Here is a 216120-nt window from a genome sequence, read left to right as displayed (position 1 = left end):
CAGCGTGCGTCCCGAGATACTTCCCTACCCGTCTGTCCGAGGCCAGGCTTTGTCCCACCAGCTGCAGCCAGCGGCCTCAGGACGGAGGAGGCATAGATAAGACTGCAGAGCCCCACTTCCCATGACCTGGAGGAAAAGCTTTGTTTGCTGGAGGGAGACCTCAAAAAAAAAAAAAAAAAAAAAATTAGGGCATTAACATCATCCCGCCCCCAAACTTTGCTTTCCATTAAATGTTAATAATTTAAGGTGGAATTTCTCTCACTCTGGAGACGAAAGTGCCAAATGGTTGTCCTAACAGTGTTGGCGGTGGTGTGTGCACATCATTCTCAAGGCTTTGTGGGCAGACGACCCCGGGCTGGTGAGCTGCTCTCCAGCACCACCGCAGGTGGAGGCCCCCTGGGTATGTGTGTGTGTGGGAGTGGCCATGTTGAGGTTACATTATGGGTGCAGGTGCTGTCTAGGGAGAGGCTGTATGACCAGCCCGCACTAGGTGCTGAGATCAGGGTCTGCATGTTAGGGAACAGGGTAAGGGACAGCCTCACTTGAAGGATCCACCTGTCCCGGTTCTTGTAACCTGGAAGTGCCTTCCTGCCTCCAGCCCCGCTGAGCTTCGGAGTGCCCCTGTATCCACCCCCGCAGGATTCCAAGTCCTGGGAACTGGGCGAGAGGAATCCTTTCCTGCCTGCACTGGGGAGAGGAGGGGTGAAAACGGGATATCCCTTCCTCCACAGCGTGCCAGTTAATGCTGAGGAGCAGGGCAGGAGGACGTACTGGGGAAGCCGGGTTCTCCACCAAAAAGAGGGATGCCAGCATCACGGCTGAAATTGGCCGGGGCCACACTCCAAGCATTTTGGGTCATTTTCAGCTTGGGCGCGAAAGGGGTCAGGCATAGATGACCTGGGCTCAGACCCGATGACACCCAACTGCCCCCCCACCCCGCAACTCCTGAACCCACTTTTGAGGAAATAAATAAATAAACCCCACTATCTCCAAAAATTTATCTTTAATGAAAAGAATTCGTTTGTCCAAGTTCTATTTCCAAAGCCGAGGCGATTGCCCCGCTGGGGCAATGAGCGCATCATTCCCGACGCTTCTCCCACTCCAGCCGCGGCTGGAGGAGACTCAGCCCATGGGTCGGTCTGGAGGGGCTGGCGGGAGGGGTCGGTTTATTTGGGATTTAGGGGTCGGTTTAGGCTTGCTTAGGGCATACTGGTGGGGGAGGATGGGTTAGAATCAATTCAAAACGAGTTAGCAAGCGCAGTCCGCCGGCATCTTCTTTCTCCCGGACTTTCTGCGGCTCGGGCCGAGGGCGAGCTCCCCGGACCACATTTGGGCCGCGCCGCGGCGTGCCAGCTTCGTTCCCGGCCGAAATTTGAAAAAGGGAAAAACGACGCTATCGCCTGGAGGACCCCGCCAGCCAGGACTGGTCACCCGCAGAGGAGGAGGAGAACGAGGACGACGACGAGGGGAGGAGGATGGCGGCGCTGGTGACAGGGACCGGTGTCCCTCCTTCGCGCGCCTGGCCAGGGCCGCGATCCTCGCGCTGGGTCCAGCCAGCCGCCACCCCGAGGAGTCTCGCCCGCGTTGAGCTCGGTCCCTGCGGCTCCCGCCCCTGTCGTGCCCGGAGCTCAGCCACAGATGTCCAGCCACAATTCTCGGTTGGCCGCAGACTCGTACAAGAATTGCGTTTGGACAATCAGTGGCGAAGCCCCTGAGTTCAGGGCCCCGGTCTCCTGCGGGGTTCCGCCTCGCTCCTTAAAAGCGCCGGACCAGATCTCCGGAGATTCGCGGACCTCGCAGATGCTCGGCAGTCGCGGCCCATCCCGCGGTAAGGTGGACGAGCAAGCACGCGGATCCCGACCCTGCGTGGGGATCCCGGTCGCTCCTGGCGCGTGTCTCCTTCGATCGCGGCCCGGGGTCCCTAGAGTAGCCCGCGTTGGGTCTCTACGCCGCCCCAGGTCGGAGGACTCTCCTCTGTCAGTCCCGGGGAACCCCCGACTCCCCTCTCCCCGCCCCCAGCCTGGGCTCCCTGGGTTCGCCGGGAATCCGGAAAACAGGGACCCGAGGCCGGGTCGCGTTTCTGAACCCGGGGTCCGGGCTGCTGGACTCGTGGGTCTCCCGCCCCCGCCCAGCCCCGCGCACGCACCGGCTCGGGCGCTCTCCGCTTCCCTGTGGCTGAGTCGCGGCCGGGGCGCCGGCGGTAGCAGTGGCGGCAGTGGCTGGGACGGCGGGGAGCGCTGGAATGCGCCGCCGGGTCACCTGCAGCGCCCGGGGAGCCGGGCTGGGAGCCGGCGAGCTGGCGAGGCGCAGGGCTGAGCCCGAGCGGGCGCCTCTGGCGGCTCGGGGCCGGGGCGGGCTTTTAGTGGGCCGCTCCAACAATACGGGCCTGGCGCGGAGAAAGGGGCTCGGCTGCAATTGGTACTGGATTTGAATAACGCCACGGGGCCATCAATGGTCATTGTGTCGGCGGGTAATGAATCTCCGCTGTCTCTCGGGCTGGCCAGGCAGCTGCAACCTGCGCTCAGGCAGCTCTTAAAGACATAGCGTGCCCCTCCCCGGGGGCCGCCCCCCCTGCACCGGCCGGACCCCTCGCCCTCCCACCCCCACCCAACATCCTAGACTCCCAGTGTCCCGCCAGCTCCTTCGCCTGAACCCTTTGCACATCGCCCCCTCCCTCCTCTTGGGCCAGGCACCCGCATCTCGGCCCTGCACTCCCATGGACCCAACTTAGGCCCCTGGCCTTGGATGAGCTCCCCAGGAGAGCCCAGGGGACTCCAGAATCTTTTAAGGCTCAACTCTGGCCTTCCATCTGCATCTAAACCTGAGGCCTCTGGAGCCTTCCTGCCTTAAGCTCCTTCCCCAGGGGCTTCTAGCTGGAGGGTGAGGGGGACCGGTCTAGAGGTCAGGGTCACCCCCTTAAAAGGCTGTGCTGCAGGATAAGGGAGGAGGGGATGCAGTCCCAACCCCCAGGCTGAAGATGCCATCTCGAGAGACCGCACTCCCACTAGGGATCTGGAGACTGCCCTCTCTGCGGCCAAGGACAAGGGCTTATTCCCAGGATACCTCCTGCAGGCTCCTGGATGCCTCAGCTCTAGCAGGGTTGTGGGGATGGGGGTGGAGGAGCAGGAGGGTGTGAGAGGGGCATGGAATCTGTTCATTCTTGTCATTGTCTCTTCCACTGGACAGCCACACTGGTCCAGGAGGGCAGGGGCTCTGTCTAGGTCTGGTATGCCCCCACCCCACCCCAGCCCACCCCAGCCCACCCCAGCCGGGTCTGGCACAAAGAAGGTTCTCAGTCTACTGGGAGATACAGACCCAATTCCTCACCTGCAGAGCTCACTCAGCCTATCTTTCCCAGTGAATCTCACACCCTGGAGGGGACTTCGTGGCCGTTCTTCCCATGCATTCTGCTCTCCATTTACCCCAGGGTTCCCCAGGCACCCCAAGTGTCCCTGCCCATGCCCTGAAATCCTCTCCTCTCCCCACAGTCTGTGGGCCACCGCCACGTGCCCCACTGAACTGTGATTATTGCTTGATCTGTTTTCCTCCCTGGGACGGGAAGTGGGTCTTACTGATGATCTTTGTGCGTCCAGAGCCTAGTACAGTGCCCTCCCCCCAACCCATCGTTGAAAAGCCATTGCTGACTTAAAAACGAGCCACGTGAACTTCTTGGAGTTTCTTATGGAAGTTGAAAAAATAAGGCTTCTGGGGAGTATACTTGAAGTCAAGGTTTTATAGAGAGGGAATCCCAGCTAACCAGGTCCTAACTCCTGTGAATGCTCCATCTGCTAAAAATAATAACAATAACTGTGACAAGTACTGTAAGTACGAAGCACTAAGCGTCTTAAAAGTAGGAGCCTTTTGACTCCTCACAACAACCCTGGGAAGTAGGCACTGTTATCAGCCCCATTTTACAGATGAAGAAACCGAGATTGGTGGCAGTTAAGTCCCTAGTCCCCAGCTGGAAGGTGATGGAGCCAGAGTTGGAACCCACCGCACACTACAGATTCCCAGCCTTTACGTGGCAGATATGGAGGGGGACTGGCGTAAATGCGCACTCCAAACGGTGAAACCCAGGAGGCATCCCGTGTCTGTTTATAAATTATAATCCAGTTCCAGCCCCACCCCAGCCTGGCAGAAACACAGCCTTGACAGAGAGGACGAGAGTGGTCTCTGCACGAGTGGGTCGGGAGGAAGGCTTCTCCGTGTATGTGAGAGCTACTTAAAGCCATCAGCCCCCGGCAGAAAAGGGTCAGTTCCCCTCACCCTCATCCTCAGGGAAACTGAGGTGCCTAGAAGGGTCCTCCTGCTAGTCACTGAACAGATATTATAGCATGCCTACTGTGTGCTAGTCGGGGACTCGGCATGGGCAGATGTCCCCAAAGGAGATGCACAACAGAGCACCAGGGAAGGAGAGCCGCCCCGAGGAGCTGCCAGCAAGGTGAAGGCGGGTGGAGCGCCGAGGCGAGCACTGTTCCAGGAGGAGGGAAGGGCACCTCCAAAGCTAACACGCAAAAAACGACTTGGTGAGTTTTGGGAAGGAAGGAGATTTGGCGTGGCTGGAGCACGAAGGGGAAGTGGAGTTGGAGCTGGGGTTGACCCCACCGAGCCCTGTAGGACACTGGAAGGATTTGTGATTTTACCCTAAACGCAGTGGGGATCCTGAGAGGTTTGAGAAGTTCCAATTTACATGTTTAAAGGTGTGCTGGCCCTGGAGTGTAGCAAATGGGAGGTGGGGGGGCGGGATAGGGGCAAGCTGGTCAGCGACGGAGACCAGTTAGGCTACTGCTGGTTTGCAGGTGAGAGCTGCTGGGGGGACCTGGACTTAGGTGATGGCAGAGCAGAGTCCCCAGCTGTGTTTTTGACAGTCTTGTTACTAATGAGTAACATTTAGTGAGCACCTGTGGTGTACTGTCTGTACGCTGGAGCCTGAGGGGAGGGGGAAGGAAAGATGAACAGAGTCTGATGTTGCCTGTCCAGAAGTATCCATCCAGTGGACCAGTGGACAGACAGACACACAGCAAAAGGAGCCAGCCCCAGTGAAAGGAGCGGAGCCAGGGGAAAACCCTTTAACTGAAGCATTAGCAAAATTCTCTGGGATTATAGAAGACTGAGTGATTCATTCCAACGGGGAGGATATGGGAAAACAGCTGGGAGAGGCAGCATTGCCTCGGGCTTCCAGGCGTGTGAATTCCAGTAGACTGAACCTTAGTTATTGCCTCTGTGAAATGGGGCCATCATGCCGGTCCTGTGTCCCTAGAGATGATTATTAGATGCTCGTGGTGTTGGGAAGGTCCAAACATGCCTTACATTTGCTTGCAGTCAGGTTTTATCATTATCTTCCAACATATACAGACACATATATACACGTTCAGGCTCAGGCATGCACTCAACTCTTCCTAGCCTCTGCTCTCTCCCTTCTCCCTTGTTAAGAAAGACCAGCTCTCAGGAAGAAGGTGGTAAAGTCTCCCACACTGCCAGTTAGGCATGCTGTTCCTACCAGGACTGGCATCTGACCAGGAACTAGTCCAAACACTGCCCGGCACAAAGGATATGCTCAGTAATTGTCTGTTGAATGAATGAATGAATGCTGTATAGGAGTCATAATTCAATGAATGGGTGGATGGATAGACGGATGAAAAAGCAGACATTGGGACAGCTGAATAGAAGAGAAAATGAATAAAGAATTGACTGTGGGTGCCTAACGTAGCCACTCAGATGAGGTTCTAGGTATGGAGCTGGACGCATCGCTGTGAGGTGCTCACTAAAGGGGGCTTCCTTCATGCTGCAGCCTCGATTCTGTGCTTCAGAGGCAGCCTCATGACCAAAGCTTAGCAGGCAGGTGCACAGGAAACAGCTGTGGCAACAAGGTCGGTCAGGCTGCATCTCTGATCCAGATATATCCAACCCCGGAGTCCTGTCCCCAAACGCTCCGTTCATCCAGTTTTCACCGTGGCCCAGGAGAGAGGAAAGAGCCCTGCTATGACTCAGTGTGTCTCCCCAGGCCAGGCCCCTTGCCTGCTTGTGGCTCCCACTGCCCCCATCCGTGCAGAGTTCTCTAAGAGCAGCCAGTGCTCTTACATGGTGACGAGCTGAGCAACCTGCCGTGGAAATGAATTGACAACCTGGTACATCCCCAGTCTCAGAAGATGACAAAGCCAGGCCACTGACCCCACTCAGAGGGGATCCTAAGAACCCCTACACCCTGCATAGTATATTTCCGTTTACAAAAGATGTTCCTCTCCATGAGATGAGTGAAGGAAGGGCAGGGAAGCCTTCCTCCCCAACCTGGGATGCTTCATCCCATCATGCTGTGCTATTGTCTTTATTACACGTATCCCTCTCTGAAAGCCTGATATTTACCCACTGTCGAATTTGTCTCTCCACTAGAATGTAAGCCCTCCGTGGACAGGGATCATGTCCTATTCATTGCTACATCCCCAGCACCTAGAAGAATGCCAGACCCTTAGAAGGTGCTAACTTTTATTAAATGCCTGGGTAAAGGGATAGATAGATGGGCGGATGCATGGGTCATTGTAATCCAGTTCAAAACGGCCATATATTAAGTCCTGGGCACTGGGCTAAGCACTTCTCATGGATTATGACAGCTTTGTGAGGAACGCTGTTACTGTTCCCATTGTACAGACCAAGAACCCGAGGCCCAGAGAGAGGAATTGACTGCCCCCAGGTGCAGAGCCCAGGTTATTTATATTTTTTTTTAATTTTTGGCTGTGTTGGGTCTTTGTTGCTGCACGCGGGCTTTCTCTAGTTGTGGCGAGAGGGGGCTACTCTTCGTTGCAGTATGTGGGCTTCTCATTGCGGTGGCTTCTCGTTGCAGAGCACGGGCTCTGGGCATGCGGGCTTCAGTAGTTGCAGCACGTGGGCTCAGTAGTTGCAACGCGCGGGCTCCAGGAGAGCCCAGGTTTTACATCCAAGTCTGTCTATCAGCAAAGGCCATGTTCGTACCCAAGCCACCATCTGACACATCTATTTTCCCAGCACCCGGTGATGTTGGAGCCATGGGAAGTTAAGAACTGGGACTCAGACATATTGTCTGATTCCAGTTATGGAAATATTCAGAATAGGTAAATCTATAGAAACAGAAAGCAAAAAATGGTAGCTTAGGGATGAAGGGAGGAGACGTTTGGGGGGAACAGGGAGTGAAAACTAATGGGTATGGGGTTTCTTTTGGGGGTGATGTAAAGGTTCGAAAGTTGATTGTGGCGATGGTTGTGCAACTCTGGATACACTAAAAACCATTAGATTGTACATTTTAAATGGGCGAATTGTATGGTTTGTGGATTACATCTCAGTAAAACTGGTATTAAGAAAATGGTCGGGGCTCAAGAATCTCACCTCTGCCGCTTACCTGCGAGGCACATCACATCGCATCTCGTAAAATGGGGAAAATAAACGTCTCATGGGGTTAATGTAAGCACTAACTAAGAGAATACATGTTACTATCCTCATTTTATCGAAGCGGAGCCTTAGGCCCAAAAAAGGGAAGTGACTTGGCCTAGGATGCACAGCTGGTGGGTGACAGGTGAGGGGCTCTGGCACCGCTGCTTCTTCTAGCATGATGTAGACTGGGTCAACATTTGTGCACCCACCCAGCCCACCACCACCACTCCCTTCCATCTTCCCCCTTCTCTTGGGCTCTGAGGCCCTGTCTCCCCGCTGCCCATGCCCATGAGCAGACTGAGGTAGCGGGATTCCCCCAGAGCACAAGACGCCCTCTCCCCCAGCCCCTACCCTGCTCCCCTCCTGGAGCCATGATGCTGTCTTGCCTTTGCTTGTAATAAAGAAAATATCTCAGCTACCCTTCCACAGTTGCTTGGCAACCCCAAAGGGGGGTGGGGGGAGCAAAGGGGAGGAGGAAAGGGGGAGAACTCTGGAGCCAATCTGGAGACAAAGAGTAGGATTTGGGTGACATGGAGCCTGTTCTTAGTGCTAACCTGGCCTGGCCGGGGCGACGGGTGGGGGCAGGGGGCTTCCTCTCACCCCACTGTCTCACACCAATAAATATGGATTAGGGAAATGGGCAGAGTTTTTCCCACGGGCCTGAAAGACCACATCTGACCTTTCTACCCCCTTTATGTACCAACATGACAGTCAGAGAGAGCAAAGAGCAGGACCCCCTGAGATGCCTCCCCCGTGGCCTTCTGACTTGGGGAAACTTTTCACCCTCCTCCTTCCCCAGGCCCCAGACCAGGTCACAGCCCCGCCTGGGCCCAGGTCCCAGAGACAGGAGGAGGCTGCTCTTCAGGGGCCAGTCAGGAGCTCCCAGCCTCAACGGCACAGAGCCCAGGCGGGCGGCCCTGGGGCAGCCTGTAAAGGTGCTCCCTGCCTCCCGTGCCAGCCCCCTGCCCCGTGGCTCGGGCTCTGTGCCCCCCGTCCCGCCCACCTCTGCCTGGGCTCCCTGCATTAGGAGCCCTGCTCTCCCCACTGGCCCTCCTACAGCCCTGTCCCTCTTCCTCGTCTTTCCTGACCTCACTTCACACCCCTCTTCCCCCACCACCCTCGTTTCCATTTGGTTTCCCTCTTTTCCTCTTCTCCAGGGTGGGCCCCCCTGCCGTCGTCCCCCCCAAACCAGGAAGCTCTTGAGGCTGAGATTCCTGAAGTGAAGATGGCAGAAGGGGTTGCAAAGGCGGGAGGGTGGGGTGGTGATCTCTCTCCCTGGTGCCCCGGCTCCCTGGCCACTGGCCCGGGGTGGAAAAAGGCCTCTCTGAATGGAGTCAGTGTGGAGACAGGAAAAGCAAACACCTCAGCCTGGGCTGTACTGGCCTGCTGGGGCGGGGGGCAGGATGGGGCAGGGGACTGGGCTCGTCTCAACCTCGCCCCGTCAACCCTCCCCTGGTTCCCGAGGGCCCATGGCTTCCTGGACCCTCAGCCCACAGTGTCCAGAAAAGGAGTGGGTTTAGGGACTGGGGACAAGCCCTCCAGGAGACAACTTCGCCCCAATCTTTCCCTGCCCCCCTGCCCAACCCCCAGCCAGTGCCCTTCCTGCCCAGCAGATGCCAGGAAAATCTGTGCCCAGGAAGGGCGGGCTAGCACCTGAGGGCCTGCCTGACCAGCCCTTCTCAGCAGCGGGAACTGGGTAGGGAAGTCACCAGAGATGGCCCCAGCAGTGCCATCCATCCACCTCCCGGGCCGAGGGGACCCCAAGATGCTCTGCCCAGGTGAGTGCTCCTCTGGCCCCACAGCCGGGCAGTGAGGGAGCGGGAGGCTTTGTCGGGGCTCCCTATGCGTCCCCAGAAATCTGTGACATTTTCTGTCGGACTGTCTCACCCTCTGTCTGCGGTGCGTGTGGCACTTGTAGTTTGGTGAGAGGAACCAAAAGGATGATTAGAAGAGCTGGAGGTGATATGGGGATGAAGGGAGACAGAAGGGGCTGGAGTCTGTGGAGCGGGACTTCTAGATTCCAAGCCAACCTTTTGCTTAAGACCTATGGAATCACAGAGGCTCCTGTGATGGTCTCCTTTGAACACTTTGGATCCTAAAAGACTTTTGGAATGAGCTCAGAGAGGGGTAGCAACTCATCCTGGGTGACACAGCGAGTTGGTGGAACTGGAACTCAAACCCACCAGGCCCCCTTATGACGCCAAGGGCAGTACTGTTTGTGCTCTGGGCGCTGTGCTCGGCCACCTTGCCTTCGCCCTCCACATACAGTTTGGTCCCTCTGGCTTTCAGGGGCAGTTGGGGGAGGGCAGACTCTGGATAGCACCTCCCAGGGCATCCTTCCCTTTCTATCCTCTCTCCAGGCACCATGCCCAGGGCCAAGCAACCCCTGCCCAGGCATCAGAGAAGCCACAATCTCTTCTGATGAGAAGGCATGGTTTGGCCTCGACCTTACAGATCCCAGAGAATGTGGCCCCCTTAGATCTCAGGGTCTAACTGTAGTCCCTTATGCTGTAATCAAAGCCCAACCACTCCTTGGAAAGCAAGGCCAACAGCTGACTGCCTGCTACAGGGTCCCCAAAGTGCCCACCTTGAGGTGCCCTGGCCATGGCACCTTCCTGAATAGAAACAGGCAGCCCTCACTGAGTCAGATGCTGTTCTAAGGCCTTGCATATACTTCGCTGAATGGTCTCCTCACTCCTAAAAGGTGGGTTCAGTTTTACAGATTGGAAAACTGAGGCACAGAAAGTAGAAGTAACTGTCCGTGGACCCACTGCCAGGAAAAGTCAGAGCTGGCATTCGAACTCACAGCCTGGCTCCAGTGCCCTGAGCCCTTAAATGTTCTCCTATCCTGCCTCTAATTCCTAGGAGGTCTCCACTAGAGGTCATTGTGTCCAGTCCCCGCATCTGGGTGTCTGCCCAGGCCAACCTCTGCTCACAGACAAGAATCATTCTAGTTTTTAAGGGCACCTGCTCCAAGGGTGGAGTTCCCCCTGGGGGTAATCAGACATTTATTTATTCATAGCCTTCTGGCTGGGAGGACAGGCCTTCCCACCCAGGACTCAGCAGGGTCCAGCTGCCTCGTTGCCCCTCTCTCCTTCCCACTGCAGTATAATCTATAATCAGAAGAGAACCAGCCTTGCCTCATGTCTCGGCTCCATAACCTCCAAGCTGTGTGTCCCTGGACAAGTGACTCAACTTCTCTGAGCCTCAGTTATCAACTGTAAACTAGGGTTAATGGTACACCCGCTTTGTGCGGTTGGTGAGGATTAAATGACAAAAGCGGATGAAAAACTCTACTTTCAGGAATCATGTCTGTAGTTTGTTACTAGAAAAGTTTCTCTGAACGTGTAGAGCACCGGAAACCTCTAGGAGGAGGCACAGCATTCTCTCCTGAGTGTGAAACCTGCTCTTGGTGTTGCTTCTGCAGCTGCCATTTGCCATTGATAATCGCTCTTCTCTTGGGAGAGTAAGAGGCAGAGGATGCTGCCTGAGTGTTCGCCATCGTTAAAAAAAAGAAAAAAAAGAAAGAGGAAAAGAAAAAGTGGGGGTGGGGGGGAGGTGGCTTAAGGCAGAAAGGGGTCAGTGATCACAGTGCCTGGCACCTGTGAAGTACCCAGAATGAAGTGGTAAATCCTCTCATCATCATCATCATCATCGTCGTCACTGAGACCCTTTTGCCTGCAGGATCGGAGCCTCTTGCTTTCAGCCTTATCGTTTAGCCTCCTCGTTACAGAGAGAGAAACTGGGGCCCAGAGTGGGGAAGGGCTTTCTCAGCAGAAAAGCTCTCAGGTCCCCTCATTCCCTGTTGGATCCCCTGTCTCTCCTCCTTCACTCCTTCCACCTCGAGTCCTGCCCTGGCTTTCCGTGCCCAGGGCCGGGCCCTGGCCCCCAGTCCTGCCCAGGCAGTGCCCAGGAGAGAAGCGAGCAGCGGTTGGAAGAGTAGACGCAGAGGCCCTGCGCGTTCTCAGCCCTGGCTCTTTGTCTGTCGCTTTGTGATGGTAAGTGCTGCTCCTAAATCAGTTCTGTGACACTGTTATTGTTGCCCAGGGCGCAAAGAGTCTAAACTTTTCCCCTGAGGTCAAGAATGTGGCCGGTCCCCAAGCCGCCCGGAGCAGGGGCCTGGGTGTCTGGGGGTGGGGCTGGGGCCTCACCCCGAGCTGGGGCGAGATGTTGGGGGGAGGGGGTCAGCGGGAACAAAACGCTTTGAAATGCCTCCTCTCCATCACTGCCAACATTGTCCGCTGCCCACGGGGGGCCTGGCACCGCCTTGCCGGGGCTCCGGCCCCCAGCCCTGGCCAGACCCGGCCCGGCATCTGAAAATGGACAGAAGGTTATTGTCCCTCCTCGCAGCCCTTTGTCTGCCCCAGTTCCAGATGTCTAGGCTGGGACCAGGGAGCTGACCCATGGTGGGCAGGGGGGAGGGGACAAAGGGGGAGAGCACGGGTCACTGCGTCCTGAGGGGTCATTCCCAGACCCTGAGATCCCACCCAGCCACAGCCCAGTCACCTTCTGGGCCATCTCAGCCCTGGGATTGTCCCTGTTCCCTTGTCTCTCCTCCCCTTCCCGGCAGACCAGGTTCCGGGCTCAGGAAGAGTTAAGGGCACTTTGGGATTCCCGGTGCTCTACCCCGCTAACTGTGTAATCTGGATAAGCTGTGCCCCTTCTCGCAGCCTTTGCTCTCGCGTGGGTATCACTGGACCAGGGTGCATTCATTCACAAGAAATGACAGAGCCCTCCTATGTGCCCGCTCCGTGCTGGGCATGGGGGCGCACAATGGTGGGTGGGCCACTCAGATCCTTCCGGATTGTCGTTTATAGTCGTGATAGTAAAGGGGCAACATTTCCCACCGACTCTGTGTCAGGTACCTGCTAACCGCTTTACTTGCATTATCTCATCCTTTTCACAACAAAATCAAGGACGCGGTAGATATTGTTCTTCTATCCATTTTCTAACTTTGGATACTGAGATTCCGAGAGGTAAAGTCCCTTGCCCAAAACTAGGCTGCCAGGAAGCAGCAGAGCTGGGATCTTAGCCCAGGCTGACCGCCGCCACCGAGAGGAATGATCCACTAATAAATACTTGGAAGGTGCTGAGCGCAGAGCCTGGCACTGCTCCGGACTCAGCCCACGGAGTGGGTGGTGGTGGTAATTCCACCCGTGAGCTTCCCATTTCACACATGGTGCTACTGAGGCCCAGATCAGAGAGAGAGAAGCTCGGGGAAACTTAAATAGCAACACCAACTGGGATTCCAGGACCACTAGGGTCGGCCAGAGAGAGGCAGGCAGCCCGGTTTTGGTTTCAAACCCCAGTTCCGAGTAGGCTTGGGCAAGTGGTGATTTAGCTTCACCATGCCTCCATTTTCTCATCTATAAGATGAAGATATTCCCTACTTCACAGGGTTGTTGTGAAAACTAAGTTAGGTAATACATTTCAAGCACTTAGCACAATGCCTGGCACACAGCAGACAGTTAATGATAGCTATTACTGTTATTATTCTGAATGGGGTAACATCTATACTTTTGAACCTTCCTCTCACCTGGGGTCACCTGAGGACAAGGCTCTGTTGAGAGGAGGGAGGGGCTGCGGGTTAGCAGTTACTGAGTGGGGGTGGGGATAGCAATGCTTGGTCTGCTTGGGGGTTGCTAGAAGTGTTGCTACACGATACTCCTGCAGGTCAGAGGAAGGCAGAAGGGGTCAGGCTGGGAGGGGAAGGGGCTGCCTGGCCCCAGAGGAGTTAACAGCTCCTGGGCCCTGGCCCAGCGGGACTGCCACGATTTTAGCAGAGGAGCCAGGGCTGCTTCCTGATGGGCAAAACAGCTGGCTGCACGAGGAAAACAGCTGGCCTGGACCCAGCCTCCTGAGGACAGAGGCAGATTCTCAGAGGAGGACAGCTCCACATCTGGGCTCCTGGGAGAGGAGGGCATGGCCAAGAGCGAGAGGGTGGTCCTTTGGGGGTGGGGTGGGCATTGGGTGGGACCCTGGAAGATGAGGGGGCATGGGCAGATTCCTCGACCAGAGACCAAGATATGCTATGTCTAAGCGGAGTGGTGACTCCATCTGGAATTTGGGGGTCTCAGTCTCCCCTCAAATAGGAAAGATGAGGGGCAGGGGAGCAGATGGGAGGCAAGACTTTGGCGTTCAGCCCTGGGTCCGCTTGGAACCGGGCTTGGAACTTCATGTAGGAGGGAGCCTACTGGGGCTCCTGGACCCCCATCTGCCGAGCTGCACTAGGACCAGGAGCAGGGTGTGGGCTCCTGCTCTGGCCAGGATCCTGGGCTCCCTTGGCCACAAAGCAGGACAGGGGCCCAGAGAGCCCCCAACCCAGGAGACGTGAAGCTCGCAGCTGGTAAGAGCTCCATCTGTGCATCCCCTCTGCTGTAGGCCCCCCGTTCCCATCCTGCTTGGCTGCCAGGCTGTGAGGATCCGCAACCCTGGGGCTCTGTGTGGGCCCTGGGGTACTTTTAGGCTGCCCCCACCCATTGGCAGGGAAACAGCACCTGAGACCTCGCGTTAGGTTGGGCAGGGAAGGCGGAGGGTTAATGGGGGTGTGACCAGCGTCCACTGGACCACAGCCACCTGCCAGGGCTCCTGACCCCCAAGCCCCACAGGCCAGACACCCCTAATTTCTCTCTGACCTAGGGGGTTCCTCTAGCCCACCTTCCTAACCTCCAGGAAGAGGAGGTTAGCCTTCACCTTGGGTGTGCCATCCTCAGCGCCCCTCTCCCTGATGAAGGTCACTCTTCAGGGTCCTTGCCTGCAGGCAGACCTTGGAGCTGAGGCTCCCAGAGGGGAGAAGAAGGGTGCCGGGGAGGGGGACAATTCTTCTAGGGTCTCTGTTTCCGGAAGCCAGGGTGGAGCCTGAGGCACTGGCGCCACCACCTGGCTTTGGCCAGAACTACAATGGCTGAGGGACGGGAGTGAAGATGCTGTGGGGAGGGGAATCCAGAGCCCAACTATGTGTTGGTCCAGGGTGGTCTGGGTCCTATTCAGCCAGATGGACCCAAAACAATCATTTTCGGGGTCCTAGGTGACCCCTAGAATGAGTCCTTAGGCCCATAGAATAGCAGCTTCAAACTTGAGCTGGCATCAAAATCACCTGAAAGGCTTGTTGGTTTAACCTCCACTCCCAGAGTTTGATTCAGTAGATATGGGGAGGGGCTTAGCAGTCTGCATTTCTAACAATTTCCAGGTGACGCTGCTGCTGGCTCTGGTCCAGGGACCATGTTTTGAGAACCACTGCTTTAGAATTTCGGCGGGTTTGGCGCAATATTACCTTTGCAGAGTACGCCATATTATTATATGTGAAGGCAAAAAAATGAGTGTAAGTAGGAGCACAGGGGCTTGGTCAGCCCACCCTAGTCAGTAACCCCATAATATTTCTTTTTTTAAATTAATTTTTATTGGAGTATTGTTGATTTACAATGTTGTTAGTTTCTGCTGTGCCGCAAAGTGATTCAGCTATACATATATATATATATATCCACTCTTTTTTAGATTCTGTTCCCATATAGGTCATTACAGAGCACTGAGTGGAGTTCCCTGTGCCATACAGTAGGTTCTTATGACCTCATCATGTTTCTATTGAGAGCCCACCCAGTGCCCGGCTGGCCCTGCTCTAGGGCTGGTATAAAATGGTGAAGGCGGTGGATGGGTCCCTGCCTCAGAACTCACAGCTGGGCAGGCGTGGCACGTGATCTTTCCACTTGCGAGTCTAAAAGGCAGCTCAAAATGAGGTCCAACGCAGAACCTGATTTCACATTCTACCTGCTGCTTCTCAGGTCTTCCCCATTCAGAACGTATCCCACCACCCAGCCCACTTCAAACCCTGTGAGTCATCCTGACTCCTCGCTCCATCTCTCACATCTAATCCCATAAGGCTGTGGGAAATCTCACAATCTTTTTTTTTCCTAATTTATTTATTTATTTATTTATTTTTGGCTGTGTTGGGTCTTCGTTGCTGCGTGCAGACCTTCTCTAGTTGCAGTGAGCAGGAGCTACTCTTCATTGCGTTGCATGGGCTTCTCATTGCCGTGGCTTCTCTTTGTTGCGGAGCACAGGCTCTAGGCACGTGGGCTCAGTAGTTGAGACTCGCGGGCTCTAGAGCACAGGCTCAGTAGTTGTGGCGCACGGGCTTAGTTGCTCCGTGGCATGTGGGATTTTCCCGGACCAGGGCTCGAACCCGTGTCCCCTGCATTGGCAGGCAGATTCTTAACCACTGCACCACCAGGGAAGTCCCCAGAGTGATCTTTTTAAGAGGAATCCTGTCACTCCTCTGCTTACCCCCTCCAGTGTCTTCCTGTTGCACTTTTCAAAAGAACCCAAAATCCTGCCATAGTTTTAAGGCCCTAAGTGGTCCTCACCTCTTACCACACTCCCCTTGCTCACTTTGCTCCAGCTACCCTGGCCTCCTTGCTTGTTCCCGCCTGTTCCCTCCATCTGGAACACTTTTCCCCAGATCTGCTCTTGGCTGGCTCCCCTTTGCTCTGAAATGTCTTCACTGACCCCTCTATTCAATGTTGCCTCCCACCCTCAGCTACTCTCTGTTCTCATTACCTTGTTTTATTTTGTTCATAGCATTTACTGTTCTTCGAAGTTATCTATTAATTTATCAGTTTGCTTGTTTCCTGTCTGTCTTCCCTCATCAGAATGTGAGCACCTTAGGAACAGAGACTGTCTGTACCTCTGTATCCCCAGTACCTAGAATTCTTCCTGCACATAGCATGTGCTCAATAAATATTTGCTGAATGAATGGGATTATATAGGATTCCCTGTAGGAGTAGGTCCCCCTGACATGACATCAGGGAAGGCTTTCCAGAGGGCCTGTAGAAGTTGGCCCAGTTCAAGCAGAGGAATTAAAAAAAAAAAAAAGGATGTGGGAAGGTCTTCAAGCACGAAGTGTTCTGGAAACTGTACATAGTCCAATTTGGCTGGAGCAGGAGATAGGGGAGGGGAGGTCAGAGGAGTTGGAGAAGCAGCAGACAGGCCACGAAGGGCCTCCTTGTCCCTTGAGGGGTTTGAGCTCTATGCTGAGGGCAATGGCAGCCCCCAAAGGGTGTAACACCATGCAGTTGAGAAAGCACCACTGTGTGAAGAACAGTTTCCAGGGAGAAAGCCTCGGGCGCGGGGGTGAGTACTGGCAGGTGCTGTAGCCCAGGTGAGTGGTGCTGAGCCGCACAAGTGGCCACGTGCAGGAGACATTGAGGTGGTCTAGCCAGGATGAGGAGTGGGCTGAGAGAGAGGCACTTGTCATCAGCTTGAGGGAGGCCACCGGAGTGGGAGCAGGTTTGGGGGAAAGACTGGGGTTCTGTTTTAGACAGATGGCATGTGGGTCCAGGTGAGAAGCAGAGACACATGTCAGTTTTGCAGAAAGAGGGAGTGGTCCATGAGGTCAGCTGCTGGAGGGAGCCCTCTTGGATGAGGGGCCAGGAGGATGCCGGTCTTGACGGGAGCAGTTTGGCTGGAGCAGCCTTGGTGTGTGTCAATCAGCGAATGAAGATGAGGAAGTGAGACCGGGAGCAAAGCACAGGCAGGCAGCTTACTGTATTCATATATTTAAAAAAAATATTTATTTGGCTGCACCAGGTCTTAGCTGCGGCATGTGGGATCTTCGTTGCAGCATGCAGGATCTTTTGTTGCGGCATGAGGGATTTTAGTTGTGGCATGTGGGATTTAGTTCCCTGACCAGAGATCAAACCAGGGCCCCCTGCATTAGGAGCATGGAGTCTTAACCACTGGACCACCAGGGAAGTCCCTGTATTCACATTTTAAGTTGGGGGAGGTTTAAGTCCTTTGGAATGTTGAAGGAAGGATCGAAGAGACGAAGAGACGGATGTTGGTGATCCAGGAAGGGCAAGAGAATGGCTTTTGGAGTCCAAGGATGGTTCTGTTATGAGGAAGAGGTGCCTCTTCCATGGTAATAGGCCGTGAGAGCAGAGGCCAGCTTGGTCGCAGGGCGTGGAAGGTTTGGAGGCTGGAAATAAGAGTTCTCAGGTGATGGCTTCTCTTTTTCCAAAGAAGGCAGGAAGATTTTCACTGGGGGAGAGGGAGTGGAGTGAGAGCTTCAGAAGACCCGGGCGTGTGAAATGCCGCAGAGGAGCGGGGGCAGCAGCGCAGGGAAGCTGGATTGTTGGGCTCAGTGAGAGTCCAGTGGAGAGTGGAGATCAGGAGTGTGTGGCAGTCCTTACGTGCCCCAAAGCAAGATGGCTGTAGGGTTTTTTCAGGCAGGAATGATGGGAGAACCCTGGGGCAAGGGAGTCAGTGACAGGCTAGACCACTGGGTGGACTGGGGAGGGAGAGAGGTGAAGATGGGAGGGGTCAGTGCATTGGGAGGAGGACGACGACTGAGGTGAGAGAAGAATCTGGAAGCCCCATGACTAATAGCATGGGCAGAGGCTCTGGGATGATCCTGGGATGGGTGAGGTGGGGGATATTGCTTTGGTATCCCCAGGACTTCCCTGGCGGTCCAGTGGTTGAGCCTCCACGCTTCCACTTCAGGGGGCACAGGTTCAATCCCTGGTCAGGGAACGAAGATCCTGCATGTTGCTCAGCATGACAAAAAAAAAAAAAAGGGGGATCCCCTTTCTGGGGCCGGGAGTGCCTTCCAGCAGAGGCAGCCGTGCAAGGGAAGGGACTCATTATTTCCCCAGGATGCTTCAGGGGGCCTCAGGCCTTCCATTGCAGGGCACTGGCTGTGAAGCAGCCCCACCCGGAAGCTGTTGGAGGCTTTGGAGCTGGGCTGGAGACCAGGACTCTGGGGTCTGATGCCTCCACATGCTGCCCTATCACCAGGCTGTTACTTGCTGGGCCCCCACCCCTTTTCTTGCAGTGGAGATAGTGTGCACAGGCTTAGCCCCCCTCCCTGACCCTGGGAAGAACCTGAAGGGAGACCCAAAGGTGCCATAGGAGAGTAGGTTCCCATGGGTGAGGGGCTGAATGGAAGGAGAGGCTGGCTTCTCCAGTTCTGTCTTCCAGCCCCAGGAACTCTTCCCGCCTGCCAGGCCCCATGCATAGAATTAAGTGCATTCACGCTCTCAAGGAATCCTTGCAAACCCTCCTAGGTGGGTGCTGTTAGCAGCCCTTCTACCCAGGAGGCCCTGAGGCTCCGGGAAAGCGGCCTGCCTGAGGTTGGTGGTAGAGAGGAGCTAGAACCCATACTGGTGCCTCCAGACCCCTCCCCTCCCCTGCCCTAAGAGAGTCTGGGGACCCTCTTCCATCTCAGCAGGGGCCTTAGGACCCCGACTCTGACCAGACACAGGAGTCACCCTGCTTTGGAGGGGGCTGGGTCACCATGAGAGGCTGAGTGGTGCCCCATGTTCTACACTCAATCTAAGAGTAGGCCTTGCTCTCCTAAAGGGCCGGTGCTGGCGACGGAGGCGAGGACGATGACGCGCTGGGGACGCCAGGCTCGGACCGCGGCGGGATGACGTCTGCAGGTCAGGGGGACTCCCTCCCCGCCCCTCAAGCCGGTCTTTCTGTCCGCCCACGCGTCGGCTGGCTGGTCTGAGAAGTTCCGTCTGGGCTCGCCAGAGGGCGCCCGGGGGTGGTGGAGCGGGCTGGAGCGGGGGAACCCGGAAAGGCCGCGGCCCAGTGGGTCCCGTCCCACGGGGTCTGCGGCTCAGGTCAGAGGGTCAGATGGATGGCCAGGGAATCCGGATTCAGGGGCGCTCAGTGGAGCCGGATTCTGGCGATTGCACGCCCAGGGATTCGTAGTCGAGCATTCTGAGATGCCCGGGCGGCTCGGATGCCGTCCTCCACGACCCTCCAGCAGGGAGGGAGCTGCTCCTGGATCGCGTCCGGGGCGGGTGTCCGGGCCCTGGCCTTGCGATGCCCCTGGTCGAGGAGAGGACACTTGAGAATCCAAGAATAGGGGTTGGGAGTGGGAGTCCACTCTTTGGGAGGTGCGCCCCCCACAACCCCTTCCGGGCCCGCCTCGGCCCCAGGCCCCGCCCCGGCCGGGACGCACCGCACCGCCCACTACCCTCGGCTGGGCTGGGAGCCCCGGGGGCCGCCGCAGCCGCCAGAGCGCCCGCCATGCTCGCTACCCCCGCCGCCCCGCTGCTCCAGCTGCTGCTCCTGCTGGGGCCGCGGCTCGAGGCTGCGGGCGTCGCAGAGCCGCCGCTGCCCGCCGTGGTCCTTGCCATCCTGGCCCGCAATGCCGAGCACTCTCTGCCCCACTACCTGGGCGCTCTGGAGCGACTGGACTACCCCCGGGCCAGGCTGGCCCTCTGGTGAGAGAGACCCGGGCATCGGCATCCACCGGGCATCTATCCCCCAACCCCACGGACAGTCCGGGCTCCAGATGGCCCCATCTGCTCGCTGCCCAGACACCACCCAGACAGGCCCCTCCCTCGCAGATAGGCCCTCCGCAACCCGTGTCCCTGGACAGGACCCCTTATCCCCCTGGCCCTGCAGACTGACCTCTGAGGCCTTAGGTTGACAGAGGGACACCATTCCCTAATTCTGGCCCCTATTCCTCCTCTTGGGACCTCCTCTGGGTGTAAGTTGGGCCCAGTCCCTCTTGCCCTAGCCCTCAGAGCTGAAACTGAACCCGTGGGACCTGTGGTTGGCCTGATTTGGAGCGGAGCAGACAGGAGTAGCTGGCGTCCCCTGGGGCCCGATGTGGCACAGACCAGCAGGCCTCCGGGTTCCTGGGGAGCCCGTTAGGGTGCTGTCAGCCCTGGGCTCCATGCTGCCCTATGGGGGATTCACACCCGTTCCCCCTTCCCCTGGGCTGGTTTCAGCCTCTCTCAGGAGAGGGGCTGGGTCCTGCGGCCAAGGGCAAAGCCCCCTTCCTGCAGTCTCTCCCCCTAGGCGTCCCCGCAGGGCACTGGAATCAGAGGCCACAGTCTGTAGAAACCAGAGCGGGGAGGAGTCCCAAGCTGAGGTTGGGGATAAACTGAGAGAAATGACCAAACTACCCTCCCTCCCCAACACACCAAAGTTGGGCTGGGGTTGGAGCCAGTGGCCTGGGGAGGCTGCCCACAATTACCAGTTTGGGAGTTAGTTAGTTCCCACCCATAGAAGACTTGACACGTAGTTAATGTTCACTTCTGGGGAATTGACTTAAAGGGGCAGTATCACCTAAAACCTGGGCTCTTGGCTAAGCCCCCTGCACCCCCCTCTGTCATGAGAGCCCCTTCAGAGAGGCTACTCGTGGTGGCAACGGAGCTCGGGCCCATCAGCATTTCTCAGGGACGCTCAGAGTGTGGTTTGGTCGTTATTACAACTATCTGGTGGAGGGAAGCAGCAGCTCCTCTGTCCAGTCCTGACTCAGAGAGGGGAGGGGGCTGACCTGTGGTCAAACAGCAGGGAAGGAAGGTAACCAGAGAATGTGGCAGGTATGTTTCTCAAAGTTGAGGTACTTTTCATCCTTCAAAATGCATTCAAGTTCTGTCATCTCAGCCCCTGAGCATGCCAGGACAGCTGAAAGTTACAGGGAGAAAGTGAAGCCCAGAGAGGGTCAGAACCTGCCTGAGGTCACACAGTGGATCACAGACCTATGATTAGGACCTGGCTTCCTGCCTTCCTCTGGAGCACACCTGCCTCCTCTGCTCCCAGGAGAGGCCAGCCCTGCAAGTGTTGGTGCTCCGGGGGTCAAGGCTGCCTCGGGGTTTGGTCCTTTGGTGGCTGTGCCTCCTCACCCTTCTTCCTCCTGTGTCCTCAGGTGTGCCACAGACCACAACGTGGACAACACCACAGAGATGCTGCAGGAGTGGCTGGCTGCTGTGGGCGATGACTATGCCGCTGTGGTCTGGAGGCCTGAGGGGGAGCCCAGGTGGTGACCTGAGGGGAACGTTCTGGGGAAGATGGACAACAGCTGCAGCCCAGAGAAGGAAAGGGACAACCCCGAGCCACAGCCTCCAGACCAGGGCTCTGTCCACTGCCCTGCAGAGAGGGACACCACATGCACCTACCGCATGGGAACGTCTCATCGTTTTACCCTCTCAGGTCCTACCCAGACGAAGAGGGCCCTAAGCACTGGACCAAAGAACGGCACCAGTTTCTGATGGAGCTGAAACAGGAAGCCCTGACCTTTGCCAGGGACTGGGGGGCCGACTATATCCTGGTAAGAAAGCCTGGCCTACAATTGGGCTTCCCACAGGTGGTGGCACCTGTCCTTGACAGAAACCTTGGTGTGACTTAACCACCTGTAGGCTGGCTCCTTCAGCTAGCAACGTGGGTCAGAACCCAGATCAGATATTGAGCTTGGATCCCTATGCTTGAGTTCAGACTTGGTACTAAACCTGGATCCCTGAGTCAGAGCTCAGGGTATATACTGAGACTCGATCCCTGGGCTAGAGCCCAGGGTATAAACTGAGCCTAGTTCCCTGGACTAGAGCTCAGAGTAGGTCTTTGGATTTACTTCCTAAAACTTCAGATAAAGTTCTTAGATCAGCAACTCGGGTATAATTTCTGGACCCAATCCCCGAGCCAGTGCCCCAGACTAGATTCTTGGTCCAGAAACGGATCTACTGGTTTATAGGTTAGACCTCTCTGAGGGAACCCCATTGGATCCTGGGAGACTTTCTGGGTTTCTGGAAATCTGGAGGGATCCCACTCAGTGAATCCTTGGGGGACTGCAGCCCAGACAAGGCTGGGGCCTGTGACATCCCCCTCCGCACAGTTTGCAGACACGGACAACATTCTGACCAACAGCCAGACACTGCGGCTTCTGATCAAGCAGCGGCTGCCTGTGGTGGCCCCGATGCTGGACTCTCAGACCTACTACTCCAATTTCTGGTGTGGGATCACCCCCCAGGTAAGGCCGGGTTCGGGGGCCTCAGGAGGCTTGAGGTCTGAGAGGAGGGACGTGGAGAGACTGAAGGCCTTAGGGTCTGTGGGCCCTGGCAGGGGAGCAGTGTGCTGGGGACGGAGGGGCGCCCTCTCACAGCCCGGAGCCACCCCTTCCCCAGGGCTACTACCGCCGCACAGCCGACTACTTCCCTACCAAGAACCGCCAGCGCCGGGGCTGCTTCCGTGTCCCCATGGTCCACTCCACCTTCCTGGTATCCCTGCGGGCGGAGGGGACAGAACAGCTTGGCTTCTACCCCCCTCACCCCAACTATACCTGGCCCTTCGACGACATCATCATCTTCGCCTACGCCTGTCAGGCTGCTGGTGAGGACAGCTCTCCTTGAGCCTTTCTCCCAGGCCTCTAGGCCTTTGCACATGCTATTCCCTCTGCTTGGCGTGCTCTTCCCCACTCTGCAATTCATCTTTTTAATTCCTGTGTGTCCTCCAGGTCGTAGGCTTTCTTGGGCCCACTGCCCCGGTAGGTTAGATGTCCTTCTGGCCGTCCCCACCATGGCCCTTTCACGTATTCCTTCATTAGGCAAATATTTATGGGACACCTACCAGGTGCCAGGCACTGGGGAGACAGTGGTGAGTAAAATCAGGCAGTCTCTGACCTCCTGGATCCTCCAGTCCAGTCAGTCAAAGGATCACACAAATCAATGTCCAATCACAGTGACCGGAAGAAGAGCTTTTTGATTATAGGTGTTTTGGGAGCTTAGACTAGAGTTAACCTGTCAGGGAAGGCTTCCTGGAGGATGTAAACTTTGGGGCTGAGATCTAAAATATGGGCAGACATTAACAAGGTAGACAGAGCAGGACAGAGCATTTTAAGCAATGGGACCAGCAGGTGCAAAGGTCCTGTGGTGGCAGGGGATACAAGAAGGCAGGCAGCTGGAGCACAGTAAGCAAAGGGGGCATGGTGCAGGCTGAGGCAGGAAAGGTAGACAGGGGCCAGCTTGTGTGGACCTGATGGGCAAGCATCTGGTCTTTAGCCTGTGGATGTCGGGCAGCCATCAGAGGATCACGTGATTGGATCTGAACACTAGAAAATATCATTCTGTTGTCGGTGGTTATTTTTAAGATGGAGGTTACTAGAAAGTGTTTGGGTTTGGAGAATTCCCTGGCGGTCCGGTGGTTAGGACTCTGTGCTTTCTCTGCTGAGGACTCAGGTTTGATCCCTGGTCAGGGAAGGAAGATCCCGCAAGCTGTGTAGCGCAGCCAGAAAAAAAAGTGTTTGGGTTTGGATGGGATAAACCCAGTTCTGAGGAAGAGTCGAAGTTGAGAGTGAGACAGAGATACTGCTGTTGGAATAAAGATCTTGAGAAGGCTACAGAGAATGTATTTCATGGTGTGCACTCACGGGGGGCAAGGACATGAAGGCTGTCTAGTGGGTGGAGAACTCTGCTCGCGGTCAAGGTGAATTAGAAGTGATGATTTAGTCAAGAAGCGTTGCACTTGGGCAAGCAGTGTGTGAGAAGTGTCCAGGGAGAAGAGAGTGTCATCTTTTTTGTGTGTGTGCATGAGGTACTAGCAACATCTGCAGTGCAGAGATGCAGGAAGAAAAAAGATCAAGCGCAGAGAGAGTGAAGGTGAAACAATACATGGACAAAAAAATGAGAAGAAGCAAAGGTATTTCCTTTTTTTTTGGCCACACCGGGCGGCTTGTGGGATCTCAGTTCCTCAACCAGAGATTGAACCCAGGCTCAGAATCCTAATCACTAGGCCACCAGGGAATCCCCTATTTCCTTATATTTTCATTCTTACCTCTACTTTGAGTATCAGCTGCTCTTTATTGGTCAGCGGTTTGTAGGAATTTCGTGAACAGGGGTTCTGTCTCCATCATTCGTGCTTCCACCACCTGCACTGGGCCAGGCTCTGTGCTCAATGCTGGGCCTGGGGTTAACTTTTTAGTAGATACCATGTGCCTGCCCTGGAGGACTCACAGTCTATAGAAGACAAAGGCTAAATATATAATTATAATAAAGATGATAAACATTGAAGGAATAAAAAAGGCCACTCTGGTTGCCAGGTGGAGGACAGCATGGTGGGGGCAGGCGAGGGGGTGGGGTTAAGTGTAGGGATCCGGGCAAGAGGTGATGGTGCTGGATTGGCGAGGGGGGTTGGGCAGAGGTGGGAAAGATTTAGGGGGTGGAGCAACGCCCGGTGGCATCAGGTGGCTGTAGCCAGGTGTGAGTTTGCCTGCTCCTTCCTCACCTTGATCCCCCGAGGGCAAGGACTGTCTGTCTTTCTCACCACCAGCAGCCAGCTGGTGCTCTAGATGCGTCTATCGCGTGAATAAACCATTTCGGCAGGAAGATCCCTTAGATATTGTTTGAGCCAAGCCGTTTCTCCCTCCAAGCCCAGGTGGGGACGCCGGGTTCCAGACAGGACTCACGTGGTGGGTCACTGGCAGGACTGGGCCTAGGACCTCCCATCTGGGTTCTGAGAGCCCCACCCTGCACTCCAGTGCTCACTCGGCCTCTCTCCGCAGGGGTCTCGGCCCACGTGTGCAACGAGCACCGTTATGGGTACATGAACGTGCCTGTGAAATCCCACCAGGGGCTGGAGGATGAGAGAGTCAACTTCATCCACCTGATCTTGGAAGCGCTGGGTGAGGGCTGTGAGCCGGTGTGTCCCCCCTCCCCACCGCTGGGGTTGAAGCCTCTCCCCAACTCATTCCCTGACTCTGGGCAAGTCCCTTTTCCCGCTGGGCCTCAGTCTGCCCATCCGTACAATGGAGGCAGGTGGATTCTGTGATCTCCTGCTGGGTATTCTGCCAGGGGGCAGGAACGAGGGGGGCTAGGACTCCAGGGCTGCCGCTGACTAGAGCCAGTAGGGACTCATGATGGGGGGGTGCTTTCCTCTGCAGTGGATGGGCCCCCCATGTGGGCCTCAGCTCATGTGTCCCGGCCCCCAAAGAGGCCCAGCAAGATGGGGTTTGATGAGGTAAGTCTTCCGGGCCTGCAGGATTGGGGCCAGGAGGTGGGTGGGCTCTCCCCTCCCCCTGCACCCACTCCCCTGCCTCCCCTCCTCTTCCAGGTGTTTGTCATCAGCCTGGCCCGCCGGCCCAACCGCCGAGAGCGCATGCTGAGTTCGCTCTGGGAGATGGAGATCTCTGGGCGTTTGGTGGATGCCGTGGACGGCCGGTGAGGCTTCCTGGGTGGGGACAGGACCCTGGGCAGCCGGTGGGGACCGGGTGGTCCATCACAGCTCCATGGGGGTGGGAAAAGCAGACAGTGAGCTGAATGAGTTTGCCGTTCTAGGAGGTATTCAAACAGGGCCTGAGTAATTCTGTCTCGGGGAGTCCCAGGGCAGACAGAACAGGACAGGGTGCCCTCCCTCAGCCCACCTGAGGGAGGAGAGTACAGTGGTTAAGGCCCAGGGTCTGGAGCTTCTGGGCGTGGTCACCAGCTGCGTGACCTCCATCTCTCAGCCCTACTGTGTAAACGGCGAGTAACTGCCTTCCTCTTAGGGACTTGTAAGGGTTCAGTGAAGGTTTAGCCAGGGCCTGAAATGTAGTAAGTATCCCAAAGGTTAATAATGTCTTCATTACGGTTATCAGGGTTATTCTTTTCCATCCTGAACTTAGGTCCCTGATGGGCGGGGCGGGGGTGGGAGCAGGCCAGTCGTGTTCCCCCAGCAACCAGGGGTCACACGGCCCCACATGCCCACTGCTGTTTGCTGCATACGCCCCGGCCCTGTGGACTGCAGGATGTCCATCCTTCGCTTGGGCCGCTGCCTAAGAAGTATCTGCCGCGTTCCCCGCATTCATCCTGGGGTGTGTCCCCCTCAGACTGCTGCCCCCTCCCCTTAGGATCCCCCCCCGCCCGAGGTGGCAGTGGCTTTCCAGGTCCAGTCACTGATGGCTTCAGGCCACACGAAGCAGTAACAAGACTGAAGCCTCCTTCCAACCAGACTCCAGTGTGACTGTCCCCAACTTGCACAGGCCAGTTCCCCCTGGACAGGTCCCTGGCGGGCACCCCTGACCCCCTTATACCATCTGCCTCAGGACACTCAACAGCAGTGTCATGAGGAGCCTCGGCGTGGACCTGCTTCCCGGCTACCAGGACCCCTACTCGGGCCGCACACTGACCAAGGGCGAGGTGGGCTGCTTCCTCAGCCACTACTCCATCTGGGAGGAGGTGAGGACCCCCATCCACTGCTCTGTACCAGCACTCGTGTGACCGGGGGTGACCGAGCACACTAACAATGACCCGGCCAGCAGCTTTCAGCCTCCTAAGGGCCCAGCCCTATACCTTATTCACCCTGCGGTCTCCACTGAGCACCTGCTGTGTGCTAGGAGAACTTCTGCTCTGAGAACACAGAGGTGAACAAGAAGAATGCAGCCGGTCCTTCCTGGGGCAAAGGGACCAGAGCAAGGAGCAGAAATCAAGAAAGAACTAAGCTTGCCACGGAGCGGGGATATACAGGCTGTTCAAGAGTGCGGACTGGCCCGGCCTCCTGGCCTCCTGTGGGGTCAGGGTGGGCCTCGCCATTGAGGGGCAGGGAGAGGAGGCTTCTCAGCAGAGGAAGGCAGTGCGTGCACAGGCCCTGGGGCTGAAGGAGTTGGGTGTGTTCTGTGTGCGAAGAAGAAAGGCCTAGGGCTTGGCCAAGCAGCCTCAGCCCAGGGCTGGGGTGTGAGTGCCTGGGAGAGGTCACTGCCTGGACACGGCAGGAGAGGACCCGGGCCTGGCCCTCCAAGGGGCGCCCCCTCCAGGAGGTGGAGCACAGACTCACTCCTTGTTTTTATTTTCTACTGTAGCAGAAATATGGGCGTGTGAGCTTATATTTCTGCTTTTCTGCTACCTCTGAACAGATTGAAGGATGATGTACATTTCACCACTTACTGAGCTGATCTCATGCTCTTTTCACATTTCCAACAGTTACAAAAAGTATTTATTCTCAGGGATGTGTGGGGCTAGGGCCTTCCTCCACCCCCCCAGCCCCCCACCCCCCAGCCTAGCTTCCTCGAGGAAAGCCCAAGAGGCGGAAGTGAGGAGCCAGGCCCTGGAGTCCAGCAGATGTGGTTCAGATCCCAGTTCTGCCACTTCCTGGCTGTGTGTCCTTGGACGAGTGGGTTCATCTCCCTGTGTCTCTATCTCCTTGCCGCAGTACGGGGACATCGTGCCTCCTGAGGGTCCCTGGAGATGAGCACTGTGGCCCCAGTGCTCAGTGACTGCAGCAAGGGTTCTGATTGCCATTGTGATCTGCTTGGAGAGCAAGACTACCCTCTGGACCCATCTTCCATCGGGAGAAACCACTCAGAGACGGGTCCCCTTCCCCAAAGGTCACATAGCGCAAGGGCAGGGCTCACAGGCCCCCTTACTTTGCCGGCCTGATTCAGGGCCAGGGGTGGAGGGAAGAAGGGAGCCCCCCCCCCCACCCCGCCCAGCCTTTAGCAGCTGAGTGACGCAGCCAGGGCTGAGCATTTGGCCTGTAACTGAGGCTAGGAGTGTCTGTCAGAGTCAGTCAGGTGGGAGGGGTCTAAAGAGCCTCCCCCACCGTGTACCACAGGTGGTTGCCCGGGGCCTGGCCCAGGTCGTGGTGTTTGAGGACGACGTGCGTTTTGAAAGCAATTTCAAGATGCGGCTGGAGTGGCTGATGAAGGAGGTGGAGGCGGAGAAACTTCCTTGGGACCTGATGTAGGCAGCCTGTGCCCCCAGGGGCCAGGGAGAGGGGTGGGCCTCCAGGGGTCTGCTTCCTCCTGAGGGGTCCTGGGACATCTACAGTGACTCCTGGGACCCCTGGTGTCACCTGCAGCTACCTCGGCCGGAAGCAGGTGAACCCTGAGGAGGAGGCAGCCGTGGAGGGGCTGCCGCACCTGGTGGTAGCTGGCTACTCATACTGGACACTGGCGTACGTCCTGAGCCTGGCTGGCGCCCGCAAGCTGCTGGCCTCCCAGCCCCTGCGCCGAATGCTGCCCGTGGATGAGTTCCTGCCCATCATGTTTGACCAGCACCCCAAGTGAGCCTCAGATGGGGGTAGGGCAGGGTCAGCCTGTCTCGAGAGCCCACCTCAGCAAGTAGTAAGTCCCCTCACTGGGCAGGTGGAGAGACTGAGGCTGGCAGGGCTGAGTCACTTTTCTGGTCACCAAGGAATAGCCCAGCTTAGCCTTGGAGTCAGACCAATCTATGTGTGAATTCTGTGATGCCCTGTGGTTTTCAGTCAAGCGATTTTCCTGTTCTGTGCCTCAGTTTCCCCATCTGGAAAATGGGGATAAGAGAAATCCTGCCTCAGGATTAGATGGGGAGGGCGGTCAGGTGCTCTGGGGGTGAGGTGCCTGGCTCTGGGCTGACATGGGTCTGGGTGGAGGGGCCTACCCCAGCCCCCCTGAGCCAGCCTCCCACCTCTTAGTGAGCAGTACAAGGCACACTTCTGGCCGCGGGACCTGCGGGCCTTCTCAGCCCGGCCCCTGCTCGCTGCTCCCACCCACTACGCGGGGGACGCTGAGTGGCTCAGCGACACAGAGACGTCCTCGCCCTGGGACGATGACAGCGGCCGCCTCGTCAGCTGGAGTGGCTCTTATAAGACCCTGCGGGACCCCCGCCAGGACCTGGCCGGCAGCAGTGGGCACAGCCTCCATCCCCACCCCCAGGATGAGCTCTAGGTGGGCCTTGGTTTTCTCTCGCCTTCAACGACTGACTCTGTGTTTGGGTCTCCCTTTCCTCTTCTCAGCTGTCTTCTCTCTCTCCCTCTCTCTGTCTCGGGCTTTCTGTCTCTCTGTCTCTGTTTGTATCTTTGACTGTGTCTGCATTTCTCTGTCCACCTCTAACTCCCTCTCTCTCGCTCTCTTTCTCTCTGCCCATCTCTATCTCTTTGTGTCTCTCACTATCTCTGTATCTGTTTCTGTCTCTGTCTCTCATTGTCCAACTCTAGTTCTTTCTACTTCTCTCCTCTTACCTCTCTTGTCCCACCAGGTCAGGGTGGTGACTCCAGAGAAGTACCAGGGAATAGGCCATAGCTGTCCAGGGAGCAGAGCAAGAGCCGCCACCAGGAACCATAGACCCAGTAGAGACCTGGCTTCCACCTTGGGCATGGCCACTCTGCCCTCTGGACTCGTCTTCCATTGGGAGAAACCACTCAGAGACGGGTCACCTTCCCCAAAGGTCACGTAGCACAAGGGCAGGGCTCGCAGGCCCTCTTACTTTGCCAGCCTGATTCCGGGCCTGGGGTGGAGGGAAGAAGGGAGGGCCCCCAGCCTTCAGTTTCAAGCTGGGCGGACACAGGAGCCCTGCCCCCAGCTGAGGACCCAGCTGCTGGGGCCCCTCTGCCACCTTCTACCTCCACCTCAGTTCCCTATCCAGCTTGACACATGGGTCTCACCTGCCACCCTCTTCCCTGGCCAGTGGGAAGTGCAGGGAGGTGGGAGGAGGACCCAGCACACAGTAGGCCCTCAATAAAAGCTGGCTGGTATTGCACTTTATACTTTTTAACTCATGGTTGAGCCTCTTTGCGTGTCCTGAGGGCTGGGAGGGAGGTGTTCCTGATCTGTGAATGAGCAGGTGGAGAGACAGAGGGGGAGGGCAGCCTAGAGAAGGAGTCAGGCGATCGACCTGGCATCACGTCCTCAGTCTGCTCATTGGTATAGTGGAGGTGGGAGGAGAAGTATCTCACGGGCCAGGTGGGTATAAAGTAGCCAGGCCTGGAGCCCAGCCCACAGTGAGTGCTTACCCACTGCGGCTGTCGTGGTCATCACTGGCCTCACCTTGCTGGCCAGGGTGGGCCCAGGCCAGACCGAGGGCTGCTGAGGCCTCCTTGCCTTTGGATCTTCACTTGTGCAGTTGGAACCCCTCCCCTGGAAGTGGCTGGGGAGATCCAGGGCTCCCCTCCTGCCCTAACTAGTGTGGCAGCCAGAGGGCGCAAGGTGGCAGAACCTGGACCTTGTGGGCCAGGGCGCCCTCTGCTGGTTTGGGGCCAGCAATGGGAAGGGAGCCTGGGGCATTTGGAATCTGCCCCCTGTGCTCTGGGTTACTTGCAGCAGCTTCACCTTCTAATGCTCTCCTGCTTGGGAACTGCCGGCCTTCCTCTCTCCCCACCCCTGGAAGGCCCAGCAACTGTCTCCACTGCCTGCGCTCAGGCAGCCGGAGGGGATGGGGAGGCGACTCCTTGTCTTGCCCGTAGCTGCTGTGGCTCCACCAGCGCAGGACCTGCCATCTCCAGGTTTCCTCCTTCAGAGGAGCCCCTCCCCCATGCAGCCTCTTGACTTGGTCTTGTAAGCCCCTGGGTCCTGGCAGAGTCAGTCAGGCACCCCCTGGGGCTGGGCTTTCCCTCCTTCCGTACCAGGGATGAGGTCCTGCTGGCCTGGCTTTGGTTCCAGAGCTTGGCATGGCTCTGAGAAGGACTTTGGGCCAGAGCTGTGGAATTGGTGCTTTGTTCATTCCAAGACCAAAAGCCATTGATTCTGGATGGCTATGACCTTGAGTAAGTCACTTCTCCCTTCCAGGCTCCAGGTGTCCCTTTCATTCATTAAAATGAACATTTATTGAGCACCCTCTATGGGCCATGTTTAGATACTAGGGATACAGCGGTGAATAAAACTGTCCCTCAAAAATCCCTGACCTCATAGAGCTGATATTCTAGTGAGGGAGACAGACAAAAACAGAGAAGCAAATATTGGAGGTTGTTAAGTCCTACAGAACAAAACGAGGGAGGAAATATCAAGTATGAGCTGAGAAGTTAACACATGAACAAAGACTTGAAGGAAGTGAGGGGACAAGCTCTGGGGATATGGGAAAGAAGACCATTCTAGGCCAAGGGGGCAGCATATGCAAAGGTCCTGAGGCAGGAACAGGACTGGCAGGTTCAAAAGACAGGGAAGATGCCACTGTGGCTGGAGCAGAACAAGCAAGGAGGAGCCAAGTTCTGGAGGTGAGGGAGCCAAGGTCAGGGCCAGAGCACGGAGGGCCTTGGAGGTCATTTTGGCTTTTACTCTGAGACAGGGAGCCCCTGGAGGGTTTGAGGCAGACAAATGACACAATTTAATTTTTATTTTAACATGATTACCCTGGCTGCTGTAATGAACTGTAGTTGGATCCAGGGTAGCAGTAGGTAGATGGGTTAGGAACCCATTGTAATAATCCAGGTGAGACATGATGGTGCCCCAGACCAGGGTGTTAACAGTGGGGTCGGTGAGAGGCAGCAGCAGAATTTCAGGAGGAGACACTGATACGCCACCGCTGGGAGCTGCTCCCTGCGCTGCCTAGCAATGGTCAACCCCTCTGTGTTCTTCCACATTGTCAGCGAGCCCTTGGGCTGCATCTCCTTCAGGCTGTTTGCAGACAAAGTTCCAAAGACAGCAGAAAACTTGCGTGCTCTGAGCACTGGGGAGAAAGGATTTGGTTATGAGGGTCCTCCTTTCACAGAAGTATTCTGGGATTTATGTGCCAGGGTGGTGCCATCATGGCACTGGTGGCATCCAGCTACAATGAGAAATTTGATGATGAGAATTTCACCCTGAAACACACAGGTCCTGGCACCTTGTCCGTGGCAAATGCTGGACCCAACACAAGTGGTTCCCAGGTTCTCATCTGCACTGTCAAGACTGAGTGGCCGGACGGCAGGTGTGTGGTCTTTGGCAAGGTAGAAAAGGTCATGAACGGGGTGGCAGCCGTGGACCACTCTGGATCCAGCAATGGCAAGACCAGCAAGAAGCTCACCATTGCTGTCTGTGGACAAATCTAGTAAATCTGACTCGTGCCTTATCTTAAACAGCCCATTCCTTCCGTAGCTCAGTAGAGCATCCCTCACCCTCATCTGCTTGTGACATCCTATAATCTTTGTGCTTTTGCTGCAGTGCTTTGGGTTTCACATTTTCCATTCCCCGCTCCAAGTCTAGCTGAATTGCAGAGTTAAGTTTATGATTATGAAATAAAAGCTAAACAACAACAGAGAGAGAGACCTAGACAGATTGAGGATAATGTCAAAGTTTTGGACCCAAATTACTAGAAGAATGGAACTGCCATCAACAGAAATGGAGAAAACTACAGAGTGTGGGGCAGGGGACTGGCTTGGGGCGGGTCAGGAGATCATTTTCAGATGTGCTACATTTGAGATTCAGGTGCAGGTGTCAATGAGTTAGATACACGAGCCTGGGATTCAGGGGTCGGGTCTGGGCTGGAGAAAGAAGCTTGGCATCCCCTGTCCTGACCCAGAAGTCCTGGCCCCAAACCACACACTCCACCACCTGTTACCTGGGGAGCTGGTTGAAATGCAGATTCCTGCCCCCTCCTAATTCTCCTGCCCAGGGTTCTGATTCAGTAGGTTGTGGGTGAGGCCTGTTTTTGAACAAAACTATCGCAGGTGATCCTGAGAAGCTGACAGGTTTGGGAACTGTAGCTGAATCTACATATGGTAAAATTTACTTTGATTTTTTTTTGGAATGAATGATTCTTTAAATTCTATAGTGCTTTACAATTTTCAAAAGTTTCACACACATGATTTCATATAATTCCATAATAACCCTGTTTTCCCCCTAACCCTCTACTGCACCTCCCCCTTCCCTGTCCCCACTGGTAACCCCTAGTTTGTTCTCTGTATCTAGGAGTGTGTTTCTTTTTTTTTTTTAATTATGGACATTTATTTTATTTTATTTTTTTATGTTGGGGGTAGGAGTTTATTAATTTACTTATTTATTTTTGCTGTGTTGTGTCTTCGTTTCTGTGTGAGGGCTTTCTCTAGTTGCGGCGAGCGGGGGCCACTCTTCATTCTTTTCTGTTTTATTCACCAGATTGTTTTTTTTTTTTTTTTTTAGATCCCATATATAAGTGATATCATACAGTATTTGTCTTTCTCTGTACTTTGATGATTTTTGACAGATGTAAAGTCATGCCACCAGTACTACAGTGAAGATATGGAATATATACATCCCCCCAAAAAGTTCTCCTCTGCCTCTCTGCAGTCGATTCCCTTTTCCCACCCCAGTCCCTGGAAACCACTGATCTGTTTGCCTTTTCCAAACTGTCACCTGGATGGAATCATGTAGTACCTGGCCTTTTGTGTCTGTCTTCTTTTATCCAGTATGTTTTATTTGGAAGTTTTATACAAAACTGAGCTTTAACGTCTTCCCTAATATTTTATACCACAGTTTCTAATCCTAATATATATTATGAAGAATGAAGTATGAAATTTTCATCAAGACTTCCAAACGTCCCACAATACCCACCAGACTACTTAGATGCTGTGTAAATATTTTGGTTTTCTGTGGGTGCCCTGCTCTGAAAAAAGGCTGGGAAGTCTTTCTCCAAGGCATACCCACTGCTTGGGGAAGGCACGGGGAACTGTGAGAAAGTGAGAGTGGGGATGGGTCGGGGCAAGAACCAGGTCTCCTTCTCACTCCTGCTGGACCACTTCTAATCTGCTCTTCCCCCCACCCCGCTACTGCCACAACAGTGTGCAAACCAAGAGACAAGGGGCTTTGCTATGAGTAAATGGCAGCTTTTGGGCATTGGCTGTTTGCCAACTGTTTCGCCTGCTTGGAGAGCTCTTTCTTTCCTTCCAGTTTCTTAGCCGAATTGTAAATGCTGGAGAATCCCTGGCGGTCCAGTGGTTAGGACTCCGCACTTTCATTGCTGAGGGCCCTTGTTCAATCCCTGGTGGGGGAACTAAGATCCCTTAAACAGCAAGGCGGCCAAAAAAAAAAAAAAAAAATGAAGGGATACTGGAGAAGAGCCCTCCCTGCAAACCTACTAGTCACAGCGTAGGCCCTGCGGGCAGAGAAAACTGTCTTGAGTTGTCTCAGCCCCTTCTAGCTCTATGACCATGGGCAAGTGTCCTGACCTCTCTCGAGACTCAGTTTTCTGCTCTGTAAAATGGGATTACACTCAAGCCGACCTCACCGGATGTTGTGAGGATCCATTGAGCTAATGCAGGTGAGCGCGGTGCCTGGCACAGAGGGAGTGCTGCACTGAGGGTCACTGGTATCACAGGGACCCTCTAGACGATGACCGTGAATCAGGATGGACTTGGGTGGTCTGCCTGAGTCAGAGGAAAAAGTGGGGCAGGGAGAAGGAGGGTGTCTCTGTAAACAGGTAATCGAATTTCCAATTTCACCTCTGCCACTTAATTATCTGTACCCCTTGAGCCAGGTCCTTCTCCTCTCTGTAAAATGTGTTTCCTTCATTAAAATGAAGGGGCATGACCAGATTTGCCCTCCAAGGTCACTCCCAGATGGTCCGGGAAGTGGTTCTCAAACTTTAGAGTCCAAACTTTACAGTGCATCCGAATCACCTGGAGAACTTGTTAAAACACAGATTGCTGCTCCCCCCGCCCCCCAGTTTCTGATTCAGTAAGTCTGGGGTGGAGCCTAAACAATGTGTATTTCTAACAAGTTCCCTGGTGATGCTGATGTTGCTGGTACAGGGACCCCACTTTGAGAACCGCTGCTTTGGGCCACCGTAGAACCTGGACTCTCTTCTCCACTGAGTCCAGCATCCATCCAATCTCAGAGGCCCAGGGTCAGTGAGGGGCTGGTTAAAGGTCCAAGAGGAGCCAATCCTTGATAGGGCCTGGGAGAATTTTCTCTCCCTACTCCACCCAGGACTTGAAATCTCTCAAGTCACCTGAAAGAAAAAGCTAGACCCTGTTTGGAGCACGGATTCCTTCTCCCCAGGGTTATGCTGTGGCCATTGCATCAGGGCCCTGGAGGAAGTGCTCTAAGATGGAAACAACCGGTAATCAGGCCCTAGGGCAAATGGAGAGGCTGCTTCAGAGCCTAAGGACTCCGGCCATCCCCCTGCCAGGAGCTGCACGCAGGGCTGGGGTCCAGCGCTGGAGCTAACAACTCCTCCTTCACCTGTGTTTATTTCCAACGAACAAGAAAAGCCCAGGTTCATTGTTGAAATTTAGAGAAACAGAAAGAGGAAACTAAAATCGTTAGTGTTAACATTCTGAGATAGTGTCTTCCGGTTAAAAATTTTAAAAAAAATTTAAAAAATTAAAAAAAATCTTTTATTACTTAAGCTGGGTGGCTGGGTGGTGCTCCATTAGTGTTTATTTTATTGTTATTAATATTATGATTATTTTTGGCCGCACCGTGCAGCATGCAGGAATCCTACTTCCCTGACCAGGGATGGAACCCATGCCCCATGCAGTAGAAGCACAGAGTCCTAACCACTGGACCGCCAGGGAAGTCCCGATTTTATTACACATCTTTAAATGGAACATATGCATTATGTTTCGGTTGAATTGTGTCCCCCAAAAGTTAATATGTTGAAGTCCTAACACCAGTACCTCAGAATGCAACTTTATTTGGAAATAGATTTGTTATAGTTGTAATTAGTTAGGATGAGGTCATACTGGAGAAGTATGGGTCCCTAATATCCACTACAGCTGTTATCCTTATAAAAAGGGGAAATTTGGATGCAGACACACACATGTGGAGAAGGCCATTGGTAAACTGGAGTTCCGCTACCAAGGAACTACCAAAAGCTAGGACCAAGGCCTGGACCAGATCCTTCCCAAGCACCTTCAGAGGGAGCATGACCCTGCCAACACCTTGACCTCAGACTCCTGGCCTCCAGAACTGTTTAGTTCTGTTTAGTTTCTGTTGTTTCATTCACCCAGTTTGTGGTACTTTGTCAAGGCAGCCCTAGGAAACTAATACACATTACATACCCTCTTTTGTTCACAGTTTTATTTTTTATTTCATTTATTTATTTTTCAATTTTTGGCCGCCTCTCACGATATGAGGGATCTTAGTTACCCAACCAGGGATCGAACCCATACCCTGTGCAGTGGAAGCGCAGAGTCTTAACCACTGGACCACCGGGGAAGTCCCTGTTCACAGTTTTAAAAAGAGGATATATAAGTGTAATACAAGAAACACCCATGTATCCTCCACCCTAAATTTGTAGTTTTTTTCTCTGTGAATATATATCTACATCATCATGGTCGACTTACAGCTTTGCACCTTGCCTTTTACTTTTCTCAGCTATATGTTTTGGAAACCTTTCCACATTCAACAATTGATCTGTATTATTATCTATTTTATTTTTTTTTTTTTGGCTGCATTGGGTCTTCATTGTGGTGCGCGGACTTCTTACTGTGGTGGCTTCTCTTGTTACGGAGCACGGGCTCTAGACGCGTAGGCTTCAGTAGTTGCAGCACGCAGCCTCACTAGTTGTGGCCCGCAGGCTCTAGAGTGTAGGCTCAGCAGTTGTGGTGCACGGGCTTAGTTGCTCCGCGGCATGTGGGATCTTACCGGACCAGGGCTCGAACCCGTGTCCCCTGCATTGGCAGGCGGATTCTGAACCACTGCGCCACCAGGGAAGTCCGGTTACATCAATTTTTAAACCTACCAGCAATGTGTGAGACTGCTTATTTCCCAATGTCCTCATCAGTGCTAGGTAGTGCTCTTAAAAAAAAAAGTGGCCAGTGCTGGCCAGGCTTGGAGTGGCTTGAATTCAGAAAACACGGTCCAGCAATCCAAAGTGATATCAGGGAATTCCCTGGCGGCACAGTGGTTAGGACTCCATGCTTCCACTGCAGGGGGCACGGGTTTGATCCCTGGTCAGGGAACTAGATCTCACAACTAAAAGATCCTGCATGCTGCAAAGAAGATCCCGCAAGCCGCAACTAAGGCTCGGCGCAGCCAAATAAATAATATATTTTTTAAAATTCCTGTTCTCTTTCCAATCGCACGTCCTTCCTGCAAGCCGCTTGATGCAGCCAAAACAAAAAACAAAACAAAAAAACCCCACAAAAAACAAAGTGATATCAGAATAACTCAAGTTCTTTACCTGCATTTCTCAAACACCACAAAAGGGGCAGATAACAGACCACAGCTATGCTTTAAAAATCCCTCTTCTCTGGGACTTCCCTGGTGGTCCAGTGGTTAAGACTCTGAGCTCCCAATGCAGGGGGCCCGGGTTCGATCCCTGGTCAGGGAACTAGATCTCACAACTAGAAGATCCTGCATGCTGCACAGAAGATCCTGCAAGCCGCAACTAAGACTCGGCGCAGACAAATAAATAAATAATTAATTAATATTTAAAGAAAAAATCCTGTTCTCTTTCCCATCGCATGTCCTTCACCCACTACAGGTGTCCCTGTGCCCCTGTCTTCAGCACCCCTTCCTCCCTGTTGCCTGTCTCTAAGATTTTCCCCCTCCTCCTTCCTGTCACTCGCTTCCAGTGTATGCATGTGTGTGTATGTGTGTGTGTGTTGAGGGTGGTGACCTCTCAGTCCTGTCCATTCTCAGATTCTCCATCACAAAAGCCCCGAAGAACTGCACTGGCAGAGAAAAACCCTCCTCAGATGGTGGGTAGGGGACAAAACCACAGAGGCAAAATCCTTCAGTGGGTGGGGAGGGGAAAGCTTTAATCATTTCATCTGGTCACGTCAGAGGGGTTGGCTGTGTACTCCTTGAAGACCGAGTGGGATGTGTTGGTTTGGTGTCCCTCACCCTGGGCTTAGCACACAGTAGGGACTTAATAAATGTTGGTTCATTGAATGTGGGAGCACTGAGAAATGATCAACAACTCTGCGTTGGGGCTGGCAAGAGATGTTTTACAGAGATGTTTGACCTAGGCCCGCCTGGAAACAAGAAGGTTATCTTGGGCAGCAAAAATGACATCACTTCTTCTGAAGGCGGGGTGGGGGGGGTGGGGGGGGTGGATAAGGTGGGGGAAGGTGGGATAAGGTGGGGGAAGGTGGGAGAAGGTGGAGAGAATTCCACTGGATGAATTTATGTTTCTCTATGAAAAAGGAGAGTTGTCATATGGGATGGGGAAGAGGCAAAGATTCGGAAAAGCCAACGTGGCGGGCTTCCCTGGTGGCGCAGTGGTTAAGAATCCTTCTGGCAATGAAGCGGACACGGGTTCGAGCCCTGGTCCGGGAAGATCCCACATGCCGCAGAGCAACTAAGCCCGTGCGCCACAACTACTGAGCCTGCGCTCTACAACCCACGAGCCACAACTACTGAAGCCTTTGCGCCTCGAGCCCGTGCTCCGCAACAAGAGAAGCCACTGCAATGAGAAGCCCACGCACCACAACGAAGAGCAGCCCCCACTCACCGCAGAGAAAGCCCGCACACAGCAACAAAGACCCAACTCAGCCAAAAATACATAAATAAATAGATAGATAGATAAATAAAAAGCCAACGTGGGGAGGCGGAGGGGGTCCAGGGATAAATTAAACCACTGCTGGGCAGTGGTGAGGGCTCAGCTGAGGGTGGAGGAAATGATTTGTGCATTTGATCTTTGCAGAGACTCAAGTGGTTGGATTACAATAAGGATTGGGGATCCATCATTTCTTCAACAGGGAGAAAATGAACGGGGCAAGGGAGTGGAGGGCTCCCTAACACTGAGGAATGAACGCCATAAGCATTAGACAGTAGGCGGGAAGGCAAAAGAATGAGTTCTGTTTGGAGAGGGGGGAGCTGGAACTTAAGATTTCAGGTGGACCAGTTGTGTGACCCTGGGAGTACATGGCTGAGGTGGAGAGAAGGTCATGGAGGTGAGGATGTCAAGGAACTGAGGCCAGGATGGCCCTGAGGACATTAAAGTCTCCCAGAATCCAGGGCGGCTGCGTGAGTCACGTGACAGCCCCCCATGATTGGCTGACAGTGAAGCATAGTTGAGAAGATGGAGACTCAGCGAGAACTTCAACGGAGTAGGTGTGTACACACAGCAGCATACAGTGTGCAGGAGGGCAGTGAGGAGCAAGGGGAACGCGGACCCTTCCTCCCCCCTGGACAAAGACAGGCGATGTGGGAGGGGGAGAGAGTCTGGGTGGTGTGCAGAAGCGGGCTCCATCTCTGCACCAACAGGGGAGGAGAGACAGGGCTGTATTTCCAGAAGCAGCGCGCAGCTCCGGACAGTAACATGTTTCCTGACCCCTGAGCCCAGTGGCCTAATATGAATCAGAGGGAGTAGCCTAGAAGTTGGGCGCTCCTCTGAGTTAGGGGAACCGATGAGGGCTGAAGGCAGGGTAAAGATGGCGGAGGGGGTAAAGCTCGTCTTGACCGGCGAGGCAAGCCCGGGCCAGGCCCGTCAGTGGCGTCGCGCGTCTCCCTGGCGACGCTACGCGTGGCCCGGAAGGGGGTGGAGCTTCTGGTGGGGCGGGGCATCTCTGTGACGCCAGGGGCTGGGCCTAAATGGCGACACCCGAGAGGCTCCCGGGGGGGTTTGAACTGGCCAATGGGCGACCTGCGGACCGGTTGTCGGAAAAGGAGGAGAGAGCGGGGAGGAGTCGCTGCCAGAGCTGGGTTGAATCCGCCGCGGCGTCTCCATAGCAAGACCCTGGTCTCCGACTTCAACGACTTCACAAGGAGGCGTTTCTGGGCGCAGCCGTGTCGCTCCTGGTGAGAGGCCGCCGGCAGGCGGGAGCCAGGGCGCTCCGGGGCGTCCCGCGGCCGCCGCCGGGCCTGGTCCCCACGGGCGGGGTGGCCCCCGCCGAGCTCGCCGGGTCCCGCTGCCCCCCCCCGGGCCGCCCCCGCCGGCACCCTCCGGCGCGCTCGTCCAGTTCCCGTCAGAATCTCGCCCCCCCGCCCCGCCCACCGGCGCGGGCCTTCTCCTCCTCCCGCTAACGGGCGGGCCTTTCCTCACCTGACCACCGGCAGGGTTCTGCTCCCTCCGGGCTTCGGCCTTCTCTCTATGGGCAGAAACTGGTCCCCTCCTGCCCGCTGGTGGGTGGTCGTCCCTTCTTTCCGCCGACAGAGACAGGCCCCGCGCCCTCTTGCCCGCTGGTGGGCGTCGCCCCGTCCGCCTCGCCCTCCCTGAGGGCCTCGGCCCGGCAGTTATTTGCCGGCTCCTCGTAGGCAGCGCAGTCCCCGGGGACCGCCTCCGGGCCGCCCTACCCCGTTGGGTGGGTTCACCTGTCCAGCGGGCCTCCCGGTTCTCCCGCCGCGCTCCCTTCACGACCCGATATCGAACCCGCTCTAACTCGGATACTAAATCTCAGCGGCCGCTGCTTCGCCCTGGAGGATTTTCCCTTTGCCGTCGGGGCACCCACTCGCTGCTTAGCGCCCCTTTCCCCCTGCAGCCTCCGCTCCTTCCTCCTTCAAATACTATTGGTCTTCTCGGGTGTCTATTTTGCCGGGAACGCTCTTCTCCTAGGAGACAGTTGCCCTGGCTCCGCCCCGAATATCCCTCCCGCTGCCTACGCCGGTTCCGGCCCTTTGGGGCCCACTTGGAGCCTAGCGGTTCTCTCCCGCCCGCTTCGCACGCGAGCCAGCATCTCAGGTTTCCCCCCCTGGTGGCCACCCACCTTCCCTCCCGCTTGGGGCCTGGGTGTGGTGGTCCTTTACTTCGAAGTTCCGCCCCCTGGCCCTCCCTGGGGAGGGGAGCTCTCACCGCCCCGCCCACCGGGTCGCTCAGCCTCTCCTATCTCCCCCCACTTTGGCAGGACAGTCAGTTGCTGTGCGACTTGGACAGCAGAGGAGCACCTCCCAAGTTTTCATCCAACTGTCACCCCCAAAGCTTACACTCTCCTCCCCTCAGGACGTTTGATGCCCGGCCCCTGAGATTCTCACTGACACGCCCCTCTGGGTCCCCTTGAGCAGAGCCTGCTGACCCAATTGCCCATCTTTGCGGCTTTGATGCCTAACCATGTCTGCGTCATCCTCAGGCGGCTCCCCCAGGTACTGCCATTGTGGGGGGCGCCTCCGCCATAGGGCAGGGAAAAGTGGGCAGGGGCTCCCAGGCCAGGCTCACTGGAGGATCCTCTTTTCAGCTCTCTGTTCTGTGTACTGAAAGCCTGGACCAAAACATTTAAAAATAATTTTTAAGAGGAAAGAGGAAAATGCACGCATGTAATCCCAGTTCTGCCTCCCTCTGGCCCTCCCTCCTCAGGTGCCCCAGTTCCTGGTAGCAAATAGGATCACCATCGTTGTCATTGGAGTACTAGGTTCAGATCCTTTTTGAAAGAAGGTTAGGTGTAAATAAATAACAACAACGTAAGAGGTGGACGCGGCAGTTAGTCAGATGTTGGTGGAATCCAGGTAGTTTGATGGAAAACCCGCCGAGGGTGAGAGCTTTCCCAAATCTATTGGCTTCAAGTAAACAGAAATGTTCTAAGTGAGGAGGGAAAAAAAAAACCCACCTGCACAGATTTGGTATTCCTTGGCTAAATGATTAGTAGGACTCAAAAATTTTTTTTCTTTTATATCAAGGTGTGATATACATACAGCAAAATGTATGCTAAAGTGCTAAAGAATTTTTATGTTGCATTATTTTTTCCAAAATAATGGAGGGCGAGGGCAAGGTCATATTTTGGGGGCTGTCGTCAGGCAGTGGGATGGATCAAATGTACTTTCCAGGTCCCTTCCCATCCTGGAATTCTTGGATTGACTGCTGCCAGATTTTGGAGATTAAACTTTTGCTTTATTTGCAAATTTGGTGATGGGGCTGTTTATGTATAAGATGAATTACACGTGATGTTAAAAAAAAAATCCATAAAAGCAAAAATAACCCTGCCTCTTAGGTGCTTAAAGGGTAGCAAATGGAATATTTTGGGAAATGGTCATTTTTCATCCTCTTATTTGAATATTTAACTATTAATTTTATGAAACTGAGTCACAGAGACTTTGTTCCTGAGCTTATGCCTCTGTCTTTTCGTGGCAGTCATTCACTGAGCATTGCTCCAGCCAGTGTCCTGGGCACTTTCGCCCTTGGCCAGACTAGCATGTTGGCTGTTGCCCACATGCTGCCTGCTTTTTTTGTCTCCTGACAGACAGGATGACAGCTGGGCTTTTCAGTAAAAGGTCACAATACGTGTGATGCGATGGCAGGTTAAAAGGCCAGCCCTGCGAATGCCCATCACCCCCTGCTTCCATCCCCCTGCCAGGCACACCATGAGAGCTTGGTGCTTGTGTACAGGGAGCCAAATGATTCCACACTGGTTCTCCTAGCCGTGGACTCGTTAGACACCATATGTAGTATATAACTTCGGGAGATCTAAGAAATAGAAGAGCTCTAGTTTTCTGCTTATAATCTGCTTCTTGTGCCTGGGTACAGGTTTCCATCGTGTGAGAAGAACAGAGTAACGAGTCTCAAGCAGAAAAAGGTCTTGAGGACACCTTGTGGCTCACCCAGTGTGACTGTGACGGTAGGTGGCATGCGCGCGGAGCAGCCCCGTGGTCTGTGGCCCCGCCAGAAGAAACGCTTCTGCTGGCAGCCCGGTGGCCAGGTGCTCTGTTAAGTGCCTTCGTGCATAGCCTGCTGATTGATTGGATTTGGTTTTGCCTGTGGCAGGGCTGCCGGGTGTGAGGAGGTTGTGTTAACCTAATCCTTCCAGACAAACTTCAAAAATCTGAAAACAGAATTTCCAAAAAAAAAGACAAGAAGGAAAAAAGAAAAAAGTAAAAAAAAAAAAAAAAAAAAAAAAAAATAATGGGGATTGACAGGAGCTGGTGGTAGGCGAGGTCGGCGAGGGGTATGTGTTCAGCCCTGCTTAAGTGGCCTTTAGAATCCATACAACCTTCTCATCTCGGCATTTCCTCCAGCTTTCTGTCTTCACCGTCCTTTATCTACCTGCTGCTTGAAGTATTTTGCACCGTAACTGTTCTGTGCATGTCCCGTGCTAATCCGCATGCCCCATTCAGATTCCGGTGTAGGAGGACTCACCTTTCCATCTGTGCTGTGCTGAATGAGGAGGAGCTGTGCATTCCCGCAGGCTCGGAAAGAGATGCAGCTCTGAGGACCCCGGGGCCTGGGTTTGGGCTCTTTTGTAGAACTTGTGGGTCTCACAGACCCTTCTCTTGAACGGACCTGTGTCTCCCGGGTGGTCTACAGCTGGGATCTCTGCAGGAGCCTGCTGAATGGCACGCCTGCCTTGCTTCCTGCCCGCATGCCAGTAGCGCTGGTTGCTGTCCTGCTCGCTTGGTGGCTAGGCTTTCAGTGGCCCCCAGAGGCTGTGAGCTCGGTTTTTCACGCCCAGTTTACTCATCCACAGATCAACCTTTTTTGTGTTGTCCTCCCCCACCTGCCAGAAGCGAACCATGAAGGACCGCTCTTCAACTCCCCCCTTACATGTTCACGTGGATGAGAACACCCCTGTCCATGTCCACATAAAAAAACTCCCGAAAGCATCAACGACCAACAGCCAGGTAGGAGCATGCCAGGGGGGCAAGGCCAAGGCTGTGGAGCAAGGCGACACCTCCCAGCTGGGCCTCCTCACACTTCTAACTCCAGAGATTTGAGAGACAGACACATTCGCTTTCAGAGCTCAGTTGCCTGGTTGGAAGGTAGGACGGTCACCTGGAAGTGGCAGCAGTAGCCTTAGTCAGAAGCGGCTCCCCAGCAGAGTTGGAAGCGGATGCCACCAGAGTGATGCCATGGCCAGCTGCGTGGGGAAGTGACCCTGGGTTTGTCCCTTTCCACAGAAATCTCATAAGCGCGGAATGAAAGGGGACACCGTGAATGTGCGGCGGAGTGTCCGGGTGAAAACCAAGGTACCTTGGATGCCCCCTGGAAAATCATCCACCCGGCATGTGGGATGCAAGTGGGAGGTAGGCTCATTCTCGTTCAGGCTTTTCTTCTCCAACTGGTCAGGTTCTAGCAGGCCTCACACTCTGTATGGCTCAGGGTCGGCGGGAGCTCTCAGAGACATCCCAGTAGGTCCCGCTTACTGAGCGCCTTGCTAAACCCTGAAAGTATGGGAATCTTCTTGAGTCCTGCCAACACTGCAATGTGGTAGGTCCCGCTCTCCCAAGGTGCAGATGAGGAAACCAAGGCTCAGAGAGGTGAAGTCTCACAGAGAGAGTAGCAGAGGTGGAGTTAGGACTCAGGGGTGGGTGTCTCATTCTATAGGCGGTACTCGTAGGCTCTCTGATTTGTATGTGAGGAGCTACATGTCTTGCCCCACGTAACTTTGCTAGTGCCGAAGCATAATTTTAAAATATATACCAGAACGTACATATCAAAGAAAGCATCTTCACTTTTACGGTCACCCCCATAAGAGACTGTGCACGTATTCCATAGACGTCATCAAAACCACTGGAATAATCTCCTGAGGAATAACTGCCTTCCGTGTGAGTTGCCAAGGTTCCAAGAGAACTGTTGTCTTTTTTTAGCCACACCTCAAAACGTTTTGCTTGTCCATCTATCCATCCGTGCAGTCATTCATGCATTTCTTGCGACACTGCTGCACACTGGGGTTACAGCTGCAAACTGGCAGCTGTGCCTTCCTTACGCTTACGTTCTAGTCAATTGCAGTGAAGAAACTCATTGACAAGACAAGGCCTGTGACTGTGTTTTAGACAAAGATCTTATTATTGAGACAAGTAAAGGGCTTGAAACTACAGTTGGCCCTCTGTATCCGTGGGTTCCACATCTGTGGATTCAACCAACCACAGATTTAAGAAAAAAAAAAAAATCCATAAAGTTCCAAAAAGCAAAACTTGAATTTGCTGTGTGCTAGCAACTACTGACAAAGCATTTACATTGAATTAGGTATTATAAATAATCTAGAGCTAATTTAAAGTATACAAGAGGAGGTGCCTAGGTTATGTGCAAATATTACACCATTTTATACAAGGGACTTGAGCATCCTTTGATTTTGATATCCATGAGGGTCCTGGAACCAATCCCTGTGGAGACCAAGGGATGACTATACCTTAAGATGATGATGCCTGATATATATATATATATATATTTTTTTTTTTTTTTTTTTTTTTTTTTGCGGTACGCGGGCCTCTCACTGCTGTGGCCTCTCCCGTTGTGGAGCACAGGCTCCGGACGCGCAGGCCCAGCGGCCATGGCTCACGGGCCCAGCCGCTCCGCGGCATGTGGGATCTTCCCGAACCGGGGCACAAACCCGTGTCCCCTGCATCGGCAGGCGGACTCTCAACCACTGTGCCACCAGGGAAGCCCCTCATCTATTTTGAAAGATTCTCTTTCTGAGAGCTTATTACTTTTAAAATTAGAAATAATAGTAATCACTCTGAAGTTTAGAGTCATACTTCACTCTCTTGCCTCTCTGATTTACCATGTTATCCCTAAGAGACAAAGGGAGTTTGGTATTCTAGGGAATAAATGAAAAGTGTTCTGACACATCTCTCTATATAAAGTGCAAGGAAGACTGGAATTAAAATGCTTTTTAGATTTTTTTTACTATGTGTACCTCACTAATAATCAGTGAAATGTAAATTAGAAACAACTACATTTTAGATAAAACAAGCTATCATTTTTATTGAATGGAAAAAAGTTGAAAAGATTATGAATACCTTGTGTTGACAAGCATATGGGAGGTATCAACGAATCTTTTTTAGATGGTTTTTTGTGTGTGTTTTTTTTTTTTGGCCGCGCAGCGTGGCATGTGGGATCTTAATTCCCCAACCAGGGATCGAACCTGTGCCCCCTGCAGTGGAAGCACAGAGTCTTAACCACTGGACCACCAGGGAAGTCCCTGGACAGTTTTTTGTTGTTGTTGTTTTTTAATATATATTTTTAAATTTATCTGTTTTATTTATTTATTTTTGGTTGCATTGGATCTTCGTTGCGGTACACGGGCTTCTCATTGCAGTGGCTTCTCTTGTTGCAGATCACGGGCTGTAGGCACATGGACTTCAGTAGTTGTGGTGCACGGGTTTCAGTAGTTGTGGCTCGCGGGCTCTAGAGCACAGGCTCAGTAGTTGTAGCGCACAGGCTTCGTTGCTCCGCAGCATGTGGGATCTTCCTGGACCAGGGCTCGAACCCATGTCCCCTGCATTGGCAGGCGGATTCTTAACCACTGCGCCACCAGGGAAGCCCCCCGGACAGTTTTGAGTGGATTGTGAAACCGATTCAGCCGTTCTGGAGGCAGTTTGGCAGCATCCATCCAAACATGGATTCTATAGTTCTACACTTGGGAATTGATGCTAAAAGTACAGGGATCTGTGTGTGTATCAGGATGTTTACTAAAGCATTGTTTGCAATAGAGAAAAATTAGAAGCAACCTAAATGTCTGTCAGGAGGGTATTGGTTAAATTATGATGCATCCGTACAACGGAATGCCATGCAGCCACTAGAAGATTGAGGTAGATATTTCTACATGATAATGAAGCACCAAGTGGCACAGCATGGAGAGTTTGGCCCTATTTGTGCAGGAAAGTGCATCTGTGTGTCCATGTGTGTATGGATATGTTTATATGTGCAAACCTGTTTTGGGGAGGAAATATAAGAAGTGGTAAGCAGTGATTACCTCTGGGGTGGGAGGCTTTAATGCTTTATCTTTTCATGGTTTGCTTGAATTTCTTTATAACAAACATACTATATTTTACTTAAAATGCTTTTTTTCTTTTCTTTTTTTTTTAATGAAGAGACTTAGTAGTTCTCAAATTATATATCAAAGTCATGCCGCTATGGAAATGGACTTCCCGTTGACATGGGTTGCTAGGACTATGGTCCTCCCTGGAAAGCTCAGTGCCCCGTCCAGTCCTGGGGCCACAGAATCCTAGAAATGGAGGGGCCCAGAGATGTGACTTACCATCTCTCAAGCAGTAGCTGTCTTTCATGCTGTCCTCTTGGTTCAGCTCCTTTCCATTTTTCAGTGGCCTTCCATGTTCCTGGGAGGCCCCAGCCTGCCCTTACCATTATGGACAAGAGAGAAAAGACCACAGGAGGAAGAGTTTGTGGTGGAGCTGGACATGGACCCCGGAAGCTGCTATGTGCTTGTGGGGATTCATGTTTCTTTTCTTTCTTTTTAAATTAATTAATTAATTAACTTTTGGCTGTGTTGGGTCTTCGTTGCTAAATGCGGGCTTTCTCTAGTTGTGGCGAGCGGGGGCTACTCTTCGTTGCGGTGCATGGGCTTCTCATTGCGGTGACTTCTCTTGTTGCGGAGCACAGGCTTTAGGCACGTGGGCTCAGTAGTTGTGGCGCACGGGCTTAGTTGCTCCGCGGCATGTGGGATCTTCCTGGAGCAGAGCTCGAACCCGTGTCCCCTGCATTGGCAGGTGGATTCTTAACCACTGCGCCACCAGGAAAGTCCCCGTGTTTCATTTTTAAAACCCCTCCTGGTACACAAGATAAGATCTTTGGGAGAAAGCAGGTCTGGGTTTTTTCTCTACCCTATTACTAATTAAGTCATCTATTTTTATGACAGAAAGCTGAAAATACAGAAAACTAGACAATCACTGTAATTCTACTACTCTGATCTGGCTGCTATTAAGTTTTAAAACCTTTTCATTGGAAAGTGCAGGATAGTACATGCATCAGAAGCATGTTGATGAATTTTTACAAAGACCCAGCTCAAGAAACAACATCACCAGTCCTGTTCTTGTCACTGCCACCCTAAAACTATTAATATTGCAGTACATTTATTATCACTTTTTCCCATGCGGAGTTTTTTTTTCAAATTGTAATCATACTGTCTATACATTTTCCTATTGTCTTTCTTTTATATATTAAAATAACTCTTTTTCTTATAAAAGTAATGCACAGTCATTGTTGAAAATTAGAAAAAATTAGAAAATCTAAATCAGCACAAGGAAGAAAGTAAAAACCACCTGTAATTCCACCACCCTGAGAAGAGACCCATGTAACTTCTAGGTGCAAGACTTCTGGATCTTTTCTTGTGAATAGACGTGTTCTTTTGATTTTTGTAACAATGGGATTATATTTTACTTATTGTTGTAATGTTCTTTTTTCCACATATTTTGACTATATTTATATCGCACATTATTTTTTAAGGCATTATTCCATTGTGTGTACATTTGTGTACTGTTAGTATTTAACGAATACTATCTTGCTGTACATTTATCTATACCCTAGCCTTGAATTTAAATATTAATTCACATTCTTAGATATTCTTGATAAATTCCTCAAAAATAGAATTGCTGGGACAAAGGGCACATACCTTTTTTAAATTGCACCCTATGAGTCCTACTTGTTTGACATAACAGTTTACACCCATATAAAACACTTCCTTTGGGAGGGGGAAGGATAAGCTGGGACAAAGTGAGAGAGTGGCATGGACTTATATATACTACTGAATGTAAAATAGATAGCTAGTGGGAAGCAGCCGCATAGCACAGGGAGATCAGCTCAGTGCTTTGTGACCACCTAGAGGGGTGGGATGGAGAGGGTGGGAGGGAGACGCAAGAGGCAGGAGATATGGGGATATATGTACATGTATAGCTGATTCACTTTGTTGTAAAGCAGAAACTAACACACCATGGTAAAGCAATTATACTGCAATAAAGATGTTAAAAAAATTTAAAAAATAAAACACTTCCTTTTATTCCTGATAGCCATCATTTTTCCCTGGAAATTAGCACAGAAGTTTAGCCACCTCAGCTTATGAGAAGGAAAAAACGGTGCAAACAATGAGAAATAGCAATTACTTAATACAATGGAATAAATGTATAGAATGAGAGAGTCAAATTCAATATATCAAAATCCCATGGAGGGACTTACCTGGTGGTGCAGTGGATAAGACTCTGCACTGTCAATGCAGGGGGCCTCGGTTCGATCCCTGGTCAGGGAACTAGATGCCACATGCATGCCGCAACTAAGAGTTCACATGCCACAACTCAGGAGCCTGTGAGCTGCAACTCAGGAGCCTGCCTGCCACAACTAAGGAGCCCGCCTGCTGCACCTAAGACCCGGTGCAACCAAATAAATAAGTTAATTAATTAAAAGACAGTTAAAAAAACAACAACAAAAAACATGGAAACACTCGCCCCCAGATTAGAATATCTTTTTGAAGTCTTGAAAGTATTATATAGCTTTGCATAAACTTCTCTGAGGGACACATGCATTTTAAAAAATATTTTTTTATGCTGATGTATTTAGGTAAATATTTTCCAGAAATACCATTTTAACCCTAAATAATTCAGTATGCATTTCTAATAACATTTTCTCCATAACCAAAATAACAGTGATTAGTCCTAAAAACTTCACTTCATTTTTTTTTAAACTTAATTTCTTAATCATGTAACATCTGGTTAATATTTAAATCTCTCCACTTGTCCTTAAAATACCTGTTATAGAAGATTTGTTTGCCTTTGCAACTATCCACAGTATTCAGTGTATTCATACAATATACAATGTATACCATATCCAATGTATTCATATTCATTTAAAAGACTTTTGACATATTTCATGTCTACCCTAGGTGTATGAAAATATTTACTGCCCCCAACTTTTGCCAACTTTGGGAATCACAGTTTTTGCCAATTTGTTATATCCTTCATTTTAAACTTGACACTGGGGATGTCCCTGGTGGTGCAGTGGCTAAGAATCGACCTGCCAATTCAGGGGACATGGGTTTGAGCCCCGGTCTGGGAAGATCCCACATGCTGCAGAGCAACTAAGCCCGTGCGCCACAACTACTGAGCCTGCACTCTAGAGCCCGCGAGCCACAGCTACTGAGCCCGTGTGCCGCAATTGCTGAAGCCCACGCGCCTAGAACCCGTGCTCCGCAACAAGAGAAGCCACCGCAATGAGAAGCCCACGCACCGCAATGAAGAGTAGCCACGGGCTGTAGGCGTGCGGGCTTCAGTAGTTGTGTAACACACGCTTTTTATTTCTATGTTAGAAGAGCTTCAGAAACAACATTTAAACAAGGGTAGGGGGCTTCCCTGGTGGCACAGTGGTTGAGGGTCCGCCCGATGCAGGGGACACGGGTTTGTGCCCCAGTCCGGGAGGATCCCACATGCCGCGGAGTGGCTGGGCCCGTGAGCCGTGGCCACTGAGCCTGCGCATCCGGAGCCTGTGCTCCGCGGCAGGAGAGCCCACGGCAGTGAAAGGCCCACGTACCGCAAAAAAAAAAAAAAACAAGGGTAGGTAATGAGGCAGTGTTCCACCAAGAAGGTCGGTGTGCCCTTCCCCTTGGGGTCTCTGTGGTTTTGCCCTGTAGCAGTTTTAGCTCTTCCTGCTCAGCAGACAGCCAGGGATGGTGGGACCAATGGTTGCAGTTCTGCCTTATGACTTCATGTGTCTCTCCCTCCTCTACATCAGAATCCACCTCACTGCCTGGAGATCACACCACCATCTTCAGAAAAGCTGGTCTCAGTGATGCGGTTAAGTGAACTCTCTACTGAAGATGATGACTCGGGTCACTGTAAAATGAACCGTTATGATAAGAAGATTGACAGTCTAATGAACACGGTTGGTTATCTCAAGTCTGAGGTGAGGGAGGTAGGGGGCTGGGCTGGCCGGTGTCCCGAGGACACTTGGGACTGCCAGGTGAGTTCCTGGTGGACACCTCCTACCTGCTGCCTCTGCAGGCCTCCCAGGGTTTCAGGTGCCCCTGGGGAGGTAGTCGGGGCAACCTGGGATCCCTTTCCATCAAGCACTTAGCCCAGGCCTGGCCCTGACCTTGCCTGGTGCTCTGTATGGATGGCCTGGTTTGATTTTTTACTACAGTAAACGAAGCCGGTGATATTATTGTCCCTGTCTTGGAGATGAAGTGACTGGGACACTGGGGCCTCTGTTTTCCATTTTATACAAAAGTTAAAAAAAAAAAAAAAAAGAAAACAATGCCCCAAACAGGCAGAGGAAGTTTGTCCCCAGTTGCTGGGCTATGTCTTTGGGTGGGATGTGGCAATGAAATTGGAAACAACCCGGAAGTCCAAACAACCCGGAAGTCCAACTAATAAGTTGGTGGAGCTGCCGTGGAATCCTCGTTGCGGCTGCTGACGGGGCCTGTGTCTTTAGTCCTCCCCTGCGACTGAGGCCCAGGGCCCTCTTGGAGAACCTGCGGCTGGTGGTTGCCTGGCAACAGGCCTGCCTTTCTCCACAGCCCGAGGGGCAGGGGCCTTTTTGTGACATCTCTCCTCCCGTGGAGTGCCAGCTGAACAACCGTTTGTATCCTGGCTCTGTCCCCAACCAGAAAGTCACTCAGGCTCCCTTTGCTCCCTTTCCTCAGTGACGAGGAAATGAGAGGAATCATGTCTGTCCAGAGTCTTTGTGACGATTGACTGAGCTTGCGCCCAAAGGACCTCAGTAGTATGGAGCGCTCAATCGGAGGTGCCCCTCGCTTTGTCCAAAGCAGCGGGCCTTGAGATGCGGTGGAGAGGAGCTCCTCCCCTCAGTGGCCCCTGCCTGCATGCCCCTGCACAGGTCAAGATGCAGAAGGGAGAGCGCCAGATGGCCAAAAGATTCCTGGAGGAACGCAAGGAGGAGCTGGAGGAGGTGGCCCAAGAGCTGGCCGAGACCGAGCACGAGAACACAGTGCTGCGGCACAGCATCGAGCGCATCAAGGAGGAGAAGGACTTCACCATGTAAGGCGGCGCTGCCCTGGGTACCTTCCCTCTTGCGGGAGCACCAGCCTAGCCCGGGTTGCAGTGTTCAACAGAGTCACTAACGCACTCATGATTCCCGGTCAGGGAAGAGGGCCCCGCAGAGTTCCGGGGGGAGGGCATCAGGGAGGCCTTTCTGGAAACATCGGGAGTCCGGCAGGATGGCCAGGTGCTAGGCAGGTGAGTGCGGGGGAGGAAAACACACCAGGTAGCAGGAACATCTTGCAGGAAGGCCCCAGGGCGGGAGGAGTTTGCAACTAAGAAATGAAAAGCGGGGCAGAGCAAGGGGAGAGGGTGGGCCGAGGGGAAGGGGGGCCACGGAGGTTGGCAGGGGCCGGCTCTTGGTGGCCACTTCAGGGTGTTTGCATCGAGGGCGGTTGGGAGCCACAGAAGGGTTTTCGAAGCAGGAAGTGGTGTGACCAGACTTGGCTCCAATGGGGAGAGTGGAGGGGAGGGCTCAAAAGCGGATCTGAAGATGGTAGTTAGGTGGCCATGGCAGTGGCTGGGGAACGAGGTGACACTGATTTCTGTCTGAGAGACAGACAGGTGGCATAATGTCCCCCGGTGTGGAGGCCCTGCTCTGGTGACCAGGTGTCCTTCCAGAAGGCCACTCGGGCCAGAAGGGCCATCCCTGCCCCCTCCCCCACTGTTCCCTGACCAGGAGATGAGCCTCGCAGGGCATTGTGAGGTGAGCGTCGGAGCTCCGGGTGGGCAGGGGCCTGGGAGGGCTCACAGAGCCCTGTTCTTTCTGGGCCCAGGCTTCAGAAGAAACACCTCCAGCAGGAGAAGGAGTGCCTCATGTCCAAGCTGATGGAGGCTGAAATGGATGGGGCTGCTGCGGCCAAACAAGTCATGGCCCTGAAGGATACCATCGGGAAACTGAAGACGGTAGGTGGCCAGCCCAACCACCCAGTGCCGGGGCCGGGCCCAGAGCGGGGGCAGCTGCACACCGTGGCGGGGTCTTTACGCAGTCGTCATGCTGACTTTATGACATCTTCAGGCCAGGGCAGGGCACACTTAACTCCTCGGCCCCCACCCCTCTTCTCACTCCTGGGCCCTGACCTTCGAGGCTGACCTTTGGTAGCCAGGGCCTCTGAGATGTCATCGTGGGTCTCCTGGGATCACAGTGAGTCAAGGCACGTGTCTGATTCCTGCCAGTATCAGCCACCAAATGTTGTCGTCCAGGAAGCGCACCTCGTCCAAGAAGCCCACCCTAACTGCACTCGCCCACACTGAACTCTCCCGCCCGTTTCCCCACCTGGTGTTCTCAGCAGGCTCGGAACCTGCCCATCCTTCCAGGTCTGCCTCCTCCGGGAAGCCTGCCTTTGCCCAGCTCTTCTTGCCCGGGCTGCCTGGCACCAATACCTCTTAAGCTCCCCATGGGGACTCCCTGTGCCAGCTCTTCCCTTCTCCACCCGTGCCTGGCAAGACTGCCTGCTGTCTTCCAGGAGAAACAAATGACCTGCACGGACATCAACACCCTAACGAGGCAGAAGGAACTTCTCCTGCAGAAGCTGAGCACATTTGAGGAGACCAACCGCACCCTCCGAGAACTGCTGAGGGAACAGCACTGCAAAGAGGTGAGCTGCAGTCCTAGCCGCACCCCTACCCAGTGCTCACTCGGAGCCCTGGCCCTGTAGCACCGCAGGCTCCTGTCTGTAAAAAGAAAATATTCTTGGTGCCTGCCTGACTTGAGGGGGCCATAGAAAGATTTGCTGAAATCATTCATATGAAATGCTGGGCATCTGGTAGACGAGTGCTGTCTTCGTTGTTGAAGTGGGCCTGGTGGCACAGGAAGGACCTTGAAAGTCAGAAGAGCAGTGGAGAGTCAGGCAGGGGTTCAGCCCATCCCAGGGGTCATGCGACAAAGCGGGGAGAAGACCAGACCTGAGTTTTGGTGAAGCAGGCGGCTTAATGGCTGGCGGACACATTGTATGGTATCACTTTGTTTTCTTAAAAGGTGGTCTCTGAAATATATTTTATGTTAGCAAATGACTCTGAAAAGACTGACAGTATAAACAGCTCTCTTCCTGTTTGGTTCAAAACCAAAGGGATACCGAGAGTCTCAAAATGCCCATGCTGGGACTTCCCTGGCGGTCTAGTGGTTAGGACTCGGCGCTTCCACTGCCGTGGGCGTGGGTTCGATCCCTGGTTGAGGAACTAAGATCCTGCAAGCCTCGAGATGCAGCCAAAAAAAAAAAACAGCCCGTCCTGATGAGATATTTTTTTTAGTTTAACTTTTTTAAAAAAACAGTGTCAACTTCCTTTGTTTGTAGTTTAAAAATTAATATTTAAAATAAGTAAAAGTGTACCCACTATCCAGCTTTCCAAACAAAACCTTGTCCACATGGTTAAATCCCTCTTGGTGTCTCCTTTGGCAGTAACCTCATCTTCCCACCAGAGGGAAACTTTATCTGGAATCTGAGAGTTTTTCACTTATATATGTATCCCTAAGCAACATATAGTATTGTTTAGCATGTTTTCAAACTTTACATAAATGATATTGTTCCATATGTTTTCTTCTGAGTTGGCTTTTTTCAATCAATGTTTCTATGAGATCCGTCTATTTTTATCCTTGAAGCCTAAGGTAGTTCATTTTCACTGCTCTATTCCATTTTATGACAATACCACAACTTATTTACCCACTCTTCTGTTGATGGAGACAATTTTTGGTTGTTTGCTTTTACAAGTGTTACTTTGCGCATTCGTCTGTACTATCCTGGTGTACTTGAGGGTTTCCAGAGTATATTTCTATGAACGTTACTAGTTATAGCTAAATTATTCTCTTAAAATAGTTTTATCTGTTTCATTTCCAGCTCAGTGTTCATGGGTGGGTGATTTTTACCTCTCTGGGCTTCAGTTTTCCCACCTATAAAATGGGAATAGTATCTTCCATGTGGGGTTGTGAGGGACTTAGAAGTGATGTGTGGATGAGGACTGTGCGTACTCCTGGCATGCAGTGGGTACTTGGTAAATGGTGGCTGTCGCTGCTGTTTGTCCTGGGACTGGGGGCGGTGTGGGGGGGGGGCGGGGCTTCAGAAAACGTCTTCCTACCAGTTTTTTCCCTTTTCGCCTTCTTAGCTCCTACAATCCCGGAATCCCAGAATCTCCAGTTGGAGGTGAAGGGTCAGCTAATTTAAACTCCACCGCAGCAGGCATTCCAGGTTCTGTACAGGCTCTCGCCTCCTCCCGCCCATGTGGCCCTCCCGACCACAGCCCCGCTGCGGTGCTTACTGGGGAGTACTCAGTGTGCTGGGGGAATGCTCTGGCTCTGGAGTCCTTTGGCTTAGCGCCCAGCTCTGCCATCTCTGGCTGTGTGATCTCAGGCAGCTCACCTCACTTCTCCCAGCCTCGATCTCCTCGTCTGTGAAATGGGGGTGGTGATAGTGCCTGGCTCCTTAGAGTGGGGGATTTGGTGAGATGGTGTGTTAGTTTGTGTAGAGTCCCCCAGAGGCTCAGAGGGCATGGCCTGTTGGGGCAGTGAGAATAGCTTCAGGCTCTGGGGCCCTGGCCTAGGTTTTCGTCCTACGTTCTTTGCCTCCTCTTGTTGCTAGAGAACCCATAATGCTGTCTTCCTCCAGTTCCTAGGTTCCTGGGAAACTTTGGGACCAGGGAGCCCTTTTCTCTTAGCCTGCGAAGGTGACCTGTGGGACTGAAAGGGAAAGGGGGGTGAGATTTCTTCTAGGGACACTTTATTTAGGTGACTGGGAAGAATAGAGACAGTTCAAAGACACAGCCCTGTGCGAGAGTGGGCAAAGGTGTGAGCAGGCAGTCTGGGGAAGAGGAAGCTTAAATGGCTAATAAGCATATGCATAAATAGGGAAATGCAAACTAAAACAGGAGGATTCATGCTGGCAAGACTGGCAACAGGCAGAGGCTGGCTACTGCCCGGCGTTCTCACGTCCTGTTTGTGTGCGTCAGTGCAGGCATTTTGCAGGGCATGTCACCTGCCACAAATCACAGATCTTCGGGCCCAGCCATTCTTACTCTTTGTATCAATCCTGGAGAGACACTTAGTATGTGCCCAACATGTCCACTGCTGCCGTGTTTACAGCTGCAAAGCCTGGGAACCACCTTATTGCCCAAAGGTTACGGGGAGAAGTTAAAAAATGCCACGGCATATTAGAGACAGAAAGCAGATTAGGGTTGGGGATTTCCCTGGCGGTCCAGTGGTTAGGACTCAGCACTTTCACTGCTGGAGCCTGGGTTCTATCCCTGGTCCCGGAACTAAGATCCTGCAAGCCATGTGGTGCGCCTGCCCCCTAAAAAAGAAAGCAGATTAGGGGTTTGGGGGAGCTGGGGGGAGGGGAAAATGGAGACTGACGGCTTGACAGGTGCAGGTTTCCTTTTAGGGTGATGGAAAAATTCTGGAACTAGATGGTAATACTGGTTACACGATATTGGAAATGTACCATATGCCACTGAATTTTACACTTAAAATGAAAAAGTTTGTTATATTTTACCACAATTAAAAAAATCATAATGTAATATACCACAAACCATTGAATTATACATTTCAAATTGGTGACTTGTATCTGAATTTATATCTCAATAAAACTGTGGTTAAAAAATCCAGTTGTGACACAAAAATACAGTATGATACCATTTTGGTAAAATTACACATTAATCCCTTCTCACCCCTCATCCCCCAAAAGATACTTCTCTAGGTGTAGCTACGTATAAATGCATAGAGAAAGGATGGGCAGGACAGTCCGAACTCATAACAGCAGGGCTGGATTTGGAGGTAGGGATGAGGGGGACTTTATCGGTTTTCATTAAATATTTTATAATGAGAATATAATTTACTACTTCTATCATTAGAAGTATAATTTTTAGAAAAGGAACAGGACCTAGAGGATGTAGACATCTCAGTTTATTGCTTAATGAGTTGGCTTTCCCTGCCTTCCCTTGAAGGATTCCGAAAAGTTGATGGAGCAACAAGGAACGTTATTGAAACGGCTGGCAGAGGCGGACTCCGAGAAAGCGGTAACACACAGCTCTCCCTGCCTGCTCCAGGGGGTATAGGCGACGGCGTAGAGGTGCTGAGTGGCGGCAAGAGGGCTGGAGCCCCGCTCTGACTTTTCTTTGGGTCTTAGTTTCATGATCTGTGAAATCATGAAACACATATCCCCGTCCCTCCTGCCCCACCGGGCTTGTCTAGTCAATCACTCGAGAGCTTGAACCACCAAGCTGGACATCAGCATGAGGGATGGTGTTGACAGTGATGGATTTGTAAATCATCAGAGTGTTCCCTGAATTTCCTTATTTGTATTATGGTACAGACTTGTTGACTCAACAATTCCAATCCTCCCAAGGAATCTCTCCCAAGGCAGCATGTTCCAAAGTCTGTTGCATAGAACCCTGAGTTCCTCAAGGTGTTAATGGGTACAAGAAACAAAAGGGGGGTTGATCCATGGCCAAATAAATTTGGGGAACTGCTGCCCAGCCTGAATGACAAGTTAAACCAGCTGCTTAACTACAATACCTCTTGGAGCCTTTGATGTATTAATGCCTGTTGGGAGTCTCCAAGAGAAAGAAAGAAATAGAGACCATGGTTCCCGAGGTTTGGCCCTTGGCCCTCGGTGCCTGGCCGAACATCGCTGTAGGGGATTCAGCGGTCATGGCGATAATGCCTAAACCTGCATTCCCAGCTGAAGAGCCTTATCAAATTATGATACATCCGTAAATTGAAATGTTAAGGTGCTTTTTCAAAAGACATAGAAGATTTAGTCACACTATGGTAAATGTGGTTATAGTGCAAAATAGGTATCTGACTTTTTAATGTGTGCTAACAATGGTGATCTCTGGGTGGGGGATTATGGGGCTTCCTTAGTGTTTTGTGTGTCTGTGTTTCAGTGTGTCCCACAACTAGCATTATTTTAAATTGTTGTAAAAAATTGTGATACAGATGTTGGGTGCTTCCTGCTAGGGTCTCTGTGTGACTTGGGCCAATGTATTTGGGACTTGGGCCTAGTGGCCAGGCACTCACAGGAGTGTTTGTCCTCCCTGGGCGGGGCCTCCTCACCCTTCGCAGGGAGCTCAGACAGTGTGTGTGTGCCCTCTCCAGCGCCTGCTATTACTGCTGCAAGACAAAGACAAGGAGGTGGAAGAGCTCCTCCAGGAAATACAATGTGAGAAGGTACCGTCCCCAGCAGTTGCTCCTCTATATGGGCCAGCAGAGCTTAGTGGGTAGAGTGCGCTCTGGAACAGGAGAGCTGGGTTCAAACCCCGGCTCTGCCACTTTCTCTGTCTCTCCAAAGGCTCAAGCGAAGACAGCATCTGAGCTTTCGAAGTCCATGGAGACCATGCGTGGGCATTTGCAGGCACAGCTTCGGTGCAAAGAGGCAGAGAACAGTCGCCTGTGCACGCAGATCAAGGTACCTGCCAGCCCGACAGGTGGGGAAGGGAGGGGGCGGGGCCTGGCAGTCGAAGGGCAGTGGCCTGGCCAAGGCTCTCACACTCAGGAAGGCTTTGCCCTAAAGGTGTACAGGGCCGCTGTTGCCAAAGCACTCTGAGCCAGTGGCAAGAGCAGTGGACCCTGAGGGTCTTGGGTGCCCTTCCCAGCAGTGACCAATTGGGTGCCATGCCCCTGAGCCAATCACTTAATCCCTTAGGCCTTCAGTTCTCGTAACTACCCATGGGGTAGGGGGTGGGCTCCAATGCAGCTTGCATCTTTGAGCCAGGGACCTGCTGAGGTCACAGCTCTGCTGAGGGACTGAGGAATATCTCTGACCACTATGTTGAGTTCAAGGAAGGATTCCAGAAGAGCTCTGTCTTCACACTAAGACCCCAGTGGGTTCAGCAATGGGAGGGGTGCTATGGAGAGCTGGGAAGGGCCTTCACCTCTGCTCTGCACTGGGGGAGCTTTATGCCTCCACACAGTTGACCTGATTTCTCTCTCCCTCATTCCTTCTTTTTGCTCGTCCCCTCTCACCTCTACTCTCTGCCTTGCCCTTTCCCGGCCTTCCTTGTCTCTCTCCTCCGACTCTCCCTCATCCTTGTCCCTCTCCCCGCACCTGCTCCCGGGCCGTCCTCTCCCAGAATCTGGAGCGCAGCGGAAACCAGCATAAGGCGGAAGTGGAGGCCATCATGGAGCAGCTGAAGGAACTGAAGCAGAAGGGAGAACGAGACAAAGAGTCGTTGAAGAGGGCCATCCGAGCCCAGAAAGAACGAGCTGAGAAGAGTGAGGAGTACGCTGAGCAGCTGCACGTGCAGCTTGCTGACAAGGTAGCAGGCCTCCCCGAGAAGGGCTGGCCGACGGCGAAGGGTCGGGGGTGGGCTGGCTGCCAGCGGATGGCTGCTTTGAGCAGGGAGAGGTGAAAAGCTGAGTAGAGGTGGCCGGGCGGGTGGGCGAACGGAGAGGAAGATGGCAGTGGAAAAGGGTGAATGAGCTGGGAGGACTGCTGGCTGCTGGATGGAGGGAGAGGCGGGGGGGGGGCAGTAAATGGGTAAAAGGATGACGATGGGGGTGGGCAGCTGGCTGGAGACAAGTGGAGGGTTTGTGGGACATTTTAACCACATCCATATTGTGGGTGGGAATGACGGTTAAGGAAGGATTTGCAGTCAGGGCGCGTGGGATGCTGGAAACTCAAAAGCAACAGCTGGGCTCCCGCTTCACTCTCAGTGCTTCTAGGAAGGAATTGCAGGAGTGAGGTTGAAGTTATCAGGGTGAGGGGTGACCTGGGGTGACTCCTAGCTCGCTTGGCTTCAGCGGTGACACCAGGCTGATGGGCCCTTCTGTCCCATGTTCCCAGGATCTTTATGTTGCTGAAGCTTTATCCACTCTGGAATCATGGAGGAGCCGCTACAACCAAGTTGTGAAAGACAAGGGGGACCTCGAGCTGGAAATTATTGTTCTGAACGAGTACGTCTGTGTTAGGAGAGGGCGTGTGGGCCGATGGGAGGAGGGGGTGTGCCAGTGCACGGCGCCAGGCAACCCGCGACAGCTCACGTCGCTCACACGGCTGCCATCTGGTCTCCTCTGGTCAGGGGCTGCATCGGACTGAGCTGTGGGCGGCCCTGGGGTGGGCCTTCTGGTTGGACCCTGGGTCCTGGCACCAGCCCCCGCCCCAGCATCCTGCCCCCCGGCAGGCACTATGCAGGGGCCTTCTCTGCTCACACCTGGGCTTGAGCTGGGCCCCAGTCTGCACGGCATGGGAAATGGGCACAGGCACACTGGTATCCTCCTTCCTGTCCTTGGGGCACAGGGCAGCTGGTAATCCCTCTGTCTTCTCTCAGTCGTTTTGTCCACCAGTCAGTAGGTCAGAGGTATGGCCTGGAAGTAGGGGGCAAAAGTGGCCTCAAGTTGAAGGTGACTGAACTCATACCTTTCTTGCCACTGTTGAACTGTCAACAGTGACCATTCTCAGTGTCAGCTATAGTCATGTGATCATTCATTTAAAGATACTTATCGAGCATCTACTATATAACAGGCTATGTGTTGGCCTTGAAGGTTACAGCAGTAAAAAAAACAAATGCATTGGACTTCCCTGGTGGCACAGTGGTTATGAATCCACCTGCCAATGCAGGGGACATGGGTTCGAGCCCTGGTCCGGGAAGATCCCGCATGCCGTGGAGCAACTAAACCCATGTGCCACAACTACTGAGCCTGCGCTCTAGAGCCCACGAGCCACAGCTACTGAGCCCGCGTGCCGCAACTACTGAAGCCCGCTCGCCTAGAGCCCGTGCTCCGCAACAAGAGAAGCCACTGCAATGAGAAGCCTGCGCACCTCGACAAAGAGTAGCCCCCACTCGCCACAACTAGAGAAAGCCCGTGTGCAGCAACGAAGACCCAACGCAGCCAAAAATAAATAAATGAAATAAATTAATTAAAAAAATTAAACACTAAAAAATAAAGTTGAGTAGGAGTTTGCCAGTAAACCAATACGAGGCGTTTGCTTGGGCCTAGTCAGTACTCACTAAATATTTGCTGAGTGGTGAACTGTAATTTATCAATACTGAAAACATACACTGTGCAAAGGTTCTGCAGTATCAGGTGGGTCTACAGTCAAGAGCCCCAGTGCTCTTCTCCTCAGTCTCTATTCTTGGATTATAGCCCTGCTGAGGGCCTGCGGGTAGGGGAAGGGAGCAAGGGAAGCTTGTGCCTTGTTATTGCTCATGGCACCTGCCCTCGACTCGGGGAAACAGAACCCCAGTGGAATATGTGTCTGAGGGAGACGGGTGCCTGGGGTTATCCCTGACCACTGGGCCTGCGAGTTCTGTCCTAACTTCAGTTCCTAACGGGTTAAGAGATCCAGGGGGTGCCGTGGGGAGCTGGGGAGGGACTGTGTCTCTGGCCCTTGTCTTCAGGGAGTGTCTCAGCCTCACAGGAGGATCACAACAGAGAAGGCTTCTTGGAGGGGGTGGTATGAGAGACAAACCTTAAAAGGCTGTTAATATGAAGTGGGATACCTGGGAATGCCACAGGCGACAGTGGCAGGGCAGCTGCTCCTCGGGGTGGAGACTGGGGAGCAGGCAGGGTGCCAAGAAGAGAGAACATGGGTGACCTGGGTAGGAACACTTGGCCCTACTCCATACCAAGTCCAGGGCTGCTCACAACCTGTGGAATTGATTCTGTCTGCTTTCACTTTGTGACCTTCCAGCCGGGTGACAGATCTTGTAAACCAACAACAAACCTTGGAGGAGAAGATGCGGGAAGACCGGGACAGCCTGGTGGAGAGACTACACCGGCAGACTGCCGAGTACTCCGCATTCAAGCTAGAGAATGAGAGGCTGAAGGTCGGTAGTGAGAGCCGGGACCAGGACGGTTGGGTGGAGAGCAGAGGCTGATGGTACTCCTGGTTGGGCCCCAGAGATGACCACCCTTCAGAGGGCCTGGAGGCAGCAGCGTGATAAGAGGGCTTGTTCTGGAGTCGGAAAGACCTGGATTCAAGTCCTGACTCTGCCTCTTAGAGCTGCAGGACCTGAACGGGACGTTTCCTCCTGTGTTGCTGCAGTTTCCTCAGCGGGAGGAAATGAGGTCCTCGTGAGAAGGTGGTGATGCATGTGAAGTGCTTAGCATGACAGTCAGCCCCTGCATGTGAGATGGACCTGACTTTGAGGTTAACATTGACTCTTCTGGGGCACTACTGGGCCCCTTCACATGCATTAATTCTCACTTTAGCCTCCCGATAGTGTAACTATTATCTCTACTTTACAGAATAAGGAAACTGAAGCTTAGAGTTTAAGTTTCTTGCCAAGCTTTTGCCCTTGGAAGCGTTGGAGTTGGGATTTGAACCTCAGTCTGACCCTGGGGCTCTAACCACTAGCTCTTAACCACTCCCTCTACACCCTCCCAGCACACCGAGGGCGAGAGGCAACCGAAAAGAGGTAGATGTTGCAGAGCCAGGTTGGATCTTGGTTTTTAGTTGATCTGGGCAATAACATCTAGATCTATTTATTTATTTATTACTGATTTTTTTTAAGTAAAATTGATTTTAAGGAAGTATAATACAGAAAGGTACACAAAATGAATGTAACTTTGTCCATCAGTCACCCTGATTGAACCTTAAAGCCAGCACCCCGGTGACCTTGCCTAGTTACAGACACCCCCTGCCAAGGGCACGGTTATCCTGACTTCTGTCACCGCAGATTAGTTTGCCTGGTTTTGAACTTTGTGCCTGGCCTTTATGGCTTTTACTCAGCATTATGTTTGTGGAAGTTACCCATGTCATGTGTGGCAGTTCATCATTCTCAGTGCAGTGCAGTGTATGAATGCACCACGATGTGTTTATCCATTTTACTGTCGGTGGACATTTGGGTTGTAGAACGTCTTTGTACCTCTTTTGGTGCATATATTTGGTGTATTTTTACAGTTTCTATACCTTGAAGTATAATAGAAATGCCAAGTCATCAGGCGGTGTACACAAATTCAGCTGTGGTAGATGTCAACAAATAGTAAAGCAGTTGTACAGATTTCCACTCCCATCAGGGATATGTGAGATAATACTTGGTATTGTCCATCTTCTTCATTTTAGCCACTCTGGTGGAAGGATAATAGTATCTCATTTGTTGTAGTGCAATTGTTGGATAAATGACAGATAAGCCCCGTGTCTAACAATTAGCTGCGGTATTGGTTGCAGTATGGTATGTCTGTGTGGTGAAACACAGTGTGACTGTTCAAAATGATTGTAGAAGTGTATTTTCCTAGCTGTTATCATTACAAAGATAAAATATGCTCATAGTGAAAGTTGAAAACATCACAGAAACGTTATATAGAAGTGAAGGTCCCTGTTACCGTAGATGTGTATTTTTCCAGTTTTTTCCCCTGATACTCACATACACATTCAAACACATGCACATCCATTCATCCAGCCATTATTCTGCAGCTCGCTTTTCTCCTTCAACCATATTCCGTGGATATCTTTTTAGATTTTTTTTTTTTTTGCTTTATCTCTTTCTTTTAAATGATTGGTTGTTATTTTTTTGAGATACCGTGATTTATTTTGTCCTATCTGCTAAGGTGAGCATTTGGGTTGTAGGAGAACATTCATTGATGAGAGAAGTAGTTCCCAACTTACTTGTTAATTGAAAAAGTTGGTTGCAAGGCAGTAAGTATATCATAATCCCATTCTTATTGGAAAAAATAAAATAGCTACACGGTTATCAATATATAGCCATATAATAAGGCATCATGATTCATTTTTCTTGGTTTTATCTCCCTTTTCTTTAGTGATAATGTAGTGCTCTTTTTTTTTGTTTGGCAAGCCGCAAGGCTTGTGGGATCTTAGTTCCCTAACCAGGGATTGGACCCGGGCCCCTGGCAGTGAAAGTGCTGAACTGAGTCCTAACCACTGAACCGCCAGGGAATTCCCCCATAATGTACTGCTTTTTGTAATTAGAACAAAAAACACAGGAGTCTCTTATTTGCATCTGTATTCACTTGAGTTGGTCTTATCAGGAATCCTGCCCTGATGCCTCTCTGAGGAAAACTGCTGGCGTGGGTTTGAGTAGGTGGGGCTTCCCTTTGCTGGCCCCTCGGAGTAGGAGCTGGGGTTGGGATGGCCACCTGCCCCGGAACCTTCCCACTGGTGACCAACGAGCCATCCCTTCTAGGCTAGCTTCACCCCGATGGAGGAGAAACTCAACCAGGCGCACGTCGAGGTTCAGCAACTGAAGGCATCGGTTAAGAACTACGAGGGAATGATTGACAACTATAAGAGTCAGGTAGGCCTCTCAGGTGCCAAGCCTGCCAGGGCAGCGCCTCCCAGGAGGCTGGGATGGAGACTCACCATAAGGCCTCTCCTGGGAAGGTGTTTTTCACCAAAACTTGGCTCTGCCCAAGATGTCCCGATGCTTTCTTGGTCCCCAGGTGATGAAGACCAGACTGGAGGCTGATGAAGTGGCTGCCCAGCTGGAACGCTGTGACAAAGAGAACAAGATCCTTAAAGATGAGATGAACAAAGAGATTGAAACGGTATTGCTCCCCTTCCTCGCCCTCTTCCCCTACCCAGTCCCATGTCTGTCGGTCTGTCCGTCTTGTTTGTCATTGGCCCTTTCCGATGTGGATGACAGAGATTCATGAAGGTTCTTATTGCTGGGCTGGTCCACTCTACTGTGTACGTACTCTCTCCTTCCTCGTCTCATCTCTTCCTTCTCTCCTGCTTCCTCATTATCCCTCTGTCTCATCCTGATTACCTTCTTTCTTCACTTTCCTTAAAAAAAATTTCCCCTGCTTGGAACATCCAAGTGGATTCAAATCCACAGATCTGTCAGGCCTTAGCTGTGCCTATTTCATCCTGTGTGGTGTCTTTATTTTGTGCCAACCGAAAGTGTTCCTCCTGTCCCCTTCCCCAAAGAGCCTTATTCTTCTAGAGATGACTTGTCTCTCTAGAAGCAAAGGGGTCATCTTAATAGTAACCTTGGAGATGGATTGAGTCCAGGCTCAGCCATTAACTTGTTGCATAACCTTGGGCAAGTCACTGCCTCTCTCTAGTCCTCAGGCTCCTCGTTAATACAAGGATGTACTAAGCCCAGATAGGCCGTAGCTTTCCCTCTGACCTAGAGCATTGTGATTGCCTTCCCAGGGGCTTTGAGGTTAGACTAGACTTGAATCCTGCCTCTGCCAATTTGTAGCTGAGTGACCACGGGCAAATGATCCTTTGATCCTCAGCGTCCTTATATGGGGATAACGGCACCTACTTAATAGGTTGTTGTATGAATTTAATGAGTAATGCCTGGGTCCTGGAGTTTGCTACATGGTTGCCATTATTCTTCAATGACTGAAGGAGTGGCAGGCTCAAGTGGCCAGTCAGGGCCAAGTGTGTCCCCCCAGAGAACAGCTGGACACCCTCAGTGGCCTGCAGGGAGGCCGCACTTCTGCCCGTGGATCTTTCAGGATCCTTTCTGGGGACTGAGGGCGGCCCTGCCCTAAATCCAAAGCACTCTGCCTGGCCTCTTCAACAGCCAGGCCCTTCCCAACGGTGGGCCCCTCTCTCCCACTCCAGGCGCGGAGGCAGTTCCAGTCCCAGCTGGCTGACCTGCAGCAGCTGCCTGATATTCTCAAGATCACGGAGGCTAAGCTGGCAGAGTGCCAAGACCAGCTGCAGGGCTATGAGAGGAAGAACATCGACCTCACAGCTATCATATCAGACCTGCGCAGCCGGGTAAGGGACTGGCAGAAAGGTTCCCACGAACTAGCCCGAGCAGGGGCCCGCTTACCAAGATGAGCTGCACGCCCCCCGGCCCCCAGGGAGGACCACTTCCTTTTTCTTGGCTGCCGCTTTCTCAGAGGAGTGAGCTATCATCAGTGCTGTGAAATAAAAGTCTGGTGTGCCAAATGCCTTGTGTTTGCACAATGTGATTGTAGTTATAGGAGCCGCCACTCGACTGGAGCTGCCGGGCCCTCCTGCTCTTGCCCCTCCCCAAGGGTTCCAAGTCTCCGCCAGCCTCTGCCCTTCCCGCTCCGCTGCTGCCCTCAGCCATGCGCCACCAGCAGACACCAAGCCATAGGTTTTCTTTTTTTCCATCTTTCTCTTGCTTTAGCTGCCTTTCCGTAGTCTTAACAGACCCCTTGCCTGAGCTAGGGGTCCTGAAAGAGGACTTCCTTTCTACCAGAAGCAGTCTGCCTCTGGGTTACTGGAACCAAGCCTACAGTGTCTAAGAAATGCTATGCCTCTCGTCTGCACTGTGACCTTGGGCAAGACCCTTCCCCTCTCTTAACCTGCTTCCTTGTAGTACCAGTGAAAGTAGCTACCATTGTTTGAGCACGTGCTCGGTGCTCCAGCATTCCCTCATTGAATTCTCCCGGGAACTTTGTAAGGGGTCTTATTTTCCCCATTTTACAGAAAGCAGCCCAGGGCATAGAGGGGAGAAGTCATTGCCTGAGGTCACAGAGCTAATACTTGTCAACAGGGATTGGAACCCAGCCAGCTCTGTCTGGTTCCCAAGCCCAGGTTCTCAGCACTCTCAAATCACCAGGCTTCTCTTGAACCTGAGCATTCTCAGGGCCTTTCAGGCCCAGACGTCTGAGGCTTCTGCAGAAAGCAGCCTTCTGGATAACTTCTCAAACTTGCCAGCCTGAAGGACTCAGTAGATTTCCTGTGGCCTTGCCTGCATTTGTCCCCATTTAAGAAGAATGAACTCAGCGGTCCCAACTACATCCTCGGTAAAGCTCCGTGGTGTGTCATGTGGGCCAGTTAGGCCTGCCGTCTGCTTCTGCCTTCTCGCGTCCGCCCAGATCCCACTGACTGGCCTCTCCTGATCAAGGAAGTGTCGTCGTGGCTCTTCAGGATCGAAGCTGGCTTCTCTCGGCGCAGGAAAGCCTTCAATCTCGGGGGTCGGGCCTAACCTGTCCCCGCTCTCCCCTCTCCTCCAGGTTGTGCGTTGAGACTCAGATGCCTGCTGAGGGCAGTGTGCCTCTCTCCTGGGTGTGGATGACAGGTCACAGGGAGAAGGGAGGGCTGTACCGGGAAGTTCTTTCGTAAACCAGTCTGTGTTCCTGTCATTTTAGATCGAACATCAGGGGGACAAGCTGGAGATGGCAAGAGAGAAACATCAGGCTTCCCAGAAGGAAAATAAACAGCTGAGTCTGAAGGTGGATGAACTGGAGAGGTTAGAGGCACTTGGTCCCATCTCTGTCCTCTTCCTAGGACCTGAGACTTTCAGCCACTTAGCTGCTTTGGGCCTAGTGTGCAGAAGCGTTTGAGAGACTCAAGGCCCTGGAAGGTACTAGGCAGACCTTAGAGGAAAAGCTGCTTCCATTGCAGTGGTAGGCGTTGTGGGAGAGAGGAAGGCGTTCTCCGGCCAGGGGGGACGCTCCATAGCAGTGTGATCAAGGTCAGACCATCCATAGGCATCACCTATCAGAAAGGCACGCTTCGTCCAAGCAAACGGGCAGGGCCAGGATGCTGCGGTGGGGGCCTCCCCCCATTCTGCTCTTTGCTCCCGATCGTCCTTCCCAAGACCTTTCTGATCTGTTCTTCCCTGTTCCTCACGGACTGTTGGAAGCAGTCGGGTAAAGAGGACACGTTTTGGAATCAGAAGCTCTGGGCCTTGGTCCCAACTTGGCCACTTAACCTGCATTGTGATCTTGAGCAAGTCATTTCACCCTCTGAACCTCAGTTTACTCACCTTGAGAAAGGGACCAAGGTAGGGATAACAACCCAGCTCATGGGATTATTGTGAGTCCTCCATGAGATAATCCTCAAAGGGCTTAGCATACTACCCGGCATGCAAAAATGTGCCATATAGGTTAGTATATACGAGTTGATATTTTAGATGTGAGGAAACTGAGCTCAGGGAGAGGTTAAGTGACTTGCCCAAGGTCACATAGCTGGTACTTGGCAAAGCTGCGACTTAGACTGTCTTCCTCCAGGGCTTTTAGCATCTGTAAAATGAGGGCTGGAGCCTCAGTTTTCAGAGGTGAAAGGCTTGGGGTCCCAGGAGGCTGTAACTGGCCCAGGTGGCTCACACAGCCTGCTAGCAGAGACTTAAAGCAGGTGGTCTGCCCTGGGCTCCACCTCTACTCTGCTGGCCTCGAAGGTGTAGCTGGATTCAGCAGGACTTGCAGAGCTCCTTAAATTGCAAGGTGCCCTGGAAGTGCAGCGAGGACCATGTGTACACATGGGATGGTCACTGCTGCCCCATGGCTGGTCATGTATGATGTTGAGTGGCGCAGCTGAAGTCCCTTTGCTGAGGGAGGCAACAGTGAACAGAAGAAGTTAAGCACGTAGGTTTCGGTGACAGATGTGCTAGCTGTGCTGGCCTCAGCCAATGACTTCACCTGTCTTCGGCTCAGTTTCTTCATCTGTAAAGTGGGAATCATGATGGAACCCACCTGCCTGAGCCGCAAGTTGCCGTATTACACGTGATGACATACAGACTTAGCACAGCCGCGGTCAGTCTGTGCTTCTCCCACACTTCGTCCAGCTCCTTGCCGCCTTGCTGCTCAGCAGATTTCTTTGGTTTATTCCTGTTGTTCCTTGGAGATTCTTGGTGTGATGAGAACCCCAGCCCGGGGTGGCTGGCAGCCCCCAGCTGTGTGGAACCCGACAGGCAGGGGGACGAGCAGGATCTGATTGAATGCTTTCACCTAGGAAACTGGAGGCGACCAGTGCCCAGAATATCGAGTTCCTACAGGTGATTGCCAAGAGGGAGGAGGCAATCCACCAGTCCCAGCTGCGACTAGAGGAGAAAACCCGGGAATGTGGGACCCTGGCGAGGCAGTTGGAGAGCGCCATTGAAGATGCCAGGAGGCAGGTCAGTCTCAATTCCATTACTAAACTATCTCTGTGTCTTTGGACAAATCGCCTAACCTCTCTGAGCCTATCTCTCCATCTGAGAAATGGGCACATAGAAGTAGTACCTGCCTCATGAAATCATCATAAGGATCAAGTGAGCAATTATCGTAAAGGACTTGGCACTTTATTCACAACCACTCCTTTGATTGCTGCCTGAGTGGGCATCAGACAGGTGTACCACGTCTTAGGTGATGACTCATGGAGTGTTGGCAAAGGGCAGGTAAAGTGGGGTTACAGAAGTTGTCCCCATAGTTTGCTCCTGCCCTGAGGCTCCAGAGAATTGTCCACAGCGAGACCAGTTAGTGGGAGCGGCCCAGCCTTCTCTTTACCAGGTGTTCCCCATGCCAGGTAAGCCAGCCCCACCTCTGTGCCTTTCTGGCAGGTGGAACAAACCAAGGAGCACGCAGCCTCCAAGGAGCGAGCAGCCCAGAACAAAATCCTGGACCTTGAGGCCCAGCTGAGCAGGACCAAGACTGAACTCAACCAGCTCCGGCGGAGCCGGGACGATGTGAGTCGGGCTGGGGGTGGGAGGACGGGGTAGGAGCAGACAAGAAGGGAGTGGGTTGAGATCTGAGCTTCCTGGCGCCTGCAGGGCAAGGTGTCCTGTTATTTTTATGAATATGACATGGTTTTATTTTTCTCGCATCACTTTCCCATCCCTTCAGGATATCCCAGGCCAACCCCCTTTTTTATTAACAGTTTTGTTAAGACAGCATTTACCGTAAAATTCCCTCATTCAAATTGCACAATTCAGTGGTTCTGAGTATATTCAGTGTTGTGCCATTATCACCACAATCCAGGTTTAGAATATTTTCAGAAAGAAAATTACCTGTTAGTAGCCACTCCCATTCCCCTGCCCCCAACCCCTGGCAACCACTAATAAAGTCTCTGTCCCTATGGGTTTGTCTGTTCTGGATGTCACACACACTTGGCCCCGGCCCCGTTCCTCCTCTTAGGCTGACCGCCGCTACCAGAGCCGCCTGCAAGACCTGAAAGACCGCCTGGAGCAGTCAGAGAGCACCAACCGCAGCATGCAGAACTACGTCCAGTTTCTGAAGTCATCCTATGCCAACGTGTTTGGGGATGGCCCCTACACTTCCTACCTAACGAGCTCTCCCATCCGCTCCCGGTCTCCTCCTGCCTAAGGCAGCCACTCTTGGGCTAGGAGCTCGGATGGATGCCGTGGGAACTGAGGCTTTGCTAAGCCATACCCAGAAAGCCTGTTGGTTTTCCTCTCTCGTCCTGTGATGAAGTATGTTCAGGGTCTTGTCTTAGCTACTAGCTCCAGAGAAGTGCCTGAAGCAGCAGGGGATGAAGCAGAACCCACTTCGTTCTCTCCTCTCTGACAGCATCGCCTGACGGAAGTTTTTAATTACCCTGACAGGCCTTAAAGTTACTACTATTAGGGTCAGATTGTAACTCACCGTGACTTTGCTCATTCCTTTCCCAAGAGAATGTTTGGACTGGACTTGCCCTCCAGTTCCCTTACAGCTCTCTTCTTTTTAGGACTGTCTCTTGGGTTTTCCCTGACCTGAACCAGCAGGAGCTGTTCGCCAGAGGTCCTCACCGCTCCTCATGTTCACTTGCTGTTTCCCTTATTTCACGGGTACGGTGTTTTCCCCAAGGTGCTCCCCTCCCAAGCCCAGTGGAAACCTCTCATGGCCAAGTTTCCTCAAGGCCACTTGCCCTCACGCACTTGCCAATAGGCACTCGAGGGCTTATGTCCAGTTTGCCTTGTAAAAGTACAATCCCAATCTCATTGATTTTTCTCTTTGCCAGGTTTGTATCTGTGGAATGCATTTATTCTTGAAACATGTATGTTGTTTTACAAAAAGCTTTTATAATCAGTATTTAAGTCTCCATCGGATGATTTCCTTTACCCGCCCCAGCCCTCTTCTAAAAATGATTCAGTAAAATGCTGCAGGAGAGCCAGTAAACGTTTTTAAAGGGCTTGGTGCATGAGACTCCTCATTTCATTTTGGCCAGGCTGGCTCTTTCTCCTTTGCGTGCTTTCACTTACAATCCCGTGAAAGGCCTGGAGGAGACACACTGAAGGGCACTGCTCAGTGTGTGAGGGCAGCCTACTTTAGCTGTTAGGAGGAAGATGGGATGTGTATGTATTACTATTTTTTTAATGTTAATTGTTTTCTGAATGATAAGGTTATGGGCTATTTTTGTTCTCTTCACATTTTCCTGTATTTAAAAGAAAAAAAATTCTTCAGAGAGAAGAGAACAAATTTGGTGTACTATGCTGGTACTGACCTCTGGGAGATCCAGTCTGGTCCTCTCTCAGCCACTCTAACCCAAGTCCAAGAGTTCCCCCATGTCCTCAAAAGCAATGGCTCCCACCCAGGCATCTGGATTCCACTACCAGAACCGCCCCCACCCCCCCATCCCCCCGTTTTGGAGACATGCATAGTTTCCAGCTTTTAATGTTTTGGGTTTTTTTGTTTGTTTGTTTTGTTTTTAATTTTATTTCCAGCTTTTAATTTTGCCAAGGAAGGTCACTGAAATCACTACTACCAGCTACCACTGCCACAAAACCAAGCCTGTTTTCACACCCTTAACATAAATGGACTTGAACTTTCATCCAATGTATGAAAGCTCTTCCTAAGAAAAAACAGTCGGCAAACTTACACCAGTGTGCATTCATTTCTGTATAGTTTGTCATTTCATTAGTTTGCCAAACTAATGAAAACCTCCTCAGTGCAGGGTTCTGCTATTTGTAATGATGGTGCGGGAAACACCTCTTTTCCGGTCCATTGCTGGGATTCTCCCAAGAGCATTCTATTTTTCTTCGTAAAATGTTGTATTCCAGAAAGTCCAGAGAGTTTGTGGGAAATGTTTATATTGCTTCAAACTCGAGAGTTTTCCTTTCTGCCTCAGACTGAGATCCCATGAAATGGGCAAAAGGGTCAAAAGTTAAAGGGTCCTAGTTAAAGCTGGCCTCAGGCAATGGTGAACATTTCATTTACTGAGATATAATTCACATAAAATTCACTCTTTTAAAGTGTATAATTCAGTGGCTTTTAGTATATTCAAAGTTGTGTGACCACCACCTTTAGCTAATTCTCGAACATTGTCATCACACCCCAGTGGAACCCATACCATTAGCAGCTGCTCCCCATTCCCCTCCCCCCAGCCCCTGGCAACCACTAATAGTCTGTTTCTCTGGCTTTGTCACTCTGGACATTTCACATAAATCATATCATATTGTGACTGGCTTCTTTCACTCAGCACGATGTTTTCAAGGTTCATGTCGTAGCGTGCATTTGTACTTCATTTTTATGGCCCAATAATATCACATTGTGTGGATACACCATATTTTATTGACTCATTGGTTGACGAACACACGTGTTTCCATTTTTTGGCTGTTACAAGTAATTCAATATTCTACCAGTTTTTTGTGGACACATTTCTTTTGCGTATATATTTAGTAGAACTGCTGGGTTAATGGTAACTTTTTTGGCCGCAGGCAGGCGGGATCTTAATTCCCCGACCAGGGATGGAACCCGCGCACCCTGCAGTAGAAGCGCACGAGTCTTAACCACTGCCAGGGAAGTCCCTCTTTAACCTTTTGATGAACTGCCAGACTGTCTTCCACAGGAGTTGACCCATTTTGGAGTCCCACTGGCAGCGTATGTATGAGGGTTCCAATTTCTCCACATGCTCATCAATACCTGTTCAGTTTTCTGCAACCTGGAAGGCCCAGCCTTCTGAAGCCCCCAGGTCGGAGGTCCCTGCAGGGGAGCGAGCCTCGGGCCAAGCCCTGTGCGCAGGCGCGTTGGTGGGCGGGCTCAGTGCCAGAGGCGGGGCCATGCAGCCGTTAGGGGCGGGGTTGAACTGCGTCGCTACGTCTGCGCCCCGGAAGCGGAAGCGAGCACCTGTTTCCGGTCGGCTGATTCGAGGACTCGTTTTGTCTCAAGCGGCGCCCCTGGAGAACTGTAGCGGGGCAGGCCATGCCTTCCGAGGGTCGCTGCTGGGAGACCCTGCAGGCGCTGCGCAGGTCTGACAAAGGTCGCATTTGCTACCACCGCGATTGGCTGTTGCGGGGCGAGGTGAGCAGTGGCCCCAAAGGGGGCGGTGGTCCTTCCTGCCCCTCGTCACAGGACTCTGCTCTTCCCTAGCCCTTGTCATGTCCTGCGCCAGAGAACCGGTGCGTTCTTGTAACAGCCCGGGTTTGCTTTTTGACTCCGTGTGTGCACCACCGTCCCTCGCCTATTCTAGCCTTCCGTGGCTCCCCTTCAGACGTGCTCTTTGAAGGCTTCATTGCTCCCCGCAGCTGGCGTTAGGTGCCTGCGCCTATGCTGTCAAAGCAATCCTGGCCTCTCAGGGTCAGTTAGTTTACTGCGCGTCTCTTGTGTTAGGAGATACAGATTTAGTGGTGAACGGTTAACAAGACCTAACCTATTGCTGCCAGTGAAATGACCAAACTTTTAGACGACGTTGGACGGACCTAGGAACTTTAATGGGGGCGTGGTCACTGCATCTAAGATTCGCAAAGCCCTGTACTAGACCACGCAGGTGGGGGAATATAGAGAGGGTTAAGGCATAACTCCTCTTCCCGAGTTGCTGGTAATCTAGCTACAGGTATGATGTCTTGTCTCTTCAGACTTAAATGTGAAACACTTCTAAAGCATTTATGTCTTTGACGGTTTTAAAGAATACATACGTTACATTCTATAGGATGAATTCCAGCCTGAATCTGTATGGTGTAGACTCAGGTTATGCATTCTTAGCAGGACTACCACAGAAATGATGCTGTGTCCTCAGTAAGTCACATCAGTCACACATAGATGCTTCAGCCCATCCCAACACTGGTGATGCTCACCTTGATCACTTGGTTACAACGGTAACTTCCAGATATTTCCACGTAAAATTCACTTAAAGTTCATCATTTTCCCTTTTGTAACTTCTTAGTATTTTGTTGGGAGGTAGTCCAAGGTTACACAAAAATATTTTTTTCTTATCAAACCTCCACCGTTAGCATTTATTGGTGATTTCTTCCTGAATCAGTCTTTTCTGTGATGTAGACGAATGGTGTTTCTTTATAGCTACCATTCCTACGTTTGTTAGCTGGCATTCTACTGTAAGGAAGAGCTTTCTTTTCTCTTCCGTTTAATTATTCATATCAGAATCCTCATGGGTTCCTTCTGTTTAATTGTTTATTATCAGTATCCTCATGGGTTCCTATTTTATTCAGTGAGTTGTGATCCACTACTTGTAACCTTGTGTGTGTATATTTGCCAGTTTATGTCTTTGGCTCATTTTTCTATTGGGGTTTTGCCAATATTTTATAAGTTCTTTAGGTATTAAGGATAATAATATTCCTTTATCTGTGATATATATTTCATCTTTTTTTCTAGTTTGTCAGTTGAAATTACTTTCTCCGTTGATGGTGTTTTTTATGGGTATGGGTTTATTTTTTAGATTTGAAACTTTGTTCCTGGAATTTATTTTGGCGTAAAGAAAGAGTAAAAAGTTGTCTCAAATTCAACATCCTTTCATGATAAAAACTCTTCCCAAAGTGAGTAGAGAGGGAACATATCTCAACATAATAAAAGCTACTTTTATTATGGGACAAATAAAGCTACTTTTATTGTGGGACAGACCCACAGCCAACACAATACTCAGTGGTGGTGAAAAGCTGAAAGCCTTCCTGCTAAAATCTGGAGCAAGACAAGGATGCCCCCTCTCACCACTCCTAATCTAATATAGAATTGGAAGTCCTAGTCACAGCAGTCAGACAAGGGAAATAAATAGAAAGGTATCCAAATCAGAAGGGAAGGGGTAAAATTGTTATTATATGCAGATTACATGGTACTATCTATAGAAAACCCTAAAGACTCCACAGAAAAACTACTAGAACTGATAAATAAATTTAGCAAGGTAGCAGGATATGAGATTAACATACAGAAATCTGTTGCATTTCTTTACACTAACAATGAAATATCAGAAAGGGAAAGTTTAAAAAAAAAAAAACCTTTTAAAGTCACATCCCCCCCGCAAAAAAAGAAACCTTAGAAATAAACCTGACCAAGGAGGTGAAAGACTTATATTCTGAGAACTGTAAAACACTGATAGAGGAAAGGAAATTGAAGATGATTCAAAGAAATGGAAAGATATCCCATGCTCTTGGATTGGAAAAATCAATATTATTAAAATAGCCATACTACCCAAAGCAATCTACAGGTTTATTGCAATCCCTATCAAATTACCCATGACATTTTTCACAGAACTAGAACAAGTAATCCTAAAACTTATATACAAGCACAAAAGACCCAGAATTGCCAAAGTAATCCTAAGGAAAAAGAACAAAACTGAAGGCATAACCCTCCCAGACTTTAGACAATACAACAAAGCTACAGTAATTAAAACAGCATGGTATTGGGACAAAAACAGACATGGATCAATGAAACAGAATAGAGGGACCATAAATAAACCCACACACCTACAGTCAATTAATCTTCAACAAAGCAGGCAAGAATATACAATGGAGAAAGGACAGTCTCTTCAGAAGGGTGTTGGGAAAGTTGGACAACTGCACATGAATCAATGAAGTTAGAACACTTCCTCACAGCATACACAAAAATAAATTCAAAATGGCTTAAAGACTTAAATATAAGACATGACACCATAAAACTCCTGAGGAAAACATAAGCAGAACATTCTCTGACATAAATCATAGCAGTGTTTTCTTAGTCTTCCAAGGCAATAGAAATAAAGGAAAAATAAACAAATGGGACCTAATCAAACTTACAAACTTTTGCACAGCAAAGGAAACCATAAACAAAATAAAGACAACCTACAGACTGGGAGAAAATATTTGTAAACGATGAAACCGACAAAGGCTTAATTTCCAAAATATACATGCAGCTTGTACAACTCAATAACAAAAACAAACAACCCATTCCAAAAATGAGCAGAAGACATTTCTCGAAAGAAGACGTACAGATGGCCAATAGGCACATGAAAAGATGCTCAACATCGCTAATTATCAGAGAAATGCAAATCAGAACTACACTGAGGTACCACCTCACGCTGGTCAGTATGGCCATCATTAAAAAGTCTACAAATAATAAATGCTGCAGAGGATGTGGAGAAAAGGGAAGCCTCATACACTGCGCCCTAGTGTATGAGGCTTCCCTTTTGAAAAGATATATGCACCCCGATGTTGTTAGTAGCACTATTTACAATAGCCAAGACATGGAAGCAACCTAAATATCCATTGACAGATGAAGAGATAAAGAAGATGTGGTATATGTATACAATGGACTACTACTCAGCCATAAAAAGAATGAAATAATGCCATTTGCAGCAACATGGATGGACCTAGACATTATCAGACTAAGTGAAGTAAGCCAGAAAGAGAAAGACAGATACCATATGATATCACAAGTGGAATCTAAAATATGATCCAAATGAACATTTTTTTTTTTTTTTGGCTGCATTGGGTCTTCATTGCTGCGCGTGGGCTTTCTCTAGTTGCGGTGAGTGGGGGCTACTGTTCATTGTGGTGTGCGGGCTTCTCATTGCGGTGGCTCCTCTTGTTACGGAGCACGGGCTCTAGGCACACGGGCTTCAGTAGTTGTGGCACACAGGCTCATTAATTGTGGCTTGGGGGCTCTAGAGCACAGACTCAGTAGTTGTGGCGCATGGGCTCTAGGTGCGTGGGCTTCAGTAGTTGTGGCTCACAGGCTCTAGAGTGCAGACTCAGTAGTTGTGGTGCACGGGCTTAGTTGCTCCGCAGCATGTGGGATCTTCTGGACCAGGGATCAAACCCATGTGCCCTGCATTGGCAGGGGGCTTCTTAACCACTGCACCACAAGGGAAGTCCCTAGTAAGCACTTTTCTATGCCTATTTTTTATTTGCTTATTTTCATTTTAAAAGGTATAACATGTTCATTTAGAAGTTAAATACAGAAAATTAGAACAAGTAGAAATATGTCACTGATCACCCAAGCTTAACTTCTGGTATATTTCTGTCAAATTTGTTAGGGTATTTATTTGTATTTATTTTGTATCATTGTAGACATAGTTATTTATACTCTTGTTTTTTCACTTAAAATTGAATCTTGGGGGAGGAGGAAATGGAGCAAGGTCGTCAAAAAATAGAAACTTCCAGTTATAAGATAGATAAGTACTAGGGATGTAGTATACAACTTGACGACTGTTAGCTAACACAGCTATACAATATATAGGAAATTTAAGAGAGTACCTGCTGAGAGTCTCATCACAAGAAGAAATTTTTTTTCCTTTTTTCTTTCTTTTGATTATATCTATATGAGAAGATGGATGTTGTTAGCTGAACCTATTTAATCATTTTACAATATATATAAATCAAACCATCGTGTTTAGGCCTTAAAATTTTACAGTGGTGTTTGTCAATTATTTTTCAATAAAACTGGAAAAATTTGAACCTTACATAGGATTCACAATTGGCATTTTTAAATGACTAATATTCACTGAGTGTGTATACCATAGTTTACTTCAAAATTCCTTTCATGTTCTTTTCTGTTACAACGTTTTAGATTGATTTCAAATCTGCTTTTTTTTTTTTTTGCGGTACGCGGGCCTCTCACTGCTGTGGCCTCTCCCGTTGCGGAGCGCAGGCTCCGGACGCGCAGGCTCAGTGGCCATGGCTCATGGGCCCAGCCGCTCCGCGGCATGTGGGATACTCCCGGACCGGGGCACAAACCCATGTCCCCTGCATCGGCAGGCGGACTCTCAACCACTGCGCCACCAGGGAAGCCTCAAATCTGCTTTAATGACCATCTTTGTGCATTGTTCCTTTTTCTGTAGTTAGGGTTATTTAGTCTGATACTCTAAAAGGATAATAGTCAAGGTCATTATCAAGCAGCTACTGTACTTTCTCTTCATCTCTGATTGTTAATACAGTTACTTTGGGTCTTTGGTATGTATGTATGTATATATTTATTTAGGCCTTCTTAGATTTTCAGTAAAGCATATAGTGGATTATAAGGACAAAATTATATTTGATTGCTTAGATCAGTTGACATCAAGTTGAGCTTAACCTTCTTCTTCCCTCTAGGATGTTTTAGAAGAATGTATGTCTCTTCCCAAGCTGTCTTCTTACTCTGGATGGGTAGTAGATCATGTCCTACCCAATATGCAAGAGAACCCACCTCCCTCTGAGACTTCAACATCCCCTAGATCTACTTCAGCCCTCGGCCAACCTTCATTTGTTCCCAAATCTCCTGTCAGAGACCCTGCCTTCTCACCAGCCTCCTCAGCAACACCAGATGGAACCAAGGTAAGGCTTTTGATCAGTTTAAGACAAAAGACAATGGTGGCTGCAAAGTTGAAGTGTTTAACATTGTCATACTACAGCGACCTTACTCTGGAGAAAATAATGGTTGCTTCTTCGAATTCTTGTAGCTGTTTGTAGCGACAGTGTTTTCCACATCACCCAGCCTTCTCTTTATGAAGACCCAGAGAGAGAAATTCCTCTCTATTCTTAGTACCAAGAACAGTAATTAATTTCATGAGCAAGTGGATTTTTTTCTCATGAGCATTGCATCTGTTTAACTCAACAAGGTCTCCCTTTTTGTTGTTGGCTGCTGGAAAGCTTAGAGTAAATTTTATACTTGCTCTTAGATTTACATACCTTATTTTTGCTTCTGGATGAGTTTTTACCTTCTTTCTGGCTCTATTTTGTTCCTGCCTTTGTTTCTCCCACTTAAAACAGTTAAATTGTTGCTGGGGCTCTGCTCTTCTCTTTTCTCTTCTCTTCTCTTTCTTTGTATCTCTAGACATATTTATTTATTTATGGCTGCATTGGGTCTTAGTTGCTGCACATGGGTTTTCTCTAGTTGCAACGAGCGGGGGCTACTCTTCGTTGCGGTGTGCAGGCTTCTCATTGCAGTGGCTTCTCTTGTTGCGGAGCATAGGCTCTAGGCATGCGGGCTTCAGTAGTTGTGGCTTGCAGGCTCTAGAGCGCAGGCTCAGTAGTTGTGGTGCACAGGCTTAGTTGCTCCGTGGCATGTGGGATCATCTGGACCAGGGCTCAAACCCATGTCCCCTGCACCAGCAGGCGGATTCTTAACCACTGCACCACCAGGGAAGTCCTGTTGTTATGTTTTATGTTCCTTTATAAGATGCATTAAATCCTTTCTGGATCAAAGTAAGGTATAACAAGTAGTATAACAAGAGTTAATAGAAAAAAAGTCTTTTAAACTTCTGAGCACTATTGTGCTTTTTCTTTTTTTTTTTTAATTATTTATTTATTTATTTATTTTTGTCTGCGTTGAGTCTTTGTTTCTGTGCGAGGGCCTTCTCTAGTTGTGGCAAGCGGGGGCCACTCTTCATCGCGGTGCGCGGGTCTCTCGCTATCGCGGCCTCTCTTGTTGCGGAGCACAGGCTCCAGACACGCAGGCTCAGTAGTTGTGGCTCACGGGCTTAGTTGCTCCGCAGCATGTGGGATCTTCCCAGACCAGGGCTCGAAGGACAGGACAGGCCCAGACAGGACAGGCTGTGTCCCCTGAATTAGCAGGCAGATTCTCAATCACTGTGCCACCAGGGAAGCCCAAAACTTCTAAGCACTATTGTGCTTTTTCAAGTTTTAGATTTTTGTGCCAGCAAAATAAGACTAGGCAACTCTTTAGAAAGGTAGAGATTACATTTTTCACGTTTAGCTTCCAAAAGACAAAGTTCTTTGTTCTTTTTGTTCATACTCACTGCAGACTTTTGTTTACTGAAAATATATTATCAATTCAACAAAAGGAAGAAGTTAAATCTCCCTGTGGTTTCATCATTCAGTCATCAGTTACTTCTTTCCACTTTCACATGGCTGCATCCTTGTACCTTGGCATAATTAAATTGTATGTGCACGTTCATGTTCTGCTTTTCCTTCCTAACATGAACTATTTGAATTATTTGTTCACGTTATTTCCACCTTTGTAAATGTCTACTTAGAGGATATGTAGTATCCTGTAATTTATTAAACTGCTCCTTTATTATTAGGCATTTATATTTTTCCATTTCATTGCTTTTAAAGATATTACACTGAGAAACTTTCTGCAGAGAGATCTTTCCGTTTTTAATCTTAAAATATGTCTTCTGGCTAATATCTTAAAATAAATGCCCAAATGATTTGACTGGCGTCAAAGATAAAAGGGTATGAACATTTTTAAAAAATTTTAAACCTTTTTTAAATTGTAAAATATTCATGACATAAAATTTACCATTTAACCATTTTTTAGAGTACAATTCAGTGGCATTAAGTACATTTATAGTGTTGTGTAATCGTCACCACTATCCATCTCCAGAACTTTTTCATCACCCAAAACTAAAAACACTACATTCATTAATCAATAACTCCAGGACTTTCCTGGTGGTGCAGTGGTTAAGAATCTGCCTGCCGAGGCAGGGGACGCGGGTTCGATCCCTGGTGTGGGAAGATCCTACATGCCATGGAGCAGCTAAGCCTGTGTGCCACAACTACTGAGCCTGCTCTCTAGAGCCTGCGAGCCACAACTACTGAGACCGCGAGCCACAACTGCTGAGCCTACATGCCACAGCTACTGAAGCCCGCGCGCCATGCTCCACAACAAGAGAAGCCACCGCAATGAGAAGCCCGTGTGCCACAACGAAGAGTAGCCCCCGCTCACCACAACTAGAGAAAGGCTGCGTGCAGCAATGAAGACCCAACGCAGCCATAAATAAATAAATAAATAACTCCTTATTTCCCCCTACCCCCAGTCCCTAGCAACCACCATTCTACTTTCCGTCTCTGTGAATTTGACCGTTTTAGGTACTTCGTATAAGTGGGATCATGTAATATTTGTCATTTTGTGACTGGTTTATTTCACTTAGCATAATGTCTTCAAGGTTCATCCATGCTGTCACATGTGTCAGAATTTCCTTCCTTTTAAGGCTGAATAATACTCCACTGTGTGTACCATGTTTTGTTTATTCATTCATCTGTCACTGGACGTTTAGCTTGCTTCCACCTTTTGGCTGTTGGTGACTAGTGCTGCTCTGAATACGCATGTACATGTATTAGTTTGAGTACCTGTTTTCAGTTCTTGGGGTTTGTACCCAGAAGTAGAATTGAGGAATCATATGGTAATTCTATGTTTAAATTCTTGAGGAACCATCATATTGTTTTCCACAGCAGCTGTATCATTTTACATTCCTACTAGCAATGCACAAGGTTTCAGTTTCTCCACACCTTTGCTAACGTTTGTTATTTGCTGGGTTGTTTTTGTCTGTTTGTTTGTTTTTATTTTGTTTTGTTTTACAAAAGCCATCCTAGTGGGCATGAAGTGTATCATTGTGGTTTTGATTTGCATTTCCCTAAATGATTAGTGATGTTGAGCATATTTTCATGTGCTTATTAGCCATTTGTATATCTTCTTTAGAGAAATGTCTTTGCAAGAGTTGTTCACAATAAGAAAGAATTTATTGTACAGTAAATAATAATCCTAAAAAATAATACAGGACAGAGATGATTATTCATATTATGAAAGACTGCATGATTACATACATAAAAAGTTTACTTTTTAGTTTATATTTCACACTTCATCTTTTAAAATATTAGTCTTTAAAAAATATTTCTAGCAATTGAGCATCATAGACACAAAAATGAACTTTAGCCTAAACTTTACAACTTACATAAAAATTAACTCAAAATGATCATGGACTTAAATGTAAAACTATAAGACTTTTAGGGAAAAAAAAAAAAAAACGTAATCAGAACCTAGGACTAGGTGAAGAGTTTTTAGATTTGACACTAAAAACTTAATCGGGCTTCCCTGGTGGCGCAGTGGTTGACAGCCCGCCTGCCGATGCAGAGGATGCGGGTTTGTGCCCCGGTCCGGGAGGATCCCACGTGCCGCGGAGCAGATGGGCCTGTGAGCCATGGCCGCTGAGTCTGCGCGTCCGGAGCCTGTGCTCCGTGGCGGGAGAGGCCACAACAGTGAGGGGCCCGCGTACCGCAAAAAAAAAAAAAACAAAAAACAACTTAATCCATAGAAGGAAAAATTAATAAATTGGACCTCATCAAATGAAAAGCGTGGCTCAGTGAATGACCTTGTGAAGAGGATGATCAGACAAGCTACTGACTGGGAGAAAGTAGTTGCAAACGACCTATCTGACAAAGGTTTATGTATCTAGAATATATTTAAAATCTATATCGAGAATATATATTTAGAATATATTTTTAAAACTCAAAGGTTAAACAAAAACTTTCTAATCTTCAGTTAGAAAATGAGCAAAAGATATGAACAGACATTTCACCTAAGACAATATATAGACAATATAAGTACATGAGAAGATGTTCACAGTCATTAGCCATTAAAGAAATGCAAATTAAAACCAGGACGAAGTAGCACTACACACCTATCAGAACACCACCAAACGCTGACAATGATGTGGAGAATCTGGATCACTCGTGTATTTTGGGTGGAAATGTGGAACGGCACAGGCGCTCTAGGAAACAGTTTGGCAGTTTCTTATAAAACTAATAGGTACTTAACTGTATGACCTAGCAGTTGCATTCTTGGGCATTTTTCCCAGAGAAATCAAAACTTACATTTACGTAAAAATCTGTATACCAGTGATCATAGGAGCTTTATTTAGTATATCCCCAAGCTGGAAACAGTGAAATGTCTTTCAACAGATGAATGGTTAAACAAACTGGTACATCTCTATCATGGAATACGACTGGCAATAAAAAGGAACAAGTCCTTGATAATATGCAACAACTTAGGATCTCAGAGGCATTACACGAAGTGAAAAAAGCCAATCTCAAAAGGTTATGTGCTGTATGGTTCCATTTATTTAACGTTCTTGAAATGCTATCATTATAGAGATGGAGAACAGATTAGCAATATAAAGGTGTGGCAGAAGGAAGCTTCATGGTGGTGGAACAGTTCTGTACTTTGTGATGGTGGTTACACATGTGATAAAATTGCATAAAACTATACACGTACCCAAATGAATTCCTGTAAAACCTGGTGAAATCTGAATAAGTTCTGTGGCTCGTACCGTCAATTTACTGTTTCCAACTTCCTGTAAATTATAATTATTTCAAAATTAAAAAAAAAATTTAAGTTTCTATGAGCAGCTTCTTAGAGGCAGCAGTTCCTAGTCCTGATCCTGCCAATAGTGTGGCATGCCCTCAGGCAGGCGTCTTTCCCTCCTTAGGCCTCAGTTTCTTCATCTGTAAATTCCGTAATTCTTAAGGTTTAAGTAAAGTTTTGGGTGGCTTTATATAATGAATTGTATCATTTACAAATTTTTGATGTTTAGGTAACAGAAACCCAGTTTAAACTAGCTTAAGCAAAACAAGGGAGTCAGGGGAGAAATTAATTAGCTCATATAACCAGGAAATCTAGGAGTGCATTTCGAATCAATTAGATCTAGAGGATCTGTTTTCTGCTTGTCTGTCCTTGATACTATTTCTCACTTGATTCAGTGACTCAGACCCAGGGCTTTGCTTCTCCATTTCTCAGTTCTGTCTAACTCGTCTTGGTTTCATCTTTCAGATAGACTGGCAGGATGTCTCTTGGTAGCCCTAGACACATATCTTCTTAGCTTAGCATCCCCAGAATAAGAGAAAACCATCCCAAATAGCTCCATCAGGAAAATTCAGGATGGACTCTGGCTTAGCTTAGGTCATAAGCCTCATTCCTGAAGTAGATACTGGGTACTGGGTACAGGGGGATAGAATACTTTGATTGCCAGGCTGGTCACATGCTTAGTGACCCCTGACACTAGGGGGCGTGGAAGAATCGGGGATGTGGGCTGGGGTTTCTCCATCCAAACCAACCCAGCAAAAACGGACACTTATTAGAAGAAATAGGGAAAATGTGCTGGACAAATCAAAACAAACGAGCAAGCAAAAAAAAAAAAAAAAAAAAACCACAAAAAAACTGTACAAAGCAAAAACATCCACTTTATTAAGGAAACCAATTAGAATAAGGTCAATATCATGAAAAGCACACTGGTTCTAACATATATTGTTTTGTTGTTGTTACTGGTTGTTCATAAGTAAGGATGTGATTTTTGTTCAGATTGAATAACACCAACTTTACCATCTTAAAAGCTTAATTTTTCCATCTTCTGTCTGTATAGGACAAATACGAGTCTCAGCATACAGAACCTATGGTACTTCAGTCCTCCCAAGGGATCAAAGTGGAAGGCTGCATCCGAATGTATGAGCTGCTGCACAGAATGAAAGGAGAAGTAAGTAACCCTTGAAGTAAGACAGGCCTGACCCTAGGGAGCCACGTTTAAATGCAGTTCCTCAGGGATTATGAATGTCCACCATGTACTAATAATCATCGTGCCCCACCTACTAGTAGCTCTGATTGAGCTGGGGAGATAGCATAACATAGCAATCAAGAGTAAGCTCTCTAAAGTCAAATCTGGTTTCAAATCCTACCTCTTCTATTTTACATGTGACTTTGGGAAAATTACCTGGGCTTTCCTGGCTTCCATTTACTTCTCCAAAATTTGAAGATGATCTTTGTTGTCAGATAAGGTTATACTGAGAAGATTGACCTTAACAGCCTCTTGAAAAAAGAATAGCACTATTTTAATTAGTCTATTTGACTTTATTCTTTTTATTAGAAAAACAATGCATGTTTTGTAAAACTTTTTCAAATTTTTATTTATTTATTTTTGGCTGTGTTGGGTCTTTGTTGCTGCGCGCAGGCTTTTTCTAGTTGCGGTGAGTGCGGGCTACTCTTCGTTGTGGTGCTCAGGCTTCTTATGGTGGTGGCTTCTCTTGTTGTGGAGCACGGGCTCTAGGCACGTGGGCTTCAGTAGTTGTGGCTCGCGGGCTCTAGAGCACAGGCTCAGTAGTTGTAGTGCACGGGCTTAGTTGCTCCACAGCATGTGGGAATCTTCCTGGGCCAGGGCTTGAACCCGTGTCTCCAGCATTGGCAGGCGGATTCTTAACCACTGTGCCACCAGGGAAGTCCCAGTAAAACTTTTTAAAGAGTACATGAGTTTATAAATTTAAAGTCTTCTAGCATCTACCCTCATTCATTTATTCATGGAATCACCAAATACTTATTGAGCACTTTTGTTCTAGGCCTAGATAAAATAGTGAACAGGGAATTCCCTGGCGGTCCAGTGGTTAGGACTCCACGCTTTCAATGCTGATGGCCCGGGTTCAGTCCCTGGTTGGAGAACTAAGATCCCATAAGCTGCGTGGCACAGCCAAAAGAAAAAAAAAACAGTGAACAGAGTAGACGCAATCCATGTCCTCATGGAGTTTATATGCTGGAGGGAGAAACATAGAACCAAGGTTCTAAAATATAGTTAGAAGACTATTATAATCTGAGTGAGAGACAGCAACAGTCATTGAAGCATTCACTTTGACACTGGATAAAAAAGGATGAAAGTTGCTTAGACTTTCATCTAAAGTCTAAGGGGAGCAGGTATCAATGGAGATAGTGAGGGAGAGAAAGACAGTTTCTTCTTGAGTTTTCTCAGCTCTCTTCTTTCAGTCATCACTTCTGCATGGACTTTCTGTCCTCCAGATGCGAGTAGAAAGGTTTTCCTTGCTGATAATCTTCCTCATGTGCTCTCTGTTGTTGAGTCTTTTTTTTTCTTCCCAACTTTTAATTAAACAGTCTCAGAGGAGAGGAGATATATATTTGTGTTCAATTTGCCGCCTTCTACTGGAAGTTTTCTTTTTCTTCTTGTAAATTTATTTATTTATTTATGGCTGAGTTGGGTCTTTGTTGCTGTGCACAGGCCCTCCCTAGTTGCAGCGAGTAGGGGCCACTCCTCGCTGCGGTGCACAGGCTTCTTATTGCAGTGGCCTCTCTTGTTGCAGAGTACGGGCTCTAGGTGTGCAGGTTTCAGTAGCTGAGGCTCGTGGGCTCTAGAGCGCAGCAGCAGCCGTGGCGCACGGGCTTCATTGCTCCACGGCATGTGGTATCTTCCTGGACCAGGGCTCGAACCTGTGTCCCCTTCATTGGCAGGCGGATTCTTAACCACTTTGCCACCAGGGAAGCCCTACTGGAAGTTTTAAAATAACTTTTAAAATACAATAGCCTAGGGCTTCCCTGGTGGCGCAGTGGTTGAGAGTCCGCCTGCCGATGCAGGGGACGCGGGTTCGTGCCCCGGTCTGGGAGGATCCCACATGCCGCGGAGCGGCTGGGCCCGTGAGCCATGGCCGCTGAGCCTGCGCGTCCGGAGCCTGTCCTCCGCAACGGGAGAGGCCACAACAGTGAGAGGCCCGCGTAACGCATAAAAAAAAAAAAAAAAAAAAAAAAAAAAAATACAATAGCCTAGGGCTTCCCTGGTGGCGCAGTGGTTGAAAGTCCGCCTGCCGATGCAGGGGACACAGGTTCGTGCCCCGGTTCGGGAAGATCCCACATGCCGCGGAGCGGCTAGGCCCGTGAGCCATGGCCGCTGAGCCTGCACGTCCAGAGCCTGTGCTCCACAACGGGAAAAGCCACAACAGTGAGAGGCCCGTGTACCGCAAAAAAAACCCAAAAACAATAGCCTAATATCTTAACAATATATATTAACATATCACCATGCCAGTGTATACAGCATGTCATCTTCCTTAAAGGCTGCAGAGTATTTTCTAGTATGACCTACTGTAATATGTTTAACTATTTCCCTGTTAATTTAAATTGTTTCAAATTTATTACCATTATCAACAAGGATGCTCATTATCAATGAGCATCCTTGTACATATATCTATTTTTTTTAATAAATTTATTTATTTTATTTATTTTTGGCTGCGTTGGGTCTTTGTTGTGGCACGCGGGCTTTTCATTGCAGTGGCTTCTCTTGTTGCAGAGCATGTACTCTAGGCATGGAGGCTTCAGTAGTTGTGGCACGTGAGCTCAGTAGTTGTGGCGCACGGGCTTAGTTGTTCCGTGGCATGTGGGAAGTCCCCTTGTACATATATCTTTGCACACATATGCAAGTATTTCCTCAGGACAAAGTCCTAAAATGGAATGAGTGTCAAAGGATATATACACTTTAAAATTTGATAGTTAAAATGTCAAATTGCTCTTAAAAACCAAATGAGAGGGCTTCCCTGGTGGCACAGTGGTTAAGAATCCGCCTGCCAATGCAGGGGACATGGATTCGAGCCCTGGTCCAGGAAGATCCCACAGGCCGTGGAGCAACCAAGCCCGTGCACCACAACTACTGAGCCTGTGCTGTAGAGCCTGCGTGCCACAACTACTGAAGCCTGAGCACCTAGAGCCCGTGCTCCCCTCAACAAGAGAAGCCACTGCAATGAGAAGCCCGCAAACTGCAACGAAGAGTAGCCCCCACTCGCAGCAACTAGAGAAAACCTGCACGCAGCGATGAAGACCCAATGCAGCCATAAATAAATAAATAAATAAATTTATTTTTAAAAAAAACAAATGAGAGTACTCTCGTGAATAATAAATGGAATACCTGGTACCCTTAGGTATAAAGGAATGGGACTTTCCTAAGTGACGGTGGAGGAAAAGACTCTAGGCAGAGATAATAACTTGAGGGAAGGAGTGAGATAGGAGTGTGCATAGCATATTTATGGAATTAGAGTAAGGATTTCTTTAGATTACCCTGAAGCTCTCATAAGAATACACAGGATGGAAATTCCCTGGTGGTCCAGTGGTTACTGGACTCCATGCTTTCACTGACGAGGGCCCAGGTTCGATCTCCAGTCAGGGAACTAAGATCCCACAAGGTGTAGAGTGTGGCCAAAACAGAAAAAGAGTACAGTAAGCTTAAGGATGGAAGCTTAAAAGTGCAGGGCTATTTGATACTATGTTGGTGAATACCCGTCCATTCTTAGCTTATACTGGAGTGACATAAACCATATGGGGCAAATTGGAAAAGCTTTCCACAACAGCTGAGTTTAAAGATCAACCCAAAGCAGAGAGGTGACTCAAGCAAAGGTTCCAAGAAGTAGGCAGATGATTCCATGCCCCGAAGTATCTTTGATGGAGTTAAGGGCTGATGGGAGGGCAGCCCATGGGGTAGATGAGCAGGGTGTAATGGAGCTGCAGAGAGCTGGTTTTGATCCTTTGCAGGAGGGCTTGAGGCAGTGGCAGGAGGAGCAGGAGAGGCAGGCGCGGGCCCTCTCTGAGATGGCATCTGAGCAGCTGAAGCGCTTTGATGAGCGGAAGGAACTGAAGCATCATAAAGAATTCCAGGACTTACGGGAAGTGATGGAGAAGAGGTGAGTTCCCTGAATTACAACGGGAATGTCGGCGTGGTCCACCGGAACTCTTTCCCTACATAAAACCCAAAGGGAAGGAGTTGAACTTCTTCTGAGTCCTTAAGTATCAAAATAAAATAGCCAGAGAAACTTATAACCTAGAAAAATGACCAGCCTTGGAAAGATGAGCAGTGCAACACAAAGAGAGGAGGCTTTTAGGAGAGGTAAAACAATTTTAGGAAGCATCCCTGACTCTTCCTCCCTCCATTTTTCATTCAGCTCCAGAGAAGCCCTGGGGCAGCAAGAGAAGCTGAAAGCTGAGCATCATCACAGGGCGAAGGTCAGAGCTTGGGAGAGTCCGTGTGGGTGTTCAGTGTCTGAGTGACGTGCCCGAGGAGTCGGGTTCCAGCACAGTCACAGAGGACCTGGCCCCTGTCATGCCACTGTGTGGCTGACTTGGGGCAGTCCTTTTGTCGCTCTGGGCCTCTCTGTGCAAATATGTAGCCCACACAGGACTGGAAGAATGTAGACAGAGAAGGCCCAGGAGCCCTTAATTTGACCGCCCTTCCTGTAGATTCTCAACCTGAAGCTGCGGGAGGCAGAGCAGCAGCGCCTGAAGCATGTGGAGCGGGAGCGGCTCCGGAAGGAAGAAGGCCAGATCCGCCTGCGGAACCTCTACGCGCTGCAGGAGGAGGTGCTGCACCTCAGCCAGCAGCTGGACGCCGCCGACCAGCGCAGAGACCTGCCCAGGGTCGACCTGTCTGCCTTCCGGACCCGAGGCAATCAGCTGTGCGGCCTCATCTCGGGGATCATCCGGGCCACTTCTGAGGTGAGGGGACTTCATGAAGACTCTGTCTTTGAAATGAAGAACATTGAAAGCAAAACTGTTTTGTGATTTAAAAATAATGCCTGCTTATTACCGCTTGTCATCCTCTTACCTAGAGATAACCACTGTTAGTGCTTTATATTTCTTTTTTGCGTGTGTGTGTGTGTGTGTGTGTGTGTGTGTGTGTGTGTGTGTGTGATCTCACCCTAAATTGGGCTAATATAGATATAATTTCTTATCTTAGGTTAAAAAAAAATTTGTTTCTTCCAACTGCAAAATACTATAGTTCATTCATTAATATAAACTGAACACCTTCTATGCTTATGATAAAAATTAAAACCTTACAGAAATGTATATTGCTTTTTTTCATTTCATATGGTATTTGATATCATTTCATTTGATATGGTATTTTGAACACGTAGTTACTGTAGTCATTGCAGTGTTAAAACCTGCAAGTATTGCCTTGACACATAATAGGTATTCAATAAATATTTGATGAACAGATGAAATCGGATACTTCCAACATGTAACCATACCAAAATTTATTGAAAAAGCATGCCTATTGGTGAATATTTAAGTTTCTGTGTTTTCACTATCGTGAGTAACACTGCAGTGATATCACTTTGTGTACGTCTTATCTGTATTTTTGATTATTTCTTTGAGGTAAATTCCTACAAATGGAATTACTTGGTCAAAGAACTTGAAGGTTTTGTTTTGTTTGTTTGTTTGTTTGGTTGCACCCGGTCTTAGTTGCGGCCCGCCAGCTCTTTAGTTGCAGCACATGGGCTCCTTAGTTGCAGTTCGCTGGCTCCTTAGTTGTGGCATGCATGTGGGATCTCGTTCACAACCAGGAATCGAACCTGGGCCCCCTGCATTGGGAGTACAGAGTCTTATCCACTGAACCACCAGGGAAGTCCCAACTTTAAGGTTCTTGATTTGCATCCTAAAGTTGTACCAGTTCACGCTTCTATGAATTGTATGTTCTTTTTTTTCTTTAACTTTTATTTTCCTTTTTTTAAATTTTTGGCCACGCTGCACAGCTTGCAGGATCTTATTTTAATTCCCCGACCAGGGATGGAATCCACACCCTCGGCAGTGAAAGCATGGTGTCCTAACCACTGGAGCGCCAGGGAATTCCTAAATTCTATGTTCTTTGCCCTTTGTTCATATCTCTACCAGTTTGTGTTTTGAAAAATCAACTTACGTGAGTTCTAAATGTTAAGAACCTTAAGCATTTATCATATTTGAGGCAGAAATTTATAGTTTATAGTTACCTTTCAATTCTCTTTTTGGCTTTTGTTTACCATTCTTTTTGTAAAATTTCAAACCTACACGGAAGTGGAGAGAACAGCATGATGTACCTTTTGGCACCCATTCCCCAGCTCCCTCAAGAATCTGCACATGGCAGTCTCATTTCATCTATGCTGCCACCTGCACCCCTTCCTCCAGATGGTTTTACAGTAAATCTCAAACATACTACTTCATCTGGAAAATAATTTAGTATGTATCTCTAAAAGATATAACTCTCTATTACATAACCAAAACACTAATATCATACCTAAAAACCTAATAATTCATTTTATATGATCAGATATCTAGCCAGTGTTCAAATTTCTCCAGCTGTCTCAATAATTTTTTTTTTTTTTACAATTGGTTGGAAAATTAACATCCATACAAAGTTCAGCTTTTTGGTTTGCTGTGTCTTACTTCAGTCTTTTAATCTTAAGACTCCCTTATCTCTCTCTTTTTTCTTGCTATTGTTGAAGAATCTGGATCATTTGTTCTATAAAATTTCCTACATTCTGGAAAATTTCAAGGCAATTGCTAACCCTAACCCTTGGATTTTTTTTTTTGTAATGTCTGAAACATTTATATTAACATATTTCCATACAAATAACCCAAAGAAAGTTTAGTATTAGTTGTTTTTCTTTTTTTACTGCAGGTTCTTATTAGTCATCAATTTTATACACATCAGTGTATACATGTCAGTCCCAATCGCCCAATTCAGCACACCACCATCCCCACCCCACCACGGTTTTCCCCCCTTGGTGTCCACATGTTTGTTCTCTACATCTGTGTCTCAACTTCTGCCTTGCAAACTGGTTCATCTGTACCATTTTTCTATGGTTCCACATACATGCGTTAATATACGATATTTGTTTTTCTCTTTCTGACTTACTTCACTCTGTATGACAGTCTCTAGATCCATCCACGTCTCAACAAATGACTCGTTCCTTTATATGGCTGATTAATTTTCCATTGTATATATGTACCACATCTTTATCCATTCATCTGTCAGTGGGCATTTAGGTTGCTTCCATGACCTGGCTATTGTAAATAGTGCTGCAGTGAACATTGGGGTGCATGTGGCTTTTTGAATTATGGTTTTCTCTGGGTATATGCCCAGTAGTGGGATTGCTGGATCATATGGTAATTCTATTTTCAGTTTTATAAGGAACCTCCATACTGTTCTCCATAGTGGATGTATCAATTTACAGTCCCACCAACAGTGCAAGAGGGTTCCCTTTTCTCCACACCCTCTCCAGCATCTGTTGTTTGTAGATTTTCTGATGATGCCCATTCTAACTGGTGTGAGCTGATACCTTATTGTACTTTTGATTTGCATTTCTCTAATAATTAGTGATGTTGAGCAGCTTTTCATGTGCTTCTTGGCCATCTGTATGTCTTCTTTGGAGAAATGGCTATTTAGGTCTTCTGCCCATTTTTGGATTGGGTTGTTTGTTTCTTTAATATTTAAACAGCTGCATGAGCTGTTTATATATTTCAGAGATTAATCCTTTGTCCATTGATTCATTTGCAAATATTTTCTCCCATTCTGAGGGTTGTCTTTTCGTCTTGTTTATGGTTTCCTTTGCTGTGCAAAAGCTTTTAAGTTTCATTAGGTCCCATTTTTTTTTTTTTTTAATTTCCATTACTCTAGGAGGTGGATCAAAAAAGATCTTGCTGTGATTTATGTCAGAGTGTTCTTCCTATGTTTTCCTCTAAGAGTTTTATAGTGTCCGGTCTTACATTTAGGTCTCGAATCTATTTTGAGTTTATTTTTTGTGTATGGTGTTAGGTAGTGTTCTAATTTCATTCTTTTACATGTAGCTGTCCAGTTTTCCCAGCACCATTTATTGAAGAGACTGTCTTTTCTCCATTGTATATCTTTGCCTCCTTTGTCATAGATGAGTTAGCCATAGGCGCGTGGGTTTATCTCTGGGCTTTCTATCTTGTTCCTTTGATCTATGTTTCTGTTTTTGTGCCAGTAGCATATTGTCTTGATTACTGTAGCTTTGTAGTATAGTCTGTAGTCAGGGAGTCTGATTCTTCCAGCTCCGTTTTTTCCCCTCAAGACTGCTTTGGTTATTTGGGGTCTTTTGTGTCTCCGTACAAATTTTAAGATGATTTGTTCTAGTTCCGTTAAAAAATACCATTGGTAATTTGATAAGGATTGTACTAAATCTGTAGATTGCTTTGGGTAGTATAGTCATCTTCACAATATTAATTCTTCCAATCTAAGAACATGGTATATCTCTCCGTCTGTCGGTATCATCTTTGATTTCTTTCATCAGCGTCTTATAGTTTTCTGCATACAGGTCTTTTGTCTCCCTAGGTAGGCTTATTCCTAGGTATTTTATTCTTTTTGTTTCAGTGGTAAATGGGAGTGTTTCCATAATTTCTCTTTCATCATTAGTGTATAGGAATGCAAGAGATTTCTGTGCATTAATTTTGTATCCTGCAACTTTACCAAATTCATTGATTAGCTCTAGTAGTTTTCTGGTGGCATTTTTAGGATTCTCTATGTATAGTATCATGTCATCTGCAGACAGTGACAGTTTTACTTCTTCTTTTCCAATTTGTATTCCTTTTATTTCTTTTTCTTCTCTGATTGCCGTGGTTAGGACTTCCAAAACTATGTTGAATCATAGTGGTGAGAGTGGACATCCTTGTCTCGTTCCTGATCTTAGAGGAAATGCTTTCAGTTTTTCACCATTGAGAATGATGTTTGCTGTGGGTTTGTCGTCTATGGCCTTTATTATGTTGAGCTAGCTTCCCTCTATGCCCACTTTCTGGAGAGTTTTTATCATAAATGGATGTTGAATTTTGTCAAAAGCTTTTTCTGCATCTATTGAGATGATCATATGGTTTGTATTCTTCAATTTGTTAATATGGTGTATCACATTGATTGATTTGCGTATATTGAAGAATCCTTGCATCCCTGGGATAAATCCCACTTGATCATGGTGTATGATCCTTTTAATGTGTTGTTGGATTCTGTTTGCTAGTGTTTTGTTGAGGATTTTCGCATCTATATTCATGAGTGATATTGGTCTGTAATTTTCTTTTTTTGTAGTATCTTTGTCTGGTTTTCGTATCAGGGTGATGGTGGCCTCATAGAATGAGTTTGGGAGTGTTCCTTTCTCTGCAATTTTTTGGAAGAGTTTGAGAAGGATGGGTGTTAGCTCTTCTCTAAATGTTTGATAGAATTCATCTGTGAAGCCATATGGTCCTGAACTTTTGTTTGTTGGAAGATTTTTAATCACAGTTTCAATTTCATTACTTGTGATTGGTCTGTTCATATTTTCTGTTTCTTCCTGGTTCAGTCTTGGAAGGCTATACCTTTCTAAGAATTTGTCCATTTCTTCCAGGTTGTCCATTTCATTGGCTTAGAGTTGCTTGTAGTAGTCTCTTAGGATGCTTTTTATTTTTGCGGTGTCTGTTGTAACTTCTCCTTTTTCATTTCTAATTGTATTGATTTGAGTCCTCTCCCTCTTTTTCTTGATGAGTCTGGCTAATGGTTTATCAATTTTGTTTATCTTCTGAGAACCAGCTTTTAGGTTTTTTTTGTTGTTGTTTTTTGTGGTACGCGGGCCTCTCACTGTTGTGGCCTCTCCCGTTGCGGAGCACAGGCTCCGGACGCGCAGGCTCAGCGGCCATGGCTCATGGGCCCAGCCACTCCGCGGCATGTGGGATCTTCCCGGACCGGGGCACGAACCTGTATCCCCTGCATCGGCAGGCGGACTCTCAACCACTGCGCCACCAGGGAAGCCTCAGCTTTTAGTTTTATTGATCTTTGCTATTGTTTTCTTTGTTTCTATTTTATTTATTTCTGCTCTGATCTTTATGATTTCTTTCCTTCTGCTAACTTTGGGTTTTGTTTGTTCTTCTTTCTCTAGTTCCTTTAGGTGTAAGGTTAGATTATTTATTTGAGATTTTTCTTGTTTCTTGAGTTAGGCTTGTATAGCTATAAACTTCCCTCTTAGAACTGCTTTTGCTGCATCCCATAGGTTTTGGATCATCATGTTTTCATTGTCATCTGTCTCTAGGTATTTTTTGATTTCCTCTTTGATTTTTTCAATGGTCTCTTGGTTATTTAGTAACGTATTGTTTAGCCTCCATGTGTTTGTACTTTTTATGGTTTTTTCCCTGTAATTCATTTCTAATCTCATAGTGTTGTGGTCAGAAAAGATGCTTGATGTGATTTCAATTTTCTTAAATTTACTGAGGCTTGATTTGTGACCCGAGATGTGATCTATCCTGGAGAATGTTCAGTGCACACTTGAGAAGAAAGTGTAATCTGCTGTTTTTGGATGCAATGTCCTATAAATATCAATTAAATCTATCTGGTCTATTGTGTCATTTAATGCTTCTGTTTCCTTATTATTTCACTTTGAATGATCTGTCCATTGGTGTAAGTGAGGTGTTAAAGTCCCCCACTATTATTGTGTTACTGTCGATTTCCTCTTTTATAGCTGTTAGCAGCTGCCTTATGTATTGAGGTGCTTCTATGTTGGGTGCATATATATTTATAATTGTTATATCTTCTTCTTGGATTGATCCCTTGATCATTATGTAGTGTCCTTCCTTGTCTCTTGTAACATTCTTTATTTTAAAGTCTATTTTATCTGATATGAGTATAGCTACTCCAGCTTTCTTTTGGTTTCCATTTGCATGGAATACCTTTTTCCATCCCCTCACTTTCAGTCTGTATGTGTCCCTAGGTCTGAAGTGGGTCTCTTGTAGACAGCATATATATGGGTCTTGTTTTTGTATCCATTCAGCAAGCCTATGTCTTTTGGTTGGAGCATTTAATCCATTCACATTTAAGGTAATTATCGATATATATGTTCCTGTGACCATTTTCTTATTGTTTTGGGTTTGTTTTTGTAAGTCCTTTTCTTCTCTTGTGTTTCCCACTTAGAGAAGTTCCTTTAGCATTTGTTGTAGAGCTGGTTTGGTGGTGCTGAATTCTCTTAGCTTTCACTTGTCTGTAAAGCTTTTGATTTCTCCATCAAATCTGAATGAGATCCTTGCTGGGTAGAGTAATCTTGGTTGTAGGTTCTTCCCTTTCATCACTTTAAGTGTATCATGCCACTCCCTTCTGGCTTGTAGAGTTTCTGCTGAGAAATTGGCTGTTAACCTTATGGGAGTTCCCTTGTACGTTATTTTTCATTTTTCCCTTGCTGCTTTCAATAATTTTTCTTCGTCTTTAATTTTTGCAAATTTGATTACTATGTGTCTCGGCGTGTTTCTCCTTGGGTTTATCCTGTATGGGACTCGCTGTGCTTCCTGGACTTGGGTGGCTATTTCCTTTCCCATGTTAGGGAAGTTTTTGACTATAATCTCTTCAAATATTTCCTCAGGTCATTTCTCCCTCTCTTCTCCTTCTGGGACCCCTATAATGCGAATGTTGTTGCGTTTAATGTTGTCCCAGAGGTCTCTTAGGCCATCTTCATTTCTCTGCATTCTTTATTCTGTTCCGCAGCAGTGAATTCCACCATTCTGTCTTCCAGGTCAGTTATCCTTTCTTCTGCCTCAGTTATTCTGCTATTGATTCCTTCTGGTGTAGTTTTCATTTCAGTTATTGTATTGTTCATCTCTGTTTGTTTGTTCTTTAATTCTGCTAGGTCTTTGTTAAACATTTCTTGCACCTTCTCGATCTTTGCCTCCATTCTTTTTCCGAGGTCCTGGATCATCTTCACTATCATTATTCTGAATTCTTCTTTCTGGAAGGTTGCATATCTCCACTTCATTTAGTTGTTTTTCTGGGGTTTTATCTCGTTCCTTCATCTGGTACATAGCCCTCTGCCTTTTCATCTTGTCCATCTTTCTGTGAATGTGGTTTTTGTTCCACAGGCTGCAGGATTGTAGTTCTTCTTGCTTCTCCCCTTGGATGTATTTTATAAATTTATTTCTGGCTGCATTGGGTCTTCGTTGCTGCACATGGGCTTTCTCTAGTTGTGGCGAGCAGGCTTCTCATTGCAGTGGCTTCTCTTGTTGCAGAGCACAGGCTCTAGGCACACAGGCTCAGTAGTTGTGGCTCGCGGGCTCTAGAGTGCAGGCTCAGAAGTTGTGGCGCATGGGCTTGGTTGCTGTGTGGCATATGGGTTCTTCCCACACCAGAGCTTGAACCCATGTCCCTTGCATTGGCAGGCAGATTCTTAACCACTGCACCACTAAGGAAGTCCCTAATATGTTCTTTTATTCCCTGTATTAACTGTGAATTTGTAACTTTCTCTAGGGCAGTGCTAAGAGAATTTTCTGTGATGATGGAAATGTTCCGTATCTGTGCTATTCAATACAGCAGCCAATGGCAACATGTGGTTATTGAGCACTTGAAATGTGACCAGTGTGACTGAAGAACTGAATTTTAACTTTTAAAAAGTTTTTAATTAACTTAAATGTAAAGAGCCTTATGTGGCTACCTTACTGCACAGTGCAGTCTAGAGGCTTGATCAGGTTCAGATTTGAATTTTTTCCCCCCTGCAACAGTACTTCATAGTTGGGAGTGTGTATTTGTTACTGTATCACACCGGGAGGTGTAGAGTATCTGATGGTCTTTCCATATGTGATGTTAAGATCAACCAGTGGCTTCAGATATCGTCAGGCTTATCTCCCATTTTAAAGATTCCTCTGAGCCTTTAGCTAATGATGTAGTAGACATTGCTGATCATTACTTATATCTATTATTTCAATAGGGGTGGTAAATTTTGAGTTTTTCTAATGCTATCATTTTTCTACATTTATTAGCTAGAATTCTACTACAAAGAAGAAAATTTCCCCGTAAACTATTTATCTTGAAGGGTAGTCTATATAGGGAAGGAAGGATAAATGATTGATTCTTTCCCTTTATCCGTTTTCAGAGTGTTGAGTTGCTTTTTTAGTATTCTCCCACAATGACTTGAGGTTCTCTTCTTTTTTTTTTAACTATCATTAAGAACATACGAATTTTATATACTTGAAGTATAATATGTTTCAGTCTGTTATAGATTCATTGTTGTTCAAATTGTCCAGTGGGAACACCTCCACATTGGCTCCTCTGTCCTTTGGACATGGCCCCAGTAGTACTTGTTGCAGCAGAAAGCAGGCAAGCTGTTTCTACCTCATCTTGAACATTTTCTTCTCCAGAGCTAGAATCGGGCATTTCTTCACAAAGCCTTATTACTTGTTAATGGGTAAAGGTATTAGAAAACACAGATTAGTTACTAGGATTTGTCATTGTTTTTAGGCCTTTTCAATGGATCAAACTAGGAAGTGTGTGTTTTTTTTTTTTAGGTGAAAATGCATCATTAATTAATGCTGACCTTTTCCATTTGAGTGTAGTAAAGGGTTACAGCATTTATTTAACTTCTTTACTTTTATGCATGTATCATTTTTATCCCATATTGAAAATCTCAGTTTCTAAATTAATGAACATTACTTACTTACCTTACCCTACTGTGTACAGTAAAATATAGGTGTGTATATATGTACTATATATGTGTAATTTCATAACATGTAATCTCAAAATAATAATACCAATGCTAACAATATGATTGCTGATCACAGTTTAAGATTTGCAGTTCTTGGGCTTCCCTGGTGGTACAATGACTAAGGCTTTGTGCTCCCAATGCAGGGGGCCTGGGCTCGATCCGTGGTCAGGGAACTAGGTCCTACATGCCGCAGCTAAAGATCCTGCATGCCGCAACTAAGACCAGGAGCAGCCAAATAAAGAAATAAATATTGAAAAAAAGATTTGCAGTTCTTGGACTCTCCTGACAGTCCAGTGGTTAAGACTCCCCCTTCCAGTGCAGGGGGTGCAGGTTCGACCCCTGGTCAGAGAGCTAAGATCCCACATGCCTTGCGGCCAAAAAACCAAAGCATAAATAACAGAAGCAATATTGTAACAAAGGCTTTGTAATAAAGACTGTGAAAATGGTCCACGTCAAAAAAATCTTTAAAAAAAAAAAAGATTTGCAGTTCTTTTTGCCTATAGCTATATACCACTAAGGGATATATGATTAAATTACTGTTTCATTTCACTTGAAATAATTCTCCTGAGACTTCCCCGGTGGTACAGTGGTTAAGAATCCACCTGCCAATGAAGGGGACACAGGTTCTATCCCTGGTTCAGGAAGATCCCATATGCCGTGGAGCAACTGAGCCTGTGTGCCACAACTACTGAGCCTGCACTCTAGAGCCCATGAGCCACAACTACTGAAGCCCACGTGCCTAGAGCCCACGCTCCACAACAAGAGAAGCCACCACAATGAGAAGCCCGCGCACTGCAAGGAAGAGTAGCCCCCACTCGCCACAACTAGAGAAAGCCCGAGAGCAGCAACGAAGACCCAACACAGACAAAAATAAATAAATAAATAAGTTTATTAAAAAAGAAAGAAAGAAAGAATTCTTACTGTTAAGCCACCAACTTGATAAACAGTTGGGTTCTTTGTTTCATATTTGCTTTTGATTTTTAAGAGTTTTTTCCAACTGGATTTAATTTTATTTTATACTTATTGAAAACATTTACATGATTCCAGAGTCAGAACTACAAAACAAGGTATATTTGGAGAAGTCTGGCTTTCTTCTCATTTGCTTCCACCCTGTTCTTGTCCTGTCTGCCAGTGATTGTTTCTGTTAGCGTATGGGTGTTGTATCTTTTCTTTAAAAACAAAAGCAGGGGGCTTCCCTGTGGAGCAGTGGTTAAAAATCCGCCTGCCAATGCAAGGGACGTGGGTTGGAGCCCTGGTCCGGGAAGATCCCACATGCCACAGAGCAACTAAGCCCATGCGCCACAACTACTGAGCCTGCGCTCTAGAGTCCATGTGCCACAACTACTGAGACCACGTGCCACAACTACTGAAGCCTGTGAACCTAGAGCCCGTGCTCCGCAACAAGAGAAGCCACTGCAGTGAGAAGCCCGCACACTGCAACGAAGAGTTAGCCCCCGCTCACCGCATCTAGAGAAAGCCTGCGTGCAGCAGCAAAGATCCAACACAGCGAAAAATAAATGAATAAATAAATTTATTAAAAAACAAAAACAAAACAAATACATGGAATTCCCTGGTGGTCTAGTGGTTGGGACTCCACGCTTCCATCACGGGGGGCACGGGTTCAATCCCTGGTTGGTGAACTAAGATCCCACAAGCCAAAAAAAAAAAAGCATAAATATACATATATATGGGGTGGGGTGTGTGTGTGTGTGTGTGTGTGTGTGTGTGTGTGTGTGTGTGTGTATCCCTTCCCAGATAAAAGATAACTTGCTATAGGCACTGTTCTGGACCCTGCTTTTTTGCACTTAATTTATCTTGGAGATCACTGCTTTGAAACATGTAGTTTTCTTCATTTCTTTATGTAACTGCATGGCACTCTGTTCTGTTGCAACCATAGTTTATGACATTTTTTTAAGGTCTTTATCTTTTTTTTATAAATTTATTTTTTATTTTTATTTATTCTTGGCTGTGTTGGGTCTTTGTTGCTGCATGCGGGCTTTCTCTAGTTGCAGCGAATAGGGGCTACTCTTCATTGCAGTGTGTGGGCTTCTAATTGTGGTGGCTTCTGTTGTTGCAGAGCATGGGCTCTAGGTGCACGGGCTTCAGTAGTTGTGGCGCACGGACTTAGTTGCTCCACAGCATGTGGGATCTTCCCAGACCAGGGCTTGAACCTGTGTCCCCTGTGTTGACAGGCGGATTCTTAACCACTGCGCCCCCAGGGAAGCCCTTATGACATTTTTTTTTAATATTTTATTTATTTATTTATTTATTTATTTATTTTTGGCTGTGTTGGGTCTTCGTTTCTGTGCGTGGGCTTTCTCTAGTTGCAGTGACTGGGGGCCTTTATGATATTTTTCTTTTTTTTTTTTTGCGGTACGCGGGCCTCTCACTGTTGTGGCCTCTCCCGTTGCGGAGCACAGGCTCCGGACGTGCAGGCTCAGCGGCCATGGCTCACGGGCCCAGCCGCTCCGCGGCATGTGGGATCTTCCCGGACCGGGGCACGAACCCGTGTCCCCTGCATCGGCAGGCGGACTCTCAACCACTGCGCCACCAGGGAAGCCCTTATGACATTTTTGATATAAGAATGCTTTGGGTTTTTTCCCCTCACTTAATCCACCTGGAATTTATTTGATGGTTGGTGGGAGATAAAGACCTTTATGCTGTAAAATATTCACACTATTTTACTACCACTTTCCCTCCTGATTTGTAAATATCTCTTATCACGCTAAATAGTATCCTAGGAGCTCTTTCTCAGTTTTGGTTTTTTTTACTTTTTATTTTATATTGGAGTAGAGTTGATTAACAATGTTGTGTTAGCTTCAGGTGTACAGCAAAGTGATTCAGTTATACATATACATGTATCTATTCAGTATTTTTTTCTGTTTCCTTGATGTGTTTTTATTCTTATATCAGGATCATTATAATTTAATTGATATAGCTTTTTTTTTTTTTTTTGATATAGCTTTATAATACATTTTAATACCTAAAAGACAAAACTTACCATGAATATCCTGTAGAATTTTTTTGTTGCTGTTGTTTTACTATCTGGAACAAGTTGGTTTAATATAAGAATTCAGGGACTTCCCTGGTGGCGCAGTGGTTAAGGATCTGCCTGCTAATGCAGGGGACACAGGTTCGAGCCCTGGTCCGGGAAGATCCCACATTCTGTGGAGCAACTAAGCCAGTGCGCCACAACTACTGAGCCTGCGCTCTAGAGCCTGCGAGGCACAACTACTGAGCCCATGTGCCACAACTACTGAAGCCCACACACCTAGAGCCCATTCTCTGCAACAAGAGAAGCCACCGCAATGAGAAGCCACCGCAATAAGAAACCCGCGCACCACAACAAAGAGTAGCCCCCACTCACTGCAACTAGAGAAAGCCCGCACTCAGCACCAAAGACCCAACTCAGCCAAAATAAATTAAAAAAATAAAATAAGAATTCAACATTGTAAATCAGCTATACTCCAATAAAATTTAATTTTAAAAAAAATAAATGAAAAATAAAAATAAAATAACAGGACTTCTCAGACAAAGGCAAATATATCACTAATATGTGAAATCTAAAAAATGATACAAATGAAGTTATTTACAAAAGCAGAAACAGACTCACAGACTTCAAAAACAAACTTATGGTTAGCAAAGGGGAAAGGTGGGGGAAGGGCTAAATTAGGAGTTTGGGATTAACATATACACACTACTATATATAAAATAGATAACCAACAAGGACCTACTGTATAACACAGGAAACTCTACTCAATATTCTGTAGTAACCTATATGGGAAAAGAATCTGAAAAAGAATGGATATATGTATATGTACAACCGAATCACTTTGCTGTACAACTGATGCTAACACAACATTGTACTTCAATATACTCTAATATAAAATAAAGATTTTTAAAAGTGAAAAAAGAGGACTTAATTCATGATGCATATACACCTGAAATTAATATAATATTGTATGTCAGTTATACTTCAGCCAAAAAAATTTTTTAATAAAAAATAAGAGATCTTGTTGTTTTAAGTATATTGCAAATATCGTAACATTTTATTGTTTCCACTGTTGCTTTTTTTTTTGAGGTATAATTGACAACATTATGTTAGTTTCAGGTGTACAACCCTGATTCAGTATTTATAAACACTGCAAAGTGATCACAATAAGTCCAGTTATCTTCTGTCACCATAGAAACTAGGAAACATTTTGTTTTTCTTGTGATGAGAACTTTTAAGATTTACTCTCTTAGCACCTTTCAAATATACAACACAGTAGAGGCCTTGCTGATTTAACAGGCAAAACTATGAAACATGTTGATAGGACAGAACATAGAAAATGGTGCAGAGCTTCTCAATTCATTTTAAAATCCTGAGTGAAATTCTGACAAAATAGCACACTAAAAGAAATGTGCATGTTCGTTGGACTTGTATGTGAGCCCATTTATGAGCAGATGTTCTTAATAAAAGATAAAGAACTCAAATTTGTCAGTGACTTAAAGGAATAATGCACTATAACCAAAGAGGTGTCATTCTAAGAAAATGTAAAGCTGGTTCAGTTTTTATCTAGACTATTGCCACAAGCTTTTAAAAATTTATTCCGGGGGGCTTCCCTGGTGGCGCAGTGGTTGGGAGTCTGCCTGCCGATGCAGGGGACATGGGTTCGTGCCCCGGTCCGGGAGGATCCCGCGTGTCGTGGAGTGGCTGGGCCCGTGGGCCATGGCCGCTGGGCCTGCGCGTCCGGAGCCTGTGCTCCGCAGCGGGAGAGCCCACAGCAGTGGGGGGCCCGCATACCGCAAAAAAAAAAAAAAAAAAAAGAAAAATTTATTCCGGGCTTCCCTGATGGCACAGTGGTTAAGAATCCGCCTGCCAATGTAGGGGACACAGGTTCGAGCCCTGGTCCAGGAAGATCCCACATGCCGTGGAGCAACTAAGCCCATGCGCCACAACTGCTGAGCGTGTGCTCTAGAGCCCGGGAGCCACAACTACTGAGCCCACGTGCCACAACTACTGAAGCCTGCGCGCCTAGAGCCCGTGCTCCACAACAAGAGAAGCCACTGCAATGAGAAGCCCGCGCACCACAAGGAATATTAGCCCCCGCTCACTACAACTAGAGAAAGCCCACGCGCAGCAACGAAGACCCAGCGCAGCCAAAAAATAAATAATTAAATGAAATAAAATAAAAAAAAGAATTGGCTACCATCTTTTAAAAAAAAAAAAAAGTTATTCCAGCCAGGGTTGGTGAGAGCATTGAAAAATCTCTCTGTCGATCCTGTGGATGTGATGGTAAATCGGTATTACCTTTAAGAGAACAGGAAAGCAGTAGGTATCAACGTGTTGAATGTGGGTACTCCACTGGCACAATTCCATTTTAGAAATTTGTGGACTTGTGTGAGGTATGATTCAGCACCTCAGGTACCTAGGAAATAACCACTAAGCTCTGCCTCTGTCGCTGTGACAGAACGGCTTTCCCACAGCAGAGGAGCAAGCTGTGGCTGAGAGAGCGCTGCAGGAAATGCGGGACCTCCTTGTGAACTTGCAGCAGGAAATCGCCAGGGCCTGTGAGGACAGGAGGAGGCAGGATGAAGAGGAGGCCCAGGTAAACCGGCAAGAGTCACAGGTGCAGCAGGGGCCAGAGGTCCGCAAAGAGCCCCCAGCTTCCAGGCAGGGCCCAGGAGGGAAGCTGAATGAAGGTAGGTCTCGGTGTGGAAATGGTCCTTCAACTTGATGTGTAAAAGTTTCAGAATGGGAAAAGAAACAAGAACGTGTTTTGAATATTATATTTAAGCTACAGGACAATTTACCAGAACTTTTAAATAATGTAAAATTCAGTACTTTCAGTGAATTAAATTTAGTTTTTGTTGATGTGAAGCCTCACGTCAGATTCCAGCATTTGCCGTGAGGACTTGAAATTCTGTATAATTCTAGTAGATGTATTATTCCAAATATTGCTGATACTGAGTATTTTAAATAAGTATGTATAGAATATATGTTTATTGAATACACAAGAGCATCGATATAGCATAGTGGTTCAGAACGCTGCCTTTGGAGCCAGATCAGTGGGAATCTAGTTTTTGTACTTCCTGGCAACGTGACTTTTGCAAGTTACCTAACCTTTCCATGACTGTTTCCTAATCTGTAACATGAAGATAATAATAGAATCTACCTCATAGGATTACTATGACAGTGAAAGCAGTTAATCCATATATAAGGTGATTAGAACAGTACCTGGCTCATATTAAATGTTAAGAAATTCTCCTATTATGAAAGCCTTTCTGTCATCCCTCAGACCTCCAGGTGAAGGTACAAGATAGTACAATGCAGTGGTACCAGCAGCTGCAGGAGGCCTCCAGTCAGTGTGTGTTGGCCTTTGAGGGACTGAGCAACAGCAAAGACAGTCAGGTAGGAGGGATGGGAGTTGGGAATTCTCTGGGCCGCATGGTGCCGCCCACAGCCTCCTGTCCCAGAGGAATGTAGCTAGCGTGTCACATTCCCTAACCCTAAGGGCGTCTACTCAGCTCTTCAGAACACTGTCTGCCTTCTCACTGCTCTGTTCTGACAGGCCAAAAAGATCAAGATGGACCTCCAGAAGGCTGCCACCATTCCAGTGAGCCAGATCTCCACCATTGCAGGTTGGTCAGAGGAATTAAGAACATGGCCCTTCACTACATTGTACAAGTATTTTTTGAGATTCCAAATCCACTTATCTGTAAGGTTCTTATAAATAGAATGTGTTTCAACAAATGTTGACAGTTGGATTAGGTATATAAGCTATATGCATATAGCTTACTCTCCTTTGTTTTCTTTCAACATGTAGAAGGAAATCATTATGTGTTGACACATTAAAAAAAAATAAGCTATATATTAATAGTAAGTTATTGGGGACTTCCCTGGTGGTGCAGTGGTTAAGAATCTGCCCGCCAGGGGCTTCCCTGGTGGTGCAGTGGTTAAGAATCTGCCTGCCAATGCAGGGGACATGGGTTCGAGCCCTGGCCGGGGAAGATCCCACATGCCGCGGAGCAGCTAAGCCCGTGCGCCACAACTACTGAGCCTGCGCTCAAGAGCCCGCAAGCCACAACTACTGAGCACACGTGCCACAACTACTGAAGCCTGCGTGCCTAGAGCCCATGCTCCACAACAAGAGAAGCCACCGCAATGAGAAGCCCTTGCACCGCAACGAAAAGTAGCCCCCGCTTGCCGCAAATAGAGAAAGCCTGCGTGCAGCAACGAAGACCCAACACAGCCAAAAATAAAAACAAACTAATTAATTTAAAAAAAAAGAATCCGCCTGCCAATGCAGGGGACACGGGTTTAATCCCTGGTCCAGGAAGATCCCACATGCTGCAGAGTAACAAAGCCTGTGCACCACAACCGCTGAGCCTGTGTGCTGCAACTACTGAAGCCCGCATGCCTAGAGCCCGTGCTCCACAAGAGAAGCCACCACAATGAGAAGCCTGTGCACTGCAACAAAGAGTAATCCCCACTCGCTGCAACTAAAGAAAGCCCGTGCACAGCAATGAAGACCCTAGGCAGCTAAAAAGAAAAAAAAGTGAATTGTTTAGGAAGGCTCTTACCTAAAGTTAGAAGTTATTGCAGAAAGCACCCCTAAGAGAACCTAGGATGTGACTTGTATTCTTTGCTTTTTGTCCTACAACATTAGCTTTTCCAGACTCGAAGCCTGCTTGTTAACACTTGAGAATGCTTTCCTTTTCTCTCCAGAGACTGAGATTTAGAGAGGAAGAACCAGACAGGAGAAAGACCCCTTTTTCCTATTCTTCAGAAACAGAGGTTCATTTTCACAGAGCTCAGATGTGGAAGCCTCCACAGTACAGACTGTGCTGCGCAGTGGCTGGGGAGCACATGCAGCAGGCAAGCTGCTCTGACTTAGCCTGGGTCCCAGTTCCCTTGAGTAACTTGTTGCCCAGAAAGCATAAGCAGTTGCAGTTCCTGCCCTTGAGAGGCTACATGACAAAACTTCCATATCACGTGGCTGCCTGGAATTCATTCTGGAACAGGGCAAGGTCAAATAAGTAAACACGTATCACTTTCTAGAATTGAAAGTGCCATTTCCTTTGATAGTCAAGGCAACAGGGGCGAGGTTGACTGAACAGCCGTTCCACACCTTCGCTGCTCTCCTCAGGCTCATCCTCAGGTCTTTACCCCTCAGTTGACCGCAGGCAGCCCTGCCTCCTCCTTCATCAGGAAAATTTGAGACGCCAGGTGTGAGATCCTCAGATGCACCCCCTTCCACCGACACACAGCTGTATTTACCTCTTCGTCTCCTGCTTCAAAAGGTGCGCTACCCTTCCAGCCCACACTTAGCCTTCTGCCTAAGCCTTGAACGAGGCTCTCGGGAGCCTTATTCTTATCCCCTCCCATCTCCTTCAAGAGAGATCGCTCCTGTTTTCTGCAAAATTACTCCCTTTTACAGGCTCCCTTCCCTTTAAACATGCCTGTCACTCACATTCTAAAATCTGTTTCTTTTGATTCTGTGTCTTCTCAGTATTTTCTAATTTTCTTGTTGCCTTTTGGTTAATTAATTTATTTTTGGCTGCATTGGGTCTTCGTTGCTATGTGTAGGCTTTCTCTAGTTGCAGCAAGCTATTCTTGGTTGTGGTGCATGGGCTTCTCATTGTGGTGGCTTCTCTTGTAGAGCATGGGCTCTAGGCACACGGGCTTCAGTAGTTGTGGCTCATGGGCTCAGTAGTTGCGGTGCACAGGCTTAGTTGCTCCACAGCATGCGGGATCTTCACGGACCAGGGCTCGAACCCATGTCCCCTGCATTGGCAGGCAGATTCTCAACCACTGCACTACCAGGGAAGTCCCCATGTTGCCTTTTGGTACCGTTGATTATTCCCTCCATCACCTCTACTCCTCTGGCTTCCGCAGCATCATTAATTTCCAGCTTCTCCTCCTCCCTCTCTTTCTCCTTTGTGGGTTCCTCAGTCTCCTGCCCCCACATCAGTGGTAAGTGTGTCCTCAGGGATGTGCTTCTACCCCGAAGTTCTTCTCATTCTAAAGAACCCCCATGGTGTCAGACTTGACCTCTGCACACATGACACTCAGATCGGTCTCTGGGTCATTCCTTTCCTTTGAGCTTCAGGTTCCCTCGCTCCAGCTAGCCGAGGGGCAGCTCTGCCTAGATGCCCCTCAGCTTTGTCAGGTTTAGAATGTTCCGATGTGAACTCATCATTTTCCTCTTGCCTGCCTTTTCTCCTGTTCGCTCTAAGTAATCAATAGCACCTTATCTACTCGGTCACCTTAGTTGAAACCTGCGAGTCATCCCCCTGACTGCTTCTTCTAGTTCATTCTCTATATCTGATTAGACTCTAGTTTTGCCATTCTTCATTTTCCTGCCTATTCCATTCCATTCCATATGTCCCTTTGTCTCCATCATTATTGTAAGCACTTTAAGAGCTTACAGCCCAGTCAGACACGAACATTTTCTAGAGTTAGTGCCCAGTAAATGTTGAATGACTGAGAGAGAGGTGACCTAATTGCTGCCTCTTGAAAGGTGGGTGTCCGTGAGTAGTTAGATTCGGAGCAGAATTTAAAGAAGGATATGGTGCCGTTGTGACATATGGGATGTGGGAGGCCATATCAGGCATAGGGTTGGGACCTGATTTTCCTAACTGGAGAGCCACGGGGAGAGGGGCCGGCTGGGGATTTGGCCAATGGAGCCCTTTGAAACCGTCAGTCAAGGAATAGTAGGGTATGACTTAGCAGGAAGGTGAGCTGAGTAAATTTGTGTGGAAATGTACATATTTTAATATCTCAGTAAGGTTACAGTCTCTGTTTCTGTTTTTCTGGGATGATTAGCCTTGAGATTTCTGTGATATCTCATTATTTAATTCTTGGTTTCTTCCTGCTTCTCTTACTTCCTAAGAAATGTGCTGCCACTCTCCCCCCCGCCTTTTTTTTTTTTTTTTTTTTTGCGGTACGCGGGCCTCTCACTGTTGTGGCCTTTCCCATTGCGGAGCGCAGGCTCAGCGGCCATGGCTCACGGGCCCAGCCACTCCGTGGCATGTGGGATCTTCCCGGACTGGGGCACGAACCCGTGTCCCCTGCATCGGCAGGCGGACTCTCAACCACTGTGCCACCAGGGAAGCCCTCTCCCCTTTTTTAATGGAACTGAATCAGTGGTTTGGGGAGGATTTTTTTTTTTTTTTTTTTTGCGGTACGCGGGCCTCTCACTGTTGTGGCCTCTCCCATTGCAGAGCACAGGCTCCGGACGCACAGGCTCAGCGGCCATGGCTCACGGGCCCAGCCGCTCCGCACCATGTGGGATCTTCCCGGACCAGGACACGAACCCGTGTCGCCTGCATCGGCAGGCGGACTCCCAACCACTGCGCCACCAGGGAAGCCCTCTGAGATTTTTAAATATTAAAGTGATTAGGAATTTGGCAGGGTATTTCTAAACTGGAGATGCTGTATTTGTTCAAACATTGATTTTAAATAATGGAAACTAATTCAGATCTGCTTAAGCAAAAAAAAAAAAAAAAGAAAGAAAAGTAAAAAGAAAGGAAAGAAAAAGTGGGTGGGGTAGGGGGGTTTGTTCTAAAGATAAAGCAGTTTCGGGACTTCCCTGGTGGTCCAGTGGGTAAGACAGTGTGCTCCCAATGCTGGGGGACTGGGTTCGATCCCTGGTTGGGGAACTAGATCCCGCATGTATGCCACAACTAAGAGTCTGCATGCTGAAACTAAGAAGTCCGCACGCCGTAACTAAAGAAAAGATCCTGTGTGCCACAAGGAAGATCCCATGTGCAGCAACTAAGACCCGACGCAGCCTAAATAGATAGATAGATAGCAGTTTCACAGAACCTATGGCAGGAATGGAGCTGGATCTCAGGAGCCAGAAATTTTAGGACCCTTTTCTCTCTCCTCTTGGCTTCCCTCTGTCCACCTCCATTCTAATTTTGTAGACTGCTGTTCTTTGGTCCACATAGCAGGGCCAGAGCCCCACTGCTTACATGTGTACATGTCACAGGAGTGGCCACTTCAAGGAATCGACTCTGTCAGCTGGCTGATCAGCTCAGCGTGACTAGTCCTAATCTAACTAGCCAGTGTGGAAGATGGGGCACACAGGATCTGTAATACAAATGTAGCTTCTGTGTTGCTGAGGATAGAGGAAGGCAGGTCGAAGAGAAGGGGGGAATCACTGTGAGTTGGGGAAGATCCTTTAGAAGGTTTTCCCTAGAGTTGCAAATGACTTCTCTAGGGACCAGCCACACCCGTGGCATCTGTAACAATTCAACACCTATTTCTATACTGCTGTTCATCTCTCGGCTGTGTCAGTTTCAGAATTAGTTGACTCTGCAAATAAGGAATTCCTTCGAAATAGTACCGCGCTTTGTGTACTTTCTCATCCCCCACATCATGGATTTGATTGTCATACATTTTTCCGCATCTGTATTTTGGCTTTAGGCGTTGACCTTCTGTAGGGCTGCACAGCTGGGTTTGTATAGAGGATTTGTTACTGCAGTGATGAAAAAAATAGATTGACTGCAGTTGTATCTTTTCGCTAACTTTGTCTTTCATACCCAGGCTCAAAGCTGAAGGAGATCTTTGACAAGATCCACAGCTTACTCTCTGGAAAACCCGTTCAGTCTGGTGGGCGCTCTGTGTCTGTCACACTTAACCCACAGGGCCTGGACTTTGTCCAGTACAAACTGGCAGAGAAATTTGTGGTGAGGAACCTTGTTGCCAAAGGTATGGGAAGAAGAGGCTGGTGCACAACCTTTAAACCTTTCTCAAGTATTAACTTAAAATCACCCCTTGTCTGTGCTCCCAGAAACAAGGGGAGGAGGAAGTGGCCTCCCATCATGAAGCAGCGTTCCCCATCGCAGTCGTGGCATCCGGGATCTGGGAGCTCCACCCCAGAGTGGGGGACCTCATCCTTGCTCATCTGCACAAGAAGTGTCCTTACTCTGTTCCTTTCTATCCAGCTTTCAAAGAGGGAATGGCTTTGGAAGATTATCAGAGGTGAAGTTGTTTTTCTCCTTACTTACTATCCCTAGAGTGATGAATGAAATAGAAATAGAACTGGGATTTGTTTCCTCTCCTCAGAACATCTCTTATGTACCTTGAACATTCTATCAGAGAATACAGTATCTTTCAAACTGTCTTCGAAAGACTTATTGTCTTGCAAACTGGATGGCTTTAGAACACTGGATTTAGAATCCAGGGGTCTTAGAATTTTATCCCTGCTTTGTCTTTTAATAGATTTGCAAAAATGGGGAAATCATTTAATCTCTTTAAACATTATTTTCATGATTTGTAAATGGGGGTAATGATATCCATTACCTCCTGGGAGTTTACCTCTCAGGGTTTATATGATGCACAGATTTGATAATAGATGTGAGTAGCATGTAAAAATGTATTAATAATAATGCTAAATGTAGTAATAATATAGTTACTTTTAGCCATAAAAAGTAATTGGTCACCCTCACTTTGGCCTTGTCACATTGAATATTTTCTTCCCACATAGGATGCTTGGCTACAAAGTGATGGATTGCAGAGTAGAACAGCAAGACAGCTTTCTAAAACGCATGTCCGGGATGATCCGTCTCTATGCTGCCATCATCCAGCTCCGGTGGCCGTACGGAAACCGACAAGAGGTAGTAGAAGCGGCTTAGTATCGATAATGAGAGGTTGGACCAGAGTCCACGTTAGTGTATCTTACCTGCAGGAAATACTGACCTTTCAGAGAGGCAGTCCAGTCACATGATAAGTTAAAGACTATTGCTGCTTCATAGGTACTCTTCAGAGAAGTTGATGTTGATTATTAGGAAACTTTTGGATCATCAGAGTCATTTGTTCAGAGACTAATTGGTGCCTTAGAGGCCATCTAGGTCACATACCTTTACTTCACAGATGGACAGACGGAGGCTTAGCAAGCTGTAGTGATACACACTTGTCAATGACAGAGCCACGGCTGGGGGCCAGGGCTTTGACCTGCCAGCCCAGTTCTTTTTTCAAGGAATGGAGATCAGAGGGTTGGAGAAGTTGATGGACTTGGAAACCTAAAGAGAAAGGAATATAGGTTGATTGAATCCAAGAAGTTCTTATTGTGCACCTGCTATGTCCCAGGTTCTGTGCTAAAGATACCAAGAATAATAAATAAAATGTCTATGAGAGTAACTGTGGAATCCCTGAAACTGAAGCTGACAGCCCTGTGTTGCAGGGATGCTGTGAAGAATGTGTGGATACCAGTGTCTGCAGTATTTAAAAACAGAGTTTGTTTGGCTTGTGTTGTTTCTGCCCTGTGGCAGCTGCTTAGGTTAGCTGATCTGGGGGTTCATGTCCTGTTGATAATGGCTGGTTGATAATGGTGGAAATTTAGATCTCTGCATAAAATGAGATTAAACAGTGACCGACTCTCTCCTCCCAGATTCACCCTCATGGCTTAAATCATGGCTGGCGCTGGTTGGCACAGATCTTAAACATGGAGCCCCTGTCAGATGTGACAGCCACCCTCCTCTTTGATTTCTTGGAGGTACGTAATACAGCTATCACACGAGAGAGAGCCAGTGGTTGAAGCAGCCTTGGGCCACTGTGTGACGTGACTGGGAAAGGAATATGGAGATAGAGACTAATGGGCATTTCCTGGCAGTCCAGTGGTTACAACTCCGTGCTTTCACTGCGAAGGCGCAGTTTCAGTCCCTGGTCAGGGAACTAAGATCCCACATGCTGCATAGCCAAAAAATTTAAAAAATACATAAATATATATACAACAAAAGATGTTCCTTTTACCTTTATCACTTAGGAAATTACAAGGATTTTAGGAGCTAAAATAAAAAAGAAATAGAGACTTAACGGTGAACAGCATTAGCGTCCACTATCATAAATTTTTTCCTGATCCCCAAGACAAAGCTAGCTTTTGATTTTTCTTCCCAGTGTACTTTCCTTCACTGTGTGGTTGTCTTCTTGTTCTAAAGAACAGAAAACTATACATCCCAGTACAAGTGAAAAGGAATTTGTTTTAGGGATATAGAAGTGACTCACTCCAGAATCAAGGGTAGGATGTGCGGTTGAATCTCATCAGGGCCTGGAACCAGGAACTGGAATGTCACCAGGTACCAACGCAGCCTCCCCCTGGGACCACGTGTCTTCCATGTCTGCTCTTCCTGCAGGTTGCCTCCTTCTTGCTCTATAAGCCAACTTTCTGAAGTTTTCTGTGCGTAGTGGAGAAGATGCCATCCTGGGCTATATCCCTCAGCCTCAGTGTGGTCACCCAGTGTAATGGGACTAATGTCCCACCATTGTGATTGCTGATTCCCAGGAGAGAAAATAGGATTAACCAGCTTGGGTCACAGATTACCAGTCGTCTAGGAGGCTCCGTATAGTCCTCTCTGCCCATTAGGGACCCCACTACAGGGAAAGGGTAGGGTTTCTGTGGAAAGGAGACAGTTCTTAAAGAATAAAGGCTTGGGGCACATGCCATAACAAATCTGGGACCATTTGGCCTATAACGCTAACAGTTTCTAGTCACCTTAAAGCTCCTGAAGTCACAATATGGGAAGTATGTCAAACCTTTAGAATCAATAGTAAGTTAAGGGGTTTTTTTGTTTGGTTGGTTTCTTTTGAATTTTATTTTTTCTATTTTTTTTTTTTTTTTTTTTTTTTTTTTTTTTTTTTTTTTATGCGTTACGCGGGCCTCTCACCGTTGTGGCCTCTCCCGCCGCGGAGGACAGGCTCCGGACGCGCAGGCCCAGCGGCCATGGCCCACGGGCCCAGCCGCTCCGCGGCACGCGGGATCCTCCCAGACCGGGGCACGAACCCGCGTCCCCTGCATCGGCAGGCGGACTCTCAACCACTGCGCCACCAGGGAAGCCCTATTTTATCTATTTTTTATACAGCAGGTTCTTATTAGTTATCCCTTTTATACATATAAATGTATATATGTCAATCCCAATCTCCCAATTCATCCCACCACCACCACCCCCAGCCACTTGCCCCCCTTGATGTCCATATGTTTGTTCTCTGTATCTGTGTCTCCACTTCTGCCCTGCATACAGGTTCACCTGTACCGTTTTTCCAGATTCCACATATATGTGTCAATATACGATATCTGTTTTTCTCTTTCTGCCTTACTTCACTCTGTATGACAGTCTCTAGATCCATCCACGTCTCTACAAATGACCCAGTTTCGTTCCTTTTTATGGCTGAGTAATATTCCATTGTATATATGTACCACATCTTCTTTATCCATTCATCTGTCAATGGGCATTTAGGTTGCTTCCATGACCTGGCTATTGTAAATAGTGCTGCAATGAACATTGGGTTGCATGTGTCTTTTTTTTTTTTTTTTTTTCCCGTACGTGGGCCTCTCACTGTTATGGCCTCTCCCATTGCGGAGCACAGGCTCCGGACGCACAGGCTCAGCGGCCATGGCTCACGGGCCTAGCTGCTCTGCAGCATGTGGGATCTTCCCAGACCGGAGCATGAACCTGTGTCCCCTGCATTGGCAGGCTGACTCTCAACCACTGCGCCACCAGGGAAGCCCACATGTGTCTTTTTGAATTATGGTTTTCTCTGGGTATATGCCCAGTAGTGGGATTGCTAGGTCATATGGTAATTCTATTTTTAGTTTTTTAAGGAACCTCCATACTGTTCTCCACAATGGCTGTATCAATTTACATTCCCACCAACAGTGCAAGAGGGTTCCCTTTTCTTCACACCCTCTCCAGCATTTGTTGTTTGTAGATTTTCTGATGATGCCCATTCTAATTGCTGTGAGGTGATACCTCATTGTAGTTTTGATTTGCATTTCTCTAATAATTAGTGATGTTGAGCAGCTTTTCATGTGCTTCTTGGCCATCTGCATGTCTTCTTTGGAGAAATGTCTATTTAGGTCTTCTGCCCATTTTTGGATTGGGTTGTTTGTTTTTTTAATATTGAGCTGCATGAGCTTTTTATATACTTTGGAGATTAATCCTTTGTCTGCTGATTCGTTTGCAAATATTTTCTCCCATTCTGAGGGTTGTCTTTTCATCTTGTTTGTAGTTTGCTTTGCAAAAGCTTTTAAGTTTCACTGGGTCCCATTTGTTTATTTTTGTTTTTATTTCCGTTACTCTAGGAGGTGGATCAAAAAAGATCTTGCTGTGATTTATGTCAAAGAGTGTTCTTCCTATGTTTTCCTTTAAGAGTTTTATAGTGTCTGGTCTTACATTTAGGTCTTGAATCCATTTTGAGTTTATTTTTGTGTATGGTGTTAGGGAGTGTTCTCATTTCCTTCTTTTACATGTAGCTGTCCAGTTTTCCCAGCACCACTTATTGAAGAGACTGTCTTTTCTCCATTGCATATCCTTGCCTCCTTTGTCATAGATTAGTTGACCATAGGTGCGTGGATTTATCTCTGGGCTTTGTATCCTGTTCCATAGAATCAATAGTAAATTAAGTTTGATTCATGTTTTCTGAAACACCTGGCTACCTGGCAGTCTGGTTAAATGGAGGTATTACCGTATATGAGAAATGCTTCAGAAGAAAGCTGGATTTTAATTCCCTTGCTTAGCTGGCTAAGTGGCATTGTGGTTGAAATTCTTGATAGGCACAAAAGGAAAAGGTCTGATTGTCCTTTATGGATCTCTCATATGAGTGTGAATTTTCATTCTCTGCTCTGACAGTGCCCACCTTCCCCTCTAGGTGTGTGGGAATGCCCTCATGAAGCAGTACCAGGTCCAGTTCTGGAAGATGATACTTCTCATCAAAGAGGACTACTTCCCCAGGTATTAGACTTGTTGAGTAGACACCAGGGGATTTGGTAGGTGAAAACTTACGACGTCAGATACCGTGGCTGCTGTTACATGCTGTTTCTGACTCAGTTAAGCACCTGTGTTAAGTGTAACATCTGCTCCCATCCATCTCTTCTTTGTTATTTGAATAAACACTTCTGAAGTCTCTCTTAAATATTGTTGACTAAATAAAAAAAACAAATTAGGAAGATCTTGGATTCAGATACCTGACGTTTTTTAAACTCTCTTCTTTTCTAAACTCACCCAGTTTAGAAATATGGGATGGTGATTACATGCAGTCATGAATGAAACCAAGGAGGCAAAAACTCCCTCAGTAAATCAGCTGGTGAAACTGATTGGTCAGCCAGTTTGCTTGGCTCTGTTGTGGCTTTAACCTTAAAGGACCCTCTCATTCCTCTCAACTCACAGGCCTTGCAAAGTGGGGAAAGGCATTGGCAGCACCCATCCCACCTGATCACAAAGACCGTGGAAAGGAACAGTGCTCTCTTTTCCTTTATCCACTTATTTGAAAAAAATAAGGGGACTTCCCTGGTGGTCCAGTGGTTAAGACTCCATGCTTCCACTGCAGGGGCGTGAAAAAAGAAAAAAGAAAAGAAAAGAAAAAAATGTTGAGACCATTTAGTAGAGTGACAGCATCCAGTCTAGAAGACATGTCTGTGAGTCATTTGATCTGCCCCTTCCTCCAGATCAGCAGGTCTCTTAACTCCTCCAAAAGATAAGTGTGAGTCATAGGTGTGACTCACCTGTCTTCTTTCTCTCCCTGTAGGATTGAAGCCATCACCAGCTCAGGACAGATGGGTTCCTTCATACGCCTCAAGCAGTTCTTGGAGGTAAGATGCCCTTAGACCAGCACATCCCAGACTGTTGTCGGCCTCCAGTGTACCTGTGTCTGACATGTCTTGCACATCCAGACTCTGACTGTGGTCTCTTCCTCTTGATTTTTCCCAACCCTACTGTTTTGTCCATCCACCCCTCTTCACCTTAAGGGCTGCTATTTCATCGTCTTCCTATGCGTCATTGTCCATACTGCCCGTGGGGAAAAGCTCTCCTAAGAGATGAATAAAATATATGTAGTGAATCTTATCTCACTGATACACTTTTTGCATGTTGGCCAAGGTTCTTTTCTCAGTCTCAGGTCTAGGGAACAGGTATGTGTGGTCACTTTTCTCCACGAAAACAGACTACAGTTTGAGCCAGACTCCTCTCCTTTTTCCAAGTGCCAAAAAACTTTACGTTTTGGTATGTCTGCCAAGACAGCCAACTGACTTCCAGTTTCCAGTAGCCCAGTTGGGGAAATTGCAGTAGTGAAAGGTGAGGCCAGGCTGTGGGAGATGAAAGTGGGACAGACATTAACAACACCCTGGCATTTGTCCTCCACTGCAATTCATGCAGAAGGAGAAGTCTTATAGACAACCTTTTTTTTTTTCCAATTAATTTTTATTGGAGTATAGTTGATTTACAATGTTATGTTAGTTTCTGCTGTATAGCACAGTGAATCGGTTATACATAAACATATATCCACTCTCTTTTAGATTCTTTTCCCATGTACGTCATTGCAGAGTATTGAGTAGTTCCCTGTGCTGTACAGTAGGTCCTTATTAGTTATCTGTTTTATACGGAGTAGTGTGTATATGTCAGTCCCAATCACCCAATTTATCCCTCCCCCCACCCCGTAACTATAAGTTTGTTTTCTACATCTGTGACTCTATTTCTGTTTTGTAAAGAAGTTCATTGGTACTATTTTTTTTAGATTCCATATATAAGCGATATTACATTTGTCTTTCTCTGACTTACTTCAGTCAGTATGACAGTCTCTAGGTCCATCCACATTGCTGCAAATGGCATTATTTTGGGTTTTTTATGGCTGAGTAATATTCCATTGTATATATATATATGTACTATATCCATAGGACTTACTTCCTCTTGCTGTCCCTCAAAGTTTCTTCCAAACTTTAAGTGTTGGAAGCAGTGTTATCAGAGAGTCATTCTGTTTTCCTTGTCTTTCCCTGACCAGAAATGTTTGCAGCACAAGGAGATTCCTGTCCCCAAGGGCTTTCTGACTTCCTCCTTCTGGCGTTCCTGATGTTACTCCATCGCCCACCATCACCATTTTGTTGCAAAGGGACAATAATAAAGCAACTGAAGACAGCTGTATTTGGGAGAAGTCATGTCAATATGTGTTTTGTGTACTTGTACCTTGTCACTAGGAGAGCAGATTTTCATGGGTCACAGATCTAAGAGGTCCTTTAGTAGATGTGATGACTCCTTAAAGGGGTCCGCATGGCAGAGTAAGCAGAATTGGCCTTTCTCATTTTTGCAAAAAATTTGAAAATAAATTATGAGAAGAGTTTAGCACTTGATCTCACCCTTGATTTCCTTTGTCTCTAGTATCTTTCAGAAGGTAGGTTAATACCTTGACCATTTCACTCTGAGCTGAAGTGGCTTTCACTCCACCACCACACCCCAGCCCCTCCCCGCATGCTGCCCCCATTCAGTATAATTCCCAGGAGGAGCAAAGACTCAAGGTCACCTTTAAAGTAGCAGTTAATAGATGAGGCCCAAACCCTCACATGCAGGACTGGGTTATGTTTGTTTTGCCTTAGTCAGCTTGTGAAGTAATTATAAATTCAGAAGAAATGCCTGGTGTAGACATGGGCTAAGTCAGTCCCAGACTGCATCGGAGGTAGCTTAGTGTCTGGGATTAGGACTGTTAACACATGTTATATTGAACCAGGAAGCACTGTTTGTCCTCTTACTTTGGAATTTGGTTCCTGGATGAGTCAGCATGCGTGAACCAAACTTTGTTTTTCAATATGAATTAAGATGGGCTGAGATGGAGCTTGCAACATTGTACATGAGCTGAGCATCCATAAGCAATGAGTCAGGGGTTTAATAAAGATGTTGGGGAAGAATTGAGAACTGCCTTACAATTTTTTTACATGTTCTGAGTAATGAATGATGATAGATTTGCCTGACTAAAGCCACTACAAAAATCCAGAGTCTGGCTGTACAGATAAGAGTTGAGATTTGCTTTATGGAAAGACTCATTCTCTTGGATCTATTCCTCTGTAGTAAATGTTGTATGTGGGGTTGTGTTTCTTGTGGAGGATTCTCTGGTAATCTTGAGTCGCTCGAAGTGACCCATTCTGTGAATTATTGACCGTAGTGCCAAAAGATAAGTAATAAAGCTTGATTTTTAAAAACCGCTTGCTGGTATCTAGTCTGTTCAGTATGATCAACTTCCTGTACCTGGAGCTGTGTAAATCATAAGGGGCATGGTGGTGCCCGAGTCTAGGTATAGAGTGGTGTGTTTTTCTCTTTATTGTCTTCTTGACCTTCACCTTGGGAAAACTGGTTTTTTTCTGTCATTTCTTTTGTGGAATTATGTACCAATAACTGACCCTGTTTTATCTACCAGATGGGAAAGAATTAAAGTCTTTTGATGTGGACACAATGGAATGAACACTGGGGAAGGAGTCTAGAGACTTGGGTTCAATTCACTTTTTTTTTTTTTCACATCTTCAATGGAATATAAATGCTTTACAATGTTGTGTTTCTGCTGTACAGTAAAGTGAATCAGCTGTATGTATACATATATCCCATATCCCCTCCCTCTTGAGCCTCCCTCCCGCCCTCCCTATCCCATCCCTCTAGGTCATCACAGAGCATCGAGTTGATCTCCTTGTGCTATGCAGCAGCTTCCCACTAGCCATCCATTTCACATTTGGTAGTGTATATATGTCAGTGCTACTCTCTTACTTCATCCCAGCTTCCCCTTCCCCCCCCCCCGTGCCCTCAAGTCCATTCTCTACGTCTGCGTCTTTATTCCTGCCCTACCACTAGGTTCATCAGTACTGCTTTTTTAAATTCCATATATATGTGTTAGCATACAGTATTTGTTTTTCTCTTTCTGACTTACTTTACTCTGTATGACAGATTCTAGGTCCATCCACCTCACTACAAATAACTCAGTATTTTTCCTTTTTATGGCTGAGTAATATTCCATTGTATATATGTGCTACATCTTCTTTATCCATTCATCTGTTGGTGGACATTTAGCTTGCTTCCATGTCCTGGCTTTTGTAAATAGTGTTGCAGTGAACATTGTGGTACATGACTCTTTTTAAATTATGGTTTTCTCAGGGTATATGCCCAGTAGTGGGATTGCTGGGTCATATGGTAGTTCTATTTTAGGTTTTTTTTGGTTTTTTTTTTGCAGTACGTGGGCCTCTCACTGTTGTGGCCTCTCCCGTTGCGGAGCACAGGCTCTGGACACGCAGGCTCAGCAGCCATGGCTCACGGGCCCAGCCGTTCCGCGGCATGTGGGATCCTCCTAGACCAGGGCACGAACCCGTGTCCCCTGCATCGGCAGGCGGACTCTCAACCACTGCGCCACCAGGGAAGCCCCTATTTTAGTTTTTTAAGGAAACTCCATACTGTTCTCCATAGTGGCTGTATCAATTTACATTCCCACCAACAGTGCAGGAGGGTTCCCTTTTCTCCACACCCTCTCCAGCATTTATTGTTCCTAGAGTTTTTGAGATGGCCATTCTGTCTGGTGTGAGATGATATCTCATTGTAGTTTTTTTGATTTGCATTTCTCTGATGATTAGTGATGTTGAGCATCCTTTCATGTGTTTGTTGGCAGTCTGTATGTCTTTGGAGAAATGTCTGTTTAGGTCTTCTGCCCATTTTTGGATTGGGTTGTTTGTTTTTGTGATATTGAGCTACACGAGCTGCTTGTAAATTTTGGAGATTAATCCTTTGTCATTTGCTTCATTTGAAAACATTTTCTCCCATTCTGAGGGTTGTCTTTTCGTCTTGTTTATGTTTTCCTTTGCTGTGCAAAAGCTTTGAAGTTTCATTAGGTCCCATTTGTTTATTTTTATTTCCATTTCTCTAGGAGGTGGGTCAGAAAGGATCTTGCTGTGATGTATGTCATAGAGTGTTCTGCCTATGTTTCCCTCTAAGAGTTTTATAGCGTCTGGCCTTTACATTTAGGTCTTTAATCCATTTTGAGTTTATTTTTGTGTATGGTGTTAAGGAGTGTTCTAATTTCATTCTTTTACATGTAGCTGTCCATTTTTCCCAGCACCACTTATTGAAGAGGCTGTCTTTTTTCCATTGTATTTTCTTGCCTCCTTTGTCAAAGATAAGGTGACCATATGTGCGTGGGTTTATCTCTGGGCTTTCTGTCCTGTTCCATTGATCTATATTTCTGTTTTTGTGCCAGTACTGTATTGTCTTGATTACTGTAGCTTTGTAGTATAGTCTGAAGTCAGAGCCTGATTCCTCCAGCTCCATTTTTCTTTCTTAAGATTGCTTTGGCTATTCAGGGTCTTTTGTGTTTCCATACAGATTGTAAAATTTCTTGTTCTAGTTCTGTGAAAAATGCCATTGGTAATTTGATAGGATTTGCATTGAACCTGTAGATTGCTTTGGGTAGTATAGTCATTTTCACAATATTGATTCTTCTAATCCAGGAGCATGGTATATGTCTCCATCTGTTTATGTTATCTTTGATTTCTTTCATCAGTGTTTTATAGTTTTCTGAGTACAGGCCTTTTGCCTCCTTAGGTAGGTTTATTCCTAGATATTTTATTCTTTTTGTTGTGATGGTAAATAGGATTGTTTCCTTAATTTCTCTTTCTGATCTTTCATTGTTAGTGTATAGGAATGCCAGAGATTTCTGTGCATTAGTTTTGTATCCTGCAACCTTACCAAATTCATCGATTAGTTATAGTAGTTTTCTGGTGGCATCTTTCAGATTTTCAATTCACTTTTAGGTTTGTGACCTTGAATGGGTCATCCACTCTCTGAACCTCAGTATCCCCACCTGTGAAACACAAGAATTGGACCAGTCACCAGATGAGTAGTTTTCAAATTGTGCTCAGTAGCGGTGCCTTAGGGCAGAGCTTCCCTGCTGTGTGTCGTAGCATACTGATCTCTGTAGCCCATGGGGCCCATGGCCCTTTGCACTTCCTCTCTCTACCTGTGCTTTACAAATGGCATTTTCTGTGCATCATGACGGAACAACTTGGGAAGCACTGGGTGCTTGGTTGTTGAGTGGATGGGGCTCAGCTGTATAGTCAGTCAGCATATGGAGGCTTTGTGCAAATTTTTAAAAGGCTTCCCTTCCTACTACTGCCATCTGCTGGAAAGCTGTTCTATTAATAACTATGAAAGTGGAACCAGGAGGTGAGCAGTGCCTCTTACTGGAGTTAAGCAGCTCACATTTGCACAGCCTTTAATAGGACTTAATGGGCCTGCATGGAACGCTGGGATTCTCTCTGCCACAGCATTTTTGCTTTATGTGCTGTATATATTGGAGTTCTTTGTAACATTATATATGGGAAAGTTCTGCCAAAAATGAAATATAAAAAAAAATCACTGGACAAGATGATCTCTAAGGTCTCCTCCACTTTGAATTTGTACCACTCCATAACAGACACCTCTTACAATATTTGAATCTTCCTTCTCTAGACATGTTTAACAGTCTTGCACGTGTCATTTAAAGCTTGGTATTCCTATTGGGTTCTTGATGGTAAACCAAGAAAGGAGAGCATCACAGAGGCCAGGTTTTCAATACTCACTGATAGCGTTGCCTCCAGAGGTAGAGATTGTCGGCCGATAGCAGTGACTCCTGGTGGATGGTAGCGTCAGATTTCTAAGAGTAGAATACCAAGGACTGCATTTGCCTTTAAATTCAAGCGCTCACTTGCCTGCTTGCCTCCTTTTAAGTTTGACCTCATTTCTTAGGCTGAGTGCCCATATTTTTGTCTTATCATGGTCCTACATCATTTATTTATTTATTTATTTATTTATGGCTGCGTTGGGTCTTTGTTGATGCGCGTGGGCTTTCTGTAGTTGCAACGAACGGGGGGCTACTCTTTGTTGTCATGCGTGGGCTTCTCACTGCAGTGGCTTCTCTTGTTGCAGAGCATGGGCTTCAGTAGTTGTGGCTCACAGGCTCTAGAGCGCAGGCTCAGTAGTTGTGGCGCATGGGCTTAGTTGCTCCGCAGCATGTGGGATCTTCTCAGACCAGGGCTCGAACCCGTGTCCCCTGCATTGACAGGCGGATTCTCAACCACTGCGCCACCAGGGAAATCCTGTTCTACATCATTTTAAAGCAAATTTGATGATGAATTGGAAGTTCCAATGGGAGAGAAACCCAACACATCCCTTGGATAGAAGAATGGAGTTGTTCTGGAGTTTTCTCACCCACGTGCTAGGAGCTTTCCCCCACTCTCAAGCTTCCTGTGGTGACAGCAGTGACGTAATTAAGTTTGAATGTCTTCTATCTCAGTGCCAGGGAAAAAGAGCTCCAGAGCTTCCCACAGGTGCCTTATCAGGCTTGGCCATTCACTTCCCTTTTCTCTGTGCCATTAATGAATCCCTGATATTAGGTCCTGTGGACCTGCAGAAACCAGATGAAAGCTATGGTCTCCCAGCTGTGTGATGGATTTCCAGAAACACCCATTATAGAGGAATTTATAATATCATCTAGTTCACAGCCAGGCTCCATTTATTTTAAATATCAGTCTACACAGATGATGTAGTCAAGAAACATTTTTCTTTTAGCTCCTTCAGGATGTTTACACTAAATGTAGTACATGATGCTGGATTGGAACCTGGTCCAGGAAAAAAAAGATCATTCTGTGTGTTTGTCTTGTAAAGGATGTTGGGACAATTAGCAAAACTTGAATAAGGTCTGTATGTTAGATAGCAGTATTATGTCAACATTAATTTCCTGACTTTGATCACTGTATTGTGGTTATAAGAATAAAAGTACTTGTTCTTAAAGTACTTAGGGGTGACTGGGCATGACGTCTGCAACTTATTCTCAAATGATTCAGGGGGAAAATATCTACACGTGTGTGTATATGTGTAAGTATATACCATCAGAATAATGGAGCAAATGTGGTCAATTGTTAACAAATTGGGGAATCTGGTTGAAGGGTGTATGGGATTTCTTTCTATTACTCTTGTAATTTTTTACAAATTTGAAATTATTTCAAAATTAAAAGATAATCCTCTTCCCCACTTAAAAAGAAAAACAAACAACAGCAACAAAATCAGGCCTACAATTCTGATGAGGTGACAAATTCAAGCTCTAGAACCTAGAACCCTGCAAACAGGACGGTGATGCCAAAGGTGACCTTGAAGCCATCAACCTGTAGCAGGGGTGGAAAGTTGACTCTAAACAGGTTTTGCTGGGACTTCCCTGGTGGCGCAGTGGTTGGGAATCCACCTGCCAATGCAGGAGACACGGGTTCGAGCCCTGGCCCGGGAAGATCCCACATGCTGCGGAGCAACTAAGCCCATGCGCCACAACTACTGAGCCTGAGCTCTAGAGCCCGCGAGCCACAACTACTGCGCCCACGTGCCACAACTACTGAAGCCTGTGTGCCTAGAGCCCATGCTCCACAACAAGAGAAGCCACCGCAATGAGAAGCCTGCGCACCGCAAGGAAGAGTAGCCCCCACTCACCGCAACTAAAGAAAAAAGCCTGTGTACAGCAATGAAGACCCAAAACAGACAAAAATAAATAAACATATTAAGAAAAAAGAGAATCCTCTCCCCCACTTAAAAACAAACAACAACAACAAAATCAGGCCTACAATTCTGATGAGGTGACACATTCAAGCTCTAGAACCTACAACCATGAAAACAGGATGGTGATGCCAAAGGTGACCTTGAAGCCATCAACCTGTAGCAGGGATGGAAAGTTGACTCTAAACAGGTTTTGCTGGACTTCCCTGGTGGTCCAGTGGTTAAGAATCCACCTTCAATGCAGGGGATGCAGGTTCAATCCCTGGTCGGGGAACTAAGATCCCACATGCCACAGGGCAACTAAGCCCACGTGCCGCAGCTACTGAGCTCACACACTCTGGAGCCTGCGCGCCACAACAAAAGTTCCCGCATGCCGCATCAAAGATCCTGTGTGCCGCAACTAAGACCCGATGCAGCCAAATAAATAAATAAGTAAATGTTTAAAAAACAGGTTTTGCAAAATGCTTCCTACTTAAAGTGAAGTAGGTGACTGGGGGGTAGAATTTTAATTCAATGTAGAACGAGATTTACAAACTTGGAGTGCTTGATGGTTTGAACTAAAAGTTACCATAGTGCAGAAGAAAGCTCCATTTCATCTAGGTCAGCTTTGTCCAGGAAGTTTTTCTGCAGGAACCTAAAAAAGAGTTCAGCAAAGAAGTTTGGCAGCTACTGTGTTAAAGGTAAACTAGTGAAGTCCTATATGAAATAAGAATGGCAGGATGTTGATAATTGTGGAAGCTGGGTGGTGAACCGATGGAGGTTCACCGTACTATTCCATTTTCTAGGTTTATCTTTGAAATCTTCCATAATAAAATGTTTAGATTATAAAGAAAAGAAAAAGGACTTTTCTTGCAGGACATTTTGGTGCCTTAACTATGATACTTTGAGTTAACCTCCAATAGTTCATATTGTTTCCCAAACTTACCACGGAACTCTTGAGCTTCTCTTGGGACTAGTATTTCTGAGAATATACTTTTTGAAATGCTTTAGTTGGAGGTTAGGATGGTCAAGAAAGTATCTTGAGATAGTACTTCATCCAGATACTTAAAACTATCTGTAAATTTTTTAAAAGGAGATAAAAAAGTCCAAAAAGCCTTTTATTCTAGGTACCCACTGTGAACATCTCTTTAATCATCTCTGTGCATATATACATGGATATACAAATATAGCTCTTAAGTAAATAGCTCTTAATTAACTGACTGCCATTGTTCAGTAACATCTTAGATATTTTTCAAGTCAATCAGTATGAACTATATCACCAATATAGTCTTGAATTAATGAATCTTAATTAACCATTTTTCAGTTGGTGACTAGCTGCTTCTAATTTTTTTTTACAATTATTAACATTCTTAAATATATTTTCTACCTTCTTAGGTTGTATTCCTAAATATAACGTTGTGTCAAATGGCATGCAAATTTCATATGCTGATCCATATCGCCAAACTGCTCTTCCAGAAAGGTTCTACTTACATAAACTCAAAATGGGTAAGATTTGTCAGAAATGAGGAGTGGGTGTTGGGAAAGAAGGACATTCTAATTTAGGGGGAAAGTATGAGCAAAAGCATGAAGTTGGAAGAATAAATAACCTGTTTAGGAAGTGGCTAAGCTCAGGTCTAGAGAAGAGCAGTAGGAAATAATGCTGTGGAAAGTTTGTGTAGGCTCCGGAATCTCTATTAAAATAGTGTGGGTGGGGACTTCCTTGGTGGCACAGTGGTTAAGAAACCGCCTGCCAATGCAGGGGACATGGGTTCGAGCCCTGGTCAAGGAAGATCCCACATGCCGAGGAGTAACTAAGCCCATGCACCACAACTACTGAGCCTGCACTCTAGAGCCCGCAAGCCACAACTACTGAGCCCACGTGCCACAACTACTGAAGCCTGCATGCCTAGAGCCCGTGCTCCGCAACAAGAGAAGCCACTGCAATGAGAAGCCCACGCACCGCAATGAAGTGTAGCCCCTGCTCGCCACAACTAGAGAAAGCCCACGTGCAGCAAAGGAAGAACCAACACAGACAAAAATAAATTAATTAAATAAATTAAAATACTTATATAAAAAATAATAATAGGGCTTCCCTGGTGGCGCAGGGGTTGGGAGTCCGCCTGCCGATGCAGGGGACATGGGTTTGTGCCCTGGTCCGGGAAGATCCCACATGCCGCGGAGCGGCTGGGCCCGTGAGCCATGGCTGCTGAGCCTGTGCGTCCAGAGCCTGTGCTCTGCAATGGGAGAGGCCACAACAGTGAGAGGCCCGCATACTGCAATAAATAAATAAATAAAATAATAATAATAAAATAAAATCGTTTGGGTGATTCGGTAGGCAGTGGGAAGCTACTAGAGTTGTATTTGTTTATTTATGGCTGCATTAGGTCTTCATTGCTGCACGGGCTTTCTCTAGTTGCAGCGAGCGGGGGCTACTCTTGGCTGCGGTGCGTGGGCTTCTCATTGTGGTGGCTTCTCTTGTTGCAAAGCATGGGCTCTAGGCGTGGGGGCTCCAGTAGTTGTGGCACGTGGGCTTCAGTAGTTATGGCTCACAGGCTCAGTCGTTGTGGTGCACGGACTTAGTTGCTCCGCAGCATGTGGGATCTTCCTGGACCAGGTGTCGAACCCGTGTCGCCTGCGTTGGCAGGCAGATTCTTAACCACTGCGCCACCAGGGAAGTCCGCTACTAGAATTTTTTGAGAAGGTTTCACATGGTTTATGAAACTGATTCTGCGTGTTCGGGATGAATAGGAAGGAGAGAGACTGATGGGGCTTAAAAGGTGGTCCCGTGAGAGTACATACGGGAAATAAGCCAGCTGGATTAGGAAGATGTGCCAGGGGAGTGAGGGGCTCCCCTCTTTGCTGTCACTTACAGTCCTGTTAGGCAAACCAGCCTGTTAAGTCCATGCTCCCAGCAGCTATCAGGCCTCTTCTCTAATGTGGCCCCTGATTTCAGCGGCAGTCATTGTAAAGTAATGTAACATTTACAGTTTAAAATTTAACATAAAATTTACAGTTTAAACCATTTTTTAGTGTACAGTTAGTTGTCTGGCATCAAGCACACTCACACTGTTGTGTTAACCATCAACACCATCCATCTCCAGAACTTTCTCATCTTGCAAAACTGCCACTCTGTACCCCTTAAAGACTGGCTCCCCAGTTTCCTGTCCCCACAGGCCCTGGCAACCCCAGCTCCACTTTCTCTCTGTGAATATGACTGTTCTAGGGTTCTCCTGTAAGTGGAATCATACAATATTTGTCCTTTTGTGTCTGGTTTATTCCACTTAGCAGAATGTCTTCAAGGTTCTTGTGGTCACTGTGTTGAAGGTCTGTGCTCTTCCTTGCCAGCTCTGACGCTGCAGAATCTCATCTGGGAAGAAGTACAGCACACCTGCCAGGGTGACTTCCCAATCGGCTCCCTTCTTGCGGGGCAGATAAAAGAGTGGTGCTTGCCTGTTAACTTTCGTGTGTGTGTGTGTGTGTGTGTGTGTGTGTGTGTGCACGTGCTTGTGTGTTAGAGACAGAAAGAGAGAGATTCTCCCAGGGAACGTGGGCAAGTAAATTGCCATGGCCAGAGTATGTGAAAACATCATTACAGTTAGTTTCCCAATGGTTGACCTCTCGAATGACTCGTAAAGGTATGGGGACTACCTAAATGCCTAAGCTTAGGATAGGGCACATATCAAACCTTCCTAGAACTGCTAGAATAGAAAAAGGAGCTTGGGGGAGTTCCCTGGTGGCCTAGTGATTAGGATTCCAGGCTTTCACTGCCGTGGCCCAGGTTCAGTCCCTGGTCAGGGAACTGAGATCCCACAAGCCGCAAGGCACAGCCAAAAACAGAAAAAAAAAAAAGGAGCTCGGAATTCAGTCCTAACTGTACCCCCACCTTTGCAAGAGGCTGGGATGGACATGATTAGATTGGTTACAGAGCTGCTATGCTACCCTTTTTTGTTTTTGTTTTTGTTCTGAATGAGCGGCTCTCAGAAAACAAAGAAAGCCAGTGTCTCCTTCATCATCTCCTTCCCCACACCTAGCAGAGTGTCAGGCATATGGTGAAATTGGTGGGAGGTGAGGTAGGCAGACAGTAGAACACAGGAAGAAGGGCTTTCTAAATGTCTCATTTCCAGTGCCAAATGCGGACGGGGTGGGTGACTGGTTGGGCACTACACAGGTCTGGAGGCAGTGGGTTTTGGCCGCGTCTCAGATCAGACAAAGGATCGACAAATAAGACTTACATTTCTGTATCAATACAGAAGCTGTCTCTAAGATCTCAAATCTGTTTTGCGCCTGGTAAAAGCAAAACCCCCATTTCACTAGGAGGCCAGATTGATATAAAAGAAAAATCCTTCCTTTTTGCATCTTCTGTCCACAGCCTTGAGCCCCGTTCTTTGCTGGAGCAGACGGTCTTGGAAATTTTGGAGAGCTATGATTGTGTTAGCCATTTTGTACCCAGAACTGAGTATTTGGTTAAACATTTTGCTGCTACCCACTGGAGAAGACGCCATCAGCTGTTCCCCGTAATGCACACCCCAGGCAGGAGTTACCCGGTCCTGTTTTCTCTACATGGAGGATTGCAGGAAATGTCTCTCAGCTCCTATGTCTTTCCTCCAGATTCTGTAAAGCCGCTTCTGGGGTGTGGCCACTCCTTTTCTTTTCTCTGCACTCTGGTAGAGTAAGGGAATGGGGGGGGGGCGTTCCTCATTATCAGGGCTCCAGCCAGAGCAGCTCAGAAACCCGATTACAGATCCCAGGCACAGGGAAGAAGCCAAACTACTGAAGACCAAGAAGCTCAGGGCTGGGCCGGGGCCCAAGTCCTGGTGCAGTGCCTAGTGCCTTTATATTTATTTAAAGGGGAGAGTGCTTGGTAACCAGGAGGCTGAGGCCTTCCTGAGCTGCAGAGCTCCTGGTCTGCCTGACTGCACAGGAATGACCTGGATGCTACTCTATGGCTGTCGCCCAGCTGTCATGGGGGTGGGGAAAGGGCGCCCTACTTGAGGGCTTCTAGCTACAGAGCCAGGCCCTTAAACTGCTAAGACTATAAGGAACAGAAATTCCAGAAATCCTCTGTTTTTCTTTTCTCAGCATTCCAGCATCCACCATCACAATGCCTCCCTTTCCTATGGTAAGGCAGTATAGCACACTGTTTAAAAGAAGGTTCTGACTGCCCGGATTCAAATCCTTGCTTTTCCTCTTGCTAGCTGCCTGACCCAGGGCAAGAGACCTAGCTTCCATGTCAGGGCTCCTTTGTAAAATGAGGAAATAATACCTAAATCATAAAATTATTGCAAAAAGATTTTTTAAAAAGGTAACACACATAGCATAGTGCTTGGTACATAAGGAAAGGTCAATTAATAATGGCGAGAAGAATCAATGTCTCATTTATAAAATACAATTAGTGCATCCTATTCCATTGCTGAGCTGTCGAAAGCTTTTGATGTAAGAATATAAGAAATTATTAACTCTTCAAATCTCGGAATGACAGACATAAACACCAAATTAGTCGGCTTTATTTTTTATGATCGGATTTGGCCTTTTCTTACCACCTTCTCAAACCCGGAGCCCCAAATCATCCTCGGTTTCTTGACCCTAACTCCCACCAGAGAAGGCTGACTTGGGGCCCCGGCACCAGCCTTCTCCTAGGGAAGGGGGGAAGGAGGAAGAGAAACACACGGGTGATCTCACCCTTTGGGACTGGATGTTTTTCCGGCTGGGACGCGCAGCATCCCCAGCCAGACTGCGGCGATGGCCCTGCCCCGCCCTTCGCTGCAGTCCTGGAAGGGCTCCCAGGGGCGGAGGGGTGGGCTGCCGAAGATTCTCTGCAGGGCGGGGAGGGGCAGGATTGGAGGATGCCAGCTGCGGGGAGGGCGGTGCGGCTGGAGCATCTCTGCCCGCCTGGGCGGACGCTGCGACTCCACTGCACCATCAACCCCCACCCCTGGCGCGCGCGCTATTCCTTCCCCACCCTGCCGCGTCCCTCCCGGGGCTCGACTCTTCCGCCGCATCGCCGCTTCGGCTCCTTCCGGGAGTTCTCGGCCCTTTCCGCCGGGTGATCGGGCAGCGAGCAGGCGGGAGCTCCGCCCCCTTTGGTTGGCCGGCGCTCGCCCCCGCCCCTCGCGCCGCGCTGCGGCGCTTCCCCCGAGCTCGCGACCGCCCGCCGCCGGAACGCGCGTGGCCGCCTATAAAAGAGGCGGGGCGCGCGCGTCGCCGCCACTACCCGCTGCGGAGCGAAGAGGGAGGAACGGAGGTCGCTGAGCCCCGTCGGTTCCTCCAGCACCCCCGGCCCGACGCACCCACTGCCCCCACCCCCAGGAGCCGGTGAGAGGGGGAGCGGGCGAACTCAGGGCGGGAGCGAGGCCCGAGGGCGGCCGACCCCTGGGCGGGGAGCCGGACGGCCCCTGGGGCAGGGCGGGGCCAGCGCGCGGACAGGTGAGCCCGGCCGGCCTCGCCGTTCCCTCAGTCGGGCGGGGAACCGGGCGAGCCGGCCGCGACCGGCTTGTGGTGCGTGGGCTGCGGAGGAGCTGCCGGGCCGAGCCTGGGCGCCGGCCGCTGGAATGTCATTGACTGGGCGGAGGGGGCGGCGAGGCCGCCGCGTCCTTCCCCGCAGCCCAGCCTGGCTGCGGCCCCGCCCTGCACCATCCGGCTGCGGCAGGTGGGGCGGGGGCTTCCTGGTCCGGATCGTTTCTCCAACCCCCCTCTCCGCAGAGCGCGCTCCCCCCACCGCCCCCAATCCCTTCCCTCAGTGGGGAGCGACTTGTGCAGCTCCTTTTCTCACATCCCCACCAGCAATGCCGGCCCTTGAAGGAGAAAAATCCGGGAGTAAAGGGCTCTTTGACCTTAATTTCATCCTGTGTGGCGGTTCTTGGCCTTCTCTGGACGGAGAGGTCCAAGACCGGCCATCTCCGTTTCTTATCTGTAATAAACATATTTTTCTTACCCAACTGTGATTTGCTTGTAAATAGCAGGTAGATGCGGCGCTTGCTTTGTATGAGACCCAAACCAAATAACTTAATAGCTTAGAGTTCTTTTTTTTTTTTCTTGCCCCGAGACCGGGTCTTTCGAGTCAAGGACATAAGTATTATTTGTCAAAAATTTTACAGCCATGCCGGTGTTGAATGATAGAGCAGCCTTTTGTTTGAAAGCAGTCCCTGCGAATTTCATTAGATGCTTCCCAAAGAAAATTGCTTTTAAAAGTCTCTGAGGGACTGGGTTAAAATGTATTTTAAACAAAGGGCTTGTCAAGGTTAAGGGTTGAATATGTTTTAAATTAAAAGCTTGAATAGCTCAGGAAGCTGGGTTGAGATGATGCTTGAACTGGCCAACACCTTGTCAAATCTCTTTTGTATAATAGATCCTAAACTATGCAGGCCCTTTGTTCTGTCTTCATCATGGCATATTAGAAAAACTTAGCATGATGGCTGTTAGGGAAGAAGAGAAGAGAGACCATATGAAATATTTTCAGAATGTGTTGAGAAATTGCGTCGTCATAGCAATTGGACTTAACTAAAACAGAATGTGTCAAAGATGGAAGGGTGGGAGTGTCTGCAGCCAGGAAACAGAAAACCTGAAGAAAAGCAGTGGGAACACTCAGCTGTATGAAGCCATCGAGCCAAGGTTCCAACTCATCAGACTAGTCATGTATTTTCCCTTTTGTCTGCAGCTAATGTCAGCTTTTGAAAGGTCACATTGAAGTCCGAGTTTTAAAAATGTGCTGCAGGAAAATAAAAACGTGCTGCAGTAAGGGCCTCTGTGCAGGAAATTAACAGTAAGCCTTTTTTAGTAACTGGGCCAATATTACTCAAAGGGACCCTCAAAGTGTGTTAGCTGTTATCCAGGGACCTAGATGGAGAGCCGAGACTCAGAAGGTGGATTTGCTCTCTGCTGGACAGGTGTGAGGCAGACCTGCAGTAAACGGTCAGCTGGGGAACATTCTCCGATATGCTTTTGGTCTTTGGCAGGGCGTTTGTAGGAATTGAGTAATTAGCAACCTGATACGTCACAGGCTCACAATATGAGCTTGTCAAGCAATCTCATGAACAGGTTTAGGTGGGGAGAGCTGTTTTTAAGTATATCTTTTGGTTCCCTGGGTTAGACTTTCCTCTGCTCTTCCTTTACCCGCCTTCTTCCCTTGGGCGCGGGGGCGGCGGTGGGGGGGGGGGGCGGCTGCAGATGCTGAGAAGTGGGTGTCGGGAGTAGTCCACAGTCCTGTCATTGCTGAACCTGCACTAAGGACAGTGGGCACAAATCCGGCCTTGTAATCAATCCTCCGTGGGCTACGCGAGGACTCTGCTAGTCGTGCGGTGGGTCTGCTGCAGCCCATCAGCTGTGGTCGGAGTAGGTAGAAGAATGCAGCACCCTGATGGCAAATGCCGACTCCAGGAATGCAGAGGAGGCCCACAGAACTGATCGCTTGGGGCCAGTGGGCAGAAGCAGCTGCGCTTGTACTTCCCTTCCACCGCTTTTGCATACTCCTCTTGTATGGGTTTTGAACAGGAAATAGTATTTTGTGAAGGAAGTGTCCCAGTAAACTAGGCCCAAGGTCGATCTTTGTAGCTTGAGCTCGTTCTTGTTTCTGATGACTTCACGAAATTATGCTATTTTATTACTGAATGGAAGGGGGTACAGAAATCATCTAATACTGGGAATCTCAGCTAATGTATCGGAATGTGGGTTGGGGGAGTGCACGTCTAGAAAAGGGATATTTAGTATTATTCAGGATTATTTGAAAATTGGGAAACTGAGACCCAGAAGAGGGTATGACGTGGCCAAGGCAGCGCATCTGCTCAGACCAGAGAACCTTGGTTCTTTCTGCATTTTCAATTCCTGGTTTAGAAGCTCTGTAGAATGAGAAGGGCACTGGGAAAATAGCTGAAATTTGATTTTTACCTGTATTCATATATTTTTAAAGACCTGTTGTCTTCATTGTGAAATTATCGTGTTCAGTTTGCCCTTAGAAGCTTGTTACCTTGCTCTTCGCCCTCCCTCTTCAGACGCCACATTCCTCCATCATGCTGTCATCATTTCGTAAACGCAGAGTCCAGGTATTTGACCAGCATGCGGGAAGTGTGTTACCTTTTCGGTTTTGCCTGGCTTGCAGTGAAGACACATATGTGTCAAAGAGGTTGAATGATCCAAAGAGAGGGGGAAGAAACCCCTCCTGCATGACCTGTTAAGCAAATTGGTTAGGGTTTGGGCTTTTATTTGTTTTCTTTGGTGTTACATGAACAAAAGTCTTAGTAGCTTTATTCTAAAATTTCCAAAGCCTTTGTTTTTTTACCTTCCTCTCTTTAAGGCATGAATATATTAATTTCTTATCACCCTACTGGTGTCTGCATGTACTGTTTGCTAATTTTTTTGATTGATGGTTACTTGGTTCTTAAAAACCAAGGGAGTAAACACATTATCTTAGATATTTAGAAAAAGTAGTCTGAAAACATGTAAAAATAGTGTTTTTCAATTTGACAAATATTGTAAACTTGGGTTTGTTTCCTGTTTCCATTGATTTACGTTTTTTTGCCACAATCCTTATAATGAAATGGAACTTGGATTTTCTTGTTTATAAAAAAGCTCACTACCCATGTTTTTATTTGTGTACAGTTTTTACGTGTTTGCTAAATTGGACCTTTTTCAGAAAGAAAAATGCTTAAAATTAATGTCTTGATATCCCATAAGCAGAAGCATAAGCTCTGCAAATTTCTAGTGATTATGGGTGATAAATCCGAGGCAAGCCCTTTTATAAGTCAGACTGGTTAATTGTTTAAACAAGGTTTATAAAAATGGGCACGTTATACCTTTTTCCTGTTTTGAATCGCAGTAACAATATTTTGCACTTAAACACCTCTCATCTGGATTTTACAGGTTATAAAAGGTAAGTAGCAGCAAGGTAGTGTTTGGGAGGCATTCAGGAGTAAGTTTTCTCAACCTTGCTTGGCGTTTCTGGATTTTGATGCAGTGCAGTATGAATCTTTTGCTTCTTTAAGCTAAATCCCTGCTCACCTCCGCAGAATCCTGCTAACAAGTTGAAATGAATTAATCAATTTGAAGGCTGATGTGCAGATCTACAATCCTGATTGGAATGCGGTTTAAGCAAAAATATTTCTGTTTTTTCCATGGTTAAAATTCTTAATTTATATATCATTTACCTCTTGCTTACCCTCAGGTCTACCACTGAAATCTGCAGCCGAGCTGGTTTTGACTTAATTCACTTAATCTGAGAATCAGTTGGCATCAGATTTTATGGTGCTCACCATTTCTTTGGTGCTTTGTTCTCGGGGAGCCCTTCCGCATCCGTGGATGTAGTTCTCCTGCTTTGGAAATGTAAAATGTGCTGGCTTTCTAAGCCAGGGAAAAAGGGCATTGTTGGTTCTGCACCTTTGGGCTCTGACTAAGCAACAAAAACAGAACTGATGGATGGTTCCTCTGACATTTTGCTCTCGGTGATCTTTATGAATTTTTCCATAGAGCCAAATGCTCTCTTCATCCTGTTAGTCCTGAAAATCCCTTTCCCTGCAAAACAGTATATCTGAGTTCTGCCTGAGGTCTGAATTCATCTTGCAGTGTTCCAAACGCCCCTGTCTGCCACATTCAGCTCGCTGAGATGTCGGCACTCCCAGACCTTTGTTTCCAGATAGGCACTCCTCTTGTCTTCATGACAGTTTTACTGTCTTCTGAGGTTCCAGAGGGAAACTCTTGACTAGTGAATTCTTCCACTCTCCAAGATCTGCGTGAGGGTGTCCTAAGCTACTCACTCACTGCAGGTGCCAAGTGAGCAGAGTTGGAAGCATTTGACCTTTGGTTTGAAAGTGTGTCTCCACAGTCTTTTCTGTTGCTTAACAGTGTTCTTCCCACCCACTGCCTCTCCCCGCCCTCCGGAGACAGACACCTCCCCTTGCACAGTGGTCTTATAGCTTCTGTGGATGAGGGTAAGGCTTTAAAAACTTCCTAAGTACATAGCAGGAACTGCCTGGGACAGCTGTCTGTTGGCAGTTGTCAAGAAGACAAAGATATTAATTAATGGCTGGCTTCTTTTGTAGGAATCGTTTTCCATTGATAGTGTGTATAAGTTGGTGTTGGTTATGAGGAGTCATTCTCGTGCATGACTTTGGATTAAACCAGAACTTTCTAGCCAAGATTCATATCTTGGCTTTCTTCTCAGAGATCTAGCTGTATTGTCAGAATACTGACAAGTTCTTTTTATTTATTACAGTAGAGGACATAGTTGTAATTCCTGTTTTGTCCTCTGTGCTCAATTCACATTACTTGCTGAATGATGCAGCTAACATTTTGATTGCTGCATTGCAGCGGCATTTAAAAATAGCCAGTCTTCTCTAATAATTATTTGCCAAAATGTGACGTTTTTTTCTTCAGTTCCCTTAAATGGGAAGCTGTCCTTAAACAGAGAGTACATTTAGCCCTTCGTCTCCCCTCCTTCGTTAGCCACAAACATAGACCTGATTGACAAAATCAGAGTTGAGATAAGCAGTCAGTTGATTGCTGTCCTGGAATTTGGCTCCTTTGCAGTTTTTAGGCAGTCAGTGGAATAGATAGATAGGCTGGTATGGTTGGAGACTTTTTTTTTTATGGCACATTTCCCAAAGTCTTCCTTTCTAGCTCTCAGAAGGTGTTAATCCCATTAAGGCTGGGGACAGCCCAGGGCATTCTTTGTGGAGTCCACCCTATCAGTCAGCTGCACATTTCTGGGCTGGGGTGGAGTTCTTGCTGTGTGCGGCAGCCTCAGGGAACACGGTGCCCACAGGCAGAGTCCGGAAAATTCCACTGACTCACAGAGTTTTGGGTGAGAGGTCGTAGCACCTTTGGATGGCAGTAGTTCTTTGGAGATAGGAGATTTTTTCCTGTGTTTAATGTAGTCTGTGGAAATGAGCCATTTAGAAGCAAAGAGAAACTGGAACTTGTATAGAGACAGCTCCCTATCAGGAGAAGGGGTGGGGAGGAACTGCCGTTACCCTGTCATCCTTGGCTCCTGTAATCACGCAAATGAAAACTCTGCCCACAGCAGTGGGAGAGCACTGCTGACTTTCAGATGCCCAGCTACCCGGAGACAGCCAGTTGTGACTTGGCCAAGCTCCCGCCTACTGGCGTCAGCTGATCTACTGCAGGAAAGAAAAGTCCATTATTGCCTGACCAAAGCACTTGGTATAGAATTGACTTGTTCTACTTCACTGGGGTGACAAAGAGGGCCTTTTAGGTTGGTTAATTTCAGCAGGGCCTCGCTGGACTGTCTCCCTGGATTGGTAGGGTCAGATCCGCAAGCGCAACCCAGGCCGAGGGGCTCGCTCAGGGGGAAGCTTTTCAGTATTATTATGTTGGGAATTCTTTTTTCATCAGAAAGGGCTGCTTCCGAATGTGATCGTTTAGAGACTTCCGTGGCAGCTGAAGGAAATGCAGTGAATCCTGTCATCTGGGGCGGCAGGACAAACGCCATAGACATTCTAAAGACTGAGGCATCTTGTAGAAAGGCACATACAGTGGAGCTATTGTTACATGCATAACTAGCTATACATTCCTTGGAAATTTTATAAGCAAGCGAATTAGACACACAGTTTCCTACTGTTTCTCCACCTAACTGTTTCCGGAGAGATGAGAACAAAGGAAGTATATAAATTATTCTTAACACCAATTGTTTACTAACTTTAAGAAGACTCAATCTTAAAAAAATTAATTTTGATTTTTTTTTTAATGATTCATATATGCTCCTTCCCCCTTTTTTTCCCCCCTCAAGTGGGGATGGAAAAGATAAGAGGTAGTAAAGGGAATTAATAAATAACTGAACAGCCTTTAATAAAGAGTGTGTCAGCTCCGATCATGTTAAGAATCACTGGTTCTAGCATGCTGGTCTGGGAACTGGAGCATCCTCGATCACCCTAGCTCTACAACTTGCTTATTAGATGATCTTTTGTCTCCTGACCACTTAATAATGAAGTGACAGCAGTTTCTCTATTTCTAAGCTCAGAGTGTAATTGACTGTCTAAATGTGTGCTGAGTTCTGTGGTCTCAGAGAGTAAGATAAGGTCTCTTTTTATAGTCCCTTAGGAACTCTAAATTCCCTAGAGAACTTACAAAAACGCAGGGAGAAGACAGTAATCACGTGGCAGAATGTGACGTGAAGTTGCTCTAAGGGGGGCCAGAGAGGGAGTGAGGGCTTCTGATTCAGGGCTGCAGACAGGACAGTGTAGTTGCTTTAGACTTGGAGGGCTTTGAATGGTATTAATGGTCGAGTTGGGAGTGGGGGGAGAAGAGAACATTTCGGCCAGAGGGAACTTTCTGGTTTGGGAAGTGGACCTGCCCCGGGCCTGTAACTTGGGCTTGATGAGGGAGTTTGATGTAAGGTATGCCTGGAGCAGGTCACACAGGTGAACGAGTGAATTGTAAATGTGGCCGGACCCGGTAGGGATTCTTGTCAAGATCCCAAAGAGGCTGATGTCCTAGGGCGGCAGCGTAAACCAGAACGGCCCTGTTCTTAACAGACGTTTCCTTTGTCAAGGTTACCCTCAGTTTTTGGGTTTAAGGACTCTCTTGAAGCCCATTTTAAGAACAGAAACTATTTTTTTCAGACACAGCTATCTATGGATGATACAAAACTGTGCCTTCCTGAACTCGATTTCCCCAAGGTCCCACCCTGCCAGCGTGAAAAGAGCGGTTACCCGGGTGCGGGCCACCCAAGCTCAGTAATTCAGGTCTGGTCATTAGGTTGACGCCCGTGTTGTAGCTTCAGTCAGCACATTCCAGCTGTTCATTCAGCCACCAAATCTAGCTGTTACCTGGCCAGAATTCCAGTTTGACGATACAGAAATGAAACTGGGGTGGACCACTGAGCTCTCTCCACCCTTCACAGAGGAGCTCAGAGCTGCTTCTCCAGCACTCAAACAAACATTTGTTAATGACATCTGTCTGTTAGAAATCGGGATACAATTGGGACTTCCCTGGTGGTCCAGTGGTTAAGACTACGCCTTCCAATGTGGGGCATCAGGGAGCTAAGATCTTGTGGCCAAAAACCAAAATGGAGAACAGAAACAACATTGTAACAAATTCAATAAAGACTTTAAAAATGGTCCACATTGGGCTTCCCTGGTGGCGCAGTGGTTGAGAGTCCGCCTGCCGATGCAGGGGACATGGGTTCGTGCCCTGGACTGGGAAGATCCCACGTGCCGCGGAGCGGCTGGGCCCGTGAGCCATGCCGCTGAGCCTGTGCATCTGGAGCCTGGGCTCGGCAACGGGAGAGGCCACAACAGTGAGAGGCCCGCGTACCGCAAAAAAAAAAAAAAAGGTCCACATCAAAAAAATCTTTAAAAAAAAAGAAAGAAAGAAATCGGGACACAACAACAAAGATTACATTGTTCAGTCTCATTATACCGTGAGAAGTATGTGCAAGTGCTTTGTAAATCTGCAGAAAAATGTGATTAAATCAGAGAAGGAGGGAGGGAAGGAGCCTTGAGTACAGCTTGGTAAGGAGGCCAGATCCCTGCAGCTTCCTCGTTTCAGCTCCTATTGAGACATGAAATTATCCAGACAGAGGAGAGACAGAACATTCTGGGCAAAGGAAGCCTGAGCAACCGACTTGGAGTCTTTAGAGAGAATCATGTGTTTGGGAAGAGAGTATTTCTCTGTGCCAGGAGGGTACGGGGCATGGGTGAGACGTATCAGTCAGGTGTGCTGGGCCAGATTGGAAGATTCAGCTAAGGAGGTAGATTCTTTCCTCTCTCAGAAGGGAGTGATGAAAGGTTTTAAAGCATGGGAATGACGTGACAAAGAATATGTTTCTTGTTATAGTCAACCAAATACATTGGACTTTGTGGGAGAAAACCAATAAAGATAAATGGTTAATATGTGGAGAGTAATTTGCAACGAATGGTGGTAGGGCTAAAATCCCCTCACGTTCTCTCCCTAGGAATCTAGGTCTCTTCATAGAAAAGATAAGCCTCAGAGTTGGTTAGGTGCAGTCGATAACTTTTCTTGACACCTCTTAAAGCTGCTTTTCTCTCTGAAGAGCTGGAAACTTTGCCCGAGCTTAGCAGTGTTGTTTATCTCACAGCTGGATAGGGGCAGGGAGTGGGGGGCACTCAGTGGCCTCCAGACCTAATCCTTAGCCAGGCTCTCCTTTCCCATCAGCTGGGCCTGGCGAACAGGGTAACGGGAAGAGCTGTCAAATATGTTTCTTGGGCAGCACAGTTTTTATATCTTGTATAAATTATGGAACAAGAGCTGGAGAGGCCATAAAGCTTATCTGGTGTGCTTTTTTACCAGGTCACAACAGACCCTTCTCTGTAGAATGTAATTTTAAAGTTAGAAAGGTCTTGGGACCATCTCATTTTCAACTGGTGTTTTCAGTCATTCTGGGAAATTGAGACACAGAGAGGGAAGGCAGCTCGTACAAGGTCACATGTTACTGACAAATTTACATGCTCTTTGTCATTAGTGTGTACCTATTTCCTTCTGTGGGTCCTTCCTTGGTTAGAGGATAAAATGGCTTATTCCTGAGAGAAGAGCAGGGAGCATATTCTGGGTTTGCCTCATAAATAGGTCAGATTTTCTTTTTGACATTCAAGGTTGATGAAACTGTCCAGATCTGAGAGTTTAAAGTTGGGGTAGATTGAGTGCTATGGGAAAGTACCACCTACTCAATTAGCCTGGGTTTGTTGTTAACTGGAGCAGGTAAGAGTCGGGTAGGATAAATCTTTCACCACACCTTTTTTTTTTAAGATATGCTGTGATTTTCTTTTAATTCTGTGCATTCGGATGAAGCAAAGCCTGTGCATTGCCCAGCCTGAAGGAGATTGTAGGATTGACTTTTTGGGGTGACTGAAAAATCCACTACTTTAGGTAAATCCAATTGGATTTTGATGTTAAAGACCCAGTTACTGGGCTTCCCTCGTGGTGCAGTGGTTAGGAATCTGCCCACCAATGCAGGGGACACAGGTTCGAGCCCTGGTCCGGGAAGATCCCACATGCCGTGGAGCAACTAAGCCCGTGCGCCACAACTACTGAGCCTGCGCTCTAGAGCCTGCGAGCCACAACTACTGAAGCTCACATGCCGCAACTACTGAAGCCTGTGCACCTAGAGCCCGTGCTCCACATCAAGAGAAGCTACAGCAGTGAGAAACCCTCACGCCGCAACGAAGAGTAGCCCCCGCTCACCACAACTAGAGAAAGCCCACACGCAACAGTGAAAACCCAACGCAGCCCAAAAATATAAATAAAAAAAAAGACTCAAGTTACTTGATAATCATTCCCTTTTCTTCAGTGAATAACAGGCTGAGATCTAGAAAGGTAGAAAAGCTGAACTAAGAATAAATGTTTTCGGGCTTCCCTGGTGGCACAGTGGTTGAGAGTCCGCCGGCCGATGCAGGGGATACGGGTTCGTGCCCCAGTCCGGGAAGATCCCACGTGCCGCGGAGCGGCTGGGCCCGTGAGCCATGGCTGCTGAGCCTGCATGTCCGGAGCCTGTGCTCCGCAACGGGAGAGGCCACAACAGTGAGAGGCCCGCGTACCGCAAAAAAAAAAAAAAAAGAGTAAATGTTTTCTAATCTCCACACCATGAAATGCACAGACCAGATGAAAGGACTATTGAATGGATTTCTCAGTAATTCTTTGAGCTCCAAAGTTGGTGTTTCCTTTGAATTCTCAAGGCTCTGTAGAATTGACAGTGTAAACCATAGTTCTCCCCTTCACATTTCTCGCCTGGTCTCATTGCAGTGTTGGTGAGGCATCCTCTGAGGGGCCCACTTGGGCAGCCATTTTTTTTGAGGGAATGGGGCCTGGGCTTCACTCTTAGCTCCTGAGAAGGGACCACTTTCAATTCATTTGTCTGCTCGGGCTCTCATAATTCTTTATTTCCTTCCAAGAGGCTAATGCCATTAAGTCTATTTTGGTGTTATGTGCTTACTTCAGGACCTTGTCTTTTCAGAAAATGGACCCAAGCGGGGTCAAAGTGCTGGAGACAGCAGAGGACATCCAGGAGAGGAGGCAGCAGGTCCTGGACAGATACCACCGCTTTAAGGAGCTTTCGACGCTTAGGCGCCAGAAGCTTGAAGATTCGTACCGATTCCAGTTTTTCCAAAGAGATGCTGAGGAGCTGGAGAAATGGATTCAGGAGAAACTGCAGATTGCATCTGATGAGAACTATAAAGACCCAACCAACCTGCAGGTGTGTCTGAGGTGCCTCCCAAAACTCTAGAGCTCAAATGTCTTTGCCCCGAATTTATACAGAGCTAATTATGACCTTGAGAGATTGAATGTAGATCAGACATAAGGAAGGACTAACTCACTATTCTGAAAAGCCCTTAGTGGTTGTATTAGTGAGCATGAATGTGGAATCCTGCAGGTTTTAATTTATCTTTTGCGGATGCTTTAAGCCGATGGTTCTCAACCCGCTGCCTTATAGCCATTGGTGATCCTTCATCATTTTTCAGGGAGGGTCTGGTTTGATCTCTTGGAATATGTGTTTTTGAGAAAGGTATGCTAACAGTGTTGTTGCTGGTGAAAATTTGTATAGCTGTTTAAAAAAAAGCCTTTCTTGTTGATTTTGGTGAAAGACTTTTTTTTAGCAAGTGGAACAGTGGTTGTACCCATGGTTTTTTTTACTATGCCACAGTCATCTGAGAAGAGAAAATGATGAATGCTGGTTTAGGTGCAGGCCCTGCCCAGCTCAGCATATGAGTAAAGGGAGGTATTAAGAAATGGAATGGATCAAATCAATCAAAGAGTATGGTTTCTAAAGCAAGCTAAAAAAAGTCATATCATGAATGAATGTGAATGGATTCGTCAAAGATAAACACTACATGCTAAGCAGGCTCTCAGTATGGTTCTGTATTTCTAAAAGGGATTGGATGTCCATAAAGGCTCATTTCCTGATACACAAGAAAATTACGATATTTTGTAGCATCTTTTGCTGTCTGCAAAGCTGTGGTCCTCAATGGCCAAGCTTTCAGAGGGCAAGTATGGATGCAGGCAGAGCATTTGAGTAATTGAACCGGTAGGGGGATGGTTGGGAGGCTGAGTGAGGCGTCCATAGAGAGAGGGAGTGGGATGCAGGAGGGGAGGAATAATAGGGAGCTGGGCGCAGAATGACGCGTGCCGAGGAGCACGTATGGCTCATTTCATGGTCCACCGACAGGGCAAGCTGCAGAAGCATCAAGCCTTTGAAGCTGAGGTGCAGGCCAACTCGGGAGCCATTGTGAAGCTGGATGAAACTGGCAACCTCATGATCTCAGAAGGGCACTTTGCATCTGAAACCATCAGGGTGAGTAAGAGCCATGCCTCGTGTGGATGGCCTTCCTCTCTGGTAGAGGAATGTGGATTCATGCTTACATGTAAATTTGGGTTCCTAAAAAGATAGACTTCCTAAAAAGATAGGAATTTGTGAAGTATCCTGATGGAGTTACCAACTCCTGCTTTTATAATATGATGATTCAGTAGGTCTATAAACAAGCGTTTGTGCACTCAGTGAGGAAATTAATGTTCTTTTTGTAGAACAAATTAGGATGCAATTAGACTTTAAAGAAGACTGCATATATTAAACTTTTAACATTTTCAGATGGTAATTGGATGGGAGAGCATATTAGTGAAATTGGTGAATTTAGGGATTAGGACACAAAGATAAATAAGATTAATCACAGACACTATAAAGTTCTCTGTCGGAAAGCTTGCTTTCTGGATCTTGGTGCCTTGTCCCAGGAGGGATTTACTGAGGTCTGGTCAGCAAGCCTGTTAAAGGTCCAGCTGTGAGGAATGACGTGTGGTACCTGTTGGTCGGTGACCGTGGCGATGTAGCTTACTTTGAAGCAGGAGTCCTCAGACTTGGTCTGGCTTGTTTGGGTGCCATTTGTCGAGGCTGGGGCAATAATTGGTCTTTCTCTGTTTTGTTTCACATTTCCAATATCAAGGTATTAAGGGCAAACAAGCCTCTTAGGCTGAAGTGCGCATGCGTAGTCTCTCATAGCTGGATGCTCTCATCTATCTTTGATTTCCTTCTTATCTGTCTTTGTGTTTTGTCCTTTGTCATCCAAAGTCTCGTTCCATTGAGGGACCAACCTTTTCAGTCCTTGACCTGTCGAGGCAGTCCCAAAGACTAAGATGAAAGCCACAGCTAGAAATGTCTCATCCTCTGCTGTTCCCTGAGATGCACAGGGGAACATCCACAGGGATTTCATTCCCTTAGGTTCTGGTCTAGTAAATACTTACTGTGTCTCTTTTGCTCTAATATACTCTGCAGTCTTATACTGAAGACTTGCAATTAGCCTTAAGCTTATTATTAATAATAAACTATTACTAGTAATGATTGTAAACAGGCAATAAACGTAAATTCTAAATGCTATATGCCAACTATTTAATTACTACATTCAACCCATGCAGGCAACATGATGCGTGTCTCTGCAATTAAATACAAAGACGTGGGACTTCCCTGGCGGTCCGGTGGTTAAGACTTCGTGCTTCCACTGCAGGGGGCATGGGTTTGATCCCTGGTTGGGGAACTAAGATCCTGCATGCTGCGTGGCGTGGCCAAGAAAGTACAAAGATGCATCTGCTCATTTCCCCACTCTTTTGTATATAGTCTTACTGTAAATGAAATCAGCCAGAGTGCCGATTTGCTGATTCAGCTGCTCTGTATTAGTTTAACCAGGTTACAGACGGGGAAATATGAGAAATAGATCAAGTGTTTGTCTTTAGTAATTAATGTGGGGGAGGGAGACCCAAAGCTCTCTTCATTCCCCTCTTCCCTGTTTAGAGATCTTATTAAAGCAACATTTGAGGGACTTCCCTGGTGGCACAGTGGTTAAGAATCCACCTGCCAGTGCAGGGGACACGGGTTCTAAGCCCTGGTCCAGGAAGATCCCACATGCCACAGAGCAACTAAGCCCATGTGCCACAACTAATGAGCCTGCACTCTACAGCCCGTGAGCCACAACTACTGAGCCCATGTGCCACAAATGCTGAAGCCCACGCGCTCTAGGGCCTGTGCTTCGCAACGAGAAGCCACTGCAGTGAGAAGCCTGCACACCACAACGAACAGTAGCCCCCGCTCGCCGCAACTAGAGAAAGCCCGTGCGCAGCAACAAAGACCCAGCACAGCCAAAAATAAATAAATTTATCCAAAAAAAAATTTTGAAACTACTGTTAGCTACTATTTGTTGAGAAGCTGTTAATAGCTATTTAAGTGCGAACACTTTGCTAGGACTTTTACATACGTTCTCTCTAATCTTCACAAGAAGCTTGCAAGGTAGCCATAGTATAGAAGGGTAGAAGCTGAGGCTCAGAGAATTTTGAGCAACTTGCTCAGGTTCCCACAGCTAATAGGTGACAGAACCAGTGTTTCAATCTACTCCTTTCTTTAGTTACAGTTATTCACTTTATTTTCCCAGCCCGAGTTTCATTCCTATCAGCTTTCTTTTCCCCCAACTGCTTTCTCTGAAAGCTGCTGCTGCTTGCTCAGGCCCCTGTTGAGAACTTTGCCTGAGCCAGCCAGGATTCTCCTCCACCCTGCCCGCTGTCCACGCGTTCCCTAAGCGCACCTGCCTCCCTGCCCACTCACGCTCTCAGACACCAGCAAGCTTGTGAAACTGGCCTCTGTCAAAACTGCAGTATTGACAAGAGGAGACATACTGGGAGTGGGAAAGTTGTTCCAGTCCTGGAACAGTCCTGGCCCTGGCTCTTCCCTCGAGGGTATGGAAATGAGATTTGTGAGAGACTGACAGCTGACTTGTAGGTGAGGATTTTCTTGAGGCTTCTGTGGCCTCATTTTAATTTGAGCAAAGCGGGGACTTCCCTGGCAGTCCAGTGGTTAAGACTCCACACTTTCACTGCAGGGGGCGCAGGTTCGATCCCTGGTTGGGGAACCAAGATCCCATATGCAGCACGGTACAGCCAAAAAATTAAAAAAAAAAAAAAGCAAAGTGTTCTCCTTTAATCCCTGCGTCCATGCCCCCAGGCCCCACGGCCGCCCCGTCTTGTTACTGACCTGGCCCAGTAACGCAGTAGCTTAGTTAGGCAGGCAGCATTAACGTAGAGGAAGGTGGGTGGGCTGTGAAGACTGTTTGTGTCCTGGATAACCTGTCTGTCACCGGTTTAGACTTTCACACCGTACCGGACGGCGTGGCGCCCCATAGTGACCGCCACCCACATTGGCTCCCACATCCGAGTAGGTGGAGTATTGACTTGCTGTTGGTTGCCTTTTCCCCCTTGCCTGGGAATGCCTTTCACTTCCTTCTCAGTGGTGGAGTCCGGTTTGAACCATCAGCGATGGAAGTGATTGTAGTGGTGGAAGTGAATTGTGTGAGCCTTTATTTTCCTCCCAGTGCTTTCTCCTTTCAAATGAACCACCAGTACTTGCTCCTAAGAGAATCCACCCACGTTGACTATCCCGTGGCTTTCAGCTTCTCAGTTTGCGGGGAGTGGCATCTCAACGATGGGTGGATCCCAGGTTTCTCTCCTGGTAGTGTTTGTGTTTGTGTCACTTGTTTCTGTCTGTGTTATACAGAAACTCCCAGTATCTTGGGTGGGCATAATCAACACCTAGAGATTGGGTTAGAATGCCCGACTGCATCGCCTAAGCTTGAATTGATGATAATCCCTCTAGTTCCTGACAAGTCCTTACTAGGACTGTGCCATGAGAACCCAAAATGCTGGGAAGTGACTGTTTGGGCCTGTGGCTGCCACCTGGGCGCAGCTTGACGTAAACCTCACTTGGGATGTACTGTATGTACCACAAGCTGCATCTTTTCACGAAGCACCAAAACAGCTTCTGCCAGGGATCCTCTTTGATAGCTGATTGTGTTTCAGGACCCCATCTTTTTACTTTTATACTAAGGTTTTCCTCTTTACTTGTGCCTCATAGTTATTTCTTTACACGTATGATGCCTATGGGACATCTTGTTTTCTCCCCTCTACCTCCGTGAACTCAGAACACACACTGAAGTGATTCCTGCTGCGGTTGCATGATCACACCTCATCTTTCCTTCCCCGGTAGTCTTATGACCTAGAAATCCCACTGTAATAATTTAACAGTTAATATAACTGAAAACATTACCTAAGTACTTACCAAATAATGTGCTATCTATAATAACTGATAGTTACAAAATAACAGTAAATTCCTTGGCATAAACTAGAATACATCTACCTACGAAAGGTCAGTTATTTTGTACTTTAAGACCTACCAAACCACTGTGAAGTGTGTGCATTTTCCTCTTCTCATTTAACTTTACAATTTCCCCTCAGTGTAGAGATCATCTGTCTTTTTAAAAAGACTTGTTCAGAGCTCTATGAGGTTTCTAACTTGTTGGAACTCTGTGGAGGAGCCAGATCCCACAGAAAAGGTTGTAATCTGTGGGGTTGGGCTCTTTAACCTCCAGACTCGTTTGATGGAGCTGCACCGCCAATGGGAATTACTTCTGGAGAAGATGCGGGAGAAAGGAATCAAGCTACTGCAGGCCCAGAAGCTGGTGCAGTTCTTACGAGAATGTGAGGACGTGATGGACTGGATCAACGACAAGGTACGTTTGAGAAGGAAGGTGTGCTGGGGAGGCCTTGAGGAAAGAAGGGGACGAGACCCCTCCATGTCTGCAGCTGAGAGCCGGCAGAGCGGCAGTACAGCACACAGAAAAAACTGAGTCTGCCGAAGCTGCCGCGGCCCCTACCGGGGCCCATTTTGTGATAGGGTTCTGGAAGCCATTGTTCCCAAGTGTTTTTTGGTGACTCTGGCTCTGTTGTGGTCCCTGAATAGGAGGCAATTGTGACCTCTGAGGAGCTGGGCCAGGACCTGGAGCATGTGGAGGTTTTACAGAAGAAATTTGAAGAGTTTCAAACAGACATGGCTGCCCACGAAGAAAGAGTTAATGAAGTGAACCAGTTTGCCGCCAAGCTCATTCAGGTAAATAGGGAAGTGCTGTGCTTCTCACAGCATCGTCACATTAACTTCCTTTACTTGAACATTAACGTAATGTACCGTCATTACATTAACTTTTCCAGAAGAGAAGTTTTGATTGGGTCCCTGATTTCTGAGTGAGCAGGTTTTGGTAAGCATGTCTAAGAGTTCTGTTTAGGTTTAAGTAAGGCGGCAATACTGATCACTCCTAAATTGGAAAATGCGTTCTAACTTGTGGCCGTGGGCAGGAAGGGCAGAGTTCCTTTGATCTGTTTCCTTCACCCACTTTCAGGTAGGGCTGAAGCTTTTATTGGGCTGCTGAAGCTGGGTGTCGGGGTTTCTCAGACTAGGGTGTGGTGGTGAAAGCTTCGTAGGGTTGGCAGACGTCCACCACTGCCTGATTGCTCTTCCCTTCCTTTTTGAGTCGGAGCTTCCCTGGGCTCCCGGGAGCCTGGGGAGCCCTGTGATGAATGGCTCTCCACCGGGAGCTCAGGAGCCATTAAGAGGGGAGTGGGGCAGCCCCTCCCAGTTGCATGCGTGTGCGGTCCTATCACTGCCGCTTTATTCTCACCTGCTACCACAGGGCTCCGGAGACATCGAGTAGGATGAATTCGGGAGTTTCTGCTTTAGGGAAAACTTGATTTGGGGGGCGGCGTACACATTTTATGTATGTAGATCCTTCGGCACCGGTACTTGTTCCCTTTTGGATCCAGAGCCAGCATTCCTCAGATGTAATCTCACCCTTCCAAGTGGCGAGTGAGCTGTCCCCGGAATCCTGGGCCGTCCCAGGGTTGTGCTGAGGAGAGCAGGCAGGCCAAGCCCGAGATCTCACAGGTGGATCCCGCAACCCGGAAGTGCTTCACCTTATTACTTTACATGTTATTTTTATTTAAACAAGACAGAATGTGGTTAGTGGGGAAGAATACTTTGAAAGGAATATCTCCAGTCTGAAGTCAGGAACAGACCTGGAAAACCATGTGTCTGGGCAGGAATGCTTATTAATAGCCTTGTGACGTTTGAAACTGAACTTTGGAGCGGCTGGGGCGAGCGGTGGCGTTGACAAGGCCGCCACAGAGGTGCAGCTGAAGGGCCTTAACTAAGCAGGGGGTTTGGTGCTGATGCACAGAGAGAGACTCGCCCCACAGCTCCAGGACACAGAGAATGGCTCTCGCCTTTTTATAGAGCGAGAAATGGAAGCTCTTTTTGAATGAGCTTCCCTTCATTCCACACAAAAAGCCAGTGTTTCTTTAGAACAGTAAGGTTTGCTGAGGCGGCCGCGTCAGGCAGCCAAGGCCAGGCGCGCAGTTGGTGGGGCCAGAGGTGCTGGTCTGAGCGCAGTGTCTGCCCTTCCTGGCTCAGGAGCAGCACCCCGAGGAGGAGCTCATCAAGACGAAGCAGGATGAGGTGAACGCAGCCTGGCAGCGGCTGAAGGGACTGGCCCTCCAGAGACAGGGGAAGCTGTTCGGGGCAGCCGAGGTTCAGCGGTTTAACAGGTACCGAGCTGAGGGGCTTGCGGGAAGGGGTCTCCCGTGGGGCGTGGTGAGGCCCAGGGCGAGGCTAGGAAGATGTGGGGCTGACTGGGTCTTGGCCCCGCGTGGCATCCCAGTCCCAGGTGGACGTCGTAACTGTGGATTAACAGGTGCCTCTGTGCTGTAGGGATGTGGACGAGACCATCAGCTGGATTAAGGAGAAGGAACAGTTAATGGCCTCTGATGATTTTGGCCGGGACCTGGCCAGCGTCCAGGCTCTGCTTCGGAAACACGAGGGTTTGGAGAGAGATCTCGCTGCGTTGGAGGACAAGGTGGGTTTTGAAGGCAGCTGACTCTATAAGTGAGTTAGCCCGGTCAGGAGAGCAACCCTGACAGAGTGTGTCTGCAGGTCAAAGCCCTGTGCGCCGAGGCCGACCGCCTGCAGCAGTCCCACCCTCTGAGCGCCACCCAGATCCAAGTGAAGCGAGAGGAGCTGATCACCAACTGGGAGCAGATCCGCACCCTGGCCGCAGAGAGACACGCACGTCTCAACGATTCCTACAGGTAGAAATGCTCCTCCAGGGCCCCGCAGCCCGTACCAGGGGGCGTTTTTTTTAGAGGCGATAGGAAGGCAGAGTTGACGGTCAGTTCTCTCTGCTGAGAAACCTTCTGTATCGCTTGACAGCTTTCCTCTAGTAAGAAAAGGCAGATGACTTTTTCTTACTGTATTTGTTATGTATTTTTATATTGTATATTAATATATTTCTGTGTTATATTTGGAGATTGGAAACTTTGTAGTGTTTGCATATACACACATAATATTTATAACTTTATACATATCTTTTTTCCGTCCCATATCACTGTGTTAGAACCAATAGAAATGGAGATAGTCTCTTTAGCAATGTGAGCATCGTGTGAAATACTCTGTTAAAATTGAGTAAATCAAGGATCGAAAGGGAGAGAATGCTTCTTACTAATAACTAAGGGTTGAACTGGGGAGTGACAAGGAAGTTGAAAATAAGGGACAAGCTTGGGGAATTATAGTGATGGACAGAACCTAAATTTTAAAGGCTTGATTTCAGCCTTCTTCTGCTTTCCTTTATAGTCTAGATTGAAAGAGTCCCATGTTTCCGAGGGCTAGAGTTTGTATGGTTCGTTAAGACATCCGAGGACATGAATTCAGAGCTCTAGGGCGGCATCTTCCATCTGGGGCCTCCCCTCGAGACCTCTCCTCACTGACCTTTCGTTTCCCAGGCTTCAGCGCTTCCTTGCCGACTTCAGAGACCTTACCAGCTGGGTCACTGAGATGAAAGCCCTCATCAATGCAGATGAACTTGCCAACGATGTGGCTGGGGCCGAAGCCCTGCTGGATAGGCATCAGGAGCACAAGGTAAGGTCTCCACGGTCTTCCAAAAGTAAGGCCATGAGCTTAACAGGGCATCACTGTAGCTCTGTCACCTATAGCCGGAAGTGGCTGAAACCTTGCTCATAGGTGGCTCTCGCCATAGCGATTGTGGCTGGTTCTGCCTTTGGAGACTTGCTTTACCTTCTTCTAATAGCTGGTTAAGGGAGTTACATGTCAGGAGAATAACTACGGTTCGTAAAAGCAAAGGGCCAAGCTCTGGCAAGGTGGAGGTGCTACTGTTTTGCACATGTGTCCTGTGCCACCTTAAACAATGTCTTTGTTTAAATGCTGAATTTCATAGTTGGTTTGAGTGAATTTAAGTTTCATGATTTGCTATTTCCCCAGAGAGCGTCCATGGGAAACTAGTTTTATGAGATCTTAATAGGCTCTACCTTAAGAAGGAGGGGTTTCTATGGCTAAGAAATTCTGGAAAACACTGTTAAACAAGGTTTTTAAAATTATTATTACTATAGGTCTTCTGAGAGGTGCTAGATATAAAAAATTAATATACAACAGTCAGATATGCCCCCTCTGCACTAGCAGCAGTTAGAAGCGTAATTTTTAAAAATCCTACTTATAATTGCATCGGAAAATATAAGATACTTGGGAATAAATCTGACAAAAGTTGTGTAAGACATCTGTGGAGAAAGCTGTAAAGTTTCGATGGAAGGAAAGAAACACTGAATAAAGGGATGGGCAGGGATGGAATGATCTCTTATAAAGGTACAAATTCTCCCCAAGATTTATACATTCAGTGCAATTCCAGGCGAAGGCCTTTATTTCTGGAATGAGACAAGATGATTTTTTTTAAAAATTTAATTAATTAATTAATTTATTTTTGGCTGTGTTGGGTCTTCGTTGCTGCGCACAGGCTTTTCTCTAGTTGCGGCAAACGGGGGCTACTCTTTGTTGCGGTGCGCGGGCTTCTCATTGCAGTGGCTTCTCTCATTGTGGAGCACAGGCTCTAGGCGCACGGGCTTCAGTAGTCGCGGCACGTGGGCTCAGTAGTTGTGGCTCACGGGCCCTAGAGCACAGGCTCAGTAGTTGTGGCACACGAGCTTAGTTGCTCCGCGGCATGTGGGATCTTCCCGGACCAGGGATCAAGCCCATGTCCCCTGCGTTGGCAGGCGGATTCTCAACCACTGCGCCACCGGGGAAGCCCGACAAGATGATTTTAAAATTAATTTGGAAGAAAAAAAAACCAAAAACAGCTGAGATAATTGTGAAGAACAGGGGAGGGACTCACCCTACCAGGTATTATAAAATCATAAACAGATCCATCTGGCAGGATTTCCCTGGTGGCACAGTGATTAAGAATCCGCCTGCCAATGCAGGGGACACTGGTTCGAGCCCTGATCCGGGAAGATCCCATATGCTGCACAGCAACTAAGCCCGTGCACCACAGCTACTGAACCTGCGCTCTAGAGCCCACAAGCCACAACTACTGAGCCCGTGTGCCACAACTACTGAAGCCCACACACCTAGAGCCCATGCTCCCAACAAGAGAAGTCACCACAATGAGAAGCCTGCACACCACAACGAAGAGTAGCCCCCGCTCGCCACAACCAGAGAAAAGCCCACGTGCAGCAACGAAGACCCAATGCAGCAAAAATAAAATATGTTTATTTAAAAAAAAAAGAATCCCCCTGCCAATGCAGGGGACACGGGTTCGAGCTCTGGTCCGGGAAGATCCCACATGCTGTGGAGCTACTAAGCCCGTGTGCCACAACTACTGAGCCTGCGCTCTAGAGCCCATGAGCCACAACTACTGAAGCCCGCGCGCCTAGAGCCCGTGCTCTGCAATAAGAAGAGCCACCGTAATGAGAAGACTGTGCATAGCAACGAAGACCCAACACAGCCAAAAATAAATTAATTTTTTTAAATGTTAAAAAAAAGAAATCCACCTGGCACAAGAAAGACCCGAAATAGACCAATGGAACAGAAGACAGAGAGCTCAGACCCTATAGATGTGTGGAAACTTGACAGTTTGACAGGTGGCACAAAAAGCCAGTAGGAAACAGACTTCTTAATAAATGATGCTCTCCTGTTCGATGACCTAGGCTGTTATTCGGAAACCTGGCCTTATCTTTGATTTTTTTCCTCATTCTAGATGTGATATTCCTGATTTGTAATGATTATGTGAAATTCAGTAACTTCCTCTTCTTTTACGAGATGCTGGGCATAAATTGTCCTTTCCCCCCCACCACCCCGTTAGGGTGAAATTGATGCTCATGAAGATAGCTTTAAATCTGCCGACGAGTCTGGACAGGCCCTGCTTGCTGCCGGTCATTACGCCTCAGATGAAGTGAGGGAGAAGGTAAGAGAGGAGAAAGACTCTTTTACTAAGTCTCCGAAAACTATTATCCAGCCTTAAATATCCAGGCGTCGCATTCACCCTGGTGTGTGAGAAAACTTACACAAGAGATTCCGCCTGGAAGCAGCAGCTCCAGAGATTTAAAAAGAAGATGTGTGGTGATTGATCAGGGAGAGAAAGTTCCATTTGTTTGGGATGCATGCAACACATTTCCTACTTAAAGGGGGCTTTGCAGGGAGCTGAGTCCTGCATTAGTAGTTGGAGCCAAGGGGAAACAAATTTGTATTATTTGTGTGTGTGTATAATTCCCGAGTTTCAAAGTATCTTTATGAAGATGCTTGAGGAACATTAGATAACGATATATATATTTAATATTATAGAGACCAAGAAGAGACATTTCAAAGACAAACTTTATTGTCATTAACTTTAGAGCCTAAAAATTAAGCCTAGGGCATTCCTGGGTCTAGTCAGCATATTCTGGAGAGTACCCACTCAATTGACATCTCTCACCTAAGAGCCCCTACTCCATTTATGCCGCCTCACTTTTACATAGATGCCCTTTTTCTTCTACCTAGGGGTTTATTTGCCATTTTTGCCTAGTATTATTTGTGATAATGTGGCAGTAAATAAATTCTAGATTCATTGGAGCAGGGCCACCCCTCTTAGGTTTAACATAAACTTTCAGCAAGCCGCTCAGGATCTGTGGTTTCTTGTGATTTGCCTGACACGTGCAAGGAAATGTTCTCCTTCCCTTATTTAAATCGGAACAGAGGCCTGAAGGTTGGCAGAGGGTTGGAAATGCCAGGGCAGCCTCTGTGTCTGCCCAGCGGCCGTGGGCACTGAGGTTCCCTCCACCTGCCCCCTCTCCCTCCCAGCTGACCATCCTCTCCGAGGAGCGGGCCGCGCTGCTGGAGCTGTGGGAGCTGCGGCGGCAGCAGTATGAGCAGTGCATGGACCTGCAGCTCTTCTACCGCGACACTGAGCAGGTGGACAACTGGATGAGCAAACAGGAGGTGATTGGGGATGGGAACTGGCTGCCTGCGCCGTCTGCTGCTCAGTTAGCGCATTCTGTGTGGGGATCACCACTCGTTCGGTTCTGCGTCAGGTGGAGGGGTTGCCAGCTTCTGTGGGCTCTGCCAGCACGGTCCTTGCTGCCGAGATTGAAAGGCCCTCAGAAAAGGCCCCAGTTTTTCAGGGGAGTGTGATGGCGTGAAGTGTTTTGTTAAAGAGATTTTGTTTCTTTAGAACATAGCATTATACGTAATTTAAATCTAATAGAAGCAACAGAAGCTATTGGAAAAAAGTTTCAGTGGAATGTGAAGTAAGGATTTCATGCTCTTGTTGGATTAGTTTTAAGGGAATCTGAAGAGGCTTCTGGCTTTCTGGGGGAGATTGAAGGTGTAATAGCCATAGAACTTCTTTCCTTCTTTTTGTCCTTCTGCCAGAACAGCCTTTGCTTTCCAGCCTTAGGAGGTGAAAGGAATCAGACATTATCTCAACACTTTGTTTTCTCTTGTAAGGCGTTCCTGTTGAATGAAGACCTGGGAGATTCCTTGGATAGCGTGGAAGCGCTTCTCAAGAAGCACGAGGACTTCGAGAAATCCCTCAGTGCCCAGGAGGAGAAGATTACAGTAAGACCCCTCCTTGCTGTCAGTGCCTTCAAATGATCATGAGTCAGCAGAGGTCTCGTCTTGTTCCAAACGGTTCCTGAGCAGGTTCAGTGAAGGCTCCGGGTGCTTAAAGTCTCACGGTGATGATTGACCACCTTGTTGGAGACACAGCACGACTTCTAGAATGAAGTCATTTTCTTGATGTAAACCTCCAAGTTGAGATTACCTTCCTCTAAAAGTAATTAAGAATTAATGTAAGAGATATTTTCCCATTGAACACAGACCTTAGAAGTAGGAATTGAAAGGCTGTTGACCCATATCTGACTCCATCAGTTCCTGCTGTGACGTTAGCTGCAGCTAATGTGTCCAGTCCTGAGTGAAGCTAGCGTGACTCTGTGCCCTCTAAGAACATCAAGCAAAAACTCAGCAGTTGAGGGATAAAGGTTGTCATAGCAAACCTCAGAATGAAAACCTTGACCTGTGTTCAGGTCTAGAGCATTCCGTGCCCTGTTCTGCACTTTCCTCTGGGGTCCAAGCGGTGGAAGAGTCGCTCACCAGTGAAGAACCTTATTCTTCTTCCTAGGCCTTAGACGAGTTTGCCACCAAGCTAATTCAGAACAACCACTATGCGATGGAAGATGTGGCTACTCGCCGAGATGCGGTAGGTGTGCAGCCTCTTTACACACCTCCTTTCTGTCCTTGGGTGGCCCTTCTGAGGCTGATCTGCGGGGGGGTAAGAGCTGGAGATTCATAGCGAGCCTTGCCTTCCAGCTGTTGAGCCGCCGCAACGCCCTTCACGAGAGAGCCATGTATCGCCGGGCCCAGCTGGCTGATTCCTTCCACTTGCAGCAGTTTTTCCGTGACTCTGATGAGCTCAAGAGTTGGGTCAATGAGAAGATGAAAACCGCCACGGACGAAGCTTATAAAGTAATGTCCTGTTAGCATTGCCATGTAGCACTTGGTTAGTAAGCTAAACACAGCACTCACAGATAAATTGTAGCTAAACAAAGAAATCGGAAATTTCAAAATATACACTGTTTAATGTAAGCTGGTCGTTTTATAGGTCCCCCTATAAAGCTAAGTGTGAGGGTAATGCAGCATAACTTGATGTCCTTAGGTTCAAGATAGAACCCCCTTCTTCCTTTCCTTGGCAGGACCCATCCAACCTGCAAGGGAAAGTACAGAAACATCAGGCTTTTGAGGCTGAGCTCTCGGCAAACCAGAGCCGCATTGACGCCCTGGAGAAAGCCGGGCAAAAGCTGATTGACGTCAACCACTATGCCAAGGACGAGGTGGCAGCTCGAATGAATGAGGTCATCAGTTTGTGGAAGAAACTGCTGGAGGCCACGGAACTAAAAGGTGAGAGGAGGGCTTCCCTGGTGGCGCAGTGGTTGAGAGTCCGCCTGCCGATGCAGGGGACACGGGTTCATGCCCCAGTCCGGGAAGATCCCACATGCCACGGAGCGGCTGGGCCTGTGAGCCATGGCCGCTAAGCCTGCACGTCCGGAGCCTGTGCTCCGCAACGGGAGAGGCCACAACAGTGAGAGGCCCGCATACCACAAAAAAAAAAAAAAAACGTGAGAGAAGGTGTGCACGGGGTTACGGGAGGCTGTTTGGGGAATTAAATCTTCCTCCCTCTTTCCGCGTTTTGGGGACATGTGCCGCCCAGGCAAGCTGAGCTGGGTGACCTGGGCACTCGGGCTCACTTCCTGGGTAGGAGTCACCTGCCCTGGGTTCCTGATGCTTTGCTGATTTGGTGAATGTGGTTGAGCGTGCTGGTCAGGGAGGGCAGGGAGCCTGAGTGAGAAGGGGATGATTTGGTCGTTGGGCCTGACTGAATTGGGCCTCATCACTGAAAATCAGAGCTCAGCCGGGAGCCAAGGGCACTTAACCATTCGCCAGCCCCTGTCCCATGGGGGTTAGAAGGCTTCTTAAACGACTTCCACTTCAGCATCTAAAAGGTGGAGCAGAGGCTGCGGTTTTTCTTTATCCTCTTGATAGCAGTGACGCTGTAACTAGAATCCTGCCCCGTGGTCCTTCTGCGAGGTGCCATTGTTGAGAGCACACTGGCAGAAGGACAGTGTTAACTAATGCAATCAAACTTGCCTCCGTGACTAGGAATAAAGCTCCGTGAGGCTAACCAGCAGCAGCAGTTTAATCGCAACGTTGAGGACATCGAACTGTGGCTGTACGAAGTGGAAGGTCACCTGGCTTCGGACGATTACGGCAAAGACCTTACCAATGTCCAGAACCTCCAGAAGAAGCACGCCCTGCTGGAGGCCGATGTGGCAGCACACCAGGTACGGTGAGCTGGGCGCGGCTTTTGGGCCAGTGAGCACAGGAGTGAGAGTGGCCAGTCGGTCAAGAGCAGCTGGTGTGGGGAGGGATGAAGTGTGTTGATTTTCTTAGGGAACCATGTGTGCGCCATATGCTTCTGTTCAAATTAGACTGCCTTCCCTCGGACTTTTCTGGGATCCCAGAATGAGGGCAAACAGTGGCAGAAAGAATGCTCTCGGGTATGGGAAAAGAACCGTGTTATATTTTCTCGGTATGTGAGCAAACCACACCTGAAGTAATAAAGTCAGCCTAGAAATGTCCAGAACATAGTTCCCCCACGCTGGGCCAGGCTTTCAAGACTCTGTCCTACCTGTTCCCAGGATCGAATCGATGGCATCACCATCCAGGCCCGCCAGTTCCAGGATGCTGGCCACTTTGATGCTGAAAACATCAAGAAGAAGCAGGAAGCCCTGGTGGCCCGCTATGAGGCTCTCAAGGAGCCCATGATTGCCCGGAAGCAGAAGCTGGCAGATTCTCTGCGTTTGCAGCAGCTCTTCCGTGACGTCGAGGATGAGGAGACATGGATTCGAGAGAAAGAACCCATTGCTGCATCCACCAACAGAGGTCAGCCTCCCGCCGTCAGACAGGAATCCAGTTGGGAAAGGGCTCTACCCTTATGGCAGGAAGGGGACCAGTGTCAGAGTGAGCAAGGTCAAGTTTAAGTTGAACTGGAAGTTTAGGTAAACCGTCGTGGAAGCTAAGTGACAGTTATGCTGCCTCTTCTCTTGATGGCTTGGGTGACTTGGGAGTGGTTTCTCTTTCAGGCAAAGATTTAATTGGAGTCCAGAATCTGCTAAAGAAACACCAAGCCCTACAAGCAGAGATTGCCGGACATGAGCCCCGCATCAAAGCAGTTACACAGAAGGGGAACGCCATGGTGGATGAAGGTGAGTGTTGTCGGAAAAGTGGCTTCACTCTCATTCCTCACGGCACTCTTCTTGGAAGGCTGAGTGCGTGGACCTGAGTCAGGCTGGGCTGTAGGGTTGAAGACCGTCCCCGCTCTCTCCTGACTATGACTTTGACTTGCCCATAACCTCTCTGAGCTGAACTTGTTACCTGTGAGGTGGGGATGATATCACCTGCTCCCACAGTTGTGAGGATTAAACAAGGTCAGACGCTGAGGAGGCTGAGACAGTGCCCGGCAAGTGTGAGTCTCCGTGACTGGGAGTTGGGGGAGTGGGGGCTGTTATTTTTATTGTTTCTTTATGATAACATCACTGACACCAACTAGGGATACCCTCCTTCTTAGAGTCTAGACAGACTTCATGCTTTGATGAGGCAGAAGACAAGCAGATCTGTTGGGCTGGAACCTGGACCTCTCGTAAAACTGAAAATATGAAGGGGCCTGGCTCCCCAGGATGTAGTGTCGTAGGTGCTGCGAGCGCACAGAGGACGTTTTTGTCCTGCTGCAACGTGTCCACCTGCTTCTCGTTGTCCTCCGTCCCCTGCCTACCTCGCAGGCCATTTTGCTGCAGAGGACGTGAAGGCCAAGCTTCACGAGCTGAACCAGAAGTGGGAGTCGCTGAAATCCAAGGCCTCCCAGCGGCGTCAAGACCTGGAGGACTCGCTGCAGGCCCAGCAGTACTTTGCCGATGCCAACGAGGCCGAGTCGTGGATGCGGGAGAAGGAGCCCATCGTCGGCAGCACCGACTATGGGAAGGACGAGGACTCGGCTGAGGTGAGGCGAGCTGGGGGCTGCCGCGCTCGGGCTGGGGCTGGCTAGGAGAATGACCACGTAGAAGGTGCAGCCTCACGGTTGTCGCCCTTCGAAGTGTTTCAGCGTCTTTTTTCCCTTTTTACTATGGAAATTCAGTCATACTTAAAGAAGAGAGGAGATGGCCTTTCACCATCAGCCGTGACCATTTCTCCATTCTTGTTTCATCTTTCCTCCCCCACCTGCGTACACATACGTACATAAACACAGTTCTTTGTTAGTCATCTTTTTTTAGTGGACCCCTTAAATTTTATTCATAAAGGTCTAGGTGTAGCCGTGTGCCTACCTCTTCTCTTGCCAGTCTTCACAAAAACCACAGTGAGCTGAATATTGACATGACCTGAGATGAGTTTTGGAAGTGGCGGTAGAGGAAAATGGAGAAGCACCGAGTGTGGCGGGGAACGGGGTTCCCTGGACGAGGGAGCTGCCACTTGTTGGGAATGTTTATTTCTTAGGATGGGGGTGGATCTGCTGTACGTGTGATGTTGTTCGTTATGTCCCTTCATGTGTTTCAGGGGTTGCATAGTTAAGCTTGTAAAGGCAGGCTGAAAAGATTATAGTAGAAATCACAGTATTTCCTCCAAATTAAATGTTTATCAAAAAGGGGGAGAGAGTGGAGGACTGATCAGGTTGCTGGGTAACTAAACAGATTTCAGAGGCAGGTGGCGTGTGGGAGAGGCAGCAGGGCGGCTCTGGCTTCTTGCTCAGGGTCGCCGTGTGTTATTTTGGTTCCAGGCTCTGCTAAAGAAACACGAGGCTTTGATGTCGGATCTCAGCGCTTACGGCAGCAGCATCCAGGCTCTGCGAGAGCAGGCCCAGTCATGCCGGGTGAGTGTGGCTTCCGTTCAGCAGCTGCGAGTTCCCTGGGGGCTGGGGGGCTGGGGAAGATGAAGGACCCGGATGCGGCCAGCAGGTGTCACGGTCATGGGTGGTGTTCTTGTGACCTCAAAGATCCCAAGACAGCTGAACTTCCTGAATCAGATTTTGTTGGTAGCTTCAGAGAAGAACTCTCACAAAGGTGTGTTTGGTCAATTTGGGACAGCTGTGGAAGTTGGAGTCCCCCGTGGGCTTAGGTGCCACACCGGGGACATCCTGTAACTTTGTTTGCCCTTCCTTTGGATTTTTAGCAACAAGTGGCCCCCATGGATGACGAGACCGGGAAGGAGCTGGTCTTGGCGCTCTACGACTATCAGGAGAAGAGCCCTCGAGAGGTCACCATGAAGAAAGGGGATATCCTCACCTTGCTCAACAGCACCAACAAGGCAAGCACAGAAAGAGGCCGTGGGCGGGTCTCCATCAGCACCGCCAGTTGCGCTCAGTTGGGCGTCTTGGGAGTGTGTCTTTCCAGGATGAGGCTGGTTTCGAATTTGAAGACTTTAGTTCCCTGGTCCACCTCCCACTTCATACAGGTTTATCCTGTTTTGCCTGTGATCAAGATGACCAGTCTTGTTTCCTTGAATACCCGGAAGCTAGTGTAATGACCCACCCTCTCAAGGGTAGCTTTTTTCACCATTGAAAAAAATTCCAAGTGGAATTTTTTTCTCTCTTGAATCAAAGTGTGCTCCTCTGTATCTTGTACCTGTTGGTTCTAGACTGTACGACTACAGCAGACAGTTGAAGACGGCGCCAACGTCACCCCGTAGGCTCCGTCTTCTCAAAGTTGAACGCTGCCTGGTTCATCAGCGTTTCTCGCCTGACACATTCTGGTTTGGCAGTGTCCTTGGAGTGAGGCCGTGGTCCTCCACGTGTCATAGGACCGATCCCCAAAGAGCCTGCCTCCCCTCTTGGTCTAGGCTGGGGAAGTGTCCTCGGCCCGGCCGTTGTCAAGAACCTCCTATTCCCACACCCTCAGCTTACCCCAGTCGTGGGAGTTTGAGAAAACCTGACTGGTGTCTTTATGTTGACTCTCACCCTCAACCAACCATCCGGTCTGACTGACTTACTCAACAGCAGCGTCGTCCAGTAGAACCTTCTGTGGTGGTGGATGTTTTATGTCTGTGTTGGCCCTACAGTAGCTGCTAACCGCAGGTGGTTGTGAAGTACTTCACGTGTGGCAAGTGCAGCTGCGTTTTTATTTAATTTCACTTAACTTACTTCAGCGTGGCTCATGGCTGCAGTATTAGCACAGTTGCAGGGCGTCTACGCGAAGAGAAGGCTGGCCTTCCTGTCCCGAGCCATCGGGGCTGCACTGTGACCGTCTGCATACTTGGCACGTCACGGGATTCTCTTGCCGTGATCAGAGCTTTCTTTTGGCCTCCTTGGATTCTTCCTTCCTCAGGGGAGGAGTTGGCTTTCACGTCTCTCTCTTTTTCCACTTAGGACTGGTGGAAAGTGGAGGTGAACGATCGTCAGGGTTTCGTGCCGGCCGCGTACGTGAAGAAGCTGGACCCTGCGCAGTCGGCCTCCCGGGAGAACCTCCTGGAGGAGCAGGGCAGCATCGCGCTGCGGCAGGAGCAGATCGACAACCAGTAAGGGCCTCGCCGTCGGGCACGGAGGGCCCAGCGCCGCCTGGGGCTTAGTCTGCGTCACGCACGGGCTGAGGTTTAGGCAGCGTCCTGAGGCTCCAGAGCAAATGCTCTTATGAAGCCTGTCTGCACTCAAGAACACGCTCTTCCTGCCTTTCCCAAGTCGCTTCTAACCCACACAGCTCTGTTGGAACCTAAAATCCCTGACCCGTACCTTTGTTTTCCATTGTTTTGTTGTCTTCCCCTGCATTGGCAAGTTTCTTTTCCTAGACATTTGCAAATTACTACCATCTCAGTCTTTGTCCTCGGGTCAGGAGATGTTCTTGAAATGGGTTTTTAGCTGTTCCACACCCCTCCTGCTCTGCCCTTTGTAAAAGGCCGCACAGGGAGCATCTCGTCTATCGACTTTGTGCTCTGAGAATGGAGTATACTTTTTATGAATTGGCTCTGTCCTCTTTCCTGTGGCTAAGCCCCCATAAAGACCTATGTCCCTCCTTTAGGGCATATCTTACTCTGCTAATGAAATCAAAAGCTTTAGACACTTGGGAGAGACCCAGAAAATACATCCTCACTAGAGTTTAGAATAATAGAACTTTTCTGACCCTGATGATCCCTGCGAAGATCGGTTATTTATACACTTAATTAGACGTTTTCTGTTACTGTTAAGACAAGAATGAGAGGTTTTGGCCTGGATCATAAATACGAGAGCAACACAGTGGACCAGATATCTGACTACAGTTGCGTGTTAGCCCTCAGGAGAATCTCTTCCTCGGGGCGGTCACTGTATCCCCTGGCCTGGCTCTGCGAAGTGACCAGTGTTTCTAGCACAGGAACATTTACTGCCTTAAGCGTGGCAGACGTCAGGAAAATGAAGGTGAACTAACCCTCTAATTTAATTTGATTTTCCTGCTCTTTCCTTACTGTGATTTTACTGCCGGCCTGGCCTGCTTCCAAGAGCTCTTGAATGACTCCCTAATTTTCCCCACTCGAAGCCTCCGCCGTCACAGCACCCATCGGAGCCGCCGCCTTCCATCCCCGTGGATTAACCCACTAATCCGTGCGTGCTTTTGCTGTGCCCCTCTGTGCAGGACGCGCGTAACTAAGGAGGCCGGCAGCGTGTCTCTGCGTATGAAACAGGTGGAAGAACTGTGAGTAGGCCGGAAGCTCTGCCGAGCGCCGCCCTTGGCTCCCCGTCCATCCTCCCGCTGCCGCTTCTCTTGAAGGCGCTCGTGGGTCCAGGAAGGCGAGGGGCGGGAGGGGCCCGTCTCCGGCAGCAGCTTTCGCTCACAAGGGAAGGGGTTTGGGTGAAGCTGTGTCAGCTGTGGCCGCTTCTCTCGTTGGTTGCTTCTGTGCAGCTGTGTGTTCAGAGTGTTGTTGGTTCCCCTGCTGGTGGCTTTTGTGCTGGACCAGCCGCTCTCAGCAGACCTGGAGGCCGATGATGCCATAGCCCTCAGTAGGCAGGAAACCACATGCCTCGTAAAGTGCTCTGATACTTGGTAATTCGTTCCTTTTTTATTTCACTTCTGGAAGCTTAGAACGGATTCTAGATTTTTTTTTTTTTGGAATTTTAACTCAGTTGTGCTAAGTTTGTCATTTTCACATCTCTAAAGATACCAGAAGTTCAGTCTTTAGTATTTCAGTTCCCCAGGGTGAGAGTGTCATTTGAGTCTCTTCATAAGAAGCGTTCAGCTAATGAAATGGGATTTATGTGATTTCTCCTTCTGAAGTGGCCAAAACTTTCTGAGAAATAAATGTATTATTTTAGAAACAGTAGAAATTTCCTACTGTTCCGGAGATACTAAAATCCTATGTGAGGCTATTTAAGATAGCTCAGCATACCTTCCCCCACCGCCTGGGGGCTGCTGGCAGAATCACACGGCAGGAGAACAAGCCCTCTGTATACGTTACGCGCGGCAAGCTCATCTCATCTCGCAGCTGTAGTCGCATGGAGCCTGTGGTGGTGTGCCAAACGCTTGGTTTCGGTCCTTTGTGGTTGTGATGTCAGTGCGCACGTGGCTGGGCATGAGTGTGCCGGGCCACCCAGCCACCCAGTTGTGAACAGTGCAGTGTGTGCTTGTCCCTGAGGTTGTCTGTGGGTGCTTGGGGTCTTCGTCTGCCTTCCGATACTTTGTCACCAGGGCATCATCGTTACCGACGCACAGCCTGGGACCCACATCTTGGAGACAGCTGGTAGTTTGCCACTGTAGGAAGCTAACTGTCTCCCCTGCCCCCTCTTGTCACCCTCTCAAATTACATCAGGTACCATTCTTTGCTGGAACTGGGGGAGAAGCGTAAAGGCATGTTGGAGAAGAGTTGTAAGAAGTTTATGCTGTTCCGTGAAGCGAATGAGCTACAGCAGTGGATCAACGAGAAGGAAGCGGCCCTGACAAGCGAGGAGGTCGGCGCAGACTTGGAGCAGGTCGAAGTGCTGCAGAAGAAGTTCGATGACTTCCAGAAGGTACAGAAAGTTGTTCGGGGACTTGGTTCTCTTGATTTTTGCTGCGGATTACCAGAATGAAAATTCAGTGATTATATTCCTTCATCTCTGTAGCCATTTTTGTTTTGTTTTGTTTTGTTTTTGCGGTACGCGGGCCTCTCACTGTTGTGGCCTCTCCCGTCCAGAGCACAGGCTCCGGACGCACAGGCTCAGCGGCCATGGCTCATGGGCCCAGCCGCTCCGCAGCATGTGGGATCTTCCCGGACCGGGGCACGAACCTGCGTCCCCTGCATTGGCAGGCGGACTCCCAACCACTGCGCCACCAGGGAAGCCCTCTGTAGCCATTTTTAAACGAGTTTAATCGAAACTTCTCTCACACCAGTTTAGTTTTGAGGAAATACATGCAGTTTTTTCTACATGTTGTTTTAAGAACTTTCCTAGGGCTTCCCTGGTGGCGCAATGGTTGAGAGTCTGCCTGCCAGTGCAGGGGACACGGGTTCAAACCCTGGTCTGGGAGCATCCCACATGCCACGGAGCAACAAAGCCCGTGAGCCACAACTACTGAGCCTGTGCGTCTGACGCCTGTGCTCCGCAGCAGGAGGGGCCGTGACAGTGAGAGGCCCGCGCACCGCGATGAAGAGTGGCCCCCTCTCGCCGCAACTAGAGAAGGCCTGTGCCCAGAAATGAAGGCCCAACACAGCCAAAAATAAATTAATTAATTTTTTTAAAAAATAAGATTTATATTAAAAAAAAAAAAGAACTTTTCTAAACCTAACATACAAACGTGTGAAAGTAGCTTTTCTAATTGGGGTTAAATTCACATAACATAGAGTTAACCATTTTAAAGGGTACAATTCAGAAACACTTAGTTCATTCACAGTGTTGCACTACCATCCCCTCTGTCTAGTTCCAAAACATTTTTTATCACTTTAAAGGAGACCACAGACCCATTAAGCAGCCACTCCTTACCCCCCTCTCCCCTCCCCCCCAGCACCTGGCAGCCACCGAGCTGCTTCTTGTCTCTGGATTTATGTATTCTGGACATTTCCTATAAATGGAATCATAGATCATGTACTTTATGGCTGACAGCTTTCACAGAGCATAATGTTGTCAAGGTTCATCCTTGTAGATGGATCAGTGATCTGTTAACTGTTTATGGCTAATGTTCCATGGTGTGTATATACCACATCTTGTTTATCCATTCCTCGGTTTAAAAGTATTCTTGGGACTTCCCTGGCGGTCCAGTGGTTAAGACTCTGCACTCCCAATGCAGGGGGTGTGGGTTCAATCCCCAGTCAGGGAACTAAGACCCCCCGCATGTCGCACGGTATGGCCAAATAAAAAAGTATTCTTATAACCAATTCAGGTGGGTTCAGGGGCTTTTCTCCCAGAGTGGCTAGCATTAAAATTTCATCACAGTTTTGACATGTGTCCTGTCCCCCACAGAGAAAGGTTTTTAAAAAATCTCCAACCAGGGTTTCCCTGGTGGCACAGTGGTTGAGAGTCCCCCTGCCAATGCAGGGGACACAGGTTCGTGCCCCGGTCCGGGAGGATCCCACATGCCGCTGAGCGGCTGGGCCCGTGAGCCATGGCCACTGAGCCTGCGCGTCCAGAGCCTGTGCTCCGCAACGGGAGAGGCCACAATGGTGAGAGGCCCGTGTACCGCCAAAAAAAAAAAAAAAAAATCTCCAACCAGAATAATGGATTTTTAAAAAATTAATTAATTATTTATGGCTGCATTGGGTCTTTGTTGTTGTGCGTGGGCTTTTCTCTAGTTGCAGCGAGCGGGGGCTACTCTTCGTTGTGGTGCGTGGGCTTCTCGTTGCGGAGCACGGGCCCTAGGTGTGTGGGCTTCAGTAGTTGTGGCACACAGGCTCAGTAGTTATGGCTTGCGGGCTTAGTTGCTCTGCGACATGTGGCATCTTCCTGGACCAGGGCTTCAACCCGTGTCCCCTGCATTGGCAGGTGGATTCTTTTTTTTTTTTGGCAGGTGGATTCTTAACCACTGCACCATCAGGGGAGTCCCAATAATGGATTATTATTAACTACAGATAGTTCAGTAAACATGAGACAGACCATCTCCGATGCCCTACTGTTTTCTTCCTTGGTAGTGACAATCAGCATTTTCTGATTTAGGTGACCGTCAAGGAGTAGAAAAACTATAAGATACCTATTGGGCAGAAATTTATATATTCAAACCATAGTTTATGAGTACCTGTTGCTCTTCTTTGAATTGCTCTTGTGGGTTTTAGTTATTATGTCTTTTTCTTTGAAGGATCTCAAGGCCAATGAGTCACGGCTGAAGGACATTAACAAGGTGGCTGAAGACCTGGAGTCCGAAGGTCTCATGGCGGAGGAGGTGCAGGCAGTGCAGCAGCAGGTGGGGGTCTGGCCCCTGCACGGTGTCTGTTAAGGAAGCAGCTTGGCTCCCCCTTCATCCTGCGTAGCCTAGCACGCGTGCTCCGTAGCACAGAGTGTGGCCAGGGCACAGGTTCTCTGTGTGACCTGCACTGTCTTGGTTACCTTTGACGGGAGGGAAAAACAGCTGTCCTCCTTACGCCCATTAAACATTGTAGAAGTTGTTGAATGTTTCTTTAGTCCTTGACTAGGAATAAATTCATGCAGTCCCTTAAATAAAGAAAAGGTATTACATAGGAACACTTGGTCTCTCTCTAGACTTTAAGAAGTTCCTCTGGCCAGTCAGGCTGCCTGTCTTTTTGTAATTCTCTCCAGGTTTGACATGACAGTGATGAGTGTAACTTAGAAGTGTGTATTTCCTCTAATAATAGAACTGGTTTTCTTCTCTGCTTGTAGGAGGTGTACGGCGCGATGCCCAGGGTAAGTGTCCGGTGCCCCGTGTGGAACTTGAACTTGAGAAGGATTAGCTCTTGGGAAGAGTATAAAGTCAAGAGCCTCATAAGGATTTCTGTTCTTGAACCTCAAGAGATGCCTTTTGTGTGTAAAAATCTGTGGAAAAGAAATAGCAGAAAAAAAAAAAAGAAAGAAAAGAAATAGCAGAAGTTGGTCTCTATTGGCCATCCTCCAAAGATCAAAAGAGTTTTTCTCTGTTCAGTTACCTAGAACTTTTTCCACAGCAATTCTTTTTTTTTTTAAACATCTTTATTGGAGTGTAATTGCTTTATAATGGTGTGTTAGTTTCTGCTTTATAACAAAGTGAATCAGTTATACATACGTTCCCATATCTCTTCCCTCTTGCGTCTCCCTCCCTCCCTCCCTCCCTATCCCACCCCTCCAGGCGGTCACAAACCACCGAGCTGATCTCCCTCCCCAGCAATTCTTTAGGTGTGTTTATCCCTCTTCAAAGAGTCCTCTGAATATGACATAAAGAAACGCTAGACATTTTATTAACTTTCCCCATTGTCTCCATCTCTCCTACTGCATTAAAAAAGGAAGAACTTTTCTCTCCTGTTTCTTTGCTTCGTTTCCCTCGAGCAGCCTTGCAGTTTGCTGCCAGCCAGTGTTGAGTTCTGAGTCACAGAGGGAATTGCTGTTCCAGCTGATTTCTCTGTGAACTTCCTGTCGTCCAGAGGGAAGGCCGGGGCTGCTTTGTTTTGTGCACAGTTGCTTGGCTGCCTAAATGCCTCCTTTTTCTTTGAACAGGATGAAGCTGATTCCAAGACGGCCTCCCCGTGGAAGGTAAGAGCTTCTGTGCAAATTATTATTTCCAAAGGTTTTCCAGGAACAGAAATACTTTACATCCTTTTCTGGCGTGCCTGTTATCTGAGTATTTAGGCTTGTCTGAGCCTGTGGTTGTTTCTGGACCTGTTTGGCCTGGTGTCTTTCTGACCCTGGTGTTGTATTCTTGGAATCTGTCATGCCTTGAAATGGGGTGCTTAATACACAGAAGCAAAATGTCTCCCTACAGACGCTCAGCACAGATTCAGTTAGGTCGAGTTTATCATGCACTGTCGCTGCCAGGGTATACAGTTGGCCCTCCACATCCGTGGGTCCACATCCTCGGATTCAACCAACCAACAATTGAAAATACTAGCATCCGATCCGTGGTCGGTTGAATCCAAGGATGCAGAACCTGCCCATACAGGGCGCCGGCTCCAAGGGACTTGAGCATCTGTGGATTTTAGTACCTCGGGGGGTCCTGGGATCATTCCCTGTCGGGTACCAAGGTTACAGGGGTGACTGCAGTTCACAGAGGTCACACTGCATAGTCAGGCATGGTCCCACCAATAGGACTACAGCCCAAAAGGACACATGATGTGAGGATGAAAAGGAGCGTAAGCTCCACTTATCATCTGCCTGACCGCTTCCTCCCGGGGCCTAAGAAAGACTTGAGAGAAGGTCCACATCCTGATGAGACACATAAAGCGGGGGGACACCAGATGTTTACCAGCTGCAGTGGACATTATTCCAGAGAGATCCAGGGGTGGTGCTTGACCAGAGTGGGCATAACTTCCAGGAGGACAGGGGATAAGCTTTTTCATGTGAAGCGTTTATAGCCGTGATTATGGAACTAGTTGCCTAAATGCCAATTCTAGCATCTTTCCTCCTGACCCAGCTCTTCAGGAATATGCTACTCGAGTTATAGACAAGCTAGAAAGAGCAGATTTCTACTTTATGAAAGTACACCTTCCTAAAATATGAAGAAAGCATGAAAACCTCTAAAAACAAAAAGTCTCCCCACACCGGTCCCTAGGTTGGTACTTCTCAGCCCTGTCATGAGGTCTGACCTGTTGTGAGGACCTAGGCTGAAAGGGGTTTGTTTCTTTGGCCTCCTTATCCCTCCAGGCTCTGACCATTCTGCTTATTAAATAGGCTCCAGATTGGCAGGAAGGGTACATTTTTCCTTGGATTCAGCTTTCTCCTCTTCTCTCAATCTTAATTTTCGTTGCATAGCAAAATTCAATCATTGGTGACATGAGTGAGCAGCACCCTTACCTGTCTGATCTCCTGCCAGAGTTTTTCTGGTAACAGGTATTTTTTCAGAAACGTACTCCAGATGACTTGACAAACACCAGTCAGTACCTCCTGTTTCTGAAAAGGATTCGAAACAATGGGTGTCTGCTTTCCAAACCCTGTACGCACCCACACTGGTTGAACACGTCACTGGGTGTGTCACAGGGATATCCTAGGAGCCTAACTTCCCTGCGTCCAAGCTCAGCTCCTCCTTTTCTTTACATACTTGAAGATTACGAGCATCACAGTGCCTGCCAAGTAGGGTTTCTTTCTGATAAAACTAGGCAGGCTCTGAGATCCCAAGGGGCGTTTGATTTTTAGAAGTGACTACATTGATGAGAAGGAAGCTAACTCGCCAGCGTATTTTCTTTTTCATCTAGTAAGGCTGTTGCCCTTAGTTCAAGGGGGATACTGTTAGAAGGAACCACAGTCCAGTAACCGTAAACAGAAATGAAATTAGTGGTGTCCTTGGCTATTTAAATAGTCCCAGCCGCCAGCATTTGTTCAGCTAAGTGTGTTTTCTGGACTGTTCTCCTGTAGTAGGGACAAGAAAAAGACACCAATCAGTAGTCTTTGAGCCTTTTTTTTCCTGTCCAACCAGCCGTTTTAATTGTGGTTTTCACCGCTCTTTTCACTCTTCGAGTAAAATGAATCATTGAGTTGGGTGTGATTGTGCACTTGGGTTTCTGCCTGACTTTCTAGCTGTTGATACTCATTGCTGCTCTGCTCAGAAATTTGATGGTACCCTTTTACAGTCATTTTGGTGGACATTTGGAACCTAATTAATAGCACTTGCACCTCAGATTTCTCTCTTAATCAGCAGACACTTGATTAGTTTGCTCTTCTGCTTTCCTCCCCACATAGTCTGCTCGCCTGATGGTTCACACCGTGGCCACCTTTAATTCCATCAAGGTAAGAAACCATGGCAGCTTTCCTTGTCTTCCCCGGTCTCCTTCCTTGTCTCCTTCTCCTGTCTTCAGCAAGGCTCTTGTCCTGATTAGTTGTATGAACTGTAGCACTGGTCACTCTCCTGGGCCCGAGGGTGTCCTGGCCAGGACTCTCTTTACTCTCTGTGCAGCAGGAGGCTGTGCTCGGCTCGCCTGGTCCTGGCGGTGAGCCTTGTGAGCTCCTCCCCTCCCCCCCAGGAGGGCCCGGAGCTGCGAGGAGCATATTGTTGGAAGGCAGTGCCTGCCTTTCTTGCCTCCTTTCTGGACCCCGAGCTGGCTTGTCTCCCCAGTACAAGGGCCTGCAGCTGCGCTGCGCTCCTTGGGCTGCCGCTGCTGCCCGGCGATGCAGCCGTGCGGGGTGTTGGGGAGCAGTAGACTTGGGGGTTTGTCCACTCGGTGGTTGTTAGGGAGCAGTTGCTCTGAGGCCGGCACCAGGCTAGGCGCTGAGAGTGAAGATAAGTCAGCGGCGTCTCTCCTGCTGCTTCTGCGGTGATTCCAAGTCAGGTGTTGGTGGAGTGTTCGCGCCGTGGCGTCCGGCAAGCTGTGGCAGGGTCTAGCTTTCTGGACTTTTGCTGTCGTGGCGTGCTCATCGACTGAACTAGGAAGCCTGGAAACAGGAAATCATCTGTGCCCCAGCCTTTCCTTTCACGTTAAGCCACCATTCCTCTGGTTCTGGCCCTTTTCCCAGAGTCTGGTGTGGCTGACGCTTTGCTGTCCTCCCCCAGGAGCTGAACGAACGCTGGCGGTCCCTGCAGCAGCTGGCCGAGGAGCGGAGCCAGATCCTGGGCAGCGCCCACGAAGTGCAGAGGTTCCACAGGTGAGGGACGGCCGGGGCTGGCACGGGGGGAGCAGGCCACAGTTGGGTTCACGCCGACGGTAACGGCTGGCTCTTGTCGATGGTTGTGCTCTCGCACCTGGTGGGCGCTCTCAGTCAGTAACGCTAAGCGGATCCATATGTGTTCCTTGCTGTTTAGAGCTGTTGGGCCACTGACACGTGTGCTGGTGCCAGTGAAATGAAGTTTCCCTACTTGACCTGAGGTTAAGGCAGCCATACTCAGCACTCATTAACTTGAACGTGTGTCCCACCTGCAGAGATGCTGACGAAACCAAAGAGTGGATCGAAGAGAAGAACCAGGCTCTAAACACAGACAATTATGGCCACGACCTGGCCAGTGTCCAAGCCCTGCAGCGCAAGCACGAGGGCTTTGAGAGGGACCTCGCGGCCCTCGGCGACAAGGTGAGAGGACATGCGTGTGGAGCCGACTTCCTGCGATTCTGCCCGAGGCTGCGCTCTCTCCTTCCCTGCTGCTCACCGCTTTCTTCCCCAGGTGAATTCCCTTGGGGAAACGGCCGAGCGCCTGATCCAGTCCCACCCCGAGTCGGCAGAGGACCTGCAGGAGAAGTGCACCGAGTTGAACCAGGCATGGAGCAGCCTGGGCAAGCGCGCCGACCAGCGCAAGGCCAAGCTGGGCGATTCCCACGACCTGCAGCGCTTCCTCAGCGACTTCCGGTGAGAAGCCGGCTCGCTGGCTCTGGGCCAGAGGCCTTTCTAGCTGGATTAAATGCATGCCTGGATCTAGCACTTAGAAGGCTTAATCCTGGGAATTCCCTGGAGGCCCAGTGGTTAGGACTTGGTACTTTCACTGCTGGGGGTGTGGGTTCAATCACTGGTTGGGGAACTGAGATCCCACGAGCCACACAGCAAAAAAAAAAAAAACAAAAAACAAACTTAATCCTAAAGAAGAGCATTTGCGTTTGAAGCTGTAGAAAACTTAACCACAGCTACTGTCTGTAAGAACCTGTTTTTCTGTAGGGTGAGAAGATCTTAGTTATAAACCTCTTCATTCTTCCTCTGAGGAATTCTTGAGTTTTTCTTTTCTTATTATTTCAATAAGACAAACAAGAAGCTTTGAAATACTTTGCCTGGAGTTCTAGCCCCATTCGGTAGATTAACTAGATTAACCCCAAATAGCCCTCTGAGATAAGAATTATGTAGTTCTCTCTTTTCCTGGGCAGAAGGCCTGCTTGCCAGGTAGCGTAACAGCCATTCCTCTGTGGATCTGGTTTCCAGGGACCTCATGTCTTGGATCAATGGAATCCGAGGTTTGGTGTCCTCAGACGAGCTAGCCAAGGATGTCACCGGAGCCGAGGCCCTGCTGGAGCGACACCAGGTAGGTGGGCCTGTGGAGCAGCGGAGACGTGGCTGCCCTGCCAGGCTGGGAGGGCCTTTGCAGCTGACGTGAGAGTGGGCAGCTCCTGCCGGTACCTAATCCCTTCCCTCCTCTTGGCAGGAGCACCGGACGGAAATTGACGCCAGGGCTGGCACTTTCCAGGCGTTCGAGCAGTTTGGGCAGCAGCTGTTGGCCCATGGGCACTATGCCAGCCCCGAGATCAAGGAGAAACTACATATTCTAGATCAGGAGCGTGCAGACCTGGAGAAGGCCTGGGTCCAGCGCAGGATGATGCTGGATCAGTGCCTTGAATTGCAGGTACACGTGCTGGACAGTAGCTTCCTGTTTGCTGCAGGGTTTCTGGCCAGGTATGTCTTCGCCACAGGCTCTGTCTTCTCACCTGCCCGTCCCCTCTTCAGCTGTTCCATCGGGACTGCGAGCAGGCTGAGAGCTGGATGGCTGCCCGGGAGGCCTTCCTGAGTACCGAAGACAAAGGGGACTCGCTGGACAGCGTGGAGGCTCTGATCAAAAAACACGAGGACTTCGACAAAGCCATTAACGTCCAGGTGAGGCCTTTGTACCTTTCCAGGTTGACATCTTCGGTCTCTCTGTTGGCGTATTCTCCTTTCCCTTCTCAGTGACGAGAGAAAAAAATAGTTATTGTTTGCTTAACTCAGCTGCAGAGCTTTGGCAGCATCCTCAAATTAAAATACTTGGTGTTGACTACGGAGGAAGCAGCGTAGTCCCCATCGGGTCCAGTGCAGAGCTGTGCATTCTAGGAAAAGTGACGTGCATTAATAGTTTTTTAAACTTTATATATAAATTCTGGCACTTCTGAGGTTTTGTTTGTTCGTTTGAGGCATACTTTTAAAAATGTTCATGTTATCCAATTTGTGTCTTTTTTTATGTTATTTATTTATTTTTGGCTGCGTTGGGTCTTCGTTGCTGCGCACAGGCTTTCTCTAGTTGCGGAGAGTGGGGGGCTACTCTTCGTTGCGGTGCGCGGGCTTCTCACTGCAGTGGCTTCTCTCGTTGTGGAGCACGTGCTCTCGGTGAGTGGGCTTCAGAAGTTGTGGCGCACGGGCTTAGTTGCTCCGCAGCATGTGGGATCTTCCCGGACCAGAGCTCGAACCCATGTCCCCTGCATTGGCAGGCGGATTCTTAACCACTGCGCCACCGGGGAAGTCCCATTTCTGAGGTTTTTGGTTTTTTTTAAATAACAGAGATGCCACAGGGAAAAAATTTTATACCGAAAGGGAAGAAAAACAAACTTATGGGTAGGTAAGTGAATCCATGAACGTAAACCAGAAAGATGCAAAACTCCTTGGCTTAGAAACCATTTTGTTGAAAATCGGACAGTGTTTTCTTATGAAACCTAATCTTGTACGTGACGTCTGCTGGTGCTCAAGCCCCGGCCCCACCCCAGCGTGACCTGGAATCTTCTTGAGTTAAACTCTACTCTAATAATGATTGAAATCAAGCTTTCCTCTGGCTTTTTACACTCCTGCTTCTAGAGTGTCAGTGTATTCTGATCGCATCACCAGCTAGTCACCCAAAATAACCGTTCTCTTCTCGAGACCTACAGTCCAGGCGAGGCGGAGTCGTCTTGCCCGCCTTGACCTCACGCCTCTTGTCTGCCGACAGGAGGAGAAGATCGCCGCCCTGCAGTCCTTTGCCGACCAGCTCATCGCCGGCGGCCACTACGCCAAAGGCGACATCTCCAGCCGGCGCAACGAGGTTCTGGACAGGTGGGTGGTCTGTGCAGCCGACGGGTCTTGCCGCCCTTGTGTGAGCGGCCCAGCCTGTCTAGTTCTGTGGGGTGCTCACCTTTGCTCTCGGTTTCACTTTCTCAGGTGGCGACGTCTGAAAGCCCAGATGATTGAGAAAAGGTCAAAGCTGGGAGAATCGCAGACTCTCCAACAGTTCAGCCGGGACGTGGATGAGATTGAGGCTTGGATCAGTGAGAAATTACAGACTGCAAGTGATGAGTCATACAAGGACCCGACCAACATCCAGGTGAGCTGAACAGATTAGCTGTTTATCTCCAAAGTAGCCTATGTTATTGAGCAGATCTTGTTAAAATAAGGTATCTTTAAAAGAGGGAGATACCTCTAAGACAACTTCCTCGTACCCCCAGTGATGCCGAGAAAAAGTATTTTAATAAGATGAACCGGTGGGAAAGCCTCACTTAAATGATGAGAGCCGTTTCAGAAGCCGCTTTCCTCATTTGCCTCGGTTGAAACCGTGTCTGCTATTAAAGAGTCTGCAGAAAAGGCCCCCTTGTATTTGCTGTTCCTGAATGCTCACCTTCCCAGGGGAAGTATGACAGCAAAATGAGTTTCTGTTGAATAGCTGATGTGCATATTCACATAAGTGTACTGAACTCTCGTTATTTTAATCTATTTTTGTAGCTTTCCAAGCTGCTGGTAAGTTTTATGTTTTTTATTTAAGAGTTCTAGTTAAACGAGCTTCAGTGTTTGTGCTCTTGTGTGTAGATTCTCGCAATTGTAGATTCTGCCGGTGTCTCCTCATCCATGCTTTTCATTTCTAATCATCCGTCAGCCTCCATTCAAGTGTCCCCGTGGGATGTGGCTTTCTCTGTTGTAATTAGCCTGCAGCCCTTCGCCCCCCTCCCCCTCCTAATTTATCACTTAGGCAGGTTGTGCACAGTGTTTGATCTGGGGGGCAGTAGCTGACTGCTTTCTTTTAAGAGGTGTGCTTCTTTTAAAAAATGAAATCGCTTTTTCTGCGTAAACTTGGGTTCCTCTTGCTCTGGGCTCGTGGCTCTCGGTGGACTAGGGCAGGGCCAGGTGTGAGAGTTTCGTTGCCCACGCAGTCTGGCATCCAGAAGTGCTGGCCACTGGAGAGGGACAGCTGGAGATCCACAGAGAGGCAGGTGATCTGCTTCCTAAGTCTAAGAGGAACTAGGGGTGAGAGGTTAAGATAGAAGTGAACATTACCCAAGGGGCAGGGAAAGAGACTTTCCAGTCAAAGTGTAGCTGAGAAGTTGCCTAAATGGTTGGAAGAAATGAAGAAATAGAATGGATGGGAGTTGAGCCAAAGAACGATCAGAACGAGAAACAGAAGAAGAGGGGCTTTTGTCAGGACGCGTGGGCATTTGAGACTGTTTCTGTAGTTGGGCTTGGGCGCAGAGTTGGTGCGGGGACGCTTCAGGTTGGTGCTGCATTTCGCCAGCCACGTGGCTCCATCTTTTGACAGTTGCTGCCCCTGAAATGAAACATTTGATGCAGAATCCTTCCCCAGTTGTACTGCTTTTTTCCTTTTAGTTCTTTTTTCCCCATATCACATTCTTGCCTGCAACCCTGCATTTCTCACCCAGAACTGCCCCACAGCTGCGTCCTCCCACTTGTCTCCCGTGGTGCCCCTCAGCCTCAGATGCCCATCATCCTCCCAGCCCTCTCTTCTAGCAAAAAGAAATTCTTACCTACAGTCAAGCCTGGATTTTGACAAATCCAGCAGTTCTGATTGATTGCAGCTGCCAGATGAGAAGCTGGCAAAGCCAGGGTTTGCGGCAGCTGTAGCCTTCTTCTCTGTCGACGGAGGGGAGGCTGGCCCTCGGACACCTTGTTTCACAGTGCCTGCCACCTTAGATGATGAGAGGGCCATATGTGTGTGTTATTAGTTAGAGCTGCTTTCCACTAAGGAGAAAGCCGTGGATGGAAATTGATGCACAAGTAGATCCAAAACTACAGTTGGCCGTTACCAGCTCCTGCAAAATGTTAGAAAGTGTATAATTCTAGGATTTCACTCACAGATAGCTAGTCCAACTGACTTAGGGGTTGACACAGTTCACCTCCTCCTGAGCTCGGACCTTCTGCTGAACTTCCATCAGACTGACCCCTAAAGTATTTCACACAGATTCTGTGATCACCTTCTGTAAAAATGTTGACACTTGCCCCTAGTTCCTCGAGTCTGCTACCACTCCCTCCCTTCTGAGAACCCCTTCTCCCTGAAAAGACAGAGCCTAGCAGGACCTGGTTTCGAAAGGTTGTGGCAGGGTTTCTTTGGTGTTTTCAGAGCAAGCACCAGAAGCATCAGGCCTTCGAAGCAGAACTGCATGCCAATGCGGACCGGATTCGAGGGGTTATCGACATGGGCAACTCCCTCATTGACCGCGGGGCCTGTGCCGGCAGCGAGGACGCCGTCAAGGTACGCCGTCCCCCAGCTCCCCTCCTTCTGGCCCGGGAAGAAGAGGGGGCTGGATGTGACTTTCAGCGTTACTGTCAGCTTGATGATGACTCTAGAATGCAGTCTTAGGAGAATAAACAGAAGACTCCTGGCTGCGTTGCTGAGGGGATGCTAGTGAGAGTGGCTCCTGTGAGCATCTTCCGTCCTCCTCTGTGAGGGGCGTCAGGTCGACTTCCAGAGAGGGCGCTGACCGTGGAGTTGGCCACGTCCAACGGCTCTCTTCTCTTGCCCAGGCCCGGCTGGCCGCCTTAGCTGACCAGTGGCAGTTCCTGGTGCAGAAGTCGGCTGAGAAGAGCCAGAAGCTGAAAGAAGCCAACAAGCAGCAGAACTTCAACACTGGGATCAAGGACTTCGACTTCTGGCTCTCTGAGGTGAGGCCGCGGGGCTTCCCTTCCCCACTGGAGGATTCCGTGGAAAGGCAGGGCTCTCCCGACGTCCCTTTTAACAGAAATCATCATCAAGTGTGAGCTGTGTACTCTGAGGGGTTTGTAGTCAGAGGGAGGGAATGTTTACACAAGAGAGAGCTTATCTCTAGTTGGACATGGGTCACTTGTTTCCGTAGGAAAATGCAAACAGGAGTGGGTGGTGGGGTCTGTGTGCAGGCCGCTGTCACGGTGCCCAGACAGAAACCAGAACACCAAAGAGCCCGGAGTCCAGAGTTAGTCCTGCGGTCTCTGTAGACTGTTCGGAGAGTACAGAAAGTAAAAAGAAATAAAACATTTTTAAAGACCACTATTCTGTATCTCTCTGGTCCACACCTATTTCCGTCACTTTTTGTGTAACTGTTCTTTTATGTGTATTTGAGCTCATGACGTAATTTTTCATCAGGACGTATTGGTGGTGTTATTTCAAGTCATGAAAAGTCTTCCTGAACATTTGAATTACTGCCTTAGACCATCACAGAGTTAGGCCATAATTTAACCATTCCCATACTGTTGGCCACACTGGTGCTCCCAGCTTTGGGGGATACGTTTTGCTGCAGTGAACATCTCTGTACATTAGTCTTTGCCCAAGCTGCTGCCTCTCTGCCCAGGGGAGGGTCCACGCCAAGCCGGCACAGCAGCAGCGCGTGGTGGGGAAGTTCAGCTGTCCAGACGGGGGGGCCTGGGGGACGAGTGGGCATCCTGGGTTTGCCAGGACAAGGGATGCGCTCCAGATGGCAGCCTTCCCTTTCATGTTTCATTGCCAGGTGGAAGCCCTGCTGGCCTCTGAGGATTATGGCAAAGACCTGGCTTCTGTGAACAACCTGCTAAAAAAACATCAACTGCTGGAGGCGGACATCTCTGCCCATGAGGTAAGCAGAGGGGGCGCCAGGCCGGGCTTGGGACACGCCGCGCGTGACTCTAAGGCACCTGGCGCATTCGGGGAAGGACAGTGATGTTCATCCCGTAAAGCCAAGGTGCTCAAACGCTGTGGTCTCGGGGCCATTTTGTACTCTGAACTATTATTGAGAGCCCCTAGGAGAGTTAGTTATGTAGGTTTTATCTATTGGAATTTGCCATTATTAAAAATTAAATTTTTAGAGTTAAATTTTTTAAAACAATTTCAAAAACATTAAAAGATAATTTCAAAAGGTTATCTACTGTATGATTTCATTTATATGATATTCTCAAAATGACAGATTATAGAGATGGAGAACAGATACGTGGTTGCCAGGAGTTAGGGACAGGGTAGGGGTACAACTGTAAAGACTATACGGAAGTTCCTTTGTGGTCTCAGAACAAGGTCCATATCTTAATCTTGGCGGTAGTTACGTAAATCTACACATATGATAAAACTGCATGGAACTACTTGCACATACTCAGGGACACACAAATGCATATAAAAATTGGTGAAATCTGAATAAGGTCTATGAATTGTAGCAATGTAAGAAAACTGAGAAAAATGTGTTAATTCGTTTAAAATAATAAACCCATCACAAGTTAACGTAAGTAACATTTTTTATGTATAATGTCTCTGTTTTTCCAAAAACAAAAATATAGCAAGAAGAGTCACACTGGTTACATTTTTTGCAAATCTCTTTGATGTCCAGCTTGATAGAAGACAGCTGGATTCTTATAGCTGCTTCTGAATTCAGTTTGTTGTGTGTGATGAAAATACAGCCTCACACAGGTAGAGGAGGGAGTAGTATTTTAATTCAGATAATTGTCGATACTTTTTGATACTACCTTCAGCTCAGTAGGTGGTAGTTTCTAAAGGTTAGTTGGAAAGTGAACTCGGAAACACTATCAGCTTTTCATACTGTTTATATTTAAATCCACTGGTCCATCTTGGACTTTGAATGGATCATTTACTCATGCCTGAGGTTACAGAATCATTTGGGAAGTGTTGATTCGCAGAGTTTAGATCTTCTAAATGTTGACACATGTCTGTATATGGTATCAAACATCACGCTCGTTAACCTCACAGCCAGTCTCAACAGAAAAATCTACACGTATCGGGGAAGCTGTCAGGCTCACGGAGGTGGATGCCAATTTTCCAAAATTCTAATTTCCTCATGAAAGTTTGAATTTTATCATTAGCAGCAAACTCAGTTTTCCTTAAAGTGACAGCTTCACTTTATTCATTCTCGACAAAGTATTTGTCAGCTCCCAAAGTCAGAATGACCATAGTTTGTCCGTTGGCCGTTCTTTCGAGTGAAACTGGCGTTCCGTGGAAGAAGTGGCCAGTTCAGCTCGGAACGTGCGCTTCTCCTCAGCGCGGTCATTGAACTTCGGCACTCGGCCGAAGTGCTTCGTGTGGGTTCCCCGTATTATCAGACAGGATATTAAAACGACACGTACTCCAAGATGGAGACTTAATAAAATTAACAACCTTGCTGCTTGTTCAAGGATGTTCTTAAGTGAAACAGCGATTTCTACTGGGAGTGCGTGGCAGTGAAGAGTTGGATTTCTGCTCGTAGTTTGCCACTGCCTTGAGCAGCACCACCCCTACCCTGGATTTTGCACCATCGGTGCAAATGTTCACAGTAAAAAAGGCAGATCATGTTTTTGTATTGTTATGAAAGTAGTTTTGATCTCTTAGAATTCTCGGGGTCCACATACCACACTTAGAGTAACCTGAATAAATCTTAAACCAACCCGTCAGTGAAGAAGTCCCGAGTTCTGATTTACGAGCAGATATTCGTGGGTGCTCCAGATCTCTGACCCCTCCGTCGTGTCCCTTGCCCAGGATCGCCTGAAGGACCTGAACAGCCAGGCAGACAGCCTGATGACCAGCAGTGCCTTCGACACCTCCCAAGTGAAGGACAAGCGGGACACCATCAACGGCCGTTTCCAGAAGATCAAGAGCATGGCGGCCTCCCGGCGAGCCAGGCTGAACGAGTCCCACCGCCTGCACCAGTTCTTCCGGGACATGGACGATGAGGAGTCCTGGATCAAGTACGCACCCCGCTCCGGGTGCCCTCGGTGCCCTCAGAGCCTTTCACGGAGGGCGTTAGGAACCCCGGGCTTATCCTCTCCTGGACCGTGGTGGTGAGATGGGAAGTGGGTCAGAAATGGCACGGACTCAGCAGCTGTGCCCAGCTGGTCCCAGCGTCACCGCACAGCCGCGGTGAGGCGCCCCGGCTTCCCCTCCTGGTGTCTGGGCATGTGGTGATGGTGGTCGGCCATGGCCTCCACGTGGCGGTGTGTGTGATGGTGTCCAGGGCTTGTCTAGTCCCTGCCCTTAGGTCACTGGTGACATGAGTGAGTTCCCATCTGGGAAAGATGGTCTGATCTCCTGGGGAAGATTGCTGCTTGCAGGAAGAAAAGTTCGTCTTGTTTGTTTTTATCTCCCCTCCCCCAGAATTTCAGTCTGCCTTTTCCAGATGATGTAGCCTGTAAACAGACCATTTTTAAGGACAGGATTCTCTCAATTCACTGCCTTAAAACACCGTTTACATTAGCATTTTCATATGTTATCGCGTGTGATACGTGTGTATTTGATCAGGTAGGATTGATAGGGCGACAGCAGCGGCACCTCCTTGTTCTCCAGTGCACCCCGACCCTTTGCAGAGTCGGACACAGGAGGTGCTCCTGGAGATGTACGTGGGCACTGTTCATTGGGGAAGTAGAGGCTTTTTTCCCCAGAAGCCTGGCTTCTGAAGGACTTTCCCGGAGAGATGGGTAGATGCAGGTGAAGGACATCACGGGGTGCGTGAGCTTCACGTTCTTCGACTGCACGTCTCCAGCTGAAGACACGCAGGTGCAGAGGCTGACCGCCCTCCTATGCTGCCCAGGGAGAAGAAGCTGCTGGTGAGCTCGGAGGACTATGGGCGCGACCTGACGGGCGTCCAGAACCTGAGGAAGAAGCACAAACGTTTGGAGGCAGAACTGGCTGCCCACGAGCCGGCGATTCAGGTGAGGCGGGCCTCTCCCGGCCGAGCGGGCAGCGGGACTTGAATGGGCCCAGGTGAGCTCGTCTCACTGAGGTCTCTACAGTGGTTATAGCTCCTCGTCCCACAGCGGGGTGGAGAAGGCCTGAGTCTAATGTCGAGGCCCTTTCCTGGAAGCATCTGTTGACCCAGTCGTTCTTGCCTGTCAGGGTGTCCTGGACACCGGAAAGAAGCTGTCGGATGATAACACCATCGGGAAGGAGGAGATAGAGCAGCGCCTGGCGCAGTTCGTGGAGCACTGGAAGGAGCTGAAGCGGCTGGCGGCCGCCCGGTGAGCGTGGCGGAGGGGCGGTGCCAGGGCCCTCCTGCGCCCCCGGGGCCCTCTTCTTGGCTGTGCCAGCGCCGCGGTTGGCTTGCTCTGACAGGCCCAGGCCGAGCTGGTCCCGTTATGTGAATCCGGACCGAGCATATGGTTCCAGGATCTCGTGTTGGACCAGCAGTCACTGCTCTGTGTTAGGAAGAGGGCTCGAGTGAACCATTTACGTCCCACGCTCATCATTCGTGTTTGTAAGCGTCCAGGTTAGAGATTATGGCTGATTTCATACTGTCCCCTGTGATTAGGGGCCAGCGGCTAGAAGAGTCCTTGGAGTATCAGCAGTTTGTAGCCAACGTGGAGGAGGAGGAAGCCTGGATCAATGAGAAGATGACCCTGGTGGCCAGTGAGGATTATGGAGACACTCTTGCTGCCATCCAGGTCAGAGAAACTGGAGGTGCTGCCTGCTGCTTCCCCCACCCCCCCACCCCCAAGCAGCTGCCTGCCCCACCCTTTTCCTGCCAGCTTGCTCGGTGGCTGTGCTCTTCCCAGGAGAGCACTCAAAGCCGGCAGCCGGCGTCTCGTTGGCGGGTCTCGGTCCTCAAGATCCCACGCGAGAGACGCTGCCCCTCTGTAGACAAAATTGGGGTGACTTTGTCAGCCCCAGTTCATGGAGTCCTGCTGTCAGCCCAGCAGTATGGTTGGTATCGTTAACCACAGGTTACTAGAACCCTGTTAGTTTCCTGTGGCTGCCTTAGCAAAGTACCACAAACTGAGTGGCTTTGAAATAATAGAAACTTGTTTTATCCTAGTTTGGCGAGGTAGAGGTCTGTGATCAAGGTGTCGACGGGGCCTTGCTCTCTCCGAGGCTTCTAGGAGAGGACCCTTTCTTGCCTCTCCCAGCTTCTGGTAGCTGGGCTTGTGGCAGCGTGACTCGAACCTCTGCCTGTGCTTTCGCATGGCTGTCTTCCCTCTGTGTCTTTGTGTCCCCGTGGCATTCTGTCTGCCTGTGTCTGTGTCCAAATTTCCCTCTTCTTATATATGTAGGACACCAGTCATATTGGATTAGGACCCACCCTGATGACCTGTCTTAACTTGATTGCACCTGCAGGGGACTCATTTCCGCATTCTTAGGTGCTAAGGTCTGGACCCATATCTTTGGGAGGACGCAGTTCAACCCGTAACGTATTTCCTAAATACATTGGTTACCTATTGCTGTGTCACAACCCTAAAAACAAGTTTATTTCCCACAATTCTGTGCATTGATGGGCATTGCCTCTGCTGCTCTCACTGGGACCCCCTAACACAGCTGCACTGAGGCAGAAGGCCGCGGGGCTGAGAGGTGCACGGTGATGTCACTCAGGTGGCTCCAGCTGGGACGTTTCAGTCCCCTCCACGTGGCCTCTCACCATCTGGCAGCTTAGATCAGCTTCTTCAGGCAGCGTTCAAAGAGGCAAAGGAAAGGCTGCAGGGATCCTAAGGCGTAGCCTGTGGGACAGAGCAGCCCCGGGTCTCGGGGGTGAGGCGACTCCCCTCTTCATAGGGGGAACTGCACGTTGTGGTCGGGTGTTCCTCCGTCCGTGCCACCAGCTGTGGAAGCAGAGTTAGCATTCCCGAGGGTCAGGGTAGCCCCAGAGTTGCGCTCCTCCCGGTGGGAATCCTATTCAGCTAGTTGGGGGACGCAGGTAGGAGGCAGACGCAGTCATTGGTTTCCTGTCCTCTGCATCGCTGTGTTCCCTGGAAGCCGACACGAGGGGTGTTGTCTCCAGCACTTCAGCTGTACGGAGGAAAAGACAAGATTTGGGAGGTCCCGCAGGAGATGTGCTCCGGTTAAACCCTAGGGCGGGTGTCACTGTTCTGTTGGTGCTTATTTGAAGGCTGCTCGGTGTCCATTCTCTGGCCTCCTACAGGGAAATGGGGCCTGTGCTCGTTGACTGGCGGCAGCCTCACCCCTTCAGAAAGGCCTCTGGTTATGCTCGCGGTGTCCTCGTTTTACTGCTGTAGGATTTTCTGTTTATCCTATACCTGTCTGTTGTCTTAGCCCCAGCTGGACTGGGGTGCGTGCGAGGGCACCTTCCAGTCCTGCTCCTCTGGCCCCGGGGCCTGGCCCACCGCACGCACGTGCCAGGCCCTCAGTGGCGAGCCTTGCTGTTTCCCCTCCAGGGCTTACTGAAGAAACATGAAGCCTTCGAGACAGACTTCACTGTCCACAAGGACCGGGTGAATGACGTCTGCACTAACGGACAAGACCTCATTAAGAAGGTGAGCCTGGCCTGCTGGTAAGACCCTCATTTCTCGCTCCGGGACACCGCGTGCTGGTACCACAACCCGCAAAGCTCCTCCCCTGGGATACTCACCAAACAGAGGTCTGCGTGGAGACCGGTAGCGGCTCCATTCCTGCATTGCGTGTTTAACTGGATATTTACCCCCTTCTTGAAGCCAGTTAGTAAAGCCGTTCTGCAGCAGTTGTTTTTCTCTGCTTTAATTAAGCAAAGAAGCATCCCTGCTGTGACATTGGCACTCCCATGTGTTTGCTCTTCTAGTTTACTTCTCCAGGAATACAAGCTCTTTATAGAGGTGGTAGAAAACACAAGTGGGCAGGTCAAAACAGTCACCCATAGGACCACCACCGGAGATGGCCCCAGTGAGACCTCCGTGCCGGACCCTCCAGACTCTCCTCATGCTGAGGCATCCACTAGGCTAAACGGCAGCTGTGTGAAACCTGGCTGCTATCCAGGATGTTTTATAAATGTGTCTGTCGGAATCACAAGGTTCATTTCATTCAAACAGCTTTCCAGGGAGAAAGCAAAAACTAAGGGGTCTTGGTGCTGTCTCAGCAGCAGTGCAGTCGAGTCACTCCCCAGCGGAAATCCAGACTAAACGCGGTGCCGCGATCTGTCACGAGGTCCACAAGACATGTAGTTGCACAGGACAAATGACTTCTATCAACTCTGATTTCCTGTCACAAACACGTAATGAGTGAATAAAACTCCTCCTCACAGAATTTGCGCTGGTGATCAGGCCTTAAGACTAGAGATTTGGTCCACAGGAGGTAACTGTAGTTAAAACCTGTGTTCACTAGGGAGCTTTTCTCCTCACTCTTGCGGGCAAACAACCTAACGGAGACTGATTTCAGATACAGACCATGTCCGCGTAGATGAGGCCTGTGTACGACTCACCACACACAAGTGCGCCCCACCTGTGAGATGACGGCTTGTGAATGTCCTTCAGCCTTGGGGCAGAGAGCCTGGTGCTCTGTTTCCAACAGCAATCTTCGTTTCCTCCCTGAGTTTCTTTCTGAATTTTATGCTGACTTATGGTTTGTCTTCTCACATACAGTTTTAACCAAGACTGCATCAGAGTGTTTGGGGCTTAATAATTTTTAATATCCACAGTGTGAAAACATTGTTCCAAGCCATTGTTTTTATTGCATACGTATAGTAGCCATTGAGTCATAATTATTTAGGCTTTTTCTAATTTTTTGCTGTCAGAAATGACACTAATGCATATATCCTCGTGACTTAACATTTTATCACATTCCTCATTATTACTTGTAGGAGTAGAATTGCCAGTGTTCATCTCTTTAAGGCTCTTAGAAAAGCCTTCCCCCATTCTCCTGGCGGTGGGCAGGGGAGTACGGCCTGTCACAGAGGTTGCAAGCCTGCCTGCGCCCTGCAGGGAGGGTGCAGATCAGGTAACCGCAGCAGGGGCCAGGCTGACAGGGTGTGCCTTCTCCACGGCCTAGAACAATCACCATGAGGAGAACATCTCTTCAAAGATGAAGGGCCTTAACGGGAAAGTATCAGACTTGGAGAAAGCTGCCGCCCAGAGGAAGGCAAAGCTCGACGAGAACTCGGCCTTCCTTCAGTTCAACTGGAAGGCTGACGTGGTGGAGTCCTGGATTGGTAAGCACGGCCTCGGCGCTGCCCAAACCTCTTACCCTCCCGGGCCGGGAAGATTGTTCAGAACCACAGCCTGTTTGCTTCCTACGCAGCTGGTTTTCTTCTGCGGAGAAGAAACCGCTGGAATGTGAGCGTATCAGAGACCCCTGCCACCGGGCAGACCACTGGTGGCAGCGGGAGACAGGGTCCTGAGGCAGAGAGCCGAGCCTCAGCGGTGCCCCTGGGCCGGCACGAGGGTTAACGAAACAAAGGTCCTGTAACGCTGAAAGAAGCAGTGGGCACCACGACACAAGTAAGGGCCACACGAGCCGGACCAGCCTGCACCGGCACCGTCCCCGAGCTACACGGGTCCAGGGTGTGATCCAGCCCCCAGGCGAGGAGGAGCTGCACTGATTTCAGGACCCACATGACCTTGGTAGTTGCTGTCGCATCAGTAGCGACTGAACAGCATCTAGGACAGGCTGGAGGGACCCCTTCAGGACACAGGCTTAGAAGGGGGCCCGGGTACAGGGAGGAGCCAGCTCATTTGGGTTCAGAGACTGCTGTCAGTAGTATTGGAATTCAAATGTAAGCAAAATAATAGGTCTCGGTTTTCTTTCTTCTTCTTTTTTTTTTTTTTTTCTTTCTTCTTTTCTTTTAAGTTTGTTACATTGAAAAGGGATGGTTGATTTCCCATGCTTGGTTTTCTAGGTGAAAAGGAGAACAGCTTGAAGACAGACGACTATGGTCGAGATCTGTCTTCTGTCCAGACTCTCCTCACCAAACAGGTCAGTCGTGGCTGCTTTGGTGACTGACTGAAATGTACTCCAGTAGTACTTCCTGGTCAATGAATGATGGTTAGCATCTTTCATTGAGACATTTGACTATTTATATTAGGCCCTAGGGGCCAGCAGTAAACAAGACACAGTCCTGGTCCTCAGGAAGCTCTCAGACTAGGCCTCTGAGCTGCAGCCTGATGGGTGCTAACAGGGCAGAGCACAGCAGGATGTGGACTTCACTCAAGAGGTGTCTGACTCAGTTTCCAGCAGGCAGGCGTTGACGGGAAAGTCTTCCCAGAGGAGGTGACATCCAAGCTAGATCACGGAGGGTAAACTGAAAGTGGTTGGTGAAGAGCTGGGCGGGTATTCTTGGCAGAGGTAGTGGAGGGAGCCCGGGTGCCTCAGCCCGAGGCTGAAAGCAGGGCCTGGGAGGAGCTGCCTCAGTGAGCTGAGGTCTGGAGGAGATGCAGCAAAGTGGTGACCAAGGTGTGACCAAGGGTCAGGAGGAGGTGGGGACTCGAGGCTGACAGTCTGGCCTGGGCAGCTGGCTGGACAGACGCGGGTGCCGTCCGAGCTGAGGCGCCGGGAGGCCTACGGTCTCATCTCAGTGCAGTCCCTGCATGTTGCCTTCTCGCTCCTCGTTCCAGGAAACCTTCGATGCTGGCCTGCAGGCCTTCCAGCAGGAGGGCATCGCCAACATCACTGCCCTCAAAGATCAGCTGCTGGCCGCCAAGCACATCCAGTCAAAGGCCATCGAGGCCCGGCACGCCGCCCTCATGAAAAGGTGGAGCCAGCTTCTGGCCAACTCAGCCACCCGGAAGAAGAAGCTGCTGGAGGCCCAGAGTCATTTCCGCAAGGTGAGCTTGGCCCCGGCCGAGCTCAACCAGCTCAATGCACAGGGAAAGCAAACCCCTCTCCCGGGACAGAGGTTCTGCACGGGGGTGTGGAGTCAGCGTAAACCAAGGGAAGGGGGACCCTTGCCTTCAGGAGGCTGCTGCTCGGCAGCTTCCGGGAAGACTGAGCTTGCACGCCCCAGGGAAAGGGGAGAAAGAGGGAGGACTTTTCAGCAGTGGGAGGAGGGCGGCAGAGAGCCAAGCCGAGCCGAGCCCGACACCCTGGGAACGACCCCCGCCTTTCTGGTGCCCACACCACTGCCCCCCCCCCCCCACCCGCCCACCAAGGATGGTCCATACAGCCCCTGCAGCTGTGCTGACTCAGTCTCCTCTGCTTTCAGGTGGAGGACCTCTTCCTGACCTTTGCCAAAAAGGCTTCTGCCTTCAACAGCTGGTTTGAAAACGCAGAGGAGGACTTAACAGACCCGGTGCGCTGCAACTCCCTGGAAGAGATCAAGGCCTTGCGTGAGGCCCACGACGCCTTCCGCTCCTCGCTCAGCTCGGCCCAGGCCGACTTCAACCAGCTGGCCGAGCTGGACCGCCAGATCAAGAGCTTCCGCGTGGCCTCCAACCCCTACACCTGGTTCACCATGGAGGCCCTGGAGGAGACCTGGAGGAACCTGCAGAAGATCATCAAGGTGCCCTTCTCCGCTGGGCCGGGTGGGGCGCTGGGCAGGGAAGCCCTTCCTGGCTGAAGCGTGAGGAGATGGGGGAGGAAGCGCAGTTTCATTCATCACAAGTCACCCTGTGTGGGTCCCGCAGGCCCGCATGGCTGTGATCGGCCCTCCCACCCACCCCCCCACGTCTTGCAAGGTCTCTGGGGAAGCGGGCTGGCGAATGCCTACCAGACGCCTTCCGTGCTGTCTGTGGGTTGAGATGAACAGCTCGTCCTCCCTGACCCCCCCGAGTAGCTTCAGAAAACTATGCCCTGTTCCTCTCTAATGTTGAGACCGGCCGGTCAGTGGCTGAGCCTCGAGCCTGTCCGTGAAGGGGGGCGGGGATGACACGCCTCTTCCTCCCTCGGTCCTTAGGAAAGGGAGCTGGAGCTGCAGAAGGAGCAGCGCCGGCAGGAGGAGAACGACAAGCTGCGCCAGGAGTTCGCCCAGCACGCCAACGCCTTCCACCAGTGGATCCAGGAGACCAGGTGCGGCCCCGGGAGTGCTCGGTCCTGGGGGCTGAACGCCCAGGCCTCGGGCTCCAGAGTGTGGAAAGAAGGGTTAGGAGTGCAGCCTGGTCTGGCTGGAGCCAGAGGGGTGGGCAGAGTTGGGAGGGTTCTCGAAGGAACTTCTCCAGAGGTGGAGTCGCTGGATGTCCTGGATTGGGTGGGACTGAGCGTCGCCCGTGGTTGCACAGCGACGGTGACAGGGGTACAGGGTTGAGCGCAGCGTGGGTTACTGATGACCTTGGTTTTGTTTTTGTTTTCTTTCTTGTGTCTGCCTTTGTCCCCCACCTCGCGATGCTGCTGTCCGGACACCACCTTGTCTTGTGGCTGCTTGGATCCCATCTCCACAGAACATATCTCCTCGATGGGTTAATATTGACTTCTTATTTCTCCGGGCTTGTGGTGTGATGGTGTCTAGTGTGCTTGTCCCTCTGCCCTTTGTCCCCTCGTGGCCTGGCTTGCAGAGGATCCCAGAATGGACCTTCCTGCCTGGGGCAGGCTGCACGTCCCCCACCCTACCCTCGCCCCCTTCCCTGGCACCCATGGCCCACTGTCCCTGACGGCCTGCAGTCTGGGGAGGGGAGCCGCTCCCACCTTCCTGTTCAGATTCCAAGGGTTCTCTAAGATAGGGCCCGAAGGCCAGAGCTGGAGTCCAGAGCCTCTGAGAATCCCCATTATTCAGCCATTGGGATTATACTGGACTTCTTTTCTGCCTTGTTCCCCCACGTGTCCATTGGGATCATGTCATGGGCGTGAAATAGGATGACATTGTTGAGGGGCTTCAGCTGGTGCACTAAGTCCCCGTCTGTGCACTGATCCCTCCTCCCCCAGTGCCCCCATGGAGGGCTGAGGCTGTCTTTTGCCTCAAGAGGAAGCCCAGGTGCTCAGGGTTTCTGGGTGATGGAGAGACACAGGACTTGGGAGGAGCCCCGAGAGGAGCAGGGCTGTCCTGCCCGGTGCCAATGGGGCCTCCCCAGGAGGCCCTGGCCTCTGCCCGGATCGGGCACCCTTGCATTCTCTCCCGGGACCATGGTGGCTTAGACTAGCGCTCCCGAGGCCCTGCAGGCAGGCACGTCAGTCGTTAAAGGAGGCAGCGGGAGTAGTGTCACCCTCGCTCATGCGAGCACGTGCTGAAGGCAGAGTGGGGCAGGATCCTGGGATCACAGGTTTGGCTCGAGCTCATAAGCTGCCCTGGGGTCCGTTCTCCTCCCCGGTGCCCGTGGCCGTGTCTGCTGGCATTGGACTTGTCTCCACGAGGTGCCATGCTCCCCTTACCATGTGGCTCCTCCCAGCCCTGTCCCGTCTTGCCCTGTCCCCATGTGAGCCGCCCAAGGCTGCCTGCCCTCACAGGCCGGCTGTCGGCTTGGCCTGTACCACGTCCCTGCCTGGGCGCCAGGTGGCCCTGCCTGTGCACTGACCAGCTTGGGCCTTGTGGTGTGTGTCTGTCTCGGTGTGCTCTTGCCTCCCCTTCCGCTGGTGTATTCATTTGGTTTCTTTTCTTTGAATAGCATAGCGTATCGTCGGGTCATTCGTGTCTATCAGTATGAAGTTGGGGATGATCTGTTTGGAAGGTTTTTCTCCTGTTTCTCTTCTTACCTTGCTGTGGTTTTACCAGTGCACTCTTGACTTCCCCAGGCAGCTCTGCTTTCTGACTAACCCACCGCCCGTGGCCGCATGGGAAGGAGGGGTCTGCCCTCCTCCCACTGCACCAGCACCCGGCCTCCTGCCCCCAGGTCCTGGGGGTGTGCTTTTCCTGGGGGGACATGGCGTGACTGTGAGTCTGACCTGCTGGGGTAGGAGGAAGCCTGGTGCCTTGCCTTGCTAGAGCACTTTGAACCTAGGGAGATTTCACAGCTAATGCTGGCTCGCTGGGTGTTGAAAGGGTAGGTTGGGGCAAAGGTGGGTACCGGGGAGGCCGGGCTAAAACCCCACCCAGGACACACACACAGTGTGACTCATCCCTGCACGTAACCTCATTCATCTTCGTTCACTGGTAGCCTCTGTGACCTCACACTGTTGTCGGGAAGATAGAGGCTCCCCAAAGGCCCCCTGCTCCTCAGAACTTAGCCCCGGAAGGAGCCTCTGGTGCTGTGTCTGTAGATGATAGAACCTGAATCTGGGGCTTAGTGGCAGCCACCTCTCCTTTGGGCAGGACCAAACCCAAATCTGGTCATGATCTTCACACCCCAGTTCCCATGTCAAGGGGTCATCTGACTGCCTCTCCTCCCACTGCTGTCACTTATCCTAGAGTGTGGCTCCCCTCAGGAGCCTGCAGGAGACTCCAGGACTTCTCGGGGTGGCTTGCCAGCCTCCCCTCACCTTCAGGTCTCCTGTCCGAAGGGTTGCACAGGCGTCCTTCTCCCCCTGGTTGCAGAGGAAGCATGCTGCCAGGCCTGCAGCCCCTCTCTGTTCCTATGGAACTTAAAATCAGTTCCTGAGGTACCCTTCAAGGGCCTAGCTTGGATCAGGTACCATGCTACAGCCTGGGTGGGCTTAAGGAGCCAGCCACATGAGAAGGGGTCCCAGCTGGGGAGCGGGGAGCAAGCTGGATGGGGGCTCGGCCCTGGCTTATCTGTTGGCCTTACCAGGTGGCACACCACATCAGGCAGCAGCTTCCCAGAAGTATACTGGAGAAGTATTACCTGCCCTCCCTGGCTCCCAGAGCTGCTTAAGAAAAGATAGCCAGTAGCAGATAGGTTTCATATCCTAATAAGAGGAATTTGAGACTGCAGACACTTTTATCTGAGGGAAGTTAATTTCGAGCTGGCAATCGGGCCTCCTGCCTCACTGTGCTTCTGTGTTTAGGTCCTGCATGGTGGAAGAATCCGGGACCCTCGAATCCCAGCTTGAAGCTACCAAAGTAAGTGCCCTTAGTGTTTCTGGCGCGCCTAAAACCCTTCATCCCACCACTGCCAGCAGGCCTGCTTGGCTTCAGGTTGGGTACAAGGTGGGCTGGTCAGGTACCCCCTTTTCCCAAAGCAGCCCAGGACCTCCGTCATTTTAAAGAGTTTTTTGTCTTTGACAGTTGCTACCAGGAGCCCTGCTGGGAGAGGAGGAGGCTCCTTTGGTCCTCAGTACTATGTTGCCCTGGCAGGTCAACCCACTGATGTGTGACTGTCACACTGACGCCTCTTCCTCCGTTGAGGCTGCTGGATTTCTTCAACCTCACCGCATCCCCACTTTCCCCTTGCAGGCAGCCCTGCAGGTCTCAGGCTGGGGGTGCAGAGACGGAGGAGGGCTGTTTAAGCAGGCTCTCGGGCCTGGTAACGGAGGCAAGAGCCGCTGTCCCACGCATCTTTGCTCCCTCACCCCCGCAGCGCAAGCACCAGGAGATTCGAGCCATGAGAAGTCAGCTCAAGAAGATTGAGGACCTGGGGGCGGCCATGGAGGAAGCCCTGATCCTGGACAACAAGTACACAGAGCACAGCACCGTGGGCCTGGCCCAGCAGTGGGACCAGCTCGACCAGCTGGGCATGCGCATGCAGCACAACCTGGAGCAGCAGATCCAGGCCAGGTACCTGCAGCTTCCCCGGGCGGGCACAGCGGCAGCAGGGGCCGTGGGAAGCAGGGTCGCCCCCACGTCCAGCAGTCAGCTTACTGGGAGAGGACAGAACGTGTCACCAGCTGTATGGGGTGGAGTACCGGTCCCTAATTCTGTTCTTTCCTCCAGGAACACAACCGGGGTGACCGAGGAGGCCCTCAAAGAATTCAGCATGATGTTTAAGTGAGTATATGCGTTGTGCCCTTCCTGGCGGGGGAGGTGGGCTCAGCAGCAGGGCCTCTGTGCTGAGCCCTCGGCCTTGTGCCACAGACACTTTGACAAGGACAAGTCTGGCCGGCTGAACCACCAGGAGTTCAAGTCCTGCCTGCGCTCCCTGGGCTATGACCTGCCCATGGTGGAGGAAGGGGAGCCCGACCCCGAGTTCGAGGCCATCCTGGACACTGTGGATCCAAACAGGTGAGCATCAGGGAACGTGGTAGAAGCAGCTCTGCACGTGGCTCCTACCGCACCCTCCCTGCTCACTGCACCTTGGCCCCCCAGGGACGGCCACGTCTCCCTGCAAGAGTACATGGCCTTCATGATCAGCCGTGAGACCGAGAACGTCAAGTCCAGTGAGGAGATCGAGAGCGCCTTCCGGGCCCTGAGCTCCGAAGGGAAGCCTTATGTGACCAAGGAGGAGCTGTACCAGGTCTGGGGCTCTGCTTCCCTAGCTTGGGGTGGGGGTGAGGGGTTCCTTTGAAAAGTGAAGCCCAGGCAAGGTTGCCCCGTTGGTTAGGGGCAGAGCCGACTCTAGAGTAACGCACCCCGGTTTTGAGCGTTAGCTGCTGGGTGCAGGCATTTTTATCCCTGTTTTCAAATGAAACTCAGTCCAGGCTAAAGGCCGTAGCAGCAGAGGTCCTGAAGCTTGGGCATTAGCGTTCTTGAAGTCGGCCTCGTCCCCCGGCCTCAGTGGGAATGGCTGGTGGGGGCTTGGCTGACAGGTGCCACCTTGCCCTCCAGAACCTGACTCGGGAACAAGCCGACTACTGCGTCTCCCACATGAAGCCCTACGTGGACGGCAAGGGCCGCGAACTCCCCACTGCTTTTGACTACGTTGAATTTACCCGCTCGCTCTTCGTGAATTGATCCTCTGCTCCTAGGTTAGCCTGGCCCACGCCGCTTGCCCTGCCATCGCCTTGCTGCATGTCAACTCATCTCTGTGCTCTTAAGAAAAATCCTCCAGACAGTGTTGCTTTCCATTGTAACCTTAACCTGCTTAGCTTGGGGTGAGAGACTTATTAGTAGAAAATGGTGCTTCAGTGAACTGCTCCTGGTCCGGTCGCCGGTGCCACGTTGCTGTGGGGACCCCTTCCTGTCGTGAAGCCAGCTGCCCCATTCCGACTGCAGAAATATCTAAGCAGCTGGCTAGTTCTTTTGTTCTCCCTCCCAATTTTCTGTTTCTGTGTAAAAGACAAATAAATGACTCCCCCCAAAGCTTGTCGTGCCTTCATTCAGCTTCCATCAGAACCATACAGCACAGATGTAGCCTCACCCCACCTGCCTCTGTACTTGGGACTCCCCCCACCTCAGGTGGCCACCTCTGCTGCCAGTTGGTCCAAGTCCTCTGTTTCCCGGGGTCCTTGTTCAGTGAACTCGCTGCTTAGCTGCCACACCTTTACGACGCCCTTGGCATCGCCAGCAGCCAGGAGCTGAGTCTGCTGACGATTGAATTCAAGACAGTAGACTGGGCTTTCATCCTGGGTTTGCTTGATCGAAACTGTGGGTTTCTGGGAGCTTTTCTGGAGATCAAACAGCTGCACATCACCTTCAAGGGGAGATTCATGGGGTAAGAGAGGCCCAGAGCAGCAGCCTCTTCAGTTTCCTGTGCACAAGATCAGGCTGTTACTCAGTTCAGCTCTCCACCCCACACAAGGAAAGTCATCCTCACCCCACGTAGTCTCCCCAGCCCAGAATTCCAGGTACAGGCTGGGCTTATGTCAGCTTCAACGCATCCAAGCCTGGTGTCCATTTCCTACCTTCCCCAGAAGCAGCTGCAAACACCAAAGGGCGCACTGGGGACCAGCGCACAGCGAACAGGTACTTGTGGGACAGTTGCAGGGAGGTCAGGGGCTGGGCCTGCAGCATGGAGTACAGGTGGACGTGGCCGTCGGTCCCAGCGCTCAGGAAGAGATTCCTAGACAGGATGCAGGGCAGACAGCCAGGCAGGGGATGAGCGCTGGGGATTCAGGTGTGGCTGGGGGCTTCCTGCCGGACTCCTCATGGGCTGTCAGGCTCATGAGAGGCCTCCCTAGGCCCCCAAACCTGGGGTCCTCCTCGAAAGTCAGGGGCCGATTACCTGGCGCCAACCCCAGAAGCTCCGGATACTGGGGCTCAAATGGGGAAGACCCAGGCCCAGGGCAGACCGCAGGTCCTTTAAGCAGTGCTATGTGTGGCCTGGTGGGACTCCCTCACCCTCCCTGTGCCAGAGGCCCTGTGGCTGATGGAGGAGGCTCCGGCCCTCCCTACCTGTGGAAGGGGGAGCAGCTCACAGAGTAAACAGGGCCACCGTGGGGAGAGAAGGTGAACTGTGCCGGGGCCCGCAGGGGCACAGAGCTGGGCACCCGCGTGAGGGCGGGCTCCTCCGCTGCCAGGGAGCACTTGAGCGGGAAGCCGCCTTCCGTGCCCAGCACGAAAAGGCTTGGGTCAAAGCTGGAGAAAGCCACTGCTGTGGCACCCACCTCGGTCTCCCCCCGGGGAGGCTGTGGAGAAAAGAACAGCAGGGCAGAGCAGAGGGAATCCGCTCACAGTGTCCCCGAGGAGCCCAGGCATGTGCGTGGACGCTGTGGCCCTCTGGCTCCCGCCTGCCTGCCCCCAGGCTCACTGGCTCAGGGGTCCCACAGCCTGGGGCTGCCTCGGGGGCCCATTTCCAGGGCAGCAGCCTCGCCCCTTCATACCTTCTTCAGCTTGGTGCTCCTGGGGAGCTGCTGCACGGCCAGGGCGAAGCCCGCGCTGAGCTGCAGCCGGCCAGCCCCGACCGCCAGCCAGAGCAGCACCTTCCCATCAGCGGCCACGCTCAGCACCTGGAAGCGGTGGCCGTGCTGGGGCCCCGGGAGCCAAACCACCTGGACAACAAGTGTGCGGGGCCGAGCTGAGAAAGGACGCCTGCCCCATCTCCCAGCAAGACCAGGTGTCCCTCCCCTCCCCCCTCCCCTTCTCTTCCAGGGAGACTTACGCGGGGAGGCCTGGGAGCCGCCTCACCCACCAGAGGGTTCCAAGGTCCCCCCAGTCCCAGCAGAAAACCAGGACAGTGGGGACTGTGGCTCTGATGGAAGGGGCGGGTGTGACTCATGGCCTGGGAGCTCTGAGAATGCCAGAGGCAGCTGTTCACTGCCAGCTCCCTGGTGACCTTCTTCCTTGGCTGTGGCAAGCAGGCGCCCCCTCTCCTGCCCCGCGTCGTGGAGCAGGCCCGCGACATCAAGGCGCAGCCGGGAGGACGTGCTTCCCCACCCGCCAAGCATGCCGCTGCTCTGACCTGGTACACGGGGTCCGTGTGCGCGTCGTCCATCAGGCCCGTGCGCCAGAGGAGTGGGTCCTCCGGATGGCTCACGTCCCACACCAGCACCTCGCCATTGTACAGCCCCCCTGCGGGACCGAGAGGGCCTGGGCAGGAGCCGACCCACGCAGCAGCCAAGCTTCCTGGACAAGCCCCCACCCTTCCCACCCACTCAGCCAGGACGTGGGGCCACTTTCTCGAAAACAGTCCTGAGGAAGAAACGTCCTGGTCCCCGGGCCTCACACTCCAGCCTGCTGTACCCCGCCCCAGGAAGCTTCTCCCACTGCCAGGCTACCATCCCCCACCCAGCACCCTCCATTCCCTCCAGCTTCACCTGCCCCCTTTCCCCAACGTGCACAGCTCATCACCTCTGTCAACTCCCCAAGGGTGCCTGCTTCGTCCTGCCTCTTGTCCCGACCAGGCCACACCTCTGCATGGCCCACACCCCCTCAAGACTCAGCTAAGGACCTGCCGCCTCCTCCAAGCTCTGCGCCCAGCACGGGCACCCCAGCATCCTCACCTGAGCCCAGGGGTCCGGGCCACCTGTGGTCTCTGCTTCCCCCACAGACCTGCCCTGGCCGTGACCAGGGGCTGAGGGCCCAAGGGGGGGGCTTTGGCCACCCTCTGCAGGGTGGGAAGCAGAGGCAACTTAGGCTGGTCGTCTCACCTGCAACGTGGGATGGCTGCGTGGGGTGGAAGGCCAGGCACATGACGGCGCTGGGCACCTCCACCACCGCCGACGGCTGCTGCGGGTTCAGGCCTCGCCGGTCCAGATTCCAGGCGCACACAAAGGACTTCAGCGTGCTCCAGTCCCCGTCATCCAGCCTGCACAGACGTGCCTGAGCTAGCTCTGCCCCTCAGCCTGGGCTTCATCCCAACCCACCCTGCCCCCACTGTGCTCCTATCACCTGACCCACCTTCACCCCCTACTCCCCCAAACAGGTGAGCCTCTATAGCCCCATCACACACAGACACTGTGCTCGGTATCGAAGCGGCAGAGGCTCCTCTGAGGCACCCCGAAGGCATGAGTTTCTCTGGAAAAGGGTCTCCAGCTGGGCGAACCTGGGCATATCAGGAGACAGCTCTCGGAGCAGGTGAGGCAGGCCTGGGGCCCACTGCCCAGTGCTGGCAGGTGGGCACTGGGAGTCCCTTCCCTGCTCTTTTCCTGCCAACCTGATGCCCAGGCAGCCTTAAGAAGGAAGACTCCCAGAAAGGCCAAGCTCTGGGCCAACCCCTTACTGCACAGACGGGGAGACAGAGGCTCAGACAAGGGTCTGAGGGCCTTCTATTGCCCCACACCCAGCCCTGCTGCCACTCACCGGCCATAGGCACAGGCCACCACAGAGCCAGTGGTATTCCAGGAGACACCAGTCACATGCAGACCCTGTCCTTGGGCTGGGGGGTAGCCCAGGGTGTGGAGGCAGGTCACCTGCAAGAGACAAACCATCCCCAACCCTGAGCCCCAAAGCCACCCAGCCAAAAAGCACACACAGCCTTGGGCCTCCCAAACCCTATAAGTGATTCAAGGCCACCGTCCAGCCCTAGGGGAAAGTGTGGAGCCTTCATCCCAACATCTCCCCTAACAGGATGCTTCCAGAAACCCAGAAGGAAGGGCCTTGGGAACTGAGACAGACTCCAGGCTCCAGATCAGAGCTGGACCCTGTACTCACATCTGTTTCAAAAGCTTTGGCTTCTGAAGCTAGACGGTGGTGATGGTTGCACGACAGTGTGAATATACTCAATGCCACAGGACTGTACAGTTAAAAATGGTTGAGGGGCTTCCCTGGTGGCGCAGTGGTTGAGAGTCCGCCTGCCGATGCAGGGGACACGGGTTCGTGCCCCGGTCCGGGAGGATCCCACATGCCGCGGAGCGGCTGGGCCCGTGAGCCACACCTACTGAGCCTGCGCGTCTGGAGCCTGTGCTCCGCAGCAAGAAAGGCCGCGATAGTGAGAGGCCTGCGCACCGTGATGAAGAGTGGCCCCCCGCTTGCCACGACTAAAGAAAGCCCTCGCACAGAAACGAAGACCCAACCCAGCAAAAATAAATTAATTAATAAACTCCTACCCCCAACATCTAAAAAAAAAAAAAAAAAAATCTATTTAAAAAAAAATGGTTGAAATGGTAAATTTTATGTTATGTGTATTTAAACACACACACACACATTTTTTTTAAACTCTGGCACCTTGTTTCTCAGCCCATAGGTGGCCAGCAGCAGCTAACGAGAAGGCCGGCGATGCCGGCCACGGCGAGGGATTTTGCACCACAGACACACTTTCCAGGAAGTATTTGCACCATAGACCAAAACTCCTGTGAACAGTTTCACACTTCTTGACCTCATAACCCCATATAAAGAAACCATCCAATGGAAAGAATCCAAAATCTGTAAGAAGCTGCACTGCGCCCTGCTAGTGAGAACGCAGAGCAGCGCAGCCGCTGAGGAGTCTAGCAGCTCCTCAGATGTCAGTTACCATATGGACCAGCAATTCCACTCCTAAGTATATACACAAGAGAACTGGAAACACACACTTGTACACAAGTGCTCACAGCTCGATCCGTAACAGCGGAGTGTGGTATATCCCTACAACAGAGTGTGATTCAGCCATAACAGGAATGATGCCCTGATAGACGCTGCAACACAAGGACCCTCGATAACACTCTGCTAAGCAGAAGCAGCCAGTCACAGAGACGTGTTGTATGATTCCATTTATATGAAACGTCCAGAAGAGACAAACCTACAGAGACAGAAAGTGGAGCAGTTGCCAGGAGGTGCGGGGGAAATGGGGAGTGACTGCTAATGGATATGGAGTTTCTGTTTTGGGGAGGTGATGAAAATGTTCTAAAACTGACTGTGGCAATGGTTACATACCTCTGGAAATATACTAAAACTCACTGAACCGTACACTTCAAATGGAGAATGATATGGGATGTAAATTATATCTCAATAAATCTGTTATTTTAAAACAAAGCCATACAGTGGGGCCAGGAAGTAGACGGGGCATGAGAAAACCTTTGGGGATTTGGTGACATTCCATTTCTTTTTTTTTTTTTTTGACATTCCATTTCTTGATCTCAGTCCTGGTTCTACAAATGTTTTCACTATGTGAAAAGTATGGACTTGAACACTTGCAATTTGTGCATGTGTTTATGCATGTTTTATAAATTTAATAAAAGTTTATATTAAAAATAAACTATATACATAATGTATCATAACACCATTTATAATTGCAATGATCAGTACAATTTAAAATCTAAAGATGAGAATGCAGAGGGATGGAAAGATGGGCCGTTCTCGGGACTTCCCTGGTGGCGCAGTAGTGAAGAATCCACCTGCCAATGCAGGGAACATGGGTTTGACCCCTGGTCCAGGAGGATCCCACATGCCACGAAGCAAATAAGCCCGTGCACCACAACAACTGAGCCTGCGCTCCAGAGCCTGCGAGCCACAAATACTGAAGCCCACGTACCACAACTACTGAGCCCACACGCCACAACTACTGAAGCCCCTGCACTCTAGGGCCCGCATGCCGCAACTACTGAGCCCGAGTGCCGCAGCTACTAAAGCTCGCGCGCCTAGAGCCTGTGTTCCACAACAAGAGAAGCCACCACAATGAGAAGCCCGCACACTGCAACAAAGAGTAGCCCCCACTCGCCGCAACTAGAGAAAGCCCGCGGGCAGCAACAAAGACCCGACGCAGCCAAAAATAAATAAAAATTAGAAAAAAAAAAAAAAGATAGATGGGCTGTTCTATACCTTCACTGATGGGTATGTGTTTGCCAAGATTCAACACAGCACACAGGATGAGTTTACCTGTATGGAAAATATACCTCAACAAACCTGACTCCAGAAGAAAAAGTTTATGGTAAAACATCATGTAGCAGTTAAAAAGGAAACAAGTCTATAATGGAAAAGAATCTCAAAAGAATATATATATATATATATATATATATATATATACACATACCTACATATGTATATCTGAGTAACTTTGCTGTACACCTGAAGCTAACACAACGTTGTAAATTAACTATACTTCAATTTAAAAAATGGTAATAGGGAATTCCCTGGAGGTCCAGTGCTTAGGACTCCATGTTTCCACTGCTGGCGGCTGGGATTCGATCCCTGGTCAGGGAACTAAGATCCCGCAAGCCTCCCAGCACGGCCAAAAATAAATAAATAAATAAAATAAAAAATGGTAATAAAAAATAAATAGGGGCTTCCCTGGTGGTCCAGTGGCTAAGACCCCACACTCCCAAAGCAGGGGGCCCAGGTTCGATCCCTGGTCAGGGAACTAGATCCCACATGCCTCAACTAAGAGTTCACATGCCACAACTAAAGATCCTGCACATGGCAAAAAAGATCCCGCGTGCCACAACTAAGAGCCGGTGCAGCCAAATAAATAAATATTAAAAATAAATAAATGGATAGAGAAATAGAGAGATAGAGAGATACACAGATGGATGACATCTGTAGCAACGTGACAACACAGAACGGGCTTTGCTTCTGAAGAGAGAAGACCCCAAGATTGGTCACAGTGCCTCACAGCAGTCAGCCACACCCACATGGAAACAAGAGGCAGGACACGACACAGCAAAGAGGTCAAAGGTTTCAGGGGGTGCCCTGGGTCACCTCTTCCTCATCTCTAATTCTGAAGTGTTCAGCCACGTTGTCACTGATTTTAGAATTGTGAAGTTACAGTCCTTCGTTAAGAGTGGCATCTCAGGGCTTCCCTGGTGGCGCAGTAGTTAAGAGTCCGCCTGCCAATGCAGGGGACACGGGTTCAAGCCCTGGCCTGGAAAGATCCCACATGGCTGGGGAGCAACTAAGCCCGTGCGCCACAACTACTGAGCCTGAGCTCTAGAGCCCACGAGCCACAACTACTGAAGCCCACGCACCTAGAGCCCGTGCTCCGCAACAAGAGAAGCCACTGCAATGAGAAGCCCACGCACCACAACGAAGAGTAGCCCCCGCTCACCACAACTAGAGAAAGCCCGCACGCAGCAACAAAGACCCAACACAGCAACAAAGACCCAACACAGCCAAAGATGATAAATAAAGAAAAGAAAAGAAAAAAAGAGTGGCATCTCAGGCTTTCCGGGGCTACTAGAGCCAAGGACGGCAGTGAAATGTCAAGGCCAACACCTAGACAGCTGGAGTAGACACAGAACAACCAGACATGTCAGCCAAAATAGTAATCCCACCAGGAAGAACTAATCAAAATACTGATGCAAAAGAAAAACAAAGTGAGAGAGAGATTCACTTCAGTTTTGTCATATAACAGCAAAATCTGAAAGCACTACTCCTCTGCCCAACAGTCAGAAAGGCAAGAAACTTCAGGGCCGTGAGGGGACCACACGCCACACGGCCACCCAGAGGGTGCTGGGCAACCGCCCGCCCATTCACGTGTTTCTGGAGGATACGTGTCTAGAAGTGAAGCTGCTGCTGGGATGTCCAACAACAGGGGACTCAAGAAAGACTGGTGTGTCTGTGCAGTGGGACGTGATGCAGGTTATAGGGGGATTGGGGCCCCTCTAGGAACTGGCGTGGAAAGCTCTGGTGAGTGAGAAAGGTCACAAAATGTACAGTGCTTTCCATTTTTGTTTAAAATGCTCTTAATGACAACCGTAGTAGCACTAATGCTATGTGTCAGTGTAGCATGGGAAAGGCCTCTGAACCAGGGCTCCCACTCACTGTCTACGTATTACATGTTCTGTATTTCTGTGATTACATGTTCTGTATTTCTGTGATGTTCATATTTATTATAATGAACATGTATTGCTTTTGTAATCAGAAAAGAATAGTTTTTAAAGGGGGAGAAAGTAATACACAGGTGGACCAAACTAACTGCACAGAAGGGTGGAAAAGCCTCAACAATTAAGAACAAAAGCTTAACCTCTCTGAATGCAACTGTAAGAGGGGGCAGGCTGAGCTGCGCTTTTAACATTCATTACCTTCTTCTTGTGCTCTGCTTAAAAAGATACAATGACTCCACACTTTGGTGTGGACTTGGCAGCTATTTTTCAGAGGGATTTTGAGGATTTCTCTCAAATAAACCGACTTTCCCATACCTATCAACGAGTTGGTGGGAACAGGGCAACTATGTATCTGGAAATAGATAGAAGGAAGATACAAGAAGAGGAGGGGAGTAGAGGAGGGCTTATGACCTCTGAATACAGAATTATCTCCATTTCTAAAGGAAGAAAACATTGTATAAGAAAAGTTTTTACTGCTTGCTCAGTAGCCTGTCCACAGGCAACACCAGGGTGGAGCAAAAGCCACCAAGGGGCCCTCCTTCATTCAGAGGTTACCTGGTCTCAAAGCAGAGGCTGCGTACCCAACTGGACATTTGAGCTGACAGGGTGACAGCTCTGAGCTGTGCCTTGAGACCAGAAAGTCTTGGCGATGCTGAAGTCACTAGAGCATGGCAGTGAGACCAGACAGACCAGGACTCAAACTCCAGCTCAGCCACTTACAGCTGTATGACTGTGGACAAGTCCCTTAGCCTCTCTAACTCTCACCTATAAAATGGAGATCATGGGAATTCCCTGGCAGTACAGTGGTTAGGATTCTGCCAGGGGTCCAGGTCTGATCCCTGGTCGGGGAACTAAGATCCCACAAACTGTTCGGCGTGGCCAAGAAAAAATAAAAAATATAAATTGGAGATCAGGATAGCACTACCTCATACAGTTGTCCTGAGGGATAGATGAGTTGGCACAGAGAGTGCCTGGGGAAACACAGCTGAGTGGTTAAGAAAATAAGATCCAGAGTCAGACTGTCCAGGTTCAAATCCTGCCTCTACCGCTTACCAGCGGTGAAATGGAGATAACAAGGGCACCTACTTCAAGGGCAGCAGGGACGGCCCAGTGACTTCTTCTTAACTTAGTACCTGGCAAAAAGTAAGAGCTCGGTGAATGCTGTTATTATTATTTTTGGTGTTACTATTATTTGCATGGCACAAAAGAAGGACTTAAAAATGGGGTGAAGCCGCAACCTGAGACATCCCAGGCCCACACCAGCCCATCCCTACCGTCTGCTGCTGCTCGGACCAGTTCACCTCGAAGCCGTCAAACGCATGGCTCTGCCAATTCTTGTTCAGCTCTCGGGTAACCATGGCCTCCACTCTCCGGAGAAAGGCCACAAGCCGGGGGCCATCATACTGGGGCACAGACTGCAGGCTGACGGGCTCAGGGGCCTCGGTCTGCACCTCAGCATCTGCATGCTTCCGGGTCTGGGCGGACGCTTCAGCAGTGGCAATGCTGGCCGTCTGGCAACTTTTCTGGAGAAGGAGATCGAAACACAGTCACCAGCCAGATGTACTCCCAGCATCACCTGCCCAGGGCACTCACCCTCCCCCAAGGATAAATAACTGGACCGCAGTTCATTCTGTCTGTCCCCTTCCTCTAGTAAATAGCCTATCTTTCTTTGTGGCATGGGTGAAGACAACCCACTGAGAGGGATACCTGACCTCCAGCTAGCCAATCGGAGCACTCGGTCCCTCCCCCAGCCACAGTGATTGGTTTAGGGTGACCCAGTGAGGGCCTGACCCAGGACTTTCGGTGACACTATTTGGAGGGGACATGGGAGGGCCCTTTTTGAAAATATGGACATCAAGAAGAATCAGGTCATCTTAGGGCCAGCAGTGGCTGTCTTAGCCAGCACTGAAGAACCTCAGACCTGGTCACCAACAGAACACCCCTCTTCTCCCCCAACTTGGCAGCCAGCCCTCTCCAGTAGGGTACCTTTCAAGGTGCCACCGTGATCAAAGGACACATGTGTGTCCGTGATGAGCTAGTTGGGAAAAGACAGACTACTCCCCAGGCGCAGCTCTTGTTAGAACGTGGAGAACTCAGCACTTGTCACCATGCTCCTCTTCACGTTCAACTTAATTCTCTCTTTGCTTGTCCATCTCCCATTAAACTCTGAGCCCCTCCAGCATAAGAACTTCCCTGGTGGAGCAGTGGTTAAGAACCCACCTGCCAATGCAGGGGACACGGGTTCAAGTCCTGGTCTGGGACGATCCCACATGCCGCGGAGCAACTAAGCCCATGAGCCACAACTACTGAGACTGTGCTCCAGAGCCCACGAGCCACAACTACTGAGTCCACGTGCCACAACTACTGAAGCCCACGTGCCTAGAGCCCATGCTCCGCAACAAGAGAAGCCACCACAAAAAAAAAAAGAAGAGGAGAAGCCACCACAATGAGAAACCCGCACACCACAATGAAGAGTAGCCCCGGGCTCCCCTGGTGGCGTAGTGGTTGAGAATCCGCCTGCCAATGCAGGGGACATGGGTTCGAGCCCTGGTCCAGGAAGATCCCACATGCCACAGAGGAACTAAGCCCTTGTGCCACAACTACTGAGCCCTCCTGGGGCAACTACTTAAGTCCACGTGCCTAGAGCCCGTGCTCCGCAACAAGAGAAGCCACCACAAACAGAAGCCCACGCACCACAACAAAGAGTAGCCCCCCGCTCACCACAACTAGAGAAAGCCCGCGTGCAGCAACGAAGACCCAGCACAGCCAAAAATTAATTTAAAAAAGAAAAAAAAGAAAGAACCCTGTCTATCTTTACATCCCCAGCACTTTGCATGGTATTTGATAGCTAGTACAAGTTCATTCATAATATACACACACACATTTTATCTCTCTATTTAACATCTACTTGCCAGGTGCTGTCAGGCTATTATGGATATAGCAGAAAACAAACGTGCAAGATTCCTGTGCCCAAGGAGCTTACGTAGGGGTTGGGGACAGGCAAATAAACACACAAGAAAAACATGATGGAACACAAGTGGCGCTAGATGGATGCAGAGGTGTGGGAGAGAAGGGAACAGCTGGGGACGCAAGTGGGATGGGATGGCGAGGGAGCCTCTGGGGAGATGGCATTTGAGCTAAGGTGTGAAGGACAAGTGGAAAGCTGCAGGAAAAAGGGTCCCAGGAAAGGGTTGGGGGGAGAACAGAACAAAACCTTATGAAGAAAAGGCCCCATGCTTAGAGGCTGGACGGCAGGCAGCGTACCTGGGAGCAGAGGGTGAGGAAGGGCAAGGTCCAGGCAACAGAAAGTCTGTGAGCTAGGACAAAGGGCTAGGGATTCCTTCGCAGTATAAGCCACAGGACCATGATGAGAACCAGTGGATGGGGTGTCCCTGAACTGAAAGTGAGGGCAAATTCCAGGAGAAGAGAACACAGAAGGCTTTCTGTTAGACCCCCTTTAGACAGATGCCTCTCAGACATCCCCATAGAGGCGTCGAGGATTTCTGAGACAGGTCACGAGCTCCAGAAAGCATCCAATCACAGATGTGACTTGAAGCCACAAGACGAGGAGTCCACTGAGGGAGTGTGAACACTGATCAATCAATGGATGGGCACAGGAATCAGAAAGTAAACACACCAACGGGATTTCCCTGGTGGCACAGTGGTTAAGACTCCGAGCTCCCAATGCAGGGGGCCCAGGTTCGATCCCTGGTCAGGGAACTAGATCCCACATGCATGTCGCAACCAGGAGTTTGCATGCCACAACTAAGGAGCCCACGTACCATAATTAAGGAGCCAGCATAACCAAATAAATAAATAAATATTTATTTTAAAAAAAGAAAAAAAGAAAGTAAACATGCCGAGACAAAATGTTAAAAGACTGTGGGTGAATCTCAAACTTCCTGGAAGCCTCAAAGATTGTAACAGTACCAGTTGTTAAGTGCTAATTGAGGCACTGTCCCCATAGCTTTACCTGTATCATTTTTTTTTTTTTTTTTTTTTTTTGGCTGTGTTGGGTCTTCCTTGCTGCCCATGGGCTTCCTCTAGTTGTGGTGAGCAGGGGCTACTCTTCATTGTGGTGTGCGGGCTTCTCATTGCAGTGGCTTCTCTTGTTGCGGAGCATGGGTTCTAGGAACACAGGCTTCAGTAGTTGTGGCATGTGGGCTCAGTAGTTGTGGCTCGTGGGCTCTAGAGCACAGGCTCAGTAGTTGTGCACACGGGCTTAGTTGCTCTGCGGCATGTGGGATCTTCCCAGACCAGGGGTCGAACCCGTTTCCCCTGCATTGGTAGGCAGATTCTTAACCACTGCGCCACCAAGGAAGCCCCTACCTGTATCATCTTACTCATGCTCACGTCCACCCTATAAAGTAAATCCTATTTTTTGCATTTCTAAGGTTGGCACTGAGACACAGAGAAGTTAAGTAACTCACCCAAGGTCACACAGCAAAGAGGCAATCACAACAGAGCTTGAATCCAGGCATTCTGACACACGACACTGAATTATCTCTCAGTCAAGGTGTTTTCTCTCAGTCTAAAATCCTGGCCACTAATCACATCAGATGAACTCAAAACAATGTTTCTAAGAGAATGTTACATGAATGTCTTAATGTAAAAATTAATGTAAGGTCACAACCACAAGCAAAAATGTCCAAAGAGACAACAAGCTCTTAACTTTTCAGGTATTGCTATTAGTGTTCCTTTGCTGTTTGCTTATTCAGGCAAATAACAGATGCCAAAACACTAAGGAAAATTTATGGAGGGAAACTTAACTAAAACTTAACTAAAAAACTTAAAACCAATGACACTGCAGCCATAATTTTTTTCTGTTAACTGGTGAGAAGCCACTATTATTCTCTCTTCACTCTGGGACACCTAAGTCAGCTCCCACGGTTCGAGATACACATAACTCATAACCGACCCTGACCCATCTAGGGATGAGGTCCGGAGGCTCCGGGGGGAAGGGCTTGCCCACGACCGCCACATACAGGGTGGTGCCTTCCACGCCAGGAGGCAGCATGTGGCTGTCGCCAGGGCGCGGCTCCCATAATAAGCCTCTAAGAGGTGAGAGGAAGGATTCGCGGTGAGCAGGATCCTTGCTCCCTGGGCAGGTGACCACTGTGGATGCTGGGCCTGCCGCCTGCCTTCTGCACCTCAGAGGCACTGCAGGGGAAAACGGGTGGGATCCAGCCAGACTTCGATCACACTGGGACATGTGGCCAAGAAACAGGAGAACCATTCCCAAAGCAAGATCCTCAAACTCTGTGCAGCCTTCAGCGGAGCAGGAAGCCGGTGGGACTCGGAGCAGAGTCCAGGTGGCAGTCCTGCCCTCCGGTCCCAAGAGAGCCTACAGACACCCAGAATGTCAGGGCTCCTGCATCTTGCCAACAAAGGAAACCGAGGCCCAGAATGGTGAGGAAATACCTTCTAGAGAATCTGCCCTCCCACAAGGGCCAGTTTTTCCAAAAACTTCCTACCCATGATGCAGGCTGGGCCCAAACACCAGGCCTGTAGCTACCGACTGGACAAGAAGCAGAGACTAAGCAGGCCAGGCCAATTGGGTTCTCTCAGGGAAATTCACATCTGAGACAAAGACTCCAAGATAAACGGCACATGCCTAGAACTGAAACACAGTGCCAACAATCAGCCAGCGCCACAGTGCAGACAGGAGACGTGCAGAGACAGGCCTCACAGGGTGTGTGGCAACAGGAGAGCTGAGAGGTGGAGAGAGGGTCCCAAAGCCGCCTAGCTTCTGATTCCTGCCCCTTCCTCAGGACCAGGTGCATCTCCATGCCAAGCCCAGGAGACACCTCCGCATCCTAAAGAAAAGCGTCCGATGGGAGCTGGTTGGCTGGTTTCTGTTACTTGCTGCCAGAGCCCTAGCCCATACCCAGGAGAGCTCTGTCTCCCAGACCACCACCCCACAAAGCCCCACTTCAGAAATAAGATGCCGCTGCTGGCCTCAAGGACTGGTCAATCAATTTCAGGAACACTTCCCATGACTGAGGAAACGGCCCTCATGGGCCAGGCGACCAGTCACTCTCCAGCAACAGGTGGCAACAGTGGCCCAGAGGGGTGGTCTGTGAGAGAACAGGACTCTTCCCCACCTTCAGCCCCAAAGGTTAAAGGAATCCCATGTCGACAGTGCCTATGCATGATTCACTCATTCAGAAACTGTCCAGCCAGGGGATTCCCTGGTGGCGCAGTGGTTAAGAATCCTCCTGCCGGGCTTCCCTGGTGGCGCAGTGGTTGAGAGTCCGCCTGCCGATGCAGGGGACACGGGTTTGTGCCCCAGTCTGGGAAGATCCCGCATGCTGCGGAGCGGCTGGGCCCGTGAGCCATGGCTGCTGAGCCTGCGCGTCCGGAGCCTGTGCTCCACGACAGGAGAGGCCACAACAGTGAGAGGCCCACGTACCGCAAACAAACAAACAAAAAGAATCCTCCTGTCAATGCAGGGGACAGGGGTTCGAGCCCTGGTCCAGGAAGATCCCACATGCCGCGAAGCAACTAAGCCCATGCGCCACAACCACTGAGCCTGCGCTCTAGAGCCCACGAGCCACTACTGAGCCCACGTGCCACAACTACTGAAGCCCATGTTCCACAAGAGAAGCCACCGCAATGACAAGCCCGCACACCACAAGGAAGAGTAGCCCCCGCTCCCTGCCAACTCAAGAAAGCCCAAATTTAAAAATAAATAATTTTTTTAAAAAAAGAAACCCATTCACACGGTGTCAACATGCAGTGGTCATAAGTAGAACACAGTCACTTTCTTATTAAAAATATACCTTCTAGATCTCCTTGACTACTGATTATAAAACATACCAATTGGGACTTCCCTGGTGGTGCAGTGGTCAAGAATCCCCCTGCCAATGCAGGGGACGTGGGTTCAAGCCCTGGTCCGGGAAGATCCCACATGCTGCACAGCAACTAAGCCCGTGCACCACAACTACTGAGCCTGCGCTCTAGAGCCCTCGAGCCACAACTACTGAAGCCCGCGTGCCTAGAGCCCGTGCTCTGCAACAGGAGAAGCCACCGCAATGAGAAGCCTGCACACCCAACTAGAGAAAACTTGTGTGCAGCAACGAAGACCCAACGCAGCCAAAAATAAAATATATATATAAATAAATTTAATAAATAAATCAAACATACCAATTATTTAGTAATAGCTCTTCAGGAGGAAACTATATTAAATATACACATCAGTTGTGAGACACACCCCTTTGTAATACCTGTTAAAATGGGGGTTGGGAGGATGACGAAATACAGAAACACACAGAGAATAGGCAGAGGTCTGGGACGCCATGCAGCTGAAGGCTGAGCCCCCTCACTCTCTTCGGCAGTAACCACTACCAGCAAATACAGAGCACACAGCCCGTCATTTCACCCCCAAAACCCACCTGAGCCGCACACCTGACTCCAGAGTAGAAGAGGACCTCAGAGACCATTCTAGACTAGTGTCATCAATGAGCCCCAGAATCACCGGGAGGCTCCTAATAGACAAACTGCTGCTTCCTCCCTGTACAGTTTCTGGTTCAGTAGGTCTAGGATGGGGTCCTAGAATTTGCTCTGCTAACATGCCCCCAGCTGATGCCATGGGGAGGGCACTCAGACCCCAGATGTGGGCCTAGCCCCTCAGCTATATACTTCCCATGGCCACACCCCAGGCCCCAGAGCCCTCACCTCTGCCCTCGAGGTGCAGACAGTGCTCATATTGCCCCCCTTCCCCTTCTCTGGGGACCCAGGTTTCACCTGGGTAGGATGGGGTGAGACAGGGCTCCTCCCCAGGGGCTGAGAAATGTTGCCAATGTGAACATGGCTCGGCACTGTCACTGCCACATCCATTCAGGCTCACTGCTGCCCCCCCTCCCTCCCTCCCTCCCTCCCTCCCAGAATTTCCCTTCCCCTCAGGTTCTCTTCCCAGCCCTCCCTTCCATGTCCTTTCTGAGTCTTATACACACACCTGATGATACTCAGGTGTGATGGGAGCCGAGATGACTCCTGACCTAATTCAGCAGCTCTTTATCAGCATACCAACAAAATTTGACCCTGGTGTGAAACACATTTTGATGTTAACTAGCAGAAGCTGTATGATGGGACTATTTTGAATATAAAGTTGATGGGAATTCCCTGGCAATCCAGTGGTTAGGACTTGGCACTTTCACTGCTGGGGCCGGGGTTCAATCCCTGGTCAGGAAACTTAAGATCCTGCAAGCCTCACAGCACAGCCAAAAAAAAAAAAAACCAAGTTGAGCTGAGTAGATTTTGTGATGCAACATAGACAGTTACACTGTCTCTTGTCTCGCTGGTGTGAGACCTCCAAGAGTGTGCAGGTAACTGAACCCAGAACCAACATCAAGGTATGACCTCCCGTTCTTTTTGTTGTTGGTTTTTGGGGGATTTTTAAAAATATATTTATTTATTTTTGGCCGCATCGGGTCTTAGTTGCAGCGTGGGCTCTTCGTCGCGGCTCATGCGCTTCTTTCTAGCTGTGGCGCGTGGGCTCCACAACAGTGAGAGGCCCGCGTACCGCAAAAAAAAAAAAAAAAAAAAAAAACCCAGCCAAGCCAAAGCAGGAGGGGAGAAATGCATCAGAATCATGCCCATGGATGACAGGACACAAGAAAAGTATTAAATTCAGTATTTCCTGGGGGCCTCTGGGACATACAAAAGTACACAAGACCCACACCCTGCCCTCTGGGAGCTCAGAGTCCAAAGGAGACAGACCGGAATGCCCAAAATGCAACGGCTGATAAAAAAGTTCTAGAACTAGATGGCAGTGATGGTTGCACATCGTGAATGTACTTAATATCACTGAATTTACACTTTAATATGGTAAATTTTATAAGTATCTCACCACAAAAAAATGGAAAAATGCACCCTACATTCTGATAGGGTCAGAATGGGCTTCAGAAAGGTAACTGCTGCAGAGGAGGGTGGATTAAATTAGTGGTTCTGAAGTTTTGCCACACGTTGAATGACCTGGGGAGCTTTTATAAAACCAGATTCCTAGATCACACCATACCGATTAAACCAGAATCACTGGAGGTAAGGACCAGACATTCATATTTTTCAAGACTCTCCAGGGCATTCCAGGGTCAGCCAAGTTTGAGAAAGCAGATGAGTAAGGTTAAGGCAATCAGGAGCCCTTCATCTCACACAGCTGCTTGCCTGAGCACTGACACTCGTGATCCCCCCCACACCTGAACAGAGCTGGGATCTCAAACTGTTTTCTTAGGAGCATCTCATTTAATCCCACAGAAGTATTCTACCAAGACCTATTTTGCAGAAGAGATCACATGACTGGCCCAAGGCCAAGCCCCCAAAGAGTCTGTGCACTCAAACCCACAGACTGGTCCCAAAGTCCAGGACCCTGTCCCTCTGTGAACCAATCGAAACAGGACAAGAAAAGTCAAATCAGGCCAAAGATCATTAATACTTAAAAAAAAAAATTCATCACTGGGACGTAAAAGTACATTCCAATATTGCACCACTACGTGGGCCAAGCAAAGAACAATTTTCGGCTTTTCCAAAGTAACTTACAAAAAAAAAATTAAGAAGCTGCATACAAATTTAGCTAAAACACTCATCACAGGGTTTGTCGATAAGAGAAAAACTGGAAACAGTCCTTCAAAAGGGACTGATTAAATAAAATGAAGTTATAAAAAAAAATTTAAACACAAAGGATGTTCAGGGTGTACTGAGTGAAAAAAGTGGGTCTACAAAATATTATGTACAGTGTGATTCCATTTCTGTAAAAAAAAATGGGAGAAAACAGACAAAACAAAAAAGGAGCAGGTATAAACCAAATGCCTGGGCAATGAGACTGTGGGGTGGTTTTTATTTCCAGTCTTTGCTTATCCAGATTTTTTTCTAAATTTGGACACAGAAACTTCTATAAAGAGAAACAAGTTGATTTGGAAAAAGCAATTTACCACTTTCCTCTGACCCCTGCAACAATCTTACAACTTAATAAAGAATTTCCTTAATAAGACAGGAAAGACTGATTCAACTGGAACACCTGAGATGAAAGCCTTTACACCTCAAGTATTAGAATCAGTTCTTAGAGCCCTATGGGTTAAAACTATAGCTACGAGAAAATCAACAAGCCTCAATCTCATTCTTTGTTTTTAAAAAAAAAAAAAAGTAGAAAGTTAGACTGAGTCAGTGGTTCCCAACCTGGAATCTTTTAAAATCTGTATCTTGGACTTCCCCAGTGCCCCAGTGGTTAAGAATCCGCCTGCCAATGCAGGGAACACAGGTTTGATCCCTGGTTCGGGAAGGTCCCACATGCCGCGGAGCAACTAAGCCCGTGCGCCACAACTAGTGAGCCTGAGCTCTAGAGCCTGCGTGCTGCAAGTACCGAAGCCCACGCACCTAGAGCCCGTGCTCTGCAACAAGAGAAGCCCCTGCAGTGAGAAGCCTGCGCACCAGCAACAAACAGTAGCCCTGGCTTGCCGCAACTAGAGAAAGCCCGCGTGCAGCAACGAAGACCCAACGCAGCCAAAAAAAAAAAAAATTAAATTAAATTAAATCTGAATCTTCAGCAAACAAGAACTATTTCAAGTATTTTTTCAAAGCCAGTGAATGTGAATTACACATTTACCTTCAGTAAAGATGGATAGATATAACTAAACTATCCGCTGCCTTTGCTTTTAACTAGAACCATTAGTATCCAGCATGACGGAGTGTGAAGTGCTTTGAAGCCAGATGAAATCTGGCTTGAGACCTGAAGACTGCTGGCCAGAGGCAAGAAACCTGTCCTCAAGAGTACGACATCATAGGGCTTCCCTGGTGGCGCAGTGGTTGAGAGGCCGCCTGCCGATGCAGGGGACACGGGTTCGTGCCCCGGTCCGGGAGGATCCCACATGCTGCGGAGCGGCTGGGCCCGTGAGCCATGGCCGCTGAGCCTGCGCGTCCGGAGCCTGGGCTCCGCAACGGGAGAGGCCTCAGCGGTGAGAGGCCCGTGTACCGCAAAAAACAAACAAAAAAAAAGAGTACGACATCACAGAAACCTCATTGGTATTGGTGTTGGTGAGGACATGGTCTCTGCAGGTTCTAACACCTGTGTGGCAAGCTCAGCCTGAGTTTCCTCTGCTGGGAAATATGCAGCCCCCTTGCAATGCTCATTTTCACCGAGGAAAAGCCAACATCCTTACAATGATGAGCAAGCCCTATACTTGACCTGCCTCTCCTTACCCTCTCCGACCTCACCTGGAACTATTCTCCCCTTCTCTTTCCTCTCCAGCCCCACCTGCCTCCTCACACACACCAGATTGGCTCCAACCCCAGGACCTTTGCACTTGAAGTTTGCTCTCCCTGGACTGTTCTACCTCAGGTGTCCACTTGGTGAACTCTCTCACTCCAAGTCCTTGCTCAAACATCACTCTCTCCATGAGGCCCGCCCTGCAGCCCACCTCTCACTCCCCAACCCAGACTTTCTAACCCCCTCGCCCTTTTTCTTTTGTCCATGTCCACTGCTCACCTCTAACACACAGTATACTTATTTATTACATACAGTTTATTTCCTGTCCGATGCAGACAAGCGCCCCGTGTACGCTCCGGGAGGGAGCTCACCCGCTGGTGACGGAGGAATCGCCCCCGACGCAGCAGGGGCTCCAAGTCTACACACAGATCCCTCAGAAGCCCTGGGCCCCTGCAGCCCTGCCCTCATCTCAGACCACCTCGTCTGTGTGCTTTGGATTAAACTACGTACTAGAAAACGGGTGTGTCTCGACCTGAAAATGCAGTTTGGTCGTCTTTTTTAAGTGAAAGTTAGTTTGAAATGCCTAAAAACCGCAGTTCACACGAAATCCTTCAAAACGTGGGGTTTTTAGAGGTTTTAAAGAAAAACTCTTTTGTTGCTATTCAAAGACTGGGGAAATTGAGACGAGGGTATCCCAAAGGGTTAGTTTCTGCGAGTTAAAATATAAAAAGAAAACGGTGGGACCTCAGAACCTGGGCCGGCAGCCGCGCGAGGCCCCTCGCCCTCCCGCCCACGTCGCCCCGAGCCAGACCCGCGCCCTCACCGTCTCCCCGCGGATGCCCTGGACGCCCCTCCACTGCGAGGGCACGGACGCCACGCCCAGGGTCTCGTCCTGCAGCGGACCGGGCCGCTCGGGCCGCTCGGTGCTCGCAGCCCCGCCTGAAGCCAGCGCCTCAGCACCCGCGCTTCCCGCGCGGCAGAGCTGCCCCGGCTGCGCGCGGGTTACCGTGGAGACGGCTCCGCCCCCCCCCACCCTCCTCCCCAACCCCGGCGCCGGCGCAGTCTGACGCAACCTTCGCCCCCGCTCCTCCAGAGCGGAAGGCTGGGAAGGTGAGGCTATCGGCGCCATTTTTGAAATTGTCAGCGCGCCGCCTCCTCCTCCTCCTCCTCCTCCTCCTCCTCCTCCTCCTCCTTGTCCACCTTCTCCTCCTCCTCCCCCCCACCCCAAGATCCAAGAAGAAGAGATAAATTATTCTTTTCCGACGGTGCGACAAGCAATACCAGTTCTGGATTCTCCAAACGCAGAGGGAGCCCGCTTGGGGCATGCGCGTCTATTCTGGGTGGGGAGGAAGTGCGGAAGGGACGCGCTCGTGCCAAGTTCAAAGATGGCGCTGAGCGGCCAGGCGCAGAGGCGAGGGCGGGGGGCTGTGGCCGCGGCGGGCTGGAGTTGTGGGGCCTCGGGGTGCAGAGCTGGCGCAGCTGCCGAGTGCTCCAGCAGAGAGCTCCAGTTGGCGACCACCTCGAAGCCAAGTGCTAGCCGTCTGATCCTCAGTTTCTGCCACAATAGAATGGCGATTTTAAACATCCATATGAGGATCCAGTGTGGTTGAGTAGTTGGAAGGCCCAAATGAGGTCGAATGTAGAAAAATGCTTGTTAAACCGAAGTTAAAGGCCTGCACAACTACCAATTACTGAGTGTCTACCATGTGTCAGGTAGAACCCAGAGCTTTCTGTATGTTGATCTTAATAATCCTTAAGATAACTATGAGGAATCAACTGGAATGAATGTCGCTTGAGGGTGCTGATTGTCTGAAAAATAACTGCCCCACATCACCCATAAAGCCTGCATCACATTTGCCCAAGACTCCCTGGAAAGCTGCTTGGCCCCAGGGCCCCGTTCTGAGCCTCTCAGCAAGAATACTCTGGCCAGGTTCTCTGGGCCGCTTTCCTCCTATCCCTGAACTCTCAGAGGGATGGAAACCTGCCCAATCAGAGTCCTCTCTGTACCCACGACTGAGTCCTCATTGGGACCCTGTTCCAGCCAAGGCCATGAGGACCGATTAGATTAGCAACACTGGAAAGAATGGAATGCAATAGAAATTTCCTAGAAAGAAAGTAGAACCAAACAAAATTCTCCTGGTGAGGCCCTCTTAACGCTAGAAACACTTGCAAACATCACCAAGGATTCCAAAAATCACATTCAAAAAGAAGCTTAATGGGCCTTCCCTGGTGGTGCAGCGGTTAAGGCTCCACAATCCCAATGCAGGGGGCCCGGGTTCCATCCCTGGCCAAGGAACTAGATCCCACATGCATGCTGCAACTAAGAGTTCGCATGCCACAACTAAAGAGCTGGTGAGCCGCAAATAAGGAGCCTGCCTGCTGCAGCTAAGACCCAGCACAACCAAATAAATAAATGAAAACATCTTCCCAGCAATCAATAAAAAATGTTAAAAAAAATAAAAATAAGAAGCTCAAGGCTGTGGAAGTCGGGAGGCCTGGATATGAAGCCTGAACAGTGCTATGTCCTCTTTAATAGACTTGGTACCTCTCTGGGCCTTGGTTTCCTAGCTGTAAAATGAGGCTAATAAGACCTGCTTCACCTGAGTAAGGAAGGAGAATATTTCAAGAAGAGAAGGGTGGGGCTTCCCTGGTGGCACAGTGGTTAAGAATCCGCCTGCCAATGCAAGGGACACGGGTTAGAGCCCTGGCCCTGGGAGATCCCACATGCCGCACAGCAACTAAGCCCATGCGCCACAACTACTGAGCCTGAGCTCTAGAGCCCTCAAGCCACAACTACTGAGCCCACGTGCCACAACTACTGAAGCCTGCGCGCCTAGAGCCCGTGCTCTGCAACAAGAGAAGCCACGACAATGAGAAGCCCCGGCTCACTGCAACTAGAGAAGGCCCGCACACAGCAACGGAGAACCAACACAGCCAAAAATTAAAAAATAAATTAAATTAAAAAATTTTTTAAAAAGAAGAAGAAAAGGGTGGCCCACAGTATTAAATGTCCCAAACAATTGCACGAGAGTAGTGGGAAAAAAAGCCAGCCTGAAGAGGGTTTAGGAGGGAAAGGAGGAAGTAGAGAAAGTAATGGACAGTATTGGGAAGCTCAACATAGAAAGTAAGTGTGAGTGTAACTTGGTAAAACTTAATTGGAGGGTAATTTGACCTTAAAGTGTGCCTCCTCTTTAATCCAGAAATCCTACTTCTGGGAATTTTTCCTGAATCAACATCTGATTCACAGAGACATTGAGACCCAAGGATATTCAGCAACTATTCATTTACGATAGTATTACTATGATAATAACAAGATCCTGCAGTCAGCCTAAATTTCTTTTTTTTTTTTGGTACGCGGGCCTCTCACTGTTGTGGCGTCTCCTGTTGCGGACCACAGGCTCCGGACGCGCAGGCTCCGCGGCCATGGCTTACAAGCCCAGCCGCTCCGCGGCATGTGGGATCTTCCCAGACTGGGGCACGAACCCGTGTCCCCAGCATCAGCAGGCGGACTCTCAACCACTGCACCACCATGGAAGCCCAGTCAGCCTAAATTTCCAAGCAAAGTCTTGGCGCACAACAGGTATTCACTAAATATTTGAGAAAGAATGGATAGTAAGCCTTTGGTTGAGTAATTATGGTACATGGTATAGGATCTCAGGTGGCCATTAAGAGTGTTGTCATTTGCTATTTAAATGTGGCAAAATGTTTGCAGGATATTAAAGTTTTTATAAAATGCAATTTATATACATTGTATCCTGTTTTTATAACAATATATGTTTCTAACAAAACCTAGGGGTATAGATCCAAATATGGATAACAGATGCCTCTGGGTAATCTGAGTTTTCCTCTCTTTGTAGGGTTCAAGTTTTATGTGGTTTATTTATGAAAAGAAAGGAGGGAATGGATGAACAGACAAATGCGTAGCGTGCTGGAGAGAGTATTATACCTCGGGTGGACAGGACAGCTGGGGAAACATTTCCAGGGTAGGAGAGTTTCGAGCAGGCATATGTGCCAGAAAGGAGGAGGCTGAAAGGGTGAGCAGGGCTCACTAGAGGAGGAAGGGGAGGAGAACGTGCAGTTGGGCAGCAAGTGGCCCTGCGGTGCTTCTCCAGCCCCCTTTTCCCCATCCTGAAGCCTCAGACACTCTGGCCATTCCCTGTTACCATGACAGCAATTCAAACTCCTCCACCTGACCTCTGGCTTCCATGTACTTTCCCTCTGCCTGGAGCACTCCTCCCTGCTCTCCTATTTACTTCGAAACCAGATCCCAAGCCTATTGTTGGCTCTCAGGGGACTGAGTTTCTCTTCTCTGGAGCACTCCTCAAAATTGTAATTTAGTAACAAGGTAGTATTGCCTGTCTTTTCCCCAGTGGGTCAGCTCCTCCAGCATGAGGAACATAGATGTCCCCAGAGCCCAGCATTGTGCCTGACACACAGTAAAGACTAATTGAATGAATGTCTAGCCATCAGTAAGAACAGTTTCTAGCCTTATACATAGGACAGAGCCCCACTCGCTTTTTTTTCTGGCTTTGCCATGCGCTTGTGGAATCTTAGCTCCCCAACCAGGGATCGAACCCGGGCCCTCAGCAGCAAAAACCTGGAGTCCTAAACACTGGACCGCCAGGGAATTCCTGAGGACAGAACCCCTTTTAAATCTCAACTAGGCCTCATCCTGCCTACCAGGGCATTTCCAGGAAGACTCCTGCTTCCTACCTCTACTTCTTGCTGCAAAAAAGTTCAGTCAGTGTGTGTTCAGAGAATGTTCAAATACATTCAAGGAGACAAAGAGTCAAAAAAGAAGACATCCCCATTTTAAAACCCTGGTGACAATCCTTTCAGGAACATTCAGTTCTATTTAGTAAAACAACTCAACTTCTGAATGTCTCTACCATGCTCCAAGGACAAAGCAATTATATAGTAATAACACCTCCTAGAGTATGGAGTTCTCAGTATGTGCTAGGCACTTTGCATGAATTCTCACAACATCCTGATAGGTCAGGTATTATTACAACTCACATTTCACAGATGTGGGAAAGAACGAAGGCTAAGAGACCTTTGCAACTTGCCCATGGTCATGCATAGCTGGTGAGGTGGAGGTTGGACTGAAACCCAGAATTGCCTGATTCCAAAGACATGCTCCTTTCTTTAAATCATTCCATGCTTCAATTTTCTTATTTATAAAATTAGGTTGCTAGGCCTATCCCATTGGGTTGAAACAGGACTGAATGAGTTAATACTTGGAAAGCAAGCACAAAAAGCAGTACGTAGTATGTCATCAGTATTTATCAGTACTTCTTAATTATTGACATTATTATTACCACCAAGCCATAAGGGATCAGAGAGACCACACAAAGGGAGGCTGGGCCTTAAAGGATGGGAAAGATTAGTCCTAAATCACAGGGTAGGTTCCACACACACACACACACACACACACACACACACACACACACACACACACACACGACTGGCCATCTAAATCAGTGCCGTCTTCCCCCAGGTTGACACCAATTATGAGCTAGGCATTGTGATAGGTTCTGGGAACTATGATGGTTCCCGCCCTCAACAAGCTTACAGTTGCACGAGAGAGAGTCAGTCGCAAAACCCTGCCTCAGCTCTCGGCGATGGCCAGGGATGTGTGGCCAGCAGAGGGCCCTCTGCAGTTGCGGATTGGGCCTCAGGGAGGAGAGGGCTTCTAGGCTGAGGTCTGAAGAAAAAGAAGTCAGCCTGGCAAGGACAACCTGAAGATGAAAACTAGGAGTAGGGAGAGGGGGAGAGTCTTCCAAGCAGAAGGAAGAACTCTGCGAAGAAGTCCCCAAAGCAACAGAGAACCTGGTGCCTTGATGGTGCATGTGAACAGGGGCCAGACCATGAAGATGCTAAAGGGACATGGAGCTTGGACTTTATCACTAGATCACCAGGAAACCAGTGATGGGTTTTCAGCAAGGGAGTGACTTGATTGGATTTATGTATTTTAAGAAGATGCCTGGATGTAGAGTGGAGAATGGATTGTGAACAGCTAGATTCCCTTAGCCCAGGACAGCCCCGCTAATTCATTACCTCTAAGGTGCGCTCTGGGATTTCCCTGGTCACTCTTTTGTGCTCTGAGGTTTAAGAGACACTTACTCAAGAGGAATCCCAGAACCATTTAGAGTAAAGGCAATATCAGTGAAATAAGAGCCGCTCAGAAGAGGAAAATCCCATAGAGTTCTGGGCAGTAGGCATTACCTCAAAGTCACATAGGCAGGCTTCCCAGCTCAGCCCTAGGAGGCCTTTACCAGCCTAGGTAAGGGCTTCATTCATTCATTCACCCATTCATTCATTTATTCAGCAAATGATTACCCTACATCCCCTACGTGGCAGCCACTGTGCTCAGGAGTAGCCGAGACCACCAAGCAGTTCTGCTTTCTTGGAATTTATACTCTGAGCCTTGACACATAAGTAATTATAGGGTAAAAAGGGCTTGGAAGAAGCCTAGGGTCATTACTACTGGGGAGATGGAGGGTGGGGTGGGAAGGATGTGGTGATAAAAGGCCCAACCCCATGCCTCTCACATGGAAGAACACAAATAACTATTTTATTCAACAAATACTAATAGAATGCCTACTATAAGTCAAAGACTAGAAGAAAAACAAAACAGGGGAAGGGAACAGAGAAGGATAAGGGTACATCTGGGAAAAACTCTTTTATCTAGGGCAGACAAGGAAGACCTCTAGGAGGAGGTGACATTTGAGAAGTCAATTCAGTCCCTTCAGGCCTCAAGATTCCCTCTTGGCCTGCCCGCTTTCTGCCTCTCGGCCTTTGCTTCCACCCAGCACAGGCCCCATCCCTCCCCCACCCGGAAAGTCCCCTGCTCAAAGGTGGATTAAGACAAAGGCTTAATAAACTTATTAAAACAGCTTTGTCAGAGCTGGAGTCTGAGAGCGGGAAGGAAGGGAAGGACAATGGGGTACAACTCCCGCCCCTTCCCCAACCGGGAGCCCAGGATGATAAATCCTCCCCGCACTCACAAGCATTGCTGTAGCTTCAGCCCCAGCCTTGAGCAGCCATCCGTCCACTCAGGATCAAACAAGGCCTTGATTTTTCTTCGGACCTCCTGTGTGTGAGTCCCCACACTTAGCCGGGTTAACGACGGTTACTAGAATGTCATGGAGGGGAGTTTGGCATCTGGCATTAGGGTTTCAAATCTTGGCTTATTCTGTAGTCCTTGTGTGACTTTGTGCCCTTCCTGTCCCTCTCTGAGCCTCACTTTCCTTGGCCTGGAATGTTTCTCTCCCAGCCCTGCAAGGTGCTGGCTCCTTTTTTTTTTTTTAATTTGGAGGTGCCGCATGGCTTGCGGGATCTTAGTTCCCCGACCAGGGATCAAACCCAGGCCCATGGCAGAGAAAGCACTGAGTCCTAACCACCGGACCGCCAGGGAATTCCCTCCTTTCTATTTTTTAAGTCCGAGACAAGATTTTTCTTCTTAGACCAACCTTCCCTGAAGACTTGATTGAAAGAGGCTTTCCTTGTTATTCTCCATTGCAATCCTGCTTGGCTGCCTTCTTAACTTGGTATTACACATTCACTGTTTGTTTTCTGCTGTGCAGTGTGTCTCCTCACTCTACCATGTGCTGGGACCATTGTCTCTTTGGCTTCAAGCTTACCTGTGCCAGGCCTGTGCTCACCCACAGTAGGTAGGTCATCAATAAATATGTGCCCACCTTGAGTGAACACATAAAGTGGGATGATTACAATACTTGCCACACCTGGTCATTGTGAAAATTCAGTGCATCTGGCACCTGAGAGAGCTTAATAAAATGTAGCCATAATT

The 216120-nt window shown here is 49.1% G+C and overlaps 5 protein-coding genes, 1 non-coding gene and 1 pseudogene across 33 annotated transcripts; 6 read left to right on the top strand and 1 right to left on the bottom strand.

Moving 5' to 3' along the window:
- The first annotated feature begins 10688 nt into the window (after positions 1 to 10688).
- Positions 10689 to 10897, top strand: LOC116756170. Its single transcript, XR_004350547.1, has one exon. It is a non-coding gene; the product is annotated as a small nucleolar RNA U3 (small nucleolar RNA).
- An 8059-nt stretch (positions 10898 to 18956) lies between these two features.
- Positions 18957 to 29627, top strand: CERCAM (cerebral endothelial cell adhesion molecule). Of its 2 annotated transcripts, XM_032634391.1 has the most exons (13): positions 18958 to 19628; positions 21065 to 21175; positions 21349 to 21466; positions 22025 to 22159; positions 22314 to 22518; positions 24686 to 24805; positions 25064 to 25140; positions 25234 to 25340; positions 26204 to 26336; positions 27709 to 27836; positions 27955 to 28158; positions 28549 to 28801; positions 29112 to 29627. In XM_032634391.1, exons 1-12 carry the CDS (start codon positions 19225 to 19227, stop codon positions 28799 to 28801), a joined length of 1995 nt encoding a protein of 664 aa, XP_032490282.1. In that variant the 5' UTR covers positions 18958 to 19224; the 3' UTR covers positions 29112 to 29627. The 2 variants fall into 2 exon arrangements, with proteins under 2 accessions (XP_032490283.1, XP_032490282.1); XM_032634392.1 differs by lacking the exon at positions 22314 to 22518 and having other exon boundaries at positions 18957 to 19628; positions 22057 to 22159.
- Positions 29628 to 30793: 1166 nt separating this feature from the next.
- On the top strand, positions 30794 to 32677 carry LOC116755241 (annotated as a pseudogene).
- Positions 32678 to 38288: 5611 nt separating this feature from the next.
- Positions 38289 to 70044, top strand: ODF2 (outer dense fiber of sperm tails 2). Of its 18 annotated transcripts, none has more exons than XM_032634375.1 (22): positions 39352 to 39493; positions 40632 to 40771; positions 42147 to 42237; positions 43121 to 43237; positions 43514 to 43639; positions 50073 to 50222; positions 51177 to 51337; positions 52114 to 52243; positions 52804 to 52935; positions 56270 to 56341; positions 57423 to 57494; positions 57616 to 57732; positions 58397 to 58582; positions 59110 to 59219; positions 60958 to 61093; positions 63410 to 63520; positions 63666 to 63770; positions 64801 to 64959; positions 66306 to 66406; positions 67891 to 68053; positions 68477 to 68602; positions 69051 to 70044. In XM_032634375.1, exons 2-22 carry the CDS (start codon positions 40740 to 40742, stop codon positions 69237 to 69239), a joined length of 2586 nt encoding a protein of 861 aa, XP_032490266.1. In that variant the 5' UTR covers positions 39352 to 39493; positions 40632 to 40739; the 3' UTR covers positions 69240 to 70044. The 18 variants fall into 18 exon arrangements, with proteins under 18 accessions (XP_032490268.1, XP_032490263.1, XP_032490262.1 ...); XM_032634385.1 differs by having other exon boundaries at positions 43084 to 43237; positions 43514 to 43582; XM_032634381.1 differs by having other exon boundaries at positions 39364 to 39493; positions 43084 to 43237.
- A 1930-nt stretch (positions 70045 to 71974) lies between these two features.
- On the top strand, positions 71975 to 116778 carry GLE1 (GLE1 RNA export mediator). 4 transcript variants are annotated; one of them, XM_032635594.1, is made up of 16 exons: positions 71976 to 72152; positions 77147 to 77368; positions 83194 to 83304; positions 87117 to 87265; positions 87524 to 87584; positions 87819 to 88073; positions 102280 to 102511; positions 103108 to 103220; positions 103381 to 103450; positions 108363 to 108505; positions 108610 to 108800; positions 109306 to 109435; positions 110209 to 110313; positions 113463 to 113545; positions 114339 to 114402; positions 115587 to 116778. In XM_032635594.1, the coding sequence occupies exons 1-16, from the start codon at positions 72054 to 72056 to the stop codon at positions 115653 to 115655; spliced, it is 2097 nt and encodes a 698-aa protein (XP_032491485.1). In that variant the 5' UTR covers positions 71976 to 72053; the 3' UTR covers positions 115656 to 116778. The 4 variants fall into 4 exon arrangements, 3 of the variants coding, with proteins under 3 accessions (XP_032491486.1, XP_032491485.1, XP_032491487.1); XM_032635596.1 differs by having other exon boundaries at positions 71987 to 72100; positions 115587 to 116089; XR_004350439.1 differs by lacking the exon at positions 113463 to 113545 and having other exon boundaries at positions 71975 to 72152.
- Positions 116779 to 128280: 11502 nt separating this feature from the next.
- SPTAN1 (spectrin alpha, non-erythrocytic 1) lies at positions 128281 to 189299 on the top strand. Of its 7 annotated transcripts, XM_032635561.1 has the most exons (57): positions 128281 to 128416; positions 139020 to 139259; positions 140229 to 140354; positions 144460 to 144600; positions 144831 to 144977; positions 146331 to 146464; positions 146628 to 146772; positions 146850 to 147004; positions 147695 to 147830; positions 150061 to 150162; positions 151035 to 151172; positions 151680 to 151790; positions 152353 to 152430; positions 152541 to 152696; positions 152924 to 153128; positions 153888 to 154069; positions 154427 to 154670; positions 154871 to 154993; positions 155567 to 155784; positions 156556 to 156648; positions 156948 to 157082; positions 158140 to 158288; positions 159374 to 159433; positions 160545 to 160743; positions 162998 to 163102; positions 163537 to 163560; positions 164344 to 164379; positions 166519 to 166566; positions 167327 to 167418; positions 167694 to 167838; positions 167930 to 168111; positions 168673 to 168772; positions 168893 to 169090; positions 169192 to 169338; positions 170417 to 170520; positions 170626 to 170788; positions 171184 to 171198; positions 172811 to 172942; positions 173215 to 173352; positions 174171 to 174275; positions 176153 to 176361; positions 177201 to 177321; positions 177506 to 177627; positions 177918 to 178050; positions 179773 to 179871; positions 181355 to 181514; positions 182202 to 182278; positions 182917 to 183126; positions 183504 to 183800; positions 184194 to 184306; positions 184675 to 184692; positions 187130 to 187184; positions 187642 to 187838; positions 187995 to 188048; positions 188136 to 188282; positions 188367 to 188514; positions 188826 to 189299. In XM_032635561.1, the coding sequence occupies exons 2-57, from the start codon at positions 139023 to 139025 to the stop codon at positions 188949 to 188951; spliced, it is 7434 nt and encodes a 2477-aa protein (XP_032491452.1). In that variant the 5' UTR covers positions 128281 to 128416; positions 139020 to 139022; the 3' UTR covers positions 188952 to 189299. The 7 variants fall into 7 exon arrangements, with proteins under 7 accessions (XP_032491452.1, XP_032491458.1, XP_032491457.1 ...); XM_032635567.1 differs by lacking the exon at positions 159374 to 159433; XM_032635566.1 differs by lacking the exon at positions 166519 to 166566.
- On the bottom strand, positions 189297 to 209439 carry WDR34 (WD repeat domain 34). Its single transcript, XM_032635305.1, has 9 exons — positions 209134 to 209439; positions 198385 to 198633; positions 192678 to 192787; positions 192026 to 192183; positions 191338 to 191447; positions 190760 to 190927; positions 190332 to 190564; positions 189842 to 189999; positions 189297 to 189630 (listed from the first exon to the last, which is right to left on the bottom strand). Exons 1-9 carry the CDS (start codon positions 209437 to 209439, stop codon positions 189392 to 189394), a joined length of 1731 nt encoding a protein of 576 aa, XP_032491196.1. The 3' UTR covers positions 189297 to 189391.
- Between the last annotated feature and the right edge of the window lie 6681 nt (positions 209440 to 216120).

This window comes from Phocoena sinus, chromosome 6 (assembly GCF_008692025.1).
Source record: "Phocoena sinus isolate mPhoSin1 chromosome 6, mPhoSin1.pri, whole genome shotgun sequence".
NCBI lineage: Eukaryota > Metazoa > Chordata > Mammalia > Artiodactyla > Phocoenidae > Phocoena > Phocoena sinus.
This window is presented reverse-complemented; position numbering and strand designations above follow the sequence as displayed.

Excerpts from the sequence above, each read along its gene's own strand:
- CERCAM (XM_032634391.1), top strand. The coding sequence starts at position 19,225 with ATGCCCCTGGTCGAGGAGAGGACACTTGAGAATCCAAGAATAGGGGTT. Across the intron at positions 19,629-21,064 it reads CGGGCCAGGCTGGCCCTCTG|GTGTGCCACAGACCACAACG; the intron begins GTGAGAGAGACC and ends CTGTGTCCTCAG. Across the intron at positions 27,837-27,954 it reads AAACTTCCTTGGGACCTGAT|CTACCTCGGCCGGAAGCAGG; the intron begins GTAGGCAGCCTG and ends TGTCACCTGCAG.
- ODF2 (XM_032634371.1), top strand. The coding sequence starts at position 39,330 with ATGGGCGACCTGCGGACCGGTTGTCGGAAAAGGAGGAGAGAGCGGGGA. Across the intron at positions 43,640-50,072 it reads ATGTGGGATGCAAGTGGGAG|AATCCACCTCACTGCCTGGA; the intron begins GTAGGCTCATTC and ends CCTCTACATCAG. Across the intron at positions 59,220-60,957 it reads GAAATTATTGTTCTGAACGA|CCGGGTGACAGATCTTGTAA; the intron begins GTACGTCTGTGT and ends GTGACCTTCCAG.
- GLE1 (XM_032635594.1), top strand. The coding sequence starts at position 72,054 with ATGCCTTCCGAGGGTCGCTGCTGGGAGACCCTGCAGGCGCTGCGCAGG. Across the intron at positions 103,221-103,380 it reads GCAACAGCAAAGACAGTCAG|GCCAAAAAGATCAAGATGGA; the intron begins GTAGGAGGGATG and ends CTGTTCTGACAG. Across the intron at positions 110,314-113,462 it reads TCCTCTTTGATTTCTTGGAG|GTGTGTGGGAATGCCCTCAT; the intron begins GTACGTAATACA and ends CTTCCCCTCTAG.
- SPTAN1 (XM_032635561.1), top strand. The coding sequence starts at position 139,023 with ATGGACCCAAGCGGGGTCAAAGTGCTGGAGACAGCAGAGGACATCCAG. Across the intron at positions 151,791-152,352 it reads CCCAGGAGGAGAAGATTACA|GCCTTAGACGAGTTTGCCAC; the intron begins GTAAGACCCCTC and ends TCTTCTTCCTAG. Across the intron at positions 182,279-182,916 it reads AGACTCTCCTCACCAAACAG|GAAACCTTCGATGCTGGCCT; the intron begins GTCAGTCGTGGC and ends TCCTCGTTCCAG.
- WDR34 (XM_032635305.1), bottom strand. The coding sequence starts at position 209,439 with ATGGCGCCGATAGCCTCACCTTCCCAGCCTTCCGCTCTGGAGGAGCGG. Across the intron at positions 198,634-209,133 it reads AGGGCATCCGCGGGGAGACG|AAAAGTTGCCAGACGGCCAG; the intron begins GTGAGGGCGCGG and ends CTCCTTCTCCAG. Across the intron at positions 192,184-192,677 it reads GTGGCCTGTGCCTATGGCCG|GCTGGATGACGGGGACTGGA; the intron begins GTGAGTGGCAGC and ends ACGTCTGTGCAG.